General features: G+C 43.5%; 1 protein-coding gene and 1 long non-coding RNA gene across 2 annotated transcripts; one reads left to right on the forward strand and one right to left on the reverse strand.

Annotated features, from left to right (window-relative positions):
* The first annotated feature begins 27,259 nt into the window (after positions 1–27,259).
* LOC118172926 lies at positions 27,260–157,096 on the forward strand. The gene is made up of 4 exons (XR_004753902.1): positions 27,260–27,304; positions 151,454–151,545; positions 153,039–153,142; positions 156,847–157,096. It is a non-coding gene; the product is annotated as an uncharacterized LOC118172926 (long non-coding RNA).
* Positions 157,097–230,491: 73,395 nt separating this feature from the next.
* Positions 230,492–234,393, reverse strand: IRX5 (iroquois homeobox 5). The gene is made up of 3 exons (XM_035337125.1): positions 233,563–234,393; positions 232,055–232,466; positions 230,492–231,922 (listed from the first exon to the last, which is right to left on the reverse strand). The coding sequence occupies exons 1-3, from the start codon at positions 233,809–233,811 to the stop codon at positions 231,177–231,179; spliced, it is 1,407 nt and encodes a 468-aa protein (XP_035193016.1). The 5' UTR covers positions 233,812–234,393; the 3' UTR covers positions 230,492–231,176.
* Between the last annotated feature and the right edge of the window lie 626 nt (positions 234,394–235,019).

Here is a 235,019-nt window from a genome sequence, read left to right on the forward strand (position 1 = left end):
AAGGAGCTCTCCGCTAATCCAGGCTTTGAACAGTGAGCCACGTTACCAGTAAGGTCTGCTGGAGAGGCGAGGGGGCAGAGCCCCTATAGTTTATACGGAGCAGGTGACTTATCTTCGTTTTAGTTCTCCCACAGCTGATTTTGTTTTTTCTTTTGTAGAGTTCTGTCCTTTGTAGCAACTTGTCTTTGTGGGAGCAGAGAGTCAGAGCCCCTTCAGGAGAAAACACTGCCAGAGTTAAAATATTGCAGGGGGGAAGCTTGAGTTTTAGATGGGGGCTCTGTGAATTGTCAGGCTTTAGCTCCAGGTGAAGTTAAACATAGTTTGCAGCAGGTGTTTCCCTCCTATGGCTGTCCCCCCATGGGAAGTATCCTCTCCAGGCACCTCCAGGAGCTGTGCTGCGGGAGAGAAGACCTGAGGGCACAGCGCATCGTTCTTCCAACATCGCCTGAGCTTTGTGCTTAGGCTGTCTTTATGCACACTCTAATTCTGCTACCCATGTCCTTAGGAAATGGAATACTAAAATTGCTGTATAGGCACATAATTAAATCACCTGGCTGGAAGAAGAGGCAATGCAAGTGGCACGAGACATGGTACACACGTGTGGCTGGCTGCTAGCCGCCTTCTTGGGGTAATTCCTCCATCTGGGAAGCTTCTGGCTTCAGGTGATGTCTAGCAGGTGTCCGCGATCTGCTCTTTCACACCTGCAGCCTCTTTCTAATGTTCTAGAGGTTTTAAGTAGCCATCAGCAGTTTTACTCCTTTGCACCAGCTGCGAGGTGTTGTGCTAGGAGGAGCAGTGAAGAACTGCGGCCACGTTTAGGCTTCCTGCCTGCTTTTGAGAGGCTTACGTGGGCTTCATGTCTGGGAAGATTCTGGATGTAATAACTGGTGAGTGATAAAGAGGCATTGCTTGCTTACCTGGTATTCAGTGTGTTCCTGTACACAGCATTAAGGTAGCAGATCACAGAGTTTTGGAGGGTTATTTTGGAAAGGCAAAGAGACTGCATTTTGCCTTTCAACTTTGGTTCTGACCTTGTTAGGAAGCAGTAGGGAGAGAATGGTGTGAAAAGAAGAGGACTGTGGCAACGCAGTTCAAAAGAACTCTAAAATTCCTGTATGTATTGTTTCATCCCGTGTTTGAAAGGTTTAGTACTAGAACCAGAAGGTGTTGGGGAAGGGTCTGTTGGAAAGCAGCCTTGTTCCCAAGTCTGTGAACTGAAAGACAGATAAAAGGCAAATCTGAGGCAAAAATAATACTGATCGCATAGTAACAACTAGTGGGTGAGAAAAAGGTGTCGTGGTTAGGGCTTATTTTTAATTTCAAATGTGGAGCATTAGGCTGACTTCATAAACTGTTTCGGTGAAGAAAACCTTGACTTCTTTTTTCTTTAATGTATGCATCTGATTCTCTAACCTTGTAATGGGGCATATAGGAATACATTAGTCACGTGAAGCATGTTATTAAATACATGCTTATAGAAAAGGCTGGTGGCTGCAATGGCATGGCCAGCTCCATTGTTGGGAGAGGTGAGTAGTCAAAAGTAATGGCAGAAAGCATCTCCAAAAATGTGAGTTTCAACCTTAATAACTGGCTCAGGCATTGGTGAACTAGTATTGCTTCCAGGCTGGTTGTGAGGAGCCTTATTTCACTTCCAAATAGCAAATAACTTTGTGTTGTAATCGATCTCTGGCTGGCCTCGTCTTTTCATCTGTGTGTCCACAGTCCTCAGCACGAAGAGATTTGAGGCCTGACTGAAAGCCGTTTCATGTACCACATGGTGGGCAATAACACGGGAGGCCTCCATCTCTCTAAACGAAAACTGATTCTTTAGTACGAGCACAAAGGTTCCGCATCTGTAAGTTGTGCTTAAGCCACGTGCGTGCAGAGCAGCTCCTCTGGTGTGCAAATCCTCCCCCCTCCAAAAACAAAATACTGCCTTCGTGTTCAGATTTCAAGAGAATGCCTGTGCTCAAACAATAGCTAATAGATGAATTGTTTTTAAGTTAAGTGTGTGTGTGTGTATATATATACAGTTTACTATTTAAGCTGTTTTAAGGAACCTTTCTGGAGGACAGCGTAATTTCCTTTTATTTTATTTTTTTTCTCCCTCATTTTATTCTGAAGGGTCTTGTTCTGTCACTTGGAGACATATTGCTGAGCAAGATCAGTAACTGATCTGGCACTTCCAGCTCATCTATTTACCTGCGTTGCACAGAGACTGAGGGATTGAAAAATGCCTGGTGCATATGTTTTCTCCACTGAAACTAGAAACAGTTCAGCAACTTCACTCTGTTTTGGTTTGTAATTTATTGACATGAATTCCTAACATCATGCTGGTTTCTGAAAAGACGTTTTGGTTTAGCAAAATGTAGATAATTGCTTTGATGTTTTGGATTAGAAGAACTGTTTATCTTGTTTAAAAAGTGATGACATATTTTTTTTTGCAATAATATTGTCTTTATGCATACACACATAATGGTTTGTTACATTGATTCTAACTTCCAAAAAAAAATAGCTAAAAAAAAAAAAATAGAATAGCTGGTAATGTAAGGGTGATAATTTAGAGATAGTCAGCTGATATGATTTAGTTCACATTATTCACTTAGGGAATAAAAAATGAATATTAGAAAAATATATTAAAACCTAAAGCTTCCTCATTTTGCTGCTGCTTTTGGCGTATTTGCCAAGGGACACAACGGTGATGTTAGGGAAAGAAAATGGTTTCTGGCTTGAGATTGTACTAAATAGAGTTCTTGGTTGAATTAAAAGTGACTCCAGAAATTGTGCTGTCACACTTGCCTTGTACTTGCGTTCAAATGCAGGGGCAGATGTGCTATTATTTCCCTGCACGGTCGCTCTTATTTGGAGCTGGTGTTTTGGTGTTAGTGTGCGTGTCCGCTGCACTGAGTTGGTTGGGATTGTTTTTTTTTTCTCATATGTAAGAAATAGATATGTTTTTCTTTAATGTATATATGTTTTCGTGCCTAAATGTAGGTCTTTTCACATGGAAACAATTGTATGCACAAAATTGCTGGAGCAATTTTGGAGGCCTTTTTTAATTTAAAAATTTGCCCATGCACAGTGCGCCCTTGTTTCTTCCTAAAACATATTTTAACAGTCAAGTAATATAAATTCTTTAAAAATGGAGTTTTGTAAGGGAAATACTGATACAATCTTAGCTGCTTGCATAGCAACTTGACAAACAGTCCCACCCGTGCGTTCGTGCTGACTTTTCATTTCTTTTGCCTTTCCCTCAGCTGTAACTGGCTTTTTCTGATGGTTACTCTTTTTGCCATTGACTATTCATGCGCTGACAAGAAAATTCTCTACTGTTTCCTTTTACAGCAGGTTTTTGTGAGGCTTAAGCTCTGAGCCAGTTACATTGATGTAGGAACACTTGATTCGTTTGGTCAAAATTGATATAGTTACGTTGCGATTTCAGGACTTTTGTAAATTAATTTAAAAATTCTTCTTTCACGCTTAATGCCTTTTCTCATCCAAATGCTTTTCCTGTCACATTTGTCATTTTTTTATGATACACTGTAAATTGTACTCCAGTCTTTTGTGGTGATTTAGATGATTTATCTATTAACAAAATTGTAATACAAGAATACAATAATTTTCTGCTGCGTGCCATGAAGTTTTCAAGTAATAGCACTTCTGTCAAAGATGCTATGACATCCTAGGAAACGGTTGAAGTGGATATTTTTCTGCCATTGCTATGGTGTTTTAGGAGATTTTCAGTGAAGTTGAGCCTCTAATTAAGCAAAGAAAGCAGCTTAGTATCTTCTAGAATTATTTAATCTTAAAGCCAAAATTAACTAAATTATTTCCCAGGCTGTAATTAGAATCTCGCTCATGGTTTTAAATACATATTTCCTTCTTGGGTGCACAACTGATTCTCGGTGCTTCATTCATTACTAACCGCATGGTTAACCTCAATGTATGCACAGGCAAATTCAATTTTGCTGCAGTAATTAGTATGCATTTTGGGGGGGGGAGGGAAGAAAGAAGTAGCTTGCATAGCAAGCTTTGCTACTATCTTATATATTATGCATGTATTGCAAAGAACAAATCACAGATGTAAATAGATCCATTAGCAATATAGATTATTTGTTTTGTTTCTGTAAAGTTTAACTGCACTATAAGAATTTGAAGAGGGAGGAAGAGACAAAGAACAATATTAGAAGTTCAGGCAGTGCAATGGGAAGCTGGAAGTGAAGGAAAAGGGAATTGATTCATGTTTTTAGGAATTGTTCAGACATTGCATAGCCTATGAAACTCATTGCCACGTGGTTTTGCAGAAACCAAGAGACTTGGGATAGAAAACAAATTAGACATCAAGTGAGTTAGTAAACAGAACTAAGAAATAGCATCTACAGAGGTTCTAAGGAAATAAATACTGTGGACAGTTTGTATATACATACAGATTTTTAATTTAAAGATAACGTGTTACTGTCAAAAAAACAACTAATGATTTATTACAGCTAAAGTTAAATTACAGTCTGTTTTTATTTGGTGAAAAAAGGTGCCTTTTTATTGATTAGTGATATTGGTTTAGGGATCCTTAAGGAAGGCAGAGGTCACGGACAGTTACAGAATATAAATTCAGACAGGAACAGGCATCTGTAGAAAAATATTAGGATATCAACATAATACCTAGAGTTTTAGAAGTCATTGTAGGATTCACTCTGCCTAGCAAAGGCAGCTTTTAACTGGTGAGGTTTGTAAAAAGACTTTCCTTGTATGCAAGTTTTTCTGTAACTGCATAATGCACTTTTCCCCTGCTTCTGTCTGAAACAGCCAGCAGTGGCCCTGGTTAGAAACTAGACAGCCAACCGCTCATCTGGCCCCCAGGAACAATTCCCAGTCTGCTGACTTCACCCTTACTCGGCTGTTCTCCTGGCACCTGGGGGATTGCATTCCTGTTTTTCCAGAGAATAATACAGTGGGATGTTTTGGGGCAGGAGGAAGGCTGGCGGTGTGTGTTCCATCTTCGCTGAGCTGGGGCAGTGATGGTCGAGGTCCCGGGGCTGTGCGATTGTTCCTGCTGGTGTTTGCTGATGGCTGGACAGGGACTTTTGAAGATAACTCTCTCTGGTAATAATTTATCCCTGGCTAAAGATGTTCTATCTCCCCGCCATTGTTCCTCAGGGTTTGGAAATAAGTCATGCAGGGTTCAAAATCAATAGATAGTCATTTTATGGTCGTTTGTGCCTTCATAAGGCTACGGGTAAAGAACTCATTAAGAATCACTTGGAGAAACAAGGCCATGTAAATCTTTGACCTGAAAGCGGTATAACAGGATGCTTGAAGTTCTTGTTTAGGGTAGCAAGATGTGATGTTCCCTTCATCTAGCAGTGACTCTTCAGAGAGCAGTATGTATCTGAAAAAGAAATAGTGTGTAAAAAGATATGCGATTAATCACTACATGTTTGTTCATGCCTTCACCACTATCTTTCTTTCTGGGAATATATTAGCCATGAATAATTTTTAACATCAGAGGATCCAATCAATGACAGTTTTGACTGACTAAGGATTTCTAGGCTTTCCCTATGAAAAACTTTACATTCATTAAGGCAAATCAAAAAATAAAAAAATAAAATTCAATACAACACTTTTTACTTGATTAAAAAAGAGTTGTTAAACCACAAAAGGAAAATGTTTCATGGAAACATGCCGATGCTGCTGAAATCTTTACATGAAAAAGTCCATCAGTGCACTAATCTCACTTCAGGAATATTGAATGCATCACTTTGTGTTTCTGATGTGTCTTTCACATATATACAATGTAAAGTAAACATAACACTTTTATGTCATATACAGGGGAAAGCATATAATGGTACTAAATCGTTTTGTCACACAGAAAATTCCTTGTTCTATTTATTTATAAAAATTGCAGGATACTATCTTAATTTTTATGATACTGTCAAGTGACAAAAAGGTGCAATTTTTCTATTTCCCCTAATGACAGCATAGGTCTGAAGGGGAAGCTCTGCTCTTATGTTCTGTGTAGTTGTTTCTAAATACTGAGCTGAAGGGATAAAGAATCTGGTTTGTGCAGACCCTGGTTGCTGATAATATTTATTCAATACTTATTCAAGCAGGTAGAGTGAAGCTTCTGCCTTATCAGTGTCTACTGCTTTCTCAGTTTTTCTCTATTCCCCAGAAATTAGGAGAATCAGGCAAGCCTCTCTGTGTAGAGCTGTTAGAGAACTTCCAATAGGGAAAATGTGTCTGTATACTCCTGCTGTTGCACACAAGAAATCATTACTCCTATGCTCTCATCTTCCTGCTCCATTTGTATATAACACCCACCACTTCTCCCTTTCCATCTCTTCTTTTCCTCTCACATCTCCATATGCTTCTCAGTTGAACAAGACTTCTCAGTTAATCTATGAAATGTGTACGCTGCTCCCTCCTTCAAAGAAATTCCTTAGAAACCAACCATATTTCAATTATAGTGATTCCATACTTCTATTTCGCTGCATTGTGAGCTATAAAGAGAATTATTTTAAGAAATGATGCAGCAGTGGAAAAGGCAGTGCAACCTTAAGATGCATTAGGAGTGGTATTTCCAGAGGAAATGGTGGTGCTATTATAGCGACTGATACAACTTCAGAAATATCGTGTAGTGTTGGTCACCTATGCACAGGAATGTTCTGTAAAACTGGAACAGATGTAGAGAAGGGTCATAAGGATTATTAAGGCAATGCAAAACCTATTTTACGAGAAGAAACAAAAGGCTTTTACATGTTCTAGCACAGCAAAATAAAAGCTGAGGGCTTATGGTTTCTGTCTAGCATATAATGTTTGGAGATGCACAGGAAGGTATCTGAACTCTCTGACAATGCAGAGAGAAACAGTTCTTGAACAGACTTAAACTTTTTTTTCTTTACCTGAAACCAACCAGGGTCTTAATGAGAGAAGTTCTGTGTGCTTTCATGGAAGCTATGCAGAGTGCCAGGAGACCAGAACGTGCACCATAGGAAAACCTGTTCTATGAGCCCCACAGCATTGTAAGTTTTCTCCATTAATAATTTAAGTCTTCTCCTTTATATCTCACACATCTGCTATAAAACATCTAGCCTCACGCTCAGACATTCCTTACTCTTCTACATGCTTCCTGTGTGATATTAGGTAGGTCACCATGTCCTTCTGTCTTCCATGTGTACAATATGTGTATTAGTATTCCTCACCTCAAAGGGATGCTGGAAGGATAAATATAGTAATGGCTGTGTTGGCAGAGGCCAGTAAATATTTTATCATAGGCAAGGAATCTCTTTGCATTCATATAATTTCTCTGTTACACAGTATTGTTTCCGTCAGCCTATATAAAGCACGTAAGAATAATAATGAAATGTTTGGTTAGTTTGCTTACAGATAGTTGCACATCTGCATTCCCGGATTTGATGATATAGAATGTAAAATTATTCCGAGCTTGTTCTGGGCTCCCCAAACAAGCCTGACAGGGGTGTGCTGGGATGAGTCCAGTAGAGGGCCACAGAGGTAGGGGCAGCTGAGCCAGCTGGGGTGGCGTGGGGGACCTTAGCAGTGTGTATAAATATCTGATGGGGGAGCAAAGATGGAAGCAGGCTCTTCTCAGTGATGCCCTGCGATGGGATGAGGCAACGGGCACAAATTGAAATCAAAGAAGTAATGTTTAAACAAAAGGAAAAGCTTTTTCATCATGGGGTGGCTGAACTTCCACAGGAAGCTGCCCAAGGAGGCTGTGGAGCCTCCATCACTGGAGCAAGTGAATCTTTATATATTTTGTACGTGCTCTTAAAGTAAATATAGTAGGAAAGAGACCTGAGGTCTGTTCATTCGTAATAGTTCTCTGCTACCTATGAGCATGGCAGCTTGAACAAGGTATGAATGGTGAGTTTCTTACCCCAGTGTCACTTGGACTTTTGCCATTGACTTCTGTGTGGTCAGGATTTCAGGGTAAATGATTCAAAGCGGAGAGCCACTGTTGTTCTTAAAGCTGCTGTTTTCTTTTCATTCTGAATCAGTATTGATTTACTTCTCAAAAGGGAAGGCTTAAATCTGTATACGTTAGAAGTATATAACGACACTTCTGTTTTATGCTTTTTAAAGGAAAAAAAAGTACATCCTGTAACAGATCTGGCAAGAAGAAAACAACTTGTGGCTTCTACATCAATTTTATAAAATGAAAGTAATCCTGTCCTATGAACAATGGGGGATTAAGTTTGTATCTGAGTTTAAATTTTCTGTAGTGACAACCCATAACTCCAAAGTAGCAGACTTCTTCCCAGTACACATATCTAAGTTGTTTCACAAAATGAAAGCTGTACTGTTCTAAATCCCCGAAGGAATATTTTAAATATTTTTTTCATTCCATTAGTGTAATTTTTCCCAAAATAATAGAAACCTAGTCAGAAGAGAGGGATGGTGATCCCTTGAGGGAACCTTTTATCTTGGCATTTGCTTGTGGGGTGAACATCCACCTGCATCCAAGAGATGAGCCAAGCCAAGTTTTGCTGCTATAGATCTAATCATGGGTTTTCAGTGTATAGTTCCGGGAACCTTTTATTTTGAAAAATTTTGAAGCATTTTGTTAAGGCAAGATTCACTTTTTTTTTCTTAATCAACTGAACTATCTAAAAAAGAACAACATCAAGATCTGTCCCAGAGGGACTCCTTCCTGGACAGAGCTTTTTGTTCCATGATGAGAGACAGAATCAGAGCTGTCCAAATAATAAGAACCAGATTTCTGAAGTGGTTTCTGAGGGGAGACTCAAATTTGATTTATTGCTCATTGTAGGGTCTGATTATCTGTTGTTGTGAATTTTCATGTGGCCACTGGTATACATCAGAATGTTGTGAAAGTTTAATAAAAGTTTGAAGTTGAAGTGCATTTACATTATTTATTGTTCTACTCCGCTTCTGTTTAAAAAATAATAATGTGCTATCCAGTCAGACAGCTGAAAGTCTATCCAGTAACTAATCAAATGCCATTAATGGCAAAACATGAAAATAGAAGATGAAATAATTCTTTCAGGGAATAGCTTTAGACTAATTTTAATTAGTTGGATAAGATCTGTAAATTACAAACACATTTACAGAAATTCAAAGCTGTTTTATGAGATGTTTGTAATAGATTGCAGAGTTTGGTTATGACTCCTCAAAAAGCATTATGTAGCCAACTCCAATTAACTTCTGTTAGCTAGTTATATCTCTCACAAAATACAGTGCGCACCAGTAATATGTGCTGTTCTTGTCACACACATTTTCATGCCAACCACACCAGGGTTTCATGCCAACCACACCAGGGTTTATTCAGAACCAGTTGTTAGTCCTTGTAAAATGTATTGTCTTGTAAGCCTAGTGGGAAGGGGAGTAAGACACACAGGAAGACAAATGCTCGTAATGTTAAATTAAGGTGCATGTGTTGTCAGACTGGGCAGTGGCTCCAAAATACTCTTACTTGGTCTGCCAGTGCACTGCACCGTTATGCATGATGGCACTTCTCTTGGGAAGGAAACTTCATGATCTTTACGACAATAATCAAAGAGCATTTCTGTGACCCGGTTTGCATTCAGCCCTTTAGAAGTGATTTCACTGTTAGTTTATTCAGTCTGAGTCATGTTCCTTCTGGTATCTGCAGTGCATTATAAACTTGCAATAGTGAAAATGATGATGATTTAAGATTCAGTGTATTTGTGTTTTTGTTTTTAACCAGCAAAATATAGCAGCATGATTCCCCTTTATATGCTTGTTTAGATTGCTGTCATACAGCGGAAAATTAACCAGAATATCAAAATTGTTTCTCAGATTGTGTCAGTACTGAGTTTTGGAAACATGGGCAGCGAGGCTCATGGAGCTGCAGTTGTGTTTACACAATTTGGGAAGGATTTTGTGGAATATTTTTTTACAGTAGGAGGAAAGGGCTTAGAACAAAAGACAGAACTAAAGAAGTGTACAGACAATGGGATAGCAAGTGAATCAGAGTACTGGAGGGAAGAAAGCAGCCTGTCACTGTTCTTTACACTATGCTAAATAAACTGAGTTAATTCTTGCAAGGGAATTCACTATCAGATTAAACACCTCAGTATCACCTCCTCAATGTGCAGTTACAGATTAAAAACAACAAAAAAGAATTGTGAAGTTGCAAGAGGAATAGGTAACAAAAAAAAGAGTAATACCACGTGTGGTATTGTCTGAATTGCTGTGTGATGGTGCTGATCACAGGCTCTCAAAATTACTGAGAGGGACCTTGAAAAAGTTGGAAAAAAACAAAGGTTAGGGTGGGACTGCAGCTAAATGGCAAAGGTTGGATGGTTTGCCTTAGAAGTGGCGACTCCTACCAGTCAGGAGGGCTTGGCAGCAGCTGCCCTTCTTGTGCTGGATCAGGGCTAAGGTCTGTTACTGTTACTCATACCATCAGGAGAAAAATGTTGTGGTTTAAAGGCCATGCTCTAAAGTTTTAGGTCCATTGGATTCACCACTCTTAACTCTAAGAGTCAGCTTTATTATTTTAACTAGTTTACAAGGAGACAATATATGTGACTGTATATATTGTCCGGGAGAGTTGTGTTTTTCACCAATAAGCCAGCTCTTCTGGCATGTTGAATATGGGGGGGGGGGGAGTTTATTGGAAATTACTGTATTTGAAAAGGCCTTAGCTATTCCCCAGGAAGAAGAGCAGCGAACACAGGGTCAATTTACAACCTGACCTGAAAACACAAAGTTGATAATCGGCCATCATTGCTTATTGTATCTATGATCTGATTTGTTGAGATGCTCAATAAATCCACTATTAGGAGAAAAAGTGCTTACATGCATTTTTTCCTTTTTAAAAAAATAAAAAAAAAATTAAACAACAAAATAAAAGATTGATTGACAAGACATCAATAAAGCTTTGAGCATACACTGCTGACCTTTTTTTCTTTGCACTGCAATCTGTGTTTATTAGAATTCAGCTCCTATAAATAGGTTTCTGTGGATAAAAAAGCAAGCAGCTTCTTAGGAGTTTTGTTCAATAAACTTCTGTGAAAATTCTAAAGACTTAATACATGGCTTTCAATTTAATTCATTCTGTCTTCTCTTCTTAAAAATAAGATATAAGTGGGGATGAAATGGGTTTAGCTGGTGGAGGGTTTTTTCTAAAGCTGTATTCTTAAAACTCACCTTTCCTTTTTAATGTCTGCTACAGCAGTTCATTTGGAACAGACAGGATATATATCATCTCATGCTGGTACTGTAGGCGATTTCTTCTCTTTAAATAAAAACATATTATAAATCTGTGCTGCACTTGAGTGTTGTAAGTGCTCAGGTTAGTGACTTCAAAAGTAGAGCTGAAATGAGGCTTTGGCAGGCACTAAAAAATACTGACCAAGTCCTCAGACCCTATTTTCTATTTGATTTTCCTGAGCAGAAAATCTCTTCAGAGCCTTTCAAAACAGTAAAGGTGGTATAGCAATGATGTCAAATCTTTTAATTTTATTGCAAGCCTCCCGATATTCCTGTATTAAGTCTGTTTGTTCTTAAAGCCCTGCCTCTTGGAGTCTTCTGAGAACTTATTTCGTTCTGTGTTGCAAAAGTCAATGTGTAGCTGATGTTGCTGTGAGAGAAAAAAAGTGCAACAAAAGGAAGGGACTAAGTTTGAAGCCTGGTCAGCAAAGTCCCTGGGCAGGAGCTCGGGATGTCCTTATCTTCTTGGGTATGTTTTACTGAGACAGAGTCTTTCCGTGCTGGCAGGTGAAGATACCTTTTGTCTTGGTCTCAGAGTAGGTATGCATTTTTCTGCAGCAGTTTCATGATGGGGGGGGGGGTGGGAAGCCAGTGTTATCAAATTATTGTCCCACAGCTTCCTTCTTCCTTAGTATCCCTGAAAAAGAAAGTTGCTTGTGTTAAACACCTTGTGTTACCTTCTTCTGATGTGCTAATTCTGGCTCAAGCAACTTCCTCCAAATTAATCATAGTAATCCCCATTAATTTAGGCTATCTCCTCCCCTTTCCTACTTGTGGAGGTCTTTGTGGTGTTTTTTTGTTTGCTTTTAACAGAATTCTCTCTCCATTGTTTGATTGGAAGGTCCTTTCAGCAGTCACTGGCTGTTTTAGAGTACAAAAGAAGAAAAACTTGCTGTTTATTTCTTGTAGCACATCCCACAAAGAGCATCTGCAGGACACCTGGGTTGGTCCCATGTAGTATGGAAACAGTCCCAGAGTGCTCAAGCTCCTAGGTACCTGGACAGCTGGGCTCTTGGCACATGCTGTCATTGAAAATCAGAGGGCACTCTGTTTCAGATAGTAGGTGAGGGCTGCATTGGCTATTTGTATTGATCTAAGTCTTTATAGATGGTAATCGATCCTCTACCTCTGTTTCTCTCTCATCTAAATAGAGTTAAAAATACTAAATCAACTTTGGCCTGTAGTTCTTGGATTGGATGTACTGTATATACAGGAGGCTTTACCTTAATTCATCTCTGGTTATATTAAACCCTTCAGCTTCTGGGAAAAAAACACTAGATCGGATTATTCCTCTTTCAATTTTGAGTATGGTGGAGCACGGTTAGGGAAAGGTTGCACCATAAACCAAGTAATATCACTTCTGTAAACCAAAAGGTGCGAGGGCATATAGCACTCTACAAAGAAGATACAAAGCAGAGAGAGCCTGCATTTTGTCTGCCCTTAGATCTACAGAAAAAAAGTAGCATGTTGTGATTTCATCAAATGCAGGAAATTCATAACGTTTCCTGCTAACGTGAAGATGCTACAAAACAAGGTCTTTTTAGAAGTGCTCTGTATTTGTAATGGACATCATATCCTACAAATCATTCCCATTTCTGCACAGCGTTTAGCAGACAGCTATGCTACAGTCAAATTTTATCTATTAACTGTAACACTTTAGGGGCATGCAGACGTTACTTTCAGATGAGAGGACCATATAGAACTTGAATTCTGCTTATTCAGTACTAATTTTCTTTCTAGCTCTGATCATTGGGATTATTATTAATTACCGTGCTATCCAGCTGCACTGGGGGGAAAAAAAAATGTTTGATATAACTGAGCACGTTAAAAATACTGGATTAAAGAATTAGCTCTGTCATATTTTAAATAGGGCAAAATAACGTTGCTAATCAAAATCTGAGCACATACAAGGTGATCATTTACCTATTTCCATTGCACATTGTTTGAATAGTTTGTATTATGGATGTGAAATTGCCCTCAAGGAGGCTAGTTAAAGTAATAAAGGCTTCCCTTTGCCTCAGGAGCCACTCCCTTTGTGATATGACCTTTCTGTGACTTCTGAGCTCAAATCATTATGAGGAGAAACAAATGCTTATTTTAAGTCTTTTTGAAGGCTTTTCAGGCATTAGGTTTTATGGCTAGGCCTTTTTTTCTCTTTCTAAACTAGTTTTGTGACTGGGTGGAGCAGGGAGATGTGGGGGGAAGAAACAATCACAATTGGAGACCTTGAACGGTGATTTCTGTGCTGTGTGTTGGGGTTTGGGGTTTGCTTTGAGGAAAAAAGGTGGTTTTTAATCGAGGACAAAAGCGATTGCAGTCCTCTCTGCTCCCTGCAGTGCAGCTGGGGGTGGCGTGGGCCGAGTTTACCTCAGCTCACGCCAGCGCTGCAGTCACCTCAGCTGTCCTGCCGCAATTTCTCAGTAAGGTGCTCTCACCCCATTGCTGACAGGGGACAACAAAAGCCCAATCTCTGAAGGTAGACAGAAGTGTTAAAAATGAGGTAGAAATAAAGCGAGGAGAGAGTGTTCCTGTCAAGGCTGTGTTGTGCATGGACGTGGCACTGCCTGAGGTACTGCTGGTGTTGTTGGGCTGTGTAACGTACCATGTCATGCCAGCAAGGCTCTGCTGGGACTCCAGAAATCAGACTTAGTCAGAAAAATGCAGAAGTAGATGCCTTGAGACCTGTTTATTTTTACAAGATGTACAGGTATGCTGAAATTCAAGCATATATTTCACTGTGGCTTTAAGAAACACTGGCTGTGACAGCTGAAAGCTGAGGCCTTCCCAGCATGCTGCGGCTGCAGTCCTGAACTCGGAAATGTCCAGGCCTGTGGATGGGGAACATCAAAAAACCTCCTCAGACAGAGCTGCCTGCTGGCTCCCCAAAGGTCTCAGGAGAAGTGAGGTGAGGTACCTCCTGTCGATGACCAGGAGGGCCAGCGTTTGTGTTGGTGATGGGCTCTTCAGGGTTTCTTTGTGTACTTTGGATCATCTGCACACTCAGCAAACGCGGTGGGTAAACAATTTTTTTTATGAGGTATAGATTTTCTTATGGGTTAATCAAGGGTTTTAGAAGGAAAACCATAAAACTCTGAAAGTTGCCATAAACTTACAGGGCTACTTAGCAACGCTGGAGAACACTTATTTGTGCCCATCTGGAGTCAGGTAGGTCACTGCCTGATAACCTTTTGGGGTACTGTCTGTGGAAGCCTGAAGGTTGCTCAAGTAGAAGTGGATAGATAAGGAGAAATGCTGTAAAAGAATGAGTAACTTCAAAATATGCTTATTTCTATTCTCGTTCCAGTTTTGTAATAACTGATGATTTCTGAGTGTCTGTGTTCAGAACTACTCACCAGGCAATTTCTGCAAGCTTTCTTGTTTGCAGATGACTTGGGAGAAAAATGCAATGAGTGAAAATATTTGGGCAATTCTGGCGAGGTGTAACAGGTCATCTGCATGGTGCTCTTAAGTTGTGTCTGGGTGAGCAGAACCTTACACTCAGATTTTTGGGGAAGGTACAGGTTCTGAGTTGGAGAATAACTTTTAAAATAATCAAAGATACACTAAAAATTCATTGTTTGAAAACAGTGCCTCAAGGAAGCACCTTTCTTAGAAATTTGTTGAAAGTAAAGACAAAACGAAGATAAACACTTCATCTGAGCAAATATTCATAGGAAGTTGTCAGTCAGTATGCACTTTGCCCAGCAGAGTTTACAGAGGTGCATTTGGGAGTATTCTACCCACTTAACTGTAATCTTAACACAAAGTGTAGAACTAACTATACAGTTACCATTTGAAAAATCACTTAATATCTTTTCTGCAAATTTTCTAATTTGTTTAATTAAAACTTAGCACTCCATTCCACTTCGTTAGATCCATTTAATTTCCATGTATCTAAGCAGTTTTTCGAGTACATAATTAAAAGAATAGTCTTAATAAATTCAGTACTTTCTGTACATTAACATGCTCAAGAACAGGATCTGTATTGTTGATTGGCATGTGATAATATAAGCATTAATGTGAAGTAATAACAAAGAAAGAACCTGGTGCTGCTCAAGAAGTCCACCCTGAAACTGCCCACCAGGTGCTTTGAGGGAATGTAAGATCTGTATGTTTTAGTGAAACTTTCAGAAGGAATGCATGCAGCAATAATCCTTGATACTCACTTTTAACAGGGCAGTAGGGAGTCCTCATGAAGACAAATGGCCTGTGGTGTGCATCTAAGAGTTTGGGTTTGGGTGTGTGGGTCCCAAAGTACCATACAGAGGTGGATTTCATTAAGCCATTTTTTTACAACTGAAGGAATTGGGATGTAGAAAAAATGACTTGCATATGGTCGATCAATAAATTGGAAGCAGAACTAGTGGAGTTCCCAGCAGTTCTCTTTGTCACGCTCGCTCTGAGAGGAGATGAGACGAGACTGTGGTGGTTCTGTTGCCTAGTGGCTACAGCCTGTGGATGTCTGGAGGAAGAGAGAACTTTTTAGCAATCGATATCTGCGTGGGATGAGGATTAATCCCATCTGCATTTTCCTCAGATAGGCCAGTGCAATGACTGAAGGAAAGAAATGACCATACGCCTTGATCATTGTCTTAAAGAAATAGAAAAAGCTACATGCATATGTACTATATAGTTTCAGTCTGTAGCTCCTTCTAAAATGTGCATCAAATATAGATGGAAAATTGGGGAAACAATGGCTTACCCCACAACAGTAGCTTCTAACCTGCCTGATGCTCCAGAGCCTGCGAGACTCACGTAATGAAAACTAATGTATAGTACAGCAGCCAGATGAATCTGGGTAATCTTGTTCTCTGAACTCACACTAATGTTGGTGGTCTCTGCAGCCGCCTTTCAATATATACTCTTGCTGAACTGTTTTATGCAACTGGAATTTTGTATTCTAGTACGTGTACAATGTTGAGTAGGGACTAAATTCACTGGTATACTTGGGAGTTCTGTATGTGCGTGTGTTTGTATGTTTGTGTGCAAATACTTGAGGGTGTTACTGAAAAGGAAATATGATAAATAGGAGCATACACTCCTGCTTCTAGTCTGCTGCAACGGCAGGCAGCTGTCTTGCAGACCTTTTCTTCCAAAGGCTGCAGACTGTGTGCCATGTGCCATGTTGTGCTGTGGCCACTGTATACATCACAGCACAGTTCCCTGTGTGCCTTACAGTACATGCGGTGTATGGTGCCATAACAAACTGTAGCAGGATACTAAAAGCCCCTAAGTTCTGTTCCACAAGAGGAAGATGAGAGATTAAAGGCATAGTTGGGATCCACTTAGGCATTTAGATGTCATTTTAATTCTATGCAGCCTCAGAATGGAACCAAAGTAAATGCAACTTTCGAGTCCTTATCTGCTCTAGATAGATATTAGCAAAGCTCTTTCAGTGTATGAGCACTACATTTTTAACATAGTTTTGTAAACCCCTTTGTATGTCTTTTTTTTCCTGAAAAGGTTGTAGAAACTCAAGATATATCTGACAGTTCACTTGCAATGGATGTAATTAAGCAAAATTAATTAAATTAGATTACTTTTAATGTATTTTCATGCATCTTATGCAGATTATAAAGAGTTATAAATTGCTTGGTCTAAAGGCAAATGAGGGTAATGAGAATCTTTGGGCCTCAGGTTAGGCTCTGTAAGAGTTTTTTTGGTAATAGAGAGGATCAGAGTATTTCTATGACACTTGAAAACTGATAGGATTGATACCTCTGTTAATAAAACTCTTAACCCAAGCTTCTCTTTTCTCAAATGTCAGCTTTAAGGATATCGGCAAAAGCTGTCAAGGCTGAAGGATTAAATATTCATCTATTTTCTTTCTGGTCTTTCTTGATGTACCCTTTCAGCTGTAGATACAATGCCCTTACCTGTTCTGAGGGAATTTCTCCATGTTAGACCTGGTCCTGCAGTGGTACTGGGTGCGCTGCGAGCACTTGGCCATTGGTTCACCTGAATCTTGGCACCTACACCATTTTCCTTGTGGCAGGTTGTGGCAGCTGGTGTGCAACGATCAGATGGTCCAACCTAAGCACGCTTATTTGGCAGGAGGAACAAAGCACAAAAGGAAGAAAGACTTTTGACAGTAAGCAATGTGTACATCTGTTTGACATTAAAACTGATCAACGCGTGCTGGGAAACTTAAGACCTAACTTGTACATGTATTTAAACATCTAGCCTCTGCTGCATGTGGTGGGACCTTAGCGTGCACTGACCCCAGCCCTTGGCAAGCCCTGCTGATCTGCAGGAAAGGAAGGGGCATAGTTGATCCCATACTTTGGCTTGTTTTTCTTTAAAAGTTACTGTTAAACTGGAGTTAGCAACCACACTAGAACCCACGGCAATGATAAGCTGCCACAGAGCAGCTCTGGTGTTCTTGCCATGCTATTTGAGAAACTCAGTCCCTAGCTGCCCCTGCAGCGGAGGAGTGTGCTCTTTGAACTACGCTTGGGAAAGATGGGTGTGTTAAATATTTCAAACTTAAACAGAAATTAGCAACATTGTTCTGTCTTCAAGTGATTCGTTTTGAGAGCTCCTCTGGCAATCGCCGTTGAAGTCCAGGCATTAAATTTGCTGTGCTGCAGTCTCTGTTTCCATTCTGTGTTTGAATGGCAGTTCATTCCACAGGCTCAGTGTGGGGGAATTATGATGCTATTCAATTAGCCAGGTAACCTCTGAAGATTTGCTAATGTACATACAAAATAGAAATCTGCTCTTAAAACTTTTCTCTGACATGCACATTCATTTCAGGCACTAAATAATGGTTATGTAATGTACAGAAGGCAGCCCCCATGGTGGTATTCCAGGGATGGGTTTTGTCCCTTGCGTACCAGAAGAGTGTTCTTTCTTACTGGGTCAGAGACCTAGGACCAGAATGCGAAGCACTGTCTCTTACGGGGAGGTGTTCCCATGTAAAATGGGGCATGTGGAACTGGCAGAACAAGAGTGCTGGAACATTTTGTAGCAATAAGCAAGAATAATAAGTCTAATTCCACAGATGGTAAATAATATCTGCACAGAAAATCTTACTGTAGTGGAATTAAAAGCCATATATTTATAGGGGTTATGTTAGAGATAAGTATTCTATATGAGCAAGGAACTACACCTTCAGGATGCATGATTTTCTCTGTCAGTTCCTTTATTTTCAATGAAACAAAAGAACAAAATCTGAACTCCAGGGGGAAAAAAAAAAAGAGTATTCAAGACTCTCTTGTTGACAACTGACGTCTGTCAACGTGCAGGCAAGCTATGAAGGAAGAAGCCTATTTTATCCTTAGATATGTTGCGTGAAAAATAGTCCCACCATTATTAAGATGTGTACACTCCAAACTGGGGAACTACCTGCTGCAAGGTCTCCATTAGATTTCACATCAAACAGTCCACTAGTTTATTCACAGTACAAACTCTTGCTTCTGATGATGTGTCTTGTAGGATTTCGTTTGCTTGCTTTAGAAAGTTGCCTTCCAGTTCATCTCCTCTGTGTTCAATATGAACTGCTGGTTTAAAAAAAAAAAAAAGATTATGTGGGGTCTTAGTACACTAAATTTTGCCAGTTTCTGGGACTGGACTTTTCTATCTCAAGCTTCATAAAATGGAAGTGGGGGGGGGGAGGGCAGGAAAAAAAAAAAAGACAAGTATCATCTGTAACAGGTATTCTATATTTCAAGGAAATTAGAACAAATTACTCACTAGAAGTGATGCTAATAAATTAGAGTAGGTGTAAAGCATTCCGAACAAAGCAGTTATGTAACAGTAGAAATCCCAAATGCGATGTATTGCTGAAATATGGGCTTGCTGAGCATGACTTTGCTATTGTTTCAATAGTGTTGCTCTTGCTATTGAAGTTTGCAGGGAGATGATGTATTTTACTGAGAAGCTGCTTGAGTGAGCAGATGAACAAGAGTATTCAAAACATCAACTGCAGAATTTTGTGTTTTACCTGTTAAAATAGGCTTGAGGTTTAAAAATAGACAAAAACAAGAATGCCCCCTCGAAGGGTTTTTAACGTGTCATAAAGAACTGTCAGTGTAATTAGGAAATGTTCTCAGTCTTTTTTAAATATTTGCAGCAAGTTTTCCTGTTCACTCTCTGCCTTGGCTATCATTTGAGTAATGGTGCTAATGGAAAGCTCAGGAACGTTTTGATGCACAAAGGAGTGGCTTGGGAGCCCAAAATAAATAGAAGCCAGGGCTGTGCTGGCTTTTACTTGTTCATTCCTCAGTTGTTCTTCAGCTGAATATTGTCAGGTTCATTTCTGCAGTCTTTAATTTGAGTGGGAAACTCAGCATTCCTCCCCATTCCCCCAATTTCATCTCCATTGTTTGCTGGCTCAGTCTCCAGTGTTGTGTTGAGGTTCTGACCTCGTGTTCACTTAAAGTAAACTGGACAGATAAAAGCTTCAGAAATCAACTTTTTTTTTTTTTTTTTCTAGGCTTCATTTAGCTTAGGTGACAAAGGGTGCCATTTGCCAAGCTGTTAAGTGATGGCATCTCTCGGTACCGAGAGGCTGGGGGAGGAGTGTGTTAGGCTGAAATGTGTAAACAAGTAGCTTATTCTCATAACACGGGGAAAGAGCACCATCCCGTAGCAGTGTTTGGGCTTGACTCAGAGAGGTCAGCTTTGCAACTAACAACAGAAAACGTGAAGGTATTTCATAGCCAGAGTAGAGGAGCGCAGCGAGTGACCCAGTAACTCACATACAAGGAGGAGTCTGCAATAGCATAAAGCTTCAGCTGGCTTCTTCAGTACTTCTGAGGGTAAAAGAGCGTATGCACAGCTGTGCTTTCAGAGTTTAGCTGCAAAAGGGCTGCAAGCCCAAAAAGCTAGAGCTAAGTGGGGATGGCCTGTGTTTTTGCCAGGCTGTATCACTTCAAGGGAGGATGTGTTTGTCAGGGTGCCTCTTAATACAGCCATGGTCTTAATAGGGAACTGCCTGGGTACTGAACTTAACCTCACAAGCTTCTGAAGTGTCAATATTGTCTGGCTTGGGGCCTTTCATCAGTTTTCAAGGAGCCATATGGAGAATTAGCTGGGTTGCTGGGATAAGGCGGTGCTCTGCATGCCCTGCATCTCCAAAATGCCGCACGCACTTCTTCCTGCCGGCTGCCGGGGTCCCAGCACAGCACACCTCCCGTCCTCCCTGCTGGGCCGTGCTTTGCCTGCTGGTGGCTTCCTGCTCCATTTACCTCGTCTGTACTAGGCAATGATGGGGATCATCGTGCTCCTTCAGTGCTGCTAGCGGGTCTGAACAGGCAAGTTTCTGGCTCTGTTTAAAACTTATCCCCTGTGTTATTCCTTCAGAGCAAAAAAGTCAGCGGATTGATCCCAAGCATGTAAGACAATCTTTGTTTAAAGAAGAGGAGAGTTATATTTCAGCATTTTTCTGACAATTATAGTAATCAAGCTAAATTATCCATAAACCAGAAAAGAGTATCAATTTTACGTTTGAAGGAAAGTTTTTTATTAAAAGATAGTTTTGTTTGGTATTTTATGCCGGGGATATAACCGCTTTAGCCACCCAGAAACCAGACTGTGGTTTGTTTTTTCTTTATTATTGCTTGGCAAAGTTATTGAGGAAAAATATCAGAATCTGAGGTGATTCCAAAAGAAGTTTTCTTGCCCTGACTCAGTAATTCTGTCTTCATGGATTTGTGTCTTTTGTGGGTTGTCACCATGGCTGTACACCTCCTTTAACAAAAAGCTTTTTAAAATAGGGAATAAGCTCCTGTTGTAGACCTGGCAATTATCTGGGGCTATCAGTGAGGTGACGGGATGCTGCGAAGGCACAGGCTCTTAGCTGTGCCTTGTTCCTTCCTCAGGTTGGCTCCGGTTGTCCCAGCAGCATCCTCTCGGTGCACTGGTGCTCCTGTTCCTGTGCGTTTGCAGCCCATACGCTGTACAGAAATCATAGATTTAAAAGTATCCATAACATTGTGAAACTTGTATCTCTGCTTTTTTGTGAGTGGCTAATGAGACTTGCTCTTTATTTCCATTTTTCCTAAAGTTAATCATTGAGGAAGTCACCGCATAACTTAATAACAGTGCAGTTTTGGAGATGAAGGGGCATGGCTTCTTCAGTAACTTAATACCAAAGCCTTTCTTAAAAGAAATGGAATATTCATATACCTATAGCAGACAACAGTATTCTTGAAAACACGTTCCCCTTCTGCATACTTTGAGAGAAGTCAGGTTCAAAACTGATTTTTCAAACACATGCAGTGACTGGTTGAACTCTTCCAATTTATTTTGCTGAAACTTGCTTTTTTGAAACTTGCATTCATTGCCTGTGCAAATAACAGGTTGGGGTTCTTTATTCCAAGCATAATTTCAATGGCTCCCCTTTACGATTTATTTCAATGATTACATTGTATTCATTTCACTTAGCAAATAAAAAAGACCATTCCACTGAAATCCAAAAAATAAACCAAAAGTGGTATAAATTATTTTTGTAACATCTATCTTCAGCACTGAATGAAAGAATGAAGTCTGGAATAATTCCTGCATTGAAAATTAAGACATCTGAGTTCGTCTCTGGCTCCGCTGTTGTGTTTCGGTTGGGGAAATTGTGTGATCTTTCAGCTTCACTCTGTAAAACTAACAAATGGGCACAAGTGTTGTGAGACACTGAGGTGTTTTGAGCTCCATGACAAATATTAAGCAAGTTAAGTGCAATAGTTTCAATTGTTAAATGTAGGGCTGTGCTTAATGATAGTCTGTGATTTATCTAATGCATTTAGCATTTTTCTTTCTCCATGCATCATTCTGATTTATACAGTTGTATTCATGATTGTGTAGGTATCTGCAGTGTAATTAGAGAACAAAGTTCAGGCAGTGGGTTATTAATGAATGACTATAAATATCATTTAATGCGTATTTCTTGCTCATAAACGGTTCGTCATCTAAATCACATGTTTTTTTTCTGCTTATTGGTTGGATTAAAACCCAGGAGACTAACAATTACTACCCAAACAGCAATTTTCAGCTAGTGAATGCTTTCACAGATCTGTGCAGTCAGCTGAATACTTGTGAGTGCTGCATTACATGATCCTTCAAAGGAAACCTTGCAGACCTTGTGCTTAAAAATGATTAATTGATTCTTGTATTATTTGGCTATCTTTGCTGGCATGTCAGACTTACTCTGTAGTACCTGATATCTGAAAGGTACAAGCTTTACTTATTTTATAGCAGTAAAGAGCAACTGTAATTACTCGGAACTTGGTAATGTACAAAGGCAACCAACAAAGCGTAAGGCCAAGTACTTTAAAGCAGGACACATGCTAGTTTCCTCTGCTCTACCTGCTGGGTCTCGACTTCATTTGTCACTACTGGTGCTTTGTTTCCAGCACAATATCAAAAATAGTATTCCCTTGCACACTCCACCACTACAGATGACAAAGGGAGGTGTTTTTTTTTTAATCACCTTGTTCTCAAACTATGAAATAGCTCTGTCTAGAGAGAGCTGCACAAATGGTTGTCTGGGCTGTGGGTTTGGAGACCCCAAAGAACTGTTAATAGCTTAAAATGGAGGATTTCACATCTTTAACTTGCTCGAGTGTTTTTAGTGTTCTGGTTTGATTAAAACTTAAGTTTTTCATTTGCCTATCTGCCAGTTTTTCCCCTTGGGTCTATGTTTATAGTCTCCCCTTCTGAGGAGAAATTGCTCATGTCTTTTCTAACCTTGGATTAGCACTTTCCACCTGGCTCTGCATGCCTGGTTGTTGTATGCTAAAAAATAAATAATAATAATAATAAAAAAAGAAGAGAACTCCTTGTTATCTGTGCCTTCTACATTTTCTCTTGATTTTAGATCATCTTTGTGAATCTTAGGTACTTACTGGACATCCTGTTCCTGTAAAATTTTCAGTGCTCGGTCAGTCTCGTGAAACAACGCTAGTACTGGCACTGCCTTACAGCCAGAAGGTCAAGGGACTTTCCAGTGGTCCCGAAGAGGTTTCTGAAGCTATGGCTTGATGTGTTTGCCCAGGCTCTGGACTGTTGCTCCGAACTTTTTCCTCCAACATTTGAAAGCTGAGCTAATGTTGGGATGATTGGTGTAAGCCTGTTTCCTCTCTTAGGATATGGTTTGCCCTCCTGGGAGGTGGACTAGTGGCTCTCCTGAAGGCGTGTGAAGAAGCTGTCTAGCACAGGGGGGTAACTGATTTGAACTCTAACCGCTGATACTACAAAGAAATGAGAAGGTTGTCATTGTGTGCATACAGATGTGTGCACCGCATGCCTTTGCAATTCCTAGTAAATTATGTAGGATTGAAGTTTGTATATATGCAGTGAAAATATTTGGATTCCCGTGCCCATTGGCATCACCAATGTGTTTTATTTTGTTGGAATTCCATCTATGAAGCAAGAAATGAAATTCTAAGTGACTTTTTGGGGTCCTTACTCACAAGTCCTAAGTGAAGCTAGGATTTAGTCTAGTGTCTCTGGGAATCTGACTCCACTAGAAATGTAAGTATTTGGCTTGGAGTGAGGGATGCTTCTGCTGTGTCCCTCGCAGCGGACATGCTGGGAGGCTGACACCTCTTGGCTCCGTTCCCCATGTTGTCTCCTGCATTGTGTTAGTGAGCTCAAAGAGGAACTACTAGGTTTGGCATTAGAAAGAACTCATGATTTTTGAAGCCTAGGAAAAAAAAAAAATACTACTTTTTATAGACTACTCTCATACCTATTCAGAGAAAAAGAGGTCTGTTTGCAGCCAAATATCAAAGAAACTTTGGGTGAGCACAGGCAAATTGCTAAAATTTTCATTGGTAGAAATTTCTGAGAAGTTAAAAAATGCCAAGACACATAAATATTGTATAGTATACAGGATGTAGCAACTTATTAAAGTGTGGAGCTGCTTACTGAGGCATGTCTGAGTTTCTCTACCTCGCAGCTGTACTGAACTTGTAAGAATCTACTGTGACTTTAAAGCACAAAAAACAAAGCAGATCCATAGTCTCCAAGGCTGCGGGTAAGTGTCGAGTCCAGCAGGTTTCACTCGCTGCATGTTTCCCTTCTCTTGAATAAGTGGAAGCACAAAATCTGTGCTCTCCTGCCTTGCTTGGTTGTTAGAAACAGAATGGGGCCTGGCCCCAGGTTCTGTGCCCAGCTCACCCCAAACTTTTGGCTCATCTGTTTTGTTACTTGGATGCTTAACTGAATGCATTGTGTGTTGGGCTTTAAAACTGGGAAAGAGCAAAAGCAGCATGGAGCGGTATTTGGAGCCACTGCGGAGGGGCTACTCGTATGTTAAGTTGTTCTTCAAAGGGGAAGGATTCTGTCTAGTCGTGCTCTGAGCCAAAATTTGTTGGTGGGATTTTCAAGACATCTTGGAATGCTAGCATGATAAGTCACTGTTGGTTGTACAAATCTAATTATCTCAGCTTTTTCTCTTTTTTTGGCAATGCTATTTTGATTTACTTTTGAAGCTCTTAATGAATTGCATTGGGAAAGAGATTACATGATTTATGTAACATTTATTTTCTTTTATTCTTTGTGATCTGCCTTGTTATAAACTATGAATTGTTTAAGTGCTTTTTTGCTTTGAACTAGCAGGAGTGGCAGCGTATCTTGTTGGGTTTTGTTCATTTTTTTCTAAATGAATCTAAAACATGGCTTATGTACCAGGCTTCTAACCCTGCATCCTCAGGTGATCCCCTCCTTGTGAGGGTGAAGGAGCAAGTCAGCTTCTTTGCCCACCTTAGGAGTCACTATGTGGAGATGCAGTGAGAATCAATAGCAGTTCACTCCTGTGGCATAACGACAGAATCACAGAGATGGAGCTATGAGTACTGATACGTTTAATTGGGCAAAGAATTTCAGGAGAATGAAACGAAGGGCCTGGCTGCAGGTGTGCATGCTCAGCGTGAGGAGTGAATGCTCTTTTTCACGTTTCTTTGGAATTTTCTCATCTCTGACTGGAGGCTGAAGAAAACCTTGATGCCCTAAGGTTGAGTGGGAGAGTATTCCTTCTGCTACGGAAAGTCACCTAGCTTACGGATAGCAAAAGGCTTTAGATCCAGTTTGAGGAATGCTGACCAAGTGAAGCCACTGAGCAATTAAGAATTTTCTTTAATACAGTCAGACATACAGATAACAATAAAATAACTGCAGCAATTATGCTCTTATATTTAGTGTTAGCAAGGGAAATGTGCAAAAAAGCCTTACCAGCATACTGTAGTAAATGATATTCCTGAACTGCTGAAGTCAAGGAAAGCATCGAAAAGTGAAGGCCCATCCCTTAAAAAGAAAGGGAGGGGAGGGGAGAGAGAAGGGTAAAAAAGCTAAGGCCCATCTTGAAAAGCAGACTTGGCAGAAGTTCTTGACAACTTAACTGCGTGAGGCAGTGGGCTGGCTGACTGTTACCAGCTGTGCTGTGAACCTGCTTATTCTCATCATGCTTTACCAATGTAGTGGACAGGCTTATCCTCATTTAGCATATGAGGAAATAGAGGAAGCGAGGGGAAAATGGGTTGTGTGAGCAGTGTGAGTAAGTTGCTGGGGAGCACGGCGAGTCCCTCTGAGCCCTCCTGATCTCAGCCAGTTGACTTTTAAAGTTAAACATCTAGAAAATACATATTTCTTCTATGTATATAATGTATGTATATACTCACTGTTTACACACTTCTGTATGAAGGAGTTGGTATTAAATGTCAGAATTCTTTAGCTAGTCTTGAACTTCAACTAGATTTTTAGCCTGAGAGATGTTTTCTAGGTCCATTTTCACAACAAAAACAGACATTCTGTTTTCTGCCTGTAAACTGCATTTGAGCAAATGTTGACCTTAACTGTGAAGGAAAGAGTGGTGGTGTTTAGATTTTTCGTTTCCTCTCTCTGAAATCAAGGAAAAGAAGCGATTCAAATGTTAATTGAGGAATTTGTTCATGTAAAGGGTCAGTAGCTGGGGTTAGTACTTAAAAGTATTTATTTCTCTTAACAAAAATAAATACACGGTGCAGTTAGCATTAAGTAGTGCAATTTGGTGCCTCAAATGGTTTAGAAACTTAAAGCATTTTCCCTATGATATTTTGACACTGTAAGGTAATATCAGCAGTCTTATGCCATTCAGCTGACTTTGAAAAATGACACTGAAACTCTTCCTTGTTACTTGCAGTTTTGAGGGCTAGATTATACAAAGTGCCAAGCCCTTGTCTGCTACTGAGTCAGTGTGAGTTGAGCGTACATAGGAGACATGTAACATGGACAAACAGGCCTTGTTGTGTTTTTTTAAAGACTAATGTGGGATGTCAGCTATCTTGAGGTTTACTACTAGATAGTTTATATAAATACTTTGGGCTCCTGACAATGCTGGCTGAACAGTGTAAAATCTTTGTATCTGGTTTGCAGGGTATCCGTGTGTTGCTATATTTCTGTTTTCTACAGGAGTAAGATATTCCTGTTTGTTACAACTTCTGATTCACACCCATGTTAAAGAACATTGGGTAGCTGTTTCTAAAGACAGCAGAAGAAATACTTGAGTGATGGGGGACGCTTCATGGCAGCCTTGCTGAGTGCTACCCTAGGTGTAGCTCAACCAAACCCCTCAGCTCTAGGCCAGTTACTGCTGTGTGAGCGATACCAAGTTTGCAGTCCTCCGTCCTCTGTGTGAGGTAGCCTCCATGCTGTAGTCTGTAAGATGATGACAATAGCCTGTACCTTGCCTGAGCTGCAAGTGAAAAAAATAAGACATCTTGGTAGCCAGACTTAACTCTGATCACTAATTCTCTTGTACATGTAAAGCTACTCTAAGTTTTGTTTTTTAGGAGTGTGATTTTTTTGACTGAAAATCTATCTTGACCTTTAAGATGTATGAGAACGCAAAATTGATCAAGAAACCCAACAGTCTTCAATCCAAAATCTTGGATTAAGTAAAGTGAATTTCTATATACATCCAGAATATTCTTTCTCATGTCTGATATTCCGTGTAGTGCTGGCCACCTCCAACACATTTCTAAAGCAAGTCTTGATAAATAAACTAACGTATGTAACGTGTACTGTTTCATTGCAAATTTAGCATTATCTTTGATTTCTTTGTTTATATAGAAATCTACTGCTGGTGCCAGAGCTCCATGATTTCTATCAAAAGGTAAGAGCTACTTTGTTCAAAGATACCTGAATGATATTTGTCAGTTCGATATAAATCTGGTTTTAAAGAAGGGTAACAATGATACATAAAAACAAAATTTAATGAAAAGAACTCGCATTATGGGTGAATTTCATGAATCATGTAAAGGTGTGCATAAAAAATTGAATATGTACACTTTAGATCTCAGATCTAATAAATATTTCATTGGATTAAGAAATGCACTCTTGAAGCTTACCTGTATATAGAACATAAGAATGCATTATGGAGGTAAGTAAGGTACTCTGTCAATTAACACACTTGTGTATGTCTGTCACTAAATATGTACATGTATCTTTTGAAATTGTACAACCACCTTAAGTTAGTAATTTAAAAATGTAAGCCTTTGAGTAAAACTAACTGCTGGGGTCACTAAATACTTGCATAAAGTATACACCATAGTAGAGCAATGTAACTGTGGGATCTGCTAATACACACGCTGAAAATATGACCTCAATGCTTGAAGTTGTCATTATAGATGTATGCTTTGGAGGTAGCTAAGGCTTGATTCTGCCATCGCTGAAATCAGAGCTGAGATTGCAGCTGACTTCAGTGAAAACAGAGTAAGTCCAGTGCCCGCTTCTTTTGACAGGCTTGAGGTCAAACCCTAAATAAGGCATTTTGCTGCAGGCTTTAGAAAATCCTGCTGTCCAGAAAATGCCTTTCTGGATCAGCCCCCCACCTGGATGGGATGATGAGGCTTTTGGGAAGGGCCTCGCCTTGGAATTGGTGTTGAACTTCTAAAAGTCTGTGTCATGTCACCTGTCCTGCCTCCTGCCAGTGCAGTGTTTCTGGAGGTGGCTCCCTTTGGCATTAGGTTGTTTTTGCTTTGGGTTTTCTGTAAAGGTGTTCCTTCTGCTCAAGTCTGAGCCATTCATTTTAGTACAGTCTCCCATTTACAGTGCTCAGAGGAGTGTTTTGATGGGAAGTATCAATAACATATTGAATGCTTCTATGAACTGGATTTGAAAAGCCTAAGCACCAATAATCAGCTCCACTTCTTCAAATTTTATTGATAGTGCATTAGCAGATGAATATTGCTTTTGTAATGTCCAACACCAAGTGCGTGAAAGTGCTAGCAATTCAGTGTAATAGCAGGGAAATGAGTCTTCAATAAAGCAAAATAAATGTTCACATCTGAACAAACGGAGTGATAAACTGAGTTATCAGCCGCTGGGGTGAAGAATTCTGCAATAATTCTTTAGGAGTAATGAAAAATAGTAAAGAATAGAAGTATGTTTCTGTCACTTCAGAATGAGAGTGATTCAGCTTGTTTTGATATAGATGTTTCTGTCAACATTACTTTTATCTACCTGCTTATCCATTTTGTGTGGTTCTATTCTTTTGGGTTCAAGCTGCCTTGAGGTGTTAAGGGGATGGAGGGGACAATCATTTCCAGTGGTGGAATCATCTTAACCGATAATATCAGCAGTGTATGATGCTGTCCAAGGACGAGGTACCAAATTCTAAGCTAATCTTACTGCCAAAGGTAGTTTTGAACAGTGAAGACACATGTACATGTGATAAAGTTCTGCTAGTGTAATTAATATCGTAATTTGGCTCGCAGATTCCATGAAGGCTTTGTGGCCATGATTTGCATGAAAACTGTGTGTGTGGTGGTTGTGGTTTTATACTGATGCGGCTGGGATCAGCAGCTACTTAAACAATCAGGAAAATTATAACTGCCTTGTGAACGTTGAGGTGTAATGCGTATAGCTTCTTACACATCCTTCATACCAGCCCAAGCCTATCCTGAGTATCTGTTACTAGTTCATAATGTAGCAGATGTTGTATATTTTCTGTGCTTTTTCTTGCTGCTAAACAAGTCTGTTTCTTTCCCCCAGTTCCAAATAAAAATGCTCCCAAAAAATGTGAATCCAGTTCTATTACCCACACTGTAACATCCAATATTGTTGAGTGTTCTGAGGTTTGAAGATGAAAGAAATGGGCCATAAGTTATGGAGTTAGAGGACAATATAAACAAAATGACCTTTGGTATCATGCTTGCCATATTCTGATGAATAAATTGAGTTCATGTTTAACATTCAGATGATATTCTTGGCAGAGCAAAACATTGCCACATTAAATGTTCAGATCAGAAATGTTAAATGCAGACTAAATTAAGTTGGATCTTAGGACAGCAAACTTAAAAATGAGTAACATGTGGCAATATTTGATTTAACAAAGAAATGTTTCTTTTTTCCTTTTTTCTTTATTTCTTTTACTTTTTTCCTTTTTTTTTTTTTAACTGTAAGTTTAAAAGTATAAAGATACACATGCCACAGTGCAGTGCCAGGAACGTTAACTGCTTTTGATCTCTCTCTTCAGATATTAATGTCTCCCCCCGAACACACCCCTTGTTTGGCGTCTTAAGAGTTTTCATACCAATAAAGATGCAGAGAACAGCAGTCTTTGCTTCTGTTTCTCAAGCTTGTTTTCTTAGTGTTGCATGATCTATGCCCTGAAGAGGTCAATTTTAATCAGCCCCCAGGCACTGCTTAACGTTTAGGGCCAAATTTTCAAAGAAGGCCTCGGCTGGATTTTGATTAGTGAGTGTGTGATCGTTTCTTGCACTGCTGAGCCTCCCAAACACATGTATGTTTTTGCCTGCCAAAGTACAGTACTGAACTCTTTGAAGTGAAGATGTGGTCGTCCATGCTACTGACATGTGCGTTCTTTGTTTGCAAATCGGGTAGTTGCACATCTGTGTGTATCTGCCATTGATTGTGGTTGTACAGCTGCACCTGCGTTTGATTGTGGGTATGAAATGGTAGGTATGGAGCTGGAATTTATTTTTGGAAAGGCAGTACCAGTTTTCTGTGAGATTAGAATGATTCTCAGTCGTTCCTGGTTTGTTGTTTTTGCAATTTAATCTTCTGGGAAGTATTATACTCTGTAGAAATCTTCATTTTGCTGGCATTGAGAGCTAAAAGTAACTGTATTGTGCTAGTATTTTAATAAAAGGTTCCTTGGCTTCATGGGAGCACGGAGTTCACAGGGAAGGTACATAAATCCAGTCCATTAGTCATTTGGGCTCACGCAGTGTTTAAGGCAGCAGGAACTTCGCGCACAAGGCTGTTTAGATATCTGTGAGGACTTCTCACCATTATAATTCCTGTAGGAATGCCAAGCACCAGTGTAGAAAAATGTCTCTTGCAAGCCACAAACGTCAGTGCTAACATAGAAATGTGTGTGCAAAGTAGTACTGATTTACGTAAGTATTGCTCAGTAACAATCCCCAGTACTTTGATACCACTCCGATGTACTTCAGTGAGGGCGAGGAGCCTGCTAGGGTGTATCACCAGTTATTGCTTAGGCGTGTGGTTATGTTCTGACAGACTCTAAATGTTTTAGTCAAGATCAGGACTCAGTGCCTCCCTTAGAGCAGAGGAATTGGTGCCTGCCCGAAGGATTATTTCAGGCAAATATCTTGGTGTTAGAGAAATACAGTGAACGCTGTCCAACTAGGAACCTCAAAGCTGAAGTGGGTTTCAGCATCTTTTTTTTCTTGTGCTTTGAGAAATCCCTTTGTAGTTCTCCATGTAGACTTTCCAGACAGCCCGCTCAGGAAGGATATTAGGATCCAGGGCATGGAAACCAAGAATGTTTTAGGTGCAGACTTGTCAACAGGAGCCGCAAGGCCCCTTTCTTCGTAGACTTTTCTTCTGCTTGTTGCACAAGCAGTGGGTTGCGGTCCTGCCCTGCGTGCCAGCAGCAGCAGCTGGAGCATGGCCTTGGCTTCACTGCAAGAGGAAACAGGCCTGTGATGATTTAAAAACTGGGCAGGTTGGAAGGGAGCAATTCACTAGTAAAAGTTCATAACCATGCAATTATGGCATAGTGACTGGGCAGGCTGAAGTTCATTGGCTGCTTGAGGCTCTCCAAGACACATACCAGCCTCTGAGAAATTCTGTATTTAGTTTTAATTCATTTCAGTCTTACTTGAAGGTTCAGTTTTTGGCATGTGTAACTACAACAGAGCTTCAAAGAGCGTGCAGCCAGAAAGCTTACTGCGTTGCCCAAGATTTCCTCTGTATGCGTTCATGTATGTTTGCAAACTGATGCATGTCCTGCAGGACACACACTAACTTTCTAAATTCATTCACTTGAAAAATAGTGGGTTTGTATGTAAGAATCTGGAACATAACTAGTGTGAGGAAAAGAAATGCGCGGTCACAAACATAGCTGCAAACTGATCTCCCCGCCCAGCTTATCCTGGACACTTCTGGCAGCTGACAATAATATGTAAAGAACTGTTAGCTTTGGGAAAGACAGAAATAGCATCCCAAGTCCTAGCGGAGGCTAACAGTATCTTTGTGAAGTGCAGTTAGCTTCGAAAATTGTCATATGGTTTGTAATAAAAAGGAACTTAGGAACAGAGAGAAAAAGAATTGGAATTCTAATAAATAAGAGCAGGAAAAGGCAATCGCTATGACTACTTTGCTTTTCTGTCTTTCAGTCTGAAGAGGATCTCAGCGGTGTGCTACATTTCTTTAAACTTCCTGAAATTATGCAGAGACTTTGAATTAGCTTTAAGATTCAAGGAATCCTCTGAGATCTTGACAGGGCAGTTTGTTTTAAAAACCAGCAAGTGAAACAGAAAAACCCTTCATAGTACCTTACTGACCTCTGTTAGGGTTAATATTTTTTTTGTCATTGTTTTTAATGCTTCTTATCCTCGGCTACATCCCGTGCTGCCTGAGCAGTAGCTGGAGAATCAAAGGAAGCGGCTAATAGGTGCTGGCTTATGTGGCCTCCGCTGGGCACAACGCTGCTCGAGCTGTGCCTGAACGTGGGGATGTGCAGGAGCACCTGTCATTTAGGGTTACCGCTACGCTCACGTCTGCAGAAAGAACAGAAAGGCTGGAACACTTCTGTCATGTTGCTGATGTTCAGTAACAAAACCATACTGGTAATGAATAATGCTTACTGTACAACAGAAGGAAATGGTGTTTATATTATAGGTCTTAAAGTTATTCTGTTTACTTGACATGAGACACCCCAAATTCTCAGTAATTTTTTTTATCATCATTTGCGCTGACTCTCAAGTTCTAGCTTTGGTGCTAAAGAAAGCAGGCTGCATTCTTTCACTCGGACACTTGGGATATGTACTGTGGAAAACAGTTCTTCTGATACAGAAGGTAATGAAAAGTCTCCCACCACTGAAACAAAAACGTGTTACTAGAAACAATGACAGCTTGTCAGACTGAAAAGTAGGATAACTTTCAGAGATGTGAAAGAACAAACGCCATGTGAATTGAAATATGTATGACTTGACTGGAATGACTTGACTTAGTGCTGGAAATATACTTGGTAGCTTGGTTTTTGGTTTTGCAGCTTTGTTCCACATGGTCAAGCTGCATTTGGATGGCCATGGGGATTTTATGAGAAATTTAAGCAAATGAATGCATCGGCTGAAAGATGAACATAGGTCAGATTCTGTCACACAAAGCCCTTAACAGTACTTTTGACAGTGGAGAGCAAATAGAAACTTGGATAGAGCAGAATGGATCCCATCAATTCTGAATCTTAAATAGAGGAATCTCTTGCAATTATGCTTTTTGTTTTTTCCCCTAGCTAGGGCAGAGACAACTTTTATAGCTAACATTTACTTGTGCCCTGACACTCACAAAGCAAGACTTTGTCTTTGTCCAGTTACCTGGCTGTCAACAAAGCATCAAGCCCACAAGCCTATCTAAGCCTCCTTCCAAAAGTCCTGCTGATAAGAGGACAAGATACTTCATCCTCAGTTATTACCTCAAATATCTCAGTTGCTCTATGGCAGCTTTTCTGATATAAAATCATGTCTAGCAATAATTATTGCTGTCACCTATCGTTGCATTGTGAGGGTCTTGTCTGTTTTCCTTCCCAGGGCTTCTGGGGTTGCACCATCGGTGGACAGACTCTGTCAAAGCCCTAGTGGGGGGATGAGCCTTAGGCTCTTTAAACCCCTTAACTTGAGTCCTGACGTCCCAGCACCTTGAGCATGCTTCCTTGCCTGCCTCCCCCATGTATCTTCAGGATTTTAAGGCAAGAACTGTGCCAATAGTGGGAGTAAGGCTTAGAGAGTGAAACAAACAAGAACACAGTAGGTAATATTAGGTCACTGTAGGAATAAGGATGAACTCTTAAAATTTACCAGCCTAGGCTCAGTCTCTTGCAAGTTTGGAGCAGACTCAGGAAAAGAAGAAACTCGCAGGGATATTTTCAAAACCATCACAGGGCAGAAGTTGTTCTTCCATCATTACTCTCCTCTTCCCTAGGATGGCCCGTAAGGGCCCAAATCCCTGTTCATATCTATTCCTAATGAACTATATACAGCATCAGTGGCTGGCATCCTTCACCCCTTCTACTCCTTCACCCCTTGTACTGCGTGGCTGTACATCCTCATGGAGGAGACTGAGGCTATGCCAGCAACGGAAATCTAAGAACTACCTGAACACAAAGAACTAACGTGCTCATTAGCTGCTAAGCTTTGTAAGATCATACTATGATTTCATGTGTCAAATAGAAAAAGACAGTGTTAAGATGGTCAAATAGGTTGTTTTGAAGGGTAAAGTCAAAACATGACACTTAATGTCACTGCCAATATAAAATATTTTTGGGTGTCATACTAATAACATTCTTTGTGTCCTCTTATGAGAAAATGTGATGGATAAATTATTGAAGAAACAAAGTTATTGAAAACTAAACTATCTTTTAACACTACTTTAGCTACTTTTGTTCTTGAAATGCATCTTTTTGAGTTGGTGACAGTTTTCATTCTGTTGTTCTTCCCCATTTTTGGTTGAGCGGAGCCATGCCCATGCTGCACCCATTAAAATCAATGGAGGTAGAGGTTGGAGATACCACAGATGCTGCTTTTGGGAAGGGTGTTTTTCCCTTATTCACCAAGCCCCGCAGAAGATTGCATTCTCAATTCAGTCCTGAGCTCTGTAACAGGTGACCTGCGAAGCCTGAAGCCATTGTAATAAAGCTGTCAAAATGTACAGCAAACTTGGACTCTCTACAAGCAGAATTTGAGAGCTGTCATCACACAGAAACCTTTGGTTCTGTAAGTCACATTCTATAATGTACAGTTCAATGAACAACATGTTAATGTTCTGTTTTCTAAATGTTGTTTTGACATTTAAATGTTCAAAACCATCTTGAGTTAATTAAATGTAGAAGCTTCTAAGTGAATGGAGTGTGCTGACAACTCATCATCTAATTACCCATAATTAGGAGTAAAACAACATTAGCTAATAGAAATAATAAATAATTGTGATAGGGAAGAAAATTCAGATGTGCTGTCCAGCAGCATGGCAATTTTTCTCCCACACAATTCATACGTGAAAGCCCTAAATACGGTTCTATTTAATCCCAGGCTGTATATGCAGAGGCATTTTTCACTGAATGGTTGAGGTTAATAAGAGCTGCTCTGAGAATAGAAGATATTAAATGATGTTTTAGGCTGATGAATTCCAGAGGCTGGGGCTTGTTCATTGGAACAAAATAATGATAATAAGGACAAAATAGATCAACAAGGGGTTTGTAGAGACTAAGATATTTTTGTCATCTATTAGTCTCGTCAACACCATTAAAAGGGTGGGGTGAATCAAGGGAACTATGTCATTTTGGCTTCTTTTTATCACTGTTCTTTGCCAGTTGTTAGCTGACAGATTTTAACAATGGAGAAATCAAGTGTGGGCAAGTTCGTGTTGTTCACTTGCCTTCAGGATGGTTGTTCGAAGACATTTGGCCTGTCTGTTTATCACCAGGAGCAGTTTTATTTACTTCTGGAAATGGAAAACATCTGCTTCTTGATGACCTAAAAAATAATACTTTGTTGTAGTTGAAAGCTAGTGTATGTTGCGCGTGTGTGTGTGTGTGTGTGTATAAAGCTAGGAAAAAACTTCAAATTTCTGCACTTTCTTCAGATCTGTGGTTAATTAAGTGTTTGTCTTCCTTCAGTCTAACGAGGTGTAGTCTCGGCAGGAAAATGGGTTCCTTGCCACAGGCATCACTAGTTGCTGCTGTTCTTTTTTTTCCCCTTATGTACTTAAATTGTTTTTAAGAAATGCTTTATTTAACAAATTTGTGGGATGGCAGTAATGTTTCTGTATTATTGTTTTCTGTATTTGTTATTGCTGTATGTTATTTTCTATGTATGTGTTACATGAGACATAGCAAACAATATATTATGTATATTGTCTGCTTGAAATAATACAAATTAAAACAAATAGTGGATTTCAAACAGGGTAACACATTCAGTTATATGTATTCCTTCTACTTCATGCTTTATGTGCATGCATTTACCATAATTGCTTACAGAAAGAGAATTAGGAAGATAAATGCAAACAAAAAGCATCTAAGTTAGGGCTAACGCCCAGTTGGGGATTCCACCTAGAAAAATCTATGGGATTTGTTCAGGAAGATGTACAGATAGAAGTGATAGCGATATCGGTATGAACACAAGGTAACAGGGACATATGTATGTAACATAGCCATGTGTCTAACAGGCCTGCTGCACTGAGAAACATCACAACCCACAAAATAGCCATTGATAAAGAAAGTGAGAAATTACGTTCTTCTGTATCAATAACTGATCTTGGTAAGAATAGAGTCTAAATTTGTGGTCACCTTTGCTATACTACCATCATTATTCTCATGTTTTTACTTACAAAAAGTAAAAAGAGGAAAGATGATTATAAAGTATTCCAGCTGAAAGACTCTGAGACAGCTTTTCCTAATAACGTTCCTATTTCTGTTACAACTTCTCATTTTCTGAGATCAATTTTTGCTTCAAGAGGTGATCCATAGATACTACCATGAATATTTATATTTAGAGAATGAAGCAGGAGCATTTGTAAATCCTTACCCTCTTAATTAATGCCAGTCTTCAAGGTTGTGTATCCTGGTGATTGATAATAAAAAGGTTTCCGTGTGGCATGGTATCCTTTGCAGCATGAATCATACAAGACCATAAAATTGTTAGCTACATCATTATGGCTGAGTGTATTGTACTAAACGAGCACATACCAGAAAATGAAATGAATGTTTTATGTGTTCTCTCAGCTAGATTCAGATAGTGTGCAAAACGTACCTCTGTGAGCAAATCATATCCCTAAATGTGTTTTTTAAAGTTTGCATAATTAATTGGAGTTCACTTTTTACTGTTGGAACACAATGAATTTATTTTATGTGCTGAATGGCTGAGAGCTTGGTTTGGCTGTCACGTGGATAGAGATGATAACGTTGCATGTCTTGCTGATTTCAATAGCATTATATACGTATGTAAGGATCTACAAAACAGTGACTTGGCAAGAAGTTTTCTAGACCAGCTATAATTAGATTTTTAAAAAATAGCCTTCTAACTGTAGTTATTTTCTCTTTAAAACAAGGTAGCTTTCTATGCTATGGGTGGTGGCCAGGAACTGTTAGAAAAGCTGCGGTAATATCTTACAGGAATTATTTTCTGACTTGATGCTCAGTGACTAGACCCATGGCCAGGTGTCTTACTGATGCATTATTTTTTTTCTCTGTGATGGGACCCTGATGCCACATGGGAGATGTAATCCAGGGAGGAAGATCTATTTACAACAGAAGAACATACAGGATACTATTAATCTGCCATAACATTTCCCATAAAATGTATTGATGCTAAAGACAATACCTGAAGCACTTTCCTCAGTCTGAACTTCCTTTTGGGATCTGTACCATACAAGTAGGAATAATCTTGCTAAGGTAAGTAAGCAATTGAATGATCAGCAAGGATCCTTCAGCCTGCAGCTAGTGGCTGATAAATCACATCACGTTCATGCTTTTATTTTTTAACAAATGTGTCCTTAAATAAGGCATGGTCTTGTTGGTCCCAAATTGTTCTTGGAATTGCTCTGGCATTAGATGCTGCTTCTTCCTACTCTTTTCTCTTCACTTTGTTGTCTGTATAGGATCTTTGGTGTTACGATAGTGAGAACTGGACTCAGTGCTGTTTTTGAAGATCAGGTGAAGATTTTTCTGCCTCTGCAAAAACTGATGAAGGCTTGCATGAGGGTTTTTCAGGACTTGACAGTACCAGAGAGGTACATCTAGGTTAGCAGTTCCAAAACTACTGGGCACAGAGCCAGTCCTTCCTTTAAAACTTCCAGCATGAAAAACTTGAGATCTTCGCAGATCTTGCAGGGTTTGTTCTTTTTCGGTTTGTTCTTTATCTTATGAGGTAGAAGGTCTAAAGATAATAGAGCTGGATCCCAGGAACATGATGAGACAAATCTGCTCCAAATAATGAATTATACACTTATTATTAAGTAATTCTTCTTTGAGCTTAATTCTATTGCATGTATACTAGATTAAAAATATTTCTGGTGTGACACTTCAGTATCATCTTCTATCCACCATCAGTCACCTTTGCATTTTGCACAGTACCGCATCCTGATGAATAATAGTCCTTTTTATCAAAGCTGAAGTCATAGAAATCCCTCATTCTGTACATGCAGTTACAGTCTGTTTTGAAAGGGAACAAATAAATTCCAGAACAGCCTGAATATATGGGGAAGTGGCAACTGTTTAAAGTAAAATCCGAAAATCAGTTTATCTGTGCTACCAGGTTTGGCCTGTAGTCGATATGGGTGCTGTGTTCAATATTGCTATAAATATTCCCTCTGAGCACATGGAAACAGGTGTTACAAAAATCCCTCAGATCGCTTGCTTGACCTGTTAATTAAGTTTCACTGTTTACCTCTGGCAAATGCTGGGGTTTACTCGATACCGAGAGTAGCCCAGGTTTGGATTCGCCCCCTCCCAAATTACCATGATTTAAAACCTTCTTAATCTTGAAAGGATTGATAAGGAAAGAATTGGAGACTTTATTTTTCTGGTGTAATCCCATCTGCTATAGCAGAATCCTCTGGATAGAAATCGTTAACTTCCTGTTACTGTAAATGGTTTTACTATCATCGTGTGTATCATTGTTCCTACTTTTCCTTTGGTAGCCAGCACTACATAATTAGTACATTAGCGAGAACTGTGCGATATTAATTCATTGTATTTGTCTTGAATTTGCGAGGAGCAGATTAGCACAGAAAGGCTGCTTGTCCCTTTAAAACAGAGAGAGAATGTAATTACCATATCATTTTCTTTCTTCCCCGAGTTTTGTTTTGCCAAACAGAAGCAGAGGAGAGACCGAGAGCTGCTGGGGTTTTGTGAGGAAAGGCAATCTGCAGATTAGTGCAGGTTTTAGGAATTGCAGTAAAAACATAGGTGCAGCTAGGCTGGTACCGGATACTGTGAGCAGAGGTAGGAGGCGGTTGGGTTTTTTGTTGTTTTTGGTGGGTTTTGCCTCAACCACCTAATTAATTCTTGACAAGCTTGCTAAATTGTTTGTCAAATTAAAACAAAGAAACTCCCCGAGGAGAAGTCTTAGGATGATTGTCAGGAAAAAGCCCCAACTTCGGACGCACAAGATCACCTAAAGAGAGATTTATGCACTTAAGAGCTTGTCTGTTTTCCCACCTACATTAGCCCAATATAATATTTCACATCTGCCCTCATGCTTTGCTTTGTTTGGCCCTGGACCACTGCAGGCAAGGTAGCAGCAGTGCTGAAGAAGTCATAGTATTTGTTCACAGTTCTGGGGAGGTGCCTCAGAGTGAGGAATTCCCCCCTGCGTGATCCCCAGCACAGGGAGAGCAGCAAGCAGCCTTAAGGGCCCTGGTGAGGGCTGGGAGGGACCTGCTGGGTGCCAGCCCCTTCTGGTTGTCTCTGGCCAGGGAATGGAAAGCCCCCTGTTTGTGGGGAGAAAGGGGGGAAAAAAGAGAGATTAAATGGGGGGGGGGGGGGGGGCCCGGGCCCGGGGTCGGGGATAAAACTTTTTTTTTTTTTTGTAGTGGAAGCACTGTACGGAATGTTAACAAGGTTTTAGCAGTGTCTTGTAGCCAGCCCTGACACTGGTTGACTTTTGTTTCCTGGCTGGAGGGGAGAAAAACAGGAGAATTTCCCAGGGCAATTGGTGGAGGCAAGGGGCTGCCTCTCCTGCTTGCAGCTCTGGCCACGGGGAGACTGTGCTTTACCACAGAAAATGCAGAATTCTGAGAAAAGGGGAGTTTCCTTTGGAAGTCCTCAGATTTACCTGTTTCACACTGGCTGTTTTACTCTCTAGCTGCTCACAAGCAAATTTGTCTGAAGCCCTTTAGTAATCAGAGGGGAAAAGCCAGCTTTCTCAGAAGGGCAGTGCGGTCTCTCAGGAGTGCACAAAGTTCAGCGTAGTACTGCTGCAGCGGTATCTTTACACCTTTCTGCTGAACCCATGTCTCGCACGAATGTCAGAAGTGTGCACGCTTCTGTCCTAATCCTGGCCCCTGGGTAATAGCACCCAAACTAAACTAACTTAGAATTGCCTGGCAAATTTCCAGGCACTTCCGTTTTCCTGTACTACGTATCTTGAATATTTTTTGCTGTACTTTGCACGTTTAATGCTTAAAAAGAAGGGAGCCTTTCTTGTGGCAGTCATGCAGAGGTGCCTTTCACAAAGTGACTTACCTTCTGTCGGGGACGTTTGCAGGGAGGCAAATTGAATTAGAAGGAGGAGAGATCCTACTTTACTGAAGATAGGACCGTGAATTTGAAAATTAAGCAATTTATTCCCCTGCTAATACATGAACAGAATTCCTATCAGCAGTAGTGGAAACTGTGCACATGAAGAAAGAAAATTAGAGTGGCAAACCTAGCTGTGGCAATATTGTTTCCAGTGTATTTACACAGGATTAATGGTATTCAATAGACAGCTGCGCGAACCCTGAAGTGTGTTTAGTCGTGTGCATTGTTTATGCACACGAAGTTACAGCAATCTACTGCTCGTGTTTGTTCGACTGAATAATATTATATATATTTTAATTTTATATATTTTTATTTTTTTATTTGAAATTTTTAAGAAAACATTGCTGTGGTGATCAGTCTTGTGATCCCGAGCCAGGACTCGTGGCACGGAGGCGTCAGCCTTGCAGCGAGCCCTGGGGCGGATGCGCTGGGCTCAGCAGTCATCCTCCTGGGTTGGTGCTGCACGGTGGGGCCTGAAGAGCCCCCAGCTTGCCACTTCCACACGAGGGGATGCGCTATGCAATGCGGCAGAAGGCTCGGCTTTGCTAATTCCTGCTTAATTCAGAGTCTTGTTGTGCTTGGTGATGCTCCTTGGAGCGCAGTGGATGTGATTCCAGTTTATTTTCCTCTTCTTAAAGGGAAGGCAGGAGGAGCGCAGTGGAAGCCCATGACAGTTCCTAACTATCCTGACTGAAGTTTCAACACAGGAGGGCAAAGAGATATTCCCCTTAAGATAACTCCTCTAATTTCAGTGTTGTTTTGCTTTTTTTCCTCAGTAGTAATATGAAGGCAGAGAGAAAGTTTCCTCTGTTTATTCCCCCTCCCTCTGGACAGTGAGGGCTTCTAATTACACTGAAAACCCCTAATACTGACTTTAAAGTAGCTTCCCTGCGCCTGTGGAAGGCTGAACCATCTCAAACCAGTACAGTGGGAGTAAGCTGCTCTTTGAAGGAACATCCATGGCTTTCCAGCTTTGACCAGTGTGGAAGTTTTATGAGTGACTGTTTTGTTTGAGTTAATTTCTCTGCTGCTCTTTTCTGTCTTGCCAGCAGAGAGAATACTATTACAGCACTTTCTTAACAGGAACACTCTGTGCCAAAGGTTTTAAAGTGTTTTATTTTAATGTCACAGATGATTAAATGCTTTAGTGTGACTGACAAGCTTTAGTAAATTTGTGCAAATTAGATATACTAGCTCTTAGTAAAATAGATTTTCTAAACCTGTTTTGTGTGAGAGGAGAACAAGTAGCTAATGATAGTAAAGTACATTAAGATGCTGGCAAATTAGAAAAAGCCACTTGCGGCTTAGAAGCAGCTCTGACAGCATTCTGTGAGAGGCTGGAGACCACTAGTACAGCAGAAACACCCACAGGTTGTGCTGCAGCATCACTGCCCTCGCCGAACAAGCTGAGCTGATGCTTCATCAACATCAGGATGTCCTCCAACTTCCTAGTAGGAGCAAAACCAGTGCTCTATTCTCCGTTTGCCCCTTCTGGGGGTGTTGGTGCCAGGGGAGATGCCAGCTGCAAAGACGAGTGTAAAAGCTGTTGTAATAGGCAACAGTAAAGCCTCTCTGTTGGTGCTCTTTACTGTATTTTCTCAGGTGAACACAGACTTAGTGCTGAAGATCCAAGAAGGAAGGGTTCTACTAGAGGCCCAAATCAAGACTTTTGGGTTTTGGTATGGCCTGGGGGCTGAGGGCAGGATCCCTGCACTAATGATGAAAGCCATGCTCCTGTTTAGATGCCTTGTCAGTAGGTATTGCACAGCTGATGAAGCTGCTTGCTTGTGTTTGACCTTCTAGCAATCGAAGCATGGATGGCCTCAGCTTTTCTGACCTCCTAACTGCTCGTTTAGAAAGAATCACGGGAATTCGCCAACAGTCAAGGGAACTGAAACCAGCTTCTGGCCTAGGCATGCAGCTGTCTGTTCTTGTCTGGGTGAAGAGATGGTGTAGGGGACTTGCTGCCTTGATTCTGAGCTGGCCTTGTGTGGTTGTAGTTGCATGTGTGTGTCTGACAGTGTATTTGGGATCCTTGTGATGCTGAGGCATGTGGAGCTGTGGAGGAGCCCAAGGAAGCAACCACCTGTGTTGGCAGCAAAGGGCAGCTCCTGCGGAGCAGGAATGCCTCAGTGCAGGGTGCAGGATGGGTCTGTCGCGGGTGCCTCATCACCCTTATACAGAGCAGCCTCTGGAAAGCGGGTGTGTGGGTCTGGGGCCCCTTGGCTGTAGGAGACCTGGCATCTCATTCTGGTGGCGGGTACTGCTGCTCACCACAGGAGGGAATGGGGCACATGTCTCAGCCTCCGCATTCCTAGTGCAACAGCAGCGCTCCTGTGTTTGGCAGGGGGCTGAATCTCAGAGCTGGGTACCACGTAACCTGATTGAGGGCTGGGAGGGATGGACCTAGGAGCTGCCTCACATGAACAGATTTGTTTTTCTTTTTGCTTTCCTTGCAAAAAATAAAATTAAGAATGTCTGTATCTGTTTCCCATTCTTGGTGGGTAAAAGGTGAAACAGAAGCTCCTTGCAGAGGAAGCCTTTTATTAGGTGTTTGCACTGCATCCAGTCTGAACAGCGTTCCAGCTGCAGCCACAGTTGCAGCACCAATAGTGCCATATGGTAGGTATGTTTCAGGCCTGAGCATTGATAATAGGTGTTATCGCTTTATGTTTGTGTCATTGTAATGCCAGTCACTTATACTTGCTGTTAATGATAAGCATTTCATTTTCCTTAAAAATAACACATGTTTTAAAGGAGCGTTTCAAAACTAAGTCTCTGAATCTCCCTTCAGGATGAAAGCAGGGGAGTGCATTTTATCATTAAATTATGATCTAATAAGAAGAATAAAGGAGTCTTAAGGAAAAAAGCGTTATTAACAACATTGTCTTTTTTGATCTATGGAAAGATAAGTGTCCTCTAGTGGAGATAGTACCCTACTCCTCTGCTCTTATAAACCTTTGTTCTCTTCTGATGCATATTAAGCACCAGATGAAAAATTCTGTTTGTCTGTGGTCTAACAATGAAATACCTTGTAGGAAATGAAAAGGTCAAGCTTTCCCTGTCAGTGATTTATTATAAACAGTGCCTCCTTCTTTTATTTCCTTATACTTTGCATTTGGATTAGTGATGATACATCACCAGCTGCTAGATAAAATATGAAGTTGGGAAACTATGGTCAAACATTTCTGCTGAGGAATGACCCTGTAATCAGCTCCCAGCACACACAGGTCTCGCTTGATTTATCAACCCAAACCTGGGATTCTAGAGAGGGATGAATTAGTTTGAAGATATCTAAGGGATAATAGCTAAAGCCAAAAGAGCTGTAGGAAAACCGTTTGTCACTGCCCTGCCCTGCCCTCCTTAATTGCAGAAAAATTGAGAGTGGATACGTTAGGCACCCGATATAAATCATTGGTCAAGTAACAAGCGATGTATCAAGTGGGGGAGTTGCAGGCCTGCTTCTCTGCTCCTTGCAGGCAGGATGCTTGCAGTTTGGACGCCAAGAGGCCGCTGCGTGTCATCTAATGCACATCTGTTCCCATGCTGACTTCACCTTGGCCTTCTGTGTGACTTCACGCATTGTGTTGTTCTTCCAGTTTCTGATGTTGTGCTATTTTAATTGTCGCTTTCTGTAGATTTGCATTTGGGGACCATTCGTCCTGTCTTTTTTTAGCTGAGGGTGTAACAAAAAAGGAATGTGCAATTGCCCAACACGTGTTGGAAATGCTTCTTCCCGTATTGCAGTACACAGTTGAGAGCTTAGTGCTTGTGGAAGCAGTATTACCAAACGAAATGAAGATCTGTACCCCATGTTTGTGTTCTTCTCATTCTCTATTTCTTACCTGCATCTAACCCCCACCCCGAATAAATGCACATGCTTAAATTTCTCAGCTTTACACACAGTTTAGGTAGTGCTTAACAATATGTGATTTCTAACACCGTGTCCATGGGCCAAGAAACCAGGCATGTGCCTGGATGTGAATTCACAGGGTTGAGGAACCTTCTGCTGTAAGCAGAACCCGTCCTTCCAATGCACATCAGGGAGCAATTAGAAATTAATCCAGACCATGTAATCTGTACATCTGAAAAAGCTGTGAGAAAATAACGTTTCTTCCTGCTTTCCATCTAATTATAGTTATGAGAGTTTTTGGAGGCATGGTCCAGAGAACACCCAATGGTACTTGCCCTATGCCAATATTTGTTCCGATTCCACATGGCTGTGCCTGTACCTCCTTTTTGCTACATGACACAACTTCTCTAAAACTAATTTTGCAGCCTAAGTACAAATCCAGTTGATTGCTTCTCTGGCTTATTTGCCAATTGAATAACGTAATCGTGAGTGTGGTGCAAAATCCATTGCAATGTGTAGACGGATCAGTGTACTGCAAATTCCTTCGAGTGAGCCCGTAGGAGAGCATGTGGAATCTGGGATCTCTGGAGGCCACCACTCCTTCTACTCAGCCTGTTCAGCACTTTGCATGTGTTTTATGTGCCCTTGGATAGAAACGAAAAGTATTAAGGGAGCTGGCGCTTGATTTCTACCCCGTTCTAATAAGACCTAAACGCTTAACTCCTTTATATGGTGGTTGTTTTTCTGGTTTTAAATTTCACCATTGCAGTGAAAGATTGGATGTGCTTAAGGACCTTGCTGATTATGGATCAAAACGGCTTTAGAATTGGGCTTCAGTGAATAAAACATTAAAAATATTAGTTGCTCAATGTAAGTGCAGTTTTTCAAGGCTAAGTTATGTTAACCTAATTTTTTATTAAATTGTGTTGTAATTCTTTTAAGCTAATGCATGAAAATGACCTCAAAATCAGATCAAACCTAGTTAGGAAGGTGATTATCCAAGTCCCTGTCTTTCATCCAGCAGCTCTAAAGAAAGAATGAGACTTTATCCATCCCAGAGAACATGAGCATCATAATTTTAACCACAAAGAAAATTAATGTAAGAAAAAAGATGGGAGAAAACAGCAACAAGCATTTGTCTGTGCTAAGTGACTTTTGTCCCTTGTTATTAGCATATGTTTTATGGTATTCTGAGCACTTATTTCTCTGCATGAACTTGAAGCCCTGCTGCAGATTGCTACCCTGAGAGGAGAGTCCTTTAAGACTGAATCACAGGGGCACTGAAATTTTTGGTCGAAAACGCTCGTCTGCGTGCTGTAAAGGATAACGGAATTTGATTTCACAAAACGTATTTCATACTCAAGGTGTTCCAGCCCACTCTACAGATGAACATGTTAAATGCTGGAGAAGTGGTGACTGTGTAGGTAAATGTGGTGCAATTATGTAGTGGGCGATAGCTTACACGCAGCTGTGGACAATGGAAACAGGTTTTCTCTTTTATTACTGAGGGTCACCCAAGGTTAGCCCCTGTACTTTCTGAAAAGCACTCTGGGATTTCTAATTTCCACCTGGATGAGCACTAGAGACAGACAGAAAGGGCCACAGTTTAATGCTTCACCGAAAGGATGGATGAATGATTGTTGGATGATTAATGGCTGGCCTGCGCTGAAAGATGACAGCCTGTTATAATGGAGATAGCTAACATGTAATTTGCTGCATAGTGCTGTTTCACAGCCTCAGCATTCCCACGCATCGGGCATTCCATGTGGGTAAGAGACACGGCAGTGAAGACACGGTGTTTGGTTAGTGTTCGTCCCCCTCTCACCAGCGAGCGGTGATGTGGTAGCAGGCGCCGCTGTGCTGCTGCTCGTGTGCCCCAGGCGGCTGCTGTGGGACTGCCTCGTAGGGCTGGCAAACACCTCAGCATCCAGGAGGAGGATTTCAGGGCACTGAGGTGTTTTATTCTATATACGAATTTCTGCCCCCTGGGCATGGTGGTATTTAAGATGTTATTTGACCAAAATCCTGCCTGAGTTCTGCTTGCAGACCGATGTAGCTGGTTGTGGTCAGAAAGCTGGGGCTGACACTGGCAGCCTGTTGCGTCCTGGAACAAGGTCCTGAGGTTCTGATAACTAGATTGCTTGTATTACTGTCTGATTGCTTACTGTGGAGTGGTTATTACAAAAAGAAAAAGCAATCCCCAAACTTCACAAATGGTTTGCTTGATTTGAATTTACTCCCTTTCCCACCCAAAAATCTTCCTATTCTGTTGATCTGGAGCATGGTTATCATCAGCTTCTACTGCTGCGTTTGTTTACAGCAATGCCATCTCAGCTGTACCCAGAACTGCTTCAGAGCCAAACTCCTAAGTTCATATCTGTGCACGCTACTGCAAGAGGGCTTCTGTGAGCTGAGGGCACAGGAACAGTTCCTGCCGGTTGGGTGACTGGTCACTGCTTGTGCCATTTTCCCAACCATTAACGCCAAACCACAGGCCTGAACGGCATGAGCATGTTTCTGTTGAATTACTCAAGGCACATTACGCAGGCTTTGTCCTTTCATGGTGGCTAGAGAAGGACACGTTAGACTTCATCAAGGCTGAGTGGTACAGACAGGTGATACCTGATCGAGTGTGCAGTTGGCTAGCACAATATTAACCCATCAAAAACTTCTGATCAAATCTGAACTGGCAGAGTGAGGTAAAACCGGACCAGTACTTTGTATCATGCGGCTGCGGACTCTTTAGCTGGTACTGGAAGTCTTAAAGGCGTCTTCACTGTATTGATTAATCATGGTTTTAGAAACCACTTCTACGACTTTGAAACATTCTGATTAGAAATCTTTACGGGGAATTTTATTAGAGAATGGAGTTGCTTTTATCCATATCGTATTTCATAGAAACTGCTTTCCTTAAATTATCTTCTATTTTCGGTATAATTTAAAAGCTGCTGAAAAATAGGAGGGCGCTTCTTTCTCTATAAGAAGCCAAGACTTTCAACAAGAATATACAAAAATAAAAATGAAATCACTTTGATCAACATTATATGGAAAAAAAACACTTAGGTTTTCCAGTAAAGCTCACTTTTGAAATATTAAAGACCAGACAGCTTTAAATATCTTATTTATTAAAACATTATCTATTTAATGAAAGGCACTAGCAACTGCTTACAGATATCTTATAAGCAAAGAAAATATGCAAATTTTTTAATTTGATGTTATTCGTTACCTTAAGTAAAAGGTTAATTATCCTATGTGTAAGTATTAAATATAGAAACCCAAGGGCCAGGTTAACAGGATACGTAATGAAGACGTAATGAAGATGTAATAATACATAATAATGGGAGTGTCTGGATTTGTACTGTTTACAGTCGGTTAGTTAACCATTGCAAGGTCATGTTGAAAATAGCATCCAAATATTTCTGTACGTACCTACGTCTATTTATAATCTTAGAAGATCCTTTTGTGTATCTTTCTCTTACCTAAGGAATTTTCCAGTGACAGATTTGATTTTTTTATTTTTAATTAATAATGGATTTTTCACTTGTATGGTTTATTGGTATTTTCAATAATCATGGTTAACATAGGAACTATTAAAAAAAAAAAAAACATAATGCACTCTCGTGAGGCAGAGCCTGAGCAATGCTTAAGTTGCTTCACATACTAGATGAGCAGTGTTTTTTAACTTAGTGTGATGAAGTGAAGCGTTCATCACATTTTATTTGTAAGAAGTCTAGATTTCAGTATTGACGAGTTGTGTCTTATCTTATTGCCCTTCCCGGGTGTTTCACAGTGGCTTACTCAACAGCTAAGGACCAAAAGGGGTAGAATTTGTATTTGTGTATTTGGCTTTAGTGTTTTGTTTTTATGGCAAATTGTGCTATTAAGTTGATGAAAACAGCTATTTAGGAATTGAGAGCATTTTCTGACTTTTTCATATCATTTTTTGTATCTTGTGTGTCTTTATTGACCAATAAAGACACCTGGCGTATATTCATTTAATCAAACCACTGTGAAGTGCTTTGTATACTTAATGATATGCTTTCAAATCTCTTACCTGTAATGAGATCCTTAGCTTGCCTGTTTAGAAAAATGGAGGCTTGGGACACAAAACAAAGACTACCTCAGACGTTGACTCCATTCTGCTGACCTACATTATTGCTGCAAAGTTGTCATCTGGCTGAGGCTCCCCAGTTAATATCCCAAATATTCTTAGAGCACTGGAAGGTGTATTGGGTCTTTAACATAGCGGCATACTGCCACCTAACATCACATAATGCATAAATTCAGTTTGTCTTCACCACAGATCCAGTCTGGAATCCTGCCTGTGTTTGAGCTGTCCACCCAAACTGTATAAACATATCTGGTGGGGATGATGTGTTGGAGGTACGTCTGCACAGGCTGGAACCATGCAATCCATTTGGATAGTGGCAACCCTTCTGGGGAAGAGTAAGTTCTCCTGAAGTAGATGGAATTGTCTCAAAATGAGTCTTAGGTCATCCTATTGTAAGACTTGCTGCCCTTCCTCTCCATGTGCAGCCAGGCTCCCGCAAGGATGGAGGTAGCAAGGCCCTGCCAGGCTGGGGGGGACACATCCCCTTTGGGGTGCAGAGACAAGTCCCTGCCTTAAATCTAGTAGCAGAGTTACTAGTGGGATCGTTTCCTATCACATCTCAGCCCTAATGATGCTTGTTGGTTCCAATACTGCAGGAAACAGGCTTTTGGTGAGATCCCTCATCCTGACAAGGAACAGGGTCTGTTGATGTGAGCTGCTTGCCCAGCTGGGTATGCGAGAGGATAGCAATCTTCACGAGTATAACCTAAAGGAGAATTAAGGGGCATCAGAAGGTGAGTGGAAGCAGCTGCATGCTGTAGCCTTACAAGAGGCTACAAATGCCTATTGGTGCCTTTTGCACTGTCACCAAGGTAAGGGGAATGTTTGGGCCCCAGTGGGCATCACACAGGGAAAGCTGCTGAAGAGAGATGCTCAGAAAATGATGGCTGCGCAGGTACCAGCACTTCTTCCTTCAAACGTTTAGAGGTTGTTTGACAATCTCCCGTTTGTCTATTGACACGTCCTGACCCTGTTTACGTGTCGGATCTGACAGGATCACAGAACTAATGCGACAGGCTGCAGTACATTTAAGGTAGAAATAGATTCACATTTCTACTTCACTGCTCAGGTCAATGGAGTCACTTCAGAATTGCATTTATATGGCTGAGAGAAGAATTTGGCCACTCGCCCACTCTCTCCAGCACATTAAACTTAAAAATAATTTAGCTAGCGGTTGTGAATACCCATTTCCTGCCAATAATTTTAGAATACCCCATTGCCAGGTGGTATCTCTGACCTCACTTTGCGAGTCCCGTCGTAGTGGTACTAGCCAGTGAGCTTTCCTGATGTTTCATTGTTAGCACTTGCCACAGCAGCTTTGCTGATGGTAGATTTAGTCATGTACATGACGGAGAGAAGAGCATTAAGTCCTCTCACATGTGTGCTTGTTCTATAAAAAGTGGGTTCCGTCGCATTAATGGAAGATTCTTTTTTCTTTTTTTATATGTTTTTTAAAGTAGATTTTACATGTTTACATCTTAAGATGATGCATCTAACTGAATTAGGAAAAGTGTCTACCGTACAGTACGTGACATGTTCATATGAAACCACAGTAATTAAGGAGCAAACAAAGAGCTCCTTACCCTCCTTTTCAGTGTTGAACATGAGCTTGTTCTTGAGCTCGGTGGAATTTTGGGTAACTTGCCCCAGACTACATTAGGTAACGAATACTGTACCTTCCAGGTCAATGGCCAAGCTCCCTGGTGAAGCAGGCTGAATTAGAACTGGACCATCATGAAGCTCTGTCTGAAGCTGGTTGGTCTTTCTTTAATAGAGAATCAGTTTTAAATAGAGTAAAACATTGCTGTTGTGTTAGTTTCAGTGAAAAACATCAGGGAAACAATTTTTACAAGTTTAACTTGTAACAAGTTAACAAGTTTCACCTGGGACGGGGAAACCCTGGCTGCACCTACAGACTGGGCTATGAGACGCTGGAGAGCAGCCTAGAAGAGAGGGATCTGGGGGTCATGGTAGACAGCAAGTTGAATATGAGCCAGCAGTGTGCACTGGCAGTCAGGAGGGCCAACCGTGTCCTGGGGTGCATCAAGCACGGCATCGCTAGTAGGTCAAGGGAGGTGATTGTCCCGCTCTACTCTGCGCTGGTGCAGCCTCACCTCGAGTACTGTGTGCAGTTCTGGGCACCACAGTATAAAAAGGACATGAAACTGTTGGAGAGTGTCCAGAGGAGGGCTACGAAGATGGTGATAGGCCTGGAGGGGAAGACGTACGAAGAACGGCTGAGGTCACTGGGCCTGTTCAGCCTGGAGAAGAGGAGGCTGAGAGGAGACCTCATCACAGTCTACAACTTCCTCGTAAGGGGGTGTCGAGAGACAGGAGACCTTTTCTCCATTAACACCAGTGACAGGACCCGCGGGAACGGGGTTAAGCTGAGGCAGGGGAAATTTAGGCTTGACATCAGGAGGGGGTTCTTCACAGAGAGGGTGGTTGCACACTGGAACACGCTCCCCAGGGAAGTTGTCACTGCACCGAGCCTGTCTGAATTTAAGAAGAGATTGGACTGTGCACTTAGTCACATGGTCTGAACTTTTGGGTAGACCTGTGCGGTGTCAAGAGTTGGACTTGATGATCCTTAAGGGTCCCTTCCAACTCAGGATATTCTATGATTCTAACTCTCCTGTCTAGGCAGTAGTTGGCAATAAAGTTGGCCTTAAAACCAGGCAATATGATTGCATAATTTACGTAGCAGCTTTCATGTTTGTTTTTTTCCTATGGATTTATTAGTGTCACCTTGTGTGCTGGAAGCCAATTCTGTCCGTAGCTTTGACTCTCAGATCTGCAGTTGTGTTGAAGTCACATCCAGCCCTCAGTAGGATTCGTGTCATTTCCTCCCCAGACAGACCAGATTTATAATCTGAGCTTCCTATTCCAACGTGATGCATTTAGGAGAGGTAGGAGAGGGATTCTCTTCTGTTAGAGAACCAATACCATGTCACACATGTAATATTGGCAAGGGTTGAGCTGATACACCCGAAATGTCCTGTGGCATCTTCAAGCAATCTGTTAGACTTCTCCGTGTTCTTCTGTACTTGCAGATCTCAGGTTTGGGATATGACAGCGCTTTTATATGCAGAGCAAACTGTTAACATGTCATTTGTTCAAGGCAAACTGTCTGTGACGGTGTAGTCCAGCTAACCAAAACATTATGCTAGCAGTCTGTGTAAGGATATCTGAAGTCTCCCCAGCTGTGCAGAATACAAGGGCCTTTGCCTAGCAGACAAAATGTGCTCTTTACTGAAGAAAGGAAATGTGCGTGTCATGAGGAGAGCTAAAACTTGGTTCAGTGGGATTTTTATGGGTGCTGTGGCCTAGGAAAGCTTTGACAGGAAATGGAACTAGTCCCCAGTATTTGACACTTCTTCAGCGGGCAAATTAATCTGGTTCTGTATTTTTCCTTTAAATCTTTCCTTACCAATTCTGAGTTATCTGATAGTACCCAGCCTCTATCAGCTTTTTTGTCTGATGTTACATTTGTTTAACCCTTGATAATCACAACACTTGTGGCATGGCTGCCCCAGAATGCTTTCCACAATTTCCTTTTCTCATTTATTAAATCTACAAGCAATAGTGATAATGCACCATTTTGCCAACCAAACCTTCCCTTAATAAAAATACAGTTGGTCTATGTTTGGAGACTTTGGTTTTGGGTCTGACCAGAAGGTCCAACAGCTCTGCAAATACGTAAGCAAAGGGCTGTTTACCTTCAAGGTGAACTCCAGTCCAGTTAGTGTCACTAGGACTAGTTCAGTGTCTGCAGCCAGGAAGGGAACTGTTCGTTTGCTTTAATTCCCACAATTTGTTCACTAACTAAAGTGCTTAGGGGATACCAAAAATAAATATATTTTTGGATGTTATACCATTTACTAAGCAGCTGAAACACCAAAAAGTAAGCAAGGTATCAAACTATTTAGAAACAATAGCACTCTCAGATGTTATTGGTTTGGGGATTTGTTAACCCATGCCTGTAAGGCAAATGTCTTCCTTAGCCACTGGGCATGCACGGTTACAGGGGTAGCAAATATTCTTTGACCGTCTTTTGGACTGCTTTTGTCAGTTCTACTTTCTTTCTCTTATTAGAGAGGATGGAATCAATGGATTAGTTACTTGTCCTGTCCTCAGACTGATGTGGGTAGAATAAAAAATGTTTAGGAGAGGTGGCAGTACCTGTGGCACATACATTTTTAGTTAATGCCAGAAGAATGGCTGGGCTCTGGTGACCAGAAGGGCTGCCTGGGACTGGATTTTAGAAATTTGATGGCTTGCTAATGAGATGTGAATTTTTCCACGTTATCCGGCTTGGTTTCACACACTCAAATGTGTTTGATAAATTCTAGCTAAATGATTTGTATTGGTTGGGTGATTTTTTATGTGAAGGCTTACAAAATAATTATAATTTAAATATCTGTATGTATTAGTACTGCATTACACAACATACATTTTGCCACACCACAGATCTCCCCTTTTATATTCTTAATTATAAATTTTCCAGGACCACACTTTTCTGTAAATTGTTCATGCCACATTAAAATGGCCGTGAATTACATATCCTTCGTTCTGTATGGAAAATATACTGCATTCCCCCTTCAGATGCAGCATGAATTTTTAATTTGCATTTTGCCATTCAGTTCAGTGGGAACTAAAACTTTAAAACCAAATTTGAATTAAGCGTTGTTAAATTGGAGTTCATAAATACAGTAGCAGTAGGTTTACACTCCACAGGTACACAGTTCTCACCTCAGGTGATAATGTATTTCAAATTTGGTTATAAATATTTCATACAAATGTTTTAAACGTCTTCATCTTATTATTAATGATTTACCAGCTCGTTATTTAAAAGAAAATGCAAAACAAAGAGGCATTATAAATTGACTTAGAATTATTGAGGCTTTTATGCTTAATGGTGAGATTCTGTACATTACAAAATTTCAGTCAGCTTGTCTGAGGAAGCGATGGCCCTTTGAAGTCTGCTTTCCTGAAGTCAAAGATTATATGTTGCTTGTGAATTTCAAACCTAAGCGTTGAGTGAATCAACTATTATAAAGATTAGATAAAGAGCTGACCATCACCCACATTGCTTCTGACACCAGTTTTACTTCCCACAGGGCATCTTACTAGGTGTTAGCCAGGCTGGTTTCTTTCCTCCCTAAAATAAGTGAGGATTGGACCTCTCCTTTGATGAGCACAGGCAGATTATGTATTATACATTCAAGCTCATGGCTGACCTTTGGAGATGCATAAATGAAAAAAGCAGCTGTTTGAATTGCACTTTCCAGTCTCTTGGGATCCGAAATTGGGATGCCATTTAATATATGCTTATTTGGTGTCTGTGATTTTTTTTTTTAGGCCCTTTCTAAATATTGAAGAAGAGAGAATCCTTCCCAGAGCATCTTACAGGCCGAGAGAAGAAAAAGAAAGTAGGCTGAGTTTAAGGACCAGGAAAAAACAATGGAGACAGTCGTGTATGATTTTCTTTCAAGACAGCGGAGGTGTCACGAACAAATTACCAAATGTGTGTGCATAGGATAACTTCAAGTGCTTCCAGCTAAAGCTTGTGCTCCCTAGTTCTGAAGAATTGTGTATCATTGCAAAGTTTTGTGGGGCTTCTCTCTATATGGGCATGATCGTTTTGTAAGTATTGCAATAGGAGATGGCACTAGCCTGTTTCTTCATTATGAAGGTGCTTGTGAGAGCTAACCTGGCCAGCCCCGTGCTGTCTGTAGCAGGGCAGGTCACCAAGGTCCTCCCTATGTTCCTGGGGCTGCAGGGCCACCCCCAAGCCTCCCCGGGGAGCTGCTTGGGGCTTAGGACCTTGCCAGGAATAAATATTGGAGGAGGAATTCAGGTTCCTTGTCCTTTGATCAGAGAGGACCAGAGCAGCAGAGGCTGAAGTGGTTAGAAAAGTTTAACTATAGCATATCCAAGTGGAAAAATAGGATGGGATTTGTTCAGATGCACAAAGGGCCCATTGGTAGCCTGCTGCATTACGTAACGTTGCCAAATTGTCCTTCCTCGTGTGGTCGGGGACTTGTGGTCTGATTACTGGGTTTGCTCATCCTGGAGAGAAACACAGTGGGACGCTGTCTGGCCTTTATTTCCCAATGACATAGCATAAATATTTATTTAAATGCCATTTTAATGCTGAAAATGGGGTAGCTTGTTATGGTGGAACATGTAAAGTTAGCCTTGCCCGCATATTGCCTGCATAATCAGGCTATGGTAAGCAAACAAGGCTGGAGGTGCTGGTGATGATGAACAGTCACGTAAGTGTCGTCTGCACCTCTATGAATAAAGTGGGCTCTTTTTTTTATTATTTTCATACAGTAATGTTCTCAGCAGATCATCTTATTGAAGTGCAAAGGTTAGAAACCCAGTGAAACCATTCGACTTTTTCCAAAGGTACATTACAGAGCCTCCTAAGCTATAATAATAGGAATCTGAAAACATGGGAGGGTGACCAATTATACTTAAATCTGGTCAGTGTTTTATTTTATGTGGTTGTACTCCGGCTATTTTTTGACTTGTTTGGATGATGCTGGCTAAGTGTTCCTGTCCAATAATACTCATTTTACCCCAACCAGCTATTTAAACCAAGTATATGCTGTTTTTGCTATTGAATAGAAGAACAAGCACTTCCATTATGGTTAGTTGTTTTGTGGATTTTGGTACCCACCCATTTATTTTGGTTTGTCCTAATCTATATTTATCTATGGATGACAAGATGAACTTGAAAAAAGAACATGTTTAAAGTTGCATAGCAGCTCCCAGGATATAAATCATACTGGGCTTTCAGCTCTTTCAAGCTTTCATAAACAGTGCTTGCTGAAAGACTGATTCATATTTTTCTGTGACTTCAGTTCATGTCAAACATTTAATTTTTAACAACGGTGGTCAGCTTCCTGATGCGAACACATGACGCTGGCCCCAGAGACTTCAGCTTTCTTTAGCTGTCATCATAACAATTTTTCTTTTTAAAGATACGCTCGCAGCAAAATTAGAACCGGGTTAAAAGCTTTGAAAGTAGATCAGGCCACAGTGGTCCTGGAGCAGTGGGCCGCTCGCAGCGAGAGTGGGAACTGTGGACCGAGACCTGATCGGCTTGCTTAAAGAGAAAATAAACTAACACGCGAGTGTTAGTCAAAGTCAAACCTCTCTGAGCAGCGGTAAAGGGGAAGGCAGGCTGTTTTAAGGGACTGGCTTGTAACCCGTTTGTTTTAAAGCCTGCTGGAGAGACATAACAAAAGCTGGTGAAGAGCACACTGTGGGGTGCAGCGCCTCGTGGGGAAGCTGCAAAGGAGCAAGGATTTCATTGTGATTCCCCTTAGGAATAATAATAAAATCTAACTCAACTAATTCAGGCAGGCATTATTTCAGGCAGGACTTGCGGTCTCTTGCACAAGGAGGTTGGACCAGTTTATTACAGTGGTTCCTTCTAGCCCTGCACTAAACATACCAAAGGGAGCAGAGGCATATGTTAAACATGATTAATTCCCAGATCTGCCCATTGCTTCCAGGGCCCCCTTTCTAATTCGTATTTGCTTCTTAGTTTCATGGTTTTTGAGATAAAAGGGCAAGGGGCCCTTCTCATTCCCTACTTCTTCTTTTTGGCTTCCACGGGAGGTGGGAAGTCCATGCATGCGCAAGTAATCCCCTTAGTAGCCGCTTAGCAAACTGAAATGTGGTGTTCTACTTCATGCAGTTATACCAGGATACTGACAAATGAACTAAAAACAAGCAGTTATTCATCAGACTCCCCTAAGACTTCCTGAGAAATAATTGTCAGAGCCCGTCTGCATTTTCTTTCTGATACCATGGGCTTTTCTTTCAATTTAATGCAAAGCAAAGGTTGACCAAATGTTTGTCAGCTTCAAAAACGAAAGCAAAATAGAAATGGATGGTAGACATTGATTTGGGGGATTGTGTAGTTAAACTCATTGCTTTTCTTCTATCTGAGTCACCAAGATGGCAAATAAGAGACTTTACTAAGCGCTTGGTACAAAATCACTTGAAATGAATCAAAAGATGCTCAGTGGCTCCAGTATCACTCCTCAAATGGGTACAAAATTAGGAGCAGCTTACCTTCAAAACCAAATAAAATGCTACCTGGCTATTAGTATAAGCTTCTTAACTTTGTGTGCATCCATTATGATTGGATTCACCGTAATTGTTAAGGACGTGTTGGTTTTTTTGAGAACAAAAATAAACGTTTATAAATGATGAATTTTGTAGTGTGCCTCGAGACTTCAGCAATGTCATTGTGTGGGTGAGAAGAAACTCAATTTTGCATTGTTGTTTTCATGATTATTTCCTTTGCAAGCTGGAAAAAGGAAGCCCCGGCTCATGTGCAAGAACATAATGCAGATTTTCTCTAATCTTACTCTTCTTGCTCGTAATTCAGACTTCTCAGCCTGATTTCATGCTCATTCAAACTTAGACAACTTTGTGTATTTTGTCACCGTTGAGAACATTACTGTAAACGCCACGGAGCCAGATTTACCCTCTCTCAGTACCAAAGTGACTTCAGTAAATCACTGGATTTATTTTGGTGTCTGTGCAGGAACAGTTGAGTTTGTAATATACGGTTTTTAGTTTTAGAGCTATCATAATAGTAACTAATCTACCTCACGGGGAGGTAGATTTATTCTGAGCAGGTGAAAGGACACTGGTGAAGAAAATAGCTTTTGGCCAGTATATAAATGGACAGACAGTGTAACAATGACTCTGGATTTGCTTTTGTGAAAAAAAAAAAAAAAAGTGGGGGGGATGACTTGGTTTCTCCAATGCACTCATTTAGTAATTAAGCATGTATATGAAGACATTCACTTTATTTTGAAATCATGCCCTGGTACGTTTTTTTGGTCTGTTTAGAGTGTTTAATTCAACAGAGTTGTACTTGCTGCCTTTTCTTTTCCCTTGATTCCTCCAGACACAGGAGTTGAGCAGTTCCCATCACTCCGCTGCAGGAGCAGGCTTTCATTCTCAAGGCCATTACCGGGCAGCCTGTGGCAACCGTGTTGTATTGGAAACCTCTTGTCATGAGTGTGCTTCTCAGAGATGGGCGCTTCTGATCTTGACTTCGCTACTGTACTTCTCTACTGTATTTGGTATTTGGAAGTGTTGCGTTGCTTTGGCTCCTTTCTTGTTTCCTTTTCTAATTGTGCAGCCAAAGATTTGGTCACTGTGTTCTGATTTTTTTAAAATGTTACTTTGCAGTGTGGTAAACTCATAGAAATAATTCCTGTACTTGGGCGCTGAAAGAGTTAGCCTTTTTTGTTATTCTCTATTTCTGTTTGAGATAAATACAAGCAAACAAAACCTAGAAACTTGTCCTAGCCACTTTTATAGTGAATACTAGAAAAATTGGGCTTGGTGCTACTGTCCAGCATGGGACTTCTTTTGAAAATTTGATTCTAATCTTCCTAAAAGCAATGCCCTGGTACTTTGGCACACCTCCTTTTGTTCATTGCTGTATGATATTTTCTCCATGACCAGAGAGATCAGTGAGAAGAGGCAGCCCAAGTCTCCCATGGACTTAACATCTCAGTCATGGGGAGAAAATTATTTGTTTGCTCTCTGAGTCTTTGCAAGGCCCTGTGAACTCAGTGGGACCTGCTTGTGCTGGTAAGGGAGAGCTGGGGAGTTTCAGGGACCTGGAAGTAAACTCCTTCCAGCGTGGTGGGACTTGTACCTGATGGATGCGGGCGGTCCAGGCCCTGATGGCTCAGGAACACAACTGCCACGGAGCAAGCAGCTTTGTGGCCACGTGGGCTGCAAATGGGCAAGGCAGGCAAGCTAAAGGGCAACTGAGATTTCCACTGAAAACCTTTTGGTCAGCTGGGGTTCCTTCACTGTGTTTTCTAAATGAATGCGTGTGCCCTCAGAACATTTTTAGTAGTGATAAATTGGCGTTTTCTCACAGAAACATGTTTCACAGGAAAATTTCTGAGCAACTCTCCCTATGATTTATAAAGCCCTCAGACCTGCCCACCCAGGAGAGCACGTGTGAATTTATGCCCCAGCTGAGATGAATGGAAGCCCCTGACCTGCTCAGCCCTTGCCATTCCATCTCCCCTACGCTGCTGCTCCCAGCCCAGGCTGCCGACATCCATCAGCCTTCTTCTGGGCACAGTGTGCATTTGGGTGAGTGCTGGTGGAGGCTGGAGGGGGTAGTGTGCTCTCCATCAACTGTGGGATTTGAACTGCGGTGTTTTTTTGAGGAGAGATCAAGTGAAATGTTGGACAACAGGCAGAGGAATTGTAGTTTGAACTACTGATGTGCAAGTCTGGTGGCATTGTTTTTTTCAATATGATTCAAGGCGGCTGTTTGAATAGAGGGTTGTGTGTGTATGTACATAAACAGTGCACAAAGGTACATAAAATCGCTTGTGTGGTGTAATGCCTTACAGTGAAAATGATTTTTCCATATTAAAAATGGTTTAATGTGATCAGTGAATAACACGTGCCCTTGCCTGTCGGAGCTGTAGGAGTTGGAGGAGTCCCTCTGGCTCCAGGAGGGACTGAACATGCAGGAAGCAGATCTGCAGAGTAAGCGTGCATCACTTTTCCGGGGTTTGCTTTCATGTCCCAAGACAAAATAAACAGAGATACCACAACTCGGTCAGTCTGTCTTTCAGTTTAATTTGGTTGAGGTAATGCTCACTCCAGCCTTCCCAGCCACCCAATTTCCTATTGTTTTTTTCTTGCACTTCCTTCTACTTTTGATCCTCTTCCAGTTAACATCCAGTTCTGATACGGAAAAAATGCTCCTTCTCCATAGGTGGCCACCCACGGCTCGCTGAAGGCAGGCCAGCAGAGCTGGTCATCTTGCTGGGGTCCCTGAAGCACAGCCACCTCTAGGGGGATGGAGCAGGGATTCTCCAGTAACCCTGTGCAGAACGATTGGAACCTAGCACGTGAACAGGCATGGGAAATTAGGGTGCCGCACATGACTGTGGAGCTGAGATAACTATTTTTCTTTGTGGAAAAGCATCAGAAGACCTTTAATGGCTGTAGGCAGCTGGTACTGGGGTTGAGATCTGCACCAGGAATTACCTCTAATTACAGAGTGCCCCCTGCTGAGCTCCTGCTCGCTGCTAAGCAGAGCGGAGAGTGCCATCTACTGCTCCTTACCTATAAAATAAATTATTCTGCACTTGTATTTGAAATGCTGTAGTGCCACTATTGCTAGCACTGGAGTTGGGGATCAATTGCTGGACTGCGTGCTGGCCAGCCTTGCCTTTCTGTGCTGGGGCGTGAAGGCTGCAGTGCTACTGAAGGAGAAGGATGCACGTCTGGCGGTGAGGCAGGTTCCCACCAATAACTCTGCAGTGCTCTGTAGGTGTGGGAAAGCTGATGTCCTGCATGAGATAGCATTATCATCCAATATATTGTGATTTTTACTGGCATCAGTGGCAGTTCTTCGGGCTGTTTTCCTGCAGCAGTTGACCGGCTGTGGGTATTCAGAGGGACTGGGTAACTCGTGTGCGTGCGCTGGGGCAAAGTGCTGGTGGAGGGATCAGAGGAACTGGGAGGAAGTTTTCTGTAAGCTCAGGGTTGAGCAGAAGAGAAAATAGCATTTGCCATTACTGATCCCAGAGGTTAGAGCCTCATAAGCTACTCGTGCATCTGCAAAGCAGAAGACGCTACTGTGATATAAGTGAATACCTCAGGATGGGTATTCCTCAGCTGTAGCTGTCACAGAAATGTCAAATTCTTGTATTTTTTTAATCACACGGGAAAATTTAGTTCTTTCCTGATCATTTCCTCACCAATAATACCTTACCTCTTGCAATACCTTACCTCTCCTTAGTCTCTCTGGAATGGTGTTGCAATGCCAGCAGCACACCACACCTTGTAAAAAATCTTTCCCACCTTGTCCACAAGGAGAGCTTTTACCCACTTGCCTGCCACCTGAGTGAGGACTTCATCTTCTTTAACTGGCTGCTCTTCAAATGCAGCTTCACTGGAGGGCAAGTATATTGCGTGCAGTAATTCAGAAGTACTCTTTTGGTGGGGTTCAAGCTGCATATCGCATTAAATGTCTGCATATCCCATACGTCTGGGATTGCAGCATTATAGAGAGAAAGTACTTTGTCTCAGCTTATGTAAGCCTGAAAATTAAAGGTAGAAAACCTTCGGTTGGATACTCACTAGCATTCCTTGGTAGGAGTGTTTCTGATGCCCAGTTTTGGTTTCTTTTTCTTATCTTTTTGCTCCCTTAGTATTTACTTTTAAATGGGAAACAGCAATACATTAATTTTCATGGCAGGAAAAGCATCGTTGCTGTTACTAAACAGTGGTTTTCCTAGACCAAGAAAGAGTGAGAGTAGTGGCTGTGTAAATTGCAATAAGTGGTTTTGCACCATAAATCAAACAATCAATGAAATTGAGTTCTTGGCTTGAGAAGCCAAAAGGCTGACTCTTTCCTGAAAAGCATTGCTACGGACTCCAGGGGTGTAAATCTCCATCGTATTAAATTGCAGAGGAGCCAGTGAGATATGGGACATGGGAAGAGAGGTGCCTAGCAGAAGAAAAAGAGTAGGCACCTTCTTAAAAACAAAACCAAACCCCCACATGATCCAAACGCTGGGATATCGGTGCAGAGAAGCTGAGGAGGGTTTGCCCTAGAGAACCACTGAGAACTTTAGCCGAGTACCAGGAGCAAAGAGCAATGGGTATTGACTTTGAGTCAGAGAAGGAGCGTGTTTATAAATGGGGCCCACCAGTGATTTTAGATGAACAAGTGATGCGCCTCATATATATGTTAGTGCACGGATATACGGCTGTACAGGAGGTAGTAAAATCTTACCTTCCTCATCAGAACAGAGGCCAGCACCTGAAAGGGAGCTCTGTCTTTCTGTCCTTTGTGGTTATAGGAGAATATCCTTCCTGCTGAGTCCAAAGAGTTTACTCCCTTGTGGCTTCTTGCGGCATCCAAATTTGTCATTCAGTACAAATTGGTACAGTTCAGTACAGATTAGTAAGACTACATCAGTTTTTCTGTGGTGTTCTAATCTCACAAATACTGAAACCCAGCTTTTCTTCTTAGAACAGAGTTGGAAATACTTCAGAGTAGTTGGTTGCTTGTTCTGTATTTTGGGTGAAGGAAGTTGATTTTTTTTTTTTTTTTACATGAGTGGTAAAAAAAATAAAAATAAATCCAAAGAGTAAATGATAGAAAGCAGTAGAGGTTCATATAAATGACTCTAATGCAGACTAAAGAAAGCACTTGAAAAACGCCCAGAAATGGGGCTTCTAATTACATCTTCTTAGATCAGTAAAACCAGCATTTATGCTCTGTTGCTGTATCACTGCAGAGCAGTTGATACTTAAACTTTTCTTTTGCCTAAACATAAATGAAATCAGAAGGCTTTCTAAATCATCGCAAAGCCTGCAGAGGAATTGTAACGCATAGCTCTAACTGGTTGCTATTTATTATCATATCGTGTTGTGCTTTAAAACTGCCCCTTCTATTTGTGGGTGCTTTTAAATAGATTTCATTGAAAGCGTTTGGTTTGCTATTTCTACTATACTTAAAAACTATGCCTAATATTTAAAAAACAGAATGCTACTGTGTGCTGATAAATGCTCAAAATGAGAACTGCCTTGTGCTCAGTCATTAAGGACAAGCACTCTTTAACTGGTGCTAGAATGAGCAGAACTATTCTTTTTCCCAAGACTTGCTATGTGAAATATTTTTGTGATTACATACGGTTACTAACAACTATGGGAAAAAATGAAACACAAATGCTGTGACCACTTTCTCTCTTGTCACATAATGTGTATGACTATCGAGAAAATGATTCTTTGTCCTAGAAGAGTCAAGGTTTTGAAATTTTATTCTGATGTGGAAGTATGAATGAAAGAGCAGGTGCACGCGGTGTATCTCAATGTATCCTGTTGGAGTTGTTCCACTTGGTATGAATAATTAAATGTTCAATAGGCCATAGAGAGCGGGGAGGGGAATAAAGCAAGCAAGAATGACGACAGCCCAGTGACCAGAGCAGTCAGCTGGGCCACAGGGAAACCTGAGGTCAATTCCTTGCTCCAGATCCTGCAAAGACTGAAGTATTTCTTGCAGGAGTGTCCCAATCACCGGGCTTTTGACTGTTCTGGAACTGCTTTCGTTCACTTGTCTATGTCCCATGATGTGCATCAGGTCCAGACAGAAGGTTACAAGTGCAAATGTTTCCTTGATTTGGTATTTTTCAGTGAGGAAGACTTCTGTTGTGTTCCTTACCACTTCTAGTGATATAAAGGATTTATAATACTAGCTTGTCATGGCTTGCACTGTACATCAGTGTTAGTCAAGCTTAAGATAAATATAATGAAATATCTTATAGGGGTGCTAGAACTTGAGAATTTAATTTACTGGATATAACATCATCTATTTCCTACAGCTGCTTAGTTCCTAAATTAGATATCTTAAAACTGTTGGAGTTGCTATAATTTCTGATAAAATGTCTTCCCACAGGCAAAAGATAATTTTTCATAAGCTTTTTAAAAACTAATAAAGTAGTAATCTACAGTATTTTATTATTTAGAACCCCAGCCTTGGGGATATGATTTGCGAGGACTTTTTTATATCTCAATTCCGGATATACTGGTGAGTGGCCTGGGTGAATATCTCTGTCAGCCTTTTCTATAGGTTTTTTCTTTCTACCCAAAGCTGTCTACGTTCAGTCCATAGAAACACTACCACCTCTTTAAGTGGTAATGCTCCCTGCAGAGTTTTTAGCCTGTAGGAGACATGATTAGGGGGTGATAGTGTTAAGCACTCCTCCTGTATCTGCTGGCCCACTATGATAACCTTAGGGTTACAATGCATGTCTGACAAATACAATTCCATTGTGACTAGCGCCTTATGGCAATTTAGGAGGCTTATTCATCATTTCACAACAGACTTCTGTCAGGGATTTTGCTTATTTGCCCTTCACTGGTGTACAGTAGTTGTAGGTTTATCTCTAGGAGTCCAGCCCTAATAACCAATAACAAAGTGCTTAAGCTCCAAGCTTGTGAGAAATGGACTTGCATTATACTCCAACTGCACCTTAGCGCTCGACTGATAAGACAATGTGTCTTTGAGAAAGGGAAGGATTTGTATGAACCGATCCCTTACAGTACGGTGTATGCGGTGGTGGAGGATACGGGAACTACATGGGATTCAAACCGTCCGGACCTACTGCTTGCATATGAAATGTTCTTGCCGTCATTAGAAATGTTGCCTTTAAAATATGAAAGCGCGGAGATATCTTGCCTTGGAAAACGCACTACAAAGTTGTTTGTAATGATGATGTGGGATTTGGAAGACCCGAGTTACTTTTGATGAAATCCCCATGATTATGGTTTAAATTACACAGATTTATTCAAGGAACAACAAAAGTTTTTTTTATTTTTATTATTATTCAGATTCCTGCTGGGTTCTGGATATTAATTAGGTAGTGGTTCCAGATGAAATCCAGGAGAGAAGAAGAAAACGCTGCTCACATTTTAATAACCTCGAGAATTTTAAGTGGCTAACCATATTGTTTACTATATATCAGTCTGAAGAATAAAGAAGAAAAGCGCATGAATAGACAGGCACACAGCATGGAAGAATAGCACCATCCACCCTAGCTAAAGTGCATTGTATATTCAAGGTTTAGATCTTCAACCCAGCAGATTTAGAGCGTGAGGGGGCAACATTTGAGAAGTGTGTACTGAACAAACACAAACATGAGGATTGCCTTTTTTCGGTTTTAAGTGTGAAAACATTAGCTCTCCCTCTACGCCTTTGAAGTCTTCTCTTTCTAGCAAAGCTCTGGCAGGAGGGAGGTCTTTCAATTAGTTTCTCACCCATAATGATTTCTTTGAGAAATTTTAATCAGGTTTTCCATCACAGAGTGCATTTGTTGCTGGCACTTGATCTCGCGGCCAGCTGAAGCTTCTGTGCTCCTTTGTCTCTCGAGCAGTTGGGTCTTTTATAAACTTTCTGGAGCAGTTATTAATCACGGAACTCTTCTACCTTTTTTGAGGTGCAAAACTGCACACGGAGTAAAATACTGGTGTGGTGACACGAGCTAATTATCCACAGTGCTGCCGAGATAAGAGTTAGCATGTTAGCAGTAATGCCTACAACAGCGTAATTACTCTGGGTTTCCGTTATTTTGTAGCAACCATATAATTAGCTGGCTGTACCAGGAGCTGGCTGCTTTTTATGGCAACCTGTACCGCTAATCACTAGAAAAGGCTCAGGGAGTGATCTGTTACCTTCACGCTCGCGGGGTAGCACCAGGTGACTTGGAGGGGTGGCTGGGCCCACGGAGGTGCAGGCAAGAGGCACTGCCACAGCTGGAGGAGAAGGAAGGCTGAGACCTGTGCTGCAACTCCACAGCAATGTTCTGTAAATGCTACCCACTTCGTATGCTTTCCTCTTGCTTAAAAATAAAAATATTCCCCTGTCCTTTTTCTCTTGAATCTAGTCTACGGTAAATAATTCTGCAGATCGAGTAAGTGTTGATTCCCTTAAACACTGTAATTTGTTCTGACTGTATGATCTTCAAAGGCGTGCTTTCTTATAACAGCAGAACATCAGGAAGGAAAGGGCTCAGCAGGGCCAGAACAGTCATGGTGATGGAGACGTTCATCCACGGGGTGTTTTTCAGGGCTGGTGTCCCCTCAGAAGGAATTCACGACTGATGTCAGGGAAGTGAATCGCTTACCTGTTGGGGTTCCCGTGGTCTCAGAGCTGGGGCCTTGGGGTGTTCTGGTGGAGGAGAGCAGGCTGGTGCCTGGAGGGTTTGCTGGTGGGAGGAGGAGGAGGAGGAAGGTCAGAGGTGAGGACTGGTCAGCTAGAGGTGAGGACTGGTCAGCCAGCGCTGAGCTGCTCCTGCGGAGCGATGTGCTGCCTACCCAGGGGCACTGCAGGGGAGTTAGCTTAGGACGACAACACTGCAGGCAACAGGGCAAAGCACGTTCAGCACTATTTTACTAAATTATTTGTGCCATTTTTGCTCCACGAGAGCTGGCTCTTGTGGATATGAATGAAATCTCTGCTGTACTTTGGACTAGCAGGGAAGAAAGAACAAGTGTTACACCCATTTAGAAGTTGGATGGGTAATTTTTTTGCTACTGTGTTCTTCCCTTCAAGTCTCAATTTAAGTACAAATTCACTAAATATTGGTGATAAAGACCATGCTTTTTATCACCATTCCCTCCTACTTAATTCCAGTCCTGTTGTCAGTTAATTATAGATGCTACTTTTTCAGATAATATTGCATAATTCAATAGAAAACAAGAAAGCTCTGTAAAAAGTGGTTATTAAATTCAGCTTTAGATATTTGATATGGTTTCCAAGTACCTCTTTATTTATTTGAAAAAAAAGGAATCCTCTTGAAATGTGCTCTTTCTTCTTCCCCTCTGTGGCCTTGGAGCTGGTCCCTCTGAGCATTGCTTGTACATTAATTATTATGGTAAGTAGGGAAGATCAGGTGATAACATGAATACTCTTAAAGCACACCACCAAGACTGTTAGGTAGGCAGCAGTGCTACATGCTTGTAAGCTGTATGCTGCCTGATTTATTTATTGTTAAAATGCTCCATGCATTGCCCCATCGTGTGCAGGGGCGGCAAAATCAGGGTTATCCCCTCTGTGCTGCTGGAGTGCGCGTGCTGAAAGCCACATAGGTTTCATTGCACTGAAACCAGTGGAGTAATCTGGGGTCCCCGATAAAGCGTTGTGTTGCTTGGTGCTTTGTGAAATGTTTAGTGTGTGCTTCTGTCCCCTGGGAGCTGCATGAGTTCAGCAGGAGCTCTGTGAGTGCAGGGATGGGGAGGCTGCAGCACAAGCTGTTCGATGTTTGTCATTCCTCTCGAGTGCCAGTAGTAAGGCAGTCTGCCTCCACACGCAGAAGGGATGCAGAACATCCTAATTACCAAGGGGAAATGCATGAAAACAAAGTAATTTAGTCCTTAGGAGCAAGATTATTCCTGTTCTGGACACTTTAGGGTGTTATAAAGCTTCAGCAGATGGTATGTACAGAATGCACTTTTTCACTGGCAACATTAAGAAGGTGTAGGTCCCTGTCAGAAGATCAAGCAGGGCAGCAACAGAAAAGGTATTCCCAGCCCTTTCTCATCAGCCTTTGATTAGCAGAGATTCCCCTTGGCTAGAAGAGAGAGGTTTTGGTTTGTGTGAAACATCCAGACTGTCCTAACCCAGTTCTGTGGACAAAGACCCCTAGTTTTCTTCCTCTTGCAGTTTTAATATAGTTGTTCCATAGCAAAAAATGTTGTTGAGTGAAATAGTTTAAAAGCCAATTGCCCCTTTTACCTGAGTTTCTTTTACCTGAGTTTCTCTGTCTCAGTGTAGCTCTGGGACTGCAAACTGGGCTCCGTTTTCACCCCCGTGTTTTGCGGTATTCAGCTGTAGACCTTTGACTGCCATTCAGAGTGGCATACCTCTGTGTTGGGATCTTATTCTGCATCACTCCATGGATTTAAAAAATGAATATTCATTGGCAGAGCAAGAGAAAACTGCCAACAAAATCTGCGGGTTTTAAAAGGTAAAATATTTACAAACCGTTTGTAGATGGAGACTTGAATACTGCAAATATTTGTTCTGCTTGCACATTGGCTACACGAATACTGTGTAAATTCACATGGAGCCACATAAAATGTGGAAGACTGCAACACAATTTGTTTGCGTTTATACACCTGACAACTTGACGCTAGATAGTGAAAAGGTTGAAAGGCTGAAGCAATACGTGGCTGTCCTTCCTCTTGGTATGACTGTGTGAGCACCAAATTCAGGAGGTCTGGCTCTGCTGGGCAGTGTACAGCTCTGTATGGCCTCTGCACGCTCAAGTGCCAGATGGGTGTATGAGTCCATGAAAATTCCCTTACGGAAAACTATTTGAGGTGGGAAAGGTGATTCAAGGAGTTTTGAGCCATCTCTCAAAGAGTTTTGGACATCTACAGCACATTTAATCAGCAGAACAAGAATGGAGATGTTCTTCACACAATGAAATATGTCACAAAGGTTGAGTCATCTCCATTTTATTTTTGTCTTCACTTTATAAAGCTGGCATAACACTGCTCTGGTTTCTACTCATGGAAGAGACCATTTGTGTTTCTGTATGCTGTTTGAAACTAACAGAGCCCATGGAAGGTAATGGCCTAACACTGCTGAAGTATTTCACGCAATCCTTATGCCCCTGGGTACAGGCAGAACGATTTACCCAGTCAGAGGAATACTGCTGTTTTATAATCTGGTGTAGCTCCTCTTTTGCCTTACCATTCCGTAACTAAGAAAAAGGAAAATAATAACAAAGAGTATTGTTTCTCACACCTGGACAGAAATTATCAATGAATGTTATAGCTGCAGAGGACCAATCTGGTCTGCTCTTGAGAGCCTATGTTTTCTTTCTGAAGAGATGCTCAAAGCTGATAGCCATGGCAGCCTTTGAAGTCCATCTCTGTGGGTATTGAAACATCTTGCTTGCAGAGTAGTAACTGTTCCTTCAGTAGGGCACGGAGCCAGTGCTCAGACCTACTAGCCAGAGGAGAATCATTTCAATGTGTGTTTTTAGGGAGTAGTTTAATTACAAAGTTGACTTCTATTAGAAGAGAACAATGAGAAAGCAGGTAGCTATTTGCCGTCTTGCTGGCCCTCCTCCTAAAACAGCAATTATACTGCTGCCGATACCCGAAGCTAATCTGCATCTTTTAATTTGTGTTTTTGAAAAGTACGCATTTGGTTCCGGGATATTTGTCAGCGTGTTGCCCAACCGCAGCTTGGCAGAAAGGGCCTGGCACTGCCGCTGTGCTAATTAATCAGCTCTGCAGGAGGCAGGGGGACAGCAACCTCCACGTGGTGACATTCCCGCTGCCCCAGCTCTTCCAGGCACCTCCTGCCCCGGCATGCAAAGCTTGCTGACCAGCACAGCAGCAGAGGGATGAATGGGCCAGCAGTCCTCCAAAAAAAAAAAAAAAAAAAAAGAGTAGGTAACCTGGATGCTCTGCAGGAAATCCATGTCTGGGAAGATGAGGAGAGAAGTGAAATAGGATGTGCGCCTCTGTGGGGAGGTGACTGCTCACTCATCCCATGGCTGTCGGCACCGAGGAAAGCGGGAGGGTCCTGGGCTGGCCTCTGAGGGCTGTGGGCGGCACAGGCAGCCTGCAGTGGGCAACAGAGGTGGTTGCTGGCAGAAATCCTCCCTGGAGCTACTTGCATTTGGCTGGCTTGTTGGGGATATCCCTGCTCTGTGCTGGAAGTGCTTTAGTAAAGGGTGCTAACCCTCTTTGCCTCAGGTGGCTTTTCTTAGCAGAATTCCTTTTAATTCATATTATATGACAGTCTCCTGCGCCATCACCCACAGGCTCCAGATCCTTTGCCAGGCTGCTAGACCAAGTAAATGACCCTAAATGAGGATTTATCACAGACTTGGAGGAAACTTTTGGTTACCTCCGAGGTCAACAGTGGTATCTGAGATGCATATATAATACACCTAACGGTGTATGTGCGTATTAGAACTATAGAGTGGATGTAGTACAGAAATCTTTTGAGAAATCAAGAAATTTCTCATGAGAAGCTCCCCTCTAAAAGAGAGAAGAGAAAAAGGGTTAACCCCAAACTTTCCCTAAAAGATGTCTTAAGGAAGATTACACAAAACGCTTTCATCATTGGAAATCCTTCTAATATGCAAATGTGTTTGGAATAAGTATTGGGCAAAAGAAAAGTAGTTTGATTAATGGAACATGTCCTTTATAGTTCCCTTGCAACGTGTAAGGCTCTGTGTTGTGTCTGTGTGCGCTTCAGCGGTAGCACAAGCACGCTGGCAAAAGCCACTGCCAAGTCTCATTAATTGCAACTCCCGCAGACTTAGTCAGCCATAGAACTCTTATTTGTGGTGTAGTTTTACATTAATTTGGGACTCGGGTTTCCTTCAAGCTTCAAACCGCATAGAGCAATGTGTATCCTGTTTAAAGATGGGAAAACTCGGGAAAAGGTTAGATCTGAGGAGCAGAGAGAGATGATTTGCCCCTTACATTCATTAGGACTACTAAACGGTCCCATTTTTGTTGACGAATACAGTCCAAACCTCCCAATAAGTGAGAAATTTCCTATCCAGCATACTGGTTCAGCCAAAGCTGTATAATTGCCCAATATCATAGGCATAAACGGCAGGAGGGCAAAGGAGTTCAGTCAAGACCCCCCAGCGTTTGTGTTTGGTATGAAACACTCCATACAAAAATAATGATTTTGGCTCCTTGAGCCTCCCCCCAGTAGTATTTTCAAAAACTTTGCCAGTTGCTGCTGTACTTTGTTCTCCAAGAGTACACTGTAGAAAATGCAGCTTCACTAAAGAGTGGCCAAAGGTTAGACGTTTGTGAGGAAATAAAGGATTTTTTTAATACATATCAAAGATCTGTGTAAAGAAATGAAGAGTTTATTTTGGATAACGGTGCGTTTCCAACAAGGCTGAGCTGTCCAGCACTTCTAAAACTGTCATAATTGCTGTCTGGCTTTAATTTTTGTAACCATTCTCCAAATAACGGCTACTTAAGACCTTTGAAAGTCGCTAATGTTAATTTTACACGTGGAAAAAAATCTCCTTGAGCACTTCTGCAGATTCTCACCATTAAGTCAATAGTATGGACGCTTAACTGATGTTTTAGTTAAGCTTTCCTATTAATTGGAAGATTTCTCAAATTAAAACCAGATCCTTAGTGGCCAGTATTTCCTTCTGCACTCCTAAATTAAAACTTGGCATTGCTAACCAATGATGGACGAATCATAAAGGCAGGCAGGAAAAAGCTTCGCTTTTCATGCTGGCGTCACTTGGAGATGAGCTTTCTGGTGGAGAAAGTCCCCTAAGTGCACTGGGGGAGAGGAAACAAAAGGCTTATGTGGCAGGAAAAAAGCGTGTATTTATTGATCCTTCTGTCTGTCATATATGTATGCTGTATATCAAATCAGCAGTCTCCTAGGAATTTCAGGATCCTGAGCCTGGACACCGAAGCACCTTTAATTAAAATGCTTCTCTGAATACATTCTGTTTCTGTAGTTTACTGTTTATTTTTAAACTGTTAAAAATAGCAGAAGTGGAACCAATGGATGTAAAAGTAGCTCAAAAGATCTATCATTTCTTAACTCGGTGACATAAATTCTTACTTTCTTTTATGTATGAGGAGACAAAGGTCTCTTTTAGTACCTTATCTACGGATTTGGGAACAGAACTTGCCCAAGTCCCCTGAGCTAACTACTAAAAATGCACACTTCCTAAGAAAACCGAAAGCAGAAAATTCAAGCAAGTGGGGAAAAGAAAGGGACTGAAGCTGTGACGTGGCTTTGAACTTTCACGTCCCTCTAATTGCAGCTCAGACTGTTGTCAGCGCCACTGCACGAAAGGTACTTGAGAAGGTGTTGGGAAGGTTTGGGTTGGCAGCTTGTATTTATCAGTTCTAAGGTCTCAATTTGAAGTTTATATATCTATATCATGTATATTTTATATCATATGTAGATAGACTATATAAAATAATATAGGCCGTTAGGAAAACAAGAACTATCGGCTGGGGTCAGGCCAATGGCCTATGTGGGCAGATGTCCTCTTTCCAACAGTGGCCGCTATCTGATGATCCAGAAAGTGTTTATCCTACTCTAAGGAAAATGATGTAATTACAAGATGATGCAGGAAATTTTTCTAACCCCATGGAGACCGCTGCTGGCCTACATCCTGATGCATGTGGATTGATATCCTATGTGTATGTTTGCCTTGCTGAGAGTTACTTAGAGCTCTGAGAACAGAAAAAAAAGCCCAAAGATCTTAAGATGAATTCATCCCAGCTGTAGCTTGACTAGGGAAAATTTCTTCCAGAGCTTAATGTGACCTTATATATTGAAGAGGGAACTTGTGCAGGCGTATGTTGTCCAACAGACCTCTGTGTGTTGCAACCAGAGGTTTTTCTGCTTTGGCATAGGAACCTTCACGTCACCTTGAGCACCACCAGGAGCCCTTCTTGGGTTGGCTCCTGTGCCACCGCAGGTTAGGGGTTCCTCACCCAAGGCTGTTATCCCCAAAGGTGAAAGCTCTGTCCTGGCACATGGAATGGGTCACCAACGAATTCGGATAGCCTGACAGCTCTCTGGTACAGAGGGCTGGGGCTTCCTCCCTAGAAGGCTTTGGTGTTTGTATCTCCAGACAGAAAAGGTGTCACAGCCCCTTTGTTCAAGGGGCTCACTGAAGTCAGCAGGTCCAAACTTGTAAATTTCTATCTTTCTAGGTATGTGTGTCTAAAAGGGCTTATATATTACTTTTTTTTAATGGGCTCAGCAACTTGGTAAAATAGGATCATTACCACACAGAAGATCAACCTCCATCACCTTCTTGATCTTTTTTGAAAAAAGTCAGAAGAGTAAAGGTCTTATGGGGGATAAGAGTCTGAGTTCTTTAGCAGCAGTTTTTAACATTGCTGTCTGTTTTCCACTACCGTGCAACTCAAGCATGGAGAAGAACATCTTTGGGTGTTCTTTGTTTGTTTAGTTTTTGTTTTTAATGTAGTTATATACTTGGGAGCAGACCTGCAAGCTAAGTCTTTGTTTTCTGCTGGCTATGTATTTCTTCAGAGGTTCCAGCTCAAGTGAGTGTTATCTTTGAGGCTGCAAAACCCTAAGGGGGACCCCTGCATACACTCAAATACAATTGCAAAAAGCTCATTCCTTTATACAGCGGATTACTTTTAGATTTAGTTTGATGTGATCTATACAGATTCCCTTCATCTTAGGGGAGGTCTGATTCTCTTAGCTGACTTACGCAGCCACACACCAAGAGAGCCTTATTTTGTGGAAGCCAAATCTCATTAATGGCAATCTGCTGCCCATCTTTTAATTAGCCAAAGAATCAGTGACATTTCACAACCACAGCAGTGGCAATAAAGCAGCATTGTAATATAAAATAAGGTGAAGTGTCCACCAGAATTGAAAGCCTCCATTTATCAACATTAAGCTACCAACTGGATTCTCATTTTATATTGGGAATTGATGTATCTATTTTTATTATGCCTCGAACACACAAAAAGCTAATCTTTTCAACTTCTGAAATATCTTTGGAGTTAGCTAACACAGAGGTTTGAAAATGATGCAGGTTTTGCAATGTGAGACCTTATTCTAGAGTCCACGTTCCTCACAGATGATGTAAATGCTAACTGGCCTTTTAAAGGAGACATAAACCTGAAGCTTTATCAAAATATTCCCAATATTTAAAGTTTAAACTGCTCCTTTTGGCAGAGTTGTTCAGGGTCATACACTGCAAGCACACACAACTTGCCTATTAAGTTTATTACAAATTTTGTGGCATAGTCTTCCTACTTGTTGAATTTTACTAAGTTTGGGGGGGGGGGGGGGAATGTTATTTAGATTGTATATGGCTGGGCATAAGGAGCTCTCTCCCTTGTGCGTTATATAACACTGCTCTACAGGGTTTCATAAACAATTTGTGCTGCAATCACTTTCTACTTATTTTTCTTTGTTTTATAGAATAATGCTGCGGTTTCCGCATATGTCTTCATGATTCAGTAAACTTACCTAGTCCAGAATCAATACTTATATTTTCCTTCCGCCTAATAGGAGAGGGCATATAAAATGCATGAGACAAAGTAAGCTCTTTCTAAAGATATGGATTAAAACTGAAACTGCACTTCAAAATGTGAAAAATTGAATGGAGATTTTTGGGTTTGGGGCATTTCTCTGTGATACAGAGGAAATATCAAAGACTGTCACAAAGTTTCAGAACACTGTGGTAGCAGCATTAACCGATGCCGTTGCCCTGCTTGTTGGCGATCAATTGCTGCTCAAGTCATTGTTTTCTGTGCCTGCCACTAGCTCTGGAAGTCTTGGCTGCCAGCAGCACGGAACAAAATTTGCAATAACCAAAGAAGTTTAAGTCAGAGGCAAGTGTTCTTCTGAGATGGGAAACAAGAACTGCAGGAGGAACACTAGCCCATTTCCCAGGTGGTTTCCATGAGCCATGAACAATGCACAACCATGACTAATGGTGTACAGAGCTTTAAGGCTAGCGGTAAACCCAGTGCTAACAGCATCTGAGCTGGGATGGTGGGAGAGCTGGGGTAACTCAGTGCTGCGGCCGTGGTCCACCTGTGTTTGCAGTGCGGGTACAACAGTTACTCTTCCTCAATTTTTGGCTCACCCTAAAAACCAATAATGAAGAGAGGTCATTGTTTTGGAAGACTATGGAGGTAGTCTGTGGGCTGAAGACATACCTTTCCTCTGAAAAGCTTGAAGGCAGTCTGTGTGATGAAACCTCTGAATCTTTCCCAATTAGCATCCATTATCAGCATTCCCAAAAAGATGGGCATGGCCGTGACAATCGGATGTTCTGGGATACAGCTCCCTGGTGGCAATCTTACATCTTTTGAACTCTTAGATTTTGAACTTTCCTCTGCTTTCTACCTAATCAAAAAATGAGAAGTTAGATGACAAACCTATACATTGCAACATGAATAAGATACGGGAGAAAGACTGGTGAAAAATATTGCATTTTGAAGATGCTTATGAAATGAGACTGCCAGCCATGGTTCTTGGCTGTGTCACTACGCTCCTCTTGTAAGGAAATCTTACTTTGTGCCTTTTACAGGGAATAAAAGGAATTTGGGGCTACTTAAGAACAGCTCTACGAGGAGTTTGGTCCCCTGAAGGCCAGCTAGGCCTGGCCACCCAAAGGCTGCTGACTGAAACCGCTGGGGAGAAAGCACGCAGTTATGTACTGCTGCTTTAAAGTACAGTTTGGATATAGCTGTGTGTGCTCGGGTTTTGTTTTGTTTTTTAACGTGGGTGAGCAATAAAGTGCTGGCTTGTACACAAGAGAAACTTCTTGGAAAAGGAACTGGAATTCAGTTCAGGTGACTGTGGACATGACAAAGATCCTTCCTGAGCTGACGACATGCATGCTGCTATAGTCTGGATGTCTTTCCAGCCCCCGGAGCGAGTGCTGTTCCATGGAAAATCAAAAATAAAATCCTAGATTGACACTCATCTTTAATTGAATCCTGGAGTTTGTGACAAGGTAATCAAAGAAATAGCTTCTCTGGGTTATGACTACGATTTAAATCTCCTTTCTTTTCCCCAACTTAAATACACGCCCAGACAACTATTAATTTTGTCTGTCAAGCCCTCGCTAGTGCGATGAAAGAAGCCAGCCGATAGCTTCAAGCAAAGACTACTCACGATGATTCCTTTAAACTCTCATCATAAGGTGTTCCTTCTTTGTAAAGTTCAGACCCAAACAGAGTTCAGACCCAAACAGGCGCGCTCTAGTCAGATGTGTCAGGTGTGTGTTGAGCCACAGAGTGATACCGTTCCTGCTGAAAAGGGGCTATTTCCCCAGCACACACTTCTTTTGCACGTCCTACGCGCTGCGGCGTGGTATCGTCTTCCAGAGAGTTACCTCTGATGGACAGGATTAGGGGAAATCCTTGTTTCTTTGGTGATTTTCAAACACTATCAGACAATGATGCCAAGTAAGAGTGAATTAATGAGATCTTGGAGCCTGGCAAGTAGAAAGTGGCTTTAAATAACCCTGATTAGCCTTTTCTCAGTTCCTTAGAGCGCAGGCAAGGCTTGAACAACAACAAAGACCCCACACTCACATTTTTTATTAGTTTGGTGGAAAAAGAGTGTGCTTTTCAGAGGGTGTTAATTAAAAGATTTAGGCTCCATTCACACTGCCCCTATCCCTTGTTTCATCTTTCCCTCCTTTTTGTGTGGTTTGTTTGCAATGGGAGAGGTAGGACTGCTGTTATGACAGATAATGTTGACTTTTAAAGAGTTCGCTCAGATCTTATCTGTGAGAAAAATATAAGCCCTAATTGAGCATCGGAGTTTCACTTTTTACACGATGGCTTCATTAGATCTTAACTTTTATTTTCAGTCATTTAAAATGTCTTTCACTCTTCTCGAAACAAGGTTTCACCTCTTCTCTGAATTTCTCAGGGGATATTTTCCCTACATCTTTGTAGTTGCTACGTTTTGCCTTTTGAATGAATAAATAAAATAAAATTTTTCCATCCCTTTAATCATAAAGTTGCACTTTTATAAACCTTAAGCATATTAAAATCATTGCATCAGCCTCTTCTAGTTACACAGAATTCATAATGTACAAATGACGGCGCCAGCCATGAATTTTTTTAGAATCCGAGAAATATATATATAAATATTTTAAGTAGCTAAAAACTTGAGTGAATGATTTCATCACAAATTTATCTGCCGTATTTCGGGACTATTTAAAATAATATTTATGTGTATAATCGCATACCTTTTTCCCGAACAGATAGATTGATATTTGTCTGTTTTAGCCAAAAAGCAGCTTTCCAAAGGTATTTCAAATAACAATGTGGAAAGAGGAGATAATAGACAACTCAGATTATTTGTGGTGATGGTCAAATTCTGAACCTCAGCAGCGGTCAGCACACCACGGGATACATATGAATGAAAAATAGCTTCAGCGTAGTTTCTGGTTAACAAATTTATTCTATGAATAGTATATGAATAGTAGAATAAATATTTATTCTCTGAATAGACTTCGCCATGGCTTCTGGTTAACAAATTTATTTCTTTTTAAGGCTATATTTTGTGTGCAGCATCTCTGGTTCACCTGTGAAACTCATCATACGTGTACAGAGCGTGACTCGGTGCTGAGAAAAATCCTTTGTGCTTACTTTTAAAGTCATACTATACAAAATCAGATGTAAAAAGCTAAACGAGGGCTTGTTCCTTCTTAGGAAGTGTATGTGCCGAGTGCATATTGCTCTACTACGGTGAAATGTGTAGTTCTTCTCTAACAGCTTTGAAATATTTTTCATAAAATTGATTGATCTTGCCTCTCAGCGTGGGAAGGTGAAGGTACTGGTGGAGCATTCGGAAGGGAGAGGGGGAATCCTGGTTTTTGTTTAATAAAAATCTAATAGTTAATTATGTTTCTGCATGTTTTCGCTGCCAAACATCTACGGTACGCTTTAGAAGAACTGGGGATTTGCTGCTTGTTAATGGACTCGGCTCTTCTACAGCACTGTAGTCGAGCAGCCACCTACAGTTCATCCTTATGTTAATAGTAACGCTACCAATTTTAACATTATATGCCTCTTTCCACCGGCCCCTGTTGGAACCAACAGCCTACGGCAAGTGCTGTACTGCCTTTTACTTAATTGCTTCTTAAAGCTAACAGTGAATTACATTAAGTGTAATTTCATTGTCGTTGGATCTTGGCGAGTTTGAGGTGGCACGTTTGCCATGGGAGTTCTTTTTCTCTGGTTCAGTGGCTATATCCGGGTGGGATGCATTTCTCCTGGAGTAATCCAGGAGAATCTTTCCTTTGAAGAGGAACAGATGTAGATTTACATATCTGGAGGTCTCTGGCCTCTGATGAGATTAGTTGGTGTTTTTAAACCCTACTGGAAGGTGCATATTTAATAAATGCCTAAAGCAAGCCTGTGTGAAATGGCTGGGCCCTGGGAGGCTTTGAATGAGAGGAGAGGAGGAGATGTCAAGTTGCACATTGTGGTACCGTCATAATCACTGCTGAAAATAGGCCAACACTTGAAATAACAAATAGATTCAGATTCTGCAGTAAAAGAGGTAAAGAGAAAGCGGACAGAGGAAGTGCCTCAGGATCCATTAAGTTTAAAATGCAGCTGGCCGGTTTGCTTCTAATTTCCCAATAAGCGGGAAGAGAGAAAAATGCAGAGGTTTTAAAGCAGGCAGCCCACCTGCACCCCCCACCAAATAGTCTGTGCTTTTCTGACGTGCTTATTAGACGTAGCTGCGTGCCCTGTGATAGGAAATGATATCGCTGCTTTACTAAAAGACTGCATTTTGGGATGGAGGGGAAGGGCTTGTTGTAAAATTAGAGATTAAACAAACTTCCCTGCGAAAGACCAAGTTTTTGTGACAGCAGCCTTTCTTTTCTTCTAAACAGAAAATAAGCGCGAAACAGAAGTTAAAAATCATAAATCAAACCCTTATTTTTGGGTGCTGTTCCTGTAGCTATGGCATACACGATGTCACAGTAAGGCTGTAGTAACACCATCCTGTCATCGCTATTTTGGATCCAGATCCTGCAGTGATTTTTGCATTGTACTCGCAGCGTTGGAAATAGTGCGGGGGCTTGTGATGAGTGCCTTATAACGGCATCTCCCTTCCTGCCCTCTCTCCGCCTTTAGTCCGTCACAGGATTTGTGTTTTTTCCAAGCAGCTCAGCATTTGTGTCAGGCTCCGCTGCCTGCCTGTCCCAGCCCGTGTGGCACAGCAGGCAGAGTGCCACCGCTGCCTCTGACCGGTGCTGTCCTGGGGGGGCTGGCACGCAGCTGCCTTCATCCCCCGCTGCACTCTGCCTCTCCTACCCCGCCACTGACACCAGCCCTCTTTCATGCTGGATCCGACTGCACCCTGCCACCCGCAATGTCACCCGCTCCCTCCCGTTGCTGGCAGCATCAATCCTCTCCTGCTGGCGCCTACAGCATTGGGCTGCCAGCCTCACCTACAGTGCCCGTTCCCCACACCTTTCCTCTTGCTCCTCTGCTGCCCTGCAGAGGTTCACGTGCAGCTATCGCGTCCTTCTGTACTAGCACAAAAACATCAGCGCAGATTAAAATTTTGCAGGCTTGGGGTGTTTTATTATCTAAGGAGGCCTGCAAAGCCGGGGTGCCCAGAGCCAGCTGCCTCCGCCTGCAGGTCTGCGCCACGGCCTGTAAGTGACACTGCCGGTCCCTGCGGGAAAGGGCAGAAAGCTAAAGGAACCCAGGGCTCCGCTGAGATTAGCGGAGAAACAAACAGAGGCCAGTACAACAAAAGAAGGTGCTCGGATCTGCAGATAAGGAGCTTTCCAGGCCTCTGAGCGAGGGCCCTGTTTAACTCCCTGCGGAGCTCCATGGGCCTGCAGAGCTCAGCGATGAGCAGCAGGAGAGATGAAACAGCAGCAGTTGAGACAAGAAGCTTTTTACCCAACCTGATTTTTTTTCCTGACTTTTAGCTAAATTTTATTGCACAGTTAGAACTAGTTCCTGCCCTGGACCTAGTTTAATTTCATTTTGGAAACTCTGCCATCTCCTATGCAAACATACTATTATTACTTTCCAGCATCTAGTGATAATTGCCCAGATGGGTACAAACAATGTTTTATTGTTGCTTTTATTTGGTTAAAGTTAGGAGAGGGACTGCTTGCCATCAGGCTCTGAGCAGGAAAGTGGTTTATAGTGTTTGTAAGCGATATCTTGGTCAGCAATGAAGAAAGCAACAATAAAATTGCTCTCGGGGGAAAATTCCCCCTCGGATTGAGGCTCAGCCCAAGCCCCGTATATTACTCGTGTCCTTTTAAGCCTTGTTTTTGAGGCCTAAGTGGGACTAATGGTGCACCGGTGTGGACTTTGAGCTGTGGAAAATGTTGCTGTGGGGGTTCAGTCCTTGGCTATTTTTCAGGCAAAACTCCCAATTGTTTTCAATGTGCAAATACCACAAAGGCCCTATTTTGAGTTCTCTCTCATTAGATTGCAAAACTGTTTCAATTATATCCTATGGATTTCACAGGCATGCAACTTCCTGAACACCCACACTGAGGAAAGAAAGGTTTTGTGTTTGGATCTCTGTTTTGGTAATGTACAGCAAACAAAGCCCCCCAGGACCACAAAGGACAGCTACGCTATAAGTATTATTCTAAGAAATAGTCAACATTTGTCGGCCCTGACCGCATGGTGACATCTGAATTTAACACACTGTTCTGTGTCCTTGGGATAAAAAGATACCTAGGGAAAGCACAGTTAGGGAATGAGTGTTGCCTTTCCCTTCTATCTAAACTTCCTTACTGTGGGACAGCTTACCAGGCAGAAAAAAAATGGGATGAAAGTAAATATAAAATTAAAATAACAGAAAGAAGGAATTAAAATCCTCTCATCAGCATGGTAACGCTAGATGGCTAGATAGAACAGCAGCATAAATAAACACTGCCTGCTCAAACACCCCTTTCCACCATCTCTGCTCATACCCTTGACCAGCCAAATCCAGACAACGAGCCACCCCCTTTTTCACTGATGACACTTCACAGAGCTGCTCTCATCGCTGTTAACATTTTTCTTTTTTGCTGTCTTCTCTGATTTTAACCCTGCTTTAGGCACCTACTCATTCTCCTTTCTGACTACTGTGGGACGAGGGCCAGCAGCCAGGCATGGGCTACTTTCCACAACTTCTCTGCCTTTTTGTCAGCACTGGGGTTTGTTACCTCATCAAATGAAATAAATCTTTCAGAACTCATCTAGGTGTGCCAAGGCTGGTTCTCTTTTGGTATGTAGTCTATTCTTCGGGGGGATTGTTTTTGTCCATTCAGGCTCTTCCATCTGTTTTCGAGAGTCTAACCTTCACACAGGTGGTTTTAGGTTCTTTGGGAGTGTTTTTGCCCCTGAAGGAGTTGGTTATAGATTGTTCCCTGTCCAGTGCTGCTGAAACTTGTTTGGTGGACAAGCCCTTCTTCCTCTGCGCTGTCAGAAGAGCGGTGGTATTTCCTCATAGAATCATAGAATATCCCGAGTTGGAAGAGACCCATAAGGATCAGGTCCAACTCCTGGCACCGCACAGGTCTACCCAAAATTCCAGACCATGTGACTCAGTGCACAGCCCAATTTTTCTTAAATTCAGACAGTCTCGGTGCAGTGACTGCTTCACTGGGGAGCCTGTTCCAGTGTGCGACCACCCTCTCGGTGAAGAACCTCTTCCTGCTGTCCAACCTAAACCTCCCCTGCCTCAGCTTAACCCCGTTCCCGTGGGTCCTATCACTGGTGTTTATGGAGAATAGGTCACCCGCCTCTCCACTCCCCCTGGCAAGGAAGTTGTAGACTGTGATAAGGTCTCCCCTCAGCCTCCTCTTCTCCAGGCTGAACAGGCCCAGTGACCTCAGCTGCTCCTCATAAGTCTTCCCCTCTAGGCCCTTCACCATCTTTGTCGCCCTCCTCTGGACACTCTCCAACAGTTTCATGTCCTTTTTGTACTGGGGTGCCCAGAACTGCACACAGTACTCGAGGTGAGGCCGCACCAGCGCAGAGTAGAGCGGGACGATCACTTCCCTCGACCAGCTAGCGATGCTGTGCTTGATGCACCCCAGGACACGGTTGGCCCTCCTGGCTGCCAGGGCCCCCTGCTGGCTCATACTCAACTTGCTGTCCACCACGACCCCAAGATCCCTCTCTGCGGGGCTGCACTCCAGCATTGCATTGCCCAGTCTGTACGTGTAGCCAGGGTTGCCACGTCCCAGGTGCAGGACCCGGCACTTGCTTTTGTGAAACTTCATGTGGTTGGTGATCGCCCAGCTCTCCAACCTGTCCAGAGCTCTCTGCAAGGCCTTTCCACCCTCATCCGAGTCCACAACTCTTCCAAGTTTGGTGTTGTTGGCAAATTTGCTCAAAACACCTTCTAGTCCTCCATCCAAATCGTGTATAAAAACATTGAAGAGGACTGGCCCTAAAATGGAGCCTTGAGGGACCCCACTGGTGACCATCCACCGACCTGATGTGGCCCCATTTACCACAACCCTTTGAGCCCTGCCCGTCAGCCAACTGCTCACCCATCGGATGATGTTTGTGTTAAGCTGTATGCTGGACGTTTTGTCCAGAAGGATCCTATGGGAAACGGTGTCAAAAGCTTTGCTGGAGTCCAAAAAGATCAAATCAGCTGGTTTCCCTTGGTTGACTAGACAAGTGATCTTATCATAAAAGGAAATCAAATTTGTTAGGCAGAGAGCAGCGGTATTTCCTCTCTCTGTTCCAGGACAGTACAGTTTTCCTAGATCTCTTCATGGTCCCTTTACTCCTGCAGCTAGATTACTCTCTTTTGGTAACACTGAAAAGAGAAATAGATGTCTGACACCATTTTCTTCTGTAGCTTTATTTCTTAAGACAACACTGAACAGCATGTTAATACAACATTTAAGTCCCAAGACTTGCAGTTTGCAAACTTCTGAATTGCAACATTTAAATATCTCTAGTTAAGACATCCTGGCCTTCCTTCTCTTCCGCAGTATTTCTTTCTCCGTAGTCTTTGTTATGTGTAAGCAATAACGTTGTGCTCTCATTAGTAACGTAGACTATGTGTCTACAGAGTGCTGTGGCTAATTTTAACAGAGAAGCTTGTGTTTTTGGTATTTCTCGTCTGTCCTTACCTTTTTAATAGGCTGTGAGTATTGCATTTGTTATTCTCACGTCCCATTATTCCAGAATGCTTCTCTGCCTGCGTGCCGTCCTGCTGGCATTGCTAGGGGATGCTCCTTAATCACGGTGACTTACAGCAGATTAAGGCTTGTTTTTTTCCCTGAACTTGTTCCATAAGTTTTAAAATTTTTACCTTAAGTTTTCAAAAGTTTTATTCTTTAAAATTTATATATTTTTTCTGGCTTGTCCTTTTCTTCCTTTTAAATTCTTTATTCATTGTAATTAGGTTATCTCCAGGTTTGCCTATTCTCAAGTACAAAAGCAGTGTTTGCTAGCGCTGCTCGTGGTGCAGTGCTCGGTCCCTGTGGTTTTATCAGGAGTTTTACCGGTGAAATCCCTGTGTGCTCCTCTAAACGAAGCCTTCTTATCAGTAGCTGCTCTCCAAAAATCTGTATCTAAATGTGGCCAAAGAACTTAACATGGATTTATAGCCTTACACTGTATCTCGTTTTTCTCTATCCTCTTTAAAACCCGTCTGCAAGCACAAACCAGCCTTTCTCATTCCTGCCTGGCGCTGAGCTGTGAGGCTGCTGGGGCCGTCCCTTCCCCGCAGCTCAGCAGCCCCTCTCAGGACCCTGCTGCGTGCTGCTGGGACAGCCTGGCTCTGCCAGAGATGGGGGTGCTTTCTCAGTGCTGCTCTGGAGAAAACGCAATCTGAATTTCTGTGGAGAAGCAGCACGGCCACGGATTCCTTCCTCTCTGCTCAGCAGCATGCCTGCCTTGGGACTGGCTTGCTGTGTTGCACAGGACCCGGTTACGTCTGGTTTCTGATGGGTTTGGGACAAAGTGTGCGATTTATCATCACTCCACCTAACCTTTAACTCTGATCTGTTACTTTCTTGCTTGCAAAGCCGTGGTGAACTTGGTGTGTATCAGTCCAGTAATGAATGATGTCTGTGTGTGTTACATGTGCATACCGGCTTTCTTCTCCCTCAAAGGGGGGCTGCAGACAGCAAGGAAACTGGGGCCTTCTTTCCCTTAAAAAATAATAAATTGAAAGGTAAGTCTTATGGCATTTCCAGAACATTTTGCACCATCCCTGAAACAAATTGTGGGACATAGTATTTCGGCTCAGTTGTTTATCCCGCTTTTACTGAAAAGCAACCTTTCTTCCTAGTGTCAGCTTACGCTGTCATCAGGTAGTAAGTGCTGCGAGACCAGGGAGTTATCTGATAAATGCTTTGTTCTTGGTTTTAACATCCTGCAGAAATTACTGTAAAAACTGAACATTGATGTATGGAAGTTCTTTTCAGCTGTCTCATTTTGTTCTGCTTGCATTCCTTTTTTTGCTGTCAGTCTCCTTCTAAAATACCTATTACCCTACGTTGAGTTTGTGTTTGTTTTTTTTTGTTGTTGTTTGTTTTTTTTTTTAACATTTTGGTCTGAATGATATTATGGAAATTATCTGAGGTTTCTAATTAAAAATCTCCTTGGTTTATATTTACTGAAATCATATGCAAATAGTGATGAGTTCCCTGGTAGTCAGTGGCAAAAGTCTCGTCAGCCAGAGCTACACAGAGAATGTATAAAATAGCTGTCAAAAATATATGCAGCTCCAGCTGGAGAGAGGTACTGGTGCTAGGTGCTTCCTCTAAAATCAGCGGAGGTTTATTTTCTAATTACAGCAGGGATGGGACTGGGCCTGCAGATCACAAAATGAGATCCTTATCTATGAACTCTGGAGGACTCAAGTGGTGAAGATGCGCGAGTCCTTTTCTGTTCATCCTGCTGTAGACCTGTGCTGCTCAGGTACCCACCACCACCAGCTTGCCCGGTTTCCACCCTGCAGCTGTTACCTGCAGCCTCTCTACCCTGTTCTGCTGTTGTATCCAGCAGGCCTGCCTTGTGTACATCTGGAAGTCCTGTTTTGGCACCGGGGATTTAGAGAACACCCTGAAAGCAGAATAGACAGGAGCAAAATGATGGCATGTTAAGAGAAATGGCATCAGTCCTGAGGAACAGTGGCAGTGCTATGAGTGCCTGCCTGGTATGTGCGGGTCTCTGGGTACCTACATTTTGGGAGATACTTGACATTTTTCAAAGCTGGTGACTAAACCAATGCTTCAGGTGCAGGTGGTGCCTGACTCCACCCTCCTGTCGTACGTGTCTGGGGACAGCGTGCCCCTTTGCAGGCGCTGGTCCTGGGGTGCTGCTGGAAACGCGGTCTTCGCAAGTGCCATTTCTTCTTGCAGAAATTGCTCGGTGGTGGTAGTTCAAAGGATGAGCTCTCTCTGCTGACTTGCTTTTAAAGCGTATCTATTAACAAGACGTGTTTAGTGAAAATGGTAAGGCAGAAGTGTTTGGATCTGTTAATAAGGTCACCAATACTTGAACAAAATTCACTGAAATGCAAAACCTTCACGAGAGCAATGAATCTTTTAAGTCTTCTAAATAGGTCTTGAGCTCCATTTGCATACATCTTTATGGAAAATGTGAAGTTCTGTGTAATTACAAACCACATTAGGGAAACTGCCCAAATAAATGCTATGTGAAAAGTGGCACTAGTTGCCATCTTCCTGGCAAAGCGCCTGCACTATTAATCCAGTCCAGACATGTTAGATTCATGAAAGGTAATTTTGTATGCAGTTTTATGAGGAAATGCAACTTAACCATATTTGCATTGAATTCATTCAAACACCCAGCAATCTTTGCTGCTTCAAAAGAAGAGCAGTGCTAACTATTTGCAGGCTTAGGCATCTCTTTAACTCCGAGGTTAGAGACAGAGTTGGAACTACCCTGGATAGCACATGGATAACCTCTCCTCATGATTTCCATCTTGTTTTTCATATTTACAAACAATTTTCACTGCTGTGACCTCCAGGAATGAACTATAGGAACAAAATGCAAATTTTATGTAGGTTTTTCCTTTGTTGAATTTCCCTCTACAAGTTTTAACCTGTATCTTCTTGCTGTGTTATGTAGTAGATGTTGGCTCTGGTTGCAGCTTGGAAGCCCATCTGTGTATCTCTTCAGTCGTTTGCAAGATCATAATGGGAAGATGTGCTAGGTAAGGAGTAAATTCTTGCCGAGTGCTTCATAGACTGTGGGTTTCGAATTTGTTCTGCAACAGAATAACTAGTAGCACTGATGAATATATACCATGCTTAAATAAAAGGAAATAGTCTGTAAAAATACAGAAGCAAGATATCTCATTCTCATAGCTTATATTTTGGCTTCATTGTTACCTTCATAAACAGTTCTAAATGCAATGGAAGCTCATAAAGAAATATAAATCTGAAGTAACCAGTGTCAATCTGTGCACAGGCCACATGTTCTAATATTATTCTCAATAGTATGTATATAACCGAAACCTTAAGTGTCTTTATTACACCATCACTAAAAAGCTCTATTCAGTCGTTTTTCTACTGTTTATACTTGAGTGTTATTTTGGTGTGGTGTGTCAGTGATTCCATCTGGGCTGTAATTGAGATAAAGAACATGCCTTTAGTCACAAAACCCAGGTAATTTTCCTACCCCAGCCATCACCACGCTGCCTATGTGAGTTGTACTCCTTTTTCCAGAAAACAAGTTGTTACATTCTGGAAATGAATGAGTTAAAGACAGTATTTGGATCAGTGTTGTGAAACTATATATTATCTATTGTATTTCCTTGGCCTTAAGTGGATTCTAGCATGGGATGAATTAGGTTGGCTAGATATTTTCTGCTGACTGTGATATCCCTGTTGAGCAGCTTTCCCAGTACGAATATATTTGGCCCTTCTTTTTTTTCCCCACAAGCTATATCCCTGTATAAAAACAGCTTTATCTCTAAAGAGCAAATAACACCCAGTGCTCATAACAGATGCCAAGAAATGTTTCTGTTTTGATTTTTGAAAATAAAAATTCAACTGTGTTCAATAAAATTCAGAAGCCGTTTTCCTCTGTGGAAATTAAAGGAATCCAAGGAAGTCTAGGAAGATAGCGACCTTCCTAATTAAAGCGGTAGCAACTGCAGGAATCCAGTTTTTACAACCACCTCTATCTCACTGTGCTGAGAACAAAGCAGTCCTCCATTAATATTTTATTTTCTCTTTTCTTCCACTATAACAATGCTCTATGTTCTGTGAGAGCCCTGGAAAGACATGCAGAGCTATGTTAATTATGGTTTAAATAATTGACACTCTGATTGTGTTGTACTTTCCGAATTGTATGTGGCGTGTCACTGGTTCTACATATAATTACATCTATTCACTGCCGTCATTTTCCCCACTTGTATCACTGTATACAGTAGGCTACATTGCAGAATTGTGCACGCTAACTAATAATGTCTTCACCAAATGACCTTTGTTTTTAAACACACAGAGTGCGTGTAGCCGGGGAGGTCTGATTGCCATCGGAGCTGATGCATGCATCCAGGAAGCTCTATTATGAAGCAGTTAATGTCAGGGGAGTTGGGAGCCTGCATCACAAGCACACTCTAAGTCTAAAGAGTGGGTATTAGGAAATTTCCAGTGTGGTCTGATGGTAATTCCTTATTTAACACTGCATCCAGCTTGGCAGCTTCTGGGATCCCAGATATTTATTGTTTGCTGTTTTATAGGTGTGTGCGCTAACTACTGGGATTATGAAGTGAATCCAGCTATAGTAAATTTGGTACCATGCAACAACATAAACAAGCTTTCAAGACTCATCTTCAGGTGTTGACTGAGTCATTCTGAAAGCCTGAGTGTGTGTACACACTCCGAGAGTGAGTACCCGGCTTCTTCTTGGAGCAGCTCGTTAGTTGGCATGGCTGCTGCACAGCAATTTCCACTTCAGTGTTTGTCCAGCAAGAAGCTAACTCGAAAATTAAATCTTCTCTCTTACGATGCTGCCTTAATGAACTGAAAAATGTGTATGGCTTTTTCTAAAACTTACATCCTTTGCAGTGTTTGCATTTACTTGGAAATACTGTGAATAACTCCCAGCTCAAATGCACATGGTTTGGAGTTGCTTGGGCAACATGCGTCTGCTTTGCGTGTTCATTCTGGTGCCCTCAGGCAACCTTGTGCCCAGCTGGAGTTGTAAGGGAGAGGGATGGGTGTTTGGGAAGGCTACAAGCACAGGTCATTCAGGCAACCTGGGAGGTTTACACTGGTAGCTGCTCTGCACCAAGTGCCTGTCTCCTTATGTCCCAGGACGAGTGAGGTGGCTCAGGGAATTTGCTTCTTGGTGGCTACTGGGGCACTGGGAAGTTACCCCAGTGTAAGCAGTGTGCTATAAATCCATGCGTTGGGTTACATTGTAGGCTATGGAGCCAAACCTGTAATGTTTTTATGATTCACGCCCTAGCTATGATTAAGTGAAAGTGGTAATGTAGAGGGGAGCAGTGGAAACTGATTTGGGCCCAGCGATATCTTTCAGATCTCAGCACGTCCTTCAGTGACCTCTGAAATATGGGTCTTCAGCAGCGACTGCTTGCTAGTGGACTACTGTGAGTGGATGGAAGAATGGTGCTGTGCTAGTATTGGGTGCGCCTTCAGAAAAATATCAAACGGTTGCGTGTTCCTTGCAAATGTGTGTGTATGTGTTCAGCAACAACAATAACATCAAAAACACACAAGTTCGTATCATACAAAATGAACGTGATGGTAGAGCCCTGGAAGTACTGCAGGAGGGAAGTACTTGTAGTGGAAATAGCCATCTGAAGAGTTGTATTAAAGACAAATGCATAGCCCCAAATAGTGCTTCTCCCCATTTGGCCTGCAATCTTGTTTAAAGTGTGGGTCAGTTGGGAGCTGTAGCCTTTCATGTGAGGCAATAACACACTGAACACCATGGGGATTGAAGTCTGTGACAGAGAACACTGGGAGCAGCTATCTAAAAGTTCTTGGGAAGGTGGATCTCACATGATATTAGGTTAGATCCATGATACATCCCAGAAACCTGAAAACTTTACCAGATGAGAGAAGAAAAATGAAAAAGCTCTCATGCTCGTTGGCCTGCCAAAGAGAGATGGAATAAGAAAGGCATTCCCTAGAAATGTCAGATGGGATTTTCAGAAGTATTTAGCAATTGTCTGTGTCTGGCCCAACTCGGAAAGCTGTCCCTGTTTAGGACATCGCTCAAACATGTGGTTCCACGCCGGGGATGCTGATGGAGCCCAAGTGTTACATGAAGTTGAGCATCCCGCATATGGATGGGCTTAGGTCCGTGCGGAAGTGCTTTGTCTGAATTAAGGGCCCTGTTTAGAGGCTCCTGCGCATTGGCAGAGCTTGAAAAGGGTTGTCTCGAAAATAAGGAATGCGTATGTTATACAGTGTTCTTTTTTTAAAGTAATGCTAATCATATAAGCAATTGGTGAATATTAAAAAGAGCAGATACTCAAACTCCTCTCCTTATTTTCCTGTGCTGGGTTAGAATTAGGCAACTTCTCTCTGCAAATGTCTGCTTTGTGTACGTATGTGTAGGTTTATGCTTCTGAAAACAATGAATGTTTCTAATCAGCACAGACACTTGTGTGGAGGCTCGAGAGGAATGATCCTGGATTGAAAATACAAAGCAGTTTTTTGGATTTTGGAAGTTCAGTGCACGTGGTTAGATGTTTTAGAGTGATAGCTTACTGGGGCTTTCTCGTATCAGAATTCAATGTAAAATTGCACTGCAAAACAAAATCATCTTGTTTGCATATCAGGGTTAAGTTTAAGTCCTGTTTTCATCTTGTTTTCCCTCATCCCTTGGTGTCATTACCAAAACATGTATTTCAGTGCATTAGAAAAAGTAATTTGAGTCAACTGATACCTGAATCCGTTCTGAAACGTATGTAATTTCCTGTGGTGTTGCATGGAGAGAATTGATTTCAAATGTATATTTTAGGATTAGGGTGAAGGGATCAAATAGAAACGAAACTCTTGCGTCTGATGATAGAATTTGACCTGCCGCACTAGCAGACCAGAATCCCGTAGGATGGTACCTGTGACACACAAATCCCATGTCTGTGTATTAATTTGGTCCCATCAAGGAGAGCCGGGTGGAAAAGCGGTGAATCAGTAACAATCAATATTTATGATACACCTAAAGGCATATCGGAAGTTTGTGAGAAACTGTTTCCTTGTATGCTCTCCCACACTTTGTACTTACGGATGGTAACTCCTAATGACGCAAGGAGGGCACGGTAGGGCAGGAACTTGGTGCTCACCGACTGCTTGTGCACTAAAAACTGCTGATAGGCTTCGTGTCCTGGGGAGCTGGCCTGGGATGGCAGGCCGTTGCCGTGGGGCACGCTTCTCTGTCGTTCTCTGTGATTGATGCTTGCGAGTATCTGTTTGAAAAAAAATGATCACGCACAGAATCTGTGAAACAATCTGTATAGCGTCATTTTTGTTTTATTGAAGTAGTATTTTCTGGAGCAGAATCCGTGTTTGAGACCTAGGTCTAAGTCCATCTAAGTCATGGATTTTCTGCTTAAGATTGTGCTTTTGTGTCCAATGGAGGTTGAAGGTAACTGCAAAATTTGCTTTTGGGTTAATTCAGATCACAAATCTGTGTGGTTAGAACTTAAATAATTCAAAGCTTGTGATTTTTTTAATTTTTTGAAAAGGTTGTATGTGGTAGGGTGTCATTATCATAGTTACTTTTGTATTCAAGTTCTATGTGAAAGTAGTTTGGAGCCTGTAGATGGTCTGGACATGTGAACGTGTAGTTCTCTACCAGTAGTATGCAACTGTATCTTCACTTGCTTATTGTTTATATTAGAATATTCATATATTTTGCATTTCACGTGGAATTACCTTACAAGCATGGTTTCTTATTGGCTGTGGATCTCAAGTCCGTAAGTGTATTAAAAGTATTATCCATCTGGATTCCATCATTTCAGTATTGCCTTCAGAATTGCTTCTTTTAGGGAAAAAAAAATTCTTTCTCCTTTCCAGTCTTCCTCCCTATCCTCCCCACCCTAGATAACTCCAGTTGTGATTCAGAAAGTATATGAGCAGCAAAGTCCTCTCCAGAATTAGCAGTTGATCACAAACATTCTCTGATATGTCTTTAATGCCCAGGATTTTCTGAAGGTACTAATGATACCTTGATACCCCAGGCTGGATACTTAATAGAAGCATGGTCTTTATTTGGTACATAACTCCATTCTGGGAAAATCAGGCTGTAGAGCAAAGTCAGGTCTATGAGTTGCTGAACACAAGTAGTTGCTTTAGAAAATAATAATAATTAAATGTCTATAATCTGTTAATTCTGCAATAATAATTTTATTCATATTCTGGCATCCACTGTGGATATATCCCTGATGTGAGGTGCATCAATTCATACTTTAAATTACATTTTCCACACAGATCTTTCCGTACTTTTATAATTAGAGGAACATTGAATTTCCTGAGCTGAGCTGTGTCCCATCCTTTTAAAGGACTGAGTTTTATTAAAGTTCAAGTGAGCAACTGATGCGCTCTCATTTGCTCGAGTGCTAAACGGAACACCTTCCAGGCCAGCTCGGTATCCTTGCAAATCCTGAAAATTTCTTTTCTGTTCACTCAAATGTGTTTTTCAGCATTTATTGTGACCATGCAAATGTTTTCTAGTTATATTGTTTTAGTGGAGAAGCAGCCATAAGTGATGTAATTCTACATTGTCATTTTCCTTTTCTGTGCAGCTGCTGCAAAATTAAAAAGCTGTAAAGTTACAAATGGTTTTATATGAAGCAATACACAGCATGGAATTTCCTGCTGGTGGTTAAAATAATACAATTACTTTTAACAGATGAAAGCAGTTAAGAGTCCAAAGCAGGTCCCTATTTAAAAAAGAAAATCCTTTTCTTCTGCAAGTAGCCTTTTAAAGCATTTGTTTTTTTCCTTCTTTTCAAGCAATCTCATCGTAGATTTTTTTTTATTCTGTTGGATTTTTGGCGTGCAGTACAGATCAAAAAGAATACACACGGTGCCAGGTAAGAAAACAGTAGCAGAAAAGCTTTATCTGAGCATAGTTCACCAGCCATACATCTCAGTTTGTTCTCGTATCCATCTGCAGAGTAAAACAGCCATATGCTCAGAGACATCCTTGTCTTTTCTGTTTTTCTCTCCCTTGCACCAAAAAGAAAAGTCATTAGGTTTGACAAGAATGGTACACTTCGTAGTAATTACAAGGGAAGCACAAAACAAAGCCGGGCCAGCTTCACAATGCCCATGAACGTCCTAATGCACCCAAGACTGTTTTTACATTATCTTAGAGGGAAACGGATTAATTGGTTCTTTGTACCTCCAAATTGAAATCGCGGTGTAACCTGGTTGTGCTAGCGCAGGAAGCCTTCGGGGATGCCAAAGTTTGGACAGGAGTCTGGGACATCGTGGAGTCCCTGAACTATTGTGTTCAGTGAGCTGTGAAAAGTCATTCAGAAGAGAAACACTCAGCATCCTTTATTTATTTGCATTGAAATATTTATCTGTGATGTGAGGCATTCATAATAGATTGTCAATCTCTTGTGCCTTGTGATGAATCTGGCCTTCTTGCATTGAATTCTAAGTATTTCCTTCTGTGAATAATTTCTTAATTGTCACATTTCCAACTTATGAATGTTCCCTGACCTTTTGATCCAGATTATCTTTTTTTTTTTTTCCTTCTCTAGGAAGGGAAATATCATACCTTTAATTTTCTCTTAAAAAAGAAAAAAAAAAGAAAGAAAACAACTCACCTACCTAAATTATTAATTTTTGAACTTAGAGATCTTAGAGATTAAAACTCAATCAACCTGAAAATTCATGTCTTGCTGCTCTTTCCTGATAATTGAAGGAAATTATTTATGTAGCATAGATTAATATTGTTTCATGTTCTACCTGACATTCCAGATTAAAGTATGACTTTGAAATAGAGATGGGTTGGGACTGAAATACCCAATACAGCCACTCTAGTACACGGAAAGCGATGTGTTAGGTTCTTAGTACCGGAGTGCACAAAGGAAGTCAATTTTCACTTCCATCTTGTTATGTGCTGGGGGGAATGGAAAGAGAAATGAGCTTGGGAGGGAAGAGGGAAGAAAAAAAAAAAAAAAAGAGAGAGAAGGAGAATGAGGGTGTGATAACAATGAGCAGAGTGCATCCTCCATCCTTGGTGCTGGCTTGCAGGGGGAGGGATGCCCCAGACACCTGGCTTTCGGTAGGAAGACGGAAACTCTCCTTCCAAGCTGCGTCTAACAATGTCGTAGCCCCCTCTGAGCTGGATGGAATGGATATAGAGAAGGCTCTGTGCTTTTTTGCCATTCTGGGACAGGCAAACTCCCAAATAACATCTAGAGTTAACACTTAGCATTTCTGGCACAGCCACGGGCCTTTTGCTGTAGCGGAAGAAGCCATGCTGGCCTACCAGCCCAGGAGGGTTTCTCTGTGCTTTTGAGCGAGCTCCTCTCAGCCTTTTCTCTTTTCCTTTCTCTTCTTTTTCTCTTTTCCTTTCTCTTCCTTTCATCTCTGAAAAAGGAGCTTGGAGGCAGGGGAAAAGAAGGCAGTTTGAAGGAGGCTGAGCAGCACTAACCCAGAACACAAAGGGTGGAGGTGTATCTGCTCGCTGCTGGCATGCAGCCATCGTGGTTATCAGCTTAATAGCATAACTTAACAGGAAGAATTACACTCGTGACCTTCTGCTCCAACAGCACAAGCTTCTATCACTTGAGCTAAAGGAGAATCTCCATTAGTAGTTGCTCATTGTCACAGGGCACGTATCCCTCTCTTGGGCCAACCACTTATAATGACAAGATATCATAAACACTTGAACAGCTCTGATTTTGTCCAGCAGAGGGAAGTGGATAGACACAAACACTAACTCAATATGTTCGAGAGAGATATCATCAACATATTACCCGCATCATGCGTGATTGGCGAAAGGCGTAACAATTGCAGGAGAAACGTGCGTTGCTCACTGCTGCCAAAAGCTCCGTATTGACTAAGGATCATTTCCACTAGAACTGCTGCTTCTTGCCCTGTCGCTCTTCTCTGAATTACAGTGCTGCCAGCAAAGAGTAATCTGGATCATAGACCAATTTACCTTGTTGCTGAAAAATAGCGTGTTGCTGTCAGCAGTGCTCATTGAGTGTATTTTTTTAAGTCGGGTTCTTGGGGGAAGAGAGCTATTGAGAATTACCTTTAAGTGAGACTGGCAGTAAGTTGCATTTCAAAACTAGATTTTTTTTCCTTGGAACTAGCAGTGGAATGGGAGCTTAGGTACTGCCACAATGCTCCTCCGAAGCATTTGGATGCTGGGTTTCTGAATAGTTCAGTATTGATTGTTATTTCTTGGGTAGTGTGACAAAAGCAAAGTATTTCAGATCTAGCTCTTTTGTAGACTTATATTTGGTCACACTAGTCCACTATCTGTTCCCTGGGTGAAAAGAGAGTTACTGAAGTGAGAATTGACCCTTGTCAGCTGCAGTGGTGCAGGTACCTACCTACACAATGGAGGATGGAGGAAGACTGTCTCTTTTTGGGTCATGTGTTTGGACTATGAGGCCTTTTTCTAAGAGGGCCTTTAAGGCAAAGATGTACTCAGTAGCGCTGATCCTGCTGCTGTACCATGGAAACGTGACCATCCTTATCAAATATTCCCAAGCGTGCTGACAGTCGTCAGCCCAAGCTTTCTTTGGAAGGCTTTCTCTGTCCCTTGAAGCAGTCCCCTCTTTCTCTTTTAATGCTAAACAGTTCTCCACGAGGTCCACCAGCTCCTTCCTCTCTGTTGGGTTAGTTGGACTGTCCAAATTTTAAAGAACGCCAACTGGCTTGCAACCAGCCATTTGTAGAGCAGCTCCTGTTCCAAAGCCATTTTTTTCCCACCAACTTTGGCCGTTTCTCCTCTTCATCCTTTTCTGTGCAGAACTGCAAGGTCCCTGTAGAGGTTTCATAACATCCCGAAGCCTTCATCAAATGGTAAATTGGTATTCTGTTAGGCTGTCAAAAGGGATTAGAAGGAGGAATCTATTCTTTTTCTTACTCTCATTCTATAATGACAAGTTACATTGCCAGCCTGTCCACTAAATCACATTAGGCAAGGACTAATTTCCCTTTTCATACCAAAGTAGAGGGAAACCAGAAGAATATTCTTCCACTCTAGGACATGCTTTAAGAATTCAGATAACTCCCATGCTACTGTAATTGTATTTTAAAATAATTAGCATTTTATTAGCATGAAAATAGATAAGAACCCCCCCAAAATCTTTTCTTCTTCTGTTTTGGAAGTGTAAACACACTCATTTTAGGTAACTGTGAAGCTATAATACAATCCATATTTGAGAAATTCAACAAAATTGTGATCAGTTAAGGTTTTGACATGTGCATTTCCATGGAGTAATTTTCAGTGGGTTCTTTCAGAATCTTACATTCTTTAACAGGAATCATCCATTTCATCCTCTCCAAAGGAGTCTGAGTTTAGCTGGAAACAGAGGATGCTCCATTTCCCAGCACTGTACGCACCTGTACACACAGGTAGATCTTGGATCCAGCATCACTGTTTGTGGATGCAGACATCAGGACTGATCTGTACATCATCTAAGACACGGTCCTTACAGAAGGAAGAAATGTCCATTATAACATCAGGAACCTGATTCTAAAACCAGTATTATCTAAAGACAGCCTATTTCCCCATGTGTAGGGGCATGCCTGGACTTTGAAGGAGGAATGGGGAGATGCCTTGAAAAGAGGAAGAAAATCCATGTACCCGTTGCTGGCCCAATTCACCCCCAGAATTCAGCTGATGTGCCTCCCGCCTCCATGTTTGGAGGGCTGGCACAAAAGACATGGTTAGTGATGCTCTTTGCATTTTACCATTACGATGAGGTATGTAACAATGGGACGGATTAGGTTAATTGTGAGAATGAGAGTGGCAAATGTAACCAAATAGCAGACAGCCATGATTGCACTACCCAAACACAGAGCTAGAAGAGTTCAAGGAGTGTTAATGCTGTGCTGCATCTTGCAAGACCAGAATGAATGCCATGCATTTCCAAGCACAAGAAATTCTGCATAAATAGGACATTCAATTATTTATGACTAGGCTCCAAGTCAGTGATTAATTAGCATTTTAAATATGGCTGATTAACACATTAACCCTATTTTATGAAAACTATTTTAAAAGATACATATTACATGTGCTTCCATTTGATTTTCACATTTCTGATGTCTTTCATCTGTTAGATTACTGTGTCCTATAAGACTTTCTAGAATGTTTAATTATTTACTTTACAAATGCAGGATGTTATAATGATATTTGTAAAGAAAAAGCTAGGATAATGAATATACAATACAGTATTAGCAGCTTCCCCAACTGTTGACAGGAGGTTAGGGGGGTATGGGTGGAGGAAGAAAGAAAATCAGAACAAGATAATAATGTTGCACTAGATGTATACAAGTGAATATGCAATAAGCTTTGGGAATAGCGTACAAAAGCCATAACATAATTTACCATTCTGTATGAAAGAACTATCTGAGGTGCTTTTGTCTGTATTGAAGGCAATGTTTGGAAGCCTTCACTGGAAAGCAGAATATAACCTAGAAACTGTTTGCATTATCAGTTACAGAAGAAAACATTTACTTGTTTTAATAACTGGTTATTTATTTCTATTATTAATTATTCATCCATCTCTCAGCGATTACTAGCATACTAGCTGCTACTGTACCAAGGGCTGGGAGTTTACCTGCCAGACCTAACAATGAAGACAAGTTTCTGATACGCGAACATATTTAGACTTTAGAAGTAGAATGGGAATGAGGAAGAGCCCCCCCAGCAGCGCTCAGTTCGTTTTAAGCTATTTTTCTTCCATGCAGATTGATCAAATTCCAATTATTTTCTGTTATTACCATCCACACACCACATACACCTCAACGTTTGGCCAACAACCAAATGGTCTCATCAAATAGAGTGAAATTGTGCTGGCAGCGAAGATGTCAGAATTGGCCTTTTTTGGAGGCCTCATCTTGAGACATCCTGCATGTTTTCGCCATTCGGAGCACTCATAAGGGCCCATAAGCAAGCTCCTACCTGCTCCTGTGAGGTTAACACACAATCAGTCTGCCTATGTGAAGGTGTATGTGTGAATACTGTGTATAATTGGATCTGTTCCCCTTTCTGCAAAAAGACACTAGCAATCGGTGGTGTAAGAGTTGGCTGTTTTCCCCCTGCATTAGAGGATTAAAAAAAAAAAAAATCCCTGCAAAGACCACTTCATCTTGTGCTTGACTTTCTCCAAAGCTTAAGCTCTGTGTAGAACAAAATGTGGTACCGAAAGGTGTGGTACCGAACGTCAGACAACTAGCTGTTCAGCTGAAAAATAGCTTATTAGCAGGAAAATCATGAAGGTACAGCATAGATTTACTGACACAGAAAGGTAATTGAAAAAGGATGCAATTGACAGTTTTTACCTATCTTAATCAGGGAGATTATTTGTCTGCAGTATACTTTTTGTAACAAGTAAGCTGTTGATGTCATTGTGTGCTACTTAAGATTAAGGGCCTGATTCTTCTCCAGAAATTTCTCCTTTTCAGTAATGTTATTTTGCAATCAAAGCTTATCCCTAACCTTCATAGCATTGCCATTCCTGCCTGAAAAAAACAGCTGCTTAAATTTTTAATCGGCTCACTTCTGCTTTGTGCTTGCAAGTACAGCTAAACTGTTTCGTTTCTTGACTAGAAGGCCCTTTCCTTGGAAAGATGTCCATAAAAAGATGGGAATTGGACTATCTGGGCAAGATACATGGGTTCTATGCGTTAGGGGACTATATGCAAGGGTATGTGATTACCATATATCAGGAGACTCTGGAGTAAGTTCAGTGAAGTCATTATGATGATATCATTGCTGGTAGCCGTTACTTTACATTATTGGTGGCCATTACTGTAATCTAAATGGACATTGGGAGGAGATTATGGTGAAAGGTGCTAATGGCTCACACATTAGAGGTCATTAACATATAGGCACCCAAGATGAAAGTCTACATACAAAGAGTTAAATAAATGGTGCAGCAGCTTTCCCCAGGGAGTCCTTAAAGGTATTATGCAAGTTTAAGCACTCTTCTTTATCTGGGCCATTAGACCTTTCAAACTAGGAGGTCTAAAGGAAGAGCTTCTGAGTAGTGGTTTTCCCAGGTGTAAAATCAAGCCTGTGAGTTGGGGCTGGGAGGTGGTGGGTGAGAGTGGAAGACAATGGAGAGTTTAAGCAGGTAAATGTATCGGATTTGTCTGAATGCTGGAGAAAACACCGTTAAGTGTTTGCAGTTTTTGCCCTTTAGGACAGAAGGTGCATCTTTTAGGGCTGTAGTTTGGAATACAGTCAAACTACCCACCTCATCCTGAGCTGAAAGGTTTGCTGTATTATTGCAATATTTTACTTCACTGTCTTTTTTTTTTTTTTTTTTAAATCTAGTAGAGTAGCAATATGCAGAGTGCAAGTATTCTAGCAATGTAAGTATCTGCTATCATAAAGATTTTCCGATACTATTAATGTAAAGCATTAGACATTGCCAAAATCCTACTGTTTTTGCTCCCCAGCTTGAATAAATAATAGAAGACAGGAATAAGTAGAAAAGGGAAATAAATTCTTCCTCTCAGCTGAGGCTGTCTTTGCAGAGATGTGTTTTCTTCTTCCAGCCTACCTCCAGAGCTGATAGTAAAAGTAATTCAGAAACTTCAGCTAGCACCCAAGGCAGCATCCCAGCTCTGCTGGGGGAAAGATCCACTTTACCACAGTTGTGATGCTCCCTGTTTGTTACAACAGCTGTCTATAGATTGGAATTTATTTTTGGGCCTTCCCGTTCATGGCCAACCAAGAGATGCATGCAACAACTGTAGTGTGTCTTACAGGGACTGACCAAACTAGAGTAAACCAAGAGTAAGGGATTTTGCACGCATTATCTGTATTAAGATATATGGCTGAGTCAAGACTGCCTCTCTGCAGAAAGTTTTCCAACCCTTAGTTTTGTAAAAAGTCTTGATAGCAGGCAAAAGTAAGTCACAGAATCACAGAATTGTTGGGGTTGGAAGGGACCTCGAAAGATCATCGGGTCCAACCCCCCTGCCAAAGCAGGTTCCTCAGAGCAGGCTGCCCAGGTAGGCGTCCAGACGGGCCTTGAATATCTCCAGAGAAGGAGACTCCACAACCTACCTGGGCAGCCTGTTCCAGAGCTCCATCACCCTCACTGTGAAGAAGTTCTTCCGCATGTTGGTGTGGAACTTCCTGTGCTCCATCCTGTGGCCATTACCCCTTGTCCTGTCCCCACGAACCACTGAAAAGAGGTTGGCCAAACCCCTCTGTCTCCCACACCTCAGGTATTTATAAACATTGATGAGATCCCCTCTCAATCTTCTCTTCTCCAGGCTGAACAGACCCAGGTCTCTCAGCCTTTCCTCATGGGGAAGATGCTCCAGGCCTCGTATCATCTTTGTAGCCCTCTGCTGGACTCTTTCCAGGAGATCCCTGTCTTTTTTGTACCGGGGAGCCCAGAACTGGACACAGTACTCCAGGTGAGGCCTGACCAGGGCAGAGTAGAGGGGGAGGATCACCTCCCTTGACCTGCTGGCTATGCTCCTTTTAATGCATGCCAGGATCCCATTGGCCCTCTTGGCCACCAGGGCACACTGCTGGCTCATGGCCAGCCTGTCATCCACCAGGACCCCCAGGTCCTTCTCTGCAGAGCTCCTCTCCAGCAGGTCGTCCCCCAGCCTGTACTGATATGTGCGGTTGTTCCTTCCCAGGTGCAGGACTCTACACTTGCTCTTACTAAACGTTATTTGGTTTCCTCCTGCCCATCTCTCGGGCCGGTCCAGGTCTCGCTGAATGGCAGCACAGCCTTCTGGCGTGTCAGCCACTCCTCCCAACTACCAAGTCATTACTAAGCATAAGCCAATAAAACTAAACCAAAACCAGTAGAGCAGTAAAACAGAGCACTGTCGTTAGGGATAAGAAATAATTTCCATTTTGGGTCATGCCGTATAAATCTTGAGTCCTGGTTAAATTACTTTCAAGTAACTACCACAGATGTCCTGGAATCCTGGTTCTGAACCCTCCGTACAAGTCTCAGGGTACGTAGCCGGAGAGTGACCAGCTCCAGCTTTGCACAAGGGACTGGGTTTCCCTGCCAGTGTAGGGTGGGCCCAGGAGCTTGTTTACACCACATCGTATGCTGAAATGAAGTGAGGATGTTAGTGAAGTGCACAAATTGGTCCAGAAAGGTTATCACCCAGCTCGGGTATAAATTTTTATATGGCTTAATGCAACGACATGATTAAGGCATAGACCAGAGAGGAAGAGGACAGGAGGATATTTCCCCAGATGTTTCACTGAGGGCTCATAGTAGCAAAAGAGAAATAATTTGGGTTTTGTCCTACAGCAAATCCTATAATTAATTGTCAGGTAGAAAATAGGCCGTACAGAAGTTAATTCACTGGGGAACACAATTGCTGTGCCTGTGCCCTCGGTGCCTGTTCCAGTCCTGATCCAAAGTCAGTTGAAGCCAATCGATCAGGCCCTAATTGCGCACTGATTAGTATCGCTGTGCTAGGCAGCATAGTAAATCTTTAAGAAATAGGAGGCACCGTATTTTTTGGCATAGTTCTTTTCACCATTAGGTGTGACTGATAACTTGCAGGGGGATTTAAACACAAATATGGAATTATTGAGAGACAACACCATGTGTAATTGTTGCCAAGATAACAGATGAAATGGCTCAACTTCCATTGGAAAAGTTTCAAAGGTTGAAAAGTTTCAGACAGGCATTTTTGCAGGTGTAATGAAAGGATCAGCATGTATTTCCCCCAAAGGCTTTCATTTTTCAGTTTTATCCTTAAGAGAAGCCAGTGGCACTTCCTGGGTATTGTCATTGACTAAGGCACAAAGAAGGAGAAAAAAGAAACAATTGATAAAAAAAAAAAAAATAGAAAGAAAAAGTGAATCAAAACATGACTTCTTGTTTTCAAGAAGAAGGGCCAACTTTTACTTTATAGTAACAGCTTTGAGATCAGCAGCTGTGGGATTACATGGCAGAGGTTTGTAAAAAAAAATCAATAACTGCTGCTGTTTGGAGAGAGGGAAAGAAAGGACAGCTAACTAGACCAGATTGTAACAGTTCTGCAAGCAGTCACAATGCTCACCTTACAACAGCGCAGCCCTGCAAATTATTAAATAATAAATCACAAAGTTGAACAGTCTTGGGTGGACAGAATGCGTTTGACTGTAAAGCAGACAGAGGCCTATGAATTATTCACATCTCAAGCAAAGATAAAACAAGCAGAGAAGAAATGAGAAGAATTCTTCCAAACAGGTTCTCCTGTACTGAAATATACCTTTTGATTACTGATACATATTTGGGGATTCAACCGGTCAAAGTCATGCCAGAACTAAGAAGAAGGAGACAACTGCAACCTAGGTTTAGTGCTATGGGAAAATTCTGCCATTAATAAGTAACTTCAGAAGTAATGTGCCTGTGAAATAACATTTTGCAACATTAGTATGTTAGCAATTAAGGGGAAAAAATGGATCTCGGGGAATAATTGTCATAGAAGTGTCAAGATCTCAAGTATTTATCTTTAATTTAGTGAGTTAAAACTTGGTAAGAGCTTATTTTAATCAGAACACGAAGCTGGAAGCTGAAAATCTGCTTATGGAAATGTGGGAATCTTATGTTTTGATAATTTTAAGCATCTGTCTTGGCTGTAATGGGAGGAAAAGAGTTAAAGGTTATCTCAATATAAAGACAAGGCAGAAAAACAGAATTCTCTGTTCTGGACTGTGAGTTTTTATTACTGGTTTATAGCATTTATGTTATTTGAACATAGCTAATGTCTATGACTTACAGAGGAAACAAAATCAATCAAAACACTCATTTCCCTTTGAAGTTGCCTTTTTTTTCATTTTCCTTTTTTTTTTTTTTTTCCCTAGCAGAGTTTCAGGCTTGCTGTGCTGATGCACAGATATAGCAGGAGAAAATAGGTAGGCCAACACCCTCCGAGGCCAGTGCCTAACACTCTTGTTGGGGCTGTAGTGCTGACGTGACTCCAGAATCTGATCCATTCCATATTCGTGGAGAGATAAATGGCTCAGAACAGGCTTTTTTCCCAGCAGACTCGCTCGGTTTCAATGACAATCTTTGTTTAGCAGTCTCTCTTCAGATGGTTTATATGCATAGGCAGTAGTGCCACCTTTGTGATGAACAGTGGTTTCCTGAAGGACGGAAACATCATTCTTGATGAGCCCAATGCTGTCTGAAGCTACAGAAAACCACCTCTCCTTAATTCCTTGCTTCCTGAAGACCAAGCCTGTGAACAAATCTAATTTTCTGGGGACGTTTCCCATGACTGATTAGTGTTACTACATTCAGTTGCAGTGGTGGAACTGGCGTACCTCATCTTTCTATCTGAATATTACTAACAGCTTTATTTTTGTAATAGGAAGTGCGAGGAAGAAGAAAAGGGAAGAGGGCATAGCTCAAGGAAAGACATAAGTAATTCCACTGGATGCGTGCACTCAGTTCCCACCGACTGGGTGAAAACTTGCATGTTCCACTGAAGTGCAAGCAAGTGTTCCCAGTTTCCCCAGCGGCAGTTTTTCCAGTATCTGGGCCTGTAAGAGTTTCCCATAAATGTGTGGCCTGATAAGGACCAGGGGTGTTTTACTAGTGTAGCTGCCACGAGCTGCGAGCGCAGATGAGAAGCAGCCCACGCCGGCTCCCAAGAATGGAAGTCTGGGTTGGGGCATGAAGGTACAGCCTCCCTCCGCACGCCTCCTCTAGGCTCAGTCCCCTAATGCATGCTTATTCCTGTCCCACGGCCGATCCTTTTGTCTGGAATCCCTGCGATGGTTCAGGTCAGCTTTCCCAGCATCCTGATTTCCCCCACGTGAGGAACATCAATGCCTACGCTGTAGCCAGGGCTGCTTCTGAGCCTCGCTGCTGCCCTCCCGGCCCCGTACTGCCCCAGCTTTTCCCTGCGGTCAGCTGGGAGCAGGGTGAGGAGGCTCATCTGAACCCAGTGTCCTCTGGTGTTGGCGGGTGCTTTTCCCCAGGACAGAGGGTGACAGAGGCAGCTGTGAGCTGATTGTTTTATACAGAAGGATGCGGTAGGAGTCATGAAATGTAATTCCAGAGAAGTTTGGCAGGGATGCAGATAACCAGCAATAATGCAGGATAAAAGTGAAACGTAGCAGAGCTTCAAAGGTGCAGGCTAGGGGCTTCAACCTGGCAAAACAAATTTAGAACAGTAAATAAAAGCAATTAAAAAGGCCAATATAGGCAGCTGAGAGAAGACTACTCTAGTGGTTTGCACAGTTTGCAGAAGAGGGGCAAGTTGACATGAGTAACTTCAGCAACTGAGATGAAGGGAGGCCTGAAACAGCTGTAACTAAAGAGCTGGTAACCCCTCTGTGCAGGACACAGCACAGCTGGCTGAGGGGTTCTGGGGCATCCATGTAGCGCCAGGAAATTTGTTTCTGGTGTGCCAGAGCTAAACAAGTATTTTGCTGGTATCCATTTGCCAGCAGCCAGGAAGATACACATCACGTAGGTACTTCATTGAGCATCTAATATGTAGGTTCAGGCTTTAGAAATGAGCTTGCAGGTTTTTTTATTGAAACTTCAGTTCTCATAAGTTCGTAGATTCCTGAACAGCAGGACAGTCAATGGAAAACATAAGATTAACCACAGGATATGCTGCTCCAGTGTCATCTAAATTTCTCAGGTAGGCAGTGACATCTTTACTGGCAGCTGCTGTTGATGAAGTTTCTGTACATGGGGCAGCATAAATACAAGCTGGACCTACCAGCCGTTTATTGAGCTTGCCATGGTAGCAGAAAGTTTCAACCTTGCTTTAATTTATTGGCTCACGTTTGCCAACGAAACAGAATCCATACAGAATGCGTAGATCAGGCTCACGCAAATCAAGCAAAAGAGTAGTTTGTGCTTATGTTTTACCCTCTATGTTCAGTATTAAAGCATGTTAAAACACTGTCTTACAGGTTATAGAATATGTAGTATAAAGGTTTAGGCAGCAGAAGGATGTTTGCACTATTGCTTTTTTCAGTAAAAGGAAAGAACTTGACTGAAGTTATTTTATATATTACTAAAAAAAGGGGGGGGGGCTTGTTATAACATCAGGTCTCTGTAGTACAATATGCACCTTTAAGAGCATATTTGGTGTTGTTTCCTCTGTGTCCTGGTTTAATTGGATGTTGCTAGTAGGTGTTTTGTGTCTTTGGGGCATCATACAGGGAAGGTGCCAGCAACGTAAGCCTTGGCTATGCTGAAGCAGAAACTACCTGGTTAAAAAAAAAAGGGGGGGGGGGGAGATGAAACTTGTTTTAAAGTGTTTCATTTTATCCTTCAAGAAGAAGTGAGTACCTGCATAATGGACTCTGGTGAGTAGTATCAATTAGAGTTGTGAAGTGGATATTAGGGAGATTATTTATAATACTGTTATCTAATGGTTGAGATGGACTGCGCTGGAGAAATTAACATGACAGAGGGATGGAAATCATATTAGAACTTGGACTTACTTGGAAGTTGATAAAATTATATAAAAAATACCATTCAGAATAAACACTAATGATATGCCTTTTTATTGATGTTTAATTCAGAAAAGAAGTTAATGCATGCCTTGAAAAGCAAAGAAGGGCTGCTTTATGCTTAATAATTTGCTTAAACTGAATTTCATACAGAAAATTAATTTGCTCTTAACAACTAGATGACTTTCTAGAAGGGAAAAAAGTTATAGTATTAGAGCTCTTCAGTACGTTTGAAATACTAAGAACAGCTTGGATGAATACATTAAGAAACTTTTGGGTGAAAACAACGTTTTTTGCCCTTGGGTTTTGGAAATGCTGCTTGTTTTGACCATCCTGAGAAGGTCAAAGGCCACTTGAGCTGCGCCCATGGCCATGATATGGAAAAGGTCAGCAGAGATCTCACGGACCTCACAGAGCCCAAAACACAGGATCTCTTCTAATCCCCCAAACCCAATATTCTCCACAGTGTACTCCAAATTTATTCAAGTTAACACATGCAAGGTTTTTAGGATGCTAACTTAGCCAAAATCTATGATTAGATTCCGTTGCTAAATGAAGTCAAGTCTTCTGTTTTATCCACAAAAATATTGCTCATGCATCCTCATAAAGCTCTCCTGCACCATGGCTGCCTGCGTCACTGCAAAGAGCAGGGAATCAGATAATTACAATAAATTCTCCGGCTTAATCTGGTAGCTGTAAGTAAAGTTGAAAGATGAGAATTAAGATTTAGGAGGAGTGAAGAGGAAAACAGTGTAATTCCCTGGCAGCCGAAGATGTCCCGTTTTTACCACTTTGGAAACGATATTTTCTTTTGGCAAACAAAGGTATCTGTATTCTGCCTGGGAAGCGCAGGTACGCCGCTTGGCTAACACCTCTAATGCCGCTGCCTTCAAAGCGAAGCCCCCCTTGCCTCTGGAGCGAGTGGGCTGGCTCCCCCTGCTCTCCGTGGTCACGGAGGGATTCTTTTCAAAATTAAAAATGGGGTTTGGGGGTCAGGTCGAGCATTTTGGTTGCTTCAAAATAAAGCTTTTTGCTTCTTTTGGATGAGCTGCACATCTCCAGCTGAATGTTTCCTTTTAATTTAGATCTATGCTTAAATGAGAACAAGTTACCTTGGAGGTGTCAGATTTTCATTTCAAAGTGTCAGCTATTTTAACATTTGTTAAATGTGCTTTCTCTCCTCATTTAACTGTGGGATCAAACCGTTCATTAGTAATTTTGGTTTCCCCAAAACATGATTTTTTTTGGCATTTATTATTAAAGTAGTCCACTTTTGTAGGTAAGCTGTTAAAACTGAATTTCTGATATGAAAAGCAAAAGTGTCTAGCAACACCCAACCGTCTGAGTTTGGGTTTTTTAGATAGGAAATATTATATAGTAATGAACCTGGAAGAGTCCCATCAGCGGCGGGGGGAGGAGAAGGGTGGTTGCCAGATAATCTTTTGCAGCTGAGCCTAATGAAACAGTTCATCTTGTGATACAAGTTTATTGCTGCGTTTTAAGGTCTGTAGTTAAGACGTGTGGTCGGCTTTCTGAGCACTGACTCATTCTAGAGGTCTGAAGCATTTTCTGTTCAAATCATTTTTTTACATGGCTTTATCCAAAGTACTGTCTTGTTGAAAGACACTTCCCCTTGACTCCTGGGCTTTGGACTAGACTCATAGTGTTGTGGTAAGTGCCAGTTCTGCTTTCAAACAGCGTCTGGAGGGATAGGCTTTTTGAATCCATTGTCTTTAATTGTCAATTTGTCTTTAATTAGCAAAATGAAGGAAAATAAAAATGCTTTCCATTTGTGACTCCTATTTGAGAGAATTGCTAAACAATTTGACATGAAAGTGGTTATAGAAACTGGATCACATTTATTTGAATCATCTGCCTTCAAGCAGCTATCAGACAAGTTCATAACTGTGTTACGACGAGCCCTAAGTTCTAATTAGTGAAAGTAACCTGACACATACGCTTCCTCTTACTGCCTTTTAAGCCATTTTCTTTTGAGTCTTTTGGAAGCACTAGGGAGCAGGCCTGCAAGACTTAATAATGTTATTGCAGTGTGTCATCCTGGAGTCATTTAAATGATGTGTGTGTTCCAACACTAACCTTTGGGGTTATTATTAAGTCCTGCCACAGCAGGAGCAAAAGTCAAGAAGCAATTATACGCATGATTAGTTTGTCAGTTTTCCAGAAGTTTTTTGGGCCACTGTTCATCCTGCCTGGGTCGTTGTGATGAGGATTTAGCACTAAGTTTCGGGCTGATAGTGCATGTTGCTGTTGGGCCAGGTTCCCCCCAGTCAGCAGTGCCAGGAGAACCAAGATAACAAAGTCATGGTAAGCAAAATGCGCTCTGAGCCTCTCTAGACAAATCCAAAAGGAGGCAAGTGCGTTATTTTGTGGAAGGTTCCACCTGTGGAACCCTCATTTGTCATTTAGGAGAAGAAGAAGGTCACAAAGCAAGAGTTATGAAAAACAGTTTCTTTTCAGCCAAATGCAAGCTTTGGACAATTTTTAATCAGATTTAATTGGGCTATACTAACCTGGATCCTTGTGGCTTCCTACTTCTGTTCTCATTCTCAAAGTAGCTGCTTTGTGCCATTTTGAAACTACAATCGCCTTGGTAAAGAGGTTAAATCAAGCCACCAACTTCCTGTGTTGTGTGATCTTTGCATAGTGGACAGCGAGGGAGATCGGTTAAAGCAGGGGACATAGCAATTCTAGCTCTTCCCCGTCCCTGCGCACCCACGCAGACTATGCAGGAGCGCAGAGCCTTTCCTTCGTGGCACTGTGGATTTCTGGCATTCTTTGCCATTTGATGGATTTACTTACTCGTGTTGGTAGATGCCCCAATAAAAAACATATCATGAAATCGGATTTCTGTGGGCTCTCCCAGCCCCAGGTTTTGCTTAGGTGACAAAGAAATGAATCGTCTGTTTAGCTCAGAAACAACTTTCCCTCTCTTTCTGGGATGAAGGCAGGCCAAATGCATAACCTGTTTTCCTTAGGCTTTGAGTTTTCCAACAAATGTAGACGAACTGGACCTTCTGATGGGTAAAAATGTAAAATATCTTCTTTTAACACTGATGTTTGAAAGAAGTCTTTAGACATCATCACCATCATGTAGAACTAGAGCATTTAAACAGAAACAAAAGCAGAGTGGAGAGGCTGAGCCGGCCGTCAGGTGCTTAGTGCGGGGAGCTCACGACAGCATTGGCTGTCTCCTGGGCTACTCAGAGTTTATGGGGCTTATTGACAATATTTATGGGACGGGAACTGTTCACTGCTGAAAAGGGAGAAGGTGGGTTAACAACGTGCAAGTAGAGCTGCCATCATGAAGATGATAAATTATTGCTTGTAGGTTACAACGAAGATATTGTAATGTCCATCCTAATGGTTAGTGTAATGTTGCTCACAAGGAAAATCAATGCAAGTGTTTTAAAATCTCAAGACATGACTTTTTTGTTTTTATTTTTTTGGAGCAACTAAAACTGGCCAACCTTGCTGAGCTGAACCATACGCCAACAAACAAATGCTCCCGATTCCAACCGTTGTTTTTATTCTCTGAGAAATGGATGGTTTCATTACAGAATTTGTTGGGTCACCTTAACAAAAATTCCCAGTTGATCCATAACACAGCAACTGATGGATTTACAACAAAATCCATATCCGTTATTTTACGTACATTTTGTTGCTTAAAAAGAATATCTTAATATAACAGCTGATACTTTTTAAATCCACATTGAAACAACTGTTGGATTTTTATACTGTTGTAAAACTCTTTGTAGGGTATTCATAGAAAATGTTTTATTAATTGCCATATGTTTATTGATTTCTCTTTCATGTTGGTTCTTTTGTTCTTTCTTTGTAGTGGCAAAAGATCTTTCTGCATCATCATTTGCAAGTTATCTAAAATGTCAAAGGTGTTCTTTTGAAGTTTATTATAGATCACATGCTGTACAGGCCTTGACTTTGGCATATTTACAGAAAAAGTACATACTTTGAAAGCTCAGGGGCTGCATTAGTTAAATAATAATACTACTACTAATAATAAATAATATTTTCCTGATTTTTTTTTTTAATTTAAGAGGAATGTAAACAATTTTCTGCGTTACAAAAACTGATGTGTCAGATAATTGTTGTTTTATTTTCCCTATCGCTCTGTATCTCACGTTAGTATCGTAAAACAGATTGTATGCAATCTAGGCTTAATCCTCCTGGCAGGCATGTTGCATTAACACTCCATCAGTAGACCAGAGAAACTTAAGACGGGGGGGAGAGGCAGCATTTACTGTGGTAGGACCGTTCCCTTTTTCCAGTTGAGAATCTGCAAAATTTGGCATGGTGATCTGACTGAATGAACGAGAGCACGTGAAGTCATTTTGTACAGCAGCAGCATCTTAATGAGATTGCGTTTCTGAGACGTGTAGGGGTTTGCTGCGTTTCCTCTGTGCTGGCTGCTTACAAAGAGCTCCAAGCGTTTGGATGTGGGAGTGGAACAAGTGGCCCAATAAAAAATAAAAAATAAAAAAAAAGTTAATAGTGCTATTCACTGAGTTTTAAGCTAGCTATTGATGTCTAAGTCAGCAGATCTTTTCCTTTTGAAACCAGAAAGTAAGGTTGTTTTTTTTTCTTTAAGCATAACCAGGAAAAACCTGTGCTTTGATCTAAAGGTGGTTCAAATGAGATCCACACAGAGTTAATGCCCAAGCATGTCAAACTTCTTTTTTTTTTTTTCCTTAAGAGAGAACCAAGTTCTGCTACTTCGGTTGTCTGAAAATCTCCCCATGAAAGGCTTCAAGTAAATGGGCTGTGTTAAAACATGGATCGGCGCTGCCTGCTACCCCTAGTGCGCATCAAGCACTAAGAGAGGGATTATTTTTTTTCCTGATAATTAATCTGTAGAAGCCTAATAAACTGCAAGTAAAGACTATGTGCTCTGGGGTGTATGCGGAGCTGTCAAAGCAGGGACCCAAGGAGGAGGTTGGTCAATATGGGATGCTGACATACAGGGACATGGGCACAGTGGCAGCAGGATTCCTGCATCACTTGTAGTAATCCCACTGAGATCAGAGGAGTTAGTCCTGAGTTGGATTAGCCTGAGATCAGTTAATCTATACGTGAGAGATGCATTGTACATGGTAAAGGAGGAAGCAATGGCATCATGAGCTCCTTGCTGGCTCTTCTGAAGCTTTGTGTTGTTGCTTTGTAGCTCAACCTGTGGAAAAGCCCGGCTGAGGCACTGTCATAGGTTTCAACAGCAGGGAATGCTCTGTTTTGAGCTGCTCCCCTCTCAGATGGGGGAATTCTTTAATAATTAAATATATCAGAGCTCTTCTTGATGGGTTTCACTTGTTTAAAAATGCTAGTGCTGTTGAGGAGTATGCAGGAGCTACGGAGCCTGTTTCTAGGGGCAAATTTCTATGGGGCTTTTTACTTTGTATTTGCGTAAGCTTTTAACCCTGATTTTCACTTTGCATTTCTTTTCCTTTCCGAGCGTGCTAATAATTGTCAAGCAAACCTCCCAGACTCCCCAGTCCTGGTATTTCAGTGACGGGTCATCTCTCTGTAAGTGCTGTTTGTAAAATGATTGCATTGAAAGACGGTCTGTATACTCCTGAAAAGAAATCAGTGAAAGTGGTGCTGGAAATCAAGGACAATTAATAGGATCATTAAGACTGATAGATTTTATGGCTGCCTATAAAAATGAAATATAAAACAAAATTACTAGCCTTTTGAATTTAAAATAGCTCGGCTAGGTGAAGATGTAACAAAACTGAAACATCTACTCGCAGGTAAGGTTAAAATAATCAACATTTCACCCTCTCCCTGAAACAAAAAATTACCTTCACCTGTTGTCATTCTGGCACTCCAAATCTGCCATGGAAATCATTTTCTTACCATGTACTCTGAGGGTGGAAAGACAGACCCTTAAATGACAGGGAAAAAAGCAGATGATGCAACTGCACTTAGGGTGAATAAATGCACTCTTGCATCGAGGAGCAATCTGCAGGCTTAGAAGGCAGAATTGTTCTCTGAAATAGGAGAAAGCATTTCTGAAATCTGTGGGTGGAAGTCGTCTCTGGTAGCAGGATGAGGCTCACGTGTGATGTGCATCCCTTGTGACCCTGTCTGGGGATGCTGGGGCACCTGGCAAATGCTTGCATTTGGGGCAGAGGTGGATGCTGGCCACCCTGAGCCATGCACAGCCGCAGTCTGTCCATGCACAGCGCCAAGGTGCTGGTACCTGAATCTCAGCAGAACGAGCTCACCTCCAGCTCTAAACAACAGAAACAGAAGGAAAGTTTGACCTGTTTAAAAAGGTTGAATGGAAATAAAAACAATTGCCATGTTGTTTTAAATGTCATTAGAGCGTGGAATGAGGGAATGAAGGGGGTTGAGGGTTTTCCTTCTTCCCAACGTTGATTTTTCCTGGCAGTTTAGGGGGGTTCCCTAGGCAAAGACAGCATGGCAGGGGCAGCACCGTTTCTGACGGGCACGTGTATGGGGGGGACACTAGCACAGCCTTGCGCCATCCGCCTTGCAGGGCTGTCGTTTTGATCTGCCGGCCCGCCTCGTGCAGCACTCATCATCTCCAGGCTTCGTGCCGCAGCCACACAGAAAACCCCATCTGCTCCACTTAATGATTTCTGTTTGATGAATTTTTCTGTATTCATAAAGGGAGATGCTGTCACCAGGGACAGCCTCCAGCACACCCACCCCTGCAATCTTTATCAAGCTCCCAGCCATAATCACTCAGGCTCGGCTCCTAATATAGCACAAGCCCTGCAGAATGGGGGCTTCGCTCGCAGCCGGCTTCTGATTCCTTCATAAACTGTAATTCTGACGCTGCGGGTTTAATTAAGTACGTGGCAGTTAATCAGCCACCGAAAACAGGGGCCTCCTCCCGGGATCACCTGCGTGAGAGCAGGCCAGGCGCGGAGGGGCTCCCTTGAAACTCCAGCGCTCGGGCTTCCGCGGCGGAACCCAAAGAAAGTTATCAAATAAAATCTGTTTGCTCGTGGCTGTACTGTGACAGCTTTGTTAGTCCTAACAGATGACAAGGATTATTCAATCAATATAGATTTACCCTGAGAGTTTTGCTGTTTTCAGGCACCTCCAGGAAAATGACAGCCATTAAATATGTACAAAGGCTGGTCCGGGGCCTATGGCCCCTAGCTTTAAGCTGCTGCCTTTTCTGAGTTATGTCAGGATCAATTTTTTCTAATAGATATCACTTATCCTACATGATAATCAGCCTATCATAGCCCATTGATTACATGACAGCCTGATTTAGGTCTGGTCTAGAAGATAAGAAACCGAGGGAACTCTCCTGCCCGGATGCTCGGGGCATTAAAATCCTAGTTCAGAACTTTCCCCTCAAGTTTTACGCGCTTGGAAGTCACGGGAGGAGTTTTGCCCAGTTCCCCTCTCCCGCCCGTCACCCTCAGTCCCACATCACGCCCCGGAACAAGAGGGAGCCACGGCTGGAGGCTTGGCTGCACTGTGCTCCTGTGGCATGGCTTACGGCAGGACAGGATGGGGCTGTCCTCGTGCCGTGGTGTCCTCGTGTCACTCCAGCAAGGGCCAGTGCTGCGTGTTGCCAGTAAAGCTCCCCTGGGCTCCATCACCGTACGTATTTGAAGATCCGGAGTTTGGGATCTGAGTCAGGTGAGGCGTAGGCGTGATGAGAGACTTGCAGGACGGTAGGCACTGCTGCTGTTACAAGCCAAGGATGAGATGGCACAGCAGGTTTCTCTGACTCCAGGCATCATTTTTATTTCTTTTAACTGTGGTTCCTTGAGATACCTGACCATATCTTGGATGGCATGTGCTGGGGAGGAGGGTCTCTTTTTCAGAAAAGGCCTAAGAAAGGCAGTTTTGTCTGACATAGCGAGAAAGCCATTCCAGAGCTCTTAGCAGAATGAGATCACTGGGTGCATGCTGGTGAAAGCTACAGAGGTACCCTCCTTAGCTTATTTGTGAGACTGCTGGAAGGGATTCTTTACATTATCAGCTATTTGTACACGTGTTTGTACTTCCCATCAGGGTTGGAATTAGTCTTGTGTACAGCCTTCTTACACAGAGCAGTCTCCTGTTTTTGTGTTTGTGGATCATGCTGGAAGTCTTACAAAGACTTGGCAGAATTCTTCAGATAGATACGGCTAAACATGTGATAGTGTTTTTCCTTGTTTCATTCTGCAAAATCACATATACACATCTGAAACTACAGCAAGCAGCATTGCTTTTTTCAGTAAGTGATTGCTGTGGTTGCCACATGGCAGTGATATGAGTCCCAAGCGAGAGGCAGTGTCTGTATATATAATGTCTTATAAAATGTGGTCTACTCTATGAAATTTGCTGAGAAAGATATAATATAATATGAAAAAGTTTCAGCTTGTGAATGTACATGGATTTGGAGGTTTTCTTGGTCAAATAGACTATTTCACCATCCAGTAGTACTTCGCTTCTCACTTCCATCAAGAGGAGTATTTAACAGAAGTAGACACAAACTACGAATACGGCAATTTAGGTGCTGCCCTTTCTGTTTCATTTGGGATGTGATATGCTACAGTTGTCCTTCAGTGTGCTGGAAAAACTTGCTTTTCCTGTGTAGGGCTTTGTGCTCTTGATTTTTCAAAGTGAGCCACAAAAGCAGTACCATGTGCATTTCAGACATTTCTGGCTACGAAGTCTTGAGACGAAGTGATAGCACAGCAATCTTCTACTTCCTGACCACGTTAAACAAAACAGAGCGAGACCTGTCTACTTTGCTTACATTTCAGTATGCTTCTGTTAAGGTTTCTAGCTCATTGTTCATTCAGATTCCAAACTGACAGTACAGTAATTTTCAGAGCAAAATAAAAAGTTTTATATCCAGATGTGTAGTTGAAATAGCTACCAGATCCATTTGTCATCATTGCTTTTTGTGTACAGTCTGGTCTTATATTCCTTCATCTTTCAATTGGTGCTTTTAACCCAGGGTGGAATAATTCTCATTCTTTACTGACAATTTTATTACTACTATAGATCAAATATATATGGGAATTTCATTTAGTTTGTGTTTTGTTTTTATTTTTATTTTTTTAAGATTTTTTTTCCACCACAAAACAATTTGTAAACATAGCAGAGCTCAGATTTCAAAAAAGAGGAGGGTGAGCAGATTGATTTTACTATGTTAAAGAGCGTGCTGGTGTTCACTGGGGAACCTCTGGTTTCTGTTTCAAGGCCCAGTTAACTTTATTTTTCTGTAGATTTTACCACCTTTTGCTATGTGTTTATTTTGAAATTATATAAAAAGAAAGGGAGGAGAAAAGATCCAGGTGTTGGCGATTGCATCAGCGTACGGAGTAGCTACAATTGCGCTGTGTTAAACTATCAATATGTAAGTAGAAACACTAAAGGAAGAGGATGCTACTATATGTTCTAACTATCAAACAAATCAAATCTATGTTTCATGTGAGAAAATACAATGAAGTCCCAATATTATGGGGAAAAAAAGGCATTTTTGTTTCACTAAGGTGTACATGTTAAATAATCAAAGGATTCAACATGACAATATGGTTATAGATAGTTATCTTAAGTGCCTTCTGTGGTGAGGAACCGAAATTAAGAACTCGAACAAAACATGATACATGAAAGTGCAGGTTCTACAAACACTGGGTTGCTTATTAAAACTACTTTGATCCCTCGTTTCTTTGATATCCTAGGTCTTATAAAGAATTCACTTTCAGGGGTAAATATAGGTAGTTCAGAGAGACTTTATGACATACTGTACATACTGCTCTTCCAGAGACACTTTTTAATTACTTAAGGAAAAAAAATCCAGCAAGAGAAAAATGCTGATAGAGTCACTATCTACTGATGTTCATTTCTAACTGCTGATTATTTTGGTGTAACTTATTTGAATAATGCTCTTCTTGGAAGCAGGTCAGGCTTGCGAATCTGAACAGATCTCCTAATGTTCCAGATCAGCAGGATGAGACGTGGGTTCACGCAGCACATGGGGTGTATGCTCGTCCCTAAAGGGATCACGTATTTGCTTGCTTCTCTGAAAATTATCCAGGCACCAGCCGGAAAAGCTGGATTTTTGCTGCTGCTCACTACCTTGGTTCCCTGAGCAGGACTGTAGGGAATTCTCAGAGAAGAGAAGAATCAATATTAATAACATTTATTCTCTTTTTCAAATCACTTTGAGACCCTGCTTTCTAGTCACTGAGGCTTCCGTGAGACTGGAGATAGTTCCAATCAAAACATACAATGCTATTTTCAAATTCACTGCTCCACTTTTTACCTTTATTCTTTAAAACTACTGGCAGTAAATATCCAGAGCAATGTTATAAATCCTGCAGAGATTTTTGTGTTTTAGAAATACAGGTTCGGATCTTTGCTTTCCCGGGTAATGGGTAGATCCTGAGCCTGGTGCTGTGATGTGAGGCTGTGGGGAAAAAAGGGGTTTTGTGTGACTTTGAAATGTATTCTAAACACAACTAACGTGCACGTGGCCTGGAGCTGGTTGCTGAAAATATGCTGCTGTCAGACCAGGGCTCCGATGCAAAATGCACTCGTATTTTGACTTGCATTTTTTCAGCTTTGAAATACGACTGGACGCTCACTGTTTGGGGGGGTTGAAAACCACCAGATTTTTGCTACATCAAGGGTAATGCCCAAAATTAATCTCTGCTACATAAGAATTTTTCAGATGGAAAAAAAAAAAAAAAAAGTACCAACCAAATGGAAATTGGAAATCTGTACAGCATAAACAATACTGAGCCCCAGAATTGCTCAGATTTTCAGTTGTGGATTTTATGGTTTCTTTTTCAACGAGACTCTTAGAACTAAAATCTTGAAACAACTTCAGATGCTAGGCAAAAGCATTTTTAATCGTAAAAATGGGTGCACTGTCAGGCAGACCATTACTATCAGAGAACTGTCATATTACCAGAGCTGGTTGATTCTGTAACTGGTACCATTTTACTCCTGAATGCTATTTTCCTCCTTTTAACATAGGGTCTTTATTGCTCTAATTGTCCTCTACCAGAATTAACAGTTGTGATAAATACACTTTATTTAAATAGATATATTAAGAAGCTATTCATGATCAGATACTGAGCACGCTCTGGCAGAGGTTTCACGTTTGCAAGAACCAAATAGATCCCAATAGATCCAGTACGTGGCACATGGAGGGGAGAGCACAAATCTCACCAACGCCTGGCGAGCCAGGTGTCTGCATCTCAAATACCGGCTCTCAGGGACTGCAGCAGCTCTGTGAAATGCCCACATGTGCAAATGTGTCCCTGAAGAAGATGATTACCTTTTGCATTAATCTGCACTTGAAAAATAAGGTAGAAATATCCCCTCTGTCCTGAGTCCCTCCATGTCCTGTTCACTGGGTCCTGCTGCCTTTCATTAGCGACCAACTTGTCCAATAACTGTGGTGTTTTCACTGATGTATTCGTCTAAGGGATAACTGTGACTCAGCTTAGGAATATTTTGAAATCTATAGTAAAATACTTATTTTTCAACGTCTTGTGAATCTGCAAATTACTTCTGTGATGAACCAATATTATCTAATGCAATTTCTGTAATAATTCAAGTTCATGATTTCCATTTTCAAAGTCTTAAAACTAGTTAATGAAACTCCTTTTGGGGATGATTTATGGATTTCCATTTAGATCTATGTAAGTTTTTGTTATAGTTCTTGCCATAGTACTGTTATACAGGTGTCTGGTTCTCTCCTTAAATCCTCCAATCTTTTGGTGGATAGCAGATGATAGACAGAAAAAAAGAGTTGTGAACCTAGAAAACATTTTTTTTTTGAAATTATAGACTCTCCTTTCTCCATCTTCAATATCTCATTGTGATCAAGAATTTAAGATCTCCCTTTGAAAGACTCTTATATTAATAAACCATTTCAGACATGTTTAACCACCTCACATATAATAGAATTCCTTCAGACCCAGACGACATAAAAGTAACGTAATTTTCCTGGAGTTGTTATACCATCGTTCGGGTATTAATTGATTCTTGAAAACGCACGTAATTTGTCATTCCCAGATAGAGGGGAATCCAAAAAAAGCCCTCCTGTAAACACAGTCCTGTTTGGGGTAGGTCTTTGGAGTGTGCTTCATTCTTTTTTTCCTCTCATATTTAAGTGACTTAGATCAAACATTCAAGCACCGTCTGTAACTAATATTGTTTCCTGGCCTAAACAGATAATTGCCCTTCTGGATGTATAAAAGATGTCTCACGGAGCAAAGTGAAATATCATTAATAAAGGAGAATGATTTACTCACGAATTCTTCAAGAAGTAAGATTAATAAGCCATCCCCTGGTGTTAGATATAATCTTCAGATCTCTCTTCACTGCATGACTTATTTTTGCAACAACTGCACTATTCAATCATTAATCGTTCCACTCGGCGAGCAGTTTATCTGTGCTAATGTGCATGCTATACACAAACAACAACTCTTACATTAGATGGAGGAGGAGGAGGAACAGGTAGGCTCTGCAGTGTGATGTGAATGAAGGAAAATGAGGCTGCCACATGATACACGCGTGTTCCTTCCAGATACAGCAACTTCAGTTAGAGGCTTTCTCTTTCCTAATGAGAGCAAGACTGCATTTTAAGGGGGAGCAATGGTTGTAAGGGAGCAAGTGGCGGGGCTAAAAATACATCCACTGGCTTACCTATCCTTGTGTGAGTAGGGAGCCTTGGGTTCTGCCCCCGTGCCGATCAGGGGACCTGCGTCGCCCAGAGCAGGCAGGCGACGCCGCACAGAGCTGGGTGGGCTGATGGACCTTGAGAATAAAGCTGCTCTTCGTGTGATGCAGGCCTCAGCATAGCCTGCTCCAGAGAAGAACTGGAGAGGGGATGAGGGCTGTGGTTAGCAGCTGCTGACTGCTTTTGGAGCCTGCATGGGTGCTGTGTGTGCTGGCAGTGTGTACAAGGTGGGGTGTATAGCAGGTCCCCTCCCCGGGTTTATCAGCAGAAATGATGTGGCTGTAAATTGAGTATTTTACATGCCAGATGGTTTTGTCAGGAGAAGCAGAGCTCAGCTCCATCAGGAGTGACAGCAGTGCGTGCCATCCCATCCACTTCAGGGTTTGTCTTACAGCAGCAAATTCCTCTCGCTTCCGCTTCGTCTCCAAACAGCTGACTTCCCAGACAACTGACAATCTAAAGCAGTGAAACTGTCATCAAAGAGGAGGAAGATCTTGAGTTCGGGCTGTAATACTTCTCTGAGACCTGGACCCATAACTGTAGTAAAAGAAAAAAGCCCATTAGCTTGTACAATCTGATAGAAATGCAAAATTCACCTGTTAGTTAAAAATGCAAGTTTTCATATGCAGGTATCCACCGCTGCCCCCAGATACACAAGTCAATTGTTCTTCCTCTTTCTTCCAAATAGCAGAATAAAGATTTCTAACGTTTTGTTATTTTTCTTAGCATGGATGCTGGCAGCCATCAGGCAGCTCCGTTACGGCCGTGTGCTTGCAAAGATCACTAAAATACTCATGAGGAGGAGCTGGTTACCTCCTTGCTGGCGTTCTCTAACAGAAGAGTAAGCGAGGGAGGATGCAGCGGGGAAGGCCAAAGCTAGGCTCCAGCAAGCCAGCTGTTCCGCGGGCAGTCCCACGCTGGTGGGAGGTGGTGGCATTTGTTTGGTGACACTTCTCTGCCCCTGCAAAGCCCTCTGGTGAGAGCTCAAGGCTCCTGTACTGGGGGAGGATGGTCTGATGGCCACCTTGAGAGATGGAGGGAAAGTAGAAACACGTGGTGCTAAGTGCTTGTTAGCATTTTAGGGAGATAGCATGAAACAGGGAGAGGACAAATTAAACACGCTGTTGTATTTCCATGTTATGTTATTTTGAAGTAAGTGAAAGCATTCCATTGGTCTTATTTTTCCAGGGAGAACTTGGTGTTCAAAACATTTTTGTTCATGCCAACATCCATGCAGAGAGAACGTCCTAATGACTGGATATGATTTAGTGACTGAACAGGAAAATTTTGTAATAATTGTTGTGTTAAAGTCGGGGCTGGTCTTTCAGGAAGAATCTCCTAGTGCCGTATAAATGTTAATTGGTACGGTAGCATTCTTGTTGCGCAATTAAAGCAGGGCACAGCGCGTAAGTAAATCTCAGCTGGCTCTGGGGAAAACCCTCTTACACGCCGAGGTCCCACGCATGAGGAATTTTGAGCTATTTTTCGTCTGCTGCTTCTTGGTGAGGACACGTGCTGCTCCCATTGCTTCAGGGGGCCGCTCGGTCACCCTGCGAGCCCTTCAGAGCCAGCTCGGTCAGAGCCAGCACACAACCAGTGCTTTGTGGCGGGCAGAGCCAGAAACCTCTGGGAAACTGCTGCCGTGTGGTGGGCTGCTCAGTCCCGGCACCTGCCCCCTCCCAGGTGAGGTACCCATGTTTTCAGCGAAGTGGAAGATGCTCGCAGCATCCATGCATTCAGGGGTGGTGCTGGTCCTCCTCCCTGCCAGCGGATGCAGTCACCAGGTGTCTGTCCTGTCGTGATCGCCCGGCTCCTGCCGACAGCCCTGCGATGAGTGTGGGAACGAAGCGTGCGCTGCTGCTCGGGCATGACTTTGCAATTGCAGAGAAATGTGCCCCAGTTTGGATCAAGAGCCACATTCAGATCCATAAGGTTTACGTTGGGTTCCCACAGTAATGCCAAACCCCTGCTTGTGAACGAGAGAATCCGAGTTTGGTTGGTATTTACAAACCACACTGTCATTACCACTGATGCAGTATCAGCTATGATAATTATCCCTGTGCCTTCAGCTTCAACAGAGCAGACATTTGTCTGATCCGCATGGAGGGGTGCCAAGTTGGCTTGTGGTATACTTGCTGAAATTAGATGGCTTTTTTCAGCTTGGATCGCACCAACACCCACTCATGTTAACTGTGAAGGAATTAGTGTGGTTAAAATGACATTTCTGATGTTGTCTTATGAAATTTGAGTTCTGAATTATGAATTACAGTAATACGACTTCTGTTCCATTTAGTGACTCGGTGGAATGCAACGTTAAGATATTTTGACCTTTTTTGGCAATTGCAACTTGGGGAAGGTGGTAGCTGCAGATAAAATTAGAGTATACTCATGTTAACAAACTGAAAGTTGCGAAGTTTGGGTTTACAAAGTAAACTTTCCCTCTTCCAAGCTGCCTGCTGGTGGTCTACTCCGTGTTTCTGTTTTCTGCTTTTTTTTTTTTCTTTCCCAACATGCTACCTAAAAATCCTTTCCCTTAATTTGCCTTGAGAAAACCCTCTTCACAAAGCTTTTATTTTTTATTTTTTGCTGTGGTTTAACTTTTATTCAGCTGGAGAATAACAGAATCTATCTAATATTCAGAAGAGCAGTTTTCTGTAGTAAGATGAGTTCGTGCACATGTGTGTCAATATGAGGGGGGTTTATAATCTTTAGTGCTGTTCTCTTTTCTTCTAACTGCAGCTTCTTGGGCGTTTTGGCCAGTGTTTTTAGCCGGAGGGGAATTAAGCCAATTCTCCTGGGAATCCCACCTGGGATATTTTTCCATGTGATAGCCAGGGACCGAGTGCCATGGAGAAATCAAAGAGTCTGCTTTCCCTGTGTAACTCAGAATACCTCTCCGGGGCCACAGTTAGGGTTTGGAGGAAAAAAGATTGTCCTGATTGCATGCAATCCAGTGAAATATGTTTGCTGGCCAATGGTTCTGGAAAGATAGCTGTGTTTTTCTCGGTCAAGTCAGAATACAGATGTGAGGCACTGCCTCTCCCAGCCTAATCACCGGAGTGGTGCTCGCAGCTCCCTGCTCCAACGCCGCGTCTCGGGGAGCGTGAGTATATGCACTGCCGTGACCTCCTGAGTTCCTTTTATAGTTCATTTCCATCACTGTCCTTTTTGCTGGTCTCCGTGGGATCGCGGCGCAGACCCAGCCCGCGCAGCACAGGAAGGGCAGGATCTCCCTGGTGGGGCTGTTACGGCTGCATGCGAGCGAAGCCCCGTAATGATTCAGAGAGCTTTGCCTGGGCTCCCAGCCGGAGAAAAATTCACCCCACAAATAAAGAGCGCTGAGCGGTGCAGCCCGTGGGAGTACACCGGGCGGCTCGCTGCCACCGAGCACGGGTTGGAGCGCTTGCTGCGCGTGGCACGTGGCGCTGCGGAGCTGGAGGGTCGGAAAAGTGGGGTCTGGGTTTTGGTAGAGGGTCAACTTGCAGGTGGTAGCAGGCACTGGTCTGGTTAAGACGGAAGGCAAATACAGCAGGTATCCCGTGGAAAATAGAGCCGTGTCCTAGAGTTGACATCGATCACTGGAACAGATTGATGTTTTTCAATAAGGAATGAACGAAGATAGCGTTTCTTGCCAAAAAGATGTTTCTGCTGGAAATGGCGGTTACTGGCACATTTTTTGTTTTCATTGAAAACCCCAAGACTGAAAATTCTTGATCTCCAGCCTGTCAGATAAAACAGAAACTTTTTATAGGAAAAACTTGTGCAAAGCATTGTTCTCATTAATTTCTTTGGGAGAACACAAAACCTTTTCAGATCAATGCAGCAGTTTCTCAGGGAGGCATTTCTACCTGTATTCCGTGTCCAGCTAGAGTGCGGCCTGTTGTTATTGGGACAACCATGATTTGGGTGTCTCTTTTAGGACGTGCTGGCCAGGAGATGGGGTCTCCGATTGCCAACGTGAATGTTTTGGAAGTGCAGAGGCTCCGTTGTGTGAAACCTCGGCGAGTTAACTTCGCTGTTGTTTCTCCGGATTCATGAAGTGTAACGGGCCATGAATCGGTAATTCTCATTCACAAAAGGAGTTGTTGTATATATTTAGGTCTTCCTAGCACTACTGTAAGGAGCCATGCCTATTAAGCTTTCTAAACTAGTTAAACTAGGTCAGAGTGAGGGAAAACTGTACCAACATTATGATTAAAAGGCACCAGTATAACGATCCTAGATAGCATTGTCGGCTTTGTTCCCATGAGTCACTGTCTAACAATATGGTTATTTTAGCTGTGTGACTTCTTAAAAAAGCCTTTGTCCGCATCTCTACAAAAAAATTGCCAGCCCTCTCTTCCCCCTTTCCTACTAGATTATACGCTATTGTATGTTTGCTAGATAATAATTGTGCACGTTTTAATTTTGTTCTGCCTCTTTTTGCCCCTTATTTGAATTACTAATGTCCCTCCAGTTTCCTCTGAAGGGTCTGCGTGCCCACTGGCAGGGACCTCAGGTTTTACCAAAAGCAAAAGGGCAGCTTCCCTGAAATGATGCCAGGAAAACATTTGCCTCTTTTCTTTTTTGTTTTGTTTTGTTTTGTTTTTTAACTTTGGGTCGATTTTTTTCCCCCTTCCTGGTGGGGGAAGGGAGTAAAGGAAGCACCCAGGATTTTACAAGTGGCCCTAATCAGCTTTCCTAACAATGAAAGAGGCCCTATTGCATGAATATTAAATTTTGATGAAGCTTTTTTTTTTTTTTTGGCAGCTGTAGATTTAAGACAGCTTGGTTAGCAGAACTCCTCCACTCTGTCAGCTCTGTGAGATACCAACTATGATAATTTCTATATTTGCTACTCAGATATCATTTAATATTAATATGCAAAATACTCCCTTTAAAAATAATGTTCTTATTGTATGATTTATTTGATGTGGAGCTCGGAGTTTTGTCTTTTCTCACGTAAAATAAAGCACCTTTCAGAGGGAGATGATCTGCTGCTGTACATGTGGCACACAATGTCAACATCCTTCCTGTCATTCTCGGGCTCAGTGAGCAGTGAAGCAAACATCAGGCACTGCCTGCGTGGAGAGGAGTGGGAAACTACTGAGTTTTTGTTTTCAGAGATGTGCACCGTGAACCTGAAACATGCGAGGATTTGCAGCTGCTGCAAAAAAATCATCTTCATTCTCCTGTGACTCCTGAATTCTTCCGCTTTGATCTGTAATTTTTGCCCCTCAAATTCGGATCGTGCACCCGCAGTCCTTGTGTTTGCAAAAAAATGCAGGGTCAAACTGCTGGTATGATGCCTGCCGTCAGCGTTTCGATTTTCACATATTGGCTCGAGACAGGACTTGCGTTTATATGCTTCAAATCTCTGGGTCTAATCCTGTAAACACTTGCACAGCACGTTGCTTAATTGTAACCATCTCCGTAATCCCATGATGGATTTGATGAAACTGCTCACACAAATAAACACTGGCGTGGATGTATAAATGTTAATGTTATCCCGCTTCCACTAAAACTAGTGCAAAAACCTCATCCTCTTCACAGACAGCCAAGTTGTTGTCCTAAAAGATACAGGCAAGTGAAGTTTCACTGGGAATCGATTTAATTCAGAGCGCTGCAGCACAGTGCCTTCCTTGCAGGGACTCTCTGAAGCCCAGTGAAATGCGCCGAGGGCTGGGTGGGAGTGAATAGCTCCAGCCTGACTTGGAGTGTTTGGAAAAAGTGGGCTTTCTGGGGGGATTTGACTGACTAGGTAACAACAAAACATGAGCATGTTGTCAGAGAATTTGAATCTAGTGAAACGATCTGAATTTCTGCATTGCTACAGGGGGCACTGAGGCTCAGGGCAAGGTTAAGCAGCCGACTGTTCCTGAGGTCACTGGCTTCCCAAACCTGGGGATTATGTGGACAGTCTCCGTGCCTTTGAAATCCAGAACTTATCTGCTATTGACGGTATTCAGCATATACCGTATTATTTATGTACGTGTTGGAGGGCTTCCACATTCTTATTGAAGCTTGGGAAGCAGAGTTAGACAGTTTTTTCCTAATAATTCGTTTGTGTTATGCATAGGTGCATTATTTCAAAAGAACTTTTTTCATCCTTTCTTGATTCCTCTTGTTGGATATGAAACAAATGCCATTCAAGACCTGAGGTATTTGACTTTCAACTTTTAGTACTGTTATTTGCAAAACCCACTTAAACATTCATGGATTAGTTACCTGAAATTGCTGCTATTTTGCCTAATGTTGATGAACCAGATTCTCACCTTTTTTTTCTTTTTTTTTTTTTTTTAAAAAAAAGAGGAACAGGGTAAAGGCCTCAGGATAGAATTTGAAGGTTTTAAATATCCTTGTGGACTATTATGAAGCTTGAGATTCACATTGACAGTTTTCTTTGACATTTACAAGTGCTATGTATGTTTATTTCAAGCCAAAGTATGATTTCTTGTAATATAGCAGCCAATGGCTTACTTGGATACATTTTGCATTTGTTTCCTTTTAATATATCGTTATGCCAGGAAATTTGAAACACTTATTTGTTAAGAGAGAATACAAACCCTAAATGTGTTCTTGATGTTTTGGGTTTTTATTATTATTATTTGGAAGCCATACAAAAATTATGGCCAGCGCTGTGATAATCCAAGGGAACGCGTTGGATTTAACAATGTGAATTACACATTTGGGGAAGGATTCATCATTATTCCCTACAGGAGGAATTCAGAATTGTGGGACTGTCGCTATGCGACTCTCCAAGGGCAAGGGGAATAAAGAAGGCAAATTTATGTCAAAGTAATGCTAGTTTTGTTGTTTCATTTGCTAGCAATCTGCTTCCAAAGTGAGTTCAGGGCTTAACCAGTGGTGTGAGGGAGCAGCTATCTGGCTAATTGTCTAAGGTCTACTACGTTGCATCAAGTTTTTGTCAAAGCTTCAGCCAGCTGTGACATACCCTATTGGTAAGGCTTTACATGAAGGCTGTGAGCCAGTGAAGTTCCAGTCTGAAAGAGAAGATAGGAGATAGAAGCAAGAGAAATAAGATCTGTAAGCAAAGCAAGCAATGCCCGTGGCTGTCAAGGGAAGCCCGTTTCCTTCCCGAGGCAGAGAGTTTGATTTTGGAGGTAAGGAGAGAGAAACGGAAATAGAAAGGAACTGAACTGAGAGGGACAAAATGGGAAGAGAGAAGAAGGGAAGCAGGCATGGCATGAAGTCTGGGTGAAGAGTTCTTGTACACTTGGCACTGTTGTCCACAAGTCATAGTTGACTGAATCCACCGCAGCAGCAGTTATTTAAAGCAGCAAGGTGTTGTGGCCGGGTAGGTCCAGCTGAAGCACCAGACTTATTCTAGTACAGAGTTACTGGAAGACAAACAAGGTTTTAGCCCCTTCTTCCTCTCCCATTGCCAGTTCTCAGTGTGGCACGTGCTCCCATTGCATGTGGTCAGGGTGCGTAGCTGTGCAGCCACCTTCCCCTCCTACATTTGGGACAGCTTTGTGTCCGCTCCTGCTAGCTCGTAATAAGTGTCAGCCTCTTTCTAGACCCAAAAGAGGCTCAGAAAGGCCTTTTTCTCCACCCATTATTGTACCAGGTGCTGTACCAGCATTTTCCCAGGAACTACTCTCCCCCACTCTGGTGAGCTGTAGGAAGGGAGAAGCTTGGTGGGGGCAGTGCAAGGCAGGGGAAGCCCACATGACCTGTGGAAGGCCGTCTGGTTCCCTGAACGTCCTTGCCGTGGTTGACATGCCTTTTTTTTTTTTTTTTTTTTTTTTTTTTTTTACCCATACTTTGAAAAAGCTGTCTGTTAATTGCTTTTGATTTCAAATGCAAAGGGAAGTGAAAGGGAACATGATTATCTGTACTTGTGGTTGGTGAGCAGAGCTACAGGAAGACTAACATCCAGGCTCTCAGAGGAAATTTGTGGCCAGTCCAAGAACGGAATACAAGTCCCAATTCCCCAGTTGCTGCTTTAACCACAAGAATGCTGTCATTCTACAGATACTGTCTAAATATACAGTCATAGGATGTTTATTTTAAATTCCAAAGCATCCCTCTTTGAAAGACCTCATTGTCCTTTGCAAATATTTAGGGATCCTGAATACTCCTTAGGAATTTCTAGTGTAAGGGAGACTCAGTCAGTTCTATAAATTCAGTGCCCTAATCACGTATTCCTATTTTTTTTTTTAATTTATTTATTTTTTGCACATGAGAAAACTTAGAAACGCATGACTGTGTGAAGCTGTTTAGATGTGTGTGTCTGATCCTGGTAGCTGACTACACTAGTTAGCCATGCATGACTGCACTCCAAAAGTGCACACAACATCATCTCCACTTTTCTCCAACCCTACAGGAAAAGTTACTAATTTTTTAACATTCTTCAGTTTGCTCCAAGTGCAGTTGGTGAGATAAGGATCTGTAAATGTGTATGGTGCTTCCCACCCTACACAGTATCATAAGTTAAAATCATTAAAAAAACATGTTTGCTTGCATTTATTGAACTTGACAAGCAAACTATGGTGAGAGAACAAAAAATGCCAATTGGTATTTGGATCTGAGCTTGCCCGCATGAATGATATAAATCTGCTCTTACTAGCTGCCAGCACACAGGGTAGAAAGACTCCTCCAAAGCACGTTCTGCAAAGAGCTGCATAAGGGGCAGTTACTTGTCTTATTCCCAAAAGATGCAACCATGTTCTGTCTGTGTTCAGACTGCAGCAATCATTACCTCTCTCTGTGTGCTGCTGGGGCTGTACCCGGGGCAGTGAGCCCAGTCATGTCCCCATCCTGTCTCCCAGTCCCCATTCAGGGGTGATGTGGAGTGGAGGAACTGTAAAGGACTACCATGATGGAGCGGGGCGTGCAGTATGTGACCTGCAAGAAGCGGCCAAAATCTCCTCAGCAGGGCAGAAAACATTGGAAGAGGTCAGCAGTCAAAAATGACATGATTTGGGAGGTTCTGGTTGGGTATTAGGAGACGTATTTCTCTAGGGAGGGCACTCAGTGGTGAGACAAAGCCCTGGCTGACCTAACGTAGTGCTGGCCATAGCTGGGCTTTGAGTGGGGAATTGGACCTGAGACCTCCAGAGGTCTTTTCCACCCAGTGTTTCTTTGATTCTGTTACAGAGCATGAATATTCATTTCATTGACTGCTTTTCCTAATTTATGTTCTGAGTTTTTAGTGCAATTTTGCTCAGGGCCAGATTCTACTACTGCTATGTTAAGAAATAATTTTAATCCCCTGTAATCAATACGAGTGGTTTTGGCACACAGGTCTGGACTGAAAAGCAGCAGATATCTGGATTGCAAATCCTAAATGGGTTTGACTTTTATTTACTTATTTATTTTGCAAAACACCTGACGTGCTTGGTTAATGAGCTAATAAGAAAATTACTACAGGTAAAGGAGCTTGAAGAAATTGATTACATCATCTTTTAAAATTCATATACTACTTTCTCTTCTTCCAACACATAGTAAGAAAGTGGTGGTTGTGCATGTGATTTATCGCCTCTTAACTGCTTCTTGTGACCTTTTATTTAAGTAATGTGATTGAAATCTCACTTTGTTAACTTTAATTGATATTGAAAGAAAATTTATTTTTCCAAAAGCCAGGCAGATCGATGTGAATTTGCACTCTGCTAAGTTTACTTTCTGGCATTGTCTTGAAACCTGTACAAAAGCTCTGTAAGTGATGGAAAGCACCGAGTCTCTGTTTTTATTCTACATTTGCTGTGCTTACATGTGTTACTAAAAACCGTTCAAAATAAACTGAAAAATGATAGTATGGCCACTCGGGGTGAAAGCAGCCCTTTGAAATACTTCATTTGGTAATGAAGCACATTGGTAATGTGCTGCTTCTTTTGTGCTTGATTCAGAATTAAAAGGGATAATCCACTTCGGGTAGTGATTATTACTCCAAACATTTTAAACTATCCAATAAAATTGTTTCTCTTATCAAACTAGAGAGTAAACGAGAGCTTTCAAGCACGGAGATTCACCAATACATAAGGTGGCATTAAGTGCACCTTCAAAGGCAGAAGTAAGTTAACAGCAAATCTAAAGGGATAAGGTTTATCATGGTTTAATTAGACAGTAGAAATTACGGCCAGAAAGAACACCATGTCTTTAAAAGCAGGAAAGTCCTTTTTTTTTTTCTTCTTTTTTTTTCTTTTTTTTTTTTATTTTTCCCCTGAAATGGATAGCATTTGGTTAAATAGTGTTGCCTGACACTAGGTTTCATTAGGTGTAAATGACATTGCAGAGCCTCAGGCTTTGGAGTGGCTTGAGGAGGTACAGGAAGGGTATTTTTCTTTCACCTGTCACCACTTATTTTCCTGAGCTACTGGCCAGTAGCCTGGCATTTTTAGCTAATGGGAATTAAATAATACAGCTGTAATACAAATGTTGCTTCTTGTTGCTTGATCCTATGTGGTAGTCATTAAAGTTTAAATAAAATCTGGAAAAAGAGCCATATTTAAAATGGTTAAGGACCCTCAGCTAACTTTGGATTTTTATGGCCTTCTCATTATAGCTATTATACCCTAACACAACCACTAATGAAAGGCTTGGAAACTTTGCGTGGGATGAGGCTCATTTCAGGCAGGAGGAGGAAGTGACCGTCTGCTCGGAAATAGCCGCCCGTGCCAGCCCAGCACAGACCCGCCTGTGCGTCTGCTTACTTTGCTAAATTAATTTACGGCTCAGCTCACCTCGGCTCCGCGCTGGGTCGCTCCCTTGTCGCCGGCAGGAGCCCCGTTCAGCCTGCCCGCTGGGCTTTGTTACGGGGTTTGCTCACAGGTCCCGGCCCTCCAGGACACCGCCTGTCCCCCAGGGACCGAACCAGGCGGCTGTAGGGTCACTGGCTGAACCCTTCCAAGCCGAGTTCCTCCTTCATGGTGAAGCACTCTCAATGATGCTATTCATACCGCCTCTCCATTAGGTTTTGGTTATTTATTCCCTGAAAAAAATTGTGCTCGGTAGAATACCTTTTGATTCTCAGATGTATTTATTTGTTCACTTTAGGAAAGTTGCACGCCCAGCGATACAAATGGTTGCTATTCCAAGTGAGAAATTTTCTTTTGCTCCTCAGGAGGCAGCAATCAGCTCTCGCGAGGCGTTGTGCAACTTTTTTCTGACTGGTAGCAAAACAACCCTGCCTGTGTTCTTGGGTTTTTAGCACTGTCTCTTTCTGGGCACCTGTATTTCTGCACCTCAGCGCGCTCTCCGAGGCTCGTGCTGCTGCGAGGAGCCACGCTGCTGCGCTGGGCCTCCATCTCCCATCTGTCTGAGGCATCGCCATGCCTGCTTCCTCCGTTAAGCACTTTGAAGATTATTGATGTTGCAGCAAAGCTTTTACATGAGCATTTGATTCTAATATTTCTTCCTTCCTCTGTATGTTTTATTCAGGCCAAACTCCAACTCGCTTTCCTTACAGCCAGTGGAGTGGAGGTTTCTTTGTCGTGGCTGTTCCCTATCGTGGTCTGAGAGGTCTGTTGTGATAGCTCAAGAAACTTTTATTTCCAGTAATTACACCCTTACAGGTTTCATCAGCCATTTTGACTACTAATTGAGCTGCAGTATGGATTATTGCCTTCTTAGTAACACGAGCAGTTCTCAGAAACACACAGCCTGAGGCAGAGCCTCATTATGGAGGGCTTCAGACCAGTTTGTATAAAAGCTGTAAGGAACTGGAAATAAGATCTCATACTGGGAAATCCAGAGTGAGCTCGTGCCTAGGCATAAAGTCCTGCTTCCTGTAGGGACGCACCCTATCTGTGGGTATTTTGCTGCTCATACACCACCGGCTATATGTCAGGGAAGAATCAACTATTCGATGTTCCACCAGTGCGAGGCAGCCTTGTGGTCAGCCAGCGTGTTTAGGAAAAAGGTGTATGAGGTATCGCCCCTGAAACATGCCTTCTGAGGGAAGGCACTTGCCTCAAGAGGAAAGAGAAAAGTGGTCAGTGACATAATTTGAATGCAAAATTAAAGACTCCTGCTGAACATTAGAATATTTCTTCTAGTTCCTCTGGGATTTTGCACTGAATTCACTGTGCTCAGCGTGAATGGCAGAGGGACTATATTTATACTTGGTAAATTGGCTGGATACTCTCCTGGGATTTGAATTGTTTAACACAGAAAGCTCTTGATTTGGGGATATTTTGTAGCATCCAGTGGTGAGATCCACCCACAGCCCCTCAAGGGATGTATGTATTCAAAAGAATATGTCTAATTTTGCACCCTGAGTAGCTGGAGAAGTATGTAAGCCAGGCATTCAAGCTGCATGATTTAAAGAGCAATAGAAATTATGAGATATGAATAAAAAAGTATCAGAGAGACGGTCTTATCTTTAAAGAATGCACAATTGGATAAATTTTGATTGGTACTGACCCCTACCCTAAATAATTCTGCTTGGGCTGACTGAAAGGTTTCTTGAATTACATTGATTTTGGTAAACATTTTCAGAGGGAAGTGAAACTGAACACCATTCCCTCCCCTCCCACATTAAATATTTTGACTTCTCCAAAAGGCATAATTCAATGGCATATTTTCCTAATGATCATAGCTAACTAAAATATTGTAAATGACACTTCTGTATGTACAAATAGAAGTATAAATTTATTATGTAGTATAGATAATTAAGAGGGGATATTCAGCATTTTGTTCTGTCCAAAGCACGTTTGCATATTTGCTGTAAATTCTTCATTTTTAACCTAATAAAAGTGGAAAGTTTTGATTTGTCTTTGCCTAATGAACTGGGGTAGCTGCTACAGCTCTGACCACTTGTGGGTCGGTTTGCTTCCCCAGGTTTGGGAGCCTTCCAGTTGCTCCCATTAGCACCATGGCATAGTTATATTTCTGCTTCTTGGCAGTGGGAGGAAGCGCGTGTTCCTTTAAGTAACTTACTCTGCATTTAGCCAGAAGTAACTCTTATTTTTTGCATATGTATTTGAGCACCTGGGCAGGACTTTTTTCCATGAAAACGTTGCCTGTAACGAAGGCACAAACAAACAGTGAGGCACTTTGTTGTTTGCTTTTACTGAAAACGTCGTGTTGGTACAGAATCACACTTGAAGTATTCTTTATCTTGTGAAAATGTTTCCAACCAGCAATACTTCAAAAGCACGTTCTCCATCTACTAAAGAAAATGTGTTCACAAAATAAAGTACTTTTAAATGCCTGTGGTAGCAGGTAAAGAAACAACCATATTAAAAGAGCTAATGTACCATGAGAAAACCGCCCGGAACGGGCTCCTTCCATTTGACAAAGCATTTGCTGGGAGCACAGGATGAGATTTGAGTGGCAGAAGATGAAGCAGCAACAGGCTGTGGGCTGGGGAGGTGACTGATTTGGTGGGGTTGGCATCAGGAGCTGTGCTGGAGAAAAGGGTTCAGGGCAGCTGTCCTGAAAGGCGAACCCCTTCCAGGCTGTATCACCAGCTGGGGGATAAAAGCTAGGTCCGACCTAAGGCTCCTTGGAGCAAGGACCAAGGGGGAAAGGGGAAACTTAAGAAAAAAAAATGGTAGGAAAGAGATGGAATGCTTTTATGGTCAGCTTTTCTTTCTTCTCTGATAAAGGTTTACTTTAGGTTTTGTTCTTTATTTTGCTTCTCTGCCTTTAATCCCTCTCAGTATTCACTTTCTGGTTCATAGTTTTTTGGCCATGTTCTGTTTTCTGCTTTCTGTAAGAGCTGCAAGGCTGTGCTCAGGGCAGCATCTTGTTTTCGGCCGTGTCCAGCAGTCACCTGCAGGGAGCTGCTGCGACACGGGACAGGCGGCAGTGCAGCACCGGCCTCTTCTGCGGGTTTCAGGTAATAGTGGTGAGGGATCGTCCTCTGATGGACCGTTATCCGGCATGGCTTTGTCTAATCCTGCTTTGAACCTGTTAATACTTCTGGTCTCCACAGTATCTTCGGGCAACAAGTCTCGCATGCTAATTGTGGCTCTGGAGTGTTTGAGCCGTGCAGAGGTATGTGCTTGGAGCTTAAAGCAGGCCCAGCCTGTCTTTGGAAGAACGATGGCGTGATTCATCCTCGTAACCAGAGGACCTCAGCCTAATAAAAGAAACGGAGTGTATTGTAAATTGCAACCCCGAGCAAATAATAAGTTGCCAAAGTAAGAAATCCTGGCCTGCTTGCATACAAATACTTGGAAGCTTAGAGGACTTGCATGGTTATAATGCTGAGTTTTTATGAATGGTGAAAGGTCAATCCCCAAAGCCGGTCTAAAAACGTTGGTGAACCGCTGGTCATCAGAGGGGCAGCTCTGCAGTGCCAATGAGGAAACTTTTCTGCATCTCTTTGCCATCTCGTGCTAGCATCAGTAAATGTTGTGGGGTTCCTGGCTGTTCTTGCAGGAAGATGGTTAGGAAAATACAGCCATCTTTTAACAGTTCCAGCTTTCTTTTTGAATTCACTATTTCACGTGTTATTTGTCAGCATCTTAGATTATCCCAGGGAACCAGGAACAAGATGCCTTGTCTCGTTCTGTATCAGAGTAGGGCTGTGGATGTTCCCGTCCCTTTTTGCTCTGCTTGACTGTCAGCCGTGCAGGGAGATCTCTGTTGTAGTTTCAGTTGCTACTTCATAAAGTGAAAAACAAAGGTTGGTAGCATGCAACTATGTTATCCAGGGAATCTTGTTTCTTACTTGATTACAGGAGAGGTTCAGCTGCCTGTATATAGGTTCCTCACTTAGTGTCTGTTCCTATCCATGTGCCTGTAACAGGGCTCATAAATGCTGCGTCCGAGCACCCGTTGACCCTGAGCAGGGGGGACAAATCTGTGCTAGCCCCGAGAAAAACTTGCAGTTAGGAGCTGAGCGCGAGTACTGAGCAGAGGCTCTCATCTGTGCCAGTAGGTGCAGCACAGATCTCGAGGAAAAGGACGATCTGGGTTTCCCAAACAAAGGGAAATCCAGTTCAGAGGGACCTAAATCCCACCCGGAAGGGATTTGTCCCCACTGCTCCTCCTGTCCCTCCCTACGGCCAGGGACAGGGTGGGCTGGGTGCCACTGGCGCACCTTACCCAGCACCTGCAGAGCATCGCAGGGACAGCAGCACCAGCTCCGCATCGGGCACTGCGGTGACCAGAAGGAAGGTGTTCACACCAGCAGCTGAGCCATGCAGCCGTATCCTGAGACAGCGGTGCCTCTGCGCCTGTCGTGTTTACAGTGAGCTGCTTTTAGTAAGGCTGAGCAGGAAGACGATGTTTTTTTGGCCTCTAACAGAGAGTAAAATGAGAGCTACTTTTGTCCCTTGGTCACTTCAACTGCAGAGAACCTAATTTTAGCACAGTGGAGTTTCTATATACATATGCATATGTATACACACACGTGTATATATACACATTCAAACTAGAATTTTAAATCGCTGAAAAACCACAAAGGCTGGAATTAGAGAGAGGTCAGGGAGAAGTTCACGACCCCGAGCTAGCACTGCAGGCCCCGCGGCAGCAACTCGCCTCTGGCCAGCCCTGCCAACACGCCGGGACCGGCACTGCAGCCACCATGGCAGCCTTGTGCTAACGGAGCTGATCTCTGCGTGGCCTTGCTGTGACACCTGGGATGTTTGTTTCACCTGATGTCTGCATCATCAACCCCTAAGTACTCGTGCTTTGCTTTTATTGTAACAAAGCCTTCTGAGCACCAGACGACTGCTTGAAATTACCTTTACTGACTGATGGCAAGGCAATTCATTCACAGTTCAGGTTTCAGTGGAATGACTCAAGAGCAATCAGATTACTTTTATCTCAGGAATTTAAACAGACCGTGATCTTTTTATTTTATTTTTCTTTATTCTCCTGGAATCGAGGAGAATAAATGTACGTTCAAATAAACACACAAATAGAATTCCTATGGCAACTAGCTGTTATACAGAGGTCACAAAGCATCTCTGTATGAAGACCATTACCACAAGCATCAGACTAGGTGTATACAAACTGAGGCCCGTAAAGGCGAGCTGCTTTTCCTAGCCACGCAGAAAAGGTTGGGTTAGAAGTAAATCCCCGATAGACCTAGGGCTGTGCGAGGGGCTGTGTTCATTCCTCCTCCAGCTGACTGTAGCTATTGTGTTTGGCTTTGGATGCCTCCTATTCAAGATGCATCCTTGCAAGATGCTCAGGTGGCGGGACAGTAACAGAAGCGGGGCAGAGCCAGGGGACTGGCTGAGAAGAGAGGGCATGCGAGAGAAACGTGGGCAGTCTTGGTCAAGCGTGAGAACAGAAGAGACGAGATTAATTTGCCATTTCAAATCCCCCATTAAATGGCTGCATTTGTTGCCAACATGTACATTGTAAATGCTGTAAATTCTTTCTTCTGGAGACTTGCAGAACTGCTCTAACCTGGCCGTGGTAAGATTAACATGGTATCCTTTCAATTACCTTAAACAAAACATGCCAATTTTCTATTGCCTATTTTTAGGCTTCCAGCTGGGCTTAAGAATTGAAAAGTTATTAAAGAAAGCCAAGATCTGAGCAAATGTGCCTGTTATAAATTGTAATATAAACCACTTATAAGTATAGGTTTTATCATCCTAGAGTTATTTCTTAATTTAAATGTTTCATGTGCATATCTTGGAGATTGGGACGTATTTGGGTGAGGAACGTGATTATGAAAGCTATTTCTTTGTATGCCAGATTGTGATTATTCCAGATTGTAAAAATAAAAGTATTACACATCTGTGAAATACCTGACAAACGTCTTTGTCAAACCAGATGTTAGACCTTCCAATACTTATTTTAGAGATAGGCACACAAATAAAAAAATACATGCAATCTTACTCCGTTCCGATGATACCGTTATTGCTGTAACGTTAATTTGTTTTGCTTTTCATGTCTCCTGCAGCATGGGCAGGGCGAGCATCTGAGTCTGGTTCCCATTTGTTTTGCTTGGAATGTGTTGGGCCGTCTTGAATGTCTTCCATCGATGTATGAACGGTACATGTGCAATAGCTCTCTTGCTGTACGGCATGGAGACATACTGAAGGTATATGGTGTAATTAACTATGCAGCTATTCGGGAGCAGCTGTTCCCTATTGTTGTTGCTTAATGTTGTGCAGCACAACAAAGCCTTAAGGCAGCACTTGTTAGTATTTATGGAAAGCCATTAGCCAGTCTGTGAATAAGCCTGCAAAAGAAGAGGAAATTCTGATAATAATGAACACGGGTTCTTGTTAAAGCTGGAGAGCTCCAGCCGTCCCTATCACTCCGTGCTTGTAAAGGCTCCTGTACCTTTGATTTTTATTTCAGAGAAGATCCGAACTCTTTCTCTGAATCAGCAATTGCAAACCCAAATGAGTGAACTCCTTTCCAAGGCAGTGCTTTGCTCTTCCCAGCCCACTGCATTTTTTAAAGGAAATCAGAAACTCTTCCTGCTGCAATCTCGTTTCGGTGCCAGGATGTCCATAGGAAATACTATTTCCTGCCTGTGCTGGCAAGTTCAGTTATTAAACCACTTCCTCCAAGAGCCAAACTTTGAAGAAGAAATAAAGTTCAAAGCCTTTTTAAGAGACCATTTGTTCTTCTTATGTGCCTATCCCGAATGTTACACTGTATGCCATATATAAAAAAAAGAAAAGCTTAATCTCTTGAAGATGGATTGGCCGTTGTTCTAGGGCCCCGCGTTGGGAGCAGCCGGAGCAGGTTACAGGGCGGGCATTTTTGGGAAGCCGCTTCCTGAAGCTGCGGGGTTTGTTGCGTTGTTGCTAGAGGTGTGAGTGCCACTGAGGGGCCGCCAAGCCATGGCTCTGGGCTGCTGTGGAGGAAGAGGAGGCTTTGGGCTGCCAGGCGGGTGTAGCTGGCTCTCGAGTAGCTCTGAGTCCAAATGGATGGAGCAAGCATTGGGAAGGCAGCTACCTCAAAGCACCTTCTTCCTGTCAAAGTCATTGCACTCCTCTTGGCCTCTAGATTTGGGTTTTTACTGCCAATCCATACTGCGTAATGAATGATGATAGGTACCGATCTTGTTATGGAGCAAAAGTGATGCCAAGTGACTGATGCCTGGTCCAAACTGGTGAGGGGAACTTGGGCAGTAATCACCAAATGGGCTGCACAGCCAGAACTCTTCAGGAGCTTTTTTTTTTTTTTTTTTTTCCAGAAATCATTTGTTGTTACTGCTTGTGCTCCAGCTTTGCCTTAGACAGCATAGAGACAATTAGTTGGAAAACAAAGCTTCTGGTAAAAAGTTCCCTGCTCTAAATCTGCTAAAAGTAGCGAGAGAGGTTTGTGGAGCGTTGCAGGCATTTCCTAACCTCGGAGCGTGTTAGCAGTGAGGTACATTTGTGAAGAACAACGGCGGTGAAATGTTTATTATTGTGTGCCTCCATCCTTTTTGTGAGTATTCTGTGAGGATGGGGCTGCTTTTCATCTATCTGCGCTGCCAAGGCGGATAAGAGAGGTTTATGTGATGTCAGATCTGAAACCAAGAAACCTGTAGACAGGTTCTGAGCAGTGATGCCTCTGGCAAGTGGTTTCAAGGCAGAGCTTATGTAGAGTGCCTGAGGTTTTAATAAGCGTATAGATGTCTGAACAGCACATAAAGAGCATGGGAGGTGACAGGCTGACCCAGTCACTTTCATTAATTGGGATCAAGTTACCTTTCTGCATCTGGTCAGAATGCCGTGTGGGAGATTTAGGAAGCAAACAGCGCGTTGCCATTGTCTGTGTGTGCCGCGTCCTCCCCAGCTGGTAGACGGGGACACGAAAAGTAGGTTCAGATTCGGGGCATGTTCGTGGCCGAGAGAGCGCCAGACTGCACAAGTCAACAGGAGATCTTTGCCAGGTGTGCTTCTCAAAGGCTACTGTTCGTTCCCAAGCCCTACCCACTGCAATTCAAATACTGCACCATGATTTTTGATGGTGCTTGTCTTACGCTGGTCAAAGTTGAGGGCTAAATCCGCAGGTGGCTCTGCCAAATACGTCGGTGAGTGGTTGAGAAGTATGCAGGTGTCTACAGAATGATCAACACAGTTGTAAGGATGTGGCGCTCACTTTAGGATTCCTAAAAAAGATGATGAAATATCAGAAACAACATGTCCTGGCTGCTTGATATCAAAAAAAAAAAAAAAAAAAAAAAAGAGAGAGAGAGAGAGAGAAGACTGTTTTTATGTAATGTAGAATTGTGACTATTTACCTTATTTCACTCCCAGATCAGGAATCTTATGCATTTCTGTCAGTGCAATGAGTATCCTGCAGGAAGGGTGGCAGATGCTGAAGTAGTTCACCAGAATAGGTTTTTAACAGTGATTTGTTTGTTTGTTTGTTTTTGTTTTGTTTTGTTTTGTTTTCTAATTTAAACTGCCTAAACCCTCAGCCTCGTGGTGAATAGAAAACACAAAAGTGCAGGCCAGGGAAAAGGCCCTGCAGAAGGCTCACGGACAGTGACTTGAAATCCCAGATTTGTTTGCAGAAATATATTGTTGATATTTGAATCTACTTTTTGGCAATTATGCTCCCCAGTGAACCTTAAAGTAACCCGACAGTGTAAAAATCAGAATTTAGGACGTGGCACCACAGAGCTGAGAAGACTGACTAAGTGTGTGTATAAAAACATGCATCCACCTTCAACGTGGAAACTCCTCCTGTAGCACTCTGACAAAACATTTCTTGAACCGAGGATGGACTGACTGATACAGGAACAGAAAAACAGGCTCTCTGAGAAGTTTTCCTTTTGAAACATGATGTTATTTCACGGTGGTACCGAATCAAGTTGCAGGTCCTTACAGCGATATTTCCAGAAGTGTTACTTTCTGGACAGCTTTCCATAGCATTCTCAGTTATGTTTTATGAAGGTGAAAATGATTTGAATCCACTTTTTGGCTTTTTTTAATTCTTTGGAATAAATTTGGCCATTTTTCAGGCTATTGCATAAGCATAAGGCAAGAAGCCTACATGAAGGCTGAGTTCCTTCTATAAGGAGTAGGGGGTTAAATGAAGGCATTCAGTACTGTAAGATTTGAAACAAAATTTGGGCAATTGGCAACACCAAAGGTCTAATAAGAGGCTTCCTTCTTAGTTAATTTTAATGCTGTCCCGTTCAGGCACTGGCAAACAGGACCGTGTATGTTAGTGTGAGCTCAGGCATGCAAAGCTTAATTCAGGCAGCTAAACAGACTGAAGGCCAGGTGCGCTTGGTGGCTGTTTGGGATGATTGCAGTGCCTGGCAGAGGGATCTGTGGAGTTGGGTCAGTTAAACCTAAAGATTATTGGCGTCATGTCTCCAAAATATATACTGGGTTCTCATTAATGAACAGATATATATCAGATAGGTGTGTGTATTCTTCCACGCATAACCTGTGGGTCAGGCAGTGAACAGGCGTATGTCAGTGTGCCTTCTTTCTCTTTATTCTCTGCCAGCAGTCACTTATACCTGTGCTGCCCTCCTGGACGTTTTCAGGGTGTGAATCCCCTGACCACTGAGCAGTGAAAAGCACCAGCTGCTGACACTGCACAGCATCTATCAGTCTGTGTACTGCAGCTTTACCTAGAAATACTGGCTTCAGCTGATTGGAAAAGCCCTGGCTCTGGGAATTTGAACCTTCCCAGGTTGGTGGGTGCTGGTGGGTGACAGCTGGCTGGCAGTCAAACCCGACCTTGTTCTGAGTTCCTGGGTTTAAGGATATTTCTGCTGTGCTCTCGTGGTCCCAGATAGCAATGTCTCCAACCTCCACATCAGATACAACAGGCATCTTCATATGAAGCTGTTTTGAAATGATGAATCAGCTAAAAAACTTGGGTTTTACATGCAAGGATTTGGGGGAGGTTTTTTTCAGATAGCTTTCCTGTATTCTTCAGGCATTTCATTCTGAAATGGTCATATCTGCTCACTTTATTCAAGTGAAGCCAATCCAGGTTAAAACTAATGAAATGCAGACTGCATTAAATTCCAGGTATATATTTTAAAAGCTCAATATATTTGGGTTTTGTTACTATTTAGTATTTTTTATGACAGCAGAACCCAGAGGCTCTGCTTAGCAATGGGAGCCCATTGTGCAAGCTGTGATGACCAGAAGCGGTGAAAGCCCCTGTGAGTGTCTGAAATTTTGCACATCCCAGCACCTGATGAGAGGTCTAAGTCTGTCCCATCTCTCAGTGCTATACTACAGTAAAAAAAAATACCAACTCAGACTCTATGGGAATTTCATACCTGATCCAAAATGAAAATGTCTCTGTTGTCTCTGCCATTCTGGACTTTTTTTTTTTTATAATTATTCTTCTTACTACTTTTAAGAAAAGGAATTTTCGGTAACAGAAGGAAGTTCCCATGAAAGGTGGTTTCTTTTATCACTATTTTTTCCACAGCTCCAACAAAAACATGCAATGGCTGACTGCATCTGCTCTTTGCAGAAACACATTGGACCAGTCATCATTTTGCTGAAATCAGTGGGAGGAATCTAAGTGGGTATAACAAGCCCCCTGCTTTTAGGGTACAATCCAGAGAAAGGCTGCTGGATGTAGATTTGATTGCTAATTCTAGTGCCACTTCATGGAAGTAAAATAGCCTGTGTTTTCAGGTGTCATTAACTGCTCTAATTTCATTAGTCTCTTTCCTGGACTACACTTTCACTGCACGAGTCACAGAAAAAATGGCTCTGAGACTCTGTATGAGATCTGTATTTACACAATTATAGCTGCCATGGGAAACTGCCACCCAGTTATTTTAGGAGCTCTTAGAATAAAGATTGCTTGAAATCATGGTTCAGGGGGTTTATGGTTCTTTTGGTTGTTGTGGTTTGGTTGTTGTTTTTTGTTTGGTTTGCTTTGTTTTGTTTGTTTTTCTATTTTATTGTTTTATTTTTTGTCTGAAAGCATATGACACTAGTCTATCTGACTGATGTATTATGCAGCCCCAAGAAGACAAAATTTAAGAGCAGATTAAATCCAGTACTGGGTATCTTGTCTATTAACTGTTGTCAACTTGTAGTTCCCCTGCCCAGGGTACTAAATTTGTTCTGACTGCTTTTGTTCATATATACATAACAAAAGGTGTCTCACAGTACTGAGCCTTGCTATAATGAGAAAAACTGTTAAGAAGAAAACTCCATGTTGAACATTAAAGTGACATTCCTATTCAAACTACTGGGGTGGGTGATTCGCTCCGTCTGTGCCACGTTCTGTAGCACAGGGAGGCTAAGAGAACCCGACAAGGGCTAGTGCTTAAAATTACATGAGCAAAAAAAATGCTAATGGAAATCAACAGACTGCTGCTTCTTCATTTAATTTGCAGAGCCTAAAATATATTAGTTACCATCAAGGGAAAAAAAAAAAAAAAAAAAAAAAGAACAACACAGAACAAACCTCACAAAGTTTTAAACAGAGCTGTTTGCTGGAATGGTGCATACCTTCCTTTGGCAGACATTGATCTATTTTTCCCATATAAGCTATAGAGTGTATTAGCTGTATATATTAGCTAAGAGAGGATGAGTTCTCAAAGGAACAGATGGTTATCCCCAGCCTGGACAGCGCTTTTTAAGCATTAAGAAATCTATACAGCTGTTCAAGTGAATTACCTGGGTTTTGCTACTGCAGTTTTAAAGTATGGTATAGACTTAAAGAGTTCCTACCACTGACATCCAAAAAAAAAATGAAAAAAAAAAAATAGAAGTTTCCTTTCTTATGCCCTCTTCATTTGCCATGCACTTTAAAAGTGACAGTTGTCATCCCTATGAAGATTAGAAGATCCATGTTGGGTATGTCACATGCTTTGATGGTAGTATTGCCCCAGGCATTTGTCATCCAACCTACAGGGATAACAATGTGTAATGGTAGTGCTTTTTTCAGAACACTGTAAGTATACAGATAATATTAAATTTTACAATTACCACAGGGAATGAATCAAAGCCTCCAATAAGCAAATGAGCTATATATTATTGCCCTGCCTTTGTAATTTTTGTTCAGTACTATCTGATTGCATTCCTGTTATCACTTAGTTGTTTCTCTGCATGTAGTTTTATCTAATTTCTCTTTATTTCAGTCACTTGCAGAGGAGATAAATGGATTATTTCAGACTAATTGCTACTTATTTAAAAAAACATTAACCTCCTGTAAGAGTTTCAAATCAGTGGTTTAAACTAGCTTTTACTATCTGCGATATTTATCTTGAAGGATTTCATCACTGTAGAGCCTGTTAATGAAACATTTTTCTAAAGCTGCTTTCAATCTGCCCTTACCTGTTCTGCCAAAATTTTTAACACAAACAGATGATCACTGTTAAGTAGTTAATATTTGCTGCTTTTAGTATCTATATGGATTGAAAATACTACTGATAGACCTTCCATCTGCGTGCGTTTTGATGTAACGTGTCCAACTAAGAAAAGAAGAATAAAAATAAATATTACATTATCTTGTTTTCTCCATCCTCATATGATGGAGGAAGCAGCTGCATTATTTATCTAATTGAAGGAACGTTATGAGTATGCTTAATTAAATGTAAGCGTACTTAGTAATACTGTAAAAGCAAACAAAGGATAAATGACAAAATGAGCTCAAGTGATCTAAGATGGTTTAATTCCCTAGTGTTGTAGCCTTTCATATAATTATTGTAGTGTATGTCTGTACATCAGAATCAATGTATCCGATCTATATTCAACAGCATATCAATTTCTCAGCCCCCTTAACAAGCTTCCTTCTTTTCCCAATGCAATTGGATGGAGAGTTCTTGGAGCCTAATTCTCTCTCATCCATTTGCGTGCCTTTTATTTTCGGTGGGATTCATCTATTCTTCCACCACTGAGAGAGCAAAATCCATGTTCCTAGTGCTGATACACGAAATGTTTGAAGTCATTTTTGTTTTAAAACACTTTAATCCCAATGCATTGAGTTAGGCTTGAGTAGGGAATAGGATTAACCTGAAATTAAGCTTCAACAACATGAACCAAATAGCGTGGTTTTCTCAGTCATTCTATCTGATGCTCCAGCAATAGATGCAGCATGGCAGCCTCAGATGAGCACGGTCCTGATTATTGTTGGTATCAGAGGAAAAAGCACAGTGCAGGAGTTAAAATATTTACAAGTCTTAGGCTCTCTGAGGGAGTAGTTGACACTTCAGAGTTAAAATAGAGTTTTCTAGGGGATGTAAACCTTTATGTCTTGTCTGGAGGCTTCCATGTGAATGGGCAGGAAGCAGGAATCCTGTAGGATCTGGGATGTGGGTTGTGGTGAAAAACAAGTTCCTTGTGAAAAGTCCTTCTCTTACAACCAGCTCTACCTCAAAAGATTCAGTGAAAGCCATAAGACATAATTAGATCATGGAGTTTGATCCCTGCCAAATTTATAATTTAAGTCAATGCTTAAGTCACATCTCTAACAACAACAACATAAAGGAACTGCCGTTAGTGCATGGAACTGATGCTTTCATGTGCTAATCCAGTGATCATTCCAATTTTCTGTTAAAATCGGGACTTGAGAAGTCCTTACTCAATCCTCAGTCTCTTTGAGTTATCTCAGAGCTTGCTTATTCCTAATTATTTTGATTTATTAAAGAAAAAAAAAAAAGCCATTGATAATGTATTTTCAAGTCTATGAAACGTCTGTTGGGAAAATAAAGTTTACCAAAAAAAAAAAAAAAAAAAAAAAAAAGATTTGCCAAAGGTTAAGCGACTCTTTGTACAGGACTTACTGCAACAGATCAAGCTTCCCAGCACATCCATTCTTCCTAGGCAGTCCTCAGCTTTCACAAATATAGCAAAATAAACATGAAGGAATATCATCAAGAAGAAGATGTGCTGCTTGTGTAAGTAATTATGTCCCTTGTTAGTTCACTATAAAGTAATTTTCTTTTTTTTTTCTCTCACTCTTTACATTTCTTGGTGTGCCCTGGAAGGTATTTTTACTTAATTTTGTTTAGAAATTTGAAAAGCAAGAGAAAGTGAGGGATGATTACAGACTTTATTTAAGGGTTTGATTTTGGTTTCTCTCTGTTCTTATATCAAAGATAAAATGGAAGTGGTGGTGTCATGTTCAGGTAATGAGATTTTATATTAAAAAGAATAAATTAAGCTCATAAAGCCAATGGCAGGAGGGACATGAGGAACCATTTCTAGCTCACAAAAAGGACTTTATACATTAATGCAGTGAGCATCAAGAGTTATTAGGAGTCGAAATTCAAAGCTCAAAGGATGTCAAGTGCTTCAAAAGCAAAGGCTTATTTTGTATTGTTTATATTTAGAAGTGATATGGAGCTCTCTTGAAATATTTTACCCATGATGTCAAAAATCAAAAGCATTACGGGGGGAAAAAAGAACTCGGGACATTTCCCTTGCAAACAAGAGTTCTGCCCGTGACACACCAGAGGATTCCTCCGAGGTACACATTCGTACACAGCACTACTTACCAAAAAAACACAAACATCCTCTCTGCTTAGCTGCGCGTTGCTGCTTGCCTCGAAAATCCATAGGACACAGAAAGGTTTTACAGCACATTCACTACTTTTTTTTTTTTTTTTTAAAAAAAAAAGGGGGGGGGGGGGAACAAATCCTGGAATATCAGTATGTGGTCATTTTTTAAATAGATATTTTTTGAAAAGCTGTGTGACATTTTTCTTTAATGGCTGATTCTTTTTTAATGTCAGCTACATTTTTAAAGCATGAGGCCTGGTTGTAACTAGCCTCGGCACTGCTACTGTACATCAGACTGTACTATTTGATCATTAATTTATCACAGTTCTAGCAGTTTGTTTGACAGGTGATAGTGCTTTCATCTAATGGCTACACAGCAAGTGTGTGGTGCACTAAAGAGTGGATGCCACTGACTAGAGTTAGAAATCAGCAGACAACAGCCACTTTGCAGAGCTTTATCGATTTACCAGAATCATTTAAAGATATGAAACAACTAGAATAATGAATGCCAATTCAGCTCACTGTGGTGTTTTTTTTTCTTAGTTATTTAGTATGGAGTAGATTAGTAGACTTTTGTTGCTGGTGTTATCGCAACTATTTGCCATGGTAGATGAGGTGGAAAAATCAAGGTGAAAGTCTGAGAACACAGACTAGAAATACAGTTTCTGTGCTCAGTGCAGTTTAAGAAATTGATTCTCTGGCAGAAATATGAGGTGTTTTTGAATATTATAAATATTTAGCCTTCAAATTCAGCCTTTCTTAAAGTTATCAGATAAAAATGTTCTCTGAATTGGGTATCTAAACATGAATCTACCTGGAAAGTCTGAATCCTCAGATCCTACCCCAGAAAGCAGTTATGTCAGGATGACTTGTGCATAAAATATCCTGGATTGTCGCATTTATCTTTCTTGGCCAAAGACCCTCAAAGACAAAAACCCTTAGGGTTGTACTTGGGTTTTGTGGGTTTGCAGGGATGGTGTGCTGCCATTAACCCTGGTTTGCTGCAGTGGAACCTGGGACCTCTTCCAGCAAGCTGCTGAAGAAAGAGTCTAGCTGTAAACCTGTTAGCAGCCCCATAAACTTCAGAGGCTCTCCAATCCTGAAGCACTTGGCTACAGCAGGTCTTAGTTGAAATTATATCAAGAGGTAGAAGAGGCTCTTTGAATCTTCAAGTCAGTGCCGGTAAACTTGTGCTCCTGATGTTGGACAAGTCAGCTTAGGCCAAAGCTGAGGTGACTCATGGAAGTTAATTAGTTTTCTGAGGTGCTGATTGCTCAGACTTTCCACTGAAATGAATAGGGAAACTCCCACGTGTTGCAGTGGGAGCTGGAAGCTGGCAGTGCAGTGTTGTGGGGCATCCAGAAGAAGCTGTGTTGTCTTCTGTAGTGAATGCAGTGGGAGTTGCTTACAAACACAAAGGAAACCAAAACGACGCCAAAAGAAATGTTATTTTCCACCTTCTTAGTGTTTGTTAATAAAATAGTAAATAGTAAACACAGAAGTTTGTCAAACATTTTCAGTATTCTGTGATTTGTTTTAAAAATGTCTGGATGCATGCACAAGTATTGCCTTTTCTCCTTTTAATTGCAAGTCACAGGAACGTCTGTGCCTGAGGGGTTGCTGTGTACCTATCTCTAAGTGAAATGGTATTTATTAATCTAAAATTATTACTAGACCACTCTCTAGGTTTGTAGTAACACATCAGTGTCAAGGAGTTTGCATAAGCCTCGCTCCAGGAAGGATCCCCTTCCCTAGTTTCCCATGGCAGCAGGTCATCTCCACCCTAGCTGAGCACGGGTGATGGTATTTTGTGCAGGAAGAACACGTGAGATTGCCAGGTCTGTGTTACATGGGCTGCAGGCAGAATGGTCTACCAGAAGCTAAAAGGCCAGATAGCTGAGACTACAAATATTTATAATGGTCAAAACTGTACACTGGTTTCTCAGTGTATAGATAATTTGCATGCATTAATAGAGCTCGTGCAGGGTAGATCATGAGCGTTTTTTGGTGTAAGCTGTTAAGTTCCTGTGCTGTAATCTGTCACGTTTCTAACGTATTAAGTCTTGTTTGATTTGTATGGAAGAAAGTTCTGTAGTTACATCTAAGTAAAACCTGGTTAAATTTAATTGGTATTAAAGTGAATGTGATATTGTCTGCTCCAGTGAGGCATTAAAGTGGAACTGTTTTAAGGTGATAGTTTTAAAAAATAAGAGAAAGAAGAAGAAAGAAAGAAAGAAAAAAAAAAGAAAGGAGAGCTGTGCTATCTTCTTGTCTTCTCTCCTTTGACTGTAGAGTCCCAGTTAGGAACAGTTCAAAATTGTATGTGAACTGCAAATCATGATCTGCCTTTCCATTTGCCCTCCTGCCTACAGAACCACAGGCTGAAAGCACCCTGGAAGAGCAATTCCCTTCATCTCGCTTTGACTTGCCAGTTCCCTGTCCAGCTCCTCCTCCTTCCACAATTCCAGCGCCAGCTTGACGAGCTCTCTTTACAGGTTTGGTTATCACGTTTCCGGGAGGTAGGATGGCTTTCCCCACAGCCAGCCTGGTTATAAATAGCAATTTTTCCTGAACAAAGAGCTTGCCTCCCTGGCAGGTGGTCTGAATGAACAGCTGCCATGTGATGGGACCACATATTGTCTTGTCTTCTGAAAGTACTGCCTCTGGTTCTGAGAGGGCTTTCCTGGAAGAAGATCCTGCTCACATGATTTTACTGTTAACTCCAGGTGCATTTCCACAATGATGGCAGTGGAAGGGCTATCTGAATTTTGACTCTGCAGCAGGATAAAGAGGTTGGGCTCAGGCAAACCGATTCTCTTGTCTGTTGCTGCTGAAAACCAAGAAAAATTTATCTAGAATGAGTGAGGTTCTCCCACTGATAGCCTTTGTACCACAGAGATCAAAGTCTGCCCTTCCCTCGTATTTTAAACTATACTCCAGCCAATATGCAAACTACGCTTTTGCCTTCCTTGGCTCATGCCCTGTTCCCACAGTTGAAGTCCTGGCTTGAGCCATAATTAGTATCCCCACTCCCTCCGACACGAAGATCCCTTACCTTTCCCACCTGAAAATCCCAGCCACAATTTGTATTTTCAATGTGATTAATGAGTATGTCTACAACCCCAATCCCAAATCTTTCTCCCTGGGGCTGCCCGTTCCCACTTGCCACCACATTCGCCTTCCTCCTTGCAGTGGTTCTGTAGGCGGAGGGGTGCCTTATGTGGATGCAAATGTGCAGAGGTGGGCAAGCTTGGCTGGGGTCGGCTTGTTTGTTTGTTGCTCTAGTTTTTGCTGGCCTTGCTCGTCAGAGCCTGAATCTCAGGAAAACATCTAGTGTGATTCACGTAAACACTGAAGGCAAGTGGGATCAGACTGGCTGAGGGGAGGAATAAAAACTGGAGGGAGGAAAACGCTTGGCGTGGATCGGCTGCCCTAACGCTCAGCTTGAGAGGTATGCCAAAAAGCTCTTTGTCTCACATGCACATTAGGATAAGTAACATTGCTCCTCGCCATCTGTCTCTCTCTATGAACCTCTGCCTCGTTCCCATGTAATAAGAAAATTCATAGAAGTACCAGCTGTGACCTTACAGGGAAGCCTGAGAAACTTTGCCTCTTTAACCAGCAATGGGAGAGTCAGATTTGGCACTGTTGAGCACAGTTGTGTGTGTGTAATTTTATTTTTTTTCTATTCTCTGCCACCGTCTCTTCCCCCAGCAGTGGCACAGTGTTCATAGAGAGATGAAAGCCGCTGTAGCAGTTCAGGAAAGACAGTCTGCTGCCAGAGATGAGTTTTGATGGGCTATTTTTTCCTTTGTTTCTTCCTGTTCCAATAAGGCTGAAAAACATGAGGTGAAGAAACCATCAGATGTGGCAGTTTCTTACTCCCTGGTTTCTGATATAGGCCAAAAGGACCAAAATAGTGGTGTCCAAGATGAAACAAAATGCATCAATATTCGTTTTATTAGCCTGGCTCAGAACATATAAAAAGTCTGCCAGCTTTGGAGTTTCTCTACAGACGTGGTGACGTGTTCCTATATGGATTAAATGTAAATTGTGTCCCTCATGCCTCATCTGCAGGACATCTAGTAACTGAAGATGTTGGCAGCTTTAACCCTATGTGCATAATTGTGTCTATGATTATACTGCAGATGCCTTTGCAGCTACGATGCGAGTAAATTTACAGTCAGCTTTTCCTTAGGGCAGGATTCGAGTCCTTCTGTTTGATATATTCATGGCAGGGCAGGCTCAAAACTCCCCTGGCCCATAAATTTGTGGTGAGACCTGTGTGTACGTCTCCTTTTTACTTCAGAGTCGTTCTGAAAAATGTTCAGAACAACAACAAAAAAATTGGTTCTTTGGCTAATCAAAATCTAAAGAAGAAATTCAATTTGGATTCAGCTAATCTATGTAATTCAAACCCAAATTAAACACATGATCTTCAAACATGATTTTAGTACATAGAAAATAAGTTTCAAATTGAAAAAAATCATTTTGTAATATCAAGAAAAAGCATTTGTACTTGTTCATTAAAAATAATTACCTGAAAATGTTACCACTGTGACTTCCATAGCATATTGCAATGGACCTGAATCTACATTTTTGTTGTTGAAAAGAGTATAAAATGAAAAAGTTTCCATATTATAACTGCAGGGCAAGTATTTTTCTGATAAAATAATTGCCAAGTTTTTTGAACTAAACAGATTAGACTAAATGTTCCTTCTTGAGCATCTGTATTTCTTGGAAAATTCATCGTCATTGTATAAAACCAGTTCCTCCACGCTCACGCTCATTGGCACTGAGGTATTTAAAAGTTCATTTATCCTTAAAATTTATAAATTAGAACAAAAGTTTATTGTGTCCCCCTCCTTCACAACTGTAATGCGGGGGAAGCTTGGCTTTTCACTGGGACTTTAGGAGTGTATGTTACTGAGACACTTGAAAATTGCACCCAATATCACCAAGAGCAGCAGATGGATCTGTCAGCTGTTTTACTGAAAATGGTGAATATCTTCCCTGGAACATTCATAAGTTGCCTGAGGCAAAATTTCACAGTGGAAACAGTGAGATTTCTCTTTACATAACATTCCTAGTACTCACGAAAGTCTAGGTCCCCCCCACCCGCTGGATTAAAATACCCATGAAGCAGAAGATGATGAATAGGCACAGCTGGGCTGCTAGAGGAGCATTTTCAGAAGTCCTGGGCCATAGCCGGACCGCAGCCCCCCAAAGCTGCGGTGAATGCACGGCGTCTCCCGCACTTGCTGTTGTTGCTTGCTTTTGCACATGGATGGCAACTGAAAGAGGCTCTGGTGAGGGCTTTGCACCTCTCTTCTTCCATGCAGTCTTACTTGAGTGGTTTCCTGAGGGGCTACACAGGAGGACTCCGGCTGTGGGGCTGGAGGTGTCCCCTTTGGTGGCACACGCACCTCAGAGGGGAGCAAATGGTGGCCGGCATCAAGGGGAGCAAATGGCAGCCAGCAGTGAGGGGATAAGCCCGCTGCCCCACAAGCACCTGCAAGCCCTGAGCAGAGCAGCGCCTGGGCCGCAGGGAAGGAGACCTGCCTGAAGGGATCGTTTCTCCAGCAGAGCTTAGCAATTTCTATCCACGAGTACTTCAGAGAGCTTAGACTGGCTTTCTGCAAATATTGGTGGGCCTGTTTGCAGGCCCAGAGAGTGCAGGCCCCGAACAGCCCCAGCACGACCGAGTGTTATCTGTGCTTTAATTTCTTATTAAGGTAGGGTGTGAAATTAAAACCCAGTAGCTTTGTCTGAATAACTGTTGCTTGGGAATAAGAATAGTTTTGTTCAAAAGGCTTGTTAAGTGGATAGATGTCAGTCAAGATTTGCACAGGTAGAGTCTACTGGTGATGAGGGCCTTAGGCACTGTCTTAACTATAATATCTTTCTAAAGTTTATTCTTGTTACTACTTATTTTTAATACATTACAATGTGTGTAGCCAAAAATAATGTTTAAATCTCTCTTAACTTCTGTTAAATTAAATACAGAAAAAAGGAAATTAGAGGTGTTTCTGAGAGTGAGGTTTGTTGTGGGCCTTGTGAGTATTCAAAGCTGGCTGGCAAATTTGTGTAAAAGCAATGCAGGAGCCCAGTTACTTGTGTGGGTCTTACTCAGTTTCAGTCATCAGTTTTATGATGGGCTGAGAAATTATTGTTTATGAATTTATTTATTGCTACTGTAGGCTAATAAAAGGCAAAAGTACCATGTGTGTTGTACCAAGGGGGATTTCCACACAGTTTCCAAGATTCTGCTCCAGCTTTTGTCAAATCTCTCCCTTGGAAGCCTGAAATATTCAGTGGCTTTGTGTAAAGAAAAATTCATATGCTGGATGTTAGCCATTTCTATCAATGGAGTGAAAGTTACTTTAAACACAATCCTGGACCCAAAGTGGAAGCTTTAAGATACTTGACATCAATTGTACGCAGATACAGATTTTGGATTGAGTTCTGATCTTTTACTTCATTCGTATGGCAAAGGCTTGTGTGATTAGTCTTAATGGGACCAGACTCTGAATGGGAGAGCTTGTGAACAAGTGCTTGCATGTATAAGGATAGCTGTCTGGTTGCTGGTAAATCAGTCCTGTCTTTTGAACAGAAAGAATGAAAGCTCTTGTCTCGGGTAGCCTTGAATTGTGTTTTGTTTGAAATCTGACTAGAAAGTTTGTTATGTGACTCAATGTGAGCAATAAAACCAAACAAGGCGGTCATTTCTGGTGAAATTCCTCCTAATAGGCCTGTCTGCTTGCACAGTATGCCATTTTCTGTGGGATGGGGCTTTCTTTGGTGTTTAAATGGCGAGAGGGCCTGGTGGGTGAGAACACCTACCAGAAAGGCCTGTGAACAACAGCTCAGCCTGGGCAAAATAATGCAAGTTGGGGCATCCACAGAAGTATAAAAAGCTTTAAGGCTTTCTTCTAGTGTCTTGTTTTCTCAAGGAAACTGTATGGCAAGCTGTGCAACCAAAATGGAGAATATTTTATGTTCGAAGCAGTCATCTAATTGCATCTCCCAGTCACTGGGCTGTGGCATATTTACTAACACTGCCTTCTGTTATCCAGCATGAATTGCACTCACCAGCATGCGTGTGAAGCCCAGTGGTGTAACCACCACACCTTGCTGGTCCAGCATGTTTGCAGCAGGGACTATGAATACTTACGATAAATTTGTTGTAGCTTGGACACAAAGCAGAGGGGGAAACTCTAAATAAAACATTTGGAGCCTGATTTTGGCTCCTGCCACACTAACTCAACTATGAGTCAAGGACAATATTTGTTCTTTTGGGAACTTGGCCTTGTTGCCTGTACACCAAATGCAGAACCAAAGAGGCTGGTGGATGAATGAAAATGAGACCAAAGGTTGTTGTTTTTCTATTTGCTGTCAGGTTTTCTCTTTTGGGGGGCTGGGGAGGGTGAGAATTAAAAATAAAACAGTTTATCCTAATTAAGATAGTTAATGCCAGAGCATAATAGTGCAAAGTAGTGATAGGAATGTGTGCTCCTGTGACCGGACATTTAGGGGATGGATTAAGACAGTAACTGATGATATAACTGCAAATTTGATCCAATTTGATGCTGTTTTGTTTCTTTGCTATATAGTTCTGGATAGTCATCATCTTCATAGGTGACTGAGCACCACCAGAGGATTTTTTTTTTTTCCTACTGTTTTAAAAACTGCCTTGTGGGAGTTTCAAAGGGTTTGTATTTCAGGCATCCTTCATACAATTTTTTCTGTAATTAGGATGTGTGGCACAGTGAAAAGCTGTGAATGGTCCTACTGACATCAAAAGCAGCAGCAATAATGTCCTGGTGACTGTGGGCAGAACAGGTTTCTTGTTTAATTTTCCTGCCTTTCTGTAGTGTATTCAGAAGTCCATACTTGGAGGTTTGTTATTCCACATTGAAAATGTGAGCTGTGCAGTTTACTTGAGTTGGAGAGTTACATCATGGGCTGAGTGTGGTATACATAGCACTCACTCTCTGTGGTTGCCTGTTTCTTGCCAGCAGTCCTGCTCAGTGGGCAAGAACACCCGAACTCATGCAACTGGAGAGCAATAGAATAATGAAGCTATGTTTTAGGGATTGGTAATCGTTTTGGCAAAGTTGTGTTTGTCATCTTGCAATGAAAAATAGGTAAATACTGTGGCACTGAGCATTTTATGCAAGAGGGTGTTAAAATGGGAGTCCAAGCTCCAAATGTGGTTGTTTGTTGTCATGGTTGTCCAGCAGAGCATCCAGACCTTATGTAGAGTCTGAGAAGAAATTCAGTAGCAGGTGGGAGTGAGAAAAAAAAGTATGTTGGACAAGGGAGAAATATCTGATCAAAATGAAGTTCAGAAAAAAGCAGCACATGGAAATCAGATTCGTCCAAGACAGTTAAAGGAGACATCAAGGCAGTTACTAGGCAGAATGATATGGGGAAAAATGCAAAAAACATGAAAGATACGGCTTTTAGTTTCTTACTTTGGAGAGGTTACAACTTCAAAAGAAACTGACTACAACAACATAAAATGTTTCTCCCTCATGCTGAAGTGATTTGGCCATAGGTGCCCGTGTTCTTTTTATAAATTTGTCCTCTGGAGGGTTCGAGTCCTCCTAAAGCTCACTCCAGGCAGTCAGTCAAGCACGTTCACCTCAGTGATTAGCGAGAGGCCTGCGGTGTGCTGAAATATTATAAGGAGCCTATAGAGGAACTCATCATGAGCCAAACAGGTTACTGCCTTGGCAGGATTCCTCTTACTGGTTAGTGAAGATAAAAGGAGGACAGGTGAAGGTTGGTATTTCAAAGTCGGTGTCTTGGATCTTAAAATATTTGGTGAAATTATTCAAGAATAGTTCATCCAAGTGAAAATAGTTTCTATGTATTGCTGTCAAGGTCAATGAAAGCTAAAGTCAGATGCTGGCCAAGCAAGCAAAAATTGCCTGTGGGCTCCCATCACTAACACACCTGGTAACTCTGAACTTGACATAAACAGCATGGGGAGCAGGACTGGGAACTCACAGGCTTTTTTTGGGTCAGCTTTGCTACTTTGAGTTGAGCTAAAAACCCCAAAGTCATAAGGACTACATGGCACGTACTTCAGGAGAGCTGATGCGACCCTCTGAGATCCCACTGTCTCCAGTTTTGGGCTCCCCAGCTGCCCCCCCTGTGCCAGAGGTTGACATCCCACCCAGACCAGACCTGTGGACCACCAAGGCAGATGCCAGACGGTGGCCTGAAGGTTCACCAGGCAGCTGCTTCAGCTCACATCCTGGTGTGTTATTTACAGTTCCCATCATGATATATGGGATAATAGGCTCCTCTTTCAGTATGAATTTAATCCTTAAACATCCAAGTTTTCAAACAGCTGAGATGTTGGGTGGTTTTGAGATGGAGTGGACCTTCCACCTGTCAGCTGTGGTGCAGTCACACCAAGCCAGGGATTTTGACAGAAACTGCTGCTGTGAATACAACTGGTGCACGGGTTCTGACTGCTCATCTGGAGCTGCTAACACAAAGCTGTTTACAGGGGCTGAAAGCTTTTGGAAGCCAGTTCCTACTTAGGAGCCTGTGTCATAGCTAACAGCCCTTTGCCTGAGCTGACTGAGTGCCAGTACACGTCTTCTGAAGCCCTTTGCTCAAAACATGGATGTCTCTGCTGAGCACCTATATGAGGAATAAACACAAACATTTGTGGAGGTTTAGCAGGTCCTGTTCCTGATCTTCTGATCCTTTAAGACCTGTCTGCTAAGTTGTCAGGTGTAAGTGCTCAGGCTTCAGGAGCTTACCAAAGAGAAGATGCTAAGAATGGTTGTTAACAAAAATGCATTCCTCAGGCAAAGGAGGAAAAGGTGCAGGAGCTGGGCATTTAGAGGGGTTGTTCACTGGGACTGGCAAGAGCAGGCAAGATGAGATTGCTTTATCATTTCCTACAGCATAGTAAATGTTTTGGATTTAAATTTTAGAGATGGTTATTTGCAAGCTGAAAATATGTGTTAGGCCCTTACTGAAGGGATGTGTCAGCATATGAGTACAAAACGATCCTCCCATGATGTATGTATCTCCAGCTTCAAAAGTGAATGAAAAAGGTGAATAATGTATTGGGCATGATAGTGATTTGGACACCCTAATGTGTGCAGTTCATTAGGAATAAGAACTGTGTTTCTTTTGGGCAATTCGGCAATTCAATACGTGATCAAATTATTATGGAATTCCTTAGTTTTCTGAAGAAATCGAGTATGGACATCGGCTATCCAGTAAAGGAACAGGAAAGGATATCTATTTGTAACGGGTGTTACTAATCTCTGGCTAGAGGTATTTAATAAAGTCATATAATTCTCAAGAAGTCACATGCATTGTGCTTTCCCAGGCGTCTGTGGTGCTGGGTGATGTGCAGAGTTGGTGCATCACTCAACATGAGAAAGCAGATGCGAAAGCACGATTCCAGGCACCATTCCACTTGCTGTGAAGCAAAGGGAGCTCTTCTTTGGTGGACTGGAAAAAAAATTGGGCAACATCTTCAGTGTCAGTTTGAATCTCGTCTTTGTTTTCTGCCATTTTGATGTTTGAATTTTGTAGCATGCTGTGTGATTTATTGGGCTTGTAAAATGTACATACTCCAACTTAAAAATCTACATGTTCCCGTCTGTACCCTGAGGATATCTCAAAAGGGGGGATTTAGAAACTGGGGGAAGAAAGGTTTCTTGAATTCTGCAAACTTTTTCCTTTGAGTGCTTTTTTATATACTTGAGTGGCACTTACGAATTACTTACACCATCCGTTATAATTTAATGCATTACACAATAAAGAGTATCTGCTGTTCTTTGTGTATTTCAATACCAATGCTTTCCTTATCTATTTTCCCCAGCTTGCCACTCCGTGCAGTAGAGGTTCTGTCATGTGATATTACTCCACGCAGAGGGAAGTCGGAGCAGCCCTGCACGCTGCTTTACACCACTGGTAAGCAGTCAGAGGATTCGCTTTGGTCACAAATGTAGTTTCACATTGTGCATCTCTCCTCTCTCTCACATTGAACATAGCATTTCAACAACTGGAAATTCAGTGGTTGTCAGCTGAATCAGGATTTGAGTTAATAGCTTGTGTCTTTCTTTGGAATAGTGTTTTCAGCCCTAATATCAGTTTGTAGATGTTCCAGACTGTGCTCACTTGTAAATGTGTGTGTGCAGCTTCTGTTAACACCGATAACTATCATTTCTCATGCTGAGTCAATGGTAGACTTGTATTAGATGTCCTCTAGATTTTACTGTCTTCCTTCAAGCTCAGTGTGGTATTTTCAACACACTTGAAGACTTTTGCAAAATCAGGAACTGTTGCTTTCTAAATAGTTGTACTTCATGTTGCTGGATATGAATTGTCAAAACACCCAAACCATTGTATCACAGATGACACCTGCATATATCGGTTTCCTAATTCCTGTACCTGTGACTCCAAAACTCTTTACTAAATTCTTCTGAAATATTTTGCAGGAAGAAAAGAAAATAGGAAGTACCTCAGGATGGACTCTTATGCTGCAGAGTAGAACCCTCTCACTTTATTTTAGGAGATATATTTTAATTTGTCCCTTAGGTTTGCCTTCATTGGACAGTTTATTTCATCATTAAAGAGTTGTCTAAAATGGCTCTTTCTCTGTATATGTAAAAGGAGGCTAGACACCCAATTTTTAAATGGCTTAAGTTATGTAAGAAGAATTTATTTTTTATGTCCTTGCAATACTCGTGGGCAATTAACAGTTTTCCTTGTCCCCTACCCTGCTCTGTATTTTTCCAATGCCTTTCATTTTATATACAGTTTTGGACCCCGTACCAGGAGCTGTACTTCTCTGTGATGGGTGTGATTTGTCTCATATGGGAATTCTGAATAAAATTACCAATAACGTACTTACATTCAATTAAATCTGTTTCAACTTTCACAGAATTTAGCCACTCAGTAGGGAAATCCTCTCTGCCACGCTTAAGGAATAGTAATCGATACACGCTCACTGGTAACACGTCTGCAAATTTCAAAACACTGTAAGGAGTTAGGTGATGTAGATGACTCTTTCTTAGTAAATTGCATCCTGACAGCTTTGTTTAGCTGTAACCAATTCCCATCCTTGTTGTTCAAAGTCAAATTCTGTCAAGCAGTTTAGTTGTTTCTGACTCAGAGTGTCAGAAATCGTCAAGCGCCCCATTCTTGGGAGAGGAGCAATCTGGACACCATCAGAAAATGAGCAGGACATGTTGTCTCACATTACATTGAGAAAAAAACGTCACAGTCTGGGGGTGAACTGAATGGGTACTCACCTCTTAAAACATAGTACGCTTGCAAAGGCAGGATAACATTACAAAAACAAACAACTTGGCTTCCCTTCTGAAGGGAAGTTTCAGATTTGTGCATGTGTATCAGGCAGATATGAAAGGCAACCTATGATTCTGTCAAATTGTTCTGTGCAGGAAAACATTGAGCCGTGGCTGCGGGAAGCTCGTAGTCAGGAGCTGCGTGGGTACAGGGGAGTCCCATCACCTCAGCTTCACCCATGTCCATGCTTCTGCAGCAGGTAAGCAGGCGGTGACAGGAGAATGGGGAAAGTCTTTCATCGGCGTGCACTCACTGGCCGACGTGCTGGGGGCAGCATGAGACTAGTAGGCTACTCAGAGAGATGATAGCAGAATCTGTCTGCAGGTCCTTAAGCAGGCTGGCCCGTTAATGCTGCATGTAGTCACTTGTTTTGGCCAGCTGAGAGGTAAAAGGTGAAGCTTTCTTGTGCTTTTCCTTTACACATGGAGGTTGAGCTGAACTTGCATTTGGACATTGGATATATTAGAGCTCAAACGTGGGCTTAGGCCAACCTGTGAAATGCTGGATAGACAAAGCACTGTCTCTGTCATATGGGTAACTTGATTAATGCCTACTTCTTTCTTAATAAACCAGTCTCCTGCCTCCCAGTGAGCAGGTAAGGAGTGAAAATAAAGTTGCCTTTATGGTTGTAACAAGCCAGGAATAAAATGACTAGGAAGACAAATGTGGGTCAGGATCTGTCAGAGCTCACAAAAGACCCAGAACCAATCAACATGATTTCCTCAGCTGTGAATACGCAAGTCAGACAAATGTATAATGCATCCAACTCTCTCTAACGTGTATGTGCAGCCTCCATGCTGGGACTACACTCCAGGCTTTTGAAGTTTAGCCAGTAGCCACTGTATTTCTGGCTGTTTAGCACTTGCTAAAGAAGAACTGAGTAGTATCAGGCTGAATTATAATTTTTGCCCTGGGAAAGAAAGGGAGAAAACAAAAACCTAGCCAGACCAGTAGAAAGCCTTCTGGAATAAGAATTATTTTAAACAGGAAAGATCTAAAAAGATCAGATGTGATTTTTGTTCACGAATTGAAGTGGAAGTGACCTGCGTAACAGTACAGTTGGTGAAGGTTTGTTAAGGTAGGAGGGGTGCGTGAGGATGGCTTGAAGGGAATCGGTGGACGGGAAATGAAGCACATGGAGAAATCAGAAATGGGAAAAATCAGCACAAGAGTTTAAGCTCCCTGTGTGAAGTACAATGCTACTTTAGAATGAATCAGACTTTGTGGATGTCTGTGGTGTTTTATAATACTCTTTTCTTAAATATAAAATCTCTAAGAATACTTGTAATTTCTCCTTCTTTTCTCCCTTCACTCCATTCTTCTCTTTCCCTGCAACTGCAGGAGGTGCTTTTGTTTCTTTTCTTTTAGCCTTTTATTTTTCCTGCCCAGTTTTAGACACATTAATTGTGGGTTATGCAGTTTGCTTCACTTGCCATTTCAGGAGGCCGCATAAGCCATCCCATCAGGTAGCATTGTTTACAAGCAGTTCTGCAACCTTTTCATTCTGCTCCCTTATTTTTGTTACACTTGGTGTAGCGATGCCATAGGACATTTTAAGTATGGTGTTCCTTGTGGTATGTCCTCGGGTCTGTTATGCTTAGCGTATTTGCGTTACCTGTTTAGACACCCACACGCGGTGTGGTTATTTTTGTTTGTGACTGAATGCAGGCTGTACAGCGGATGTCGCAGGAATATGTTTAGAACTTCCATTGATCTCTTTAGCTACAAATAATCATTACCGTGGCAAAGCAAACAGCGGATCAAAAATGCAGGAACGTAGCCCAAAGGATGCTGCTGCTCACTTTTCCTTCTGAAATACTCGACATGCAGGTTTGAGGTGTAGAATAGCAACTACTGAAATGTAGTTAAACAAGAAAACAACACAGGATATCAAAAAATTAACTACTTGTCTTTGGTTCTTTAAAAAAGGAGAATGAGATAAAGGTACAGGCAGTGATGGGAAGTTGGTTGTGTCGTTCAGTTCCTCAGCACTAGCATAGCACTCGGTAAGTCCCCTGCTGTAGTTTTGACTGAACGCAGGTTTTAGCTTTGCCGTGCTGTTGCTGTGTGACAGTCGCACAGTTTGCCTGTGCACGCTGGAGATGGCTGTGTTTTGCCCTGTCAGTGGGGATGCTGTGTCTATAGTTTGAGGAATTTATAGGCATGTCCTGAGTTCTGTGGGACAACATGTAAAAACATTTTTCATCTTGTTTAGTTTTATATAGTAACTATTTGTCTGGAGAAACCTGAGCGTAGGAGAAGAGTTGCTTGAAAGTTTAAATCCAAACTACATTAGATTGCAGCATCGTAACTCCTGGGTCCCCGGGCTTAACAGAAGGTAAACTTGCCGAGATCTGGTCTGAGATCTGGTCCAACGTGAGTGTCATTTCTATGGGAAGAGGTGGTTCAGTGCCTCCCTCCAAAATCTGTTTCGGCTCTTTTGCCCGGGTGTAAACCCGGGCAAGTCAGGGGGGCAGTTCTGTGTCTGCAGCAGGGACGAAGTTGGCTCCAGTGCTGTTCCTCACCATCCCATCTACTTCCAGTGAGCCCTGCTGAGAGTCTGAGTTCAAAAATAGCCCAGTGTAGGCACAGACAGCCCCGTGTCTGTGAGCTGTCAGAGCCGCATGTCACTGCGCTGTGCAAAGGAAGAGCTTAGGTAGATGCTAGCTCAGGGAGGTCAGCTGCTTCAGCCCCTTCCTTCATATCTCTCTGCGTTGGTCCTCACTCTGTCCAAAGATTCATTTCCTTTCTTCCATGAGCTCTTCCACAGATAAAGCATTGACAAGTATGACGCCAGTAGCCATTGCGGTACTGGAGGATTGTTTGTATGTCTAAGGGATTCAGATGTAGATTATTGCTAGTTGAAACTTGTCCTTCTACAGAGCCAAGAATGCTTTCAGGTCCTCCTTAGCAATACTTCTGGTCCTCATTAGAAACTGGTGGTTTGCATATTTAAAATACTTGTTCACAATAACTCCTGTCCAGGAGAAAAACCTGAGAAATATGTAGAGCATAAAGCAGTGTGATATATGTAATATGTAGAGCATAAAGCAGTGTGCAGGGTGCCATATTGTCTTTGGCTCTGTCAGCTCTATGCAGTGGGCCAAGCACTCTCTGCAATATGGTGTGCCTGTTAATGATGACAGTGGTTTATCGGTGGCACTGCTCAGTCTTTGAAAAGTGAGGGAAAATGTGTCAGGAGTTCATGCCATCGTAGCACAATTGTTTGGGGATAATTATTGAATGCACACAAGAGCAGTGTGTTTTTTTTCCCTGTACATGAACTGTAGTTGATGTTGCGCTATTTTGGTTTTGTTTTCTGCTTAACATTCCTCTGTAAGTGCAGCTCCTCTGAGGCTTGAAATGAGACACACAAAACTGAGCCAAAGTGACTTTGTTTTTTGTGTGTAAGGGGATGGACGCTGAGTGATAATGACATATTTTGCGTGTGAGCAGCAGGTGCGAGACCAAGTGTCTACTGCGGATTAAAGTAAATATGTTTTTTCTATATTTAACTGATATGTGACAAAGAAACAATGTTTAAATGTCACTTTCCATGGTTTTTTGTGTGTCTATAATTATACATTCTAATGTGCCAAGTAGCTACTCACTGAAGTTCAAATTTACATAGTAAAGTTGTGCATAACAAGACAAACAAGATACAGTCTAGCATTCATCTCCATGCATCTGGGCTGCCTCCACCCAGCAGTTACACTACCAACAAATGAATGTTTTCTGCTTTCTTGAGTTCACATAAATAGCTGTAAATTCCTATAATTAACTATGATAAGTCACTCCCCGCTATTAAAACAAAGACGTGTTTGTTTATCGGTCATACTTGCATCCACCACTCTTAACATTAGGGTGTCGACTGATGTTTTTTCACTGTGTTAAACAAGGCAGAAATATTCCTGTTGGGCAATGCCAGAGTCCCAGGAGCGGCCTCAAAAGCAGGAGCACCAGGCTGTCGCCCACTGAATGCTCCACTTCTCTGCCAGCAGCCATTCCTTCCCCTCGCCCCATGCTGCACCCCCTCCGCAAGACCGTGGTGTTTAGGTGGGCAGTTACAGCACTGGGGAGCAAAGCACAGCCCGGAAGGGGAGAAGTAAATAAAGTGAGATATCAAGATGAGTTAGTTCATGTAGATCCTAAAAATAAAGTTATTCTTATGAACAACATCTGATTTTCCAGGTGTCAGGACTAAATTTAGTCAGAGATGATTTGTGGCAAAGCTGGTCCAAAGTTTTCTATGTTTTTGTTTTTTTTTTAATGACATTAAACTTATATTGGTAGTGATATACATATATACATATATATATATGTATTACTTTTTTCCTGCTGAAATCTGCATATTTTCCTTTTGTTGTGGAGGCTAGGGGCACCAAATTTTGCCCCCAAGCCTCCTTCTTCTTCTCCATTATATTTTTATTTTATAAGCTTACTCTCATTGCTTAGTGGAAACTTCTTTCACTTATTTCTTGCTTCCATTGTCTTCTGCAGGCTGAGGCTGTGCTCAGGTTGTGCCTGCTGGGGCAGGACATGTTTTTCACAGCTCTTAGTGTCTCAGAAGTAATACATCCTAAGAGATACAGACCATAGAACTAAATTAGGCACCCAAATTACAACTCCCATGAAATACTGAAAAGGGAGGGGGAAGGGAGAGGAACTATAACAGTGACAGTTTTGTTTTGCCTAAATTTTCCATGGAGAAATATTTCGTAAGTTATGTCAAATGGGAAAGCTGGTTATGTATCTTTCTCTGCATGGGTACAAGATCTGTGACATACAGATTGCTAGGGAGGGGATGTGCACTAGTCCCTGGATGCTGGTAGCAAGCAATGGGGCTTGTTCTGTGCTTTGCCGTCTCTGTACCATCTTCTTCCCAGCGTATGTTCATGTTAGTCATGTTAGGAGTTTAGTCAAAGGTTCACCCGTTAGAGAAAATAGTGGTAACGGAGAACTTTGTATCTCTGTCTGGAAGAGATTAATCGCTGACGATCCTAAATAACAGAGATGCTCAGAAAAATGCATTATGAAATGCAGGGCTGCTGATGACTGCCCGTTTGTTGGTCATCAAAGAAGTATGAAGCGATTTTCTTTCAAGGTGGTTTCTTTGGATAGCAGAAATAAAAGTCTTTCCCTTCCGATTTCAAAAGCAGCCTGGATGTAGTTGCTTCGTTCCTTATGGATTTTGTTAGACATAATTACCATGCATGAACAGCGCAGTGCATGGATTATACAGCAAATTCTGTTTTAGCCATGCAAACTCCCAGTGACACTGTGGGCTCTAACAGCTGTGAAGATGTGATTACAGTCTTTCATGTTAATATTGGGTGCCTTAAAGACCGCTGAAGCTGCTCCCAGGTCAGCAGAACTAGAACAGACTAGCTAAGACTTTGCTAAAACAGAGATGGAGTAGAGGATTTTCTGTGAAAAACAGAGAAAATTAAAAACAAAGTTTATTATAGTGCTGAAAGAGTTATTTCTTAAATTTCTAGCCCAGAATAAGGCGCAAGTCACAGCTAGGTTGCCAGACTTGGCCTCCTATGCTGTTATTAGTACTGTACCACGTGGATATTTACAGAGGAAAACTAATTCTGGCCTCGTTGCGTTAGGTGCTGTGTTACAATATGTGTCAGGAGCCGTGATACGTAGTAGCGTGTTGAATAAAGACCAAAGGTAGAAGACAAAGCCATCATTCCTCCTTGTACACAGAGAAACTGAGGCACGGGGAGATGCAGTGCCTTGCCCCAGGCTGCTCCAAAAGGCTCCGTGTGCCCAGGAGAGCTGCTGGGGCTGCCGGAGGGGCAGCTGGCACCTAGTGCCTGGGTGAGCTTCCTCCTGCAGCGGGCATAGGCAGCCCGAGGAGCTGAGCCTGGAGCTGGATAGGTTGCTTTTAAATAGAGCTAATCTGCCTGAAATAAATGGAGCCTCCTCTGCTGCTCCTTTCTAAGAGGCGTATCGGTGGATCAATGGAATTTTGCAGCTGTAAGTTCTGCCTTTGGATAAAAACAGTCCAAGGGGTTGTTTCTAATTGCTGCCTTTTATTTTAAGTCCTGGTTTTCATATTCTTTCCAGGAGGAAGAATAGAAGCGTGAAAGTTTGGGAACATGACCTTTTTTTCTCCTCCTAGCTCTAGGCTTGCCCTGGGACCAACCTATTTTACACCAACTCAGTACAACTGTGAAAGGAAAAACTAAGAAAAAGGCAACAAACAATAAAGCATAGCAAAAAAAACACTTAAAATATTACAGCTCAAAATACCGCAGAGCCTCATTTCTCTGTAATCCTCTTCTATTTAATGGAATCCCTTGTGTCCAATTCACCTTATATTTTTATTAATCCTTGTGATTTTCCCTAATGATCCTGTTATAAAGACATCACAGCACATGGCACAAGGACAATGCACATAAAAAGTTAAGAACGCATTTAACTACCAGCCATTGATTAGGGTTCTTGATGAGTTTAAGTACTACCTGGGAAAGGCTTTCTATCAAATTCAATTGGCTGCAAATGCATTAAGCTTAATGAAATTCAAGATTTGGGTATATATGAATATTTTTTTCTTAGAGGAGGTGCCTTTGCCACGAGAATGTGCCCTTGCTATTCAGCCTCCTTCCTCAGGGGGAAGGGGTGGCAAAGGCGATACGTGTGACCTCCCCAGAGCCTGACCCGGGTCCCGTTCCACTTAGTTTGCTATAAATCAGGAGAAATAGCAGCAGCATCAGTGAAATTGCACTGGGCTTGGTGGTTCTTGTGATCTGGGGATGGAGAGGAGATGAAAGATGCTGGCAGTTTGTAAGATCCTGGATAATGTCAGCCTGTGAGATCCAGCAGTGGATTTTGTGGAAAGAGCAGAGAGCAGCACTGCTGGGTTGGTGCTGGGCCCTGGTGCTGGGGCTGCAGTGCTGTGGTCCTGCCAGGTGACAGCAGAACTGCATCCATTTCCTAGGGATGCTGAGCAAAGCAGGACAACACCGAGGTGAGCTTCCATGAGAAAACCTAGTTATGCTCGTTCCAGAGAGGGAGAAGAGGCACGGGGAATATTAGTGGTTATCTCCAGGTTGCAGAATTCAGTGGCAGAATGAGGAGCTGAGGCCAAGTCACAGCGTGAGGCTCCACCAGACCTTCCCAGGAGCTCAGGTGGGATGTGTGTAATGTGTCCCAGGCTCCATGTAATCACCCAGGAGCCCTGTTTGATAACCAAGAAGGATTTTCTCCTTCCCGTGCCCATCCTGCTGTGACAGTCAGCTAAGCTACATCACGCTGACCAGGAGTATATATGAAAAGTTACTGCAGAGCAGCAGCATGCTGTAAATCCCTGTTTTGGTCTGCTGTGAGGTACCTAGTTTATGCAGCCAACCCCTCTGCTCACAGTTTAACCACAAGAGCATCATTTCTCAGCGTTGTTTTGCTCTTTCATGGAATTCCTCAGACAAACACAAGGCCATTCTTTCAAACAGAAATATGATATTTTATTTTTCTGAAGCTGCAGTTCACATTCTAGAAAGCCTATCTGCTCCCTATGTCTGTGCAAGAATTTCACAGGCACTCTAAAGGTTGCAGTAAAAATTAGGAGTTTTTGCATGGATCTAGGCAGTGCATGCACTCACTGTCACCTTTTCCTGGGCTGTAGTGCAGTATTCAGCTTCCAAACATCTTCTTTTCTGCTCTCCAGACTTATTTAATTTAGAGTAGTTTGTATATTGGTTACTACACATATTTTGTTTGGCACATTTTTTTTCCAAAACCTTTCCATAAAACTAAAAATATAACAGACGGAACAAACCACTCCATTACCCAGAGAGAAAAACGTTACTGAAACACAGGAAAGTATGTTGCAAGGTATTCATTTTAACTTCAGCTTCTGTCATAAAATTCTGAAAAACAAAAAAATCTGGAACATGCAATTAAAATAATTGTAGGTGTGTGAATGCCTGCCTCCGAGCAAGGAATTTAATAATACATTAAAACCTTTATTTTTGATTCTAGCAAAATATACAATTATCCAAACAAGCTGCCATTGCATCACGTCTTGAGTTCATGGAGGAAACTTCACCTACTGCTATTTCTACAGCATGGTGTGATATTATTACAGTTCTTACTAATTTCACAGAGCAATGTGCTCTCCAGTACACTGAACTGAAAATGACACACACTTTCTTAGTAAGATTGTATTTACTATTGATTTATCCTGCCCTAGAGAGTTCTGGTTAACATTCTAGTGATAATTGACCCTGCCTTATTTAACTCTTTCAGAAGTGTATTCTCACTCCCAGCAGTGCCTTGATGCTCAGACACTGAAACAGTCCAAGCAATACATTTGTAATTGCAGGAGTGAGTCACAACACATTGTTAAGTTCAAAGATTTATAAGAAAAACAGCAGTCTCGGGATAATATATGATTAATTAGCTCATTAAAGTAACAGAGTTTTCAAACCTAGAGGAGGAAGGAAGTGTTGTCTAGCTTCTTAAGTATAACCTTTGTTACACTGCAAGCTTACAATCAGTGCCACTTTAGCGGGCATCTTTAAAACTAATAGTTGTTGCTGCCTACCCTGGAAGAGGTGTGACTTCATCATATTCCATCGGGTGCAGTGGAGACGAACAGCCTTGTGCTATTCTTGAGGGAAGGCTCTGCTGCTGCTTCACCAAGATCCTCGTTATGCCCCCAAGTTTCTTCAGGCTGATACAGTCCGGGTAATGAAAGATAGTGCCTCTGCCTACAAACTGTGCTTTGCCAGGGTGACTCGGATATTTTAAGATATACTTTGAAATGCTTCCATTCAGTGTGTCTGGTCTTTATCGAGCTATCACTAGTAATGCACAATTACCGCAGAGCTGGTCCACGTGCATCCCTGCTGTTACTTAAAATACTTGGGAAGATGAAATAGAAAATACAGCCTTTACTTGTGATGTTAAAAACGTTACTGTTGAACGGTTTGGGGGAGCATTAGTTCTTGGCACTGTTCTTTCTCTTATCTTTTGTTTTTCAAGAACTGTTTGGGGAATAGCCATTTCTGACACCCTGAGTGTCTCAGAGATGTCACAAACAAGGTTGCACCCTCAGGCCCTCGGCTGTGAGCTTTGGCACTGCCGGGGGTTGTGTGTGGGGCTCAGGGCTGGCCTGAGTCCATTTCTGTAGGCTTGGTCTGGAGAGGAGGAACACATACAGGCTTTGCATGCATGTGAATACAGTTCGTTGCACAGATTATCTCACAAGCTTCATCTTCAGTCGTGTGCGTAGGGGTTAGTACCTCAGAAAGCCCCTTCCCATGGGCTTAGCACCCAGGAGTGCGGCAGGAGAGCAGCACGGGTACCTGTGCAAAGTGAGCAGGCGCGTACCAGTAGATGGCATCCAAGGATGCCCATCCCTGGGTGGGGCTGTGCCCAACGGGGGCCTGGAGATGGCTGGAGCTCTCTGGGGCTGTGGCTGCTGTCCGCAGCCAAAACTGCTCTCCCCTCCTCCCCTAATAACACCTTGGTGTCTCCTGCTTCTGTCTTGTAACACCTTCCACGTCAGTCTTTATTCCCAGCAGAAGGATTCGAAGTATGACTTTTGTATGTAACATATTTATTTATAGGCGCAAAGTTTGCCACAGCCAGGATCCTCCCTTTATCACATCATACCGTATCATAGAATGGCTCAAGTTGGAAGGGACTCTAAAATCCCCTGGTTCCAAACCCCCTGCCAGGGGTAGGGATGCCACCCACTAGATCAGGTTGACCAGGGCTTCACCCACTCTGGCCATGAACACCTCCAGGGATGGGGCAGCCACAGCTTCTCTGGGCAGCCTGTGCCCGGACCTCAGCACCCTCTGAGTGAAAAGAGGTGTGAGTCTTCCTTGGAGACTGTGGAGCGTTTGGTTCTGCTTGAGTGAAATCTGAAAATTGCATGGCCTAGTCATGATACTCTCTGCTCAGTGCAGTTGACACCCAAAACTGCAGTGCATTGCTTTGCCAGAGAGGCAGAGGAGGTGGATGACACCTGAAAGACACTTGGGATTGTGCCGTGGCTCCACCAGCGCCCCGAGGAGCGTGATTTCAGTTCCGGTGGTGATGCCCTAGTTCATCACACAGCCCTTACTTGGCTAATCCACAAAGTGGCAGTCATAAATACGGATAATTAACACTGACAGTTAGTACTTATGATGTGAAAAATTATTCCTGCTGCCTCCCTCTTGAAGCTATCCCATAATTATCATTACCCTTATTTTACGTAATCGCAGTGTTTGCCACTCATTCGCCCTCCTCAGCAGCAGTAAGCTGCAGCAGTGGTAATGCCCGCTGGGTTGCGTACGTGCCCAGATCAGTCAGCTGTCAGCATGCCAAGCAGGAGATGTGTGTGGCAGGACTGAGATACTGTTATTTAAAACACCAAACCGTGATCTCAGAGGTGGGACGGAGAAAGGGCAGAGCCTTTTCTCAGGCTTGCTGCTGTCCTGTGGATGCAGCACCATAACTTGTTCCTGGGCCAAGGAACTGCTGCCAGGTGTCTCTACCTTGCCCTTCGTTCCCACCTCATTTCATGGTGCGTTGAACCCAAACGATGTCCCCTCAGAAATCATCCTTGTTTGTGTGGGGTGAGCGTCGGGGAGGGAGCAGGAGCGACTGACACCAGCTTTGCCACTGGAGCTGATGCGTCACGCAGCTACACCCAAAGTTTCTGCCTCTCATTTCTTCTCCTTGCCTTCAAGTTCAGTGAGATGTGGGTCAGGTAGTGGGGAAGGGTTAACTTGGGGAAGCAGCGAGCAGCACCGCTCCTGGGAGCGGACCCGAGGTGGCAGAATGGCTCCTCTGTGGCTCCTTCAGGTAGTGGCGAGATGGGCTTCTTAAATGCAGATTATGTCATGTGTTTGGGGACTATTTAAAATAAGTGTTATTGACAGCCATTACATCTTACAGTATTAATAAGTATTTAGGGATTTTTTTAAAGGTGAAGTATCGACAGGAAAGACTGTAACAGCTACTTCTGGGCCATTACAATTTATCTTCTAAATCAGCCTGGGTTTATGGTTCACTGACATGTTTCACCCTATTACCTGCTAAAGGGTGGTTAATGACAATGTGTTTGCTGCACGTGATACTGCAGCGTGCAACGCAGCACATCTACCATGCAAAGGCCTCGTGGAAAAGTGCTCCTCTGAGGAAAGCTGTTCGCAGCAGATCTTTGCAGGGCTATACAGTAAAATAAAAACAAGCATTGAATTCAGCCTCTCAGAGTGATGTCTGAACTTGCAAATGGATCCAGTTCTGGTAAACCTTGGGTGAAGTGCAAACCCTGGCACCACCAACTTCCATATAATGAACAGGGGACAAGAGCCACAGTTGCTATAAGTGCCCTGGCTCTGCTGACTATAATGGAGGAGCACAAGTTGGTACTCGCTGTTTCTGGGTAATGTGGAGCTTTCTCCTCTTAAGATACCACTTTCAATTCAGCCCTAGATTAGTCATGAATTGAGGTCATTATAGGGTTATTTGAGTGCGTGGGTAAAACCAGCAAGTTACGAATAGCTAAAGACACAAATAGTATTCACCTCTACAGTGGTCCTTCACGCGCAGCCTTGTTGGAAATGTTTTCGGAAGGAAGAGAAAATAAGGACACAGCACTGTCCATAAATAGCCCTGGTCTGTAAATAATCTAAGCTTGGTGTCTTGGTCCGCTGGTTGTATCCTGTCACCTGTACTAATCTGAGGCTTTGCTCCTCTTGCAGTTTTTGTCATTGAAATAAGAAGCAATTAATATCCACCTGAATTCACCTGTCTCCTGCCAAAAGGTAGCTTCTTCTTGTGTATCTAGAAAATTGTCTAGAGTTGTGATTTCCTGTCCATCTGTTCCACCCCACCCATACCAAACCACTCCAGAATCAAAACAGATGTGGATTCACTCGTCCATAGTCAAAGCTCACCTTTCCAAAGTGAATGTGATAGACCTTCACACATGTGTAATGACCCAGATTTACATGACAGTGTGGGGCTTTTCCATAAAAACAACATTTCTCTCCCGAGGCAGTGATGACACCGACGTGTATCATGACTTCTTTTAACTTCTGCTCGACTCCACCAACTCTATGCTGGAAGTAGCCAGCAGAGAAGCTGAGCTATGTCTACACCCATCTCTACTTCTTTCAGCACAGAGCTCGTTGCATGGCTGTCTTTAAAATGCTGAATATCTCCCATTAATCCTGATCTTGCCCTCCATTTCAGTAACATGACTGAGTTGTTCAGCAATAAAGGCTGCTCCATTTCCACCAAAAGCCAGCCTGCTGCTGGGATGCAGGGCTGCTCTGGGTAATGAGACTGTCTTCTGCTCTTTGTTTTGTTTGCACTAGATTTTCCAACCCCCCAGCGAGTGCCGTTCAGTCCCTGGGTTAACATTTACACTGCAATCAGCATCCTGCGCCCTGTTCTATTTTCTGCAGACATGTAAATCGAACCCTTCTGTAAACTTCGTTTAATGATAGTGCCGTATTATGCGTTGTCTAAAACAGTGTCTAGGGATCCTGTTTCCTTTTAACTTCACCGTTTGGCTAAGGTATAATCTACAGAACGTCAACACAACACATCTCTCTATTGAGTGTAGAGGTGAGATACAAAGCTTTCAAAGCAGGCAGATTCTTTTGCTGTTTCTTGGTTTCCTCAAGCACTTTGTACATGAAAGATTGTTTCCTTATCTCTTGGAAAAGCTTTTGGATGAAATTAACCCCAGTGTAGAGGGTCAGCCTAACGGCCTCTGCACTACTTAAGTCCTACTTAGAGCCTATTCTGAGAGCTTAAATTGGATTTGTATGGTGCACAAGGTGCATATCCTCTGTGAATAGGTTAAAAATGAAAGATATAATTTATACTTACTAACGATTTCAGTTCCTGAATGGTTCTATTTTATATGGCTGTATTTGGGGGAATTCTTAAGTAGCAAGTCAGTATCTGCACGTGGCTTTCTGAAGCTCTTCAGCAAACATGGAGAAACTGGGCCAGCCTGTATGTGCTGCTGCTGGCCTGTGACATGGAAACGCATGTGTTACTGCAGGTGCTAATAAGCAGGACAGGTAGCAGCAGGGCTTGTCACCAGAGGCCCAGATCCCACACAGCTGGTACAGGGCAGCACAAGCTGGAACCCCAGCCGTAGCCCCTCACCGAGCTACCTTAAGGGTGATGCACACCCTGGGGCAGACAGTAGTGAGAAACCTCAATCTTCAGCAAAGTTCAGGGAAGCAACTGCAGCTGATCTCTGAACACTTTTGAAAGAGAAATGTGAGGGCTTTTCATATTGTGTTTCTCCTTTTAGCCCATGCACAGCAATACACAGCTCTATTTCCAATTAAAGGAAATCTAATGGAAGTTGCTGATTAAACTCTCTCAATCTGCAATAAGCATGTTTGATTCTGAAGGAATAGTCCCAAATGCCTCTTTTTGTTCTCTTTTTTGAGCATTCTGGGTAGGGTTCTTTGTTGTTTGATATCAGGGCAAAACAAATCCCAAATGTCACCCTGATGTGAGTCTGTGGACATAGCTGGTAGGTACAGGTATAAATGAGAGAATGAGGGCCCAGATAAATGCTGAAGGAACCTGATGATGCATTTCTCCATCTTGGTTCTCTCCAGCCAGCTTTGTGGTCAGCTGCGGCAGATAGCCTGACAGCTGCCCGTGCTGTACCTATGTTTCAGCTAAGAATACGGTCCTGCTGTTTCCAATTAGGTCAGCCTGGCACTCGTCAAGTCCTAAATTCAGGTTGTCATTTTAGACGTTTATAAATGGAAACAAAGCCATATTTCTCCATCATGCCTCTAAATAAGTTCAAAAACAATGCTAAGTCCATTTTAAGCATCGGGTCCACCCAGCAATCTTATTTCCCTTTTTGGTCAATCGATCTTTCTGTATAATGTGTGGCCTCAGAAGTTTCAATGATACAGAATTGCTTTCTTCTCCCACCTTGGGATCTGTGAAGTTAATCTTGCTTGACCGTCTAGTTCAGGAAGTTCATTTGAATGTATTCTTATAGTAGAGGTTGGATAACGGCCAGTTGCTTTGAAGGCGGCGTGAGTTATTTCTTATTATATCTGAGGTTTTGTTCAAATGTGAGCTATGGAATTAGGAGCCTCATCTTTGGGGGGCTGCATGCTGCCATGTCCTTCTCAAGTCTTCTCTGTCTCGGTGTGGTGAGGAATTTGTAAGATCAGATCCAAGTACTACTAGATGGTACTGACACACCCTTTTCTGAGAATTCAGGGTCTGAGTCTGAGTACCTTGAAGACCCCTAATGGGTTAGAGAGAAGGGCAGTTAGTACATTTAGGGGGTTACTCAGCTCCTTGAAGGATCAGGTCCCTGGAGTGTGCTTCTGATTTTATCTACAGCCTTTGGACTTTTGTGCATTCAGGGTAACACTACACAAAAGCTCAGCTTGTATGAGCAAGCAGGAAGGGTTTCCAGAAGCAGCATCTGACACTGGTGAAATACAGAGCATGTTTAGTGAATGTCAGTTTCTTTGTGTAATTCAGGTACTTGGGTGTTATTTCTGTCTCATCCCCTGAGCTTATGAATGACACATGAGGGGTCTCTTTCCAGTAAATCACAGCAGTGGTTGCAGTATGTACAAGCTTGCTCAGATACCAGTGGGAACCAAGCCATGGGGGAGTGGAGCTCCACATTGACTAATTTGCTGGGAGTGAGCCCCACCCTCGGCTGGAATCCCTGTTAATGTAATAATCATCCAGAACTGGGAGTGTTAATGGCAAAAAAAAACCCTGGGAGAACAAGCGCTACAGGAGGAGGTGAAAGATGTGGGCAGATTAAAAAATAGAGCACCAAATTCTTGGCTAGAGTAAATAAATACAACTCTTTTGAAGCTACTGGCGAGACACCAGGTAACCTGACCCAAAATTTGTACAGGTGGGTGAGCCCTTGCAGGACAAAGCTCCATATGTTTGTCATTACTTTAAGATATCCCACTGCTGCTCAAGCCCTATGCTTCCGCAACCTTCCGCTTCCACTGTTGTGCAGAAAACAGAGCAACAAGCAAAGGCTTCCCTGAGACAGTCGTGTCACAGTACAGCAGCTTCAAACCAGGCAGGTCCCAGCTCCTTTTCCTCGCAAACATTTCTGACCTGCTGCTGATCACTGGCACGCAGCCCCACAGCCGGTGGCGCTGGCGCAGCTGAGGGCCAGAGGAGCCGTGGTGCAGGCAGCAGGGCCGCAGGACTCTGCACCCTGCCCCGTGCAGCTGCAGTGCCTGGAGGTTGGCCTGACTTGCGGAGCAATGCCTTTCAGTCTGCCCATCCACCTTGCAGCATTTCTCAAAGCGAGTAAAAAGACAGTCCTTCAGTAATAATAAGAAAAAAAAAATAAACCACAAATCAATGTAATATTTGACTTGGCTTCAGGAGCCATTTTTCTGAAAACGTTTAAGGCTATTTCGAGTAACATGGTGTTTAGTTTTCTGCTAATGTAACAGCTGAAGAAAAATGCATTTTGCCCTGGACTTGCTTATTAGTCAATGGAAACTGTAACCACAAACAGTACAACTCCATTTAACCACTGTATTAAATATTAAACCTGAAACTGTCATTACCAATTATTTTCAATAGGACGTAATGGTTTGAGGGTTAAGTAATACGGACTAGGAGCCAATGGATCAGTCTAATCAAATGAAAGTATTACTAATGGGACAGTGCTGGATGGGAAGGTGCAATGATGCTGAACCTTTGGTTTCTAATACTGGGACAGTTTAATGTCAAGCATTTTTCAGGGTTTTGTTCCTTCATGGCTAACTTCCCCTAATGTTGTTGTTGAGGCAGGTGATTCAAGGAGGCAGAGAGACCAAAAGCCTGGAAAGTTTCAGGATTCGTATGTATATCTTCTGACATGAGTGATGTCCAGCGTATCATCATATCCACTCTGCACAATGCTTGTTGAGCAAGATTAGAATTTCTCTACTTAAAGCAGCATAATCAGATAGAAACAAACCGTGTGCTGCCCACGCTGAGGAGGAAAAGGCTGAGCGCCCTGTTCAAAGGCTGTGGATAAAAGATGCTATTAGTAGCTACAGGCACTCCTGTAGGTAAACTGTATTTAATAAAATCATGTTCACATTAGAAAAATCCAGTGGTGACACAGATGCAGTAGGCTGCATCTTTACTTCTGGCCAGGCTAACAGTTTGCTGGGGGGAGATTTTCAAGTGCTCTCTATCTCTGCAAGTGTAAGCAAAGGCATTTAGTGTCCAACCCTGTCCAAGGCAGCAGGAGGCCACATGGAGACCCGAGTTCTGCTGCAAACCCCACAGCTCTGGACCTGCTCCCATACTCGGCAAAGCCCTTTGGCACATGCTGAGGTTCAATTCCATGCAAAATAAGTTTCAGTATTGGTCCTGGCATTGAGACAGCCAGCAGTGTGGCTTCTTCCATTACCTGATGGATCTTGGACACTCAGTCTCCTTGGTCATCCACCGAGAGCTGCCACACAGCAGGCAGGGGGGGTCCTGCCGAGCTGGCCCAGCCAGAGCCTGCTGGGGCGTTGTCCAGAGCTCAGGGCATGCTGAAAGCACCTCTGAAATACATTTAATTCAGATCTGTGCCTTCTAGTGAAACCAGGTTTTGTCAGGAAGATTCCTGACCAGGGCTAGCCTTATTGTTCTCATGGTTCAGCTGAGGTCAGTAATGCATGTAATCAGTACCAGGGTGTGGATGCATCTGGCAAGTAATGGCAATACCCCAGCCTGTGAAGATTTTGCTCTGAATGACAGTGCTATAATTAAGTCTCCAAATTCAGGACTCTGAGCCAGAATTGAAGTTCGGGAACTTCATAGAGGTAGGGGCCAGCTGTAAAGCTCATCTAGGGATGTGGATTGCAATTTCCCAAAGCCCCGGGGCACTTTGGTTCTGGGGGAAGATGCTCAGAATCTGTATAAAGAGATTGAGCAAAGATAGCAAGTTCTCTCACACAGCCCTAGACTGAGTAAACAGGTTTGCAATAATCAGCTGTTGACAGATGGCAGCAAAACACCTGTGAGTGACTAAACTTTTCAGCCACTTAGTCAGAGCTCCAGGAAAACTTAGTGCTGATTCTCAGAAATGAGAAGCAGATCTTCTAACATGCTCTGTATCTCTTGCTACTTTCTTCTTTAGCCACAATAAAATGCCTATGGATGAAGCTAATGTAGGTTCATCAAATTAATTTGGCACCGATTTAAGCCTATATTTAAAATATGTCAGATGTAACACTAATCTAGGTGCAACCACACTGTAATTAGTGTTTGGCTTGCTGCACTTTGCTAAATGCACCTGACTCAGCTATTTCACAGTTAGATATCGTTCTGCTTTGAAGCTCTATTTACCATCTGCAGCTGAAATATTTGCTTGAAAGTACCCCATAGACAATAAGGCACTGGTCCCATTGTGCTGCTTGCGCTTTGTTGATATAATGACCCAGACGCGTACCCAAAAGGCTACCATTTGCTTGCAAGTGTTAGAGCCTTGTGTGTTGTGGGATATGTCTTGAATTTCTGAAGAGATGGTTTCACAGGACAACAAAGAGGAGGTTGTAATTGGACTTTTTGTTAACCTGCAGGCTCCCACCGCAGCGCCATTTTAAGATCGGTGCTGTGGGAGGGTTTTGCTCGATCCCACGAGAACAAGGTGAGCGTAGGGTGGGCAGAGTGACCGTGATATGCCTCATTAGGGGATCTGCATCAAAGCGTGGCTGACTCCAGACGAGGCCCTCTGGGCTGGTGCCGGGTGTCTTGTTGAGGTGCCAAGTTCATGGGCACCACCGTGCTTTTGGTGGTGTGCACAAACCCAGCAGGGGGACATCGTGTGGCCTCACCCCTGGTCTCATCCACAGCCTGCCAGAAACCAGCACTGTTGTCAGCCTTCTAGAGCTCATCTCCAGTCTTGCATTATTTGCCTAAAGTTCCAGTTTATGGTGAGGAAGTACTTCAATTTTCACGTTAAAAAAAAAATAAATAAAAATTCTTATGATTATAGAGAAGAGCTTGAAAACATGAACTTTAAAGGCTCAAACCCCAGAAGGCATTTAGGTGTGATTTATGTGTGTGACTCCTGCTTTATGGTTTTTCAGTGCTGAGGGTTAGCAACACAGTCAGCTTTGTTTTATGAGGTAAAGCGGAGCTGGAACACTTCAGATAATGGAAAGTCCCTGGTAATACCGATACAGCTGGTTCCTGCACTGCTCCCTGCTGCAGCTGTTTGCAGAAGGGCTCTTATCTCGGATGCAGCACCTCCTGCATGCCCCGATCCGGCTGGGAGCTGGAGCTGGAGAGTGTTTACACAGCGCAGTGTCTGTGCACACACGCCCCTTGCAAACAGGGATAGCAGCACCACAGGTATTGCACAGAAAGCACGGGGCCAGCAGAGGCGAGCGCAGGCTCTGGACAGCCCCCCGGCTCCATTTGGGGCCGCTCTGGGGTTTTGCACGCAGGCAGCTCGGGGTGCCTGTACTTGTAGCAGCCCATGTCTGCAAGCCAGGTCATCCGGCCCTGGATAACATGCTGATCACATGGTGATGACTGTACAGAGAAAAACAAAATCACACTTTTACTACAGAGGTCAGATATTCTGACTAGGCATCATTTATCCCCTAATCTGAGGATCTGGGCTACAGGCTTGGAAGGCACTTTACTCACTGGCAGAGCCCTCTGCAGATGTGTCTACTCATCTGCTGGAGAAAATATGACCCTTGCCCATAGATCCCTAGATTGACTGGGGTTGAATTTCATTCACTGGGTACACAGAGGCATGACAGACACATGGTTTCCAGGGCCAAATTAATCCACTAGCATGCAATTTTGCTATATTGCATGTGCTTTACACATTTGGAGGTAAACTGTAGGTCTCTGTATCAGCTTTTCCTTTGTTATGTTTTCAAGAGCTTGAAGGTCTTTTGTCTTTTGTCTTATTTCCACGTCAGTCATGTGAATTTCAGGCCTTCAGAAATCATGAGATTTGCTTGAAACTATGACAGTGTGTTTGGATAGTTGAGGAATTTCTGGTGTTCAACTGTTTGGCCATTAGGCTAGACTTTGGACTCATGGTCTAAACTTTTGGGTAGACCTGTGCGGTGCGAGGAGTTGGACCTAATGATCCTTATGGGTCCCTTCCAACTCGGGATATTCTGTGATTCTGTGACTTGTTTCTTATCTTAGGTCTTTGTTCTGCAATGATGGAGCTGCAAGAAGGATACTTCTTCTTGCTGCTCTCAGTCTTGTTTTTTCTTTGAAGGCCTTTATCCTTCTTCCCCCCCAAAAAAAACTAAAGTACACGTGATCTAGAAAAGCGTGCTCTTACCCCATGGCTGCCTTCTGTAGACACGAGGAGCTTGCGCCCCTCTCGCTGAACAGTGTAACCATCGTACGGCCAGAGCCTGAGAGCGCTCTCAGCTCCCTGCTCACATATTCCTATTGCGTGACCATTTTTCAAGCTGTGATTTTGTCCTGCCACCATACGAGCACTTCTGTGTATGTGTTAGCAGCAGGACACAGGTACTGTATGGTGCACCTGAAACCAGTTCTGAGTAGCCCGCCTTTTCTACCTTGGGTGCTCGACTTCATTCCTGCTCTGTGCTCAGGCGTACACAGCTACTTTGGGGAAAGGAACAGCTTCAGCTGAGAGGGAAACCTTGCCCTGTAGCATTATAAAATGTAAGTTAACAGATGCAATCAAATGCTTTGTTCTTGTAAATGAGAGTGAGATTACACTGTTTAAAATAAGCTTAATTAAGAGGATATTCACAAGTACCAAGGGTTTGATTTTTCATGTAGAAGAATTAAGCCAAATTATAACATTACTTTGCAGTTATAGCAATGACAGCAAAAGGTATAAAACTCAAGAGAATTATTTCTTTAATATCTGTCTTCCTGTGGTTAGAAAGATCAATTTATTTGAATTGGTGCATTTGCTTTATTTGAAACTTTAAATTCATCACCTTTCCAGGAAATTCCAAAGTAGCATTTTACTGGTCTTTCTCTTTTCAACCACCAGGGAGACCATCCCTTACTAATTCAATAAAAGGAGAGTTATTTTATTATTATTATTTATTTTAAGACTGGCCCATAGCTATGACATCTGTGAAAGGAGCTGCTGTGTTATTAAACTTCCTAATAAAATGTAGCTCCCTCTTCTGCTGACCCAGATAACTAGTGGTTGATATTCTAAGGAAAAGAATTTGCACATACGTGTTCAAAACAGCAGCTGATGTCTTTTCTTTTTCTCTTGTTGCCCAGATTTGGGAATATCTGACCAAAACTCCTTGCATTTTCTAGACATACCTGTATTATGTTCCAAAATAAAAATGAACTCTAATTATGATGCTGCAATAACTGCACAGCATTGTTAAGTTAGCATTTACGTCTAACCATGTCCCACTCTGCTACACAGGGAGAGAGAACAGAATCAGTTCTTTCCTCAGGCTTCAGTGCAGCGGTCCGAGGGTCATTCGAAGGTGTGATACATCTTGCAATATGGCTTTGGGGATGTTCCTTCTCTTTAAATTGCTCAAGCTTATCTGAGTAATTAGTGCGTTCAGAGTAAGCAATCAAAAGCCACTCTGCTACAAAGTCCCAAAGCTTCCCTTATTATATTAGATTTTAAATTACTCAAGACACCAGGAGAAAACAACAAAAACACAAAAGCAGAACCAAAACTAATTACCAGCAATAAACGGTCTTGGCTGTGAACTTCAGATTTCAGGTAAATTTGCATGTTTTCTTGGAATGATGCTGATTTATATCAGTTTGGAATCTGTCCTTATTATAAATCTCTTTATAAAATGAGCATAGTAGAGCCTCTAAAGAAATCACTGTAATAAATGAGCTTCGCGTTCACAAGATGAGTTCCCACATGTGTGAAAATGTTAATATTCCCGTGACTGAATTCAATGACATAATGAATCTACAGTGGAAAATCATTCTGCATCAAGCAAAGACAGGCATAACTGTCTGCTGGGCTGTTCTTGGCAGACAGGATGTTTTGTATCTCAAGTTAGGAAAGGCAAATAATTGCAACTGAGTGTCGGAGTATGCTAACTGGGCATTAAGGGCTAGATCCCGAGGCTATTTTATTCTGCTCGTTGCTACACCTGATTGAAAAATGTTGCTTGAGAGTAAACAGAATGAGAAACCTACTTGAAGATGATTTTAAGATTCATGATAGATACCCTTTTAACCCTGAGTCACATCAGGCATGTTCATAAGATCTTTTGTAACCAGATGCGAACAAACTCCTTCCAGTCTTTCTGCCTTTGGGACTGAAACCATCTGTAAGATAAAGACAACACACCCGTAGTGCAATCCAATGTCTGTTCACATGCTGGAACTGTTTCTCCTTAGTCATTTCTTTCACGTGTTTCAGGTAAACAAGAAACCCTAATACTCTGAATTGTTACTCTCTGATCAATTAGCTATAAATTCACAACAGACTTAATGTTTCTTAAGTAGAGGACTTGCCAAGCTGATTCAGAAGCCAAATGATGCTTACCTTGAAATATATGAGCTCAATTGTAATTCTTTTGCAAAAGGGATAGAGGAGGAGAGGTAGGTCTGAAATAACAAAGGTGTTTGTCTTCCATGGACACTTTTCCTCCCCACTGAAAATACTAAGGGTGGGAATTACCAGCTGCTGAATTTAGGACACTGCGAAACATACAAGTTGTTATGAGCTGAAGCACCCTGCTGTCTTAGAGAGTAAGTCTCTAGCACGTTTGGCAGATCTAGCTGAGCTTGATTTAGAGGTCCAGCTCACATCTACCCACATTGAGGGAGTTAGACCAGCCAAAACTGAAAGAAAAAGAAAATTTAGGAGTTTGATACAGCTCCTGTGAGCACATCCACTGTGTTGTATTTGCTGCCTTGGAAAAATAACCCTACCAAATATAATCTATGCTAAAAGAATGCTTTAATTGTTGTTGAGTCAAGTAGTTTAGTGTTCTGGCATATAATTTTGTTGTTGGTCCTTTAAGTCCAACATGTATGTGTGTTTTGAAGTTCTGACTGTGCATTGCAGGAGCATGTTCTGTAGCTTTCAAGTTCTGTGCTGCTGCTGCTTGGGCATTTTATGCAATCAGTTGATGAACTATCTTAGAGAATTAATCACATACTTTCTTTTCTCATACGGGTCATCAATCAACTTTGAAGGCTGGGCTTTAAGACGTGCCTCAGAAGTAAGTAGGCTGTGCTTTTCTGATAGAGGAGAAGAAAATAGATTGTCAGTATTTCCACCATTCTGAGATGGCTTTGGTACCCTGCCTGCCCAGAGAAACGTTTTGGACCTTGTTGTGGCTGTCAGATGGGAGATGTGGGCTTTGTCCTTGCCAGGCTGCGACATGCAGCAGTCATAGATGGGGGGACCTACAGTTCCTGGTTCCTGGCTTCTATCTTTTGTCTTTGCCTGTAAATTAACAGTTATTCTAAGAAGTAACCATTTCCCCTCCCATTCTACTCTGAGGGAGCACTCAGTGTGCCAGAGACATCAAGTGGATGTAATGGCAGGATAGGGTGCGGAGTAGTGGTACCAAATGCTACCTGAACTGAGAAAGACCAGGCCTTCTTGATGATGTGTTGATGAAATGCATTCGTGTTTCATGTGACTTGCTTAAAAATAAAAATAAAAAAAAAGGGCAGTCTAATTGTGAACAGGGCTGAACAAGCTTTTGTAAAATAAAACTAATGAATCAATAAAGAACTAGATCCTGAGCCACGCTGTCCCTAAACCAGTGCTGCATGTCAGGGGGGCACCGAAACCCATCTGCTTCAAGCTGCTTTCACTGGGTATCAGGGCTATGGACATTGTTATGGTACAGCAGGACTGGGATAAACCATCAGAGGTAAACCTGGAGCTGACAGTTTGTGCCAGCATATGAGGAAAGATCCTGGTGTTTCTACTGCTCGTTCTATAAAAGATAGCATGGAATTATATTTAACTGCAAGAGCACAGTGCTATGAGGTGCAATTATGGGTAGCATATTACACCGAATGATCCAAACACTCACATCATGCTGGTCAGAGTGATCCTCTTTGTGACATTCCACAAGGGCATAAAATAGGTGGAGGGAAAACTTCAGAGGGTAAAACTGAAGCACATTCAACGAGTGATACGGGCTCAAAACAGTGCGGCAGTGGGACAGGGAGCTCTAGCCATTGTCAGGTAACTATGTGGTTAAAATAAAAACACCATCTACTGGCACGCATCTTAGGTGCAGCCCTGTTCATAATTGAACAGAACTGGTCAAGTTGTTGATCTGCCCAAGACTTTCAGTTTGCACCTTGTAACAGCTGGTACGTGTTAGTTGGTGCAGCTGAGATCACTTAGAAGTGCATTTGTTGTGTGGGTTTTTTTGTTGTTCTTTTTCATTGTTGTTTTTCCTGAAGTTGTGTTTTTATTATTCTGCCTCTCTTCTTTGGTTTACTATCACTGATTCTCTGCCATAAATCCAGAACTATTAATTTTGACCAGGTTTGCTGCAGTTCTGAAACGACCTGTTTTGCTGCAGCTTCTGTCATGTTAGATCCCAGTCCAGCATTAAATTTCTTCTTGCAGGATTTCCTTAGACAGTCTGTGAAACTACTGTCCCGTTCCCTACATCTCTCAATGTGCCCAGTTCGCTCGGGTGCCTGTCAAGCACTTGCGGACGCTCAGAGCAACCTGCCTGCTAGTTGGCATTTTACACTTCTGCTTTGTTTGGATTTCTGGGGCTGAACTGGGCTCATGGAGAGCTTTTGATGAGACAGCTTCCTTGAGGAAGGAGGCTGGAAGTAGGTCACTGCTGTTATCTGCTCCTCTCTCATTACTCGAGCGGTGTGAAGGATGGGAACGAGCGTGGGAGGGTGGCTCTCAGGGAGCCGGGGTGTTAATGCCATGTGCAGCCAGACCAGCCATGCTCTGCTCCCTACAGAGAGAACATCCTGTAGGAGAGGGCACCATCTTCTGCTTATCAGAGCCAGCTGAGAGCTTTTTCAGGTAACACAGGCAAAATGAATAGGAAACTTTTGAAAGCAAAGACAGCCCCCTCCCTGTGTACATCCATCCCGCAGCCCATGCTGTGGCATGAGGAGCAGGGCAACGGCCAGCCTATGGGGCTGTCTTCTGCCACCAGCTGCTGAGGGAACATCAGTTCATATGTGCCAAAAGCTGACATATCGCTACCCAGATACTGCCCAATTATAATGGCATTTCTTCTGCAGCCAAGTGTCTGATGGGATGTTTCAGCTCTTGCATTTCATTCAGCGCTCATTCTTCTTTGCATGCTCCTAACAGCAGGGCTTTGCTGTCCTCTACAGAGCAGAGCTCCTTTCTCTTTGTTTTGCCCCTCTTTTACTGGAGTTAGTAATCTCCTCTCTGCAGCCCATTCGTGTCCCTGGAGATTTCTCATAGTCATTGACTTCTGCATTTGTGTCTTTTTGAGTTATGCCTTCTCACTAGTGATTTTGTGGCTTTATTGGGTTCCTTCAACTTCGTTCAGGACATTTCACCGTCTACCCAGACAGGTAGGCATGCTCTGGATCCAGATTTTTATTGGCTAATTAGGGTATAGATGATCAAGTTATTTCAAGTTGCTACATGTGTGTTTTAAGCACATCTTTTCGTATCCTAGCCAGCAATCTCACAAATTCTTGCTTCTTGAATGCAATCACCAGCTTAAGTCAAAGGAACGTGAATTCCCTTTGGGCCCAGCCTCTGCGCCAGAGGCTACCTGTATCCTGGCAGGCGCACTTTGTCATTCAGATCATCTCTACCTGCATTGTGTAAGCAAACCGGACAGTACAAACCCGCATCCATCAATTTTACATGCTCAGTCACATAATGTCTTTCTTGCACGGTCCCCCTCTGCTCTCCCACCACATGTAACCAGAGTGAATGTGTCCTGAAATAATCCATATTACAAAGATAATTGCTTTGTTACATAAATATTATGCCCATCAGGCATCTCCCTATGCCTGTAAAGGTAAGGTTAGCAAGACTTGAGATTGCTGGAGCCATTAATCAGTCCATTCTGGTTCTTTCCCCTTTTGAAATTGAGTGGGGTGGTTAGGGGTCATTCATCAGCCTGTCCCGGACTGTACTTATGAATAATAAATGGTCACTAGCCTTGGAGTTACAGCTCAGTGAGAGAGAGCCTTTTGGTTTCATTGAATTAAATTGTAATTGATTTCAAGGGAGGCAGGATCAGACCCTTAATGCAATTTTGATTCACAAGTGAACTGTAATCTGATCATCAAAAAACAAACAAACAAACAAAAACTTGTTAACATTTTTCCAGCATCATTCAGGCAGGGAAATAGCCCCAGAGAGATGGTGATTGGGTGCTGACAATGGGCAAGAACTGGAATAGGTTGAAAGTGAGATGGGAGAGAGAGAAGGAAATTGTAGAAAATCAAAAATGTATATGATTATTTTTCAAGGCTATGGGATTTTATCCCCTTTGTAAGGAGGACTTTTCAGGGGAAAGTTGTGAACAGTCCAGAGCAGTTCTGTGTGAGGCTGCGGGTGTTACGGATGGGCTGGAGCCTGCCATGTGGCATGTCCATGTCCTGCACTGAGGGCATGGAGAGCGCGCAGCCCATCGCCTAGTGTGCGAGAGTCGTTTTGGTCTGATCTCCTGAGATGTAAGCACACGGGGTCAGCCAGAGGCATGTGCAGAGCTGAGGCCTAGCTCCTATTGCAACTCTTAATTTTTAGTACTGCCAGCTGCAGTGATCTTATCAGCAATCAGACAACATGTGGTGGCTTTCTTAGCACTTCTACTTCTGGAAATATGTGAAAACTGAGAGTCTCTCCTTCCATTTATCCAAAAAGTTTTTAGACCTCACTGTTGAAGAGAGAAATTTCAGATTGCAGTTGGAACACGTGCTGAGGGCTTTTAAGAAAGCAAACAGCGAGAATGCAGAAAAGCGTGCCAAAGAACTTTCTTTTTGCTTATTATTATTATTTAAGGCTTCTGAACATTTGTGTTTGGCAATACTGGTTACCTAAGGTTTGATTTATGTTTAGACTTTGCCTGTGCTTGCAAGCGGTGTAGTTCAGCAGTGAAGGACTAGCAGACGTTGCAGCTCGGCCTTTTGACAGCTAAAATCATGTGAAGAGGCACCGTGCACCTCTGCTGAGTTCTCCTGCGTTGTGTATTGTATGATGTATGATGTATGATGCATCAGTGCATCATACATTGCTGAACGGCTGCTGCCAGGGCGCATGTCCACCTGAAAAGGACAGAAAAACGTCTGAAACTCAGGTCTTTGGTAGGGACAGATCTCCTTTGGGCAGAGAGGCTGTACAGCCTCTCAGCAACCCTAGTGCTGCTGGCGGGCTCCTTGCTGGATTTGGAGAAGTGTGAGCTCACTGGCATCAAGTTCAGCCAGAGAAAGGCCCCGTGGAGGTGCATGCATGGCACCAAGTCGATGCTAGCAGGGACTGGGATGATGACAAATCCCAGGGGGCAGCTGCTTTTGTCTTGATATAACTCCTGGAAGGCCTGGACATCATCACTCTCCAATACAGGTCTTGAAATATCGACAGGATTCCTGTTTATAAACAGATCCCAACTCTTGGTCCAGTCTTGCCGCTCTCAGAGCTATTGCCATCTGATGCACTGTATTTTGGCTCAAAACAGAAACAGCCTCATGAAATTTCTTGTGAAAAGGAAAGCTATTGCACATGTACATTAGCTGTTTTTCATTGCCTCAAGGGGAACCACAAATGTGAGTTGTTTCTAATTAATTGCTGGTTATGTAAAGAGTGCTCCATATAGCAAAAATGGGGAGTGATACTTGCCATGGCAGGCAGGTTTTCTGCCCTTCCATTGCTGAGCTTTCCCCCAGTTTGCTCTCAGTCCCAGGCAGGGCACAAGTAGCTGGGTTTGGCCCAGTGACTCCTGGTAGCAGCGGGTGGTTCAGTTTTTATAAGCAGACATTTACTTCCAGCAGTCCGGCATCTGATGGGTTATACGTGTGTAGTGCATTGGAGGAGGTCAGGCAGTTGCAGCAGTTGTGGGGGAAGTCAAGAAAATGGTTTTCACGGATATCCCAGGTGAACAAACATGCTCAGGTGCTGAGTTCACCTATTCTAAAGGTTCGCCTTCTCCACGCTGTGTGAAGCCACGCGTGCATCCCCTGCTGAAGGGCCTACGGCAGCGGGAGTCGCTCAGAGCTGGCTCAGGTCCATAGGGCTAAGGGCGTCTGGTATCTCTGGTAGTCCAAATCCTCCTCACGCTCCTGGAGAAGGGTACTGGGAGATGTTTGGGTCGTCTTTTGTTTCTGTTTTCTTCCAGGTACAAAAGGTTCTGGTGTGACTGGGCTTCTAGGTACTTCCACGATGCCAATAATGTTAACTTTGATTGGTGTTAAACTCTGCTCAGTCCTTGGACCTGTTACCTCTACATTTAAATCTCTGCCCCCCTCTCAAATGTTTATGGACTCACCAGTGCCTTAACCGAGCAGTATGTTTCATGTGTAGTAGCCACTTTGTATACTTTGGGCTAGCATTAAAAACTGTTTTAAATAGTATGTAGAACTCCATATGTGTCTGGAATCCTGCTCTGCTTTTCATGCAGAAAAAGAACAGGAGAAACAGCATGTATTTATCAAAGCCATATTTCTTCAGATAGCTTAACCTCTGCTTTGTAAATTGTATTTAACATCAGTATCATATTCTGTCTTAATCTGCTGTTTCGTTTTAAACCCTGTTCCCATGTTGGTCTGGAGTGGTCCATGCAAATCAGTGCAGTGGACAGAAAACAGAACGACATTATATGGCGGCTCCTTAGCGTTATATCCCATTTTATGCTTTGTTGAGAGCAGAAGTCACACTGTAACAATCCCTCAAAGGCTCAAAGCTAAAGGAATGTTAATCAACAGCAAGAGTGACTGACTAAATATAATGTCCATGTTGGAGGAAAGGGGCTTGTATCTGGTTCCTTGCACTCCATCTGATACCTGGGACTTTTATCAACTAAGACTGAGGGGGAATCTTTAAAAAGAAATACTCGAGTAAGAGTGATTTATCGTGTGTTTGGGAAGAGTCCACTGGGAAAGGTGACTGGCCAAGTCCATGTTGACTAAGTAGATCAAGAATGAGTGCCACAGATATACCTCAGTTTTAAATGCCTGTTTGCTGGTCTCATTAATCTGCTAAATTACCCAGCTCAAATTGCTTATGTGTAAGCGTTACATCAAGGTACACTATTTTGTATTAGCTGCCATATAAAAAGGAAACAGCCACTGAAGGTAGGAGAGAGCGAGGGTGAGTTATAGGCTGTTAAATAAGCTAGCAACAAAGTACTTACTCATGGGGAACAAAAATTGCCAAGAAATATTCACATGGGCATCTGATAATATCTAATTTGTTCCCAGAATCACACATCATTGTTCCTGCATGCTCAAGCGAGATGCAAAAACAGCAAAGGAGAGAAACAAATATATAGACAGACACACAAATAATTAACACACATGCAATCATAGAGTCCAGTATCAGATCTAGAATACAGTGCAGATGCAGCATAAGAAATGTTTATTATGAGCAAAGATATATAAAAAAAAAACTTGACATTAAGGCTAGCTGATCACAGTTATGAATAACAATTCCTAAATCATCCATGGCAAACGCTTCTTACAAAGGAAATGAATTGTTGCAACACAATACATCCTTGTTGTATCGATATGATTAGCTAGTTATCCATAACATGTTGTAATTTGTTTTGATTTTTAAGTGTTCTTTAGTTGCAGAGCCTTAATGAGGCTTCTCTAAATTGATTAGGAACTGCGAGATACAGCATGGTTCACAGATTATTTCAGAGAGCTGTCAAGATCCTGTGACTTTCATTTCATTGGATTTAATGATCGTTGGAAAAGGTGTGCATTACAGCCAGATACAATCACATTTGTCAGCATGATCCTTTTAAGTGCAATTCAATTAAAGTGTTATTCTCTAATTTTATTATTGCTCAAGCTGAGTGCTAATGCTGGCTACCAATAAAGCTACAGGTAGATAATGGTATACAATTTAATTTAACTAATTGGAGTTTAGTGATCTAACATGCTTTTCATATCTTAATTCTTTGAATAATCTTTGATTTTTGCATCTGCTACAATTCTTTTAATGGAAAAGGGCAACTGAAAACATCCGTTACATTTGAGATTAAATTATCTAGTAACATCTGCCTTTAACAGTGTATCAGTATGCGTGCGAATTTTCCTCTATTACCTGCCACTTGCATTCATTTTCCATTGTCACTGTGCTTGACCTTGAAATTAATTTATCTAACTGTGCTTACATTCCTTATTAAGTTAACTGCAGCCTTGGAGTGCCAGAAACATTCTCACTGAGGGGATTCTGGCTAGATGACAAATTAAAGGGTCAGGAGCAGAGATAAACCAGTCCCTCCAACTAGACCCAGCCAATATTTTTTCCTACAGTTCTGAAGAGTTACAGATAAATAAAGTACAGATGCAAGAGCACATAGATGCGCAGGGATCAGATTATTTTATTTGCTTGTAAACTCCTTACTGCTGCTTTCCTATACCAATGTTTTCGTTGGTCTCTTACATCTGCTTTATTTTGGCACATGGGTATTAACACTTGAAAACTGGGGAGAGGCTAAATTATCTGCACTGCAAATTTACAACAGGAAATACTGTGACTGCAGGGCCTCGAGCCCTCTGAGTCAGTGAAGGTATTTTGCTGTGAATTAAGTGAACCTTAAAATACTTCACCGGAATACAAGAAAAGCTGAGCTCCAGGAGCATGGTGCTGTCCTTTCCCTTGGAGGTGGCTGCTTTGCCTGTGTTAGCCAAAGTATGGCTATGGTCTCTTGGTGTAAACTGGAACATTTTGAGTTAGGCAGAGTGTTTATATTTTTATATACAGACAACTGAAGAAATTTAGGTCATCTCACCTTGCACAACAAGATACCTTCAGTCTGAGCAATTTCTGATCGCTTTCTCCTTTCCACAGAGCCCTGGTATTAGAGCAGAAAAAAAAAAAAAGTTTCTGTATCCTTCAACTGTGCTCTCATCTTCTTTTCTTTCTCTGGTAAACAAATGCATCTCTGTCTTTAATGGATTTATGACATCTCTGTGACAAAGCAAAGTGCTATCATTCTCAAGATATAGATGGCAGTAAAGGCACAGGGGAGCACAAGGAGTTGCCTAAGGCTGTACACAAAACTTGTGTGCAGGTTGTGCTGTACGCAACAGAAAAGTGATGAAATGGGAAAGTAACCCATGTGTCCTAATGGCCCCATCGCCAGGCTTCCCCATCAGAGATGGCAGCTGTACCAAAAAGTGAATTCTCCTTTTTCTGCTCTGTTGCATATGGATTCATGTTCTTCCCTTGAAGTAGCTTTTAAAAAGAAATCAAAAGCATTCACAAGCCCCATTGCTGGATGTCATGAAAGGTAGGTGGGTTTTTTGTTTGTTTTGTTTTGTTTTGTTTTTACCAAATGTGAAGATTCCACTGAAAAAAACATTGTCTCATTCACTTCCATGTTCTTAGCTATGATTTTTCTGGAAAGAACAAGCACAAAGACCTTTTCCATATGTCCTTACCCAGCTGTGTGCTCAGTTTCTAGCTATGCTTGGTTATGGCACACTTTCAAAAATACATAATCCAATATCTAACATTAGTCATTTGCCTAAAACCATAGTTGATCAGATAGTTGGGAAATCATAGAGTGTCCTTCTTCCTGGTGTGAGTCATTGCCTGCACTTGACATGATCTTTCACACTTTAGATGAATTGAGTCCAGATTTCAACAGCTGGCTCCTAGTTGTTGGTTTGTTTTTTTTTTTTCTTGGAAAAAAAAAAGTCTGAATATGTAATAAAAGTAGCATTGATGTCAAAGGCAGGGTGGAGGGCTCACTTTGTATACGTACTGCCCTTTGATTTATGTGTGAGAGTGAGGATACTGGCTGTAATCAGTGACTTGGCATTGAGAAAGTCCTGAGCGTTACTGAGGCTGCTAATTGTAGGTGCTGAGAATTCACCGATTGTTCTCAAATATGTTCTCTTTAAGAAGTCTCGGCAAGGGGTTAATTCTGTCCCTGCTGTCTTTCAAAATCATGAAATTGTTTGCTGATGCAACAGCACCGCTCACATGCCTACAATTAATTGCCTTAATTATGGTTATGCATTGTTTGAGTTTTCCTGCTTTTCCTGCCGTGGCTGCAGAATGGCTTTTGACTTCTCAGGACAACAGAATTTGCTCGTTTCATCATTCATGCATCGTGGCTGCTGTGCTTGATGTTGGCATTTGAACTCCTTTTACAGCATGGATACTTCCTGACAAAAGTTTCGGAACTAGCTTAGCAGCACGTCATTTCACGATGCGCAGCTTAGCGGGTCATATCACTCAGCCGTATCCTTAAAAATAAAATGATTCAAGACGTATGTCTCCTTAAAAGGGCCAGGCTGGGTTCTGTATTTATAGTACTTTGATTACATCAAATCCAATTTATGGGGTAATAAAAAAAGTTTGATGGACCTTTTCGAGCTGGGAACTTAGCCTAGGAACTAAGAACTAAGCTGGGCCCTCTCTGGGGTGTGCTAAACTGGAAATGGAGATCCTACTGATCAGATTGACTTCTCATTCTCCTTGGTGCCGTTCTCTTCCCTGAAGAGACTCATTTTTAAAAAGAAATGAGTCATTTAACTACCCCAGTGGTCGCTGTTACGGTGTTTTCTACTGCATTCAAAGCGAGAGAGGTGCCATTAAGATGATGCATCTTCTTTCTGGTTTCTTTACTATGAGTATTTCAGAGGAATCCTGCAGAAAGACTTGAATTTTGAATGTCTGTTAAGCAATGACAAACCTGGCTTTTCACCATAATCAGGATTTCTGTTCGGGTCCTTTGCAATGTGTATAATGCAGAAGTATTTCAACTGATAACTTTACCCACATACAAGCACAACTGTAACTGTTTCTTGAATTGCAATGTCTCTTTCTGAAATATTCCTATTTATTTTATGTAACAGTCCAGATTCATGTTCAGAGGAACTCTTTGAGAAGCACAAAGAGAGTTTTTGTAAACTAAACAGTGATACGCTCACTCTCACTCAAACGGCTCTATTTAGATTTTCCAACCGGGATAAATAGAGGAAATGTGTGTAGATCTAAGTACTTTGTCATGACCCAGTGAAGTGTAGTCTGTACACCAGACCTAGCAAACTGTTAAATGATGCCGTGGGTGCAGTGCTAGCAGAATTTAAGCTGAGGAGGGTTTATTTCATGTATATTACTTTTTGTTTCTTCTTCTGTATTTTTTCAGAAATGTTTTATTGCTTCTATCAATTGCGAGAGTACATAAAACTTTAATGATAAGGCAGTAAAAGAAATGATCTCCAAATATTACTGCAGATCCCTTGATAGATTTCTGTGCACTCTGCAACCTTTGTCTGAGCTAATTAAATAACAGGCAGAATAATTCTGGGGATGCTTACGGAGAGCACTGCTGTGATGCTATTTCCAGAATGGATTGTTTTCTTAAAGCTCCTCTTAGAGGAAGCAAACCCAGAGCAGTTTAACCAGCATACCAATCCTAAATCTACCTACAGTGATTAACGCAATAACAGGAACAATTAGGGAAGGACAAAAAAAGGAGAATACAGCACAACAGCATTAAAGCTGTGTATAAATAAATAGAAGTGGCAGTACAATGTTTGGTAGGCTCTTGAACATCTGCTTTTCTAAATCATCTTCAAAATAATAAAGACAGTATATTTTTTTAATTCAACGGGTTGTGTGTATTGTCTTGTACAACTTGTGGTTATGGAAGTTTCTGTTTTCCATCTGAGTCTTAAATAAGTTATTCAACAGCTTTAGTATTAGTGCCTTTCCAAGCTCTGAAGTCTGACGAACACGTGCTCTTGGAGCGCAGAACTTTTGGCTTCCAGGCTTATTGGGTTTGTTACGGTAGTACAGCAAGGTCCCCAACGGCTTTGGCGCTCTGATGAACTGAGCCCCACAGCAGAGGGAAAAACATAACCCAAAAGGGAGAAAAAGCTTAGTTTGAAAAGTATCAAAAAAGGGGAAACAGAAGCAACGGCTGGTAAAATGGCTGCCCATTGCTATGCTATCAGCCGAACATCCGCTGGGCAAAAATAAGGTCCAGATTTCTTATTGCCCCGTGCATCCAGTGCACCCATCCTTTTGCAGTGATTCTCTGAGCTGCACTTTGTTGTCCTGCTGCCCTATCAGGGGAAAAGGACCAGTATTCATTGCCTCTTTGACTTGTGTGGATCTTGTCAACATTTGAAATGCTGCAAGGATGGGCAGGACACTTAAATATTCCTAAGGAACGCGTTCAACTGATACGAAAATGAAATGTGTTTCCAACTAGTGTCTGACAGCACATGCCTAATGTTGGCAGTGCATTTTTAACCCTCCGGCAGCATTGTAGGTATTCGCAGAAGTAAATACAAAATGCTTGCAGCAATTAACAAGAATATCTATAGAGGCGCTCCAGTAGCTGCATCACAGGCAGAAGGTCAAAGTCTCATTAAATTGTCCCAGTGATCCTGGGGAGGGCACCTGCTCTTTGGTCCTGATGCCCACTGCCAGCAAAGGCCGGGCAGTGCGCAGTGAAACAAGCAATGGGAAGGCTTTGCTGCTGTCCTCCAGCGGCCTGTGCCCCGGCTGCTGCTGCGGGTTGCTAACAGAAGTACCAGGGCTCCTTGCAAGGATGCAGGTGCTGATGTCTGCTATTGAGCAGATCAGATTCTGAGCGAGCCAAGAGGACCTGGAGGGCTTTGTAGATGAAAGCCACCGGGTTGAATCACATTCAGAAGCAAACGGCACCATACTGAGCTCAGATGTAACCAGCTTAGCGTTGCTTACAGCTCCTGCTCCACGCTCACTGAGGCTTCCAGGAGGAATTGGTGGTTTCTGGGAGGGAGCAGAGGACTCGTGGGACCTGCTCTGGTGGGAGCAGAAAGTGGGTTTGGGGGACAGTGTGAGTGCAGCTGGGGTGGCTCAGCTCTGGGCTAGCTCTCTGTGGGTCCTGACAGTCCCCATGGCTTGAGCTGCCTCAGCTGGCAGGCTCTGTCTGCACGGACCCTCTGAGTATGGGGAACACAAGGGACCAGCTTTGTGTGCGTCATCTAGACTGAGAATTTGGCCAGAACTGAGACTTACCTTCCTGTGTGTGTAGGTGCTGAAGCAAGACAGCAGTTGGCTTATTATAGTGGGTATTAGTTATTTGTATTAGCCAGTAGTAGAATTAAGTGGCCAAATTATTCATTCTTGGAGCAAATGAGGATGTTGCTGTCCCATCTACTGGCATATAACTTGGTGTGGACTCTGTCATTCCAAGGAAATGTCTAAGCTAAAATTGGTGTTTATTTTAATGCTGAGCTTTTACCAAGGCAGGGCAAGAAAAGATGCAAACACTTTCTGTGTGGAGGTATTTGCTGCAGTAGAGATGCTGATATTTTCTTGCACGTGATTCAACTTCTGTCTTGCTCTGGTGGTGACATTGCAAAGATTCCCAGAATCATAGACCTCTCCCTCCCAGAAGCAGCAATTCCTGAAACAATGATACTTTGAAGTGTCTGCTGGTGGTATCCAGAGTGGTGCAGGTATTTTAGGACACTGGTGGGCTGGTTCATTTGCAGATTGTGGTGTCATATATTTTTGTTTCTATTTTTAATTACTGTGCTAGTTTGCAGAGCAGTATTTTATAATGTCAATGCCTGCTGCAACACATGCTGTATAAATCATTTAGCAGAGCCATGTACTGCTTGAGAAAGCTGCATCAGCTCTGAGCGTGATGGCAAATGGTGAGCAGTGATGAACAGAAGGGAGCTGCACCCATGATACTCTCTCACCCATGATACTCTCTCCATTTGATTTAATTTTTTCCACTTTTTCAGTTTACCACTTTGTTCCAGGAATTCCGTAGGAACTCATGACAGCAGCAGCTTTTCCCCTCTTCCCTGATGCTGGGCAGCCTGCACTGGCCCTCAGCACCCCTGGGAGCAGCCTGGTGTACCTGCTGCTGGCAGGGCAGGCTCTGGAAGGGCTGCAGTTCCTGTCTGAGGTCACTGGGATGAAGGAAGCCCTGTGCATGCCCTGCCGTTCCCTGATGATGTGGGCTCCCTGGCTGCACAGGCTTTTGTGCATGGGGCGATGCTGCTGGCAGGGCAGAAGGTGCAGGGTCCTGGCTGGCAGCACCCACTGAGGCCCCTCTGCCGTACCTGGGACATCAGCTAGCTTGAGGCAAGTTGTCTCCTTGTTGTCCCCAGGTTCCTACCATCAGATTCCAGTAGGTTAAATGGGATTCATCTCTCTGACACTGGGAGGGGACAGAGGTCTGGCTATCCCAGGTACCAGCAGAATTCAAAGCCCATCGTTGTGCTTGCAGGCAGCAATAGGTTACTCATTACCGCGGCTTTGAACAGCTTCCCTGTGGGTTGTGTGCATCCCAGCCACCACCGCACGCAACTGGCACCGATCAATTAGTGTCACAAGCAGTTTTAGCGAAGGGCCACGCAGGGAACGGCGGTGTGCGGAGCTGTTCTCCCGCCTGCTGTTCTCACCGGTGAGGCTGGGGCATCTGCTCTGCCTGCGCAGTGGCTGTTTGGGAGCTAATTAGCTGGGGAGATTACAGACGGCAGGGTATATAAGCTGCCTGATTGATCACCTCCCCAGCCCCGCGAAGGGAAGAGGTAAATGGCATTTTCGTAACACCAGCACAAGAACAGAGGAGAAGAGGCCAGATTTCCTCTTCCAGAGAAAATCCCAAGGGAGCGTGAGCCCTGAGTGACCACGGCGAGCACAGAAGGAGAGCTAGCATATGTGGCACACTTCAAACCCTCTGGACTTGGTCCTCTCCAGAGGGGCCACCCCTTGGGCCATCGTGTGCCGTTTGTCCCCATGCTGGTGCTCCAGCTGCAGCCCGTTAGCTGATGGCACTCACTTTCCGCAGTGCTTCTCTCTTTTTCTCCTGTCTGTAGCCTGTGCTGCTCGGCCGCTTGAGGGAAGACTGGCTGAGTGTGCTTTGTGCAGTACATCTCGCCAGTCGGGAAGCAGGGGGTTCTGGCTCGTACCTAATTACTCAGGTCAGTGAAAATAATGACAAGGTTTTTCTTAGATGTGCATTCAGAGAAGTCTGCGGTTAAGATTCTATCAAAAATGAAAAACAGTGTGCAGCAAAATAATTATTTTTGTAAGGCTTTTCAGTTTTTACCGATGATGAGGGGAACAGCAGGAGTTCGCAAAGGGAATATATTTTATTGATGCCAAGGAATTACTGCATCGGTGCTAGAACTTCAGGGGCATGTAAATGCTCGGGACAGTGAAACATAGCGTCGTTAGGGGAAAATCGTGCCTTTGAATGAGAGAGAAAATACACTTAGGTGCTGTAAGAAAGTTATTTCTGCAACTGTTTGGGTGACTTGGATACATGCTGCTGCTCAAGGGGGTCATGGACAGTTCTCCTCCTCCTCCTTTTTAGGCAGTTCACCTATATCAGTGGGACATCTCTTAAGAAAAAAGAAAAAATTTCACCTGCTTTAAAAAAAAAAAATGGCTGTGCCTGCTGAAGAATTTGTAATTAAGGGTGAGATTCACTGTAAGGTCACTGTCTGGAATTTGTGTTCCTCTGAAATATCCCAACGCTTTTTGTTTCAGTGAAGTAAGAAGGGTGTTGAGTTTTCCTTTGCCATGGTGTCCAACATGCAAAGGCCAAAATGGGTTTCCTGATGGTTCAGAGGAAGAGCCCCCAGTGCAAGCTGCGTGATGCTTACAGTCCTGGTGCCCTGCTTTGCAACCAGCAGTACAAATACTTCTTTTGAGGATAGCATTCAACACAGTGCAGGGCAGCACAGGGAACCCTGGGCCAGCCCAGGACCAAGGAGAAGCGTCGCTGTCTTTGCAGTGACCAAAAATACCCAGCTCTGGTACGCTCGCCTAGCACTGCAGTGTGCCATGCAGGTACCAGGGCTGCTTCCCAAGGACAGGGAGACCCATCGCTGAGTGGCCTTTCACATCTCCAGCTGCAGGTCTCATTCTCATTTTTCTCTTGCCCTCCGTGCATTTGAAATGCATGTCTTGTTCACTTAGCTTTGCCCTCGTCCTCAGGAAGGAGAGCTGGGTTCTCTCGGAGGGAGAGATGGGCAGTTAAGAGTCTAGATCCACTTTTTACTTTCTCTTATAGCTCTTTCTGATAAGATGATGCCAGTTATAAATGTGGTTTTTGTTTCATCTTTAATGCTGTTTCTATGCTGGCCGCCAAAACCTTGTTAGGCAAAAGTCTAATTGTAGCTGTAATTATCCTCACATAGCTTGCTTAATTAGAGGACCATTGTATACTCTACCACCAAAACTACTTCTGTGAGAATTGTAGTACAAATTTTGCTGCAGTACTTGCAGGAGTAGAATCTTTTCAACACCAGTCCCAGCCTTGCCAGGCCCTCACAGCGGAGCAGCTGCAGAAGAAATCCAGTACCCATAGGAATTGGCCCTGAAGAGCTCATCATTCATGGCTGCTCAGGTGAGCGTTGCTCTTGAGTCTGGTTTTTGAACCTGCTAGAGAAAAAGCACCTGGAAGCTCTCAGAAATGAAGCTGTGAAGGTATTTTGAGATGTTCCGCGTTCCGTAGCCTCTCCTGCTCAAGATCAGTCCCGTCTTTATACTCATCTCGTAAAGAATCCCACGCTCCCGCATTTACATTTCTGTGTTCCCTTCTGAAACAATGCGGGACTCCTTGACCTACTATTCTTAACCTTTACTGACAAAAAGATTGTAATATAAATCGGACATTTATAACCAGCATTGGAAATCTCTTCTGTTGTGTGATTATCTGCAAAGTGTTATTACCCCCTTTTTGCACAGGAAAATACGCCTAGATTTTCATTGATCCATCTTGAATCAATGCTTTTAAAAATCTTAGACACATTTTACTTAAGAGCAAAAGCATGCATTTTGTGTTTTGACATGGTATTATTGATTGGAAAGGAGAGAGCAGTGCTCTCCACCTGACTGTCTCCTCAGTTTCCTAGTCTGGCAGTGTCTGGTAGCGCAACGTCCTTAATGGCTTTGCTCCTGTTTTCTCTGCTTGTTGCCTCTCCTCTTTATCCTCCCAGTCCTCAGCACGGCGCCTTTCTCAGTTTTTTAAAGTAATCAATATTTTGCTCAAGCCTCCTGCTGTTTGCTGTCACTCATATTTGGCACAGCTATAAATTATGCATGGGTCTTTCTTGGCCCATATAACATTTCTATTGCATTTGTCAATTGCTAATCAATAGCTCACTTTTCTTGTCCTCCAAGACACACAAATGTTGTGAAGTTTTCATGCAAACCTATTTGCCCCTTACATGTAGATGAGGAGAGCGGCAAGACTTCAGCTAGGAAGCTAGATGCTGTGGAGGTACTCATTGAACCCGGTGTAGTGTTTGGGAAGACATTGCTGTAAATTCCCTGTCTATAATGCTTCGGCTTCTGCGTTTCACTTGTGGAGCTACTTCCTACGTGTGCACCGTAAGCAGTGTTTCAGCATGGCTTTGCTTACCTGCGACCCTTTCAACCTTCACTGCACAAGATGCTCGCAGTGGTAGACAGTTTGAACTTCCAGAGCTAATGGCATCTGACATTTAAGTCAACCTTAAAGAAATCTCGGCAAACCCAGTCACTTAGAGTAATACGGCAGTGTCTCTTTAAGGAGGCATATTGACAGGCTTGGTAAAATGTCACCTTCTGGTGATGTCTCAATCAAGTGCTTGGCCCTCCCCTCCCCCAAGTTTTAGCAAGATTTGAAATTGAGTAGTAAAAAAAAAAAAAAAAAAAAAAGGAACAAGTGATTCTTTTATATAAGAAGTGTGCTTTAAAAAAGTTGGATTGCTGACTATCTGAAATAAGTGATCAAGCCCTGTAGCATCAACTTCTGCTGCAGCATCTTTAATACATACACAAGTGCTGTTAGCTGAGGCAAGGGGAAAGTACCAGCGGAGTGAGGCTGCTTGAAACCATATTTTGCTTTAGGCAAAACAGTGTGCTAAAAGAGCTGAAAACAAGAAAAGCTGCCTACTGTTATCCCTGCAACATTAAACATCAAAACTCAAGCCATTTGCTACTGAAGGCTGGTCGCTTGAATAAATGCTGGAGATTTGAGTATCTGCTGGTCACAATGGGGAGAAGAGAGAGCTTATTCCTTCAAAAACCTGACGCCTCTCGTCACTGCAGAAGACCAGTGGCTGCCTAAATAAATCCTCAATTAGGGCTGTTGGCTGCAGATCTTGGAGCTGCACCCGATGGAGGGATTCACCAGAACGCTCTCCAGTTACAGCTCCGTGTGCTGCAGCATTTTGTGATTCGGAGTCAAACAGGGTTTGACCTTCAGGGCATGCTGCAAAGGTCTCTTCGCTTTGGACCAGACGGTGCCACTTTTATTCACACTGAGTGGTATTTTCCTCCTTAACAGGGCTGACAGCTCAGCCAAACAACACCGACCTGAGTCCTGCTGCCTGGCTTTCCCAACTCTGCTGATGGGTTTTTAGGGGCATAATTCACCAAACTGTGGAGTGCACAGGGACTTTGAGCAGCTTCTTGGTGTCCAGGCTTTTGTCTGCAGGCTGGGGAGGTGCAAGGAGAGCCTGTGAAACAATAAAAGCTTGTGCAGCTCATCTGGGCTACAGCGACTGACTTTAGTGTGATAGCAGATTGTAGAAGTTGATGACAGGTTGGCAATTTAAATGGTAAAGTTATAGTATTATTAATAGAATAGTGAATAGTAATTTCCTAGAATGTGACTCCCTAAAGGTTGAATGACTTTCTTGGAGACAGTTGGACATTTTTGGGTGGACAAGCAGGGAAGGGTGGTCAAGCTGCCTTCTTTCTGCCCACTTTTAGCACACTGTTAATTGTTATCTTGTCCATTTGGGAAGGGCTCGCAGCTCCATGTACAGGGTACCAGAGTCACGTCCAGATGAGCTGCACATCTCTGTGCACAGAAGACCTGTGCTTGTGTGCTTCTCGCTGTACATCTGACGTGGTTTTATCCACTCACTGCTATCACAGTATATTAGATTTCTGGACTGAACTTGAGGGGAAAAAAATAAAAGGAAAAAAGATGAATTCACACTGTAAGTGAAACTTTGCAGTGAGAGAGATGGGTGGTGTATGTACCACCTAACAGCCATGGGGTATGATCTGTGCTGCTTGGCTTCAGTGGCATCTCTGCCAAAAGCTAAGCTACATGGCAAGGCGGGCAGTTCTGGCAGAGCATGGGCTTTTGGTTCAGAGCCATAGCAAAACCCCTCAGTGCAGAAACCCTGTGGGGTTACGGCACTTAGCTGAGATCCAGAAATGCTTTTTGATTTTGCAACTTTGAACTCATCTTCTGATTCAGGGGGACTAGTTGTTTTTGAATGCGTGCTGCTGAATCGCGAGGGACACCAGACAGTAGCCCTTTCTTTTTTGTCTTCTTTCCTGGCTCTGGCAAATGGGGACAGATTAACTGAAGTTGAGTGATGGGGTCACTGCCCTCAGCTATCTGCTGTGTCCCCACTGCATGGTCAACTGAGCCATTTGTGAATTAGCTGCTGAGCCACTGATTCCTACTGCACAGGGGTTTAAAGTGGGCTGAAATTGTTTATGGTTAACCTGCACGGTAGTTCAGAGGCTAAGCCATGATGCGGAAGTGCTTTGGCTGCTGCTGTAGCAAGGGTGGGACAGACAGCGCGGGACAATAACTCCTCTATGCTTTTCTGTCAGGCAGCGCTGATGCTGTCTTATTTGTGCAGTCTGAGGCAACAGTTATTAGTTCTTACAGCTTGTGACAGTTTATATTTGTCCCTACGCAACCCATGCTCTCTCCCTCTCCTGAGAGCTGCTGTAGTCATTTCATTCACCCCTCTCCCCAGTGCAGAGAGGGGTTTTCTGCCTGCACAGGACCTGCTGAAGCCAGGAGAAACAAGGGCAAGAGGTTTGGCCATGCAGAGAGAGTTGCAAGATGAATGAGAATTGTTTTCCTATCTCAGTTTCTAATAAGGTATTTTTCCTGGTTCTCTTGAAGCTCAGAGCATCCCAGCAACGCTTCTGTGTAAATGCCGCTGCCATGGAATTATTTCTAAAGACACGTGGCAGAAGGCAAGCATCAGTTACTTTTCTCCAGCCCACCGTCCAGCTCTGTCCATGGGCAGTACGCAGGGTGTGCTGTTTTGAGGGACATAGCACCCAACTTGCAGGCATCTTTCAGCCTTTATTCTTTCTGTTCATAGGACACCTTGTAATGCTTGGAAGTGGGGAAGAAGCATGAGCTTATCTCCTACAAAGTGTACCACTGACTGCATATTTGCGTATTTTACTTTTCTGGAGTTGGTGTTTTACCCTCATATTGAACACCTCCAGTCAGAGCAGATGATTAGGAAAGCTAGCAGGGAAAGAGCACCCCTATCAAATCCTTTTCTTGCTGAGACCCAAAAAATTGCTTGTTTGAAGGCTCCTTTCCCTGAAGCCTGTGTTAGCTGGGCCTCCCTCCTGCAGTGCTGCAGAGACTCAGCTCAGTGCCCAGCAGCATGATTCCCAGCACGACTGCTGGCTGTTGAGTGGTGTAAAACCTTCCCATCAGTGAAAATCCTCCGCGGCCCTTCCAAGCCCTGCCGAGCTGCTGAGCAAGACCAGAAGTGCTGCTTATTTCCTACGGGCTCTCGTTCTCGTGGCGCCAATGGGAGCTGCTCGTCCCCCCTGGGGAGAGAATGGGAAGCAGGAGGCCAGGAGCCCTGCTGGCACCCACTGCCCGAAGGCTGCGGAGGGGCTGCGTTCGCGGTGCTGTAAATCATCTGGAGCAAGAGAGCTATGTTAGTTAATCCCAGATGAGGATCAGATCACCTCACCTGCCTTCCAGTCCAGACCGTTTCCTCGGGACCACTACACTGGCTTGGTTCCTGTTGGCTCTAATTCCACCCTTTGTTCTATTTTTGTAGGGTAGGTTTTTTAATTAGTAATTCTGTTGAATTTATAACACATTGCGACTGCATGTCCCCTGAGCATAAATAGTCAGAGCACAGAGAAGAAAGGAGGCAGTGATTTAATGCCAGATCATCATGGGCCCAATTCATAAAAATATTATACTTTTTATGTAGGAAAAGGAGCGTCCATGTAGTGTATTTGGAATTCATTGAATCTTCTTTCTTATGCATAAAAGTTGCCAACTGCTCATTACTCACTGAAGGGATTCGTAACTCAAAAGAGGGCAGAGGCAGAAGAGAAATGAGCATGCCCTACTTAATGTGTAAAATTCAAATATTTAAAAAAGAAAAGAAAGAAAGAAAGTCTGGCAAGGATATAGGGTAAGTAAATCATCCCTTTAAAAAAGAAACCTCTAATAATTACCGAAGTACAAGATCCATGGCTGATAACTAGTCAGAGCAAAGATATGCGCATAACCTTACTTCAGCTTTTAAACAGCACTCATGGTTAGTAGTGTTTTAAACAATGGCAAGTCTGTTTTCCTAACAAACTGTGTACTTCAAACAAAACTTTAATATATTTACTGGGGGAGCCGCATGCAGGAAATAGATTACTAGGGGAGAAGATGTTCTTCCATTTACGGTGATCCTGGAGCAGAGAATAAGAGAAGATGCATTAAGAAGCACTTCACATTTTTCTTTCGCTGTAACCCAACCCAGGCTTGTGCCCAGAAGAGACAGCCTCCTTTGATCATTGCAGATCCATATTGACATGTCCCATGCTATCCTTCACTCTCTAATCTCTCAGCACTGTGCACATTGAACACTTTGCTGTACACACGCTCATTACCGTACCGAACAAGAAACCACATATACTGTACCAGAAACCACAACTAGACAAAAGTCATTGGTCAAAGATCATTTACATTCCTTTTGAGTTGCTTCTGCTGCCTCCAGAGAAACCATGATCTGTCAGGAGGATCGCGCTGCGGTTCCTTCCCGGCGCGGGGCTTCCTTGTGCTTGGGTGGGGACAGGAGAGCCAAGGGGAGAGGCAGCGGCTTTACTTTGCTGCTCTTGCCTTCTTTTCAGTTGCCTTTTCTAGCTCTCTCTTTCTTGCAGAGCCTTAGAAACTTTTCTCCACTGCTTCTCACCTTTTGTGGTGGGGAGAGAGCGTGGCACAGAGCGCGGGCTGCAACGCGAAATGCAGAAGCCCTCAAAGCGGGCAGTGGTGCAGCTGTGTGCTACAAAACTCCAGGCTGCCTTATGCCACGTGCTGGGCCAGTCCCTGCTGAGGTGTAGTTTAGGGGCTTTTGAACCCTTAGATGGGGGTTAGCGTTGGTGTTAGCCAGTGGGTAACAAAATTTAAGGATGCTGAGAGTTTGTTTTGAAATCACAGAGTGTTAGGCAATGGTCTAGCACCGTGATAGAGGCAGAGGAGAAATGTCTTTGTCTTTTGGTTTTGTTTGGTTTGTTGTTGTTGTTCTTAACTAATAGATGAGATTCACAGACTAGACTAAAAGACATAATTATTGGAGACAGAGTCTAAGATATGCCTCTGCACTCATTTCATGCTAGAGATCTCAAGTGAAGGGCAGGCAGCTCTACGTACACCTCAGATTTGTTACGGGGTGCTGCTTCCAGCTGGCAAAAAGCCCTGAGCTCCAGTGTTCCTAGGTGAGGCATTTTAGAAGAATGTAGCTACCAGATCCAGAACCCCATCCTAGTTCAGATGTGGACAGTTGCTTCCTCCCAGCTAGTATTTCTCCTGCATTTGCAAATGGGTACAGCACTTTCCTTCCCTGCCATTCCCAGCTAGTGCAGTTTCTGCAACCATTAAGGAGCTGCTGAGTAGCATCCTAGAAATGACCACAGGTTAATGGAGCCCCAAGCAATTCCTGTCTATGTAAAGTTCATTTAAAAAAATTGCCTGGGATAAGAAGAGCTGGCTGAACACAAGATATTTTATTATTTTATTGGGCATCTGATCCGTATCTCACTTGCACAATTTTTTCACTGGCTTGGCCTTATTGCCCTCATTGCAATTTACTAACAACTTACACAGGTCAGAATCAGTCCATATAATTATATATCACAATTATCAGATGCTGTAAATTGGTGTTGGTCCACTGGAGTCTAATTACACCACCTAAGGAGCTGACTCATTTGTTGACTCTGTTATACAATAGACTGCAGCTAATTATCCTGTATGTATATGTGTGCGTGTTGGTGTGTGTTTTCCGCCTCCTTTATCCTCTCGTTCCCCATTGCTTCTCCAGTGTTTCCAATTACAGCAGTTATTTTGCTCCCTGTGGAAACAGTTTCCAAGAGACACTTTGGGGAGCCTGGAATTAACCGACGTTCTGGAGGCTCGATTTTGTGGCCTTGTGTTTGCTGTGATCTAGAGGTGTCAAATTGCTTACATTTTTACAAATCTAACCTTTCAACACATGTCGGAGTCAAATTTATAGCTGGATATATGCTTGCTGTTGATTCACTCTAACGTCCCCAGTCGAGATTCTCTTTCCCTCCTGTTGGAAAACGAACCTTTGCTGAAAAGAAACACCAAGGAAATTGTATTTTTGTTAGAGCTGACACAACAGTGAGACGTGGGAGCACTGGGAAACACATGTTTTCAGAAGAGGCAGGGAGGAGCCAGCCAGTGACGATGACTGGTGGTGGCTGTGAACCAGAAGCGATGCAGCACGTGGGGAGCAGCGAGTGGTACTGCTTGGCCCCTTGGAGGGGTCCAGGACGAGGCCAGGAGGCTGCAGGCAGCTCTGCGCCGCACTTTGCTGTGCTGTGTGATCCCAACTAACCCGTCTGGTGGCTGGTAGCAAGTTTCAACTGTTACTAAATCAACCAGGGAAAGCTTCCCGGGATGGTGTTGGGTATGTGAGATGCAAGCACCCAGATAAAAAGAGCACGCGGAGGGTATATCCAGAACGATCACGAGTTTCCAGGACACAGCTGACATGGGGCTTGTCTGAATTTCCAGAGCCTGGGAAATTTGCCCCTAATATATTTAAATGTAACTAGCATTCTTCTTTGGCTCCAGCGTGCTGCGATCAGATTGCCATTTTCTCTAGCTTGTTTGCCTTGCATTCAGTGATTGCTCTGTATTAATTGTACGCGGCTTGCTGAGTAACCGGCCCCTGCCCGTTGCAGTACTCTCGTCGCTCCAGGGATGATGCTGACCCGGTAGGTTAGCCCAAGGATCGCTTCATCCTTACCGGGTGAGACAGCGGCGGTTCCACCACGCAGGCTCGTGCACGCTGCAATGCTTCGCTCGCATATTTGTGGAAAAGTTTGCTTTTCCAGGGGAGCTGGCCACGGCAGATGGAAGTAGAACCAGATTGGAGCGAGATCATTTTCAGAGGGGACGGAGGCAGAGGAGGGCACGGGGCAGGAGGGGAACTGCAGCAGGTGCAGCCTCTGCCGGCCTTGAAGGGGACATGCTAACACGAAGGAGGCACAAACAGTGTTGAAAGAAACCTGGAGTTTAACGGGGCTCTGGGTGGCACGCTACGGCATGCCGTGTTGTTACTGACAGAAGCTGTGTCCATTGTGGTCATCTTATCTGTCCGTCCAGTCAAGGCAAACGTTGTGTATCATCTGTTAAGGCCTGGAGGAATAAGGGTCAGGAATACCAACTTAAATCAGATTTGCTGTGTCATAACAGCTGGAGGACAGGGGCATGCTTAAGCACTACTGTCACACGTTGTCCTGCCTGCAGGACAAAAGAAACAAGATCACCTTGTGCCACAGCTGCTTCTCGCTTCCCATTTCCATGGGCTCTGTGAGCTCTGGGGGAAGGTGAAAGCCTCAAACTCCCCAAAAGGAAAGCTAACTTCATAACCTTTTATTTTCTGATCTCAGGATCAGAACATCTCTGTTCCTCCAGGAAAGTTTCTCTGTGACTTGCCGTGTTCAAGCTCTGACTTCACGTGGTGCAATTACGGTATTAAAAAGAGGGATCTTCTGTCAGATACTGCCATTTAGGTGAGCAACCGATAAACAGATTAAAGTCGAAACTGTGGGGCAAAGTAGACTAGCAATTAAGCCATCAAAGGGAGCCTACAGCAGATTTTGTTAAAGGCCAAATCCCATGGTTTTTACCCAGGTTAAACCCAATCACTTCAATGGAGTCAATGAGGCTGTGGTTTTATCAGTGCAGCAACTGCAAGATGTGGCCCTCCATGCAGATTGTTTACAGTCGTTATCTCTGGTTTGTCTCTAGTTTCAGCTGCTTATGCTCACTGTGTGAATTTATTAGTCACTTGTAATTTCTTCATTGATTTTTGTTAAACTGTTTCCTGGCTCACGATCTTGGCAACCTATTTCTGTTGTTTAAACAAGCTTGCTCGTCAAGCAGGTTTTCCCAATGTCACAGTTCTAGTATTAACTCTCTTTATTGAGTAACGCTGCTTCTTATCCAGGATGAGATCAGACTTCATAACAAGTGGATCAAAGCCATGAAGTTAAGATCCAAAATCAGAGCTGAATCCAAGCTCTCCTGAAATCCGAGGATGCTTGAATGGAGTTCTGGTTTGACCCTGCCATGGAGAAAGGTTCAAGCAGTGAAGTTCAGAGCTGGATTCATATTCTCATTATTGAAGCAGTTTAATCCGGGGTTTTGATGTTGGGTCCATCTTTGATAACTAATGGCCAAACATGATGAGCTCCTAAACTGCCCAACAAAGAGGGTTAACACCTGTTGAGATGTGGCACAAGATTTCCCCAGAAATGCTCTGTTGTATTTAAAGAACGTAGCTAGCACTGGCAGCTGGAGAAACCTGGCCAGTTAATAGATGGAAACCTAAGAAGCAGCAAAGGGTCAAATTTTTTATCAGAGCACTTTGATTCATATTAAATGCTACACATTTCTGAACACTCTACTCAGATTTCCACTCAAATACCAAAAGGCTGTTATAGCTGTATCCATAACAAAGGCAGAATGACTGAAACCTCATGTGAGAAATGCTGTTCTGAAGATTTCCAGTTGAGTTTTGCAAATGAAGTAATGCCGATTTGTTCAGATATGGCCCAAATGTTCATATTAATTTTGTGGGGTGTACACCCAGCCATCTGAACCGTGGTAAAGGTTTGACCCCTCACCCCCACCGACACCTAGACCAAGACATTATGGTGTGCAGTGATGCAGATCATGTTGCATTTCCCAGAAGCTTTTAACTCCACAGTGTGATGAAGACACATCTTGATGCATGAGTTTCAAATCCAAAACCTAATATATATCATCTTTATCCCTGTACTTCAAAAGAAACTCCTCTGAATGCATTTTATTATATCACACCGTATATTTTTGTCAGAGGTGAGGATTGTACAATTAAGAGTCATCAGTCTGTTTTTCTTTTTAATAACAAGATAACTGTTTTCCTGTATAAGCACACTTTTGCACTGACAAATATTTAATGTTTCAGCCAAAAAAAAACACAGATATAATAACTGTGTAACCAGGATCATTCTGGAAAGAGCTGTGAGTTGTGTAATTGTGGCTTGGTAGTTTATATAATCTAGGAAAACTGATATAAACTTTTGAAACTGTGAAGTTTGTGTCATGCCAGAGCTTAAATGAACTCTCTGTTCCTGTCCTGTTCACCGAGCTCAATTGCCAGTGAAAAAAGGAAGCCTCAGAAGGCTCTTCAAGAAGTATTTTTTAAATATGTGTCTAATACGAAGATTTTTGAATTATAATATTGTTGCAAGCTAGTCACTTCCCTTTTTCCATCTTCAAATTACTTTAAAAAGAACTGTACGTGTCATTCCTTCCTTAGTACAGAATTGCTATAGGCTCTTATGATCTTGTGTGGGCCCAGATTATGGAAACCTCATGAAGACATCACCTCCTCTTTGTAATTGCTACTTATTATGAAGAATTTCATACTGAAAAACTTTGGCAACGCTATCCTAAATTAGAAGGATTTTTTTGGCAAGTAAATACAGATTTCTGATGATGCAGCCAATATTTTTAGAGGCCTCCAGCTTTCACAGTGACACACGTGGTGGTCATAGTTCAACTTTTATATTGGAGGGGACACAACCACCAGAAAAAGAGTTTATGCCTAAGTATTTACCAATAGTCTTTGTAGCCTTACGATAAAAGGGAATTGCTTCCAGCGTGTGCGTTGGATTGTCTGTAGTGTGTACCTTGTCCATGTCACTCAAACTTTTTCTCATCTCTAACTTGATCTGGTGACACCTATCTATTGCAGAGACGCCATGAAGATGCACTTCTTGTTGTAAAGATGCTCCATTCAAAGATAATTTCTAGGGCTCAATGCATCAATACTTCCTATTGATTTCAGTGGGCTTTGCAGTGAAAGTAACACTGCAACCAATAATAATTTGAGGACCGAATGTCACGTTTAGATGAAATATGCCTGTTTTTTCTGTCTCCAGTGGGTTAGTTTCTCATTTATCAACCTGTAAAGATTACCTGCTTGACTTCACTAACAATAAGCTGTGCTGAGCACACTTGAGACAAGAGCTAGGAGTAGAAAGCTTCCACTCTTCCCTGTCTTCCTGGATAGTTTTTAAATTATCTTTGTGCATTCAGCATGGCTATTGCCACTTAGAATCAAAAGGAGGAAAAAATGTGTGGTGTTTAGCTAACTGCCAGTCTCCGAGCAGTGCCGTGAATTCCAGCGATGGCACATAAAGGTAATTTGGGTCTGTATTTTTGGTGCTGAGGTCAGTGCAAAAGCATTAGAAGCATAAATGTGAATGCAGTAAAATGGATACTTCCTTTCTACAATGTTTCTGAGAAAGAGAAGGTGGGTTAACATAGCCCTTTATTCTAAGGGGATGTATCTTGTGCGTGTAAGATGGTTTAAGACCTGAGCATGTGTTATTTGTAGTGTTCTGCAGATCTCTGAAGTTTCACACAATAGCTCTGTAGCAGTGTGTCCAACCAGGATGAGTGAAAACATCAGAACCTGCTAGAGATGTTGTCATTTTTCTGTGCTGCTGGTAGTACCTACCTCTGTTTTCCCAACATGTTGTAGCAACTTTCACTTCTGTCTAGTCACATTTAGACCATGTTGCCTTGCTAACTGCAGTAGAAAGTTTTAAACAAAATCTTTAAAAGATGCATGCTTATGCACCCTGCTAGATTTCAAGTGCAGGAGAGAATCGTGGTGCCAATTCATTACTAATTGTCCCTCCTGGCTGTGTCTGTTAGACTCTTGGAACCGCCAACCCTACAGATCACTGTAAATACTAATCTTCTTATACTTAAGGTATCAGGTTTTCTTTGATGTTACCAAACATGTTGACTCTTATCTTGGTTGAATGCACAATCCAGACACTGTTATCATTAATAATGTTGTGTCTGCTGCTTCATTATGGAGCAAACAGCAAGATGCTTCTTTTCAAGACTATAGCTTTTCTGCACTGTAGTGATGATCAAACCTATTTGGTTCACACCCTTTTTAATGTTCAAAATGACACATTTACTTCCTTGAATCTAGAAACCAAGCTAAGGCACAGATCCTGATAATGGATATGTATGTGCTTACCTTGACACTCTCAAGCCACTTCCAACAAGTAATATACACAATATGTAGTATAGTGTTATATAATATAATAATCATGTGTAGGACTGAGGCCTCATGCTCCATTGGCTTGCACTGCTGTCCTGAAGGCAACAATTTTTCTAGTAAGTATAGTCAGCTTTCAGCTCACAAAGGGTCTGAGTTTAACTGTCACGGGCAGATCCATTTAATTTGAAAGCTCTATTCATGAGATATTTTGCCAAGTCATTAGCTTTAGGGGAGTGATTCATACAAGTAAAGGTTTTTAGGCAGAATCCAAAGAGTTAAAAATGAAAAGAAAAAATGCATGTACTGAGTTTCCTTATATAGAAGTTTAGAAGTCATTCAGTAAACTCCGCACTCTGGTAAACGTAAGGCCTGATCCTCATCTGAAGTAAATTGGCATAGAGCTGTTGACTTTGCTGGTGCCGTAGCAATTAATATCAGCTGAGCAGAAGTCAGTTTTCCGTAGTGACATTTTAGTCTCTTCATGACTCATTAACTTGACCACATACTCTCTGTGAACCTGATCTAAAACCTGTATCTCAATTACTTGATCATCCTAAAGAATTGCTAATTAACTGCATGCTTAAAAAAAATGAAAGGAGATATATTTTGATGTTTTCCATTCGGCAGAGCATTGTGTTATGAATAATATAATATGCATTTCAAGATCTTGTTAATTTTGATGTGATAATGAATGGGAATTCCTAGTGGATTTATTTTGTCCAGAAATATGAATGGTATTAGCTCAACAGTTATATGATTAAGCAATAAGACCTGCTGAGGCAGGCACTATGCCGGGATGATTGACTGCTTTAATTGATTGACATCCAGAGGTAAAGCCAAGGGCACCAATTTACAGATCAGGTCAATTATCTCCTGGTAATGCCCACTTGGTATGTCTTATTGCTATGCTAATATTAACTGTTATTGAAACATTTTAATGAGTTTTTAATTTAAAAGTGGTAAATTTAAAAAGGGTGAACATTAAATTATTCAACTTGAAATAATGGGAGCAGAAATATTCTGCTTTGCTAATGGTGATGTAGAAGTTTTGTTTTGCATACCAATACTTCCAGGGATCGGTTTTACTCGTCTCCAAGGGAAGCGGAGTTCTTCTTGGCATTTAATAAAAACCCAGGGTGAGGCAGCACAACATACCTGGGAATCACCTCAGCACCTCCCGGAGCCTGGGAAACAACCCAGGACTGCCACATCCAAATGTCAGATGGAAAAGCCACCCCAGGGAGGGCACGTTTCTGTAACGATGTTAAAGGCCTGCTTACGGAGGCAGTGCTCCATGTGACTCTGAGCAGGGGCCCCTAGCACGGAAGGAGCCGGGTATGGGATCGTGCACATCTCTTGTAGGCAGGGAAGGAGCTGGGTATGGGATCATGCGCATCTCTTGTAGGCACAGCAGCTCAGGCTGCTCTGCCACTCCAGGTCATCCATCAGAGCTGGCGAGGCCGAGCACATGGTAGCACTGCAGCTCATGCCATGCAGGAGTTGTCCTGGGCCCCAAGGGTGCACAAAGCTGCTCCCAGGGCCAGGCTTGAGAGAGACAGACAGACCTGCTGTTAAAGTTTCAAGGAGTGCAACAAGGGCGGGGGGAAGAATATGGATGCTGTCACCCTGTGAGGGTGCAGTGGTGACGAGGAAGGTCCAGTGTACAATGTTTATGAGCAATCAGCTGGTTCGTCTAGAGCATGGCGTCTGGCATTAGCAGAGAGGTAAGGTACTTAGGCTTTCATTGCAAAATAAAGAACACCAATGGCCTAGGCAGTTATTGAAAGACATTGAAACTTTTTTTTTTATTTTTTTATTTTATTTTTTTTTATGGGAGATGGAAAAGAACAACTAAATGGGCCATGCCCACTAGGCAGGAACTGTCTTTCCCTCCTACTAACCTCAAAGTTTTAGGAAGGGTTTTAGGAATGTAAATGTCAGCACGTTCACCAAATCTTCTCCAAGGAAAAGTGGTGTTAAACAGATCTAGCAGGTCCTTCAAGAAACAGTCTTAAGAGCCTAAGTGCCAAGTGTTTGTACACAAAGAAAAGAGAGGAGGGATAGTAAGAAACCAGTTTAGCTAAATCACAGACTCTTCACTTGAAATTCTGGGAGGAGTATGCCAGGAGGGGAGAGTAGCTGTGGGATCGAGAACCCTAGCTGTGGTGGGATAGAGTTAGAAAGACCAGTGCACAAAATGGGATGCAAGTGGGACAGTGGTGGCCCACTGAATTTCCTTGTAGTTCCTCAAAGAAGCTGCAGTAGGCACGGGGCTTCAGGACATGAAGGTGGTGTCACAGGGCTCGAGCGCGGCAAATGCAGTGTGGTCTTTAAGAAAAGAGGAGGCGGGGGAATAGCAACCTGGGAAATTGTGCTATAGTTGGTTTAATTTTGTTTCTTGTATTAATAACTGTAGTTACCAAATCACATCTCAAAAATGGATTAGAGGAAGTCTGTCAAGAACATATAATGCCAATGAAGTCTGGTGGCCATCTATGGCACATGCGTGGAAAGAGGAGAAAGACCAAGCAATACAGCATTTTAGCAAGGCTTTTGATATCATCCCACATACCATTTGCTTATGAAATCTGGGAAATTGGTTGAAAAGCCATAGGTAGTTGCTAGCAAAAGGAAGGTGGACTAAAACTATAGGAGGGTTTCATGGGAGTCTGCTGCAGGCCCTGTACTTTGCAGTATTTTCATTAGCTACTTGGATCTTGTAGGCTGTAGTGTCTCCAGCACTGGGGGTGTTTAAGAGGATGTCAGACAAGTATCTGTCAGGTGTGACACAGCACAGCTGATCCAGCCTTCAGGCAGGAGCGTGAACTGGGTGACCTCCGCGCTCCTTCCAGTCCCCTCGTTCTGTGCCTCGCATCAAAATATTGAAGCTAATATGCCAGAATTTAAACGGGAATGGCCGAGACGCAGGAAAATATTCTTTTCTGCCAATTCTATTATGTGGGCTGTAACCTCTAGCAGCAGGGGGGTGGGAGGGAGAGGGTTGCAGTAACATCTTAAATCACCACTGTAAGATTCAACAGAGCTCATCTGTCAGCAAGTCTTGACAGGAGAGTCCTAAAAAAAAGAAAGGAAAAAAAAAAAAAAAAAAAAAAAAAAAAAAAAAGATCCGGTCTGCACACTCGGTTTTTTTTTTTTTTTTTTTTTTTCTTGTTCTTTTTTTTCCCTTTCTCCCTCCATTTACTCTCTCTATCAGCCCATTCCTTATTTAAGGGAAGACAAACTCAGTTATGCTTGAGTTCAAATGAAACTTTCCAACTTCAGAAGTTTCATTGAGTACCAAATGATGCCAAGCAAGCTTGCCTGTCCCTGGCTGACATAACATTGCACGACTCCCATCTCTGGGACCTGCACAAATACCAGTTATCAATCTCGCAGGCAAGAGAAAGTTAAATGAAAGACGGGGGGAAATGTGCATGATGACAGAGTAGCTTTGATGGTGCGGGTTGCTTGGTTGTGCTAAAGGTGTAGCTGTAACAAGAGACGTAAATAGCTTTTACATTATCGGGGTTTGGGGTCACTACCTCGGACTGTCTGCAAGGCACGGTGTGGGAGCCGGGAGACTTGGTTTCCTAATGGCCTTTCTACTCTCTGGTTTCCCTACCTGCCACTGGGGCGGTGAACGCTCCCTCACCCTTGTGAGCACGCTGTGCCGAATAGATGGGAACAACCTTTGGAGAGCTACAGATTTACTTGTGCTACAAGGGTTAAAAATGTTACTGGGAGTCTTATCCAAGGCTTGAAATGCATGTTTATACAACGTACAACAAGGACCCAGAGTTACAAAAGAGCTAAATTATGCTTCTAGCACTATGCTGAGTGTGGATTGCCTAAATAAAAGCTCTAAATAGTTTCAATTCTTTAGGTATGTTTTCAAAATACCCTCTGTTAATGCTCTTGAGTTTGGAATAACTTTTATGGGCAAGGGATCAACGGTGATGTGAAGATGAATTTCACGCCCCTCTTAATCCATGCCATGAAGTTATTCAAAAGTCAGTGAAAGATCAGTTCCAGTTCAACCCACACTGATGCCCTAATCTGTGTGCTGTCATCGGGCAATAGTGAGTTTGGAACATGCCATATGGGAGCCTGGCAGATGTTGCACAAACTGCCTTTTCCTTCCTGCTTCCTGGGCTTTCGTCAGCTGTGTGCTCTTTTACAGGAACGGGTAGGAATGGGATCGCATCAACCCCTCAGCTGGTAACTGCTTTCAGATTGCTTCATTTTGCCTATTGCATGCTCACAGATCTCTGCAGTGCGTCGTTATTTTCCGTAATCCAGACACATACCAGAAATTAGATTGCAGTTCCCTTTGTAACAAGAAAAGTTCATTGGTAACAGCTACTGCCAGTGGCTTTGGGGATAGTTAATTTTCCAGAGACTACAAAATCCCAGCTAATGCTGCTGTTTCCTTTGGGGGTGGTTACAACAGGACCCATCAATCCATACAGCATTTGCATGTTCTGGCTGCCCACTGACTGGGGAGCGTCATGTTGGAGCTTGCAGGACAGCACCGGTGAGCTGCCCACGCTCCGTGCTGGCCAGATGCACCCAGCGCTGTGCTGAAGGCCACGGTCAGCATGAAGCTGAGCCCGAGCTGATAAACTCTCCGTAGATTATTTGGCAGTAACGTGACTATGCAGCTTTTGTATTAGACATGGTAGCATGAGGAAGAGCAGAGCAGATCCACATCCACCTTGGGAGGAGCACACAGCCTTTACTAAAATTCCTGTTTTTTCTCCTCGTTTCTATTGTCCAGGGTGTGCTGTTTTCTGGAGGTGCAACAGCTCTTTCCTAAATGAATATTTACACACTAAGTCACAGGCTTACTTTTCTGTTTCTGAATGGAAATAGACTTCCCATTTTGCAATGTCTCTAAATTAGGATCTCATCGTGTTTTTGTTTTGTTGTTGTTGTTGTTTTGTTTTGTTTTGTTTTTTGGATTGTTTCTATGCAAAAGGTTCCAAATAACTAAATATTTTTAATAAATGTGGATGCTTGCAAGGCTGCTTCTAAGTGCACGTTAATGATCTGGTCTGTAGCTGAGGTTCCCAAAATACAGCACATTGTGAGAACCAGCAAAGAGCAGAATATTTAAAGGGAAGCATCAGTTTCTCTAATCACTGCTTTCAATGTTGTAAATAGACAGGTCATTAGTAGATGCAAATCTGTACTAAAACACATGAATACTATAGATCCTGGGCTGGGCATCTTTTTTTGATGGTTAAAAAATAAGTCAAAACAGTTGCACAGTGCTTTCGATAAACCCTTTAAAGTTCTCAAAGTTGAGTATTTTGGAACATTTTGGGCCTTGATCCTGCTGGGTGGTCCAAGAGAACAGCTTCCATGACGCCAGGTGAAATTCTGTCTGGGCTGCGTTCATTATAGTATCAGGTGATTGTACGGCACAAATAATGGTCTATTCCAGAGACAAACATTACTGGGTGATGTTACATCCCCTTTTTTATTTCCAGATTTTATTTCCAGATGTGAATAAATGCAGAAAAGCATCGGTATAACTTTGATGGTGTGTTAGAAGGGGAGTAGTATAGTACAATGAGTCCATGTAATATATATCTCAAAATCAGATGGACAGGAGGTAATGTCACTTGCTTTTATAGGGTGGAAGGACAGTGTGTCCTACAAGAAAACAGGCAGTGCTGATTTGTGCCAAATCTCACACCGTTGTAATAGACTGATTTATTTCATTTAGCTTGATCACCGAGGAGTTTACTTTTCAAATCACTAGAGCTGTAAGAAAAAAGGAGAAAATACGCATCTCGCATGTATGGGCAATTTGTGCCAAACTATTCAAAAGCAATATGGGTTGTCAGCAAACAGGGCTATTTGCTGCGTGCTGGTATCTGCTGTATGTCGCATATTATCTGTAACAACTCTGCAATTCGTTCTTTCACTCTTGTTCTCTCTCTTTCATCACATTAGATTATGTAGAGGCACTTCAAGGTAAATTTTTAAAACTGTGTGGGAGATGCATGTTGGAGGAAAACTAAGAAGCAAATACCTTGAATGTTTTTTAGCACAACTCCATCTGTCACCTATTTTGACAACTTACCTGCTCATGTCACCTCTGTCTCACGCTGCTGTGTTGAGTCATATTGTGTTATCTCAGAATAACATATTTTGGAGCCAAGGCTGCCTTAAAAATGCCACATACTTAGTAATTACAAGATAGGCTTCTCCACATCAAGAATATACGGGCTGGGTTATTTCTGTTCAACCACCTCCCTGCCCTCCTGTCTGCGTAGCGTTGTGCTGTAATGAATCCACTCGGTGACACCGCACTTGGGGAAGCTCAAGGTCAAGAGACTCATTTGCATCACATGCAACACCTCTTGCTGAAGTATTATTCCCCATTTCCCCCACTGATATTTCTTATTGCCAAATGACGCCTTCCAGATTGTGCACGATAACAAGTCAGCTAAGAAGGCTCAGAGATGACAGTGATATAAAATATTAATACGGCCTTATAGGAAATGATCTATAGGCTCTTATGGCAGCTGTGATTGTGTTTAGTAGTTTTCTGTATTAAAAAGACGCATTCAACTTGCAATCTAGCCAATTTCAAATGAGTGCTACCTGTAGGCTTCCTGATAATTTATGGCCACAAATTATTGTTTCTTTAAGCCATTTCTGTCTTTTCTGTCACTGTGTATAGGAGGGAAGTGGGAGAGAGAGAAGTGCTAGAACCAAAGCAAAAGCAGGCAGGGAATGGAGGGAAGCTGCCAACTACACAAAGTAAACCAACGGGAGGAAATAAAAGGCAATCCTCCCTCCCAACTCTCTTTTCCTAATGGGTGCTACTTAGTGTTTCTGCTTACACCTCCAGGTGTGTCTCATGAAAAATTGGGAGGCGGTGTGGTCTGGTAGAAGGACATGAGGGTGAGGACATGGATGAGGGACAGCCTGAGGGGCTGCCTGCTGCCTCCCCATCTCCAGGTAATTCTGTTTGGTTTCAGGGGGTGGGAAGGGTAGAGGGGGTGGCTGCAGTAGTTCACCAGCATGAGATACATTCTTAATGGCATTTTTCAGAATTGATAATTAGTCACTGAGGGGATGTGGAGCTGAATACTAATTCCAGCGGGGCTGGTTGTCATAAAGAGGACATGAAGTCCCTTTGTGTGGCGCAGGCTCTGACTCTACAACTCATTGTAATCAACAAAGGCAGTCTCTCTGACTCCATTCAGCTGTCGATCAGGCCATACCCATGTCCAAATGCCAGAGCTGTCTGGCCAACTTGCCTGCTCACATTCTTGAGGGAAGTGTGATACGTGAAACTCCTGGTGGAATTTGGAGCCCAAACACTCGTTAAGTATCCCAGCGCTGGTCCCGCTGCACACCCACGTGGTGTTCGGGGCAGCAAGGATCTGACATCATGTTCTGAAGCTGTGCTGGGAGAAAGCGCAGATCCTGCGGAATGTTAGAATAGGAAAAGTTCAGTTGAGTAGCAGTCATCCCTTTTTTAAAATGCATCAGTCCCCTAAGGACTGCTCCCAGAGATGATAAAGCTGCTCTAGCTAGGTCCACAGCATAGATAGACAAAGAGAAAGGAGTGCTCAAAAGCTTAGCTTTCATTTTGAGCCTGTAGCATGAGAGCCCAGGCATTCCTGGCATTTAGGGATTTCCTCTCCTCTGGAGGCGCGCTGGACCCGGGAACAGGCTGTACGGCACAGCAGCATTGCGTAACGCGGGTGCTGCCCTTGCAGCTACCTACCTGGGCTGAGCAGGATGGTGCTCAGCACCCTGGCACACAAGGTGAGATTAGCTGGTGTCAGCACAGGCCTCTGGCAAAAGTGAAGCATCAGACCGCATTTGTGCTTCCAGCTGTACCTGTCCTGCCAAGCTCGTGGGAGCGGCACTCACTGCTAATAGGTTTGGGGACACCAAGTGGCAATGGAAATGTATTGACTTATTATTCATTGATGAGCTTGGCAGAGACAAAGCATGCTTGTTTTAAACCAGCTCCATACGTCAGCAAGATCATGTTGGAAGTGGAATGTATACATGTTTCCGGGGTGGCTCCTACCATGTTGCTTAGAGCGGATTTTCCTGCGCTAGGTCTTGCGTAAAGCTATGGGAGACAGCACGGCTCCTGAGCTGAGGAGCATCAGGCTGGAAGGGCAGCTGTGCAGCAGCCACACAAATACCAGCCCAGCTCCAGTACCATGGGGAGGCACAGGGTGCCCCCCAAGTTTTGGGTCCTCCCAGAGGCTCACTGGCCTGTCTGTGTACCTGAAGTTCTTGTTTCCATGCCTGCGCCTGGTGGACCATGTAAAATGAGGTCTTTCAAGTGGAGTCCTGTGAAATATGACAGCTTCAGGCAAGAACAAAACCCCGTCATTTCCTTCCTGGTGCTTGGACTCGCACACCACTGAACCAACACCAGTGGCAGCAGCCGTGACGGCGCAGTGCCACCAGCTCCAGCTGGCACAACCCAGCCCCGGCTCGCTTAACCAGAGGAGGGTCAGCACCAGGATCACCATGGGAGCAGGCCGGCTCTCCTCCGCTCCGTGCACACTGTGACTGCCCGACAGCCCCAACCGAGAAACCCCTCCCATCGCCGCTCACCTTCTGCTGGCAGCTCTCAGAGACTTCAGGGGTGGATGCTGCCCAAAGTTTGTCTTGGGATCAAACACCAGGTGGTGTAAAGGTCATTAATGTTTTCCAAGTAACATTCTGTTTGCTTCTCAAAGCCTCTGCCAAGTTTCTCTGAGATGTGTTCATAAAACGCTCTGGATGTCTTGTACAATGAACAAGGTAGCAGGGTTCTGAACCAATTTGTGCTACATCAGTAGCAACTCGGCAGAAAATGTTCTTATTACTCCGAGCTGTTCGGGTTGGCTTCCTCACCAGCTGAACTCCTCACTTGGAATAAAAAAAAATCTGCATAGTTTATGTTTTGGAAGTTTTGCAGGTTTTGGAATGTTAGATTAACTGAAATATGCCTCAGCTGTTAATTTAGGTTTCACAATCTACCCCCACTGAGTGCCATTTTTACGGCATTGAGCTTGTGACGTGCGTCACTCCTGGCTCATATTCCTCTGCAATCGATTCCACCACTTCAGATATTCGGAGGAGGATGCGCGCTTACTCACAGAATGGATGTCTCAAAAGACCTTGTTCAACTAACAGGCCAGTTAGGAATGGTGAAGATAGTGTTTGTTTCATCCTGAGGTACGTACCAAGGGTTGATCCAATTTCCAAATTACTCTATGTAAACAGTCTTACGTAGCATTTAGTAGCCCTATAGTCACTCTTCTTCATTTCCGGCAGGCTAAGGCCAATGGGAGAGAACTGTTTCAATGCACAAAGCCGTATATCTTTCTGCTTCTGACCAGAACGTGTGCACGCATTGTCTTCAGCCGCTGCCCTGCCTGCTCCCTGCCCCCCTCCCTGAAGTTCTTGTCCCCAGTAACTTGCTGTCCCCACCCCGACCGCTTTCAGTTCAAACAAGGCAAGTTACTTTAGCAGTGCCAATGCTAGGTCCTTATTAATTCCTTATCAGTTAATGGTTCATTGTGGCTGCAATGAATTAAGGAGCAATTATAGGAGCAGTCGAGCAAGCAGACGAGAGGAGATAACAACTTGCAGCAGAGGGAAGCGGTGAGCAGACAGGATGGCAAGGGGCACATCTGCAGCTGTGGTAGCTGTAACCAGAAGGGATTCATATTCATAGTCTTAACTGTTACCTACTTCGTATCAACCAAGGAAAGAAGGGAACGAATTAGGTGTTTGTAGCATGTTGTTTGTTTTCCACACACGATATTTGGAAATGAAAACCAATGTCCTTTGGGAATGTTCCTGCTAGTGCAACATACAGGGAGGACCTTGATGTGCTTGGCCGCCGACATGGTTTTCTTCAAATAAAGCTCCAGGTTGCATTAGGCTTCCATCATCCTGGATTTTGTTGCACTGTTCTAATTAATAAAACGCTATCATGTTATCAGAAATGTATTCTACCTAGTGATTATCAGCTGCAAATCATCGCTTCCTACGGACCTTGTAAGGACACAAGGGACAAGCTCTGTAGCAGCAGTCTTAGGGACCTTATCTGTCCGTCTCAATCCACTTGGCAGAATGCATTTTTGAAACAGAGGATCTGTCTTCAGAGCAGAGAAGTAACTACAGTAGGATCTAAGCCTAAATAATCAAGGCCAGAGCCTTAGCTAGTGTGAACAGGAGTATCAAAATAGAGGGATACGTAGCAGATGTTACCAGCTCAACATCAGCTTTTTTGTATTACAGCTACGATAAAAACACTGACCTTATGTTAATGAGTAACGATCAGACTGTGCATACTGTTGTTGATTTACTCTTTCTGCCTTTTTCTTTTGCTCTTTCTTTTCTCTCTCTCCCCTCTTCTCCTCTTCTTTTCTTTTCTCTCTGTTGAGTGACTTGATTTGAGCTCAGTATCTTGGACAAGCCAGGCATTCCTGATAAACCTGTGTTACCAGCACAACACTAAGGCATAAAACTTCAGAAGAAAGGGAATGAAAAGCACATTTCTTAATATTTATTTCCTGCAGGTCTTAGAATAGACCAATATCTTCCCTAAACTTTTTTGCAGGCGTTCAGGTATAATTTGGCTGAGTTGAGTACAGAGATGAGAGGGCCTGTTTCAACTACATGAAAAAGGTTTATATTGTCATGTCAGAATGGAAAATACAGTGTGCATAAAAATATAACTTGCCATTTAATGAGCATGTTAGAGGCTGTGTGTTGGTTAAAAACCTCCTGTTGCTGGACTGCTCAAAGTATTGGCTGGCAGAGGGAATGAGGGAGGTGCCTTCAGCAAATGCAAAGTCTGTGTGATGTGATATTTCAAAAGAAATATAATATGTACCTTTCGGTATGCAATAAGTCTCTCAGATTAAATTCCTGCTCCCTTTCCATTTAACATTTCAACCCAGTTAAGGAAAAGGTAGGTTACATAGTAAAGATGCCTTTGCCTTGAGTTAGAATTTTTGTCCTGAGGCTGGGAGACTGAGTTCGGAGCAGGGCTGGAAGGGAGCTACTAGCACATGTATGGGTTTGGGCTCCCAGCAGGTCTGCAAAGGTTGTGCTCGCTGTGTCCACTTGCCCATAGCTGCCAAGGGACGCTCACTGAGGGCAGCGTACCTCTGCAGGCTGGTGGGCCTGAGAAGCACAGCCTCTGCAACAAGGTATTTTCTGTACGCAGGGAAACTGGAGTGATGGACAGAACATGGGTCAGAGGGGAACCAGCCAGAGTAAATGAGAGGTGAGACTGAACTGGAGCAGTCAGAGGAAAGAGCCTCTATTTCAGACATGGGAATGAGTGGTTCAACTTGGAGATCAGACTCTGCAGTTGGCTTGAGCTTGATAAGGAAAATAGATTTAGTAAGGTAAAGAGAAAGAGAGCCACTGGAGGCCCAGAAGAGATGTATCAAGGCCTATGTACTATTTAATTCCCCATTCATGGAGGTGAGCCCTGCCCCAGTGAGTTGTGGAGCTGCTTGAGCAGTTCAGTTACTCTGCAGGGGCAGAGCTACGAGAGGAAAGTGCAGATGGCAAGGCACTGCCTTCACCTGCCTCTGGCTCTGAAGGTCACTCTGGTTACTCTAAAGGTAAAGATGATACAGTAAAGCTAAGGTGAAGAGACTAGCCCAGAATGGCAGGATGACGTGTGAGCGTTTCTTTGCCTGTGACGTGGCTTGTGGGAATGCTGTGGCAGAAACGAGGTGATCATTTGGAAGTGCCTGTCGTGCCAGTGTCCTGTGACTGTGTTGGCAGTGGCTGTGGGCATTGCAGTGCTCTGACCTGCGATATTCGGCTGAAAACAATGCAGCCACACACGAGGGTGCCCTCTGAGAGCTCAGGCTTTCTCCTCTGAACTTAACATGCCGCTAAGGTTGCTGGTGAAACCCTCACTACGTAACCTCTGGGTTTGTTTGCGCTCATGCAGACCTACCGTCCTAGCTTGCGTATGTGAATGAGTGTGTGTAATTAAATTGTACTGTTAATTGTATCACACAAATTGTGTCTGTCTCCTACCTGATGCAGTTTGAGACCAGGATAAACCGGCTAATGTAATCAGTTATGCAGATTTGCTGAAATCCTGCACTTAGTTTACTACGTGTGGGCTTTGGAAGTTAGAATATGACACTAAGGGCAATTTCCTTAATGCACAGTTAAAATCAGCCACTTTTATATCTGTCTTCATCGGTGCGAATCTGACTTGGCACAGTTAGTTGTAAAGTTGCAAGAGCCACGAAATAGCTGCTAGAAGTGACAGGTTTTTCCCCCTCATTCATCAGTTATGGGATCCTTAAGAGTGGAGACTGTTGGAGGCTTCACGTGCCTCTTGCTCCTCAGAACCTGCTCTGCAGCTGCCTGTAAGCAGGAGTCTAAAGTGGATTGCAACCAATTCATCAGCTTCATAAATGCTAGCAAGTAAAAGCTGAAAAATAAACCTCCACTTGGCAAACAGCAAAGGAAAAGACTAACAAAATTAATTGGAGGGTACTGGAGTTTCACCTACTTCCATTGACCTAAAGACGGCATCTGTTAAATGGCAGGAATGTGAGGCTTTGGGAAAATGGAGAGTACTTGTACTCTAGGAGAACAGTGAAGCATTTAAATTTGTAACTTCAGAAAGAATTGAAATGGGTGTAGCACCATTACCGATCCTGGCTGCACAGTCTGTTCCTGGCTGTGCTCTAGTGTCATCTCCAAAGGGGAGATCTTACAGAAGCTTAGGGGTGTCAGAGAAAAGCCTCCAGTCCTGCAGTTGCAGCGCTACCTGCTTCTCCCTCTGCATGCACCAAAAGGTACAGGTGTCATTGGCTTCCTGCTGGTGCACCTCCGAGAGAGATCTCTGTTCTGAGCTAGCAACAGCCCCGCTGCGCTGCATGCGGAGCCGTGCCGGGGATACGGGGCCTCCAGAGCCTCCGATCTCCAGCCAGGCACACGGAGCCTCCCATTCAGTCGTTCCACTTAATAAATACATGTTGGTGTGCAAGGCTGGGATCACACCCAGCTTGGCAGTTGTTGGGTTCTGAAGGAGAAAAGTTCATCCGTGTTACTGCGTCATAGCCACGTAACCCGGCAGTAATGGTCCTGACGGGTAGTAGTTTGCAGTAGCGTCCTAGCAACCATGTCAAATAGAAGAGAAAACATGAGAACAAAGGGTGCATGTTAGAACTACCCTGGAGCACATCTGAATTAATTATGCCCCTTAATTTTTTTGGATAAAAATCAGGTGCTTGTTTCATTATTTATAGCTCGAAATCAAAACATTACTATTTTATTTATGATGATGCTGATTCTGCCCAGAATTTGTTGGTTTTCCGGCTCTCAACAGCAGCTCAGAAAAACTTGACATCCTTCCATGCTGTTAGAGGACCTGGAAGGAAGTGGCTTTTCCCTAAACTGAAGCTGTAGTTTAGACATGCTTTAAAAAAAAGTTTGTCTTATTGGGGAAAAATAATATTTTAAACTTTTACCAAATTACCAAATGTGAAATAAATCATAATAAATATGTGGACTGTACACATCAAAGCAGTGCAAACTATTAAGCAAGTAATTTTGAAAACACTTGTGTATGGCAGGTAAGTTAGCTACTAAGCTAAGCAAGTTACGGGAAATGTAGATTTATTACAACGAGTACTTATCCCACGGCCAAAAAAGGAGACGTGCCATCATCTAAACTTCTTGAGATGATAAACAGAGGTTTAAAAGACATGATTTGCTAACCAAGTATTGTCAGCAGGATTAAATTTGGTATAGAAAGGTAGTGTATTCTCCTATTATTTCAAGAGGAACCCATTGCACGTCGTTAGCTTAAAAAATCAAACATTTATTTTCATAGTTTGCCTTTCTTTAGCATATGAAATGCAGTTCGGCAAACGGTATAACGCAAGACATGTCTGTAAGCTGTATGTAACATAAGTAACCAACAAATTTTAAAGATGGGAAGTGTGGCCTCACTTTCGTCCCTCAGGTGATATCCCATCAGCAGGACATCCCGCAACCAAAGCTGTTTGATTTTAATCAAACTAAAACTGAAATAATGTAGAGATGGGTGAGTCGGGCCCAGAGGGTAGTGGTAGGAGCCAAAGAGAGCTGCGAGGAGTTGGTCCTTCCCAAAGTTATTTTGGTGTTTCACAACCTCCTCGTTTAATCAGAATGTTTGCGTTTATTATTATTATTTTCACCCCTTTTTCAGTCCTCATGAATATTAATCCTTGTCTCGGCACTAACACGAGCTGCAGGAGCTGCAGCAGCCATGCTGCAGTAATTGTGTTTGTAACTGTAAATACAATTGAGTGCCATTTCTCCGTATGAGCAGGAGCTTACACGTAGAGAATCTATTACCTTGTGGAGTAATGTTTTAAGTGAATTCCAGTGTCAGCTAAATTGATAGTTAAAGGCATGAAATTCAGCATTGATAAATGGAAAAGCTTTTTTACACAACACATCATTTAACTGTGGGCCCGTCTGCCACAGCAAATTGTTCTGACCGCAACGTAGAAGGACTCAGATTTAGGTGCTTCTGTGGAAATCAGAAACACCTAATGTTATAATTAATACAACAGCTAGTGAAAAGGATTTTGAATCTCATGCTCTAGGATGTAAATCAGCCTCTAACAAATAAAGAGCAGGGTACGAAGGCAGGCAGTTTACATCTGCCCAGTAATGTGCTTTTGCATTTCTCCTGACGCTGTACGTACTGATCAGCATCAGACAACATCTATCTAATGGGCCTTTGGTTCTGACACACCACTGAGCACTTCCAAAGGTGCTTTCTTACGTTGCTCACATGTGATAGCACCCATGTCTTTGGTCCAGGCTCAGAACAGCAAGCAGGAAGGTCTGCCAGCATACAGCAGCATACGATTCTTCCCCCAATGACTCCAGCTAACTCTCCTGGCTGACAGGCTGTATTCAAGTTCAGTCTGATCACTTATTTCATAACTGGAAAATTTGAAACTGGTTTGCAAAGCATGTTTGCATCCCCCCTTTTATGCAGGCATGGTGTTAGAGGCCAGCGTTATTCAGAGAAGTGGTAGGTTGGGTGGTTAAACTTTTGTCCTATACAGCATCAAGCCGACTGAGTACAGACACTTAATATATATGTAGCTTACGATAGGTTTCACAGAAAGAGTGTGTAACTAGCACCTAACTTTTGCTCAGGAGTGTGCCTTGGAAGCAAGTTGATGATTATTTCTGGTTGCTGCTCGTTGCTCACATCATGGCGTGGTCTGAGGACACACAGACTGCAGTCACTCCTTTTGGATAAACCACTTGAGAAAATGTTCTCATTCAGCTCACATGACCAGACTAGAGCTAATCTGAAGTAAAGCCCATGAGATAAGCACAGCATGCAAATCATTTCTGTGGATCTTCTACTGCTGGCCAGGCTGCACTGCTTGCTAATGAAGACCCAGCCTTCTCAGACTTGCCATTGCACACAGCGGTCATTGCCATGCCAGCCTAAGTTGTCGAAGGCAGCTTTCCTCTTCCTGCCACGGCTTTTGGCATCTTTTTTTTTTTTTTTTTTTTTTTTTCCCATATGTTTGGCTTCCCTCTGCAATGAGGACTTTTTCTGAGTTTTCAGTACTGTAAGTAGCATCATGATAAACATGCTTGGAATAGGTTTGATAACTGACACAAGCTAGGAAGTCATAGCTTGATTTTCTCTACCAAAAAATTAGAAATGTAATTATCTTGATGGCCTTCCATTTAGCATTATCTAAATGCTCCGCAATGTTAACTGGTGGCCCTCAGTGGCCCACAATGTGCTGGGGAGGTGTTACCTCCTTTTTCTGTTCCGTGAAAGCCATGTAGCAAATAATTACAGCTGCTTTTCTTGTTCTGCCGCTAAGAACTAGCTGTAAGAGTGCCATGGGAGGAGGATCAGAGCCAGGTCTAAGCTGATCCCACTGGTTCCAGCTGTCCTCACCCACATCCAACCAAGAAGACAAGGATTCCTAATGGGTAGCTGAGCCTCCCTGCCCTACTGCAGCCTCTGTCGAAGGGAAGAGTGCTGCCTTTACCAAGAAGGCAAGCTGTAGCAGTGCAATTTAAAGCCTTACAGCCTCAGCACTGTCAAAACCACTGTCAGCCCTGCGTCAAGTACCTTGAAGAGCACAGATGCTGGAAGACCCAGGAGACAGGTATCCTGGGCAGCTGATGAAGTTGGAAGAAGCTATGTGAAGCACAGAGGGTACATTCCAACGCTGGAAAGGGATGCTGCAGTGATTTCCAAAGAATTTGTACAGCACTACACTGCAGTGGAGAGATAGAAGCTGAACACTCAGAAAACCCAGCTATATCCTATAATAACAAATACAGAGCTAAAGTAAAAAGAGAAGGAGCAATATGGTTAGTATCTGATAATATATCTACCCTCTAGCCACTGCTGAAAGACATTCTAGCCCATACTAGATTTAAGATGGATGAGAAGTTTGCTGTCAAACAGGCAAGGCTTAAAAGAGTAGAGGAACTGAAGGTTTGATCTTTAACACCAGATGGAAAAGAGAAAGATGAAAGAAAAGTTAATCAGAGACTTTTCTTAAGCTCTACTGATTACTGGAAAGCTTTTGACATGGTCTGTAGTATGCAGAAGTGAGTGGTGAGCCTTGATATTAACCAGCTCACCTAACAGTTTTTTTCCCCCTAGAGTTTAACAACTCAGTCAATAGCCTGCTGGTGAGTTATTACATTTTCCATTGCAAAACTGACAAGGTATTTCTTCTTCACGACCCTCCCAAGTGGCACTAGTGAGTGTTTCCTTTAAAAGTCAGTCTCATCCCCAGGGACACCAGCGATGGAAGAAGGTCAAGAAGAGGGGTGATGGTCTTCTGAACCACCCAGCGAGCAGGTGCTTTAGGTCAGTTATTTAAAGCATGAGTGCCTGTTCGTAAAGGACTCAAGTTGTATGGCTGGGGCTGGGGCAGAGTATTTCTGTGAAGATTTAGTAGTATGGGTTCATTCTGAAGAACTCCTGCTCCTGTTCCTTCAGGCCACAGGGGACACTGTCCTTGCTTACTGGACTGAAAAGGAGGAGAGAATTGCAGGACTTTGCTGGATCCTGAGGAGTGAGCACCCCTCAGATACAGGCTAGTCTTTTTCTAGACATTCCCCCTTCACCTTGACACACCATGAGTACTACTGTCAAGCCTTTCAGCAGAAGCTGTCAGCACAGACACTCGGTTCCCTGGGTGGTGGGATCTCCGAGGCACCTTTAGAACTAGAATTACCCAGAGGACTGTTGGCAGTGAGCGATTGCACCCACCAGATCAGTAGCATTCGCCACAGTCTTTCTGAGATTTAAACTGATCATCTCTCCAGCCAGCCTCCTGACTTACAGCACCATGTAGCCGCTATTCATCTTCCCGGCTTCCTGTGAAGTAGATGACGAGAATGGTATTATCGGTAGTTTGCGTATGGGCAACGGATGCACAGAAGACGATGGGATTTGATTCAAGGTCACGCTGTCTGTGGCTCACAGCTGAACCCCTTAAACACAAGACCTTTCTACCTCATTCTTATATCTAACATCTATTAATATATTTTTCCCTTATGGTTTTAGCTGTTCTGCTGGTTCCCAACTTTGAAACAGTTTTCTGCTCGTCCATGGCATGAATTTTTAACTCATCCATTGAAAGCATATGGGCCTTTCCTAGCAAGCAAGTGAATCTACAAGCTTGGAAAGGCATGTGAACCAGAGTTTGAATCTCAGCCAAACAATTTGTTCTGGCTTTAATCAAGATGTCTTCTTTTAACTTCAAATATCATTTTTTAAAATCCCATATCAAAACTTCTAGTGTCACACTATGAAATCGATAAATGCTACCAGTCATTCTACTCAGAAACACTTCAAAGCAGCCTGAGTGATAGCCATTATTTTATTTTTTTAAATCTTCATCAAAGTGATACAGTTAATAAGAAGGCAAAACAAAATTAACAGCAACAAAGAAATGTGTCAGTTACATTTTGAACTTGCAAAATCCCACCAATCCTGCTACTAGTCTTGCATACAAAGTCTCTCTTCTTCCATTCCTATATTGACGCCTACTAATATTTTCTTTTTTTTTGTCCTCGTTGTAACTAGCAACCTACTTGTGCAAATGCTGGTTTTAAGCAGTCATTTGATTCACTGAATATTGGATGGAATTTTACTTCTTAAGTAAACCATTACATTTGTGGGGCAGATTCTCCTATGTACGGTGCCATGTGAGGAACCTGTCCTGGTTCAACAATGTGCTTTAGCTGCATGTTGAGGTCTCATCAGCTTCCGGCTCTATGTTTAAAGCTAAGTAGGTGGTTACGGGCATTCCTGAGTAAGGGTTGTGGAGTTTTATCTTATTCCATAAATATTTCAATAGAAAACCAAGGAAAGTATTTGTGATCAAAGTTCCAATGTAAATAAGAGCTTTGAAATCTTGTCCATTTATTACAAGGACTGCTGTCCAGTGTTACTGGGTGCTACAGTGGCACTTCCACCTAGGTAGTAGAGAATCTGGGATTACAAAGATTTTGATATTTCTAAACACTCCTTAACACCATTTCTTGAGTCTGTTAAAAGAACTCATGCTATATATATATTACAGTGGGTGGATCTGGTTTTTGCTAGATTTGGATCGCTGAAGTTTATTTATGATTCCAGCAGGGAGAGGCCCACCTGCATATAGCTTTGAGTGAAAGCATCTCAGCTAGCTTTAGTTATCCACGACACAGGCATCTGAGATAGTCCATATGGACTCTCCTCATAGCCAGTAGAGCCAAATCAGCCAGCCCTTTCTCTGATCTGTTTCAGGCATTGCTTCTAGGATGAAATAAATCATGTCACAGAGTGCCTTTTCTTGCTATTAACTGTACCAGTGTTTAGGGCTGTTACTTGTTTGCTCACCCCTCAGGTGTTTTATTGGAGGTGCCCTACCTCCCTGGCCTCCAGCTAGTCTCTCAAAGGTCCCATGTGCCATGGTCACAGTTCGGTGCCCAAAAGCTCAGGTCTCAGGTGCCACTGGGGCCTCTTTTTAGGCGACTGTATCCCCGCTAGGGGCTGACTCAGGGCTGCCCCCAGGTCAGGTAGAGGCTATGGGGGGGCCTGTGAGCACATGGGGTGTATTCAGAGCTGGCAGGTCTAGGCTGAGCAAAACCTGCTAAGGGGTTCTCCTGGAAAAAGATTCAGAGAAAACTGTGGCACAGTTCTTATCTTTTAAATTTGAAAAGCTTAACATCAGATCTCAGCTGCTGGAGAGCTTACGCCAAGAATATCCAGCAGCTTGATCCCCAGTTCAAGGGTCAGGGCTTCCACTGCTCAGTATGCTAAGAAAAAAAAAAAGAAATTTGGTGAGAACTACATTACTGTGGCAGGCGAGGCACTGCGAAAAGGCAAAGTGAGACAAGTTAGTTGGCTTTCTCCTCTTGTGTCCCGGTGCAGGGCAGTACCTGTGTGACCGTACCTTGCTGTTCGGTATCGCCCCGGTTGTGCTGCGTCTTCCTGCGCTCCCTGCCAGCAGGGTTCAGTGGCAGAGAACAAGGTCTGCCCGGGGGACCCCTCATGGGCCGGCCTCTTCCTCTTTCTTGTGCCAATGTGCCAGCAGCAAGCAGCGGGCTGGTACAGATTTGTGATTGATACACAGATTTATCTGTTACACACGGCTGGGGCAAGCTGCTTTGTGGGTTCCGCTGGCATCCCAGGCCTGGCCAGTGCCTGGGGCTGGTGGCCAGAGCCCCCCCGGGAGAGGGGGAAATCTCCTTGGCCACTTGTCATGCCCAGCTACCGTGCCTGGAGTGCTGGGCTCTGCCCCAGCTTCAGCACCGCCTGTGGCCTTCTGCAGCCCCAGCCCCAGCTGAGATGCCCGGACACCACATCTCCCAGAGGCAGGGAAGCAGCGGCAGCTCCTGGTGCAGTTACCCAGGGCCTTTCAAGGCAGGGTGCCTTGGGAGACCTGGGCAGAGGGGCTTGGACCTTGCACCTACTGCTCCCCATCTCCTTGGCTACCCTGCACTCTTGGGGTGGCAATCCGAGCACGGGGGAAGCATCTCAGACACAACGAAGTTACTGTTTGCTGGCTAACATGGTTTCATGGACTCTTTGTTGTTTTCCTTTTCATACCTGCTAATGTGATATAGCAAGGGCTATTCTGCGCTCTGTGCAAAGCAAAAGGAAGCCTGGCAGGCAGCCCGGGAAGCCCTGCCACGTGTCCCAGCTGCTCGCAGCTCTCGCAGAGGGCTCCGCTTCCCCAACTTGCTGCATGGTTTTCTCCCACTGCTCACAGACAACAGGGGTGTTGTGGTCAAGAGCTTCCTGATGGTCTGGCACGGAGGTGTAAATAGATAAAGTCCATTCAAGAGGGTTTCTCATAGAGGTGGACCGAGCATGCAGCTCAGTTTTTGCCCCCTGGTAATTTCCAGAACGAATGTACCAGGCTCCTCCCTCCACAGGTGAAGTCAGCAGATTGGCAGGGAGGTTACAGATTTTCAGGAAAAGGGGAAGGAAAGTTTCTTTTTTCTTTTTTCTTTTTTTTTTTTTTTTTTTAATTCTGAGCACCATTACCCCTCACCTCTGAACCAAGAAAGACTTTACGTGGTGTCATAATTTAGCAAATTACTTCCTCAAAGGAAGGTCAAACATTTTACCATTCGATCAATAGGAAGCGACTTACAAATCATGTGTATTGATCATTGTAATCATTCAGAGGAATGTAGGGCAGACACTAAAATCACATGCACTTAGTCTTAATTGCCCACATTAAAGCAATTATGCCCCAAAACTGTCATTGTCTAATGCTATGCACACTACCCAGCATGGTAACTTTTAGCCATACATATTTAATCATAAATCAACCTCTTAGGTCTGTTGCACTAAAGACCTACAATATTGCTGTAATTATGCAAATATAACTATGTCTTTTTTCATCAGCATGTAAGATCATGTTGCTTTTGGGAGCCAAGTGGAGGAAAATAAGCCCCCATATTAATGCAGCTGGTACTTAATACGTGTATTTTACAGCTGTGCTATGTGCTCATGACACAAGTACTCAAAGTGACCTGAAATTGCTAATGAACAGAGAGCCTTTGTAAAAGCAGTCACAGGTCAAGGACTTGCAGATAAAACTTGCTGAGCAGTGTGCTGGTGGGAGGCTGGTGTCAGGGGAGTGCTGTTTATTTGAGGTTGTTTATAAACATTATTTTACAGGGGATCATTTCAGCTACAAGTGTCTCAGACAAATACCAGTTTGGTAGTGCTCAGGTACATGTTTTCTGATCTGAATGTAAGGTGGGTGCCATGTTCCTTTTGTTAAGGAGGCCAATAATAGGCTCAGGAAAGTTGGGTTGTAATTTGTTCCCCCAGCCTCCACTCTGGAAAGACTGGCCAGGAATCCCCTTCTTCTAGCATTTCTGAACAGGTCTGGAAAATTAACCAGTCTTGGTATGTTCGACACCTGACATTTTGCAAGCAGGAGCGTTTGAAAATTCAGTATTACCTAGCATGGGACAGCCACATTTGTTTTCCACAGAGAATATGCACTGAAGTCTCTTGAAATAGAAGAGAGATTTTCTACTTCAGGGGCTGAGGTCTAGACCACAAAACAGGTACAGTGGCTTTAGAAAGTGTCCCGTAGCCCTGATGGGGTCAGCCTCAGGTTCTGGCCAGCCTCCCCGCAGCACCTGGAGGTCTCCCCAGCAGGCATCTCCTGGTGCAGCCCAGGTCGTGGGGAGGAAAAGGTACGTGAGAGGGTGAGTTGTAAGGCAAAGAGGCAGCTGAAGGAAGGAGCTTCCCACCGCTTCCCCCGGAGCCTGCTTTTAGCTCAACTCCCCTCGCAAGGAGCGCAAGGTGGGCTGTGCAGAGGCGCAGGGGGAAGGCACAGCAGGGGAGGACAGGCTGCAGCAATGGCCAGGCACCTCCGCACCATTTCCTGCGCCTCTTAGCTTTACTGGAGCCTGAAATATCGCATTGTTTCAGCAGGTGGTGATCAGTCAGTAGTTCTGCAAAACATTCCCGTCGCACCTTCTCCATCTTCAGCACGGTGGGCTGCTGACACGTAAGCCTGAGGGTGCTTCTGTGAAGCCCCAGACGGTAAGGAAAGAAGCTGCCTTTTTGGCAGCGGGCTCTGGCTGAGGCACGTGCACCTTCGCAGGGAGACATGCGGGGTGCAGGTCCCCCGGCCAGCTCAACCCCCTGCTTCAGGGTGGCAGGAGCAGGGAGCGGTACGTGAAGGCTGAGGGCTGAAACAGTTCAGTCCTGGGAAGAGCTCTGATGCCAAATCTCAGGCAAATTGATTTCAGCAAGTTTTTGAGAACGTCAGCAGTGTTTCTGATCTTCTGGGGGTCTTAACCTGTTTAAAGCAGCAGCGTGTAGTGTGTAAGGATTCTTGTTGCTCACCTGTATGCAGGTGGGCACGGAACCACAAGTAATGCAGTGTGGGCTTTTCAAGGGGGAAAGGAAGTCCTTTCTCTCAGAGCCCCCAGCCCCAAAATAGCGATTGACCGCTACTGGGAGGGGAGTGATGTGAGCTATTTAAGGGGAGGAAACAGGACGTCCAATTTATGGCCTCAAAGCATTTGCTGTGAATCCAACTAGAGCTAAGCTGCAGGTCACCCCCGAATGAGGCCAGTCGGGGGACACGACACAGTCCCCACGCAGCTGGCTGGTGAGGGCTGCAGCATGCCCGAGCCTCGGGAATCCCGGCACTTCCCGCACTCATTCGCTCGAGTAGCGATGAAGTTGTTTGGCTGGATCCCTTATGAAAGTTAAAATTGGTTTGTCATTTTCTTTTCGCTTCTCACACCTTATCTAGTTTCTACATTCTTCCCACTTCAGTAGTCAAAGTGATTGAAAGCCGAAAACTGAGCAGATCTGTCCCTGCAGCAACTTTCCTCGCGTTTCTCATTTACCGTTGTATCAAACGGGCTCTTTGTCTCTGCAGTCCCCTGATGTTGCCTCTGTTACATGGAGATACTCTTCAGGTCATGGGGGTTAAAAGGGGGCTAAAAAGGAGATCATATTGGACTTGCTTTACACAGACATGTAGCATTAGACCCAACGCCCAATAGAGGAAAGATATACTACTCCTATTTGATGAGCAGCAGGCCAATAAATTCATTAATCATCATTTTATGCCTCATCAAACACTTCCCAAGTTCCTCCATGGGAGTTATACAAATTAGCCACTGAAAAGGCAGTAATTTTAGTTTAGCTAGGTAAGTGCTTTTTGATTGCCTTCCTGAACAATGCTTCCCTTGACAAGCTAATAAATCAGCCCTTTCTGAATCAGAAGCGCAGCAAGTGCGAACAATAACTCCACATAGTTTCTCCGCTGATTTCAGCTGGAAGGCCTAAGAGGATGATCTGGGATCAAAGTCTCTTACTTTATTGCAGAGCAAAAGCTTTCTTTATGAAGAAGAGCTACAGAGAAATTAGGGAAGGGGGGATTTTTTAATCAATTAATGAGCAGAAAAAGTCTTGAAACAAAAAGGAGGCCTAAGCCTCCGATGGCAGGGAGGCCGAGAGGCCAGTGAGGCGGGAGCGGGCCCTGCCGCAGGTGAGGCCAGAGGCAGCCGGCGAGGGGCTGCAGCTTCTGGGGCCGCAGCTGGCCAGGGCGAGTCGGAATAGGGCCGTACTTCTGCGACCCACTGATCCCTTGAGTAATACCTCCAGATATTTGTACCGTAGGCTTGGGTTTGTTGGGTGGTGTTACAGTGGGAAGCCTCGAGGCCATGCTGTCTTATCTCTTTTTTTTTTCAAATTGCTGCCTTTGACAGTATCCTTTTTTTTTTTTTTTTCACTTGGCCGTAAATCATTTCACTAATCAGCTGTCACCAGCCAACATGCATACATTGGCATTCAGCCGGAGAATTTGTTTTGGAAGGCCTTTAGCAACAAACCCTCTGTTTGTATCAATAACAGGCTGCTCCGTCCCGTGCAGCCGGCTGTGCCACCCGGGGGGCACGGGTGCTGAGCGGGGTGCTGAGCCGCGGGGGTCCCATCCCCTCTCCGCTACCTCCCCCTCTGCACCCTGCCTCTGCAAACAACTCGGCAAACCCGGGGCCGTTTCGCTGCGTTTCTCTTGGGAGCCGATCCAGTTCAACGAGCACTCCGTTTACATTTGCAGCCGGCAGGCAGGAGCGCGGGAGAGGGCTGGGGTGTGCTGTAGGCAAACAGAAAGCCAAAAAATAAAATTAAAAAAAGGGGGGGGGGGGGGGGGGGGGGGAACAAAAGGTGCCAGGCCGAGACGCGCCGCCCGGGAGGCGCAGGGCAGGATGCGGCCCCGCACCGGCTTCGCACCGCATTCCCGGCCACAGCGGCCTCCCCGTCGGGCCGGGCAGGGCCGAGCCGGGCAGAGCCGAGCCGTGGCGGGCAGGGCCGCGCAGCCCGTTGCGCGGGCGCGGGGCGCAGCGCAGGGCCGGGGCGCGCACACTGCGCCATCTGGCAGCGGCAGGGCGCTGGTTTGCGGCGAGCCTCCGAAGCTCTCGCCGTCGACTTTGTCTTTCTCTGTCAGAGGCAAGTAAAAAAGAAACAGCTGGCCTGAATTTTTAGCACCCATAATTAATTAAGAGCTTCATTCCTGGGATTTGATGATTCAATAAAGCAAGACCCTTATTCCCCTATGTGATTCCAGTGAATATCTCCTCCACTCCAATCCTTTCGGGTCCCAAGATAGGGCAGATTAACGCTCTTTTTCTGTGGGAGAGAGGGGAAAAAATGCCTCAAGATTGCATCTGAGGCGCGCACAAAAGGTAAATTCAAAACTGCCACTTGTTCTCTGCAAAGGCTCCTTATTCTGTGCTATTGATGCATTTGTGCCAGGTTTTAAAGGAACCGGAGGGGGGATGAGGAATTACCATATTGCTCCTTTGGAAAAACAGCCGGTTCTGGTTTTGGTAACACTTGTTCCGCTGCCAGCCCCAGATGTCCTTACTAAGAATAAGCCGGGCAGGTCGCAGGACGAGGGGAGCGGGCTGGGGGCTGCTGGGCCGAGCCGGGCCGGGCCGGGCCGGGTTCCCCTTCCCTGCTCAAATTCGCGTCCTGCCCCCCCGGCGTCTGGCAGGGGAAGGGGCCGGGGGGCAGTTCCTGCACTTTTCGCTCCTGCCAAACTCCGTCGTTTCTTTTTTCCTTTTTTTTTTTTTTTTCTGTCGCCTCCTTTAAACTTGCTGACCGTGTGCTTTCCCCCGGCGTGGCGGCGGAGGGGCTTTCGCATCGTTTCCACGCAGGACGAGGGGAGATGCAGCTCACATCCCCTGACCGGGCGCGGGGGTAGAAGCCCCTTAAAACCCCTAAAAAATAACCTTAAAACCCCCGTAAACGCGGCCGCGGCCGCTCAGCGCAGTGCGGGACCCCGCAGTTTCAAAGCGGGCCCGCAGCAAAGCAGCGCCGGCGGGGCGAGCAGCGGGGGGGATGTAAACACGGCCCGGGGCGGGGGGGGCCGCAATTAGGATTTGGTTGGGTTTTAAGCGTGAAAGAGGAAGCAGCGGGGCTGCGGGCTGCGCCGGGTTCCCCGCCTCGCCCGCCCTCCGCCTCCGCCGTTGAGAAGCGGGGACAGAGCTAAGTGGGGGGGGCCGCCGCCCCCCAAATCCCCCACTCAATCCCTGCTGGGCTCCGGCCGCCCCCCAGGCTCGGCCCTGTTTCCCCCGGGGCTCGGGGCCGTTCTTCCGTGGACGACTCCGGCCGGCTGCGACGGGACCCCCGAGGCATCGTGCCCGGCTTTGGGGCATCGTGCGGGGGGGGCTTTCCCGGGAAACCCCCATCCCTGGCACCCCACGCGTGGGGCCGGGCCGAGCCCCATCCCTGCGGCACCCACCCTGCCCCTTCTGCTCCGGGGGGGGGGGAACACCGGCGCCCCGCAAACCGCTGCCACCCGCGCCGGGGCGAAGCTCTCCGGCGGGCACGGAGCGGTGCGAAGCCCGGACCCTTCCCACCTGCGGCACCTGCAGCCGGGGGGGGGGGGGGCGGCCCTCAGCACCCCCCCGCCGGCCTCGCTCCCCCCTCGGCCGCCCCCGGCCCGCTCCGCAGCGGCACCGAACCGCGCCCGGCCGCGGCTTCTCCGAGGAACCTTTTAATTGGCGACAGGCGGTATTTTTATTTTAAGAGTACCCTCATTTTTTTGTTTTGGTTTTTGGAGCAACAAATTCCCGCAGTAGAAGGGGAAAGGGCGGGCGCTGCCCCCTCCCTGTGCTCCGCTAGGAAATCAAAGATCCCAGGGAAATCGCGGGGATGGGGGAGCCGGGCGCGCCGTCCAGCTCCCGCTGCAGGGAGAACGGGTGAAGAGCAAAATTGTTGGGTGAAATTGATGGGGCCGTAATAATCGTTACGGGCTGAAATCGGCGACGGGCTGCTACCTAAAGGGAACGGTTAATTCCCGGAGGAATTATACATCAAACGAAAAACGCATTGAGACGGCCGATAGACCTATTGAAAACAGCCCCGATTAGAAGAAGCAGGGCTCTGGACCGAGCCGAGCTCCTAAGCTGCTTTGTGACGTGCCTTTTTTCGGAGAGAGGAAGATCAGCTAGGAAAAGGTCGAGCGACAATTGAAAAAAATAAAAATAAAATGAATTCAACCGTCCCTCGTTAGATGAATAATTAAAACCTCTCTATTTAGACGCAGCCGTTTGGTTGCGGGACCTGTTGTCTGCCCGGGGCCCCGCGGGCTCCCTGCGGCTAAAGGCGCTCGGGGCTCCCCGGGACCGCTCCGCACCCGCTCCGCACCCGGCCCCCGCTGCCCCTGCTTCTGCCCCTGCCCCTTCCCCTCCCGGCACAAACTTCGCCCTATTTTAAGCCAGGCGGGTGAGGCCAGCAGAGCTCACTCCTGCGCCCAAACGCGCCTTCCCGCAGGTTTCCCCGGCTGTAAAGAAAAGATTCGACCGAGGAATTGGAGCTTTTTTTTTTTTTTCTTCCAAAAATCATTTATAATTTATAAAGTGACAAAATAACATACTGTTAGCTCAGGAATATTTGAGTCTTTACACATTCGGGTTGAAACAATTTTGGTTTTAAACGAGATCGGCTACAAAGAGCGTATAACCAAGTGAACACGGAGCGCATCTTTAAAATACGAAATACAAACTACTCGTTGAAATCCCGCAAAATGGAAATACGCATGAATAAACCTGTTACAGCTAACAAACGGCTTGACAAAGTTGAAAAGATTACGAAATAATTATCCGGCTTGTTTAAAAAAAAAAAAAAAAAAAAAAAAAAAAAAAAAAAAAGAAAACGAAAAACCAAACAAAACGAAAAAAGCAAACGGAGAGGGGTGCCTGAGTACGGCTCCAGCGGCGCCGCCGCTCTTCCCAGCGCGCTCACAGCGGCGTTGCCCTCGCCTGCAGCCGGCACCCCCAAAGTCCCATTTATTTGAGGACGGGGGGACAAACCCAGGGCCGGTCTCTCCAAGGGCAGGGAGCACTTTGGGGAGGCGTCGGGGGCTCGGCGAGCTGCCCGGCCTCCGGCTCCAGCGGCGGGGCAAGGCTCGGCGGGGGTTTGGGGAGGGTTTTGGGGGGCTCGAGGAGCTGGCGGCCCCCCCCCCCCCATCCCCCCCCCCAGCCTGCCCGGAGCGCAGCGCGGCGGCCCCACGGGGCTCCCGCAGCGGCGGGCGGGCAGCGGGAGCCAAAGCCGGGCCGAGTGTGACACCTACCTGCCAGCGCCGGCAAGCACCGCGCCCGCGGCCGGCTGCGCACCCGCGGCCGGCCCCGAGCGGGGCCGGGTTCCCCCAGAGCCCCTTGCCCCCCGCCCCCTCCCCCGCAGCCCCATCCCCAGGCACCGCTGCCGCGCCAGCGAGGGCTTAAATCTGGCAGAAAATCGAACTCATTAGCAAAGTTCACCAGCTGATTGCTTTGCAGAAAACGCGACACTGATTGCGAGTAATTAGGTTAAAAGCCGGGCCCGCGCTCCGAACAAGTGCCTTCGCCTCTGGCCCGCTCCGGGGCCCCGGTACCGGCTCTGCCCCGGCCCCGATGCGACGAGCGCGGCCCCCGGGGCTCCCCCCGGGCTCCCCCCGGGCTCCCCCCGGCCTCGCGGCAGGTGCGGAGCGGCCCCGGTGCGTCCACAAGTATCCGCTCGTGGCAAAAAAAAGAGGGGTTTTGCTTCTGTTAAAAATCTCTTTTAATTAAATATTTGCGTTTTACAAAGGCGACTGCAGGTTGGGTTTTGTTGTTTTTTGTATCTAAGAAGTATAACCTAGGTCCTTTTTTTTGTGTGTGTTATAGTTTAGCTCACACCCAAGGAAAAAAAAACAATAGGCATAAAAAATTAAATTAAACTTGTATATATATATTTTTAAAACTATGAAACAATTCGGAAAAAGACACAGAAATGTATATATTTATATTACGAAAACAACATTAATGCCTGTACAGGTGTCTTGATTTCATAATTTACTTCAAAGATACTGTATTATCAATTTAAATACAAAAAAAGCTACATTAAATATACAGAATAAGATTTCATACAAATCTTTCTTCTTTGTGTGTGTGAGAGAGAGCGTGTCACTCGTTGGCTTTTCGCTTGGTTAAGACATTTTGGGGCGGTTTCCCCCCAGCCCTTTCCAATAGACTCTATAAACTTCTGGGGGGCGCAGGGGGATAGGGGAGCTGCTCTTTTTCTGCTCGCTTTGTTTTGCCTTTCTTTTGGTAGTGGAAAAATAACTGCCGAAGCAATTTAGCATTTCTTTCAATAAATTAAAAAAAATTGAAATAATAATAATAACAGAAGAACCAAACCACAGTCCCGGGCCGGGGGGCGGAGGGGGGGTAAGGAGGAGAAGCCGGTATTAAATGTTGGACATACCTTTCTTCAGTTCGTAAGGTGAGTCTTTGCAAAGGTCTACCTGGGCCTGGCTCCTGCCCAGTTTGCTTTCCTTCGCCAGGCTCTCGGCTCTGTTGAGGACAGTCTGGTTTAATCCATTGAAGGGGGCGCCGGGCGCGGCGGCCCCGCCGGCAGGGTGCCCGTGCAGGGCCCCGAAGGAGCCGTAGTTCGTGTAGCCGGGGTAGAAGGGCGCCGTGTAGTAGAGGGGCCGCGGCAGCACGGCCCCGTTGGGGAACGGGCACTGCGGCCCGGGCGAGCGCGGCCGCGGCGGCGAGGGGCGCGGGGGACCCCCGGCAGCGCCACCGCCGAGGACGGGGGGCCCGGGGGGCGCCGCCTCGCCGCCGGCCTCCTTCGCCTTGTCCGCCGAGGTGGCGATCTCGGCCAGCGACCAGAGCTTGGGCTTGGTGAGGGCCGCCTGCTGCGGCGAGTGGATGACCGAGGGGGCAGCGGGCAGCAGCGGGTGCAGCTCGGCGGCGGCGGGCGGCGGCGGCCCGGCGGTGGCGGCGGAGGGTGGCCGGTACGGAGGGGGCTCCTCGCCGCGCCCCCCCGGCGGGGAAACGCCGGGCGCCTTGGGCAAAACCGGCAGCCCGTCGAGCCGCTCCTCCGCCGGCTCCTTGCAATCCGAGTCGCTCAGGCCGCCCTCGGCCTCCCGGGGGCTGGGGGGCTCCTGCAGGCGCTCGCAGCCCGGCGCTGCCTTGGGCTCCGCCGCTCCTGGAGGGAAGGGATGGGGGGGACAGGGCAGGGGGGGTCGGGGGCTGCTCGGCGGCTCGCCCCGCGCCCCCCAGCCCGGACCCCGGCGCCCCCCGGCTCCCCCCGGCAGCCCCGAGGGCTCTGCTGCCCTACCTGCGTCCGGCGAGCCGGGGTCCCCCTTCGGGGCGTCCTCGGGCTTGTGCGGCTCGTCCTCGTCGTTCTTCTCCAGGTCGATGTTCTCCTCCTCCTCCTCGTCCTCGCTGCGGTTCCGCGGGGTCCAGGTCATCTTGTTCTCCTTCTTGAGCCTCCGCCGCGCGTTGGCGAACCAGGTGGAGACCTGGGTGAGGGTCATCTTGGTGATGATGGCCAGCATGATCTTCTCGCCCGTGGTGGGGTAGGGGTTCTTGCGGTGCTCGTTGAGCCAGGCCTTGAGGGTGGCCGTGGCGTCCCTCGTGGCGTTCTTGCGGTACGCGGGGTCCCCGTAGGGGTAGGAGCCAAGCGGCGCCGCGTACGGGTGGTAGCCCAGGGAGCCGGCCATGCCCGGCGGGTGTTCGTAGGGCGAGCCCTGCGGAGAGAGGGGACAGCGGCCCGGCGGGGCGAGGCGACGTGAGGCGGCCGCGGGGCGACAATGACACGGCAAGGGCAGCGCCGGGCCCGACCCGCGGCCCCCGCCTCGCCCCCAGCGCCGGGCCCGGCGCGCCCGCAGTCCCCGGGGGAACGGCGGGGGTCTGGGGGGGGGAGAGGCGGCCCCGGGAGGCTCCGGCCTCGGGAGGCCTCCTGCGGGAACGCAGAGCCTCTCTCCCGAACCAGGTGCCGAAAAGCCGGTGGGCAGCGCGGCCGGGGGACCCTTCCATTCTTTCCCTTCCTTCCCTTCCTCTCCTTCCCACCTTCTTTTCCCTTTCTTCCCTTCTTTCCCTTCCCTTCCTTTCTCTTCGTTCCCTTCCCTTCTTCCCTTCGTCCTCCCCCCGGGTTGCCACCGCAGCGGGCAACCTGCCGGGCCCCGGCGGCCGGGCCGGGCCGTGCAGGGCGGCTGCTCCTCCGGGGGCTGGAGGGGGGAAATAAAGGGAAAAGGGCAGAAAGGCAGAGAAAAGAGGGAAAGAAAAAAAAGAGGAGAAAAAAGGGAAAAGGGAAATAACTCCGTGCAACTCCGCCTAGACGCTAACCAGAGGGGAGAAACGCAGCGAAAGTCCCCGCTCCTGCTGCTTCGGAGGGACCGCGGGGATCGGGCTGGGGCTGCCCCAGGCCGGTCCCGCGGAGCCCCCCCCGGCAGCGCCGAGCCCGGCCGCCCCCTGCCCTGCCCCGCCGGGCGGCCGGGGATTAGAGCCCGGCCGTAATGAAGCAGCCCAATTAGCGCCGCGAGGGGAAAGTTGCCTGGCTTTACCGCCCGCATTTCTCCCACCGCCGGCCGCTGGTGCGTTCGTTCCTTTTCAAACCACAACAAGAAAATTGTTGCGGAATAAAACTGCTCCTTTATTTAAAAAAAATATAGAGATATTTTTTGCTTAAAGGAATGAAACCCGTCCCCGCCCGGGCGCTGCCCGCCCCAGCCCCGTCTCGCCCCGGCCGCGGCGGCTCCGAAAAAACTAAAAGGGGACCAAAAAAGGGGGCGCGGGGGACCAAAAAAGGGGGCGCGGGGGACCAAAAAAGGGGGCTGCTCTTACCACGTAGGAGGTGAAGGCGGCGGCGGCGGCGGCGGCCGGGTCAGTGCCGTACTGGAGGTGGGAGTTGTAGCCCGGGGAAGGGGCGGTGAAGGCGGTAGATCCGGCATAAGGGGAAAAAGCGGAGCCCGACGACGATCTGCCGAGTTCATCGGTCCTGGGGCCGGAGATCACGCTGGTGCTGTACGCCGGGCAGGAGTAGAGAGCCAAGGACGCCGACGGCTGGTACAAGTAACCCTGAGGATACGACATGGCCAGGCGCACACATATACCCGGGGGGGAGCCCGGGGCACCGGGGGGTGGCTGCCGGGCTGGGGCCGCTGCGACCGGGGCTTCGCGGGCGCCTCTCGGCCCTCGCCCGGCGGGCAGCGGCGGCACCTTGCTCCGCGCCGCTCCCGCAGCCTGGCACCGCGTCCTCCTCCTCCGCCCCCTCCTCTGTCTCGTTTGCCCCCTCTCCTCCTCGCTCTCTCTCCCCCTCGCACCGAGAGGGGGGCGGGTTTTTTTTTTTGTCTTTTTTGTTTGTTTCTTTTCTTTTCTTCCTTCCTTCCTTCCCCCCCTTTTTCCTCCTCGCTCTCGCTTTCCGAAGGGTCCTGCCAAGATGCTAAGTTGGAAATCGCAGCTCCTGACGCCTTCTAGCGCGGCCCGCCGAGGCTCCTCCTTCGCGGGGTGTTGTCAGCGCCAGGACTGGCAGGACCCCGCCGGGCTGCCGCGGCCGGGCCCAGCCCGCGGGGGGGCTCCGCGCTCCCCCCGGTCCCCCCCCGGCCCTCCCCGCCGAGCCGAGGCTCAAGTGCGCCGGCTCCTGGCCCGCGGGCACCGCCGAGCCGCTCCGGCCCCGGCTCCAACTTCCCGTGTGTGCTGAGCACCCGGCACGCTACGTGAAATAATACAAAATAGAGAGATTTCTTACGATTTATTAGCCGCCCGGCTCCCCCCCCCCCCCCCGCGTCCCAACCCCACCCCCTTGCGGCGCGGCCCCGGCCCCTCCCCCCGGCGGGGGGGGGGGGGGGGGGGGGGGGGCGGGGGGGGGCGATGCTTTTTGGGGGCACACATCATACCCGCGGGGGTGTGCGGCCACGGAGCGCCGTCGGGGGGCGGCGGGGGGCCTGCGGAACCCCCTCGGGGGCTCAGCCCGGGGGTGTTTGAAACACGTCGTGGCCGGAGGGGACCCGGCAGCGGCCCCGCTGCCCCCGGGATCAGCCCCAAACGGGCCGCGGGCGGCGCCCCCCGGCGGCGGGGGCTCGGGGGGCGACCCCCGGCGGGCAGGAGGCGCCCGGGCGGGGCGGGCGCGCCCCGAACTACATTTCCCGTCGGCCCCTGCCGCCGCCGGCCCCGCCCTCGCCCCTCCCGGCGTCGGGTTGGCCGCCCTCCCGCGGCGGGCGGGCCGTCCTTCGCTCCCATTGGCCGGACGCGCTGTCCCTCCGCGCGGGGAGGGCAGGGCGGGGGAGCGGCCGGAGTGCGGA

This window comes from Oxyura jamaicensis, chromosome 11, assembly GCF_011077185.1.
Source record: "Oxyura jamaicensis isolate SHBP4307 breed ruddy duck chromosome 11, BPBGC_Ojam_1.0, whole genome shotgun sequence".
Lineage (NCBI taxonomy): Eukaryota > Metazoa > Chordata > Aves > Anseriformes > Anatidae > Oxyura > Oxyura jamaicensis.

Excerpts from the sequence above, each read along its gene's own strand:
- IRX5 (XM_035337125.1), bottom strand. The coding sequence starts at position 233,811 with ATGTCGTATCCTCAGGGTTACTTGTACCAGCCGTCGGCGTCCTTGGCT. Across the intron at positions 232,467-233,562 it reads CCGCCTTCACCTCCTACGTG|GGCTCGCCCTACGAACACCC; the intron begins GTAAGAGCAGCC and ends CTCTCTCCGCAG. Across the intron at positions 231,923-232,054 it reads CCCCGGCTCGCCGGACGCAG|GAGCGGCGGAGCCCAAGGCA; the intron begins GTAGGGCAGCAG and ends CCTTCCCTCCAG.